The following is a 259914-nucleotide window of genomic DNA, read 5'->3' as shown; positions in this document are numbered from 1 at the left end:
GTTGTTTTTTTTACCTTGCTTCATCCAGTCTGTTTCAGTACAAGACTTCCTTTTACATTTCATGAGTAAATTTATTCGATTAGAAACTCTTACAAATAATTATAACTTGCTATATTTGTGTTAAACTGATGTGCACCGAGTTACGATTAATTTCGTAATTTGTGAGTGCAAACAACATCAAAGTTTTTCGTCTTTTTAAATCGATTCCAAAAATTGCATTTAATTCGAAATTATCGCTAAACTTAAAGTTACAAACACAAATTTTGGTTGTGTTTTTCTTATGTCTTCCATATAGATTCAATTACATTCGTGGGAAATATAGTATCAAAGAGGCCAAATGTGGTGACGTAAGATTTCATTATAATGTCGTACTTCTTAAATGCGTCTTGTTGGCGTTGTTTTGAATTAAACATAAAACTACACAATGAGTTATGTGTACTCTGCCCACAACGGGTATCGAAACCCAGTTTGGAGCATTATAAGTCTGCAGACATGCCGCTGTGCCACTGGGGGGCAAACGCGTCTCAAGTGGCACCGAGAACTGAAAAAGAAAAGTATTTTAATAACTATAAATGCACAATGTGATGAAGTTAAAAGAGAAAATTTCACAAATATTCATCAAAATCAACAAACGCAAAACTCATTGTTAATTAAACCACAAACTATACCATTAATTATATGTGGTCTGCCCACCACAGATATCGAAACCGGATTGTTACGTTGTAGGCCTGCAGACTTACCGCCAAGCTACTGGTTAAATGAGATGCAAAAAGGAAATAATTTTAATTAATCTCACAAAACTGCAATTCATAAGATACGAGAATGTGTTTGTTTATCATTCTTCAGTCAATACTTACCACATGCTAAATGTTTGTTTTAGCACATTTAGGAAGTTTAAAAGAAAACAAATAATCATGTTTAATAAATAAAAATAAAAGGTTGTTTGAAAACACAAGTACTCGCGAGTGATTAGCTGATTTTATACAAACGAAATGAAATAACATCTGAGACGTTAAGCTTAAAAATCAGAAATTACTTAGAAAAATTCAGATTAATTGGGGTTTTTAACCCCAAGTGGGAATAAATACAGCACTGTTAAAACTTGGGATATCTGTGCATGGTATTGGCCAAATAGATGTATGTAGCTTGTTAGGCAAGCCGAGCGAAGAGTAATATATCCAACCAACATCTAGGACAACAGCCACAAGGTCACGCGTTTTAATTAGGCCACCATTCCATTCGCTAATATATATATGTATACATTGTTTGCTAGATCAGTGCTTCACAACCTTTTTAGCCAAAGGCACATTAACTTTAATATAAATGTTGTGTGGGATGCCCCCCAGCACCCTGTGAAAACATAGCTCAGCACACCACTCTCATTATGACGTGAGGTACAAAGTCATTAGAGCATAACGTCTCATGCCTACACACTGATACAGCAACAAAACAAAATACATTTTGTTATTGATGACGAGAAATTCACTTGAAGTAAATATATATTTCAGAATGTCTGGTATGGGTATTATCTCTTTTACTGCCTAGTTAAACAGGAGATCGCGAGTTCGATTCTCGCCTGTGAATTTAAAGTTTATAACAGTAGAATACATTTTGCTTCCATCCTCAAGTAGTATATATGTATATTTATATATAGCGATACATTTCATTTATTAATTTATTTACTTTTCGCACGTGTGACACACAAGTTGAGAAACAATATGTTACATCATACTTATTTTTTTAATATTGATAAAATACTTAGTTCATAAACATAGAAAACTGATGTTGAATGTCATAAATCTTGAAGGTCTTATATCATACACGGGCCCGGGATGGCCAAGCGTGTTAAGGCGTTCGACTCGTAATGCGAGGGTCGCGGGTTCGAATCCCGGTAGCACCAAACATGCTCGCCCTCCCAGCCGTGGGGGCGTTATAATGTTACGGTCAATCCCACTATTCGTTGGTAAAAGAGTTGGCGGTGGGTGGTGATGACTAACTGCCTTCCCTCTAGTCTTACACTGCTAAATTAGGGACGACTAGCGCAGATAGTCCTCGAGTAGCTTTGCGCGAAATTCAAAAGAAACAAACAATATAATACGTGTTGCACTCAGTATCTGGGAAACAGTAGCACTTTCCACGTTTCTCCTCAAGTTTTGTTCATGATGTCAATTAATGAAACTGCAACAATCTTTAAGTAAAAAAAAAAAGTTTACATTTATGTTACGAATATAACCCAGAGAAGGAAGTGAATAAAAACCCAAGCTTCTCACTTAAATGGCTTCCCTGCTGCACATAAAGCTGAAAACGGGGTTTCGATACTCGTGCTGAGCATAGCAAAGATATCACATTTTGTAACTTTGTGCTCAAGAAGAAAAAAGAAACAAACATAGAAACTGGTTTCAGGTTAATTATTTCTAAACCCACGTGTTTAACCTAGAACTGAAAAACAAAATCAGTTGTGATTACAAAAAGAATACATTGGGTTATTTTTGTCACATCAACGTTTAAATGGTTTGCTCCTTTTATTACCAACCAAAAGTTCGATGAAAGTCAAAAGAAAAATACTAAAATAAAATTTCAGACTTTGAAAGACTCACTTTTAAAATTAGTAAAAATAATACTCTCTCGTCTTTAAAAGTAGTTTCATAAGTATTTTATACTGAGAAATGAGACTGCATTAGGCTTTCGTTGAGTAAAGCAAACATTTACCTTTATGTCACGAATATAGCACAAGGAACGAAACAGATAATAACTGATCTTTCCACTGTCTGGTTTCTCCGTACAGGCTAATGATTCCGAAGCCCACGTGTTTGACACAGAAATGAAAACCTCAGTTGCAGCGATGTAAAAAAAATGACCGGATTATTTTTGTCCCACTGATGTTTTAGTAATTGTTCTTTTATGACCAGCTAAAAGCTAGATAGGAGTCAAAGGAAAAACATTGCAGCTTAAACTTCAAACTTTTGAAATTAGCAACAAATGACCGTCTATCACCTTTACAAGCGATCTCATAAATATATAAACACATAAATAACCGAAGATGAAGTAACTGTATACCCCCAGATACTCTTCGTCCAAATAAAGGAAACCGGAATAAATAGTGCAGGCAACACTCATTTAAAATAGTTGCTTATTTATATTTAACTTAAACATTGCACGTGTACTGTCTAACCAAAGTGATATATTTATATATGGCTATTTATGATTATATTATTCATTGAATTATTTACGTAGCGTATTGTGAGCAATAAATTAGTTACTTAAAGAAATATGGTGAGGCATCAAATAACTATAGATTTTATGTCAAATAATTCAAGTATATTTTAACTATCCACTAATGACTGCGAATTCCAATTAGCCACAATGTGTATTTTTCCTTAAATCAAGAAATTCTTAAAAGTATAATAAGTTAAAATGCAATTTAGTTCATTTCTTCACCAGCTAGTTAAATATGTAGAATTTTTTAGCTGATTTTACACAAAGGTTATTGGCACGCATGCGTCTCTAATTTTGAACTAATAAACTGGAGGGATAAACAAGTAGTCAAAAGCACCAACCACAAACTCTTGGGCTATTCTAATCAAAGAGCGAATTTTGGTTGTCACTCTTATGACGCACTCGTGTGGAGTACGATTTTGTGGGAACTGGACGCGTACCATAAACCACTAGATTCACAGTTTGGACACATATCGTGAATGCTCGAACTTACAGTTTGGGCACACTTACTACAAGGCCACATACGACCCTTTTTCACAAATAAGTGTTTATACATATAACACAGATTTCACAATATTAAACATAATTTACTTGTTTTATACACAAATGTATTCAAAAAAACTTAGAAATTAGAAACTAACATTACATTTCTACAGTATATGTGTGTACTGCAATAGTTATTTGAGCACAGTTTATTTAGTTACAACTTTCCTTCTTTGACTCTCGTCTATTATAGTTTCATCTGAGTAGTTATATACAGCGTAGAAATTCAAAAACAAAACAAAACATCTAAACGATGAGGCTAGGAGAAGCTTCATACAATAAAATCTTTAAAAAGGCAGATTGCACCGTCAAAAACTCTTTGAATAAAAAAAAACAGCATTATAATCGATGTATTTTTATCTCTAATAATATAATTACAATTAGCTGTGCCGTGAGAATGTTATCTTAATACATGTTATAAATCTTCCATTATTTGAACAAGCACCCAGCTGATTTTTACATATCTGCGAGAAATTTATTCTACTGTTGGCTTAGCTTTCAACTTAATGTCTTATGACACTAAATGCGAGGTTCGATTCTCGCAATGGATACAGTTCATTGTACAGTTTGGATTTAACAAGCAGTAAATGAACATAAACCCCTAGAAAATCTTATTTGTCATTTTTGACCTCATAAGTTTTCCTAACAGTAAAGCCTCTTCAATGCCTGGACATGGTATTCTTATTTTAAAATATGTTGAAAATTTTCAGTATTTAGTTGAAGATATATCTGAGGAAAGCACATAACAGTTTCTCCAATCACATGGAAACAGTATATGACAGATACTAAAGAAAAAGTAATTTCAAAAATTGGTTTCCAGTTACACAGCCCTGTCAAATTTTTTGCTGTTATTGTTTTGTTAAACAGCATAAACGTAGCTATTTGTGCATTGTCCTCTGCGGGTATCGAAACCCAATTTTAGCGGTATAATATCTAAGAGGTACTGCTGAGCCATCAGGAACGAACTGTGGAAATCATAACATTATTCTAGAACGGAAATTAAAAAAATCTACATAATCGCGGTTAAACAGCTTACACGTGTATGCTAGCAGTTACAACAGGATCATGCAATTGTTTTAACTTACAGTTTATTAAATACAAATAAATCACGAAAAGTTTCGTTAAAGGAAATTAAAATAGATAAGATCCTAATATACACGAAAATGAAATACTGAGTGAGTAATTATACGTCCGCAATTAAACTGAAAAATATTTCTTACACGATATCACGAAGGCAAAAATCTCAAAAATAATCAAAAGAGAAAAATCACCAAAAATAGTGGCCTACCTCCACGCATCACGAAATTTAGTCAAGTCTGCCGACTCGCATACTAGTCATGTGTACCTCACGCAGACATGCGTTCTTCTTTTAAAACGTGGACGTCGGTATCACGATAACCAATAAGAACGAACTCACCTGTTATAGATCCTCTACTCAAGTGCACGTCATCCAGGTAACACCGCGGTACACCTCAGAATCGTATGAGACTGCCGGAACAGACGTCAGGTACCATGGTTACAGTAAAAGATGCGTACAACACGAGGCTTTACGTATACCCTGTAAAGCTATGACGTCAAACGTCACAGAATAATTCGAATTTATGTTTGTGAGACTTTATGCTTGATCTAACTTTGTCACTGCTGAACTGAATAATTTTTAATGTAATACTGCAATGTGTATATATGATAAGAAAATTAGATCATTGTTTTAAAAGTAAGTGAAAATACAGGTAAATTTATGATGTAAAAATTTAAATGGGTCTAAGTATAAAAATTAAATGATTTGTAGATGTTTTTGTTATTTGAAGTATCTCGATTTTTAAAATGTATCTGATTTCAATAATTAGTAATACTTTCCTTGATAACAACTTTATATACAAGTATCGATCTAGCCAGTTTGTAGAAATTGAAACTTGCTCGTAAAGAGTATTTTTTGGTACATTTTACACACGTTCCAACAGATGTATTTCAAACACAAGCATTTTCCAATTGATTAAAATAAACAAATTGATAACACACGCCTGGGATGGTTTTATTATCTTGGAAAGTTTACATATTCTATTGTAATTCTTGAACGCTGAATGCCTAAATGATATCCATTTTCCTCCACTGCGTACAGATTTTTCACCAAATGTCATATGTACTTTTACATGAGTCAATAACTTTCATTGAAATCGGGTCACACTTTATTATGCTTAAAATGTTGAGAGCCACTGCCTATGGATTTCTCAAGACCAATCGTGATGTGTGAGCCTTATCTATCATTCTATAACCCAAACACAATAATAACAACAACAAAAAATTGTTTATTGTGGTAAACGAAACAAGTTGATCTGAGTATGAGTTGTTTTTGTTTCTCTTCCCGATTTGTAAAAAAACAAAATCCTTACGTGAGAGAAATAAATGAGTATTATTTTTGAAATATGCGCAGTTGAATTTAGGTTGTTTGTTTGTTTTATGAATTTCGCACAAAGCTACTCGAGGGCTATCTGGGCTAGCCGTCCCTAATTTAGTAGTGTAAGACTAGAGGGAAGGCAGCTAGTCATCACCACCCACCACCAACTCTTGGGCTACTCTTTTACCAACGAATAGTGGGATTGACCGTCACGTAATAACGCCCCCACGGCTGAAAGGGCGAGCATGTTTGGCGCGACAGGGATGCGAACCCGCGACCTTCAGACTACTAGCCGCACGCCTTAACACGCTTGGCCATGCGGGGCCTGAATTGTAGAAAATATGTTATTAAAAACAAAAAACAAAACAACATTTATAAAATTTAAATTCGCAGATCTGTTTAATTTCTTTGAATAGTCATATCGTTTATGTGGTATCAAGAAAAGCTCAAATGACATGTCAAAAATGTTTTTGTTTTGTTTTTTTCTAGTTGGTTCTACCCAACAAGACAACCATCATTTTTTGCCTTTGGTTTTCTTGCACATCACTGTATATGTTATAAAATGCATACATTTTAAAGATGGTTAAATACAACTTCTACTCTTTTCTTTTGAGGAAGTTATTGGATCATGTTTTCCAATTCATCACTGAAGAAAGAAATTCTGTTCTTTGTTCTTATTTAATATAGAATATCTTATTTTGTACTTCAGAGCAAATAGCACTAAGACTTTAGAAGTATATATATACATATATATGTGTATTAATAGCATGTGACTCTGGATCAATAAATCCAGTATCTGTAATTTTAGTATGATTTTATGATTGTATGAAAACCAGTAGCATTGGTAGTGAACAATTATATCTTGAAACTGTAAATCACTTTTCAGATATTACCCAGACCAACAGATCATTCTGTTGCAGCCTGTCATGTTGTTTTATGTGGTGTTAAAGGTCATGAATTTTTAGATGGAAAAATATATTACGTCATTTTGAGGAAAGCTAATCTTATTCCGACACACAATAAAAAGCTATCGACAGAAAAAGAAAACAATGTTCAAAAAATTCATTTCATGGGATAAAATATAAATATCCTAGCGTTTTGAGAAAAAGTTATTCCTAAATAGCTCTTTCTGACGGAAAAATAAAGTTTTAAATGTGTGTGTTGTGTTTTTCTTACAGCAAAGCCACATCGGGCTATCCGCTGAGCCCATCGAGGGGAATCGAACCCCTGATTTTAGCGTTGTAAATCCGAAGGCATACCGCTGCACTAGCGGGGGGCAAAGTTTTAAAAAATCATTATTTTCATGGAATAAGATAAATGTGCGATGACATGCCAGGTGATAACATTTCAGATGACATGCCAGATTCTAACAATAAAACTTAAAATTAATTCTAAGAAAAGATATTTCTCCTTTTTTTCCTTCAACAGTGACATACATCAAGCTAAACAGCATTACAACATGAATTTTATACTGTTTTCATAAAACATGTTTCTTACGATAATATTTACCCGTTACACCAAATATGCTCACCCTTTCAGCTATGAGGGCGTTATAATGTTACAGTTAATTCCACTATTCGTTGGTAAAATAGTAGCCCAAGAGTTGGTGGTGGGCGGTGATGAATAGCTGCCTTCCATCTCGTCTTACACTGCTAAATTAGAGACGGCTAGCGCAGATAGTCCTTGTGTATCTTTGCACGAAATTCAAAAGAAACAAATAAACGATAATATTTATAAGAATATTGTTGTTTTGTAGCATAAACAATTATTTATTAACCTAAGTTAGAGTTTCAAATTTAGCCGATAAGTATGCTCACTGTACCGTTATTTGATGGGTTTGTTTATTTATTTGAAATTAAACACGACGCTACACAATGCGTTATTCGCGCTCTCCCTACTAAAGGTTTCCAGCGCAGACATACTGCTATGTCACTGGGAGACGTTGCACAGGCGTGAATTACGTAAATACAGATTGTATCTCAGGACATCTGGTATGGTTATTAACACTTTTATCAAAATAAAATAGAGAACAACGTTTCGACCTTCTTAGGCCATCTTCAGATTAACAACGAGAGAGTTTGCAAGTGACCGTTGCCGGGCATATGCCTTAGGGACGAGAGTGCAAACGGGTCCAGTATTGTAGGGGGCGTTGCAGTTAAATGTTAGGTTATTAATTAGTATAGCTATAAAGATGCTCTTTTATATTGATATAATTTTGGTTGTAGTTGTTAAATAAGTAAGGCTTCTTTGATTTAGCGTTTGTGTATATTTATTTCCCTATTTAGTATCTGGGTGTTTTCTATAGTTATGTTGTGTTTATTTGATTTGTAGTGTTGAACAACGTGTGAAGGTGTTTTGTTTTCTTTCAGGTTCAAAGAACACAAACGATAGTTAGATTCTAAGCCTTCTGTATTAAAGTTTAGTAATTTGAATTAGAGTAACACTTTGACACGCAAAAAGAAGTAATGCACATTGTAACAAATTTCAGTAAATGTGTAAAATTTATAAAACGTTAAATGTTTCAATAAATCACCCCAGTTTCTTCTTAACATGTCTACGAGTCACCTGTCAGTAGAAAAAACAAACAAACAAGATAGTCTAGCATATTTGCAAATGATACAAAGCCAAGCTGCAATGAGCTTGGTTTGATTTTCAGGGATGCCCCCATAACTGCTTGATATATGAATAGTGAAGCGTAACGCTAAGGTACCAAGCACAACTGGAAAACAAGCAACTATGTATATGGCTGTGTTTGTTTGTTTCGAAGTTAAGCACAGAGCTACACAGTGAGATATTTGTGCTCTGCTTATCACGGGTATCAAAACCCAGTTTATAGCATTGTAAGCCCTTAGATATACTGCTGTGCCACTGGGAAATCTTACACGAAAGAATGACATTGATAACTGTTTTAAGGGAAAACCTGATACCAGGACATTGCCCAGGTTCAGAGTTAGAGGATAAAGTACCTGTAAGAGATACTGGGCAAAATATAATTATATTTATTTTATGCGGCATTTCGAAATGTTTGTTTTTGTTAATTTTGCGCAAAGCTACTTGAGGGTTATCTGCGCTAGCCGTCCCTAATTTAGCAGTGTAAGACTAGAGGGAAGGTAGCTAGTCATCACCACCCATCCCCAATTCTTGGGCTACTCTTTTACCAACGAATAGTGGGATTGACCGTCACATTATAACGCCCCCACGGCTGAAAGGGGGAGCATGCTTGGTGCGACTGGGATTCGAACCCGCGATCCTCGAACTACGAGTCAAACGCCTTAACACACTTGGCCATGCTAGGCCAAATTTCGAAATGTAATGACGTTTATTAAATGACGAATTATTTGAATATAAAAACTTTTATTTGATAATATGTTAATATTCCTATTACTTCAATTCATCTTTAATTCTCGATTAGCAACTATTTATGAATGTTGGTTTTGAAAGAATCCTTTAAAAATATTACAAAAACTTGGCTGAATATATAATGAACAATTAAATCACTTTTATACCATAAATACCATGGTGAATACCATAGATAATAATGACGTCGCTGAAAATCACTCAAGAAACTCCATTTGGAAAAGAAAAGTTTCCCTTCCGAAACGCTCGGATTATTAAGTTTTCTGTTTTGTAATTTATCTATTTTTGATCATATGTGGTTATTTGCTTCTTAATATAAGAACCACTGAATGTCTACACGAATAAAATCAATTTAAAAGTTAGCCGAATGTATCCCAATTCACTTGTTTAGAGCATTTATAAATAACTGTTGTTCTCTTTAGTTACTTCAATTCTTCTTATAACATCCATGTAATAAATAGGAAATTTAATTTAAAATAGTTTACGAACGTTTATTTTGTAAATTTACAAAACACTCATTTTCTTGAAAATGGCGAAAATGAGAAAGGTATAGTTTGTTATAATCTGTATAACCGATTGTTAACACTTGTTATTGTACGTGTTAAGAACCAACGTTACAGAACTCATTGACATTCATTCCACAGAGATCACGAGACCTAAAAATGCGATTGTTTGAAAGGTTTCATTTATATGATGTGTTGTTAAAATGTATCTAAAGACATTTATCGTAACAAATACGTATTTATATAGTTCTGTAAAAAAACCCCAAAAACAAACAGGTTAGGAGTGGAATGCAATAAACGCGTTGACTGCAAATGTCATTTAAAGTTGAAATGCTTCATGTATTAGAAAAGTAGTCTTACAGAGACGAAATTAATTAAGCAATACTATAAGAATTTTGGGATTTAGCGAGTAAACCATACGTTTTTCCAAACTTGTAATATCTTATATGTAAGTTAAAGCAAAGCGCCTAGAAACGTCGGAAACTGAAACGTAAAACGTACGTCGTCAGTATGTTTTTATTATTTTCCTATTATGGTCTAAGGCGAAATAAATGCGGCTCACGTCACATGTTTCTATGGAAACATTGAAAACTGTGACATAGATAGAATTTGAAAATAGCGCTGCCCGTAAATCGTGTTTCACATACTTTACTTAGTTTTCACGAACTCTGTGTCCATAACTAAATAATTTACGGCTTTCTTAAAAATATTTTCTGAGAAATAATAGGTTCTTCAACAGTCATTAAAATCACGGGTCATTTTGTAGATCGAGCATGCGTATATGACAAACTGGATTATAATAAAACTTTCAAGCGTGAAATATTTTTACAAAAACAAATCTACCATGTCAAAATCGAAAACAACGTATCAGTAACTATTGAAACATCCTAACTCATGATTCATGCAATTTATTTTCCCTGCACTACCCAGAAAGATTACTAGTAGTTCTCGCCTGTCTGTTTTGTTTTTGAATTTCGCGCAAAGCTACTCGAGAGCTATCTGCGCTAGCCGTCTCTAATTTAGCAGTGTAAGACTAGAGGGAATGCAGCCAGTCATCACCACCCACCGCCAACTCTTGGGCTACTCTTTTACCAACGAATAGTGGGATTGACCGCCGCATTATAACGCCCCCACGGCTGAAAAGGCGAGCATGTTTTGTGCAACCGGGATTCGAACCCGCGACCCTCGGATTACAAGTCGAATGCTTTAACCAACCTGACCATGCCGGGCCACTCGTCTGTTTGTTAGTCCTTCGGTTTGTGTGTATACACATGATACTATATAGATTATAGACTCGTATTATTACATTATATTATATGGAGATACAACTGCATTGTTTATATAAGCTCTTTCACCCTTTAAGGTTATAAATATAAAAATATAAGCTGTTAAGCTGTAATAATGCTTGGTAATTTTGATAGGTAGCGATAACAAAACGAAAAATCAGAAAAATCTCAATTAAATAACACAAAAAGCTTCAAGTTCTTTGCCTCAAAATTAATCGACTGAGAAATATTTTCATAATTTAGCGCTAGTACCTGTGTAAGATCGATACATGGTATCTCTGATTTGTTTGTTTCTTTGTTTTTTGAATTTCGCGCAAAGCTACTCGAGAGCTATCTGCGCTAGCTGCCCCTAATTTAGCAGTGTAAGACTAGAGGGAACGAAATTTTAAACTTCGTTAAATAACTTTGCAAAACACCAATTATATATACAATACTCAGAACTGATGAGACCTTTCACCCAGCACCAGGTTTCATCAGGATATTATCTCTGAAACATTTTTCTTAACAATTTCTTTTCAACGTAGTTTTATACCTGTAACAGGAAATAATATAAAAAGCTGATATATATATATGGAGCTTTACCTAAAAAAAATAAATAAATAAAACTATCACGTAAACTCAAAGCTGTAATACAACTTTATATACACAATATATTTAGAAATATTCCTGTCCACAAATGGAGATGCGTATTCTTTTCACATAGTTTCACAAAATCAGTGCAGATAATAGTTTTTACAACTTTTAGTAGTCACAAAGGTAGGTAGTCTAAATAAGCAAATACTTGATCACACGATACAGTGTTAATATATCACGTAGACGTGTTTTCGTGTTGTCTTCATTTGTAAATAATCGTGTGCCTCTTATCTCGTCAAACTTATTTATGTATTGCATATGAAACTTTATTTGTCTTCTACTATTGTACTTTGTTAACTGCCTCCAGCTGGGGCAGCAGTAAGTCTTTGGATTCACAATTCTAAAATAAGGGGTTCAATACCCCTTGGTGAACACAACAGATAGCCCTATGTGGCTTTGCTGTAAGAAAAAGGACACTTATTTAACTTAGTTATTGGTTTAATTACCACCCGAGAATACCACAGACTAAGTGTTTAAGAAAATTGTGGATACAATGACCAAAGATGTGGTAATGTAGACATTAAGTTTGATGTATTTTTTTTCATCGGCCCGGCATGGCCAAGCGTGTTAAGGTGTGCGACTCGTAATCTGAAGGTCGCGGGTTCGCATCCACATCGCATCAAACAAGCTCGCCCTTTCAGCCGTGGGGACGTTATAGTGTGACAGTCAATCCCACTATTCGTTGGTAAAAGAGTAGCCCAAGAGTTGGCGGTGGGTGGTGATGACTAGCTGCCTTCCCTCTAGTCTTATACTGCTAAATTAGGGACGGCTAGCACAGATAGCCCTCGAGTAGCTTTGTGCGAAATTCAAACAAACCAAAAAACCAAACGTTTTTCTTAAATATATTCTTGACGCCTCCTAGTGGCTCAGAGGTATGTCTGCGGACTTACAACGCTAAAAATCGGATTTCTATACCCGTGGTGGGCAGAGTACAGATAGCCCATTGTGTAGCTTAGTGCTTAATTCAAAAACAACAACAACAAAAATATTCTTGACCATTCGTAAATTCTATATTTTCTTTAATACTGAAAGGTAACTTTCAATACAATAAACTCATGAATGAAAAGAGAAAATGGTTAATAGAGTAAAACAACACTCTGAATACTTGCATTTTGCTTGAAGAAGAGCTCTCTTCATGATGACGAGAAACCCACTTGAAATAAAAAGTGTATTTTACAGACGGCTGGTGTGGGTGTTAAAACTTTAATTAAAATAAATTACAGAACAACGTTTCGACCTTCTTAGTAACCTGAGGATGACCTAAGAAAGTCGAAACATTGTTTTGAAGCTCTCTCTTGCACTCATGTACTTTTCAAAGGCCAACGATAATTCAAAATTTGACCACTAAATCGAACAGTTGAGTCGCAGGTGGAGACCGATCGAGATAGTATCCATATTCACTCCATTTTGGCTTTAATTACAATGAGTTAAGAGAGACTGGTGACCGAGAGAATGGAGAGATCTCTGTCGTGAAAAAAGATTGTCATCAACAAGTGTAACTAGGTAGAACAGTGTCTATTTTGGGAAGAAACTGGGAAACAGTGACACAGTGTTGAATCTTTCTAAGAAAATAGAATAACCAAAGAGAAGTGAGTCTTGACATGTCGGGAGTCGAGAGGACGAAGCAGTATTCAGTTCAATAAGTTATTTTTGATAATTCTTAGCTATGTATTACTCAAGATGAAAAGTTTACAGAATTTTATGTAAGTCATTATGACTTGAAGATTAGTATATTCTTGAGTGTGTAATATAAGAATGAACAGTGTTTAAATAATTCAGGATTGTGGGATACTGCACTAGGTTGTTGTTTGGAATTTCGCACAAAGCTACTCGAGGGCTATCTGTGCTACGTCCCTAATTTAGCAGTGTAAGACTAGATGGAAGGCAGCTAGTCATCACCACCCACCGCCAACTCTTGGGCTACTCTTTTACCAACGAATAGTGGGATTGACCGTCACATTACAACGCCCCCACGGCTGGGAGGGCGAGCATGTTTGGCGCGACCCTCAGATTACGAAGCGCTAGGCCATGCCAGGCCCTACTGCACTAGGACTTTGATATGTCTCTAAAGTGTGGTTAAACACAATTCTACAGTATAATATTTTATAGACATTATCTACTCTCTACTCCAACAACGAATTTGTTCTAATAACGTCTTAAAAACTAATAAGTAATACAGTAAAGTCTCAATAAATAAATGTGTTCATTTTGAAAAGAAATTAGAGAACACTGACACAACGTTGAATATTTCTATAAAGATGAATGGGCTTATCACCAGAGATTATTTGCAAAGTTCATGACATTATATATATTTATCAACAACATTTCACTCTGCAATTAGTGATATCAAAAACAAAAAAGATAAAGAAACAGTGTGTTAAAAAACATAGTCTTATATTATAGTCGTTTGTAGACATTATGTACTTTCTATTCCAAAAGCCAAATTGTTCTAATAAACTTTTCTTGAAGCCAACATGTAATATGGTAAAGTTTTAGTAAATAAATAGGAGTGTAAGAAATAGAGATTTGTATTTCTTCTTTTATATTTAAGTTCAGTCATTCATTTTTTTCTATTTTAACATTATCCTTTGCAAAACAAGCTTTTTTCTTTATCCTTCCATTGATCTAATACTTTATATTTACGCGTTGGTTTTGTTATTTAATTTTAAATACCACACAGGCTTATCCATTGGCTGACACTTGAGTACAATTTATTTCTGATGCATTATTTCAGCATAAAGTATAACAATTTAGAACACTTAGGGAAATCTACACAGGCATGTTTGCTGAGCTTAGTTGATTATTTTGTTTGATGAGATGTGGACTTCATTATATAGGTGGTTCAAAATTTTCTTTCATATTCTAAAATTTAATAATTAATTAATTAAGGAAATGCAATCATGCTCAAAAATATGTTTTATTTCTGGTTCCTGCTCGCATGCAGAAGTATGTTCCTGGTTATGATCAATTTGCACATATTCTAAAACTGAAGGCAATAATTGTTGTGGTTGTATATGATGTCTTTAATTTTTTCAATCCCAACAACCCTTCCTAATGAAATGTTTTGAGAAAGAAAGAAAGAAGACCAAAAATTTCGAAGAAGGCACAAAAATTAAACTAACATAATCTTCTTTGCCATTAACAATCACGACAATAATGACCATCAATCAGTCAATACCTCCAACATTTACAGGTCAAGCAGCGCCACTGTTGACCACTCCGTCAGTCTTTATTCTATCACACTTAACATCAGAGGAACTGACTGTACAGTAGTATTCTTGCTAGTTGCAGACTATGAAGTTAACGAAGATTTATTTACTGGTCCTAAAGACTGAATATCTGTGAACTAAAATGGCAGACCCCAACTCAGTGCCAATCAGGAGAGTAGCCAGTTAAAGACTGGTTAATGAGTGAGGAACAAATCTGTTTTGGTAAATGAATTCTCTTTCAAGGAAGCTGTCTGGTGTGGGAAAGTCTTCACCTGTAATGGAAGATTTGTTCTTCTCTATATATGAGAGAGGACAAATTAAAAGAAATTATGCACTAAAATTTTATTTAAGAAAAAATGAATGGCATAGTACATGGTGATAAATAACATTAATCGACGTACATTTACATACTTTTCCTCTGCCTGTTAACATTATAAAAAGCAATAGTAAAAAAATTTTTTATGCTATATATGAAAGTTTTATTATTGTGACACATAACGTTTCTATCATATTAGAGTAAAAATATTATGGGATAGAAGTAAAAACGTTACACTTTTCTAATGTATAAAGCTTTAATATTTTATCATATGACTGGTGACAATTCGGAGTTATACTTGCTTGCAAAAATTAATCAAAGATTTACTGTATGGCTTATGATATATTTACTTTTCTTCCTTGTGTAAACACTATTTTAATATGACTCTATATATTAAGAAATAATGCTATTATTGGTAGTAAGTAGTAAGATAGTGGTTGTACTTTTCTTATCTTATGTTAAACTTGAAAATGTATAGTCTCTTGCAATTATGTAGAGATATCTTTTTGTTACCTAATAGGACTATTTATGTTTAATTAAACATAAGCTTACACAAACACTATTTGCATTGTGCACAATTCTGGTATCAAAACCTAATTTTTTTAAAGCTATAAGCCCAAAATCTTACTACAGATCCATGAGGGTGCAACCTTGTGAGAGTTTGATTTTTTGTTTCATAAATCGAAACCATAATGAGTTTTATATTATAACAATACAAAATAACTTGAAAATTCATAGTATAAAATGTGCAGTTGAGCCGAGATTAATTGATTTCAATTCAATTAAGTTTTTATATGTATTTATGAAAAATGGTGTTAAAAGTTGTAAATTTTGAAGACTATTTGAATGATTAATAGATAAAACTTTATTATAGGATCTTTTCGAAAAGTTGTGCATTTGTTAGTACGTTAAATTTCGAATAAGTTTTTTTTTTCATTGCTTATACAAGCCTTGGTTTAAAGTGAACTCGTTCCTCATCATCAAATATGTTAAAGGTCATTATTTTAATGCTTATATCTAGGGTTTCAAAATTTATTTTTGCAAGAGCAAATTGAATTTTTCCACGTAAAGGCGTATTATTATGTATTTCTTTTCTTTTATTTACTGGTGTTGAAGAGACATAATGTCATGGTTTCATTATATCAAGCTGAATTACTTTTAAAAATGGACTTGTTATTAAGCACATCTATCAGCCATGGAATTATTATACTTGTCTTCTCCTAATAATGTCACAAAATTTTCATACAATTAAAGTATATATATATTTTTGTGTGGTATTAGGCATATCATTTGCTTTCATAATGATATATATATATCTTCAAACTTTTGATTATTTAAATTCTGCACTGTCATGTCAGCAATATACGGTCCAGAAAGAAACTCATATTGCTTTATTCTCGGTACTTTGTTCTTTTTTTTAGTTGGTGACGTCTTCACTGCTTGCACAGATGTTTTAGCAGTAGATAAATTATTTCAGTTGAATTGGTTAGAACTAAAATATCCTTTGCTGATTGGTTATGATGTTGGCTGAAAGTGACAATCTACAAATTCTATCAACTAATACGAGTTAACATTCAAGATTTAAGCATGTTCTCTTGGTTCAATTCTCTATCACTTAATCTATTGGAAGGACCTATTTACTCTTTCACAGTGGATATCGTTTTTCTAAAGAGGGACATTGTTCTAATTGTAACTCTTGCAAAAAGTATTCTTAAGTTTTTCGAACCCACCCAGTCATTATTCCAAAATATCCTGTTGACACCTGTCGAGAAATTTGTCACTTCCATAAATACTGTGTGTACGTCTTTCATCACAGTACTTACGACGTATCTGAATACAAAAGTTTTACCAACGGTTTGTTACAAAGTTTTATAGTTTTGTCTCTAGTTAATTATCTATAATTACTAGCATTGTCTTATTTAAATACCTCACACAGTACAATGTCTTTCAAATTCTCATGTTTGATCAACTAAATGGTAGCTAGAAAGAGAAGTAAAATAAAAAAGTTAATATTTATCTATCTATTCTGTTATTGCTAATTTGTTATGTTACTTTGCATGTAATGTTTTAATAAATAAAATGAAGACGACGTGTGGAACTCAATACTCATCTTCCTTCATTGAATCATTGATTTTGACAAAAATAATTTATTAGAAATTCTGATTTTTTCTGTACAAAGGGCTTGTAATATTTACTAAGATTTGCCAAATTTCTTGAAGATACATAAATCGTTGACTCATGAGGTTGATGAATTCCTAGTTTGGCAATCCTTCGCATCCCTGATGTGACTTTAATCATCAGTTCCTGTGGTCTTGTGTTACGTGGTGCCATAAACAGGTAATGATGGCATTTAAACTTAAGTGCTATGGCCACAACTTTAACAAATGCTACACATTATCAAATCTCAAATTTGATCCGCATTAACCATGACCTTTGAACCTATCTTGCTCATGTACATGTCTTTCTCACAACTGGATGTTTCCTTGTAAAAGTTTTTAAAATAATTTTAATAAGTTTGTAACATGTTAGTCACTGGTGAAGATGTAGAGGCCTGAAACTTAAGAACTGCCTTTAGTCATGGGTGACTTGTATTCTGGAATATGTGATAAAATTTCTATAGTGTTTGTATTGTTCAGTTATCTTTAGATGTGCTTGAAGTTTTGCATTCAAACACAAAAATAATTTTGATATAACTAGCACCTCAAACATTAAAGCATTCATTAAGATTAACTGCTAACTGAATATTAAATTCAGTTATTATATGAAATAGATTTCTAGTGGTATATAATCGTTTTTGAGGTACTTGTTTCTTAAAAGAAAAAACAACAACAATAAAAATTTAAATTGTATCATATAGATAATGTTTAGATATTTAAAAAACTTATATTTTATTCATTTGTGTAAACTATTTAAGCCTTCCGGAACACATTTCTTGACTAATTCTAAGAACAACCATTACACTGCACAACAATTTTTTTAAACAGTTTTGCTTCCTGAAATGTTTTTGCTGATTGTGACAGACACCTGGTGGATATGCACAAATATAGTTTTGCTTTTGCTTCATCACATAGGAACTCTGAAAAATTAATAGTTAACTGTTTACCCGCAATAACATATTTAATTGCGTTTATGTTCCTAATACGCTATTAAGTTCAACATAATTAAAAGTGTTTTGTTCCTGATTTTCGTTTGTATTCAATGTCCGGTGCATCACGTTATAGTGTCAAACTGTAGTCAGCAAGCATTGACGGATTCCAGTTGCCCTGATATCGTTTTTCCATAGTAGCAATGTCCTGGTGAAACTTTCACCGTGTTTGTCACTGACAGCATCGAGATTTGCGGGGAAGAGGAAATTAATCTTGAGTGACATGTTGCACTTCATTGTTTTGTATGCTTTGAGAAGTTTGTCTACCAGCTGAATGTAATGTGGGGCTCTGTACTTGCCAAGAAAATTGTCAACAACGTCTTTGAAGCCTTTCCAGACAATCTTTTCCAGCCCAACTAACAAATCTTCAAACCGCTTGTCACTCATAACATGTCGGATCTGAGGGCCAACAAAAATGCCCTCTTTGGTCTTGGCCTCAGTTATTCTTGGGAGCATTTGTCTTAAATAACGAAAACCTTCGCCTTCTTTGTTCATTGCTTTTACGAAATTCTTTATAAGTCCCAATTTTATGTGAAGAGGAGGCAAAAAGATATTTGCCGGATCAACAAGCGGTTCATGCGCCACATTTTTCTGTCCTGGAACTAACTTTTTACGCAGTGGCCAGCTCTGTCTAGAATAATGTGACTCTTTGGCACAACTGTCCCATTCACAGATGAAACAACAGTACTTTGTATAGCCGAGCTGCAGTCCCAGTAACAGAGAAAAGACTTTCAGATCTCCACAGATATTCCAGTTGTACTTGCTGTACTGGATGTGCTTCGGCAACATTTCCATGTTCTCGTAGGTTTCTTTCATGTATTTTGCATAGCCAACAGGTATTGAAGGGTGAACGTTGTCATTGTGTGACAGTACAGCTTTGAGGCTTAACATTGAAGGATCAATAAAGAGATGCCACTCATGGTCACAACCCAAAGCAGAGAACAATCCTTCGATTCAACACAGAAACAAAGACAGTCAATTTGTGCAAAGAATTTGGTTATATCATCTTGGCGGCTTCGAAAAACAGAAATTTTCTTACCTGGTGACAGCAAACACCATTCCTGCAGTCTTGAATCCAGCAATTAGGCTTTTGCTTTTGATAGACCCAAATCTCTGACCAAATCGTTTAATTCTGACTGTGTATGAGATGTGGATCGCCTGAGAAGCATGGTTCAAAATCCGGATCAATGTCATTGCCAGTTCCCTGCATTGCAGTTTCTTCATTTGGTTCGTCTAAGGTCCATTCCTCTGGTGGTTTCGGAATTGCTGAAGGCAGATTAGGGTTTTCAATCGACTTCTTGTTTTTGGCAGAGAAACCAGACACGTTAGTCAAATAGAAGTAATAGTCCGTCACATGGTCTTTCTGTTCTCGCCATATCATTGGGACAGCAAACGGCATTGTCTTTCGAGTGCCTCTGAGCCAAGCTCTCCGACAGACAGCACATGTCGCACAACAAATGTGAGGTGCCCATTCCAGGTCTTCATCACCAGTTTTACAGCCGAAGTACAGATGATATGCTTTCTTCACAAGAGCAGTCATTGAGCGTCTCTAATGAGCAAGCATATACTCGCCACAAATATAGCAGAATGTATCGCGGTTGTTACGACATTGAGAGACATATTGACCGACACCAATCGTCCTGTAAAACGTCTGTAACATCTAACATACTTGTTACAGTGCTAGTGAAGCAATGCTATATTCTGAAACAATACGTACACACAATAAGGTCTATATTAATCCAATGAGCAGCATTTGTGTATGCAAGCCACTTTTTTAGCCTGCTGAGACAGTGTCAAGCTCGCTCCGACCTGCCCAGGCATGTCCGGGCTGCATACTTCCACAGAACAGCTTCCAGCCTGGCCTGATTTCATGCCTGGACATGCCCAAACTGCACAAAACATTGTTCATAGGTCTCTCACAAACACGAAAACTTTTGGACAGAAATATAAGAAAAACATGACAAAACTGAAGTCTTAGATGAAACGGTACGTGATGGGCAGATTTGGATGTGATTTTCGTGATCAGCAGCCAAAAATCTATAAAAAATACCCAACAGTGTTCAAGAAGCAAAAACTTTGTTGTGCAGTGTAATCGTTTCTTAAAATCATAGTTTTTTGTTTTTTTTTCCATTTGGTTGGTTATTTGGCGTTTATTGGCACATTGCAACTAGGCTATCTGCACCAAACAACCGGTATAAAAAGTAAAAATAAAAGTATAATTATTTAACTATGTAAAAGGGAATCATGTTAAAACAAAGTCGAGTTCTCGAATTAAAAATTTAAATATAATTAAAAAGGACAATGACCCTTAAACATCTAAAAACACAACTGAGACGTACAGTGTCAACATCAACAATGACACTTTCCAACGTCAGGGGTGAACCCATAGTACGTGTATATGTTTTTTTCCTTATAGCCAAACCACATCAGGCTATCTCGCTGAGCCCACCGAAGGGAAACGAAGCTCTGATTTTAGCATTGTAAGTCCATAGACTTACCGCTGTACTGTCGGGGAGCGACCCATAGAAAATCATGTCTAAAATGGTCGTGAATACGGCACGACAGTGAAATGTGGGCTATTGTGACTTGAGTGTCACACAGACCGCACATTATTGTATCAGTCTCAGATAAAAGAAAACGTTGAGTTATAAAACTGTGACCAATGTGTGACCTAGTCAGGACAACTTCTTCCTTATGGAAGGAAACCAGTCCAAGCTTGTTGTCACTTTGAAGCTTTCTGGAGATATTTCGTATACATATTCAAATATGAGTTGATCTTGTCAAGTTCAAAAATAAATAAATCATCACACAAAAATGGTTTATTAAGTGAGCTGTAAATTTCTAATACGTCTAGAACTCTTGAACCACAAAAGGAATAAAATCACCAAAAATATGTTTTAAAATAAGCACAGAATAGCTAATGAATTTTATAAGTTTACATAATGTTTCGTCAAACATATGATCACAAAGCAGCACCACCCAACCCTTTTGAAAGCTATAGAGATTGTTTACATATAATTTAGTTCCTTGACCAAGCAATTCGTTTATCTCTCAGTCTCTAAAAGACACATATGCTTTATGATATTTTATAGAAGAATTATAAATACAGTTAACAACAGTATATTTGTTTTCAATTTGAGCAACACTTATGCAATAAAAGTGCTAAACAACTAGTTAGGAAACCACGAAATTTAGGCTTAGCCATTCTTAGTTTAAAGCTGCTAATCTGAGAGAGAGTAATCAGTCAGAAACACTCGTCGCTTACACAAACACTATTAATCGAATTATTGAACTGACTGTGTTTTTTTATGACGTGCTCACAATCGAAAGTGCTGAGCGTGTTCAGCGACATATCAGTGATCGAACCTTGGACCTTTCTATCCACAGCCAGATATGCTAAATACTACACTAGGACTATTTAACAATAGATATAAAAGGTAGAGTCTTGGGTCGCGGGTTCGAATCCCCGTCGCACCAAACATGCTTGCCCTTTCAACCGTGGGGGCGTTATAATGTGACGATCAATCTTACTATTCGTTGGCAAAGAGTTGCCCAAGAGTTGGCGGTGGATGGTGATGACTAGCTGCCTTCCCTTTAGTCTTACACTGCTAAATTAGGGACGGGTAGCTCAGATAGCCCTTGTGTGGCTTTGCGAGAAATTCAAAAACAAATAGAGACTTGTACACAATAGTATTAAAGTGTAACCTTAGAACAAACGTTAACGTTTAAAATTTGTGTGTAAAATTATGTTTATAAGACATTACAGTGTTTTAGACAAAAAATTACATCAACAAGAGAAATTTATCGGGTAAATGTACTGAAATTTCATGGATTTGATGCTGTAACTCTTGTTGTCATCTGATAGTTTTAAAAAAGTTTATTTTTATTATATTGCAGAAACATTGTATTTGATGAGCTACTATACTAAAATACGCGTAACTGACTTTACTTTTTAATGCCTTCCAGTGACACAGGGTATGCCTGCGAACTTGAACACTAGAATTCAAGTTGCGATACCCGTGGTGGACAGTGCACAGATAACCCATTGTGTAGCTTTGTGCTCAACTTCGAAACAACATACAGACCGTGGTTGTAAAGAATTAGTTGTATAACTCAGAAAAAGTCAGAAATCAAGCGCCGTTTTGTGAATAGTGAATTTCATTCATCAAACGACTGTGTCAACGTTTTGATTTTTGACCAAATCAATCTTTTCATGTACCATACGCAATTGTTCGTAAATCTTTTGTTATTATGATTTCATAACTTGCTTGTTAATTCAAGACCTATTAAAAATACACCAAAATTTCCACTTCCAAAACCTCGGTGAAGGTAATTTTAGTCATATTGTTATCGACCGTGTACAGAAAATTCATATTATCAATTTGTGTAATAAGATATGGTTGTTTGTTTATATATATATATATGTACAAGGAATTTACGGTTCATAGGATATCTCATTTGATCTCTTTCTGCACTTTAATTTTTTTATCTTGTACACTTTATTCTCTTCAGGTTTTCTTTATTTCTTTCTTTAATGAATATTTTCATCATGTCAATGACTAAACCACTTTAATGGATTAATATTTTAAAGTGGAATCAATTTTACAACAAATAAAGCCCAATATTGCTCATATTTTGATCTTTAAATATCTTTATTACTTTACTTAAAAATAAAGGATTACATATTTATTAGAATTTACTTTTAAAGAAAATGAAAAAAAAAAAATTCATGACTCTTCCATCTCTCTTATTATGGCCCGGCATGGCCTAGCGCGTAAGGCGTGCGACTCATAATCCGAGGGGTGTATAATGTGACGGTCAATCCCACTATTCGTTGGTAAAAGAGTAGCCCAAGAGTTGGCGGTGGGTGGTGATGACTAGCTGCCTTCCCTCTAGTCTTACACTGCTAAATTAGGGACGGCTAGCACAGATAGCCCTCGAGTAGCTTTGTGCGAAATTCCCAAACAAACAAAGAAACTAACTTATTACAAAAATTTCAGTGTAGAATTTTATAATTGATAAATAGATCTACCTCAGTGAAATGGTATACACTGACAAACAAAAATTTATAATAATTTCTATGTGTGTCAAAAATAATGAGTTTGGGGAAAGTAATAAACCTCCATGAAGAAGTTGTGTAAAACTTAAATATTCTCTACATAATTAACGTTGGTGCTCATTTTTCCCTGTACAACATAACTCAGTTTCAGGTCAGACATGTGATGATTGCAATGACATTTGCAGAGGCCAAGAAATAATGAGTCAATTTGGTATGAAATGAACATTACATTATTATGAATAAGGATTTGTTTTATTTATTCATCTATTTATCCTTTCTTGTCTGTTTCTATCTGTGTTTAAGATAAAACTTGATAAGAGTTGGCTTTAAGATTTGTTTAAAAAATTATTTATTAACAGTTTTAGTTTACTTTAGTGAATGGAACAATTGAGATGGAACAATAAGTTCAATGCTCTTCTAAAATATAATGTTACATTAATTTGTTCTTTATATAATATTTTTTATAGTTGCATTTTTGTGGAAATTTCTGGTCACCCCTCAGATAATAGTATACCTGAATAGCACAGAGAAGTTATAAAATAACATTTTTGTTCCATTGCCAAAATGTTTGCTCTTGAAGAATTTATTTTGAACCTACTTTTCTTTTCAACTGGTTCTGTGATACTCTAATATTTGTAAGTTGTAGTCAACAAAGGGTACTTTCTTATATCAGATATAACTTGTAGTGAGGAGGAAACTGCACTCTCTTAAAATCAGTTTTAGTTGGAAGTGGTGAAACCTATGGCTGCATTCCTTACTTTTTTTTGAGGCAATGACGTTGAATAATTCCTATCTGAACAAATCTGGTGTTCCTGACATGATCTGGTCTGTAGCATAGGGTAGCATAAAGAAGTATGATGGCATTTCAAAGCATGAATGTTCAGAAATTTACTATAATTGTTTCTATGGCACAACAAGCCACGTATTAACAGGTTAAGACATTGTAAGGTGCTCGTTTTTATCATACACAATCAAGAAAAGTCAGGATGAAGATGATGTTTTTCTCCACAAAACCGTCAGGTAGAATAGGTGTCATCTTATTATCATCCAGCAAAATTAAGAGCTATTAAGGTATACTTATGATACTCCAAAACTTCATCTGGTATCTTAGAGCAATTTGGGATGTAATAACAAAACTATTTTTGACATCACACCATTAAAATAGTAGTGATGGTGCAAATTTGCTTGTCTTGAGTCATTACATAAATGACATAGTCCAAGAACATTGCATTTATTATGATACACATTTTTATAGGTTTCTAAGTGAAGATAAAGGCCTCTATTAAGCTTAAGTACAACTATTTTATTATATAGATGAGGTGAGACAAGTGAATTTTTCAATGTTAAGGAGATGGATAAAATAGGATTTGGACCATTTCCTTGGGTATTTTAAGCAAGCCATTGCTTGGAACTTATGAACTTAAAGAAAGGTATTGCAGTGTCTGTTGCTGAGTCTATAAAAAGTTCCATGCTCAACACCTTAGAGCAGCTGGATGAAAAACAGCTTGAGACAGTTAAACATTTACTAAATTACAAATGTTTTAAACATCACACTTTTTAAAAGGAATTGATATAATTAAAGGTGAAATAAATAATAAAAAATTTAAAGAATGATCAGTTGACCAAATGTGGTCACAAATGCAATGAGAGTCCAAAAAGCAAGTACAATTGAAGTTATGGTAGAAGGAAACCAAAAGAGTCAATCAAGAATCAAAATTCACAAGTACCAGTTATGCTGTTGAGGTGTTGAAAGTTTTTCTAGAACATAACAATTATGTGAAATTAATGTGTCAATGAAATTATGATTTTTAGTCAGTCAGAATTTGTGAGAAGATTCAAGTTGATGTTCCAGATCTTGAAGTTAGAGTCCAGATTCCAGCATGGCTGTCTAGCAATCAGTTGAGAATGTTTCAATCATTAATACCCTTTAATCTTATTTAGCAATGTACGACTTAATTGTATTATGACTGAAGAAATATTGAGAATTGAGTTAATTAAATATTTAAGAAATCTAATTGAATATGCCATTGACACGTTAAGAAATTTATTATAATAGTTATTGTTGGAACAGTATAAGGAATAACTATGTCTGAATGTTTATCTGGAGTTAGAATAATTGATAATTTACTGGATGTAATTCAAATGTTATTGCAGATCTTAGAGGACTTCATTAATGAATGACCAATTGTAAAGAAAACAAATTTTATGTAGACATGTTCTTAGAAATGCTTAATTAAATGTATTGTGTTTGTATTACCTAGTCTCTGAATGAATGTCTTTATTTTGAATGTAAGTCTCCTCAAGCTGGTGCTCTATAAGCCAAACTCTTGATTATATAACCTGGAATTAAATGGAGTCCATTTGTTACTCATGTGAAGTCGAACCCCAATGATTAACAAATGTACCTGTTGCTAACTGGTGAAGTTGACAGGATGTCTGAATAATAAAAAAAAGTTGAAACAAGTTAATTTAAATTAGGGAAAGAAGAAATAATTGAATATGGCTACCACAGCTGAAGGGATTAAAACAGAAGAGGTCTTGAGGCCTAATACTAATAGACTGGCAAGCATAGGTTTGAAAGCTGTTACAGGAGTATCTAATGGGTGAATAGATGTCCAATACACAGATTTATCTAGGCTAATAACAGCAGGATATGTGAAGTGTTATATTAGAGCATCTGACAAGTTCTCAGAGACTACAGATTTGCAGTATTTAGTACAACAGGCTGAAACAAGAATAAATAAAGTAGGAAATGACAAACACTATGCTAATAGCGATTTACAGTTCAAACCAACAGAGGAGGGTGCCAATTATTATATAGAGATACAAAATGCAGAAACTGGGTAACAGATTACATAGTGCATATGGGCACCTTAATGATTAATAATGTAATAAGGAGAAATATAAATGAAAAAAACATGCCCAACATGATTGTGCTGGATTTGCTTAAAATAACTATGATACACAAGTTATACACAAGAAGTTGACATACAAATCTCAGAATTTTGCCATAAACCCTATAAGTAACAGAAATAACTGAGCAAACTGGCAGATGAATCACAATAAGCCAGAGAGCACAAATGCTTCAACTGTGGTAAGGTAGGACATATGGCAAAAGCTGCTTTAAGAAAAGAAAAAAAGAGCAGTCAGAATGCTTTAACTATGGATTATATAGGTCATATGGTAAAGGGCTGAAGGAGGCTATCGAAAATAGAAAATAAAAAAGCCCTAAAACTGTAACTTTAAGGAAAAAGTTTGTGAAAAACACTGGAAAACAAACATTTCATGGTGAAGCAAAAAAACAACGAAATTTTTATTAGTTAGAATTATGGAGCAAAATTAAAGGTAATTCCAGAGATATGGGATCAAAGTTTAAGCATCAACTGTATTAATTAAGTGTTCTGGTAGTTAAAGTTAAAATAAAGGGTACAGAATGACCGTTGGTTGATACAGGTGCTTGATGAATTTGTCTTCTGAGTGCAGGGTAATGCAAGAAAGAAGTATCCAAAAGTATTTTAATTTTCATAACAGGATATTCTGTTGAAATTTTGAACAAGTATAGTGTTCAAATAGAAGTAAGAAATATAGAGGAGAAACACAAACAAAGATTAGTTAATTTTCTAGAAGAACGTATAGAAATATTCAAAGGAGAAGACGATTCTAATGATTGCACAAATAACTAAAAGTGTAAGATAGCGTTAAATAGTAACAAACCTGTAGAGTGCCAGAGAAGCACAGAGTAAAATTAAAAAATATATAATTCAACGAGGAGTAATAAATGACAATAATAGTTCTTACACGGCTCCAGCTGTATTAGTTACAGAATGAGATGGTCGTTTAAGGTTCATTGTTGGCCTCAAGAAGGTAAGCAGTGTTAATATTAAAGATTTTTATTATTACCTAATATCAAAAGCCATTAGATTGATTAATTCTTTTACATGTAGGTCAAAGTGCACATGTCACTACCTTTTACGGAATTATATTATAGATTTAATGAAAATACACTGTTATTAGTGTATACGAATAAACTTGACATTAAAACGTAAGTAATAAATCAAATTTTATTATTATTTAAGTTTGAAGTTCTCAGTTTTATAAATGCAATATTAAAAAATCTTCAATCTTTTCTACTATGAGAATTGTGACATTTGCTCTCTAAGTCTTCCCTTTTCTCTAATTTTTTACCACTCTTTTAAAAAGTATAGAATTTAATGTAACTTGCTTATTATAATATAGGTAATACTCAGACAAATATTTTTACAGCTTTTAATGTTATTTGTTCAAGGATCAATAAACTAGATAATGAAACCCATGTGCCATACCCACTTGTCACATCTCTTTCTTAAATTGCTAATAATTAGTTCTTAAATTTGATACAATAATAGTTATAAGCAATAGGAAGCCAAAGTTTTAATATATAAAATAACATATTATATTATGTTATTTTCCGTACAGAGAATTGTCTATTTCAATTCCAGTCAAACTTTATTCCCAAATACACCAATGTCTTTAACTGATTTTGTAATGGTTCTTATTGTAGAGTTGTAGGATATTATCTGCCTTTTACATGTTATTATTTTGTGATCTTATGTGTATTATTTCACTAAATAATCATTATTTAGCGTAGCAGTATCATTAGTGTAAAAAATGAAAAGTAGGATTAAATTTCAGTAAAAGTCAAGAGCAAAAAAAAAAAAAAGATGATCCAGGTGAGTACTAAACTTTTTGTTTCTTTCTGGTATTATTACTTATTAATATAACATAAAAGCAACTAAAATGTAAAAATTAGAAACTTATCAGGTTATATTAGGTAAGATAAATAAAAATAACAATAAAAATTCTGCACAAGGTATAGTTCTGAGTGACTTGAGCATTGTGCAATTCGTAATTCGATAGGGTAACGTAATCTACACGTGTACCAAATGATTTACAACTTGTGTGGCAGAATTATTAGTAAACTATGGTTCAGAAGGCAATAAAACAATAAAATTAATTGTAAATAGATGTATACCGTTTTAAGTTTTTAGCTACTTCGGATAAACAGTTGTGATATCCTGTTACAATTTGGAGTTATTCCAAAGAAAACAAAAAGAATAATTTAGAATTGTTTCCTTATTTATTTATGGGGTTTACGGGATCGGTCAAATCAACCAGCTCTGTATAGAGTTATAGTACAGAAAATAATATATAGAATGCAAAGCTTTTCTAAAAAAAAAAACAAACAGTTCTTGGTTATTTAGGATATTTTAAGGATTATGCAAATGAGAGTTGAAAATTTCAAATGATGAAAAGTATTTTTAACTTTAATATGAAAATTATTTTACACTCGGGGCAATTCACACGGTGATGCAATACAATTGTGGACAATGTTTTTTTAAAATACTTAATTAAAAGTTCCGACTTTTTGTGTGCATGTGAGTTTTAATGTTTACTGAAAGCTTGTCGAATATTATGAGGACAATTAAGTACTTTCAGATTCATAGTGTAAACTCCACTTTTATTACATGTTTTAAAATATTATGCAAAATACCCGAAACCATTGCAATAGAGTTAAGTAAAAATGGATTCTTTTATCTATGGACTGGTAAAGCAGATATTGTGTAACTATCAATAGTACTACTTCAAAAGAATACCATTCAGGTACGGCTCGGCATGGCCAGGTGGTTAATACATTTGAATCAAACATGAGGTTCAAGGGTTTGAATCTCCATCCGAAAAACATTCTGGCTCTTTCGGTTGTGGGAGCGTTATAATGTGAGGATCATTCATACTATTGATTGGTAAATTAGGGAGGCTAAAGCAGATATCCCTCATGTACCTTTGCGCGAAATTCAAAACAAACAAACAAAGCATTTCCGGTTATGTAATGTTCCTTTAACATTCGAGAGATTAGTGGATGCAGTGTTGTCAGGTTTACAGGATTCAGAATGTTTTTTAGATAATGATATAGGTTTTGCTACAAACTTTGAAGAACTTTTAAAGAAGTTAAGGCACATATTTAATAACCTAAGAAAAAGAATCTTGAAGCTGAAACAAAGCAAATGTCAATTTTTGTGTGAGAAATAAGTAGAGTATTTAGATCACGTGGCAGCTCCCGAAGGTGTAAAATATCCCAAAATGTTAGAAGTATGAAAAATTACCCAGGATTTGTAGGATTTTTATAGGAAATCTATCCCATATCTTGCGATGTTAATTAACTAATACGGATGTATGTTTTTAGTTCAAAATAAAACACAGGAAACATTTGAGAAATTTCTAAATGCATTGTGATATACATTTATAATTTTACTGAAGAGATTATTTTAACCACTGTTTCAAGTTTTGCTAGAAGTGTTGTATAATCACGGTTAGACGAACGTGAGAAAGAATGCCCTATAGCTTGTAAAATTATACAGTTAGGAAAAGCAGAAAAGAATTATAGAGTAACAGAATAAAAATGCTTAGTAGTAAAACATCGCATTAAGATATTTGTTGTTACCTGTATAGAAGAAAGGTTACCATTAACCTGAAGGTGGCTAATGATTCTGATAGTCCCATCATCAAGATTAGCATAATCATTTTGAAGCTATACGTTACGGACGCAGAAAACATTCTAATATGGATGCATTTAGTTGAATTAGAGTAGGAAATACAGAAAGCAACGAAATAACAGGCAATTAACAAAATAAAAGAAATAAAACTGATAATAAAGATACTTGTGAGATATTTTGAGATTTGGATCATGTTATTAATGAAAAAAAAAAGGTGCAGTAGTTAAAACACTGACAACCAGAAAATTACAGGGAAAATATACTGAATATGTGTTAGATTCTGACGCAATATATATTACATATATGGAAAAGTGAAAAAAAAGATTAGGGAAATGTTTATAGAATGCCACAAAGTTTAACTAATAAAATCATTAGCATTTACTATGATACTTCATTTGCCACCCACATGGCTACTCGAGGGCTATCTGTGCTAGCCGTCCCTAATTTAGCAGTGTAAGACTAGAGGGAAGGCAGGTAGTCATCACTACCCACCGCCAACTCTTGGGCTACTCTTTTACCAACGAATAGTGGGATTGACCGTCACATTATAGCGCCCCCATGGCTGGGAGGGCGATGCCTTCTGCTACATATGTGGATGCTACACACTCAATCGTCAGAGACGTAACATATCCTCGTTCGTCAAGCGTGCCTACAAGGCATATTTTGAAGTTCATCTTGGTGATCAAGACAAGCAATGGGCTCCTCATGTTGTGTGCCACAATTGTGAGGAAATGCCTCGAGACTGGACCAAAGGAAAACGCAATGGTCTGCCTTTTGGTGTTCCAATGATTTGGCGCGAACCCACCAACCATGTAACTGACTGTTATTTCTGCATGGTAAACACAACGGGTGTTGGGAAGAAAAACCGACATAAGATTACGTATCCGAACATTCCCTCAGCTATTCGGCCTGCTCCGCACTCTGAAGAAGTTCCTGTTCCAGTTTTCAAAATGTCAAATTGCATAAAATCTGTAGCTTGCAGACAAAAACCGGATTCAGATTTGAAATCAACACACTCAAATTGACTATAGAAAGGTCTTTTTTTAAATGCAACAAAATTAGTGTTCCCCAGTGTTATCATAATATGTTTTTATTTTTGGAAAACGCACTCACTGGGGGACATAGTATGTTCAGAATTCGATGTTAATCAGTTTGATTATTGAACTACGAAGATTAGGTCAAAAGAAAATTTTTTTGCTCATATATAAAGAATACATTTATCCTCTAGTTTTAAAAATGGAATCAAGTATACAACAGCATAATTAAGTATAAACATTATTGATTTGCAAGAATTATTAACAAATGAAGAATAACAACAGATTAGGGAAACAAGCATTAATTCAAAAGTTTTATAGCTGATACCAATACCAGAAGAAACTAAGCATTTACCTTTGTTTGTTTGTTTTGAATTTCGCGCAAAGCTATCGCGGGTTATCTGCGCTAGCCGTCCCTAATTTATCAGTGTAAGACTAGAGGGAAGGCAGCTGCTCATCACCATCCACCGCCAACTCTTGGGCTAATCTTTTACCAACGAATAGTGGGATTGATCGTCACATTATAACGCCCCCACGGCTGAAAGGACGGGCATGTTTGGTACGACCGGGATTCGAACCCGCTACCCTCGGATTTCGAGTCGAACGCCTTAACACGCTTGGCCATACCGGGCCTAAGCATTTATTACCTAAGAGATCAGGCTTAACCGTTAGAGATTTTGAACATTTAAGGACTGCTACAGAAAATAACAGGTTATATAAGTATAGTGAGCATACTGTTAACCTTTTCCAAATTATTAAATTTTGACGGACTTCATAAATTAAGATAAAGAAAGAACATCGAAAGATTATTTTTCTTTCTTTTAAGTTTCGGGCAAAGCTACGCGAGGACTACTGCAGTAATCGTCCCTATTTTAGCAGAAAAAGACTTGAGGGATAGCAGCTAGTCATCACCTTTACCACCAATTCTTGATCTATTCTTTTACCATCGAATAGTGGGATTGACTGTAACATTATAACTCCCCGTCTAAAAAGGCAATAATGTTTGATTGGAAGGAGATTCCAACTCGTGAGTCTTACATTACAAGTCGACCACACTAGCGTCTGAAATGAGCACTAAAAATATATCGAATACTGAGGCTAGGAAGTGGTCTAATTGAAAGAACAAGAGCAAAAAAAAAAAAAATCGAAATAAGATTTAGGGAATTGAGTAGAAAAATTAGATTAAAAATAATAATGGTTTGAAGAGGGTAATAAATTATAATATAAATTACCAATTATCAAAATTGTTAGAGAAATTTACTAAGATCAGCTCGATTGGCGAATAAGAAATGTAAAAACAACAAATGATGGTGCCGCAAAACACAATATCTATGACATAATTAATCCTAATTAATTATCGTAATAATAGACACTTAAGATACCTTAATTTTTGAAACAGTAACTTGTCCATACTTCAGTTATTGTACTTGATTTTTAAAGAAAAACTTTACAAGATTAAATGAGGTTTCCAACTAAAACTGTGCATTTGCTAAATGGTTACTGATATTTTCTTTGATTTCCACAGAAGAAAAAAATTCCTTATTGTATATATATGTGTGTGTGTTTTCTTATAGCAAAGCCACATTAGGCTATCTACTGTGTTCACTGAAGGAAATATAACACCTAATTTTAACGTTGTTAATGCCTGGACTTACCACTGTACCTGCGGGGTGGCTCGGCATGGCCAGGTGGGTTAAGGCGTGCAACTCGTAATTTGAGGGTCGCGGGTTCGCATCCCCGTCGCGCCAAACATGGTCGCCCTTTCAGCAGTGGGGGCGTTATAATGTTACGGTCAATCCCACTATTCGTTGGTAAAAGAGTAGCCCAAGAGTTGGCGGTGGGTGGTGATGACTAGCTGCCTTCCCTCTAGTCTTACACTGCTAAATTATGAACGGCTAGCGTAGATAACCCTCGAGTAGCTTTGCGCGAAATTAAAGAACAACAACAAACATTATTGTAAATTTGAAGCATCATCATGTTACAGTTCATGTCACCCGTTATACTTTTTTTGATGACCATGTATTCTGACAATACCTATGCATCATAGTTTCTGTTACAAAAAGATTTACCTTGTCTAACGAATATGTCTCCTCCCTGCAGGAGTTTCATAAGTCGTCTGTATATAAAAACAACATTTATTTTTTCATTTGTTTTAACAGTCCGAGCACACAGAAATCCACAGGATACTCGTTTAAAAATATTCCTGTTTTTTTCTTTATTCCATCAACTATAAGGAATAATGTCGTGGAAACTTGACATCCCTCACCTTAATATAGTTTTGTAATCTGATTGTTCGAATGTTTTGTATCGGAATCTTGTTTTACACACCTTTTCCAATAACGATCTACTTTCGATAGCATAACACTACAATGCCAAACGATATTACAACGTTGTTCTAAAACAACCCTGTATATACATATACGTGTGTGTGTGTAATAATTGTGTCTAGGAAATGTATATAGATCATGTTTAAGCTGTATATAAGTTCATATAGATCATGTTTAAGCTGTATATAAGTTCATATAGATCATGTTTAAGCTGTATATAAGTTCCAAACAAAGCAAAATTTTATTTCGAAAAAAACTGCCATTGAAGCTTTTTGATGTTTATTTACAATGGCTCATTATGACCAGATGTTTAGGGCGCTCGAATCGCATTCTCAGGGTCGCGGGTTCCGATCCCCGTCATGCCAAAACTCCTTACTCTTTCAGCCGTGAGGGCATAATAATATGGCTGTCAATTCAACTATTCGTTTATAAAAGAGTAATCCAAGAGTTTACGGTGGGTGGTGGTGACTAGCTGCCTTTCCTCTAGTCTTGCACTACTAAATTTGGGACGGCTAGCGCAGATAGCCCTCGTGTAGCTTTTTGCGAAACTCAAACAATATATTAAAGTAACAAAGCTGCTACTCGATGAAGTTATTACTTTTCAGTTTGCTACTCAGTTACATCTATACAAAATATACTCATTCTAAATAAATATTCTATTAACTCAACATAAATTTCTTTTTCATTTATAATAGGTATAAAAAGGTAACTATTTTGAACAGTGGCTTATGTAGGCCCATAAAGGGCCTGTGGCAAAAATAATTTGCTCTCCCTATCATGCAGACCAACGTCAATTACATGTAAGTCACTGGTTTTGCATTTCATTATACATTTGAAATGACACTTAGCTTTCACATACAAATAATTGTGCAAAGAGAAAAACAAAAACATTGTTATTACGGATATTCTAATATATTTAATAACAGCAATGTTAAAGCCTCCTACATAAACTTTTTAGTGTAATTTTGTTGCTCTATAATTTCCTATTAAAACATCACTCTAGAAAGTAACCCCGCTGGTACAGCGGTAAGGCTACAAATGTACAACGCTAAAAGCAGGGGTTTGATTTTCATCAGTAGACTCAGCAGATAGCCCGATGTGGCTTTCCTATAACAAAACCCACACACACACTCCAAAAAATCTGTCACCAGATGTTATTTTGTAAAGAATAACCAGCCTCAAAAGACCACAGAACCATTTGTTTTTGAAATATTTCATGTATACATTCATTTCATAACAAAATAATTCATACATAAGAGGTAACGTACTGTTGGGTTGACTATATATGGCCCAGCATTGCCAGGTGGTTAGGACGCTCGACTCGTAATCTGGGAATTGCGGGTTCGAATCTCCTTCATACCAAACATGCTCGCCCTTTCAGCTGTGGGGGCGTTATATAATTACAATCAATTCCACTATTCGTTGGTAAAAGAGTAGCACAAGACTTGGCACTGGGTGGTGATGACTAGTTGCCTTCCTTCTAGTTTACACTGCTAAATGAGGGATGACTAGCGCAGATAGCCATCGTATAAATTTGCCCGAAATTCAAAACAAATTGACTTTATATTGTGACAAAAATACTGTGGCTTATATTTCACTTTAAAATTGTATTGCCTTACTACATTTTCGTTTGATTGTTGTTTATATTTGCTACTGAGGTTCCATGTATCATATCTTTGTAAAGTTATACTCCTGGTTTTACTAATATGTTTTATGGAGAAAAAGTAAGCTACTTCGATTTTTAACCGATCCTTAGATTTATCTAACTGAATTTAAATGTTAAAGTTTGGGATTCTATACTTGATGGAAAAGTATGGTATTTATTAATGCTACTTGGTTTCTGCTTCATTAATTAACATAAAACTTTTATACAAGCAGGTCCTATTCGTTCCAATACAGATTGATGATCATAAGGGCCACTAAATTCCTTTTGCTTACATACCTATTGTCGTGGGTCATTCAATTGTGGTATCACGGGCACTTTCTCGGTTGAAGGTTTTTGTAAAGGTGTAGAGTAAAGATAATGTAAAGGTGGAGAGTAATATTTCCTACTAGCAAATTGGGTAATATCAAAATGATAAAACCTCCCTTATTCTATGATAAGAATAATATTATTAGTTTGTGCATGCAATAATGTGTTTTTCAGGCTATAAAATATTCTTCACAAATTATCAGTAACTTCTATTCAATGTTCTGGAGAGCTCTCTCCATTAAAGGCTCCATTTTTTATATGTTTCGACAAATTATTCAGATATTAGTTACCTATTTACTTAAAACATTCTGGGTAAGAAACATACATTAAAGTATTTTTTATGTTTTTGAATAAAGACTATTTCATTTTTTGTATCCAGTATTTTTCTTAAATCATAACTCAGGGAAAACTCAGAAAATATACTTTAATGATTCAAAACATATTTTATTGAAACTGATATTTTGCCGTACATGCCTGATCTCTTGAAGAGATATTAGTAAAACTGAGAATGCTAAATCATTTTGTGTAATACTGTATTGAATAATAGTAATTTAGATAAAGAAACAAGTTCTAAAAAGCATCATCAATAACTGATATCACATGATTTATAGCATTAACAATATGATTTATTTATGCTGTTTTAGCTACAAGAAATGACTAATGTCAGTTAAATAGTCGAGATAAGCTGTAGGCGTTTATACAATGAGGTGAGTGTTAGCTAGCCAGACTGGTAGCTTCACTCAGAGTGTCTAATACATTGTGAGGTCAACCAGCATCCTAGTAGCTCTTGTATAATCCAAGAACTTTATCCCTTGCATCTGCATCTTTATGGGCATTGAACAAATGCTACCCAGCTCTAAGAAAGCTGGAATGACCCTAAACCTCTTTTGGCAACCTGTTCACTGCACTTCTTCCAAGTTGGTACCAAACTAGACTTGGACACTTTAGTTTTATTAAGTTGTAGTAGTACAGTAGTAGCAGTTATAGCTTGTCGTTAATGTTTTTTCACCTGCTGTGCAGTACGCTCAAGCTGGTAATCTACCTGCTTTACTACAAGCTAAGGTATGGGCAGTTCACTTTGAAGTGACCAAACTGTCCACACCCAAGTCAGATCTTTTGGTCCTTTATTCTTGAGTAATATCTAGGCATAGGCATCATGAACTTTGGTTACAGAAATACATTATGTGATGATCAGAGAAGAGTTGACTATTTACTTTCTCCAAGCAAAGTTTAAGCTTGGTCAAATGTGGAAACATGAGGAGGAATGTTTGAGCAAGGTAGAGTTCTTTCATCTGATACTGTGGGCTTCCTCCTTTCTTGTGACTTATTTGAAGTTACAACCTTAAACCTCACTAATTCAGGAAATTAGTTATGTCTTCTGTATCCACCCACTTAAATGTCTGCTTAGCCTTGTTCACGGGAACCTGCGCTTGGAGTATAATCTTCTCACCTCTTGGTCGACCTCTAAACGTCAGTCGTTGGATAAAGTCTCACATGCTTACGGAAGAGTAGAAATTGATGGATGTCACTAACTAGTAGCATTTCCAATGTTTTCCATATGCTTTTGGATAGTCTTTATCAAGGCTAGAATTAGGTTACTCTGGTCATGAAATTTCTGGTAATCTTGTAGAACCACCCCATTTAATTTCAGGTTCACCAGGCAGCACGTCACTATAAGGATCTCAAACCATCTATACCTTTCCCAGTACGGAGGGGGAAACTCAACCTGCCATCCTAACTACATCACTTGCTGAAAGAACTTCTTTTTGAGTCTACACCTGCAACAAGAAATAGATCATAGACCTTTGCATCAGTGCCAAAAGTTGGATTTCAGGTGATTAGTTCTCCAAGACCTACTTATTATCTAAGACAACCTTGAATACTCAGTAGCTAGCTCTTAATCCTGGTCAAAAAATGTTAGACTCATGAAAAATAAAATTCTCTAAAGGACATGAGGGTTCAGAAGAGTACAGGATATCAAATTCAATAAGAGAAAACAGAAAACACAGTGGCACTAAATTTTTGATTTCTATCTATTCAGTGTCATTTTGAGGTGCACAAATTTCTCATAAAGTCAGATAAGATCTACAAATTAACAATACGTTTTACAAAATAATGTTATGCAAAGTAAGGTTCTGAATGAAAAATGAAAGTGGAGACAAAAAAATGGAGTGAATTAATTCTTATTCAAAAACACAAATAAAATATATGGTTCCGTTACTGAAGAGAGTTTACAAGAAAATCAGTTATAACTAGGTGAAAGTCCATGATGAATCTACTATACACTGAGAATTCATAGCTTTATAGATACAAAACAATAATGGTATTCTTCTTCGGACGTGTATGTTACCTTTGTGAATCCTCGTCATTTTTATTGCAAAAGTTTGTTTGTTTTGAAAATTCGCACAAAGCTACTCGAGGGCTATCTGTGCTAGCCGTCCCTAATTTAGCAGTGTAAGACTAGAGGGAAGGCAGCTAGTCATCACCACCCACCGCCAACTCTTGGGCTACTCTTTTACCAACGAATAGTGGGATTGACCGTCACATTATACGCCCCCACGGCTGGGAGGACGAGCATGTTTAGCGCGACGCGGGCGCGAACCCGCGACCCTCGAATTACGAGTCGCACTCCTTACGCGCTAGGCCATGCCAGGCCAATATTGCAAAACAAGAGAGGCCATATCATTACATTATCATCTGACCTAGAGGTTGCATCATTAAGGTGTTATCTGATCTAGTAATAACGAAGGTCACTTTCCACTTCCACATATTAAGTTCAGTGTTGAAGAAATCTATTCCATAAGAAAGCACATTTAATAACAAAAGGAAAACGGGTAGATAAAACAAGTTAGCGACTTTCAACACCAAATTTTGTGTTGCAACATTACATGTCTGAATCTATGAACATTTTGAGATATTTTTATTAAGTAAGAAGATATAGAACAGATAGAATGTTTACGTACAGCAATAACATGAAATCAACTGACCCTAAAATTGTAGTAACAACAAATCTAGATAATTTGAAAATTCTAAGTAGAGCACATTTATATACAGCACAATGCTAGTTAAGCAAGTGATTAAACTTTAATTTATTGACTTTGAAGATGAAGAAATGCTGTTCAAAATAAAAACTGAAAGTAAAATAAAGATAAACTGGGTCTTCTGTACTTTGTGTAGAATTAGAGAATATTGACAGTTTATCAAAAACTAATGAGATCAACAACAACAGAAAACAAAGTGTTTATGCCAACTCGGACAAGTCGATAGTTTAAACTAAACACAATGATCTCCAAACAAGCAGGTTCTTTCTGTGCATTGTTTAATAGAGCACTAAACTAAGGATCTGTTTGTTTGTTTTTGAATTTCGCGCAAAGCTACACGAGGGCTTTCTACTCCGGCCGTTCCTAATTTAGCCGTTAAACCAATGAATAGTAGGATTGATCGTTACATAATAACGTTCCAATGGCTGAAATGGCGAACATGTTTGGTGTGACGGGGATTCAAACCCGTGACCCTCAGATAACGAATCAAGCGCTCTAACCATCTAGCCATGTTGGGTTCTGAACTAAAAAACCTTGCTTGAATCTAGAAAGTAAAGTAATTTCTTTAGCCAATAGACTCTCGCATTTTGTCAGCATTGGTCGGCTGTCCTCTTTGTTAATGTCAGTTAAAACCAGTAAAGGATATTCCAGCGTCATCTGATTTAGCTCAGGTTTTCATATAACGATGTCACATCCTCTTGGAGAAAGAATAATTAACGTTCCAAAGAGAGCAAAGAAATAAAGCAATAGAAACTAGGCAATATTAAAGATGTTCTGAACCACGTGTAACATCAACGACAGTGCATGAAACAAGTAACAGAAAATGTTGGTGTTTTCCATATCACTGTAGATGGTATAAAACATACAATATTTCCGTATATCGCACTTTTACTCTAAGATATTGTACATTAATCATTACGATAACTTATCAATGGTATATTTCCAGGACACATTAAAGTGTGACTGGATTATGAATTTTAAAGGTTTAGTTTTACTTGTTATTTGTTTTGTGTTTAATAATCAGTAAACACACTAACAGCAATTAAATCCCAACCTAACAACAACGTGATCAGCGTTTGTAAAATGGTTGATTAGTTTAAAACAGTTTTTTTCTGATAATACTATCACGTGGCACAAAACCGATAATAACCTAACAAGAACTCAACACGCACGTTTCCTGCAACGTGCTTATTTCATAGTATATGAGTAGCGGTAGTCTTATGCTCTGCATCATAAATCAGTTGAAAGCTTGACTTCTCGTTGTTGCGTATTTTTACTAATCGAATGACTAACCACTTTTCTGTTAATTTGCTATTCGTCAAACAGAAAAAAACAACAAATTTTGTGCACTAATGTTATTTATCAAATAATTATAACTTAAATTTCATTTAAGTTTGTTTGTTTGTTTTTTAATTTCGCACAAAGCTACTCGAGGGCATCTGTGCTTGCCGTCCCTAATTTAGCAGTGTAAGACTAGAGGGAAGGCAGCTAGTCATCACCACCCACCGCCAACCCTTGGGCTACTGTTTTACCAACGAATAGTGGGATTGACCGTTACATTATAACGTCTCCACGGCTGAAAGGGCGAGCATGTTTGGCGCAACGGAGATGCGAACCCGCGACCCTCAGATTACGAGTCGCACGCCTTGACACGCTTGGCCATGCCGGGCCCGTTCATTTAAGTAGTTTCAACTCTGCCAGAACCGTACTTGATACAAAATTATTGATAATTGTTAACATGTCGTCGATATTCGTCAGTTCATATATCAGTGTTCGGTATGCGTTGTACGTTTATTTGTCAGTTTCGCAAAACGTGTAACAGCTGTTAGTTTCGACGAATTTACTCTATTTATTAATACTTTACTTATATAACTTTATCAAAAATAAGAAACAAAAGCAGTTTTGGTTTTGTACTTACATTATTTCTACTGAACATTAAAAGGGATACATTCGCCCCTTCAAATCATACAACCATGTCGAACAAATGGCATGTGCCAAGTAGCAATTACAAAACAAATTAATTATTATTTAACGGTTATTATTGTCATTTCATTTTAGTGTAAAATATGAAAAAAACAGTTATTTAGTTATAAATAACTTATTCTCTCGGGCTACTCTTTTACCAACGAATAGTGGGATTCACCGTCACATTATAACGCCCCCACGGCTGGGAGGGCGAGCATGTTTGCGCGACGCGGACGCGAACCCGCGAATTACGAGTCGCACGCCTTACGCGCTAGGCAATGCCAGGCTAGTGGGTTGCAACGAAGGGGAGAAAGATACAGATTAATTTGTTCGAACTGAGGGTCGGTTGCAATATTCTGCTAAGTTAATGATATCAATTAGCCAAAATCGTAATTACAATTATACGAAAATAAATGTAGGGACCCAATTATTTTTATGCAGTGAGGACATCTGTAGTTACGCTACTGGCTACAGTCTACGATCACCATAAATAAATCCCTTGTAAAAACCTGTTAGAACGTGCTCTGCGCTACAGTTCTTTACAGACGAGTCATGATTCAAAGGTCATGTCATCGCGCTTGTTAACTCGCATTCAAAATTTGATTGAACTACTATTTTATAACTTTATGTAATTATGGTTGATATCAAACTGTAGATTATAACACAAATTTTCATATTATACAATATTTAATTTCTTAACATAAAAGTAAATATTTTAAAAACCTATACACACAAACATGAACATTGATTTTAGTGTGTCACGTGATATACTGAATGGAGCACTGTTTCAAATTAGATGTTTGTTATGTCAAAATACAAAGTATATAGTTTTGTAAGAATTAGGAACTCAAATTTCCGATACTGACAAGCTAGAATATAAAATATTTGCTGAAATAGCACTCATGTACTGAATAAAACACAGTGGCCACGCTCATATTTTAGAAACGATCCTTTGTATACACTAAGTTCTATATATGACATTTGAGAACAAAACACGAACACGATAATAAGAATCGCTTATTAAGCGTTTCTGAATCATCACAATTCCATCATTAGTAATCTATTATTACAAAGCAAAAAAAACAACAACATTTGTAACTTCAACAGAAATATATATATAAGAAGTTAATAATTTAAATATCCAAATATAATTCGAAAAACTAGTCCACTAACACACAGCAAAGACAAGTCATTTTTTAAAGGCTAATGATCGGTTTTATATTATTGAATATGGTAACATGAATCCACATGCTCTGCGTCATTATGACTTCTGTAGTTTGTACTACAGAACATCTGAGGCAGATTCAGGTACGACTGAAAGGTTAATATAAGTAAAGTAATATATGTTTACAATGTTATCAGGTTTAAGCTATTTAGTTTAAACACTTATTTGTTCGTGTTATAATTTATAGTCATTCTTGAACCAGTAGAACGGTTTGTTTGTTTGTTTGTTTGCTTTATTTTGAATTTCGCGTAAAGCTAAACGAGGGCCAACTGCGCTAGCCGTCGTAATTTAGCAGTGCAAGATTAAAGGGAAGGCAGCTCGTCATCATCCCTCACCGCCAACTCTTAGGCTTCTCCTGCACCAACGAATAGTGAGGTTGACCATCACTTTATAATGCATTTACGGCTGAAATGGCGAGCATGGCTGGTGTGACGGGGATTCAAACCGACGACCTTCAAATTTCGAGACGAACGCCCTAACCACTTGACCATGCTGGACCATCAGTAGAACGAACGAATACAGCATAATTTATATTTATTTCCTACTTTTACGATGATGATGAGATCGGTCAAATCGACCATACCCGGAAAGAGATTAACGTTTTTTTAAAGAAACGTTTGATAACAACCTGAACATTTTACGGATTCCACACGCAAAATTTGAAAATTTTGTGAGGCACAAAACGATTTTTAAGTTTAAAATGAAAAATACTTTACATGTTGCATATCTTGCGTATAAAACTATTGTAGTATTTTCTGATGACTTGCCAGATTTCTTGCGCATGTGCTTACTAATTTAAAAGTTATAGCATGAAAGCTTTAACAAGCACAAAATGATTACGAGGCAGATCCCAGGGACCGAGCTCGTACTGAGAGATATATATTTGAGTTAGTCATCTCTGGCAGGACTTGAATTATCCTGTTTTACCTATGATAAAATCAATCCTTCTTTGGCTTTACTAATAGATTTAAACTCAACAAATATTTTTTTTTCAAAGCTATAAAATTTGGTGCCTTGCACGATTTGCAACACAGGACAAGAGAACTGTGCAGCTGAAAGTTCTGTAAAATAATTCGTCCAGAAAAAATTAAGTTTAGGCAACAGTTGCACATAAAAATCACGAAGTCCAAATTAAACTGAAATGTTCGTTTCGGCTTTTAATCCGTATTGTTACGGCATATTAGCACCATGAAAACTAATAAATTAGGCTTGATATTATCTGAGAAAAAACGATATGATATACGAGTTAATGTAAAAATAAATAACAAATATGCATTATTATACTTCTCACTGAAAAATATATTTCCTCTGTCTTTATTTACACCTCACATTTATGTCAAACTCCTCCTTTAGAAGGCCCGGCATGGACAGGTGGTTAAGGCGCTCGACTCGTAATCCGAGGGTCGCGGTTTCGGATACCTGTCATACCAAACATGCTCGCCCTTTCAGCCGTGGGGGCGTTATAATCTCACTATTCAATAGTAAAAGAGTATCCCAAGAGTTGGTGGTGGGTGGTGAAGACTAGCTGCCTTCTCTCTAGTCTTACACTGCTAAGTTATGGACGACTAGCGCAGATAGCCCTCGTGTAGCTTTACGCGAAATTTAAAAACAAACAAACAAATCTCCTTTGGAAATAAAAAAATATATATATCTTAATTTTTCATACGAGTAAACTACATCTTTGGACTGCTGTTCAGAAATACATTTTTTTTACTGGATTAAAACTTTAATAAATAGTTCTTAAAGAACAATGTTCTTATTTAATAGCGTTAGCAAACGGATTTGCAAACATGAATTTGTACACAAGTAGAACGTCTCTCTAATATTACGTCCTACTGGAAGTGAGACCTTCGATGTTCGCAAGTAGCCATGCTTTGCCTGCTATTTTAAGTGCGTTGACGTAAAGCTTAGGCTGTTGTGACGCACAAAACGGATCACAGGGTTGTCATGTTGTCATTCTACGCGCTGGTTGATTTTCACCTGGATTCTTCCTCTTTCGTTTTGTCTTCGAAATTAGCTGTTCGTTTAACTTGAACAAATCAGGTTCTAAGAAAACATATAACAGACCATGAATACGATTGAAGAAAAACGTTTATATTTTGTGATTGTTATCATTACAACAAAACAAGAATGTTGAACACTTTTTTGTTGTAAAAAAATAACTAAATTAGCAGTATTATTTTCGTGTAATTAACCAGTACTTTCCAATGGTATCAATTAACACTAATTAAGATGCTTAATTAAAATAGATTCTTCCAAAATAACATACCTGCAGAAAACACAATGCTTTATTTTGGTGTCCCTCTGGAACAGCGATAAGTCCACGAATTTACAATGTAAAAATTTCACTCACCTCGGTGGACACAGCAGATAGCCCTATGTGGTTTTGCTATAAGAAAAACGCATATACAAGGCTTTAAACTATGAAATAAATAATGTCCTAATTTATAATTATAACATCCTTAAAATTTCTACAAGCTACAGTAGATCCATAATAAACGTTAAAAATTCAATAAGACTTAACTAAAGCTATTTACAACCATTCCTAAGCCTATCGTGGATAATTTATCGTAATAAAATTATTACTCTTCGATGTTTGAATTAGTGTTTAAATGATATTTATTTGCTCATTATTCTGCTACTTTTGTTAATTGTTATTAAACATAAATAGCTTTCTCTGGTCTGCTGATCATGGGTATCGAAACACAGTTTTTAGCTGTATGAATCCGCAGACATACTGGTGTGTCAGTGGGGTATCCTGCTGTAAGCTGTCTTCAAATGTAACTTTATCTATCTATATACTAGAGGGAAGGAAACTAGTCAGCATCATTAATCGCTACTCTTGGAATTAACCTTCAGTTTACAACACCCCTACTGCAGGAATGTTCAGTGACAGAGTTTCTAAATACACGGATTGTATATGTGAAATGAATTTTATATACGAGCTTCCTTGGTTGTTGTTGTTGTTTTTTTTTTTACTAATATTGATGAATAACATTATCTGTTTCTACGGCCAGATAGCTAGGCGCTTAAATCACAATTAGAGGGTCAAAGATTCGAACACCCGTCCCATCAAACATGTTAGCCCTTTCAGCTGTGAAGCATCAGTTTTAGGAGCTTATAAAATAAACAAGACAATAATACATCAGCCACATTATATCCAGTGCCAATGAGGTATTTTGCGGAATATCAGGACCGTAATTGGATAGGTTGTGTATAAACCCACATTAAAATAAAAAAGTTAGTTTAGAATAATCAGATTATATATTACTCAAGATGATGACAGTCAATATAAAATATAACAACTTCAGAGGCTTTATAGTATAAAAATGCACCATTTTTACTAAAAATATTACAGATTTTCCGAGGAAAACGCTCCGAAACCTTGATGTGGCTTCTACAATATTTTCCCCTTCTTCTAAAACCAACATCCCCATTTATAAATTTTTGTCTTTTCCCCTGTAGTCAATGTATAAATCAAAGTGACAAAAATCAGTTAGTTTTAGTGCTGATACAGATAATTTTTCATGAGATACTTTCCTTTTTCAAAGTATTATCTCTTCCTCATTTATTATCATTTACCTCAAAAACACTTCATTTCCCGTTTAAAAGCAACGCCAAGAAGTATAAATTTTCCTAAAAGATAGCGTTTTTTTTATTGGAATAAAGAAAAAACAAACTTTTCTATAAAATTCAGTAAATATAAGTGAATAATAAACACGTATAATTATTTTAAAGAATGTGTAAATAATTTTTCGCTCTAGAGTCGAAGAATACAAACACTCATGAAAAGTAACTACAACTGTTTTAACCACATTTTGAAGCCGTTTAATAATGGATAATTATAATAAATAGTTTGGCTTCTTGACTTCATTGGAAAATAGGAAGCAGTTTTAAAATGTTTTGCAGTATAAAATATCCCTTGTCATATCATTCTTATTTTATTTTGTGATAAAAGTATATGAAGAGGTTTTAACTTGAATGTTCATTTAAGATGTATTTTTGTTCACGTATACTCTATGTTTCGATCCCAATTTTTACGTCATGAGTGAAGTGCTATCAGGGGGCAGAAGTTAATTGCACTATATTCTTTTTTTTCGAAATGTAGAAGTCACTAACAGAAAAAAATGCAATGTGTGACAACAATATATTTTATAAAGGACAATATTGGAGGGAGCCAGTAAGAGTATTCTGTCTGCTCAGGTGACATACTTTTAAGCTAATGGAACCAATTTTATCTGAAAATATAACTGGCATGAAAAAGTAAAATGATTTAGGTACTTATGTTCTTCAAGTTTCATAAAAAACAAAAGAAAAACATTATGACGTTTCACCTACATGATACTGATAAGTAAACCATCGTAATTTTACCTATAATTGTATATATCTACTGACTGATTTTTTCTTTCACTAAATAATAGAATGACTGAACAAATGTTTAAAGTACTAGTTAAACCACCAGGGGAATTTTAGTGTAATCAATGAAATTTAAAAGTTTCATTTGTCCTTCGTATGGGTTGTTCGTTTGGACATTTTGAAAGTTTCCATTTGAAACATGATAAAGACAATAATAAAATATTCTCTTATTTAATCACTAAAAAAATTCTAAACTTGCAAACAATTTTACTTTCAGTGATTTGTCTAAACTGAAGTTGCAGATTCATATAGCATCGTCATCCGGTAGAGTTAAACATATATTACAACTATTTAGTAGAGAGTGTTAATATCGGTCGTTCCTAAAGTAAAAACCTAAACCTTAAGTGGATTATGAGTAATATATGACTAAAATGATTCTGCTGAAATTGTGGTCCGTTGTTTAATATTTCCACTATTCAATAAAAACTTTGAAATTATCTCAATCATTCATATGATTCATTGCTCGTATATCATATATTAGTACAAAATCTCTTTTAATACATCGATACTGACTCATACAGAAGTAAGATCTCAAAACATAGGTTTTATAAATGCTAATCAAAGTCATATCCCTAAAATAAATTGATAATATTATATAAAAAGTGTATTTTTTGTGATTATACAATAGGCATTATTAATTGTACTTTTATTGACAGAGCTAAAGCTGACTTGAGCTATCACTTTCTAACCAACCCCATTACAATGGAATAATACAATAAACAACAAAGTAAACAAAATGTTCAGGTTTTTGAATCAAGGTCACATTTAAAAAAAATTAACTTTCAATATCCTAACTTTACCAATAACATTTATAATATTTATAAGAAGTATTTAGAATAGTACAAATGAGAAGACACATTTCATTATATATCTACATAATTTTAATCATACTTTCACAAAGCAAATTCCAGTTCATTTTAATATCTGAACCTTATAACAACCTCATTATCAAGATGTTCAGATATTTTCTTTTACGCAATTTTCTGCTTATTTTCGTTCATTTGACGAACTGTTAAATTCATTTTTATTTGTGCTCTATAATATTTTTAAGGGAAAACATTAAATGTTTTTGATACAAGAAATTAGCTGTATATAGCCTGTGATGCCTACAAAGTGAAATTCGTTAAAAATATATGGTGCTTCCTGATGACGAGAAACCCACTTGAAATAATAATGTATCTCGGAACGGCTGGTGTGGGTATTAACACTTTTATTGATAATGAGAGAACAACGTTTCGACTTTCTTAGGTCATCTTCAGGTTAATCTTACCAATAAAAGTGTTAATACCCATACCAGACGTTTTGAGATACAAATATAAGGTGCGTAAATTTAAGGTGATCCTTGACTGCTGTATATACGTCATTTCTTTTTGAAATGATTTAAAATTGAAAGCTCCAAAACATTTACGCTTTTAAACAATAGAGTTTTATTTTTCATCTCAGCTAAACATTATATGTGCAACTTAACAGCTTCAAAGACAAATTAAATGCTTGAATTCGAGTTATAATTCATAACAAATGAATTTCAAAAAATCAGATCCCACATATTTAGATACTCTGGAACTAAAACTAATAATTATAAATTATACTAAATTAAAAATTTAGTGAAAAGTTGATAATTTTTACTTATCGATGAAAGTTATGGATTATTTGCTCTATCTTTCTGTTGTTTTCAAACAACACAGTTGGAAACACAGTTAAACTGTCAATAGTTTCAGAAAATAAAATCAAGTATATAAACTAGTAATAAAAAGTTAACTTGCATAATTTAATAATTAGACTAATAGTAATTGAAAGACAAAGTTTCTATACGGATCTTTTTTTTTTTAAATGAAACCAGATAGAGGAGAATATTTGAAACTTATTGTTATTGTTTTGAATTAAGCACAAAGCTCCACAATGGGTTATCTGTGCTCTTCCCACCACGGGTATCAAGACCCGGTATTTAGTGTTGTAAGTCTGCAAACATACCGCTGAGCCACTGAGGGGCTAACCTATACTATAAGGCTATCTTTGGATGTTGTCATGGCGTTCGAAAAATCATTATTTTCGAGAAATTCAAAATAATTGTTTTCAATAAATAATGAAAATAAGGATTCAATACCCACGGAAGATAGAATTCAGAAAGTTTATCATGTAGCATTGCGTTTTACCGCAAATAAATCAATAACTTACGTAGATATGTAACTTGAATAATTTTTGAACGAAAATCATACATAGATCTATCCTTGGTTGAAGCCAAACGGATCCGGTAAAAGTCTCTGGTAGAAGTGAACGCTCATTCCATAATAGGCTTTCTGTTTAAAGCTCTTGGAATGGACCGTAAATGTCGTATCTTAAAAGCTATTCAGGTTATTTTAAGAAAACTGCACTTTTCTGTCTTTTTTCTCTCTTGAAAACGGGGAAATTATGCGCAAATTTATTATAAATGTACAATATTTCTTCGAATATTTTAAGTAACTATTCATTTTAGGTAAAATGTTGTTAGACAGGGGAAGTAGATCGAAAGTGAAGAGGTGTAGAAGTTGAGAAACTTGGCAGAAAGAGCAATGTAATTGAGTCATTCCTAGTTCGAAACAGCACGTCTTACACAAGAGATGTGGTCAAGATTTCTACTGTTTGAATTTGTTACATTTGATGAATGAAATTTAATAATAATTTTGAATTTTGCTTATGGGTGCAAACACCCATAAAAGTGTTTGTTTTTTTTTAAATTTCGCGCAAAGCTACACCAGAGCTATCTGAGCTAGCCGTCCCTAATTTAGCGGTATAAAACTAGAGGAAAGGCAGTCAACTCTTGGACTACACTTTTACAATCGAATGTGGGATTGACCGTAACAGTTAACGCCCCAACGGCTGAAATGGTGAGCATGTTTGGTGTGAGAGGGTCCCCATAAAATGAAGCGAATTAATAATGGAAAATGTGGGAACGGTTACATTGGCTGATGCTTGAAATTTGTTGTTTAAGAAATTGCATGCAAATTTCTTTAGAAAATCAGTTGGATAACCATTATTTACCATGTGTTTATGTTGGAGGATAATTTCTTCGTGTGAAGTAAAATAATTAAAAGAAATATTAAAAATTATGTTTAACAGTGATATAACCAGATTACGTTTGAAGAAGTTCGGGATAAAACTATTTAAATTGATGTAGAAGCCAGTAAAAGTTATCTTATGAAAAACATAGGTAGAAAACTATTTACCTTCTTTGGTATTCCTGATATCTAGGAATGATAAAGAATCATCTTCTTTGAGTTCGGATGTGAATTTCATATTAAGATGTTGGAAGTTAATGTAAGGAAGGAACTTGGAAACGTGGCTTGATTGTCGAAAGAGCAAGAATGTCTCATCATAATAGCGCTTGTAAAGGACAGGTTTGAATTCAAGTGAGCAGTTCTCTAGCCACTTGTGTTCATGATAGCAAAGAAAACTATTGGCTATCGTCGAACCCAGTCTGAATCTCATTGCGATTCCTTCTACCTGGTTATACATGACGTCATTAAAGAGAAAATGGTTTGTAGAGCACGAGAAGTTCCAGGAGTTGTTTACGGGTGAAAACAAGATGCTGTTTAGTGTCTGTGAGAAAGAGTTTGTTTGTTTTGGAATTTCGCACAAAGATACTCGAGGGCTATCTGTGCTAGCCGTCCCTAATTTTGCAGTGTAAGACTAGATGGAAGGCAACTAGACATCACCACCCACCGCCAACTCTTGGGCTACTCTTTTACCAACGAATAGTGGGATTGACCGTCACATTATACGCCCCACGGCTGGGAGGGCGAGCATGTTTGGCGCGACGCGGGCACGAACCCGCGACCCTCGGATGACGAGTCGCACGCCTTACCCGCTGGGCCATGCCGGGCCATAAGATTCTCAAATAAATAATCTATAGAAACAGAAATAGTTGTATAAACATAATGAAAAATATAATGTGACAAACACGAGTTTTAAATACCTCCCATGTGCCATAGACTTTCACAGAAATTTCCTCTTCAAGTTATAGTTTAACCAGTGGTTATCGAGTTTACTTGTGCTAACAAGGTGTCCACAAAGCAAGCAAGACAAGGCTGTCCTCAACAGAATTTTAAGAAGTCGTACACGTCTAAACTGGTCATACCGATTCGCAGTCATGTTCCAGAAGTTTCAAGAGACATCTAGTTACTTATACTAAAATAAAAAACACACATCTTATATTATCCGACTAAGGCTATATCCAATTCCTAACGTTATACAAGTGTTAAAAAATATCACGCTTCAACGCTGTTTATAGATATATACAAAGCTTTTCTAGGTTTGTAGATTTAATGGTTGCACAATCATACACTTTCTTAAGTACTAGCTGGGAGCCTTCTGAAGTGGAACAGCAAAAAATCTGTGGAATAATAACGATAAAAACAGGGTTTCGATACCGTTTAGCTTGTGCGTAAGAAAAAACAAACGACCAGCTGGGATATTTTTATGGTGTGGCATTCCCTCCTTCTGATGTTTTCCCTCGCGAAACGTTCACAAATGAAGGAAAAGTGGAATATTCCTCAAACCTGGTGTAACTATGAGTCTGTAACTTAAATGGCTGATATGTCTACAACTTTAAGTCAGTTTATTTGGAATATCAACCAGAAAAGAGTTATAATTGTGGTTAGCTACATCACTAAAATCAGATAATGCAATAGTTCAGAAACTTATCGTTAGAGAACTCAGAAGCTCAATTAAAAATGTTTTTCACATATAATTATATCATTTACATTAACATTAAACTTTCAATGGACTCATAAAACAGTTAACTGCAAGAGCTTCAATAACTAAACTTAATTTCTGTGTTTTATTACACAAATTATCCATGTGAATAACACACGAAAATATTTATTATTTTTATCTCGCAGTTAGAAATTCACGTAAAATGTAGTGTTACAACATAAAAAATAGAGACGTAAATATACTATTCTGAATAGAAATACAGTTAGTGAATAAACTTATTTACCATTAAAGTATATCGAATTATAACTTTGTACTTTGTTTTGAATTTCGCGCAAAGCTAGGAGAGTGCTATTTGCATTAGCCGTCCCTAATTTAGCAGTGTAAGACTAGAGGGAAGGCAGCTATTCATCACCACCCACCGCCAACTCTCGTGCTACTCTTTTACCAACGAATACTACGATTGAGCGACACATTATAACGCCATCACGGCTGAAAGGGCGAGCATGTGTGGTGTGACGAAGATTCGAGCCCGTGACCCTCAGATTAGGAATCCAGTGCTTTAACCACCTGGCCATGCCTGACCAGTGGAGAGGTGGTGCTTTAACAGAATAAACTGCTGAATCTTGAGCTACCCTAACAGAATAGGAGAATGCGAAAGATCTAATTTAGATTCTCAATCCGACAGACTAACCGAAAACCACATTGGGCCTTTTTGTGCATAAAACGTAAAATATGTTCCTAAGTGCAGGTGTAATGAATATAAACATTACCTATTATATTTACGTCTGGACTAAGCTAACCTTCTTACTCGAGGAAATACCTTTAACCTTTAATAATTTCAGTTTGCAGTACTCTGTTAAATTTAATTGAAAGTTTTCTGGTATAAACATATTTAGAGGTACGTCACGTCCTGTGTATATAGATGCAACCACTCCTGAGTTATAGAAAGGTTGGCTTTTTATAGATTTTGATATCTGATTCTAAGCTTTTATAATAACGTTTGTGTGCCAGACCATTGCATGAAGGTTCAGTCAATATCTGATCACAGGAAATTAACACCTCGTGAAATTATCATACTGTAAATTTCCTAATGACTAAAAATGAGCTCCACCCCTCACCCTAAAAATAGTTTGATTAGTAATTGTATACATGAACGTTTGAACGTAGGCGTAGTTATAAGGCAGGCAAGTTTTATCTACGCCACCTCCTGTATACAGAAAGATTACAGCAGATGTGTTTGTATAATCAGTTCTTTGTCTAGCAACAGCCAACTTTGAACCGAAATACGGTATACGGTAGATCTTGCCTGTAGTCTTAAATCATTATCCAGTGATAACCTAAAGACTGGTTCGAAAGAGAAGTTGATAACCGATTAAATAAAACGTTTTATGTGGTACAAAATCAATAACAATAAAATGGCTTAATTATATATTTAAAAACAGCACTACTAGTCACGCCTTCTTTACCCATTCCAGCCGTTTTTAAATATATAATTTTCTCTTCAAGTGGGTTTTCTCGTTATCACGGAAAACGGTTTAATTCTTTTCATGTTGCTGAAGTTTGATACAATCATTCTTATCATAGGTTTTGTTTTTACCATTTACAGGTTTATTCCTAATAAAACATAGGGGCCGAATCGACTTTAATCCATATTTGTTTGGGCCTGGCATGGCCTAGCGCGTTAAGACGTGCGCTTCGTAATCTGAGGGTCACGGGATCGCGCCCGAGTCGCGCCAAACATGCTCGCCCTCCCAGCCGTGGGGGCGTTATAATGTGTCGGTCGATCCCACTATGCGTTGGTAAAAGAGTAGCCCAAGAGTTGGCGGTGCGTGGTGATGACTAGCTGCCTTCCCTCTAGTCTTACACTGCTAAATTAGGGACGGCTAGCACAGATAGCCCTCGAGTAGCTTTGTGCGAAATTTCAAAACAAACAAAAACATATTTTTAGTAAAGCAATGCCTGGTTTTGTATATTCTAGTTTCATGAAGAAAGTGTCAGAAGTTTACTTAAAGTTACCAAAAAAAAAAAAAAAATGTTTGTTTTACTTTTTTACCCGTTTCCCATGAATCGGCTGTAAGTGTGTGTGTTTTCTTGTAGTTAAACCACATCGGACTATCTGCTGAATCCACCAAGGGGAATCGAACACCTGATTGTAGCATGGTAGATACGTAGACGTACCGCTGTATCAGCGGGAGACTAGTCGTAAGTTTGCGAACGTAAAAGCAAAAATGGGAAGAGCACAGATAGCCTAAGTTATAACTACATACTAAGAAGAGATAATCAGAACCCAAATCACTATTTTGCTGCACCGACTGTGCACTTTTATCACCTCAATATAAACGTGGAGTTACCTGGCGGAAAAAGGTCAAACTAGTTGTAATATAGGCCCAGGATTTATCTTTAGTATATTTTTGTGAAAGTTCACGAAAGCGCAGTAAGTGAAAGGTACACAACAAATTACACCCGTTTTATGTATTTTCATACTAATGACGGCTTTAGCGGCACTATCAAATCTCGTAACTGAGTCTGAAGACTTCTGTTCCTAAAGAAACAACGTTTCGATACTCGTGGCAGGCACAGCACAGATAAGCCATTGCGTACCTTTTTGCTCAACACCAAGTAACAGTTGTAAAATAGCGTGAACAATAGCAAAAACATATCAAACTTTGCCACTCACTCCCAATGAAACCATATTGAGTTACTGTTAGTCTCCATGAAATACAACTGTTATAAACTCGAAACTCAAATGTTCGATACCTCATTTTTCACTTAACCGGCTTTAACCCCAAATATCAGACAAATGTTGGTATTCACGTGGTTTTGGCCTGGCGTGGCCTGGTGATAAAGGCACTCGAGGGAAGACCTTGAGTTTCAATCTCGTCCAATCTTGATGGAATGTATCCTTTGCTAAAGCCAGAAGGTGAGGTACTGCAGATAAAATTGTTTGTAGTTGGGGCCTGGCATGGCCAGGTGATTAGGGCATTCGACTCGCTACTTGAGGGTAATGGATTCAAATCCACGTCATACCAAACATGCTCGCCCTTTAAGTCGTGGGGGCGTTATAATGTTACCGTCAATCCCACTATTCGTTGATAAAAGAGTACCCCAAGAATTGGCGGTGGGTAGTGATGACTAGCTGCCTTCCCTCTAGTCTTACACTGCTAAATCAGAGATGGCTAGCGTAGATAGCTCTCGTCTAGCTTTGCGCGAAATTTAAAACAAACAAACACGTGCTTTTATATTATTTTTATACTTAGTAAACTTTAAAGAAAGACACAAGGACTAATTTTTGACACTCGAGCACACAGTGACATTTAGAGAACTCAGAAAATGTTATTGCTGTGTCCAAAAGGTGAAGACAGGGTTCACAGAGGGTTTTGGGTGCAGAGTAAGCGCACTTTGCTTATAGCATCTCGCTATGAATTTGGTTTTATGTGCAAATTAGAGTTGTTTCTCGTTGTGAAGGAATAAACACATTAGCTGTCAAAGCAGTGATGTTCGTCACATGCTTCAATTATTCCTCTTTTAAATGAAACGATATTCTGTTTGTCATCTGAGATTTATGTTATGACTTTTGTTCGATTATTACATTATTGTTATGTCCCTTAATCATGAACTTTGTTCATTATAATAAAAATAATATCTTGAAAAATCGTGAAAGTATTGTCTGTATAACAAATATTATTTTATTTACACAATAAATGTCACTTTATTTGTAAATTACGAGTAACATTCTTTGATATAAAACTCCAGAAATTTATTCCAGCAATATTTTTCTCTGTATTCTATCGAAACTCTTCTCCTGTAATATAAATATACAAATAATCTCATACAATTTAGTTACATATTTGCATTACAGATTTTGTGTTTATTTTACAAGTGTAACTTGACTAAAAATAGTTATTTTCGTAATTAATTTTCATCTTTATAAGGTATAAAAATAAACCAATTAAATTAAAGAATACATACAAACAGTCTGCTGTTATGATTAATGCAATACTTAAAAGTAGATGAAAATTAAAATCGTATTTAAGATTAGTGTATGAAATTTGTAAACAAACAAATACAGGTATAGTTAAAACTAGATTAAATTACCTTATATAATATACGTTTCAATTAACGTTTCGACTATTACCTTAATCTCAATTAGCGTTATAATTCTAAGCGTATGGTTTATTTAAAAGTACAAGAATACAAAATGAAGTGGTTCACGGTTGTTATTTTTCCTTTATGGGATCGTGTTTAGTAAACAATCAAACCTCCTTTAGAACAAAAACAACTAATGATTTTCTGTGACTGGATAACTAGCTTCAGGTTATCCACTATTTTAATTAAAAGGACTCAATTAATAAGCAAGTACTTATATTCTCTGAAGATTTATAATTAATTAAATAAACCCAACTAAAGGGCAATAAATTTCTAAAAAAATGTAAGAGAGATAATGTTGCTTAACAAATTTAACGCTGTAATATAATCCTTTCTAAAGATAATGCCGAATTCTACGTTTATAACCTGCAACCTATTAAACTTACACTGGTCATACAACAAGCTGGATGACTTAAATAGGTGCACAAGTTTTCCTAGAATAATTTAAATTATGTTCTCAGGTGGGACAGCAGCAAACATACAGAGTTACAACGCTAAGTTCTAAGGTTCTATTCCCGGCGGCGTGCACATAACTCATATGCTACTTTGTTCGAAGAAAACAACAAGAATAATTCTACTCTATGTACTGGTTAGAAAAGTCAAGTGATAGGTTCTGTGTTAAACCAATGTGTCATGAAGTACTGAAAATAATGTTAATTAGGGTTATTTTCTTGAAGTAAATTATTTGTATTAAACATTCCAAAACAATTATTGACAACATTTTTTTAATTTTAAACATGACGGTAACCATAACAGACAAATAACAAAAATTAAAATTTAGAATGCTTTCACAAAAATGAGTTCAACAGATGCTAATTCTTCCCATCGCACCAAACATGTTCGCCCTTTCAGCCATGGGGGCGTTATAATGTGCGGTCAATCCAACTAGTCGTTGGTAAAAGAGTAGCTCAAGAGTTGGCGGTGGGTGGTAATGACTAGCTACCTTCCCTCTAGTCTTACACTGGTAAATTAGGGACGGCTAGCGCAGATAACCCTCATGTAGCTTTGTGCTAAATTCAAAACAAACAGACTTCACTGTATTCAAAAGGATAATCAGCGACTTTGAATTTTTCTTATAACCTTTTTCTGATCTGTGTTTCTGTACTACTTTACCTTTGACTTATTAGGAAAGCTCCATGTTCGTGGTTGGTTTGTTGCATCACTTAAACTAATGTATATACTCGAAGTAAAGTTAAACCACTTTGGCCACACACAGACAGAGACCATTACACTGATTTTGTGACCTTTCAAATTCATCTTTGGAACATGAACTAAGTTAGGGTTGACGTAGCAAAGGGATTGAATACTTATACAGTTGAGACTGTTTTTTCGAAAACCTAACTTATATTTTAGAAGTAAGTTGGGTTTTAAAAAAAAAAGAGAGTTATCTTGGCTTTTCAGCTTGGAGTAGATTGTGTAGATTCTAAATATTTTTACTTACAGAATATCAGAGTTTTCTTGGCTTCTCAGCTTGGAGTAGATTGTGTAGATTCTAAATATAAAGGGACGGCTAGCGCAGATAACCCTCATGTAGCTTTGCACGAAATTAAAAACAAACAAGTAGATGGTAATTCTAGCAGAATAAAATTATAATACCTATAAACACACGTTATGAAATTAATGATAAAACAACTGAATAGCTTGTAATAGATCATAAAGTAAATGTTAGAAACTGAATAACTGATATACTTTGGAAGAAGTTTAGTTTACTTGTCTAAGCGTTCCATAAATCATTATACAGAACATCTCGTGTTTAATTCATTCATTTCACGTGTTCAAATGCATACATGTCATAAACATGTGGACAAAACATCAGTAATAACAAATGTTGTTCTGTTTTAAGCACATTCGTGTGATTGTTCATTTATGTTCTGAACCTTTTCCTTTGTGATTAAAGTGTAATGTGTTTGAAAATTATAGTATATTACATTTTAATAGATGTAATAACATGATTAACATAAGAAAAAACAATTGAACTTGTGGGGAAAATGGGTTCAAATTAATAGCAAAAGCTGTTAAAACTTTATACGAAACAAAAAACTGCAGCTCTTAGTAAGAAACCTGGATTTCATAAATATATGTGAAACCGATCCCTTCTTGTAAATAATTTTGTATTTCGGATCAACGAATCCAAAGACGTTCAAACACAGCAAAAAGATGCATATTGTACATTTCAAAGACAAATGTATTCTGATTTTTACAGGATATATTTATTCTCCATGACAACTTAAGTTAACGATCAAGCTCGCGAATATAAAATGCACATAAACATATTTTCGTAAGTCACTGTATCGGTTTCAACAGCGTATACATATTTGGTTTTCATATGATGTATTTAAATTATATGATAATATGAGGTTAAAAATTGAGAAGTGCATTACATACGTGTACAAATGCCTTTTAAAATACGTTATTAAACTACACCATTTTATTTTTTTCAATTTTACACCGTTTTCATCTGTTAGTTTAAAACATATATTAATCGTCTTATAACCTTCAAACATAAAATTATAGAATAAAACATCTTCAAAACATAGATACTTTCTATGGGCACAACATGAATAATCCATTATGCAGCTTTGTGTTTATAACCCAACAAACAAGTATACTTTTAACACTAAAATACTGACTAACTTGATTTTCTAGCGTTTCTTATAATTTAATCTTCATCCTATATGTAAGTAATGAAGTAGAGATTACATGGATAATTCGTATATGAAAGGTATGTAAGAGATTGCTTCTACAGACACTGAAAACAAAATATGTCACTGCTCTGTCAAAATGGATTAAAATACGAAGTTACTACATAAATTCGTTCATATGGCATATTGTTACAAGTATTGTTTTGATATGTGGGGTTTACCCATGATATTGACATATGTATCACATATTTCGATACGTCTAAGTTTAACATGAGAAAATAAAGCCAGTTACTCGAGGGCTTTCGGAAAGAGGACTTTTTTGTTGTCAGAAGTAAATGGCGAATGACCATTGTAAACATGTTGATTATTTATACGGTCTTTGACCTGGAAGTAAGACGTCACATGATTCTAAGAACATGGCCTAAATTTTGAAACAGTACTACGTATATATGCGTGTGTGTGCATAGTGTAAGTGATGGGTTGGGGTTGTTGTTGTTTTGTTGAACTTTGCGCAAATCTGATCAGAGGGTCAAAAAGAAGGCAGCTAGTCAACATCACTTACCGTGAACTCTGAGCTACTCTAATTGAAAAGTAAGATTTGACCGTTACTCTTATTGTGTAACCATGGCTCTAATTAGGAGATTTATCAGCAAAAACTCTTTTATAAAATGATACAGGAACTGAAAATGTAAAATATTAATTACAAATGAAGAAGTTCAATCAAATAGCAATACACTTATAAGTAAGAATGTAAAAGTAATAGTTGTAAAGTGAAAATTATAATAGAGAGATAAAAATAACTAACTGATTAACAGGACTTTATATGTTGTGAATGTAATAATAAAGAAAATCGTTAAAAAGTAGAATTTTCTAAGATTTTGATTTAAAGGACAGAAGATAATTCATGCCGGGGTCAAAAGGTTAATATCATACGGGCTGAAAGTTTTAATATACTTTTCCAGTTGACCTCATTTATCCCTCTGTCGGTTTTTTATTTAAACCAAGTTTAAATACCAGTGAGAACCGTATCACTGATGGAGTCATCAGGCTAGTTTAAAGCGAATGGCAACAAGATGTATTTCTTCAGTGTTGATAGAGGATCTGTGGTTATTTAAAAATTCCCTAAAGATGTCTGGAATAAAGGTTGGATTTTTCGTGCTGCATGAGATATATCGTGTTTTTAGTTTGACATGAGTTTAATTTTATGTTTAATCTCTTTACCATGTTTTGAATACAAGAGATTGGTTTTGTTATGTTGTATACTTTAGTTTATAATGCCATGAGTTTAATAATAAATTGACCTGGTTATGTTCTCGTGGTTTGTCGTGTTTTCAGTTTGACAGAAGATGGATTTTAATGTTTTGTAATGGCTAGTGACGTTTTTGAGTTTGACAAAACAAAGATATTAATTTATTATACTGTAATGGTTTATCACATTTTGAGTTTGACAAAACAAAGATATTGGTTCGTTATACTGTAATGATTTATCGTGTTTTGACAAGAGGTTGGTTTTGTTATGATATAGTGGTTTATTGTATTTTAAGTTTGACAAGATATTCGTTTTGCTATACTGTAATTTGGCTGTATTTGTCAGTTTGTTTGGACGTTAAGCCCAAAGCTACACAATTAGCTATCTCTGCTTTGCCTACCACGAGTATCAAAACCCGGTTTCTAGCGCTGTAAGTCAGCAGATATTACGCTGTGCCACTGAGAAGCATATTGGTCAAAGGAAGTAATGGTAATTTTTTTATAAACTTGCTATTTTGACAGAGAACTTTATTACGTGGCGAGCAATTATTCTGTACACTGTAAATTAACTTTTGTTTTTTATTTAAAGAAACAACAGGTATTTCATGGAAAATTTGCATTAGACGTAACCTAAATTGTAGAAAGTGGTAATGTTATGTTTTTAAGGCTTCGTGAAGAATTTTTAAACTTTAGAAACTATGAGATAATCATACTCTGATTGCCTGGGGTCAGACTGGTTGAAGGCAACAACAGGTGAAATGTTGTGGGATTTTCTCAATTTTTTCTATCTAACGCCTTTCTTTCATACATATATTATCAGCTCATTGTGTGCTTTGAAATAATCACTTTGATGCAGAAATTCTAAAATCAAATTTATTTATTTATTATAATTATTGATATATAGAATGAAACGCGTTTAATTGAACAAGCCTTTCATGGTTGTAGCTTTAACTAAACTCTCAGTGAAGTTCATTACTTCAAGTGAAAAACTTGATGAACCTGAACTCACTGAAATATGTCATATAATTAAAAAATATTGTTTTCCTTAAACGACGTATTTAAAGTAATGTGTCATTGCTATAGCACATCGAGGAAGATTACACTCACATTGGTTCTTTCCCAATATCTCTTGCGTGATTAACTGTCAAAAATATTGCGCCTGTACTCCTTATCTCATTAGGTATACATAGAGTGTTCAGTTGAAATTCGCTCTTAAATCCAGCTAGTTCCTATCTTTCTTATGTAGATTAACTTTTTGATGTTCCTTTGGTGTAGTTGAGTTCTGAGACACATCCTTGTGGCATTTCTCCTTGACAAATAACAGATGTCCATTTTTACACTTTTGGTTATAATTACCATATTTTCTACATTTATAACAGTTCTCTCTTCTTAGTATCTTTTGGAAGGAGTTCTTATTCCATAAAAGTTTTAATTTAAGGTCCTTGCAATAAATGTTTTCAAGTTATATTGTATAACTGTCTAATCAATTTTCTCTGTTATCCAAATTCTTTCTGTTAATAAAGGTAGTTGGTGTTTCATTATTCCAGGATCTCATATTCTTGTATTTTCTTAATGGTGCCTTCAATAATTATTCTGCAAAATTAATTAATCTAGTTCTATCTCTGAACTTCCTTTGAGAATGTACTCCTACTTTGATTCACTCAATTTGTCATATTTCTGTCTCTTATGGCATCTAAAATTAGTTACGAATCAAAAAATCTCTTATTTTACAAGTAGCATATAGATAAGATAATTGGGCAAGCCTTTCCACATCTTCTTCATTCCATATTCAAAACTTTGGTCTTAATACTTCCTCCTGGTATGTTACTCCAAACCCGATAGATAAGAATGAGGATGAATTAACCAGTCAACTTCTTATAACTTATTTGTTAGCGATATGACTGGAATAGTCCAGGAAGGTCCTTCAGTCACAGATGGTAAATCAGTAGCTGTAATACGTATAGGCCAAAGATATTATCTTTTACCATATTTGTTATAAATTACGTTTCAGGTTGGAATTTTTATGCTGATGGAGAAAGTTTGTTTGTTTGTTTTTGTAATTTCGCACAAAGCTACTCGAGGGCTATCTGTGCTAGCCGTCCCTAATTTAGCAGTGTAAGACTAGAGGGAAGGCAGCTAGTCATCACCACCCACCGCCAACTCTTGGGCTACTCTTTTACCAACGAATAGTGGGATTGACCGTAACATTATAACGCACCCACGGCTGGGAGGGCGAGCATGTTTGGCGCGACTCGGGCGCGAACCCGCGACCCTCAGATTACGAAGCGCACGCCTTAACGCGCTAGGCCATGCCGGGCCCTGATGCAGAAAGAAGCAGCTGGTTCAATCTGGGTGATTAATACTTTGTATGACAGGTGTTTAATTCTTGCACAAATATTTTATTTTAACGCAGTGACATCCTTGTTTACTTTGTTAATTTTGCCATTATAGTCTTGAGGTACTTCTTTGATATTTCTATGCACTTCATTTTTGACCTAGTTGGTGTCCTCTCATACTTATTCAATATTATTATTGTAATCTTTCTGCATATCTCTAACAGCTTCCTCGATTTTAATTTTACTTTAATATTAAATATCTTCATTTTTATTTCTCTCTTAGGTTCCCGCCTGTTACCAGATCATTTTTTACTTTTTTATAAATTTCTTTTTAATTTTTAATCTTTGTGTTCTAATTCTTCTGGTTCTTCTTTTATTTTTTGTCTCTGTCTTCTTGACTTTAACTATTTTATAGCGTCCAATATATTAATGTTATCGCCTCGTGAGGTCGTTTTAAAAGTTAACATCTACTTAGATTTATATTTTATTTTTACCAAAATAAATCCACTTCTGGCACCAATGTTGTAACGTGACTCTTTCCTTGGGCGACTTCTTCTAGATTACTTGGTGAAAATAATTCGGCGTTTTGTCCATTAATAAATTAATTTATTTGTTTGTGGACATTTCTACAAACAGCTTTATTCATACAGTGTTGTAGCTTGTGGTAGCCCTAAGTTTACTAGCGACATTCGAACGGAAGTTTCTTTGCTATTTGTACTACTCTAACATATAAATACGCTTGCATGAATTTCCGTCTAATCGATAATTAATTTAGATCCAAATACTTCACTGAAATTGTACGCTTAAAAACAAGTAATTACTCAATACTTGAAAGCAGAAGACATTCTCGTATGTATAATCTAGTATTGTTTCTAAATACTTCGCAAAGTTACCAGATTTGGGTAATGTCATCTAGAGATTTTTAGGCTATTTCCACAAACTTACTTGATCTTAATGCCATGCACCCTCTAGCTAGCTTCCAAATTAAAACATAAAATGTGGTCTAAAACAACTTCAATAATAATACTTCAAAGATTGTATTTATAATGAACGTTATTACGTTATATTATAATATAATTTGTATGTAAACAAACAAAATTTTTGTGAAGAATTAATTAACAAATATGTTTATTTCTAACTGCTTGATAATTACATTTTTCAACATTGCAGTACCAATCACTATATCAAAAACGCTTTTTCTTACAATTTTCTCGATACTTCAGGATGAAGCCAGAAATTATTAGTGTTTGATAAAAATATATATAATTCTAAAACTATATTTTTCAAACAAATGTAATTTTTTAGTACCTACTTCATGACCATTATTGAAACTTGACATCAACCGATTATTTTTCTATCAACAACTTGTGCACTGAAAACAAAACATATGTTACCATCAAGAACAGCTGGGTTTGTTTCTTTGTTAAGCGCAAAGCTACAAAGTAGGAAAGCTGTGTTGAGCTTACCATGAGTGTCGAAAACCCGTTTTTTGCAATGTGGGTCCTTAGACTTACAGATGAGCCATTGGGAAATTACGTCTGGTAAAGTGGAATTATCCCTGTTAAGCAAAACATCCACAACTAAAGTGTCTTACAAATAAGGGTTATATTGTGAATTATAAATTTAACTATTTTTTTTGTCTTCGTTACTAATTTTAATAGTATATATATATATATATGTGTAATTTACATTTATATTTAATTTTATTTTAGTCAACATTTCACTTTTCTTGCTTCATTATGACTAGTAGAACAATTATTTTATTGTTATCTGGAGAGTAAATATCGTTTTTATTTCTAATTTTGTTGCCAAAAAGTCTAAATTTCTCCAATGACTTGACAATTCTGAAAAGGCAATAACTCATTTATTCATTGCAACTGTAACAAAGATGCTCGAAACCTGAAGCAACTAAATATTGTAGTATTGTTATTCATGTCGTTATGTAGTACATGATATTAGACATTATGTCTTGGAACAGTTATAACTTACCATGCGAGTAAAAACTAAATAGTCGTTGAAACGTTGATAAAATAGTTATACAACATTTCATGTCGAGAGTGGAAAAAAAGTTCATTACCTGACTGATATGTTTTCACAAATATATTTATATTTTAATCACTCTATGAAATACAAGTCTTATCGAGTTACGTGTAACATGTAATACTGACATATTAAATTAGTTGTGCGAAAAAAATATAAAATATTTTTCTGCATCAGCTTGACATGGATTTGTTTTCAATGTCAGCCTGGCTAATGTGTCAGTATTATTTATGTATGTGTGTGTGTATGCTCTTTCTTTACAAGTAGGTAAGAATAACTCGAAAATATAGACAGAATGGTAGAATCATGCTCAAAACTTTCAGATGGTTTAATTTCTTTTAGTTGCTAGCATGTGTAGGTCCTATAGTCGCACCGTAAATATCACAATGCAAGTATTGAAAACCTGTAAGTGTTAACTTTATCAGTCAGATATTTATAAAAATAAAAAAAACGAAATAAATATTTAGTCAGATATTTCCTTCTGATATTATTTTACAGTGTACTGTGCAATTAGTGCTGAAATATTTACAATGGATACATTGTCGGACCCATAAAAATTAACAACAGTGGACAAAGGTTTTCATGCAATTTTACTCCACGAGCCAAGATGTGTCTCCGCCTGTACATTTTGTGTATCGTTTGAGGGATATAAAATATCGTAATACACAGGGTACTTCATAAAAATGTTAACACTTATAGGAGACTATCGTTTTGATGGAAACGAACGAATAATACACTATAACACGATAACAGATATATGTTAAAAGCTTCAAAAAGTTAAAAAGTTTCTACTTGTTCGTCATTGTTTTCAACATATGCCTGGAATATTTTCCAGAGCTCGGAGGCACATTTCTTCTGATATTATTGCAATCATATTGCAATATGAATGGTTTGGTAGCATGATCACGTTCCTCCAGGCAGCAACCTTTCTTCTTTACTCCAAAGTCAAGTTCGTTGCCATTTCAGTCAACTGCAAGGAAACAAATCTCAGAAGTGTTAACTGTTTTAAGGCTCCCTGTATACATGTAATATGCTGATAAATGGTCTTTTTTGGTGATGCATAAAAAAGCTCACTCTGCTGTGAATTGCTGGTGGTTTTCTGTTACTTAGTTGTACAACACAAAATACACTCTCAATACTGGCCCGGCAGAGCCAGGTGGCTAAGGCACTCGTCTCGTAATATGAGGGTCGCAGGTTCGAATCTCCGTTACACCAAACACGCTCGCCCTTTCAGCCATGGAGACATTATAATGTGATGGTCAATCACACTATTCGTTGGTAAAAAAGTAGCCTAAGAGTTGGCGGTTAGTGGTGAAGACTGGCTGTCTTCTCTCTAGTCTTACACTGCTAAATTAGGGACGGCTAGCGCAGATAGCCCTCGAGTAGCTTTGCGTGAAATTCAAAAACAAACTATCTGAATAAACCTGTAAAGTTATAGCATAGCTATATTTTCAGTTTATGCTTTTAGTCATAACAGGCTCGTAAAGACATTAATAGGCCTGGCATGGCCAAGCGCGTAAGGCGTGCGACTCGTAATCTGAGGGTCGCAAATTCGCGCCCGCGTCGCGCCAAACATGCTCGCCCTCCCAGCCGTGGGGGCGTTATAATGTTACGGTTAATCCCACTATTCGTTGGTAAAAGAGTAGCCCAAGAGTTGGCGGTGGGTGGTGATGACTAGCTGCCTTCCCTCTAATCTTACACTTCTAAATTAGGGACGGCTCGGTACAGTGGGCTAACAACCTACTCACTTAAATACCTGTTGAAGAATCCGCAAGCGATTGCGGCCCTATGTTCCTTGATGGAATCTAATGGTGATAACTAACTAACTAAAGACATTAATGATAGTGATAGTTAATATCTACCTTTACGATCAGAAGTTGTTGTTTTGTAAGAACAACCTCACCCAGTTTGAAACTAAATTACGTCTGTAAAAGGCCCAACCATATATTTCATAACTTTTAAAATATAAAGTTGGATTAAGGCACTTAATACCGACAGTCATTCTGTTGTCACTTTAAAACCAAGTCGTCTATGATCATAAATAAGTCAAGGAAAACACTTACAACTACTTTAAATCTATTCTTTATAAACTAAACCAGAAAACTTTAATGGCCGATTATAATGTAAAAGTCCCAACTACCTAAACCTATAAGATAGCTTTAGAAATTTATATCCAAGACTACAGCCCATTAAAACAGCACTCAGTTAGCAACTCAACTAAAATTCACTACCACCAAAACGAACTTTATGTTCAAGGACCAGAACTACGTAAAACAAAATAAGTAGTGGCAACCCCGTGTCACCAATTCTAGCCAACATTTTCGTGACACAAACTGAATCTCAAGCGATCAATTCAGCTTTATACTGGTACAGATACGTTGACGATACACTTGCAGGATCTTCATTTATAAAACACACACTTAGTTTTTCAACCACGTTAATTCCATACACCTCAACATTAAGTTCATCTGTGAACACTACAAAACTAACCAAATAACATTTTTCAACTTCAAGATCACAAGAACAGATATAAAATTCAAAACAGAAATCTACAAAAAAAATCACCCATACTGAATTATAGATTTCCTTAGACTTGTATGGCTTGGTTTGTTTTGAATTTCACGCAAAGCTACACGAGGGCTAGGCATTCCTAATTTAGCGGTGTAAGACGAGAGGGAAGGCAGCTAGTCATCGCCATCCATCACTAACTCTTGGGCTACTCTTTTACCAACGAATAGTGGGATTGACCCTAACATTATAACGCCCACACGGCTGAAGGGCGAGCATGTTTTGTGTGACGGGGATTTGAATCCATTACCCTAAAGTAGCGAGTCGAATGCCCTAACCACCTGGCCATGCCAGGCCCCAACTACTAACAACCCGCGATCCTTGGACTACGAGACAAGTTCCTTAACCATCTGGCCATGCCGGACATTCTCTGGCACATTGAACAAAACAAAAATTCAACGCATTAAAAAAAATAAACACAGCTACAGAACTACGCTCACTCGATAAAATTAACAATGAAGTCGATCAATTAATAACAATAAACTGAATTCAAAAACAGTCAAAAAATTATACACACACTCCTCGGCCAACAACACAATCAATAGCAAACAAACTATAAGAAATTCAATGAAAAAATTGAAATATAACATCCTGCACTGTTGAATGCTATATATGCCCGATATTAGCGATAAAATAACAAACATTGAAAAAATTCACATAACATTCCAGTAACATTAAATTCTTTCAAAATCCGGTTACAAAACTAAAATCAATTCTATGTTAAAAACTACTTTGACAATCATGACACCAACGTTATTTATAAAATACAGTTCAAGAACTGTTACGACTAACTATATCGGAGAAACAAGCTGAAAAACAGAAACCAGACTGAATGAGCACAAAAAATTACCTTCCCATGTTTTTCAACACTGCAAATAAAAACACCAACATAATGAGTCGGGAAACAAAGATAAATGAACGTAAAATAAAAGAAGCCTTACTTATACAAGAGCTCAACCAAAATCGAACCAACATGAAGGAACTCCTTTATATCTATATCAACTTATCGCCTAACATCTAAGTGCTTTGCCACCATACAATTTCTTACGAGTTTACACACTCACTTCCAGGACATGCTCCTAGTAACGGTCGGTTTCAAACTGTCTTTAACTCGAAGATGACCGAAAAAGTTCGAAACGTTGTTCTTTCACTAATATCTACAATAGTAGTTCCTGCATTGGTGACATTACAATTACACTAAGCAGTTTATCGATTTGTAAGATAGTTGTGTCTCATCAACCAATTTTGATGGACGGGTTGGTAGAAACAAGAAAAGCCAGGCCTCTGTTGAGCTTAAAAACAAATTAACGTATATATGTACCAGGAAAAATGGAATGGAAAGGTACTATTAGTAAGCAAACAAATACTGACATTTTTATTTCTTTAGTATTCACATTCACAATGTACTCGTCTATACAGTAGATGTTCAAATAACTGGTAGTATAGGATCTATTAAATGTGGGTTAAATTTAAGGTTGAAAGAAACCCTGCAGTTAAATATTTCAAATTTTGTTAGTTATTCTTGTATACGTACTATAGTATGGCCAGTCATATATTACAGGGCAAGTACAACCACCACGACTCCACATTTCATAGCTAACTAAAATAAATAAATTTTGTGAAATCAAGTTTGGATAACAAAAAGGCATTAAAGCGCAGTCGAGGCAGTCAAAACGTCAGCATTCTTTTCTCAGTTCACATATTTTAGGCCATTTCAGTACCTTAAAAAATAATAATAACTGCCAGCTTGATTAGATTGTTAAAACAGCACCACTATACTTTTTTTAAAACTATATTTATATATTCTGCTAATCTCAGAGGTAACCTAAGTGTTGGCTTTTTTAACAAGACGTTTTTTATTTATTCATTTGTTTTTCGTAAGACCAATTTTGTTAAGCCATTTTTATATACGTGGTTTCAGATCAAATGTTTAAATCATGATGTTTTCAGAAAATCAAAAACTCGTGCTCTTGATTCGGGGTATTTTCCAAAAAAGTTTAGGCACAGACCCCGGTGTCAGTACCTTGCCACACCTCTGAAAATAAGTATTTCTAAATTGATGTATTATCTTCCCTTTATGATGAATTAGGAAGCAAGGTGATCGAGCGAGCATATTAGAGAAAAAATAATAAAAAAACATTTAATGAGTCAGAATTAATTCATAAGTTATGAACGTAATCATAGAATAGTAAATGATCCTAGTTTATTTAGTTTAGTTTTGAGTCTTGAAAATATAATGTTTTTGAGATTACAGCATATTTTCGAACAACAAAAATAACACGATACATGCGGTAAGCTTGTAGCAGTTGAAATCCAGTTGTTCTCTGTAACCTGTACGATTAATTTCTTGTTGCGGCATAGCGGCTCATGGGTCGGCTCTGAGTTGTTTTCTCAAGCATAAACTTTAGATCATAGCTCCATTTCTTGACCGATTAGAGATCTAATTACAGAGCAGCTATCGAGGATGCACTTTTCTTATTCTTATTAACCAACTATTAATTTACTGAGACAGTCGTGACCTAGCTGTTAGGCTGCTCTACGTGTGAATTTGATAGTTTATAGTTTGCAGCCCGTTATCGCGAAAACTCGTCCCGACCTGTGGAGCAGTGCGTGCTCAGAAAAAAAACGACGTTCAAATCCTACTGTGTACATCTCATGAAAGTAGTTCAAGCGTTGGCGGCGGGTACTGTTGACTAACTGCCTTCACTCATTTTAAAGTTGGTGACGATTATGCAAAAAGAAACCGGTGCAGAGCTTTGTGCGAAACTTCTAAAACAAACAAATTCACCAACATCTTATCGTTTTCAAATTGCGCTCCGAGCAGATTATACAAGTTTTCTTTACATCGAAAAGCTTGCACTATCAGTTTCTGCCCAGAAGACCTTTATTTCAATCCTGCTTCTTATACCTAAAACTAATAAAAAAAAAACAAAAGTGTTAAAGACGGCAGAACGAAAGGAACCTAAACATAATCTGTCTGATATTTAGTACTACAAAATGGGTTAATAAACCCGAGGTTTAATTTCATAAGCCTGCGCTTACCGCTGAATCACTAGGAGATACAGTACATAACATAAAATATAGCAAAAAAAATGTAGAAGAGGTACGGAACATTAACTTCAAGTTAATGTTTTAAACTAAAAAATTCAAACTAATGGCTTATTTTTATTATCAATATTTCATGTATACTACAGAAAACAATCAGTTAACACAATATAAAGGGGCCTGGCATGGCCAAGCGCCTAAGGCGTGCGACTCGTAATCTGAGGGTCGCGGGTTCGCGCCCGCGTCGCGCTAAACATGCTCGCTCTCCCAGCCGTGGGGGCGTATAATGTGACGATCAATCCCACTATTCGTTGGTAAAAGAGTAGCCCAAAAGTTGGCGGTGAGTGGTGATGACTAGCTGCCTTCCCTCTAGTCTTACACTGCTAAATTAGGGACGGCTAGCACAGATAGCTCTCGAGTAGCTTTGTGCGAAATTCCAAAAACAAACAAACAAAAACACAATATAAAGCAATCGCAGTTGTAAAATGTACTGTTATAATGTACGTTTTCAATGTTTTACTTTTGATCTTAGGTAGATGGCATAAATTATTTACAAATATGAGTAGGTGAGTTAGTTAGCTTACAGTTTATAAGTGTTTCTTTGTTTGTTTGATTTTGAATTTCGCGCAAAGTTACGCGAGGGCTATTTGCGCTAGCCATCCCTAATTTAGCAGTGTAAGGCTAGAGGGAAGGCAGCTAGTCATAACCACCAACCGCCAACTCTTGGGCTACTCTTTTACCAACAAATAGTGGGATTGGCCGTCACATTATAACGCCCCCATAGGTGAAAGGGCAAGCAAGTTTGGTGCGACCGGGATTCGAACCCGCGACCCTCGGATTACGAGTCGAACGTCTTAACACACTTGGTCATGCCGGGCCCTACAGTTCATAAAGTGCAACTTATTTAGTTGAGTATTTAGTTTCAGTGAATCAGTGTAGAAGTATGTTTATTGGTATGTTAGTCATACTACCATTTGTGATGTGATTTTACTGAAATGTCATTTATGATTTAGACCTACAAGCTGCAACAGCTGACAACTTAGAAGAAAATGTAGCCTGTAGTAATCTTAAGAAAAAAATTAATTAATTTGGAATAGCTGTGTGGACTAGACTTGACTTTATTTTCACCATAGAGATCCATAGAACCAGCTCAACAAAATAACAAATTTACAAATAATTTCTATGAAAACCAATCAGAATATTGAGTATACTTCAACCGTCGAAATGGCCTCATGAGGTAATATCAGACAATTAAAAGGAAGTCAAGAATAGAAAGGTACAAAAGAACAATGATAGAATAAATACATATGGAAAAAAACTAGTAGGTGTAAACAGTGATGTCGAGAAACCCACTTGTTGAGAAATTTATATGCAAAAACGGCTCGTTTGGGTTGAGAAAATATTTTACATAGAAGAGCGAACAACGTTTCGACCTTCTTCGGTCATCGTCAGGTTCACAAAGAAAGGTTCTAGAAACGTTGTTCGCTCTTCTATGTAAAATATTTTCTCAACCCAAACGAGCCGTTTTTGCATATAGTAGGTGTAAAGATTAAATCAGCCACACTCAAATCTGCATCACCTCGAAAGTTCCAAATTAAAACACTATCTGCTACAAAATACATAATAGGAGAACTTATTTGGTCTGTAAGTTTTACTACTACTGTAATCCGTTACTACAGGACCTTCCTGAACTACTTCAGCCATGATACAACCACATCTTTTTCTTGAATTTAGCTGGCCAGTTCAACATTAGCCATTACAGAAACTAATGAACTATGATGAGAGACATACCAAACTCAGTTCAAAGTCATTTTCAGAATGAATGTGGAATAGTGGATGATAAACTGTTGATCTCGCTGCCCATTTTAAAAGCTCAACTCTGACGACATTCAATAATCTTCCAGTTGAGAGCTGTAACTTTGTCTAGCGTTGACAGATGCTTTATACAACACATGAAAAGATATGAAACAAAGTGTGGAGGAAAAAGAGACTTTAGCCAAATTTGTGAAAAATTTGGAGAGTCTTGTTTAATTTTATCACTCGGAGTCTCCTCATGAAATGATGGAATTATTAGCATAATTGACAAAGATATTAAAAATACGTTGATACGAAAAAGGTGTGCATCTTTAAATGACGCTCTCCTGTTCGTAATGGATCTTGAATGCATTACAATTATAGCTAAACTATCAAAGGCACCATCTGTAAGTTTCAAGACTATCAGATTATATAGCATTGAAACCTCAACTCCCTCTAACAACACTCTAGAAAAATTAAAAGAATTAATCAGTCAGATAATACATAGAATAAAGGAAATAAACCACAGTAAAACTGATTACACTTGAAAGCATATTGTGAGGAACTGAAGATTAAAACCAGTTTATATAGAGTTCAGTGGTCTAAAAAGAGTAAATTGTTATAATTGTGAGAAAAATAACAAGTACAGCTGAAACTGTAATGAATTGTTGGCTGTTATTTAACCAAAAAGACAATACCTTAATGATGTGTCTCAGAACCAGTCAGAATAAAGGGACAATAAAGAGCTAAACAGACATCAAAAAAAGACAAGAAATAGCTCAAATTATGAGGTGAACTTCAGCTGGAAATACTTAATTTACCATAAAGGAGATAAAAAAAATCATTATTTGAGGAAACTTTTCAGGAGTCTGTAGGTTGACTGATGTAAAGACTAACAGTTTGTTGATATACACTTGCTCTACAGCTATGATTGTTTGAATCGATTTGTTAATGAAAGATACGAACTTGCCTTCAAAGATGAAGAAAGGAAAAGAGATTTGTTTGAACAGCAGTTGTAGGTAAAGTTCCAGAAAAAGGAGGTTACTTTTAGTGAAGGAAGCTTCTATATGCCTCATGATATGTGAGTAATTGGCATTGAAAAATAGTGTATATGAGAAACAGTTTCACGTAAAGACGTGGATAAAGAGATAGACTAGCTTCTGGATAAAGAGATAGACTAGCTTCTGGATAAAGAGATGGACTAGCTTCTGGATAAAGAGATGAACTAGCTTCTGGATAAAGAGATAGACTAGCTTCTGGATAAAGAGATGAACTAGCTTCTGGATAAAGAGATGAACTAGCTTCTGGATAAAGAGATAGACTAGCTTCTGGATAAAGAGATGGACTAGCTTCTGGATAAAGAGATAGACTAGCTTCTGGATAAAGAGATAGAATAGCTTCTGGATAAAGAGATGGACTAGCTTCTGGATAAAGAGATAGACTAGCTTCTGGATAAAGAGATAGACTAGCTTCTGGATAAAGAGATAGACTAGCTTCTGGATAAAGAGATAGACTAGCTTCTGGATAAAGAGATAGACTAGCTTCTGGATAAAGAGATAGACTAGCTTCTGGATAAAGAGATAGACTAGCTTCTGGATAAAGAGATAGACTAGCTTCTGGATAAAGAGATAGACTAGCTTCTGGATAAAGAGATAGACTAGCTTCTGGATAAAGAGATAGACTAGCTGACTAGCTTCTGGATAAAGAGATAGACTAGCTTCTGGATAAAGAGATAGACTAGCTTCTGGATAAAGAGATAGACTAGCTTCTGGATAAAGAGATAGACTAGCTTCTGGATAAAGAGATAGACTAGCTTCTGGATAAAGAGATAGACTAGCTTCTGGATAAAGAGATAGACTAGCTTCTGGATAAAGAGATAGACTAGCTTCTGGATAAAGAGATAGACTAGCTTCTGGATAAAGAGATGAACTAGCTTCTGAATAAAGAGATAGACTAGCTTCTGGATAAAGAGATGGACTAGCTTCTGGATAAAGAGATAGACTAGCTTCTGGATAAAGAGATAGCTTCTGGATAAAGATAAAGAGATAGACTAGCTTCTGGATAAAGAGATAGACTAGCTTCTGGATAAAGAGATAGACTAGCTTCTGGATAAAGAGATAGACTAGCTTCTGGATAAAGAGATAAAGCTTCTGGATAAAGAGATAGACTAGCTTCTGGATAAAGAGATAGACTAGCTTCTGGATAAAGAGATAGACTAGCTTCTGGATAAAGAGATAGACTAGCTTCTGGATAAAGAGATAGACTAGCTTCTGGATAAAGAGATAGACTAGCTTCTGGATAAAGAGATAGACTAGCTTCTGGATAAAGAGATAGACTAGCTTCTGGATAAAGAGATAGACTAGCTTCTGGATAAAGAGATAGACTAGCTTCTGGATAAAGAGATAGACTAGCTTCTGGATAAAGAGATAGACTAGCTTCTGGATAAAGAGATAGACTAGCTTCTGGATAAAGAGATAGACTAGCTTCTGGATAAAGAGATAGACTAGCTTCTGGATAAAGAGATAGACTAGCTTCTGGATAAAGAGATAGACTAGCTTCTGGATAAAGAGATAGACTAGCTTCTGGATAAAGAGATAGACTAGCTTCTGGATAAAGAGATAGCTTCTGGATAAAGAGATGGACTAGCTTCTGGATAAAGAGATAGACTAGCTTCTGGATAAAGAGATGGACTAGCTTCTGGATAAAGAGATAGACTAGCTTCTGGATAAAGAGATGGACTAGCTTCTGGATAAAGAGATGGACTAGCTTCTGGATAAAGAGATGAACTAGCTTCTGGATAAAGAGATAGACTAGCTTCTGGATAAAGAGATAGACTAGCTTCTGGATAAAGAGATGGACTAGCTTCTGGATAAAGAGATAGACTAGCTTCTGGATAAAGAGATGGACTAGCTTCTGGATAAAAAGATAGACTAGCTTCTGGATAAAGAGATAGACTAGCTTCTGGATAAAGAGATGGACTAGCTTCTGGATAAAGAGATAGACTAGCTTCTGGATAAAGAGATAGACTAGCTTCTGGATAAAGAGATGGACTAGCTTCTGGATAAAGAGATAGACTAGCTTCTGGATAAAGAGATAGACTAGCTTTTGGATAAAGAGATAGACTAGCTTCTGGATAAAGAGATGGACTAGCTTCTGGATAAAGAGATAGACTAGCTTCTGGATAAAGAGATAGACTAGCTTTTGGATAAAGAGATAGACTAGCTTCTGGATAAAGAGATAGACTAGCTTCTGGATAAAGAGATGGACTAGCTTCTGGATAAAGAGATAGACTAGCTTCTGGATAAAGAGATAGACTAGCTTTGGATAAAAGAGATAGACTAGCTTCTGGATAAAGAGATAGACTAGCTTCTGGATAAAGAGATGGACTAGCTTCTGGATAAAGAGATAGACTAGCTTCTGGATAAAGAGATAGACTTGCTTCTGGATAAAGAGATAGACTAGCTTCTGGATAAAGAGATAGACTAGCTTCTGGATAAAGAGATGGACTAGCTTCTGGATAAAGAGATGGACTAGCTTCTGGATAAAGAGATAGAATAGCTTCTGGATAAAGAGATGAACTAGCTTCTGGATAAAGAGATAGACTAGCTTCTGGATAAAGAGATAGACTAGCTTCTGGATAAAGAGATGGACTAGCTTCTGGATAAAGAGATGGACTAGCTTCTGGATAAAGAGCTAGACTAGCTTCTGGATAAAGAGATGAACTAGCTTCTGGATAAAGAGATAGACTAGCTTCTGGATAAAGAGATAGACTAGCTTCTGGATAAAGAGATGGACTAGCTTCTGGATAAAGAGATGGACTAGCTTCTGGATAAAGAGATAGACTTGCTTCTGGATAAAGAGATAGACTAGCTTCTGGATAAAGAGATGAACTAGCTTCTGGATAAAGAGATAGACTAGCTTCTGGATAAAGAGATAGACTAGCTTCTGGATAAAGAGATGGACTAGCTTCTGGATAAAGAGATGGACTAGCTTCTGGATAAAGAGATAGACTTGCTTCTGGATAAAGAGATAGACTAGCTTCTGGATAAAGAGATGAACTAGCTTCTGGATAAAGAGATAGACTAGCTTCTGGATAAAGAGATAGACTAGCTTCTGGATAAAGAGATGGACTAGCTTCTGGATAAAGAGATAGACTAGCTTCTGGATAAAGAGATGGACTAGCTTCTGGATAAAGAGATAGACTAGCTTCTGGATAAAGAGATAGACTTGCTTCTGGATAAAGAGATAGACTAGCTTCTGGATAAAGAGATAGACTAGCTTCTGGATAAAGAGATGGACTAGCTTCTGGATAAAGAGATAGACTAGCTTCAAAGAGCTTTGTCAGAAGGGAGGATAATTCCTGTACCATCAAGTATTGAAATACTTACAAGTAGTTATTAGTAACAGTTCTTCATCTAGTGACAGAATCGTTATGGAACAATTTGGGATGTTCTGGTGAACTGGTGGTTGGATATGAAGAAGAAATATTTTATACATGGTTTTACCAATGAAAAGAACAAATCAGTTTGTGGTAAAATGAAAAATCACTATAATAGTAATGCTGATAATACTGGTTTTCATCAAGGTGATATGGTATGGCTGGACAATTCCTGTCACAAAGAAGTATGAACTCCATAACTAAATAGGTGTTGGGAAGAGCCACGCATTATAATGAAAAGAATAAATAATTTGGTTTACAGAGTTCAGAAAGACTGGCACACCAAGTCAAATGTTATCTACCATGATAATCATTGAAAGTATGTCAGCAAACGAATGGTTGAAGGGTAATTTCATTAAAAGAATTTACATGTGTAAAACCTAGGATTTTTTGTCGAGACCATTTCTAAAGGATCAACGAAGATAGGACAGGCAGTGGATTCATTCACACTTCTATCTAGATTAAATTATTCCAGTAGCAGGATAGCCAATGACAACAGGAAACAAATGATCTCCCATCTATATACCACGAACTTCATAAAATACAAAAAAAAAAAAGCCTAAATTAGGACTGTTCAAAATAACTTCAAATCCAGGATGGAGCAGTGTTGTAAGCTATACTTTTCAATGATTTAATTCTGATATTAGGTAAAGTGCTTATGAGGTAAAGATATGATAAATTCAAATAAGATCTAGATAGGTACGTTAGTTATATCACAAAAAATAAACTGGACTGGATTTGACATTATTTTTATCGAATAATTTAACTGAGCTACTGCAGTGAAAAACAACATTACATCTTTTAAAATTGAATTGAATTTAAACTTAGTAATTATCACTTGCTGTTCACTTTTGATTCCTTCTATTCTTGATAGATAAGGTATTCCAGCTGCTTGAAAACATCTTCTAATTTCGGTTTTTGATTGCAAACGTTGATATGACTCAGAATCAATTAAAAGGATAAGAATTATAAGTGTTACTGATAAAGTAGTGTCATCAAAGTAAAATAGTATTAGTCGTTTGATAAATGCTGGTATTCTATAAAGAAGGTTTTGGTTCGTTTTTCACTTCGCGGGCTATAAAACACTGCGGAGAAACACAAGCCGTGATGCTGCAGTGATATAACAAAAATACAAAGATTTATACAAGAATCACATTTCTCAAACAGATATATATTTTTCTCATGTACATAGTGTTTACATGTCTGTATGTGAGAGAGAGAATGTGTGCAAATATAATCTTCATTGGCTAAATATATTCAATGTTTTTAAAACATAAAAGGGACATATCAAGCCTTTCATGGAACAAATACACTAACGTAAAATGAATTAAACAATGTAATATACATTTAACAATGTATATTTTAATTAGAATAAATATTGAAAGTGAACATCATAGTATATTATTAAACTAATTACTTCATCATTGTTTTATGTAATTTTAGTAACAATATAGTTGCACATAATTCAGGAGCCATTGCAGTCTTTTTAAAGGGACTGCATGAAGTATGCTTTACACTCCAGAATCCCCACTGAGACTTGTTTAGATTATACCTGCCGCTGCCGCTACTGTGATCACCTGTGGCATAGAATGTCAATATAATGGGTGGGTGTGATGTTCGTTTGAAGTAAAAGCAGATTAGATAACGCTATAATTATTATATGTGACGCAAGTGCAATTTGTATTATGCCCGCTTAATATTGTGAGATAGTAACTGATGGAAATGCTATCAGATTGAACAGGAATTTATCGGATAGTGCAATATCCTATCTGATCAGATATTTGTTATAACGCTACTTATAACTAAAAGTAATCACTAGAAAAAAATTATTAAAAGGTCTTGATAATTGTCTTGTAAGCGACACATAATTTAGATATACTAATGTGTAAAACGTTTAATTTTTTATGATAATCGTCAACTTACAATGCTTTGACTTTCTACTTAGTTTGTTTTGGTTTGTTTTGGAATTTCGCACAAAGCTACTCGAGGGCTATCTGTGCTAGCCGTCCCTAATTTAGCATATTTGATTTAGCGGAAAATAATTTAGTGACTCAGATACAACTATGCACCAGCACCGAAGCCAGAGTTAAACGAGAGTTAAACAGCTTTGAAACGGATATAACATACAAACGCCTTTTCATTTCTAAAACAATCATACAATTTTTCTGTAAAACTCTTTTAATTTGTATACCAATTATTATCAAAATTAATTTAGTTCAAAACAGTCTCAGTTTTGTACACAAGATTAACTTCTTGGTTAATTTTATGAAGTTAAAATTATCCACTTTAAAGTGGCAGGTGAAGTTATTTACCACATACCTAGTTAGGCTTACTGACTGCAGAAGACCGTATTGAATTTACAAGTTAATTAAATGTTGATAAGCATTATATTTGAAATATTTGCCAACAAGTCCGTGTATGAAACAGTAAAATAATACGCACAATTTTCTTTCGAGACACAAATATATTTTAATATATAAAACAAAGATTATAATTTATAATAACTGTTATTACTAATTGTTATTATAAATGATGATTTATACACAAAAGTTTTACAAACTTACAAACAATATTGAGTCTTATATCTGATCTGGAAATGGATATTTTACCGACCTTCACGGACAGCAAATTAATTCCTTGTTGATACGCCTGTGCACATCTTTTGACGGTCAGCTAGCTTGAAGCACCAGTAAGTTTTAACCGACAAAAACATCTCATATACTCGTACAAATACGAACATCCGAAGACAATTAACTGAAGTTAAACGGATCGTAATGTTCGAAATCTATAAACGTTCCTGGTCAAATAATCTGTAGATTTCCGATTAATAAGCATTTATTACAGTTATAGCTTCCGAGGTTTATGGTATACTAACTGTAGCCGTGTATTGCTATTTATAAACTTCAAGACAAAGCTCTAGAAAGTTTAATTGTTAACATACTGGCCAGCGCGTAAGGCGTGCGACTCGTAATCCGAGGGTCGCGGGTTCGCGCCCGCGTCGCGCTAAACATGCTCGCCCTCCCAGCCGTGGGGGCGTATAATGTGACGGTCAATCCCACTATTCGTTGGTAAAAGAGTAGCCCAAGAGTTGACGGTGGGTGGTGATGACTAGCTGCCTTCCCTCTAGTCTTACACTGCTAAATTAGGGACGGCTAGCACAGATAGCCCTCGAGTAGCTTTGTGCGAAATTTAAAAAAAAAAAAACATATTATACTCAAGAATCTTCTACAAATTTAGAGAACAGGCGGGACTTTTGCAATACACAAATGCATTTTTAAATATATATTAAAATTAAACAAAGACAATAAAATAAATAAAAAATAGTAAAATAGAGAATTATTGACTAAGATATTATATATATATATATATATACACATTGTGAACAATACCTTAAATATAAAACATTCTCAAAGAACTATACAACTTTAAAAATCATGAAGATGTATAGTACAATCAATACAAATAAATTTATCATCATAAAATTACATAGCACGCGAACATTCTTAAAGTTAAATCTTATCTCTTTGGCTTAATATAATCAGTAATCACACAATTGAAAGCTTCTTCGAAAGCTGAGATACGTTTCAAAGGAGCAACAGAAATTTTCTGTTTATATACTTCTAGCAAAATCCAAGTTTTAGAAGAATGAGAACCATCTTGCTTAATTTTTGGCCAAACGAAATGTTTTATAATTTTGTCACCTGTTTTACTGACACCTAAATGACTTCCCATGGTGGAGTTCATGGGCAACTTTTAATATTTCAGAATGATATACTTTTGGAACAACAGTTTCATAAACTATAGCCAAGTCCTCTGAATCTGGTACATTTCGGGTCTCCATCTGCTCATGAGCACACCAGTTCTGAAATTAACCATTTGGAACTTTTCCCAATTCATTCTTTGGGAGCGAATATTTAAATAGTGAACAAATCCACGGATTATTTTCATACGAGGCGATGAGTTTACTTCTTGCAAATGGAACTTCACCGGATGAACCAGACCCCTCACTTTTATCGTTGCCACTCATCAAATAATTTTCCATTATAAAAATTTCTAATTTTATGTATATGGGAAAATTATTCAGAAGATCCTAGCTGGGTCCAAAAATGTCAGGACAAATCTATAATATTGTCCTCTGAATAAGTGTTTTTCATTTGTTCTTGGCTTAATTTCTTTGTTTGAGCTCGAGGAAAACACGTCTGGATTCTCCTCAACAACAACATCATACTTAGATGAAACAATGATGGGATCGGCAACAACTTTTTCCCAGCCAAATCGTTTCTCAACAATAATGATATACCTTTAATTGACAGAGTAGGTCTTACTCCAACCATAACTGGTCCAGAAGCTAAGTCTGATGCTACATAAATGTTATAAAGATGAACATTAACAAAATTGCCTTCACTACCCTGAACAATAACAGGCTTACCAGTGGCGAAACTTGAATCAGTATACCTTCTTACAAAAATGATTGAGTCGCTCCAGTACCACGTAGAACACGTATATGGATGTGTGATTAGCAGTGTCCTTTGTCTACAGAACTAACAAACACAAAAGGTCTAAATTACTCCCTAATTACATCAGCATTTTTATCAGTGACCAAATCAACAACTTCGGGTTATCTGGTAAATCTACGTCCTCTTGTGGACACGAGCATACTAGGTGTTACCTCATTTTTTTTTCGTATTGAAACACTAACAATCAGATATAACACGAACATGTTTTTTGCAAAAATTGCAGACAATCGTGACAATTTTGACGAGATTTTATTCAGCGTTTAATAAGATTTCAAAATAAAGAAGTTGAATTTTTTAGAAAAAATTTGTACCCTTTGGATTGAACAAAGATTTTTGTCAAAATGGTAGAAATTTCTTTTATGAAAAGCTGTTTTATGTGTTAAAATGTAACCATTGGAAAGAGAGCTACTTCCTTATTGTTTTGACTTTCGTTTCATCCACGTAAGTTTTGAGGTCGTCACTTGTACAGCATTTAAATTCCTCAATTAGATATAATTATCTTAGTTTGTCTAAACTGTCGCTAATATGCATCGAATTACACTATTGATCAAAACAGATCTCTTTTTCATGGGCCAGTTCCAAATAAATTTCGCTATCTTGCTTGCGATAACCTCGAAACTTTTGACGATCAACCGTCGGTATTAGCTTGTATGGTTTGAGAATAGTTACTTTAGCCTTGTCGTAATCCATACACACTTCTAGAGAGAGAGCAGAATAAGGTTCGTGTGCTTTACCAGTTTATACACTATAATAACATTGACCAATTTTTTCAGTGGGACATTCCAAGGTTCAGGCAACCTTCTCAAAGCGTTCGAAGTATTTTTCATTTTCATTAAATGGTAGTACTTTAATATATCGATTTAATCCAGAATTGTCATCTCGTCTTGGTCAATCGGAGTTGAGTCTAATTTCCATTTATTTCAGCCTAATTTCTTTCTCGGCTTCCACATAGGCTTCCTCGGCTTTGAGACGTTTACTGTTTCTTTCCACTTTGATATGGACTTGTTCATTTTCTGGTTCGATACAGGCTTGTTCTCTTGATATGTTTCTCTTTCTGCTTCGTTAGGGGCTTGCTGTTTTGAATTTTTATACAAGCATGCTCTTTCTCAGCTGCGGTGTGAGATAGTTCAATCTCAATTTGTTTGAGTTTTAATTAAATTTCTAACTTATTTTTGTCATTCAACTCTTATTGGCTAGTGGAAACACTAGAGTATTCCTCTGATACTTTCTCAGACAACAAATAATCTTCGAATAGTATTTCAACGATACACTTTTTAGTTCATTTTTCTCATAGTTTTTAACCTTTCTGGGATACATTTCACTTTTGTTACTTTTTCTAATTATTTGAGGAAGGGTGATTCAAGAAAACCTTGGTAATCAAGTATGATCAAATTTTGTTGCACTTATAAATATAAATTGAATTAAGATTTGATTTTAGATGGAATTTTTTAAATTCAGATCTCAAACACAAGCTTCTTTGTTATGTTATGTATTATAACTTATCTCGAACGGGTCTCAGATTTATCATGTTACATACTATAATTTTAGATAACCTGAAATTTTAATTTTAAGTAAGAAGCTAATTTAATGATAATATGTACCATATTTATGATATTTTCCAACAAGAATTATACATAAAATTTTCTTTCTTAACACAAATATATTTTAAAATACAAACAACAATACAATTCATAATAATGGTTATTACAACTACTTATTACACATAATGACTAATATATAAAAGTTTTTCAAACTTACGAACAATATTGAGTCTTCTGTCTGATCTTGTACTGAATATTTTATCGATGGTTCACAGAAAGCGAATTAATTCTGTGTTAATACACAGATACAATTCTGTTGACGGGAAACTAGCTAGCTACGTCACTGTACTCAAGTACGTTTTCACCGACGAAATTATCTAATGTCCTCGTAGAACATTAGTTAATTCACTGAAGTAGAGTGGTTTGTAATGTTCGAAATCTATAAACATTTATGGTCAAACAATCTGTAGTTTTCCGATTAACAAACGTTTATCACTGTTATAGTTTCCGAAGTTTACAGTATACTGATTATAACAAACCAACAATATCATACTGTCTCTTTGTTTATTACGATTTATGAACTTTAAGGTGATATTCTAGAAAGTTCAATTGGAAAAGATACTGGCAATCACTGGTATTTTGTATGCGTCGTACATTGTTAATTCTTAGGCTCAAGAATCTACTGCAAATTTAGAAAGCAGGCGGGACTTTCGCAATACACATACGCATTTCTAAATATATATTAAATTGAGACAAACATTGATAGTAAAATAAATGCATAATAATAAATCCGTTATATGGGTAAGCAGACGTCTGTTGAGATGACAGCTGGGACTTATTGTTCTATCATCTTTGTTGTACTGAAAAGTACAGGCAGTTCCTTCAATAGTGCCTCATAAGAAAAGCAGACATTTTACTCTTCTCATCCTGAATGATATCCAGAAGTATTTAAAAATGGCAGTGATATGTATTCCATAGCCTGTCCTTGCTGTTGAATATACTATTTTGTTGGCACATACTCCACAGACAGACTTTGCTATAACATATATCCTGTGAACACATCTTTTTGTAGCATGTGCTCTTATGGTGGATCTGCAAAACCCTGCCCACTCATTGGAGATCATTTTGATTGCATCTCCTTTCAATTCAGTGGAGACAACTGGTTGTTAATTTTCTAATTGGATTCAGCTCATTTCAGTAAAGGTATTTGGATCACACCATTCAACAGTGAATCTTCCCTACAACTACTGTCACAGACTTTTTCCTCTTTAATGGCTAATTTGAAATAACCACTAAAAATGCTTAATAAACACTGCTTTTATGAGAGTGATGATGGGAAATCCATCAATAAATTTATGAACCAAGATACAACTCGTGATTTAGTGAAAACATTTTCAGTTATGCCCTTCCAGTTTCTTAGTGCTGATCCTTTCCCAAGTCTTGAAATGCGCTTGGTAAAATAACCAATTTTCTATCAGAATGACGTGACAATGCAACTTATACACAACCGTTTCCCTATCATCCTCCTATTCTTCATTCAGTTATTCAGCAGCATCAAGGACTAGACTATGTAATCTCAGGAAAATGTGTCAAACAAGCTGAGTTCATCCACTCCAGTGACCTGTTTAAAACATTTTAGGAATTGGTCTCTGTCCTTTCCCTTGAATGTGGGGTGTGATCTCTTTGGCATTGCTCAGAGTGAGCTGTTTGCTTGGCCAAAATCTCTCTATTTCACAATCTCCTGATAAATTCTAGGAGAAGACATCAACAATATATTTAATTCTGTAAGAAAGCCACTCTTACAGATTCTACCATCCTACAATTTTCGCCTCTTAAAAAAGATACAGTATAATGACCTACACTATGTGGTTCATAATATAGACCTGCACAACTCTAAGTCTTGTGAGTTGCCACTTATATCACAGGAAACCTTTCTGTGGGAACAACTTTGACTGTAGAAAATCATCAACCAGCAGCACATCCAATCTTTCTCCACTGGCAGCCAGTAGCCTTGACAAGAACTTGGGCTGCTGTTTCTTTTACTGGCAGCAGTCAAGAAGTTTGATAGAGACCTTCCCACATGGAACTACATCTCGCCAGATACTAATCCACACTGGTAAACCTCGCTTATCAATGCTTTCTTTCTTTCAAAATTGCTCCTCAAGAATACTGTCTGCTTGAATGATCTAGTAATAGCAAATGCAAGTAACTTTCCTTGAGTCAGCAACTGCAGATTGATTAACGTCCTAGACTTTGACAGCATCATTAAAAGTTCGATGTCCAGGAGAGGACTTCTCTTAGACTCATTCGTAAAAACATCTCTCCATCATGAGTACATCTGCGACTATAAAGTGTCGTTTTTCAAGAGAAGTATTAATTTAAATTCTAGAATTGAAAAATCAAGCAAGGGCTAGTGCACAGGTTATCATTTCAGAAATTCTGCATAAATCCTAATGGCGTAAAACCAAAATTTCTTCCTCATAAGTATATATGTACATAAACCTACTTGTATGTTCAAGTAAGAACTATTGATTTTTCTATCACATATAAATATAAAAAGATGGATCTGCTAATAAATAACGTGAATAAAATAATTCGATTGAACAAAGTTGTTAAACGCGAAAAACATATTTATTATTTGACATAGAAAGATACACCAAAGTACACCCAGTGCACACAAAAAGCAGTCATTCTACTAAGATGTGTTTTTTTTTAGACGGCTTTCTTTTTCTTGAGATTGACTTCTCTAGAACTAAACAGAGTGATTTTGATGCAGGTCTTTACCTACAATCTTACGGTGTAACTGAACTAAAGAAACGTGCCTAAATTCAACAGATAAGTTCCCTTTCTTTTCTCATAGTATTGGTTAGCGGTTCTCTTTATACAACAACCACATCCACGAGAAAAGGATATTACATGACCAATATCTTTTTGGGCAGAATAAACATTATATACTTCAGAGAATAAAGCAACTAGTGTAAGGAGATATCAGCTGCTACCTGGACAATATGTATATGGTAATCTACATACAAACTAGGTAAACGGAAATATTTTAAAATTCCTACATTACTAAAGCTGGTAGAAAGCGAATATAATATAACTTATTTCACTAAATTTTGTTATTTATTAGAAATAGGACAAGTTACAAAATCTCCCGAATATTGGCTAGAAACAGACCAAAGCCACCTGCTTTAAATTGGAATGATTAAAGCAAAAATGCTTGCTATTGAGAGAAAAAACTTGATATAAAAATCTAGATTTGTACTTTCGTCCAGATGAAATAAGGAAAGCAGCAATAAAATAAATATAAACCACTAAATAATTAAAACCACTATGAAAAAGAAAAGAAAAGGAAAGAAAAGAATTGAAACAGTTCTATTTACTTATTGAAAAACAAGAATGAAACTGTATGGGATGAAATAAAAGTGTGGTCTTTTTCTGTGAGGACCTATGTTAAACTTGTTATAAGAGCGTGCACTTCACTCGCTTTGTAAAAATAGCACGGATTCTTATATTAAAGCAATGTAAAAATCATCCAGAATTTCTTCTGTACAGATCATCAGTAGCTAGATACGAGGAGCTACCTGGTACAGTCTATATCTCCTTTAAATATGCTGATTTTCAGCTATCCAACACGTCCGAAGTCGAGAACCGGCTAATAGCCGAAGCTGAGATTTCTTATTTTTGATAACTGATAGAGCAAAACAGTCTTCACGATCTTTAATTATCCATGTCTTTATTATTCATTGCATAATTTATACAGCTTTATAATATACTGCATAACCTAATAACCCACATAGGCCGTATTATGAAGAAAAGTGAGCAAGAAAAGAAAGAAAATATCGCTAAACAACAACAACAACAACAACAAACTACGTAGAATTGACCACTGAACTTGAACGTATAAGATAAGACATCGATGGAAGTGAACATATCAATTGATCAAACTAAACTGATCACGTAGCAGATTAAGCCGTTTCGACTTTACATGGAGAATAATATACCAATATTAACATAATGTTCTGAGACAACATGGGGCTTATTGGTCCATCTCGGCTGTTCCATCCCCTAAACTAAATTAAAATAATTTCCAAAACTTAAATCCAGCACTTATTATTTATATTCTTATGAAGGTTTTTCTTAAACTCAGTTAAATTTCCTGCTTCCACAACAGCCGAAGGCAACCAATTCCAAAGGCCACTATCCTGTTAAAATATGCAGCCATCTTAGCCAAAGATGATTCTTTCCCCTGCCAAATTTAACAGTTTTTCCCCTAGTTCTATTATTATGACTCTTAAGTATGAAAAAGATAATGCATCAACCCTATCAATTCCTCTTACAATCTTAAACACTTCAATCGGATCATCCCTTACTCTCCTTTCAAGATAAATCAATTTCAAAGATTTCAACCTCTTCTAGTATGACAACTCCTCTATCCCAATCACCATTATATTAACTCGACTCTGAATCCTTTCTAATAATACAGTCTTTCTTAAGACAAGGATCGATCCCAAGACTGAACGCAATATTTCAAATCTGACCTAACCGGTAACCTCTACAATGAAATTATAACTTTTTTAGAATTGTATTCAGGAATTTCTATAGGTACAACCTAAAATCCTATTTGTCCTACCACCAGCAACAGCACACTGGCAAAATAAGAACCAGAATTTGCAATCGTAAAATGTTACTATATTATAATACAATGATAAACGTAGTATTCTTAAGTTAACTAAAGAAAAAAAATGATGAAAACTGAGGTTCTATTTAAATACCAAGCTTTCGATAGACAAAGTAGATTTTATTCTCCATGTTAAATCGATACGACTTTCTCTCCCATCTGATCGTTAGTTGGATCAAGTGATATCTACACTTTCATTTATGTGTTATTTGGTTCCTTTTTTAAAAAAAATAGAGTAGCCAGCCTTACGTAGTTTTTATTTAACGACAAAATGTTTTCCTATAGCATATTTAAAAGTAATACTAATAGATATAGTGATGTGATGTTAAATCGTTAACATCAAGTATAATTGACGAATCAACTGCTCGTATGCCTATTTTATTCAATGGTTTTGCTGAAAGAATAACGAAACTGGTCACAGAGAGTCATAGACTTACATTGTTAGAAAACAGTGTGTACTTTTACGTCTAAAATAACCGATAATCGCAACTTTGAACCCTGCAAGTTGAAGCTAGAAGAGAGAAATATAACGAATCGATTCATGGGTTCAACTAATAGCTATTTTTTGCTTCAGATGTTTGCGTTTCACAATTAACTAATGATACTCTTTGTGTGAGAAGAAAATCTTAGCTTGTTAACTGATAATTATTGATCATTTACTAATTATGATGTTGATAAATAATTAATTCAAAATTACTGATTAATAGGATTAGATTATATCACTGAGTGTTTGTTACTTTTACTACTACTTGTGGTACTGGTACGAGTGTTAACTGTTAGTAGTACTAGTATTATTACTGAATTTACTAACAATTAGAATATTGAAAGTGAAATATAAAGAAGTGACTACAACAAAATAATATTTTAAAGTAGTTCTCAGTAGAATGAATCTCCCAAGTCCATTTGTTTATTGGGCACAAACAGAATCAGGAATTTCACTGCGTGTTGATCTTCACAATGTGAAGGTATGTTTGTGTTAAACGTCAAATTAATGATTACTTGTGGATATGACCAGTCTTATTTCTGTATGCATCAGTGGAAATGGTGTTAAAAACTAGGGTTCTGTCTTAACAATTAGAGAGAGATAATAAAAGAACAAGCAGGTGGACAGAAGATAAATGTATTGTGGTAATAAGTTAGTTGTTTCTTGCTAGCCTGTTACATAAAGATCGTATATAATATATATATGTAGTGACTTATCAGTTGCATTTGCATGTTTTATTCATACATTCAATTTTATATGAAACCCATTATTTTTTCTTCATATTATCATGTAATATTCATTTTTCTGCAACTTTCGTGTATAATCAAACATGCCTCATATGAAGCCAGTTTGTATTTATATTACAAACATTTTTTCTTCAAATTCAAATTAAATTACAAAACCTTACAATGTTAATTATTTCAGCATTATAAAAAACAATATACCCATTGTTTTTACAATTTGGATTTCAGCATAGGTGCACTATTCCATGTATTCATAAACTTGTAATTAACAAAAAATATTTTTAGTTTCATGAAGAATAAGTGTTAGTTTGGAATTTCTAACCTGTTATCTCAAATATTTAAGTATTCATAAAAAACCTTAATATCACTAACATTTAACAAATCTTACATGAGTAGTTTAAAGAAGCTTTGAACAACTTTGATCATGTGAATCAAATATTGTTCATCTATGGTTAACTAGAAAGAAGTGAAAGTCTTTCAAGCCTCTCTTTATATCTACATACATATTTATGAATATATTCTTCTTATACAAAGGGAATTAAACAGGGTATAGTTTTTAAAAATAAATGTCATTAGAAATAGACATGAAATTTAAAAGGCATTACAGCATTATTCTGATTTTTTTATACATCCTATAATGTTATTAGCTATTTCAATGACATCTAAATTATCTGCCTCAGATTTAGGCTTTTATTACAAACCATTCTTAACGTTTCCTCTAAGTACCGTGTTTCTCCGATAATAAGACCTACCCATAAAATAAGACCTAGTGTGATTTTTGGGGATAGTTTTAATATAAGCCCTACCCTTAAAATAAGCCCTAGTTAAGAGTGGCAGGGAGAGGAGAGAAATTAAAAAAATTAATTTATTAATTAGTTTAATAGTTAATTAATTTGTTTAAGTATTAATCAGTTAGGTTAATAGTTTAATAATAGTTTATTTTAAATGGTTAGTTTAATAGTTTTACTTTGTAACTTCATTTTTTTAATATATCAAAATAAGACATCCCCCGAAAATAAGCCCTACTGTCATATTTTGGAGTGAAAATTAATATAAGCCCTGTCTTATTTTCGGAGAAACAAGGTAGTAGTCACATTTCTCTTTAAGCAAAACAATTCTCTGTCTAATTTGTCAAACCACATATGAATCTTACTTTGACTTTGCATATTTCTAAACATAACATTATGGACAACAAGGGTCCACTTTTTTGTCACTGCCTTTGCACACTTCTGAAGAAAAAGTAGACATTTTAATCCTTGTTTTACAAGAAAAGATCTATTCTCCTTACAAACCCTTATAAGGTGCTGGGCTCCAATACTACTTATAGAAGTTTATTCCATAGGCTATGTTGTTAGAAAATCTAATTCTTAATGGAACTTAGCCTGCGTGTCTTTTCTACATCTCAAACTTGTATCCTCTCATCCTATTGTCTTCAGAATATAGAACAATTAAATCTGAGGCCTGTATCCTTATATTAATCTTGTTATAAGCTTCAATAAGAACATGTTTTATCTTTTTCTTCCTGAAAAGAAAATAAGATTTCAACTTCATAACATGATATTTTTATCCCAGAATCATTCTAGAAGCCCTCTGAACTCTTTTAGCAAGTCAATATCCTTTCTGAGATAAGAGTACTGAACATATCAATGATAGGCAGTGTGATATATCTACCACTATTTCATGAATATTTTCTCATACGTTATTTTGTAGGCTTCCATCTATGTTAAACGTGTGATCTAAATTATTATAGTTTAAGATAAATGCTTTACTTTCCACTTGTTATAGTTAAGAATAATTTAACTGCCAAATATTTGTTCAACTTGTTAAGCAATCTGTGTCATTATGTAATACCTGTCTTCTCAGTGCTGCTAGAATCATTCAAAAGTTTCATCTTGTCAGTAAACTTTACTAATTATGCCCCTTACATTATCCTTAGTATAAATAAAAGACCTAAACACTTACGTGTAAGGCATATTACTAGAAAGTAAGTTACAGTTTGACTATCGTTCATTAATAACATTTTGCTTTCTCTCACCCAACCATCCTACAATCTGGTTAACTGTTTCTTTTCCCAACACCTACAGACATGATCTCTATAGTCAGTCGTTTGTGTATGATGAAATGTCAAAAGTTTTTTGAAATTCTTCAGTACACAAAATCCACATACTTTCAATGGCTAATTAAAAAGTAATATCCTACAAAAAAATGTTGAACATTAATATGACAGCATTTCCCCTATGCAAATCAATATTTCCCTTTTATGAGCTGATGGTTTAGTATATGCTTTTTTTTAAAATACCTTTTCAGTTTCAGAGTAACTCTTGACACCCTTTTAAAACTGTTAACGCTTCAGTCATCAGATATGAATTAATGTGCTGTCTATTGATTACCAAAAATGAAAGTATTGCATGTCATTGATCTCTTATTTCAAACAAGACTGTTTTGATTTCCTTTTTGTTTAACTAAATAGTTAACCTTTATGTAGTCCTGTAAATGATCCATACTATTTATCACGTTAAAGATGTTAAATTTTGGTATTTGTACATGATTTTCTGTTTTAAGTTCTAGTAAGCCAAGTAACTTTGGTCTTCTCTGATATTATTTTCTTCTCGTTAGAAATGAGTGCATTTTTAATTCAAAGAACTTTTAAAATATCCTAAATGTGTCCCACATTATCTTCTAACTCATTATTCCATTTCATTAATGAAAAATGTTGTCTTATGGCTTCTGAGGTATTGAAATTCTTCCTGAAAGGAACTTCTCTTCTTTCACTACTTGACTGCATACAATTCCAAATACTGATCAGTATGTCTAAAATTCATTTATTATATAAATATTGTATGAATAGTAACCATTATTAGTGACATACCTGATCTCAGCCTGTTTCTCTTTCCTATCATCTGTCTGATCAAGTTGGCTATAGCAAATAAAAGTTCAAAACTTTCTATCTTTAGAGTCCCTGATCGTAACTTACATACAGTGTAGATTCAACCTTTTAATTATTGTTTGTGCTGAGCCATAATAAATTGTAGCTCATCCCTTGTATATAAAGCTGATCCATCTTTAAACAAAATGCTATTAAATAATTGAACTTGAAATTTTATAATAATAATTATTATTATTGTTCTTCAAGTACAACAGAGTGTAAGTAATTTCCATATCATAGTTTTACCATTGTGTTTCTCCTCTGATCTCATCCATTTCATTTCTAATACTCCTAGTGATAGAATAATAATAACTAAGCTCATTATTGACTTATCTAAAAAACTACAATTTAACTTATGCACAAAATTTTCATTTTTCCAATTTCCTCTTTACTGAAACTATCCTATTGATTTTTCTGTTACCAGTTTCCCAAATTTCTTCATTGATATTCTAGTTTAGTTTAAACAGTAGCTATTGAAACTTCAGATGTTCTACACCATAGAGTACTTAAGCATGGAGTCTTTCTATAGATATCCACACTTTAAAACTGTCCCACAGTTTCAACCAAGACCAACATTTTACTCTAAGCATATTCCTGATACTTTTTAATTTAAGCCATTGATCCTGTTAAATAGTTATGTTGCATTTATGGACCAAGAGGTTAACCATTAAAAAAGACCCATTTCTATTTCTAAATTTCAAAAGGTGTTTTTACACTTTTTAAACAGAATTTTTGATAGTACAGTTTGCAACATTATTTGTTCCTACATCTACTGCAATGACAGAAGTCCTTAACACCAGCAACTAAACTGCTAGCATGCTCTATAATGCATCTAGAAAGCAAATTACAGGCTAGGTTTACCTTTTACCAATACAAATAACTATAGTAGTATACATAATGAGAGAGTTCCACATTATCTTCAGACAACAAAGAATCATTTGGTCCTTCAGTGCTGTTCTTACACATCCACTAGGAAAAAACATAAACATTTAAATGTGTCATTTAATTTTTAGGAAATCATCAGTTCCTGTCTCAAACTACGGCAAAGTATTGGTTTTCATAATTACTGACAGCAATAATAAATTGACAAACAATAATTTATAACAATAATAAAGAGGTTTTATTTGAGGAGCACACAAAGTGTTTTAGAATATTAGTCTATCTTCTACCTGAGAAAGTTAGACTGATATTCTGTTGAAATATAGCTTGTTCCTTAAAATAATATCACTTTTAAATGCTATTAAATGATTGTTCATGAATTTACTCTTGTATTAGGAAAATGTGTTTCTGTACTCTGGTACCGACAATTGCATATGACAAGATAGCCACTCTGTTTGAAAAACAAATGTTTTAGTTGGAGCCTAGCTTGTCTTTTCTTCATCATAAGCTTTTATACTATACTCTGAAGATAATATGAAGAGAGGACCTGAAATTTCAGAACTGTTTTCCTAAGCACTAATTAAACTTTTTCTGTCTAGCCCTGAGATTTTTACTACTGTGAACTTTTACAAACATTCTGACTTTAAAGCATATCTTCTAACATTTTGCCTTTTCTTAAGACAGTTCATGTCTTTATGAGGTAAAGAATTACTCTCTACATTATCAGCTTCACCAATTACAGTAAATAAGGAAATCAAATAATTAACTACCCATGTCATCATATATTTATCCAAACCAGCTACAAACAATCATTAACACAATTCTCCAAACAGACATTAGGGATTTTAATAGCCATTTAAGTGTATTAGCTGTTTCTTTATTTGCAAAAAAAATAATTAAGGGAGCTTTGACTTAAATATTAAAAATTATTAAAAGGTTACACTGTCTTCTTGTGACTTGAGTGATGGAATATAAAATCTGGAAAGACAAACTTGGTGATAGGTTTAAGATTTGAAAGACTACAGTAGTACATTTGTTCTTAAAAATAAAGCTGACCAGAAATACATGTAATGTTATAATGTGGTTTAATAAATCTATAATGATATTGTTTATCTTGATGGTTTCAGTAACTCTAGAATTTTGTTAGTTTTAGGAACTTTTCTTAAGATAGTTTAACAAATTCGAAAACTGAAATTATTTTAGTTATTTTTTCTTTGTGAATGAGAAATGATCTCAATGGGTTGAATGGCCTTCTATCATCATGACTTTCTCTTTTGTTCTTATGTTCACTTAACCTGCTCTGACTTGTATGTAAGTGCCAATACTGCTACCAAAGCCTCTGAATATTGAAAGCTATTTGGAAGACCTCTTGTGTTTGCATAAAATAATCTTTATTTGCAACTTATCAATCTAACTAAACTAATTATTGTGTTAATTCTGTGACTTATGAAACATGTGACATGCAAACAATACTTTCTGCTACACCCATTTACACTTGATTTAAATAGTCCCTAAAATTGTTTTTCAGTACACTTTTATAATTCTTAGAATGTGCAAATATCTCCCTTAATCTTTCATTCTATAGATTTAACAAAGTTACTTGTTGATCAAGACATGTCTTTCATAACTTTGTGTAGTCTTTGCACCCTGTTTAAATATGCCTTTATCTAGCCTATATGACATAACTACCCTTAATGAATTTTTTTGAACCTAGTTTGTAATTTTTCAGATATACTATTATTAAAATAATAAACTTTGTCATGCATTATAAAATAAACATGTTTCCTAATTTATATACCTGAGCTTTATCCTTTTTTTACTACGTTCTGAAGTTAATATGTAAACAAACTTGTTTTTAAAGAACTTAACATGTGAGAAGCATCTTCTCATCTAAGTCTTTAATTTCTTTGAATAAAAACTATAGTTTATATGGCTTCATTTTTTTCTAATTCCCATCTCCTTTTGCTTTGTATTTTATTTTCCTATCCTATGAAAACTGTTTTAATGTATTTTTAACTGTTATTCTTTCATGTAATGAACACAGTTCTTTTGTACTAACTAAATATAATATCAGTATTTCTAGTTGTGACTGGCTGGTCTCCAAGGTCTACTGAACTTAAATGTATGGCTCATGTGACATTGACATTGTATACCTGTATATTATATTGAACTCACTTATTATTACTCTTTATTATCTTGAAGAATAATAATTAACTATTTGAAAGTGCTCAAGGTTTAGGTTTTTTTTTAAAGTTCACTGCACCTTTTATATGTGGTCTCGTGTGCTCAAAACTTTTAACATGGTTATGTTGTTGGATAGTTACATCCTTATAATTTACATGTAGAGTTGTTATTACATACAGTTAAGGTATTAAAATCAGTTTATTTAAGGTTTGGTGTAAATCGGTATTCACTGTGGAGATTAAAGTATTAAAATTATGTAACTGATTCAACTTTGTCTTCATATAATTAAGATGTTAAAATACTATTTGATTGCTTTGTTTCATTTATTGGTTTAGTTACAAACTAGAAAAGTTATCAAAATTACTTGACCTCAAATAATTTCATTTTGTCTTTCTTTTGTTACTACTTAACAGAATCCTGTAATTGATTTGAGAGAAAAGGGATTACTTTTTACTGCAAGTGGTATTGGTGCAAAAGGAGAACAAACATACCAGTTCCAATTAGAGTTCTGTAGACCTGTAATACCTGAGGTAATGCTGATTTTTTTCTTTATATGTTCATTCATATGTACGAGTATCAATCCAGTGAAGTAATCAAAACATTACTGTTTTTGAAAGCTTGTAATTCTAGAAAGATTGTAAAAAAACAACAACATACATTATAATTCTATACAGCAGTACTTGTTGTAGTTCCTTTCACAGGAAGTGAGTTAGAAATAAGGATGAAAGCATTATGTTATTTAAGCCAAAAACACACCAGCTTTTATATTGGCCTGTAAGTCATCCAGAAAGTCCATATGAAATATATTATAGAACCATTAAACATAATTCAAGATCTACAATATTGTTACATATACTGTAACGTGACAAAATGTAGAGAATAATCAGTGATGTCGAGAAAACCCACTTGTAGAGAAATATGTATGCAAAAACGGCTCGTTTGGGTTGAGAAAATATTTTACATAGAAGAGCGAACAACATTTCGACCTTCTTCGGTCATCGGTATCGTGAACCTGACGATGACCGAAGAAGGTCGAAACGTTGTTTGCTCTTCTATGTAAAATATTTTCTTAACCCAAACGAGCCGTTTTTGCATATATAAAATGTAGAGAATATTTACTTTTAAATTACTAATTATCTGCTTGTTACTCATTAATCTGACTGTAATAAAGGCATAGTCATGTGATTAGATTTTACAGCTCTATAGATCTGTCAAAAACTGAGAATGGCAGATATGTTTTGAGTACTAAAATTACACTGTAGGCTCATAATACTGAATTTAAGTGACAATCTGCAAAATATGAAATATTTCTAAGAAAGCACAATGCTAATAGCCAAACAAGGTCTATTTCTTCCTCTAGACTAATACTTTACTAAATTTATAGACACAAATTTGGTCTTCAGGCTGAAGTTTTCTTTGTGTTGGAAAATATTAAAAGTTCTGAAGTTAAATTGATTACCAATGTGTATGTAATGAGTTCTTCAAGTTTAAATCTGTATGTTTCTTTAGTGTAAGGGTCTATGGTTGTAAGTTATGCTGATGTTACAATACTGGCTATAGTTGAGTTCAGTTTTCAATTTTTATTATTTTATCCACACATTTCATTATTATAATGTTCCATTAAATACTTTGTTTGCTGTGGTTTTTCAATGACAATCTTACCTTTGCTTACATAAACCTATCTCAATCTTTTTCCTGCCCTCTAAGCATTAATGAAAAAAAATTCCTGCTCATCACACTAATCTGTAGATCTCATCAATTTCATGTGACTGTTGAATATGTACAAAGCATGTGACTACTCTCCACCAATAGTATAGTGTCCCTCTGCTATTTTTGTTCAATCCTCTTTTATTTTTGATTATCAGAGTATTGTTTAGATGTGTATTTTGCATGTTGCTCCTATTTGTGATCATTCTTTGTAATTTCAAATATTTTTCTTTCCATAATTTTATTTTATTCTGTTTGCATTCAGTTGTTTCAACCATTTTTTTGCCTTTTTTTTTTAGTGTTACCAAATTATAAGAGAGGTTATTATGGATTTGCAATTCAGTATATCAGCTATGTAAATTCCCCTTACAGTTGAAAACTATATAGGTATAAGGTTTCAAGAATCATGTTCAACTTTTTCTGCATAGGAGGTACAGACCTTAATATTTTAGGGAGCTAGATTAATACATTTGGCCAGTAATTTCTTCTTGTTTTTGTTTTCAACTTGACAGTGTTTCAGAGGATAAATACAATCAAGGATAAGACTACTTGGGCTCTTTTTGTTTTTCTTCTGACACCTTTTTAATTGGTCTTTTACAGTCTACACCTCATCAGGAGTCTTCTTCATCCATGTATAGGTAACCAGGTCATCTATTGATGCATATTCTGTTTCTTTTGTATGTTTTGAAATGTGGGTTATTCCTCTAGTTACCTTTATTTTCAGACATTAACCCACTACCTCTAGAACGTGTCGAACGTGGAAAGGCTGATGAGAACTTTGATCACTTGTTTCCTCCTCCTGAATTTGCACTGTTTACCTTTACCTTCCTTAGTATCCTTTCCAGCCTTCCATAGGTTTTCATACTTTATTTCTCCAGAATGTGATGTTTTGTCTATTGCTCCTAAATCTTACAATCTGCATCCTTCTTTACTGCATAAATATACATACAAACCCTATTTGGTTCTTCCTTCATCCCATAATGTTTGGTTTCCTGCTGAACAATTTGCTTCTCAGTTGGGCGACAGTGTTAGTATACCATGTCACTTGAGGGATTTGGATCAGTATGCCTTCAGATGTCATGGAGTTAACTGTCCAAATTTTGACCGACAACTGTTGGTTTTGGTTTTATACATTTGGGGAGACTGGTTCTGAATCTCCCATTTGTCTCGCACTTACATGCTGTTCCCTCCTTCATGTTGCCCAGAATCCATCTTCTGTCTGAGGGTCTTCACAGGTTTTCTGAGGGATTTTTTTAGGGACCTTTTTTCCATCCTCATCTCTATATTGGAATGTTTGTTTTCTTTGACTCTGACATTGCAAATGTGGTTTATCTCTTGTTGGGATGACCTTTTAAGTTGTAATCCTATCTTATCTCATACCCATTTACCTGTTCCATCTCCAAGTTGCTTAGGTAGACTGGTTGATCAGATTGGATCAGATCCTACCCAACACCTTAAGCATTTGAGTATTTTATCAACACTTGCCTCAGTCGGGCCTAAACTTCTTCTCTCTGACACTGTTCTGTGGAATTGTCATTTCACCATGCCCTGTCTGCTCCCTCACTTTCTGCATGTGGAATTCTGTCACTTTTGGGTATGGGGTCTTCTATGATATTGATAATCATCATTGGTTATTCATGCATTTGCTCCCTACAGTGAACTCTACAAGATCAATGAAATCTTGCTTGGGATTTCTTGGATGTTCCCATTACTATTTCTACTTCTCTTGCAGATCATTTCCTCTGGTTGTAGGACAAGACTCGCACATCAGCATTTGAGTACCTTGTCTGGTAATGATCCATTCTGACAATTCTACAGTGGTCACTAAAGTGACACCTGGTTGAGGTTTCTATTGTTTTTTACATTGGATTTCCTATATTGGGCCCATGCACAACATATTAATTTAATTGCTTATCATATCCTGGGTGCATTCAACCTTGTGGCAGATTGTCTTTCCCACCTTGACAAGCTTTACCTGATGGAGTGGTCCCTTCATTTTCTCGTTTTCAGGTGGCTTTGCAATCTGTGGGTTTTTCTTTTATTCTTAGGCTTTAGTTATAGATACTTTCAGCCAGGACTGATCACACAAATCCCTGTATATTTATCCTCCTACCCAGTTGCTTCATTGGGATCTGACACTTGTACATGAAAATACATTCAAAGGATTATATTATTGATCAAACAGTAAGCCCTAGAACATTGTGATATATTCAGATAAAACTACATATAATTGAATCTGAAGGAAATCCAAAGTTACAACTAGTACTATTTTTAAGTGCACAAGATTCTCATTCCACAAAGGTGATTTGGCTAGGGCCATTTCTAACTAATACAAATTATCAATTGACTTGTCTGCTGCCAAAGAGAAGTAGACAAAGTTGTCTGCTTTATTTGTAACCTGCCTTGCCACATCTGCTAATAGGTGTGAAATTCTGTGTTGAACTGTTATACGATTCAAAGCCACCATCTGTAGCTTGCAAACTGCTTCTGGACACAACATTTTTGATGCAGTAATCATACATTGCTTGACAAAATCACCATCAGTGAATGGTCAGCCAGATTTCACTATCATTAACGAAATATCGAAACTGACCTCACATGCTGCACCTAAATCTGCTGACTGCTTTGAGAAAACTTCTGCTGGTGATTCAGCGACCGCTGCAGAGATTCAATTTGAGCTGTTCGTTCATCACCGACAACGTTGTGGAAATCTTTATGCTTTGACTCATAATGACGCCTTATATTGGATACCTTCGCCACTGCGACTGTTGAATGACACAGCAAACAAATCACATTCTTCTGTTGTTGAACAAAACAGATTTGCGCAGTCCAATCATCATGACACTGCTGGTTTTCATCGTCAACTTTTCTTTTATGATTAGCTGCTATATTTGTTGTGAAATAATATTAAAATATGGCTCGTAAATAAATCTCGAAGAACAATTGGAACGCTTTAGATTTTGTAATTACGGAAAAAATATTATGTCATTGTGCCAGTGATTAAATGCCTATGCATTAACGAGATTTGCTTATTAAATTTTCTTTATTGCTTGACACAAATAATGGACCATCCAGTATCAAATCTAATGCATATTCTTCTATAGCTCTTAATCTTCACGCAGGCATGAACTCTCTATGTTTGACTTTCCCGTTGTACGTTGCGGGCCACTCAACTACTCTTCACAGGCCAGACTTTGTGCACCACTGATTAACAGGGTATCAACATCCAGATTAGGGTAGGGTAATGGTTCTCAATAGAAGGAGAGATGTAAAAGTGCAGTTTATTCCATTCGATTGAGAACCATTACCTTACCCTCATGTAAGTGTAGATACCCTGTAGCTGATTTTGGATTTAGAGTAAACAAATCAATGTAAGCCCTCATACAGATGTTGGGTTGTCTAACTTCCTCCTTATGTGTTGTGGGTCATAGCAGTGATACATTGGATTGTTCCAGTTCTATCCTGGCTCTCCCTCATTCTCTTTTATGAGGATGTTATTGCCTTTGAGATGTTTCTGATCTGTTTTATGGTCATGGGAGTTGATTGCATGTGATAGAATTCCTTTGGATACTGGATGTTAAATTCCCAATTTGATAGCTCAGCTAATCCTGTCATACCCAAGAATCAGGAAATTAGGAGCCATTCTGATTCTTGGGTTTGAGGCAAAGGTGGTATAATCCTCATCCTTTCCTTGTCATGTATTGAAACCCTTTGAGGAGGTTTTGCTTGTAGCTGACTTACTGAGTACAGTTCAATAAGCCCTATCCACTCTTCACTACAAGATGCATCCTCATATACCCCTTTCTCTTCTTTTAGGTTAGGATCAATTTCCTACTATATTCATTCTCCTTTATAGATGTGCTTCTTTCATTTTCTGCCTTGATTTCTTACACATTACAAAAAATGGCAAAATGTATTAAAAGTGGTGCAGTTCCTATTTTCGGGTCTTCAGATATGACTCTCTCATCTGTGGAGGTGTTCTTCGAATACTTTTGAGGGATATGTTTTTTCTTCCCTTTACTGGTTCTTCCTTCTAATCAATGTGGGATTCTAGCTAATCTTGTGAGGAGAGAGAAGTACCATATTGGAAGTTATAATTTTCCTATACTGCAAAGGTATTTCTGATAGATACTTCCCTCCATTCACATTTTCCACCCTTCCTCCTCACTCATTTCCAGTGCTCCTGTCATTTGCCAAACTTTGAAGTGATAGCTTGGTAGAGATGCATGGAGGGAGTCACATACATAATGTAAGTGTACGATGATCCTATTGATGGAGAAGTGACATGATTAGCATGAGGCACACGCTGGAATCATTTGATACCGGTAGGGGATGCAGAAGGCTTAGGGTACATGTAATAAAAAATTGCATATAGAGAGCACTAACAAACAGGAATAGCTAACCTTGTGGGTGGAATGAAATACTTGTCAGATTATACTTTGCAGTATAAAAAAATTATAATTTTTTGGTATCTGTCCTGTTATATAGATTCTGCCAGCAAGTTCCCATGGTGTAAGCAATGAGATAATTAAGCAACTAGATCAATACTTTTCTTTGCCTTCTGCTTCTTCTTGAAAGCACAAATATTGTCTAATAACTCCTGTACATGTAAATTCCACAATATGTTGACTGTAGAATGAGAAAAGTCAAAAGTCATGTGAAAAATGAAAACCTGAATGTAGCTAAACCAAAAGTAGGAAATAAGCAACACAACAAATTGTAAGGTTAAATTCATTGACAAACATTAAGGGGGAAAATTAAAGAGTTAAAAAAGTCTGACTTTAGAACTGTATACCGCTGATATGCCTACAGCTAAGTTATAAGGAAAAGGCAGGTCTCCCTACTAATAAACATAAACCTCATCTAGAAGACTTGTATACATAAATGTATAACTACAGCACCTAGGACAAGCATAGCAACCTTCTCCAGATATGATTGTCTGGGACAAGCCTTCTTAAAAAGTATGATATAATTTTTCTTAATTTACATAATTATATACTGAAGAGTTTATTGCTGAGTTCTTTTTTTAAATTTCATTTAGCATATGTAAATCATGTCTTTAATGTGTGTATGCACTGTATTTTTGCATTTTTTTACTTTTTGTGGCACTTAAATAAAGCTTCTTATGGGCATGTTTATTATTAGAATTTAAATTTTAAATGGAAAGCACTATCTATGAGAGAATAAAAGACAGTGTGGACTTGTGATAAATGGTTTTTTATTCTGTAAAGAAAAATTATGAAGGCAAACGATTGTAAAAACAGCACACATATGAAACTTACTTTCATATGTAAATGTTGGAATCTTGATACAGACAGGCCAGTATCGTGTAAATGACAAAGAAGTTGAAATCTCAGTTCAGAAGGTAACAGTGGATCTCTGGTCTCAACTTACAGCAGATGAAAAAAAACCACCTTGGTTGAAAGTGGACTTTGATCGGTTATTTGCTCAAGAAGAAGAGGACAATATGGAGGATGCAAACTTAATCATGGTATAATTTTCATAAGTCTTAACTGTGAAGTTTTAAATTCCTCCAGTTATTTCAAAGAACTAGAGATATTTCTAAATTATTTAAGTTGTGAAACATTGTAGGTTTTTCCTGTATTTCTGAATGTTTTTCTGTTGATATAAAATTGAGATTTTTTTGGGGAATTTTGATATTTGAAACCATGAAGACATTATTAATTACTTTTTTTTTCATTTAAAGGTTAATACATTGTTTTCACGAAAACAGTTTTAGGCTAGTATAACAAATTACAGCAGTGCAAATTAACAGAGATCAATAGGATAAAGGCCTCTAAATTTCTTTCTGATATACTCTGAAGATAGTAGGATAACACAAACACAAGATACAATTTGGGGAAATACAGGCTAGGCACCAGGTTAAGAGTTTTGTTTTTCTAACAGGTTTATTGAGTTATGAAATTCGTTATAATTGACAGTAGTGGAAGGCAGTTCTTTATAGGAGATGAAGAGGGAAATTGGTGATTTCCTGAAAATAAAATGATGTATTAAAATTTTTACCTCTGTTTGGTGTGTAAGGACTGAATGATCCAATATATTCTATGACTGTTCTTGTGCATAGATTACATAAAATAAATAAAAATGCCAACACTCAAAACTGCATAATAATTTAGTGTATAAAGTTAAAACCAAAACTATTCTGCAGACGATAGCATTGCCTGTGTGTAGGAAAGGCACAAATTGCTCATTAAAATAGTAGTTTAAATATATCCTCAATAAGTCATCAGAACTTTCAATACTGTACAGTTTTTGTCTTTTATTATGAAATCTATGAATGACTGAATCACAAATTCTGGTAGTATTTGTAACAGAAAGTTTGAATTTTTTGCTTTTCTTTCTTCTGCTTCTTTTCTATTACATGATAACTTAAAAACCAAATCAATGGTGTTAACCAGTTTCATTGAGGTGACAGTTTCAAATGAGAGTATCAGTTTTTAGAAGTCTTGTTAATAACTAATAGTAATCTTAAAAAGTCATAACTGTAGTGTAAATGATGTTATCATTATCCCTTACAGAAATCTGGTGTTTCTTTCAAAAGCTTAAGTACAGGGTGAAACAGGAATTACCAGCTAATAATAAATAAGCAATAGATATTACAGTTGGAACCTCATTGTATTTACAACTTGGTTATAAATAAAATCTTATGTCTATTGAAACATTGTGTTAAAAAAAACACACAAGCAAACAATTAAAGAAAAACTTTTGAAATCAGAAAGTAAATGTGGGAATGGTATTTGCATCATCATACATAATACCACAGGCAATAATTAATATGTTGTAATATGCATAACAATTCAGTGAGTTTTTCTTCACTTCTTGCTGCATTTTCAGGCACAGGTGGTCAGGGTGCACTGGGATAGTATGATGGTGATGTCCCATTTCTCCAAGCAAGAGGGCACCTGGCAGAGAAACCTTTATTTTTGGACACTGGATTTTCTTTATTGGGCCCATGGACTGTATGTCCTGTGACCATGCTAGATGATTATAACATTGAGACAATTCCTACTGCAAACTTGATGTACAATTCTAGATGACATCTGGTGTTGGTTGATTTACACCATCCATTGGTTATCTGTACATCACATTTTAAAATATGTGACACAATATCGCATGTCATATGATCTTGTTACACATGCTCTTTAAATGAGGTATTCTATAGGAACAGTTGTGGATATGTCTCAAGGTCTTTTGCTTCATAGGTATGTTCATCCTGTACCATACACCCATGGAATTACATTGGTAAAGGAGACAGGGATTACTGCCCATCTCTGATGCTCTTCCTACTGTGCAGCTGATGTTTAATTTCAGGCACTGCTTAGTGTTGGCTGATTAACTCCATGAGTGTGGTAGCTTTGCTTTTCAAAATAGGGTATCATTGTCACCCATTACACACTCTCCAGTGCTGAGGTTCTCCTGACTATCCAATGCATTTTTCTTCCCTTTCTTCTAGAAGATTATAGGAGTCTTTGCAAATTACAAGTACCTAAACATTGGGGTGGTAAATCATGAAGGCTTGTCTTCCTGAGTGAAACAATACCACACAGTTGAAAGTAGGATAGTGACATTCTGCCAGGGTCAATAGCAAATTGCCATTCCTACTGCAGTTCTAATGTCCAATTCCAGATGCTGCTAAGTATTGATGGACTACTCTGCTATATCTAAATAAATATTGTAGTTTGTTTGTCTGGCTGAAATATTTCTCCTTCCTACTATCCTCCAGATGTAAGTTCCTGGTTTGGTTGGATGTTGCTTTGAAATGATCCAGCTACAAAAGTCCTCACCTCTGTTTGGCTGGTTCCCTCCTGCTACTGTGCATTGGATGATAAATTCTAAATACTCCTTGGTTTTGGACTGGACTGGTACCCCAACTTTATTTCCTTTTTAAACTTCCCAACATTCAGTTGAATGTCAGTTCTAGGTGGATCTGGTTTTATCATCATTACCCAACGTCTTATGCTAGGTTCTCTGTTCCTACTGTAGATTGATGACACATTTCCAAATCTATGAGATTTTGGACTGGAGATGTACACCATCTGAACTTTCCTCCTCCTTACAATCTTCTTGATGTTGATTTCCAGTAGATCATTTGTTTGTTTTATTGCAGATTTGCATGTGAAAAGTCAGGTTCATGATACAAAAGCTCATCTTCTCTCCTGGTAACTGTTTTTGAGATGAAAGGTAAATTACCTTCTTTCTACTGTGACCTGATGTACAATTCCAGATGGGTGTTGGTGGAGGTCAAATTCCCATACACAGTCTGTTGCACCTTAGCCAATCAACAACTGGCCCGGTACCTTTTTTGAACTCTCCATGTTTTCTGCCTTTTATAGTTTTGGTAACACATTATTGACAGGTGAAGTGTGTATCTCACTCAGAAATGGTACAGTTTCCCAGTGATGTGCTGTTTTTAATTTCTTACCACTCTTCCTGTTCCTTCTTTAGGCACTTTCTAAAAGACAATCATATTCTTATCAGCTCTCCTCCAGTTCAGTGTGGGATTTTAGAATTCTTTTTGAGAGGAAGTAATATATTTTATTGGAAGTTAACATTTTCCTACACTGCAAATGGATTTCTGACACATACCTCCTCTCACATTTCCTACCCATTCTTGAAGCGATTAACAGGTGCATTATTAGAGAGGGTGCTAGTTACAAAAGGAGTAATGCCACACTCCTATTGGTGAAAGGTTATTGATGTAAATATACAGAAAGAAGCAGGAGTTAGAAGGCTTAGTGGCAAGCAAAGACATTGTGCCAATTAAGGACACTACTAATTGAGAAGGCTTTTTGTGACCAGAAATGAGTATGTTTCAGAAATCCATTTACAGCTTAGAAAAATTCCAATTTCTCACTACACTTTTTTATGTGTCCTCTCCTTAATTATTTTGATTATATGAAAAAATTGTCACTAAATTATAAACATCAATTATGACATTCATATGAATTATTTTCAATTTAAATGTTTTTAACTGACTTTGTATTTTAGGGACACAAGTTCCATTGTTTGTTCCTTTTGTTCAATCCCACACATGGATTTTGTTCAGTATTTGTGATGCTCATTATTATGTCTATGCACCATCATCATACTTGTCTTATTTTCCTTCTAATTAATTATATTGAAAAACAATAGAATAAAATCAAATAAAAATTTCATCTTCTAAGTATTTTACACAAACAGTAAACCACAATCTTAATTTCATGGGGTAACTGGGTTACTCATTTCTGAAACCTCCAAAGACTCTCAACACTTCTTCACAGGAGCCATTCTAATACTGTAATGGTAATTGGAGGCACTCTGAAAGTCAGTGGTACAGTCCATCTCAGTGTTGATTCCATTCTGATCTTGGATTCAGGATTCCCAACTGCCTGCTTGTGTTACTTCAGCTGAGTATGCCCCTCCTTGTGTTTCATCATTGTTGTTTCCATGCCTACTTTTGCTTATTCTTTACTCTTCCTGATGAGGACCAGGTATTCCTACTTTCATTTTAGGAATCTCTTTTTCCTTCATTTTTCTTTTTCTTCATTATCATCTCATACTCAACTCCAGTGTTCATTTTTATGTTTCTTCATTTGTAGGCTTTTCATCATGACTGTCTCAGCTTTATTGGGGTAAGTTGCACTTACCTGTTTTCTGTGTTAGTGTTCCTCAGTTCAGGTCCAGTTACTTTGGTTTCTTTGTTTTTGGGACTTATTTTGCTAGACTGCTTAATTTTCTAACTTTCACTTCCCTCAGTCTTCCCTCCAAACCTTTGCGATGGCTCCTCCATCATCATCATCAGTGTGGGGGTAGAATTTCTAAAATTAAAATTTTTATTACCTTTAGCTTTATTTCAAATAGATACCTACCTCACCTCCTACCCTTACTTCCTACTTACCATGTAATTAGAGTGCCTCATAAAGATTGGACGTATACTACCATGCTGGTACTTATGGGCATTGCTGGTGGGTTGCTGTATCCTGATGAAGATTACATCATAGGCTGGCAGAGTACATGTTAATACACATTGTGGTGGAAGCTTTGTTCAAGTGACTAGTAGTATGTGCAGAAATTTACATAGCAGTGTGCCCAAGATAGGAGAGTATCAAGCCATATGGCCAAAAAAAAAAAAGCTGCAGGAAACACTGTGTGTTACTATAATCAGGAATGATAATTTAATGATTTTCCACCTTTTGCAATTCACAGTGGTTATCCAAACTTTCATGCCCTCACAGTGTCACAATGATATGTCTGCTGACTTACAGTGTTAGAAACTGGGTTTTGATACCCATGGTGAGCAGAGCACAGATAATCTACTTTGTAGCTTTATGCTTAATTCTAAAGAACCAAACTATCACATATTTTCTGTGGATGTGCTCTAATGGACTCTAACTTTACATACCAAATATCAAGGCAATCCATTAAGAAATGTTTGAGGTATAACACCTCCATTTTTGATTGAATTTCTCCCTTTTTTCCTGTTCATACCAAAGGTATGAACGATTTATTTGATAGAAAAGCAAGCTTAAATTTCATAGATGTTTATCAAATTTTGTGCAGTGATAGATCTTTTCAACCTACATTTAGTTTAAATATATATAATCCATATGCACAGAGTTATTAAAAAAAACTGCTGAAATTTGACAAAAATGTTTTGATGTTGTTATGCAAAACAACATGTGAGCTATCAGTTTAATATTTTTAATAAAGCTTTGTCCAAGAGTAAAAATGGACCATTTTTAGTTTTTTAGATTAAATATGGCTGATTAGAGCAGCGAAGCTACAAGGTGAAAGGACATGCAGATACTTAAGTGTTGGTTAGGCCAAGCAAATTAGGTTAGCAGTTTCTAGCTCAAGTCTTCCAAAGAATCATACAGGTGGACGATTATTTTTCATTGCCAATATTTCAGTACAAAGTTACTAAATTATCCCAATTAAAGAGCATTTAGAGTTGCATGATATTAACTGTACCAATTGCATGATAGTGATGACAGGAAACTTTTAATCTAGATTCCATTGTGTTAATATAAATAAAGCTTGGTCGTTTCTGTAAATTAAATATCTGTTCTGAATAATAAAAGTTGCAGTCTTACAGCTAATGGTGGCTACTGTCAAATGTTGCTTTATTTCTGTCTGTGGATTGTTGGTGTGTACTAACAAAAAAGTTATTATATCTAATTTCAAGACACCTTGGAAAAGGAAATACATAGATAGATTGTGAATATTTGATAAATCTTGGACATAAAGCAATTTTTATACAAGAATCTCCTGAAGTACATTATTTCTTGTGAATACGTGGGTTGCAGTGAGTGTACCCTTATTTTCATGATGATCAGTAAGCACTTTCAAGTGTTCTTGATTTCAAGTTCTGCTGAAAACCATCTAAAGTTGTCCATTACTGAACATGGGCTCTGACAGGGATACACCAAGATTAGGCAAAAGGATGTCAAATCTAAATTGTGTCATAATGTCGACATTGTCATCCAGGGAAAGCCATTTTTGAAATTGGAAAATGTTTTCTGGTATAATGTGACAATTTAACAAACATACATTTACAAACTGCAAGAAAGATGGAATTTTTTTTTACATTTTAATCCAAATATATCTTTAATTTTCAATCAATCATAGACTACTCACTTCCAAATGACTGGAAGCCAAACATCTGAAATTATGTAATAAGTTGCCATAACATCAGTGTATGAATAAGAGGCAGACAGATACACACTGTGTTCTAGAGTACTATATTAAGAGTCATTTAGTATATATTTACACCATATCATGTTATTTTAAATCACATTTGAGAAACAATACATACTAATTTAATCAAAGAACCAACAGTTCAGAATTATATAGACTTGAAGAACAACCAACATCATCTGGTTGTTTGATTATCTGATTTGTAAAGGAAGTAAAATGAAACTTGTATAGAATAAATCATACCAAATATATATTTTGCATTTTCATAACTTAGGTGTTCAACTTTGAAGTATTATAACATGAAGAGTAATAGCTCATTAATTCTTTAATCATATCTCTCCTAATTAAACTGAAAAGTAAATGAATATTTTGCAGTGGTTTATTTTAATTTGAGATTTCCAGAGATGGCTTTTGTTAGATAGCCAGCAGAGAATATCTCTACCACATAACATAATTTTGGAAAAAATAGATCAGTCTTAGTTTTCATAATTTTTGTGTGAGGTGTAAATACACCATTATATGATGTTGATAAATTATTTATGATGAAGTTTTGTTTGTTTGTTTTTAAATCAGAAAGAAAAACTTGGAAATACAATAGGAAGAAGGAAGAGACCTGACCAAAATGGTATAGAATTTTCTTTGAAAAATATTTTAAGGAAGTATATAATTTTTCTTTAAAGTTGCATATCCTGTTCATAATAATATGGATTTTATCTTAAATATTACAAGATATTAATATTTAATATTTTATTAATAGTATTTATATTGTATAATATAGGTATCAATAAATGTTGATTTTTGGTGCATTGAATAGAATAATATTAGGAGTAATAATAGAAGTTAAAAGTTTCCTTGATAAAGTATCTAGATTGTAAGAAACAGTTAAGGATGATATTTTAATAGAAAACCCACTTAGTAAATTTGTAGAATAGGAAGTTTCAGTTATTGACAATAAAATCTTTTTAGATTTGTTCAAAGCTTTTAATCAAAATGTCATTTTTACTAAAAACTCTCATTGTAGATTTTTATTGAAAGTTTATGTTTAACCCAATAATTGAAAATATTTGTATATTTGTAATATGTCTATTTTAAGCATTCCTGTTGATGAGTGTGTGAATGTTGAACTTTTTTGTTTAATTAATGTTTCTTTAACAGAATGTATATTATAGTAAGTTTGCCATTTTAGTTTTTTGCATTGAGAGAAAAAATTAAATGAGTTAGATATTAAAAATGTCCATTTACCAATTTCACTCAACACCTTCTTTTCCACACAAGTGAAGGATTTCTGGAAGGTCTACCTCCTATTCTACAATTTGATCCAGTTTGTGGGTTTTCTGTATGTACTAATAGTAATGCTCATTCGCTATTCTAAAGAAGGACCATGTAAGTAGACATGAAAGTTTTGTCATACCAATATATTTTCAGGAAAATTTCACTTTGAACACTTTATAAACTAAAAACAAGACTTTTTCTAAGATATAAGCTGATTTTGTAATACAAGTACAAACTGAAATATTCTTACTTATTCTTGTATTAAATTTGCTTGATATATGATTGTCTCTTCAGAAATTTTGAGTAAATCACATTTGTATAAGCAGTTTCTTTTGAAAGTCTCACAATTAATATAAAAAGAGGTAAACAAGAAATACATTTCTTCACTACCTAGTCAAAAAATACTACAGAATCTTTTCTCATTTTTTTCCTTTAACTCTCCTGTTTTTTGATTAAATTTGAATGATATGAGAGAGAAGAAAGTTTAATCTTAATGGAAATTTTTCCAGCATAATAGTTTTACACATTAAATTGTATTTCATTCCTTTGCCACTGCTAATTCTTCAGTATTTAGATTTTTAGTTAGCTTATGTTTTGGTGATTATCCATCTCTACTTTGTAACTTAGTTTCTATAGATGGAACATATGAAGCAGTTGGAAGAGTGATGAAAATCTGCCAGTTGCTGCAAATGCTAGAAATAATTCATTTGCTGATAGGAGTGACACAAGGAAATTACCTCATTTGTTTGTTTCAGGTAAGAAAGTTTTGAATTTATTTTAAAATATTTTAATCTTACTTTAGATGTGTGATTAAAGCAAAAAGTGTTTTTAACTAATTTGTAACTTACATTTTTGTATTCTGAAAAATTAATTTCATTTTAAAATTCTCCCAATGCTTAAAATATATTGGCATAAGTTGAATTAGAAAGGTATATCTCTTCAGTTTAATTTTGCAGCTGTACTGTTATTTGCTTGTAATAAACTTTATATATATTTGTTTTTCATCAATTACGTGTATTGAAATCGTATTTTCAAATATGATGTTTTATCTCCTTCAAAAATAGCTTTTCTGAACCTATATTGCCCCTATATGTGCAAATTTGTGCTCACCATTAGCTTTGATATTTCAACCTACTTTTACATGCAACTTCATGTGAGACATCTGCTTGTCGTCATGCAAAGGTCATGCAGCATTCCTCCACTAACAGGAGTGTGCTGCAACTGATATCATTACTAGCACCCTCTCTTCCATACAGCCAGTAATCATTTCTCAATTGGAAGTTCTACGTTTAGGTCATGTTTTCACTCATGATTTCATACCAATTCTTTCTTTTATTGACTTTGTGTCAGTTATTTGTGGCTTTGTTTTTTTTATCATTTCATTAATTTTTCACTCATGGTTCACACATGCATTTTTCTGTTATTTCAAATAAATTTTTTTATCAGTTTTTGAATTTCAATTTGGAACTTCAAGTGAAATCAGGGTAAGCTTATTTTACTGAGAAAGTAATGGCTCTGTTTGATGGGCATTAATTACCTTTATGTACACTTTTGGGTTGCCAGATGATTGTTCTGTATACCATGCAAGGGTATGCCTGAATATAGGGATGCAGATTTTGACAGCCTGTTTCCACCTCCTGTTTTTTCATCACTATTATGTTTCATTTTGGGGAATGTGTCCAGGCCTCTCCCTCCCTTTGTTGACTTATTACTTCAAGTATGTTGTATTTTATCTTTGTTTCTTGTTTCCTTTGGTTCCTCACCTGCCCCTCTTAGTATCAGTCCAATAGGTTAGTATTTAATGTTTCGACTCCCTCACTGGATATTGGGCTCATGTGAGTCCTTTTAGGGACCAGTTATGTTCAGAGTTGGTATGCATTGATTCTAATCAACTGTGGTAGACCATACTTTGATGTAACACTGTCTTTCATTTTCTTCCTTAGACTCACAGTGTTTCTTCTTGCTTGTCCTTTTGGGGGTTTGGACCCTAATACTTTGGTTACTTTTTCCCAGCTTTTGTTTTTCCTATTTTCCACCATGGGGATGCATCTCCTTGATTGCTCTTTCCTTGATAATGTGGTTCCTCTGTTGATGGGCCCTTTGTGGGGACTAGACTTTATATATTATAGAGCTACTGGTTCTCAACCTCTCTTCCCACTGTCCTAGATGTTCTGTCTCTTTTGGAGATCTGGGCTTTAGTGGAAGCCTTTATCCTTCTGGGTTATATCCACGTGTTGCATTCAGTGGGAATTCATGGACAAGTGGAGAATCATTTGAAATCCCTTGAAAACCCCTCTTCTCCTTCTTTACAGACCATCTTAGCTGGGCAGTTGAATCATAACAACTCCAGTATTGGTGTTCAATTTCCTCCTTCTCATCCAAAATGTCACTTTTTTATGGGTGCTTCTTTTTCAAGTTTGGGTGCTTATCTGGATGCTTGGAAAGTTTTTGAATGATGCATTTTTGCAGGGTCCTCTCTACACATCAATCTCTTGTAGCTATTCCTAATCTTGTAGCTGTGGTTCTTTTTATTCTGGACCTTTAGGGTCAGTCATTGATGGTTCATTCCAACAACCTGAGAGTGGTGTTGTGCATCTCCAGGCAAGACCTCTGTGTTTGGACATTGGATTTCTTGTATTGGACCCACAGCCATCAATTTATTTTGTTGGTTTGCCATATTCTGGTTGCTTAAATCTTGTCATGGATCATTTATCACATCCTAATAGGATTCTTCTTGTGGAGTGGTCACTGGACCCATGGGTGTTTTGTAGGCTCTGTACTGAGTGGGGTATTTTGTAGTTGGATATCCTTGCCACTCATCTCAGTTCTTAGCTCTCAAGGTTTTGTTTTCCAGTTTCATATTCATTGGCTAGAGCAGTGGTTGCTGTCAATTAGGATTTATCATGTCTATAGCTATATGCCCTACCCTTTCATTCATCTGATTCCATACATCCTTTCTATCATCTAAACCACTCCATGTTAAGATTTGTTGGTGGCTCTGTATTGGCCAGTTTAACCATTGTTTCCATTTCTAATCCCACTACTGGTATTTTCTCCTTTCCCTCTCTCTGCCTACCACTCTCCTTCATGAACTCCAGTCTAGCATGCATCACCTGTCTGTTTTCAGACTTGGGTTTCATAATTTCTCTTTGAGTGAGTAGATGCTCATTTTCTTTTTCATTTTCTTTGCAGGAGTCTTTGTTGCATAGTTGGATTATGCTCACTAGTGAATGCTACTTAACCAGGTATACTTTTTCTTAATTCTGCATTGGAAAATCTGTGTGTCATATATACTCACGATTGAAATAGTCTACAAGACTGCTTGTGGGTATGCTTCATGTTATTTTGCTTCATAAAGATGGATGTTGCAGATTGTACACTTATGGACAAACATGAGTGAATCATAGGACTGAGGGTGCAATACATGATACCAAGTATATATTCCATACTTTCAATCATGTTTGTTATTAAAGTGACTCAATTTTGTCATTCATTTCAGAGAACTGGTTAAAACTCTTATGGTGGCAGATACCAATTGCCAGCTGGCAGTTTTTCTTTTGCTCTGTAATTTGATCAAAACTATAGAGAAAGCTATATCTGAAACCTAGGGATCTCTGATGTGGCCATTTAGTCCAAGTGTGCCTAATATAAGATTAGAATTAAAATTTTCATTTTTTTATTATATTTATTAGATGTGTGCTCATTAATCTACTTTTTATTGTTATTGTATTTGGCTTTCAGTCATGGTAATGTTTTGCTTTCTCAGTAATGAAACTTTAATTAGAATTTTCACGTTATATATTGCCAGTTGAAATCTATACATTTTCATACATGTAACTTATTTTCTAAATATTTAACAAAAAAGTGGAAAAATATATACCACAAATAATGGCTGATGCTAAATAAATGCTTTAATGTTCACAACATTTGATATTACAAGGATTATTAGGAAAAAAATGTGAAAGTAATACCATACAACAGTCCTAGAGTGGAGTAGATATGAATCACAAGCAAATCAATGGTTTTACAATAGGATAATATTAGTATACACGTAATTTATCATTATAAGTAAAAAAATATAATCCAAATAAAAGTTTGAACTATATTTTGACAAATATTTAGCAAATGTCTATAATATTAATAGGTAATTTGGTATTTTGCACTGTTGCTCTGCTACAATGTCACATTCTTATAGTTTGAAAAATAAAAAAAGTGCTCTGAGGTCTCATTTATTTCCTTTGGGTGTATGGTACCAAACTGATGGATTAGTTGATTTTCATTTTGTTGTCTGTTCTTTTTCACTATTGATGAATGATGGAAGGTCAGTATTTTGAAGTGGTTAATAGAATGGTCATTATTATTGCAATATTTAACTAAAGGCTTGTCTAGATTGTAATTCTGGATGATATGAATGTGTTGGCATGTTTGTTCAGACAACATACAACCTGTTTCTTTTACGTACTGTTGTCTACAGTATAAACTAGTAAATAAGTATATTAAGAATTTGTATGTATTGCTGAACAACTGTTTCATTGTTTACATGGAATTGGGTAAAAATACAGAAGTATTGGTGTTGATGTAATTCAGTGTGTTCCATTGTGAACATGCGTGGCAACATGTACCACACTGAAGATGAGTGACTGCTTCTGGTGCCTTCAACCATTCACAAACTAGTATGACTTTTTTTTTTTATATGAAATTATAAGTTCATTGTTTAATGCTTTGTTGTTCTTAAACATTTCAAATTGTTCTTAATTATTTTACATATCTGTATTTTTGTAGATGATATGTCCATTGTCCATATCAAAAGGAAGAGAATTTTTAGGATCATTATTTTTCATCTTTAGTTTTAGTGCATTATTATTACCACTGATTTTTACAAGCTGAATTGATCATGTTTATAGGATAAGTGTTAATCTTAAAAAGAATTTGACATACTATCAGTTGTTTGGTTGGAATTAGGTGTGAAATTGCATAGAAGGCATAGATGGTGACATTGATTTTTGGAATACACTTTTAGTGGATATGGAATGGTTTGAGTTGTAATCCAGGATAGAATGGGAGTCAGTATGTTTATAATAGATGGAAGTTAAAAAAAAAAATGTATTCTGTATAGTAAGCTAGAGTGGTGCCAAGGGTGTTTATGGAGTGGTTTAAAACATTGTTTGTGAGTTGAAGATCTGTTTGATAGTTCTTAGTGAAATTGATAAAACTGTAATTTGTCTGTGCTGGAAGTTTAGATTCAAATTAAGTCATTATTGTGTTGTCAGTATAAGTCAGAAAAATGTTGTATTCTATATAGCCTGCTAACAGTTGGAGAATATCTTGGTTCTCATGGTTATACCCTTTATTTGTTTGTAATATGAATCATTGACAAAAATATGATTTTCTAATTAGTTCTATTCAGTTTTGTTAATTGCTTGAAATTCTTGAAAACGAGGATCATATTGCAACTATTTTTAAATGGAATCATTGTCCCTAACAGTTATTTTATAAGTCTTAAGTATATTTTGATATGATTGTAACTCAAAATATTCCTTAAGATTTAAAGTTTAAAAAGTTGGAAGTGTTAATATAAGCTGCTTTGTATTGTGTGGATATTATAAATTGCAACAAAAGTTGGTTTAAGTGGAGTATTTCTAGATTTGTTTACCAGAATCAGCAGTATTGTATGCTATTGTGAAGTTACATTTTATTTTTTAAGGTATTTGGAATTATAAAAACATTACAGCAAGGCTGAAAAGATTTACTCATGGTGTGTGAGATTTATGTTACATGAACAAACTTATGTTCTGATATGATACTTTACCTTTTCTCACATAGTAGCTTTCTTTTTTCATTTGTACTGTTCTCTGTATGCACATTTTTCACTTGCCACTTGTCATGATGCTTTCGCTTACCCTCATGTGTTTACAAATGGTACAGTTGCACTGTAGAATGCAAGTGAGCATTCAACAACTTTCCACCAGCAGAAACATAGTGCACACTCCTAGTGTAGCTGACTCCTTTGACACTCTCATCATTTCTTGATTTAGCATTCATAAGTGCAGTTGTGTTAAATTTCTCCTGGGTACTTTGCATTTTCATATTCAGTTTAACTTTTTTACTATCTTATGAGAATGTATTTTTTGTTGTCATTAAGATTTCAGATTTTCTTGTGGAAAGTTTATCTTTTCCATGCAGTGATCTTTGTTTTATGCCAAAATTACAACTTCTGATATGGATTCTGCTATATTTAAAACTGCTGTGGCTTTGGGCTCAATACCATTGACAGAGGAGGTCTCAGTATTGGTACATCACAGTTTAGAGTCTTACATGCTGCCTGCAACATCTTCTGTGCCACATCTATATCTCCCATTTCCTGGAGAATCTGATCTTTAGGATGAAGTCTTTGACAGCTTCTTTCTACATCCTGCCTTTGTGGCTTATTCCAAATCTGTCTTTCTTGATTTTCTTTTTCTTTGTCAGCATTTCTGAACATGATCTCTTAGGTCTGTTACCTTTTGTCTCTTTCTTCTTTGGTTCTTTCATTCTGACCAGAAGTCTGATTATTTGGTTTTTCAACCCTGTGTGATATTTGTATCCAGGAAGACCAGTTCTTTACTCAACTGCATTCTGGTATACCAGCATCTCCAGACCCATGTCTGGCTGACTCTCATGTTTGGCATCTCATCTGTTAGAGTTTCCATTTCTTGATTCTAGGATCTTGAAATCACTGGTTCAGACATGGGGCTGTGGTCCTGCTACTACCCTCTTATTTTTCCTTGCCCAGTTTTCTTGTTTTGTCTTACCCTCACAACTGCCCTCTATTATCTGCCATGTATTCAATTTCTTTCTGAAGCTATTCACTATTCTCCTGAAGGGTTTTCAATGGATATATATGCCATTCTTTTTCCTATGTAGGCATGTTTATCTCCTCCTACTTTATCCCTAAATATGTGGCTGCTTTGTTGTTGGCTTCTCCTTGGCAAGGACACCCTTTTGTTATATGTGCATCTCCCAGCTCCTTATCTAGATGTCTTTAACCTGGCTCTTTTCTTGCACCAGTCTGTTTTTGGTAACTCTGATATTTTAGTCTTTGTGTAAGCTATACATTAATATTTCTCTTTTTTCCTTTCTCTCATCTTTCCCAGTCCTCTTCCCCTGCCTCATTCTCCAGTGTTTTCACCTCTACCAGATCCACCTTTCTGTGTTTAAACTACAAGTTGTCAGATCACCTGTTGTTGCCTTTTCAGAAGCTCGTGTTATTGGTGACTGTCCCTTTGGTTTCCATACAGGTAGCCAAGTTTTCTCTTCTGTGGCATCCTTTCATTGCAGATTCTTTAGTCCTTCAGGTGCTAGCAGAATGACTATTTCTTCATTTTTTATTCTTCCTCTTTTATCCTCAGTTTTCATATTTTTCTTCCTTCAAAATCCACTTTCTTGCAATCATTTCACTGAGTGTTTCTCCTTCTGGTAAGATTCTACCAACATAGTGTTTCAGTGGCTATACCATGTACCCCTTTTCTGTATGGCTTTGCCATCCAGCTCAGTACCAAACTTCTCCTTCTCTGGGGTCTGGTTTTGCATCCTTCACTTTTGATCAAGGATGGGCCCAATAAGGTTTGGTCCAATCTCTAACTGTATGCTTATCGTCCTATGTGTTTTGGTCCTGCATTGTTTCTTTTATTCAAACCACTCAGTGTTGAATGCTTCTCATCACTCCATTTTGGCCAGCATAACTGTGTTTTCCACTCTTGAATCCCCTTCAGTCATATCCTTCTGTACCTATTCCTCTTTTCCAATCCCTTCTTTGGCAACTTCATTTCTTCATCTTTCATCCCATTGTTGGCACACACTGTCTTTGTGTGTGTATTTTATCTTCTGGTCCCTTGTGAGACATCTTGGACTTTAAATGCAAGTTGTCTTCCTTTGTTCTTGCTGGCTTACCAGCACAAATAGCACATTTGCTGTTGCTGATTTTTACATCATAGCTTATCACCTTCATTTTCAACAATTTTCCAGTTTTTTACTTGGCTCTTCAACAATTGTTTATCTGTTTCTACCATTGTTTGAAATAGAGCAACATTATCCAAAACTTTTTATTTTTCTCATTTCAACCATATATTTTCCTCATCTGTTATTTTCCTTGTATTTTGTTCTTTTCACCTGCTTCATCCTCCTTGTCCAGTTGCTCTATCAAATTGGAATCTTTATGTTTTCTTTCATGCCCTGACCCTTCCTAATTTGAGCCTCTGTCCTCTTGTTCTTTGTGCTCTCTCTCTCTCAAGGCATTTTTTACTCCTCGTTACTTGCAAAGTCAGATGTCTTTGCTATTGATATTTCTCACATTCTGTATCATGGTAGTAGGTTTTTTTTACAGAAATGTTGAATCACATTGGTTTTCATACCCTTTATTTCTTATTTATATTTCTGCTCTGATCCAATTAGTTTTCTTTGTCATATGAGGGCTCCACATTCTTATGTTGCTTATATGGCTTCTTTTCACAGCTCTTGTTCTCATTTTTTTATTCCATTGCACTCTAACCGGGATCTTTCATCTGTAACCTTTACTGGATTTCTATGTCAACTTATTTCATTTGGCTTATACTTCATTGTTTAAGGATTCTCATTGCAACTTCCAAGTTTCATTTTGCCTTCTTCCTGTGTCATCCTTTAGAAGAGATAAATTAGACTGGCATGTGGACTACACCTCATTTTTTTCCCACAATACCCACATCTTGGTCATTTCTTTCTCATCTGTCTTGCTGCCTTTTCCATTCTCCATACTCTGTATATGCTTTGCAGATTGAGTTGTCACTTTTTATCTCTTACCTTTGAGTAGTCCTTTTCTATATTTGTGGATCCTGCTCTGTGGTGACTGGAGCTGGTACAGGTATACTTGAATTTAAATCTGTACCATATGGCTTTACAGGTCAATAACTCTCAATGAGGAAATGGAATGTTTTCAATACTACTTGAGGTGTCCTTGCAATACTTTGTTTCATGTATTAGGCCCACACCAGACCATATCAACTCATGGACTATCATGAGTAAAGAAGTGTCAAACTTGCTGCCCATCCATCTAGTCCTAGTTAAATAAATCAGGACCAGCCTACTTTTCAAAACATGTTTTTTTTTATCACCCATTGCACTGTTGTATAGTGACACACTTCTCGAGACTCCCACCACATTGTTACTCTCTTCTCTCCCAATGGAGTATGGGAGTTTTTGCCACTTACCAATTCCTAGCCACTTGGGTAATGAACCATGGAGGCATCCTTTTGAGTGTGACAAGTTCCACTCAGTTGAGGGTAGGGCAGTGATGTGTTGTTGGTGTAGATGGTATGTACTCTTCAACTGTGAACCAGAAGACAAATAACCAATGCTGTCTTGGTTTTGACCAGATAAATCCACCATATGCAGTTCCCTCTCTGGCTGGCTTTACACTATCCTACCACTGCCTGGGTGTCAGTTCCTGGGTGGTGTGATATTGGATTAACATGAGCCCAGCCAGTATATTTCATTCCAGATGACAAGTATGCAATGGAGTGGACTCATCATATATGGTTTGACATGCTCTGGCACACTCTACACTAAAAATATATTTCTGATAGATAACTTACCTCCTTTCACACTTCCCAGCCGTTCCCATCTTTCCCACTTTTGATACATCATGAAATGCATCTCTTTTGTGCTCTACAGTATAGAGGGAGTCTGCTGCACTAGAGTATGTGTTGCACTCCTATTGGTAGAGGGTTATCACATGCTCATTTGCATTCTCCAGTGTAATTTTACCACATGTTAGCATGTGAGAGTAGATGGGAGCATCATGGCTAGTGGCATGTGAAAATTGCATGTATAGAGGGCAACACAGATTGAGAAAAGCTAACAAAGGAGAGAGGTAATTATCAAAAATACATTCTCAGCCTAGGAAAATTTTACCTTTCTGAAATAGTAATGTATGTTTTATGACTTACTTAGATGATATATTTGATTCTTTATCAGCTCTGTGGAAGATTTCTTGTTATTTTTGCTTTGCTGGATGCTCACCCAAGAAGCCAAACAAAGTCAGCCATCTTTTATCTTTTCATAGGATTCACAGTAATGGAAGTTATCAGGTATGACAGTTTTACATTAAAAAAATGTTTTAAAACATTTTTCTTTTTCTCAAAAAACAACAAAAAACATTACAAACCTAGCAAACAAGGAGCAGACAAAAAATGATCCTCCACCCAAAAATGGTTTTAATTTTGTTCTATCTTTTATTAGCTAACAGAAAAATATGTAAAACTATATGTTTTAGGATTTACTCTACAAGATCTGTCCATATATTATCTTAAATCCTAATTTTAACACTGATTTTTGTAAATACCAGAACTTTTCATGAGTTTAATTACATTTTGTCATAAAAATGTTGTGCACCTGCTGCAGTTTTTTAGCTCTTCATGCAGTCATTCTAGTAAGAGAAAATGTTCTTATTAGGTAAAGAAATAAATTTAAATGAATACAAGTTTTGACTTGTATTGACAAGTTAAGAACTGCACAAAGACCATCCTCAAATTACTGAGCACTTATGCAATGATGGAACAGTTATATGCAGTTTTTTATAATCATTCTATAAAATTACTTTCAATAAATGTATTGTAGGGGCTTCAGTTTAGTTTATAAATGATGCTTCATCTTAAACACTGAACACAAATGTATTTTTAATAATTGTATTAATTATAACTATAAAATAGTAGTAATATTAGCTCTGATAACAAATAAAAAAGCCACATTGTATTTAGTGAAAACTTTCATTTTTTACACTTGAAAAATGTATTATTAGTTGCATGTAAGTTCATTTCGATTGTTTATATGAAGTTCTAGTTTATAATAAGGTGCACTCAAAATATGTCTGGTTTTGTTTGAAAGTTATTATAATGGGAGTGGTTATGAAGAGCACTAATAGCTATCTTGTATTTTAATGCTGAATATTTTCTTATTCTGAAAAAAGAGAAAACTGGGTGCTTTTATTATTTACTATATATAATGACACTGTTGTCAGAGGTACATGAAATATTATAGTCTAAAAGAAATAGTAGTATTCATAGAAGCATCATTAACTCTTTGGCACCAGTCTGAGTACACTCATTGTCCAAGGCAAAATTGTATCATTGAAGTAAGAAATCCACACATTTTTTAATGCTTGGAAGAGTGTTGAAAATTATTCAGTTAAGAATAACAAACTTTTATTTATTTAATTTTATACAAGGAAAACATTAATATTTATAAATTTTCCAATTCCTTTCTAAATATAGGACTTGTATCCCATGAAAATAAAAGTCTCAACTTTTCTGAACAAATTAACACCTATTTGAGCCTTGTAACTTTGGTACAAATGTACTGTTAGTGATTTTATCTCATAACTGTTTTCAGTCTTGGTTGTCATGGTGTGTTATAATTACTTGTATTTGAACTTTGAGAAAATGTAGGCTAATAGTAATCAAAACACAGTGAAAGCTTTTTCATTGTTCTTTAACTGTATAAGCCAGTATGGTTTCCATATCAATGGAGCCAGACTCGCATATTAATTGGACAAAGCGATAAAAGCTTAGATTTGTAATATGTTTACTAGAAGAGAATATTTATATGAACAATTTCCCTCACTATTACTGTTGTTTTAAAATCATGGAAAAAACTGCCTATCATTTTATACTTTCATTTAAATTATGATGTTGAGGTATAATAGAAGAAAACGTTTTAGTGGAACTAGATGATGTAGAACATTATTAGGCTTAGGTAGATTATTTTGTTTTGGACTGTATCAAGTTTTCGTTTACTGACAAGGCTGGTGTTTGTTCATCCATCTTTTGATTAAATCTTAATATCTTAAGTTACTCCTTGAACGGGCAAAGTCAGAAATCACCTAAGTGAAATGTAAAAAGTACATATAAATTAATACAAAATGGAGTTTAAAGCATATTATGTACATTAAATTAAATGTGCTAACTGATTAACAGTTAAAAATTAATATGGTAAAAGTTATTTTTATTGTATTGCAGTGATCATAAACATAGTTAAACTGCATGCAGTGTTATTTTATATCAGATCAATGTAAATAAAAAAAGGTTTTACAGTTTTATAAAATAAAAACTATTTGAAGTTTTACAATAATATAGGAATACTTAAAAATTAATAATTGAAATTTACAACAAAGTTAAACATTTTTGTTTGTTAAAAACATATCACAGTATACAAAATTGTGAATTCATACAAATATTACATATAAACTACATAAGATGTAAAAAGCCGGTCTTGAGGTTCGAACAGTTTCATCAGTTTTTGTTTCTTTTTGTAATAAAGATAATATACCTGGTGCGTATAATTGATGCACCCAGGTGTTTAAGAGGTAATAGATCATAACTGTTCAATAGACTTTAATAAGTTTAGTGTGTTGTTTGATATTGAGAATTTCTTTTGATACTTTACGTCTTGTATATACCAATTTAACACATAGGGAAGATACAGAGGGGGGGCCTTGCAGGATATCTGAATGTTGAGCATCATATGTCACTGTTGGAGGCCTTAAGAATGTATGCCTGATTTTGTGATAAGTAATCCAGTTTTTCATCACTTATAAACATACACATCAGAATTTTATCAGATAGTCAGTAGAAACTGTAATATTTTAAGCATCCTTCAAAGAAAAATTATACTATAACAAGATTATAGCTGTAAGCTAAAGGTAAAACATTTAGTGAGTAAAACAACTTAGAATGTTACATAATTTGTCAAAACATTGTTTTGAATTAATTTTAAGTATTGTTGGCTTTTAACATAACTTTAAAGTATAGTTTCATATTTATGTATATAAATTACTTAATATTTTTTTTATTCTTTTGGTAGAAGTTTTAACTGAATGTTTCCATATATCAGTTTGGTACAAGCTGTAGTAACTTTTCTGAAAATGACTGAAAGTTATTATGTTAAATCACCAAACCCCATTCTGTTGCAGCTCACAAATTAAAAAAAAAGTAATATATATTAAGTAAAAAGAACAAAACTTTAAAATGCCAGCTGAGTTTTGAACACAAAATGAATTGTATATTTATTCCAGATATCCATATTACATGTTAAAAATGTATGGTGTCAACATCCACTTTATCACGTGGCTCAGATACACACTGTGGATACCTCTCTACCCTTTGGTTTTTATCTGTGAAGGTATGTACAGTGACTTTATGTTGTAGTGTGTAGGCTTAAACAGTAGGAAAGGCTTTTTAATGGATAAAACACAGAAAAATGGCAATCCATTAGGAGAAGTAGCACCTGACATAGGCCTATTTTATGCTTACAAGTGTATTAATGCAATGTTACATTTACCGGTTTATTCATTTGAAAGCCTTTATGGTACAAAAAAACATAAAAAAATAGAAAACACCATAACAAAAATTAGTATTTTATTAATATTTTGTAATTGTTAAATGACAGACATTGATGATTATTTTTGTGTGTCTGTTAGGCTTATTTTAAGAATGTACATATAATCTATATTCAGTATGTAATGTGTGAGGTTTTAGTTGCAAGAGAATTTCAGCTACCAACATTCATTTAAGCATGTACTTTCAGCTTATTAAGTGAAGTTAACTGATGCTTGTGAAGTTGTAATTTTTCCTCTTATTCTTATTATTTTGCATTGTACATTAAATAAGTTTAATGTAAGCTATCAAGTATGCACAATATTTTGGTTTACAATCTGTTTAGCATTATGCTTGTCATCTATCGTATGAAACAAGTGTGTGTCCAGGAAAAAAAGATGTGGTTTTATGTCTATCATTTCACATCTGCTGCCACATTTCTTGATCAGTTCACACCAGGCTTGACACAGTGATATAGAATGACATGAGGAAACTAATGGGGAATTGGATTCCCTCTCCAATTTCATATGTAATTTTGAAGAAACTACCAAATCAACACAACTTGACAGTGATACAGAATAATGTGAGGAAGGTCATGAGGGGGTTAGACTCCCACCTCATTTAATATTGATATAATTCTTAAAAACAATATTTCTTTTCCTTGTTACCTTTATGTATTTTTGTTTCACTTTCAATTTTTATTATGTCATGAAAAACAGAAGCACAATTTCCTATCCTTTGGTACCCATGAGTTTTTATTTCCCCCATGCAAGGGACAGATACTCCAGATAGTAATAAATATAAGCTGCTTATGACTTATGGAGTTGTACATATTAAAGGTATAATCGTGATGTATGTGACCAATTTCTTTTATCAGGAATTGTTAAAACAGACATTTTTAACTTGTGAAGGAAAGTCTGTAAATGGTTTAATCCTTATTAAAAGTTGAGTGTTTGAGTATCTTACACCAAAACAATTTTAAATATTAAAATCAGCAAGTTATGTGAAAAACCTTAGCAAATATAAAGTTATAGTGAAATGGCATATATTAGAAAAATATTGTTAAATGTGTAGTGTGATCAGGACAGGTATGTAAATGCTCTTCTCAGTACAAGATATTTAATCATGCAGATCATAAAGACTTTTCCACGTTGAGAATTCAGAATTTTTAAGGTAAACGTATCCCTTATATGTAACTACATTGGAAAATAATGGAATGTGGATTACTTATGGACACCAGGGCCATCCAGAAAGAGAAATGTAACAATTTGTAACACCCCTCACCAAGTCATGGTAAGCCAAATGTAACATATAGTAAAAGGTAATAATTCAATAACACAATGGTCATTGGCAAAATTAATTCCTGTCTTCCAGTCAACAATGCACAATATAATGAAGGAATATTTCCATCTGGAAAAGTGACACAAGTCACATGTATACAAGTTTCTTCCACAGTATATTAACCCAACTATTAGAAAATTGTATGAACATTACCTAACCAGGAAAAGTAGCAATACATGGTTACTGTTGATAAAGCATATGTGTATCTTGATAAATGAAACAAGCTATATGCTATTTTATACTGGTCAATAATAATAAATCTCTTTTGACACTTAAACAGTGGGAGTGTTGTAGGTAGCAGCATCAGTTGATGATGGTGCACTTAAGGGTTAAAATTAAAATTATACACAACAAGTTGCAAAATTTCATTAAAGTGTTTCGTGATTATCATTAGACATTGTGCTAGGAGCAAATTAGGTATCAGGAGAATGGATACATAATTATAAGGTGAATTTGCTTAATGTCAGATCATTGATTTGGAAATTTGTACCACATAAAATACAAGCTTTGTGTGGAAAGAGGATTAACCAGGTATGAGTTTATGTAAATAAGGCTTTCTGTTGTACCTCCCTTTGAATCATTGCATATGTGAAGCAATTAGAGAATTCATGTTAATCTATATGAAGATATACAGGTCACTGGTTTCCATTTCTATGGACTTATTTGCTACCAGACTGTTGAAATGGGTGCTGAGATATCATTTTCATTCACTAGATGGCTCATGGAAAATCCTGGGGATGGATGGTGTGCTTTGGACGTGAAAGCATTATGACAGAGCAATTTGCAGCAGAAAATATGCTTTAGGGCTATTATCAGGGTTCATGGTTATAAAAAAGTGCATGATCAGACATGATGAGGTTCCAAAAATCATTTTGTATAACATGCTCATTCTAGTATTGCCGTGTTTTTATTAAATTTAGCTATTTGTACTATTGAAGACTTTAAAGTTATTTGCAGCATATATTACTTGTATGATTATCTGTAAAGTAATTGGACCTTTATTTTCTAGTTGTTATTTTTCAGAAACAAAATGCTATTTTTTAGCCTCACTAGGAAGTTCCATGGAGAACTAAAAAGTACAAGAAAAATTCAATTTTGCATTAGTTAAGAAGCTTATAACACACGTTTTTGTGACTGTACTTAGTTTACAGTACCTTTTAAAATTAATGGATATTTTGAACCAACTTTTATAGGAAGACAAAAAATAAACACAATTAGGATACATTTTAGGAAACCCAAATTTTCTTTTTATAAAGTAGTTCAGATATGAAGTGAACAGAGTAGAGTTAAGGATATTAAAAAGAGGCATTTCAATAGTTATTATCACCCAGTTACTAAATTAACTCTTCCAAGTCAATACCCCTTAAAGTGAGAGGTTAAGCTGTGTACTCTTGAAAGTCTCTACTCCCAAAAAGAGAATTAAAGTGAAATGTTTTCCAAAAGTCATCACCTCCATTTTTGAAAATTATATGCTGAGGTGATGAAACATCAGAAATCTACACATACATATCCAGTGCTGTGGTTTTTTGTAGCCTGTAAGTTAGGTTGGCCATTGAATACAATATATATATATATTTTTATTTATGTATGTTACTAAGATAAAGTCACATGCTTGAGAAAACACTCTAAAGAATTGAATTTTTGTGAAAGTGCCAAAATTCTTGTGAATTCTGCAGAAACATACACAAAATTCTGTTGTTAAGTGAAGGAGTTAATACAGACATCTATTTTGAAAACAGGTTATTATATATATATATATATATGTGCACTGCTGGCCAAAATCTTAAGACCAATGAACATAAAGAAAAAATATGCATTTTGCATTGTTAGACTCAACCACTTATTTGAGTAGAGCTTAGAAAGATGAAAATAATAAAAGGAAAAATAAAAATAAAAACTTTTTTAGCATTTAATAGGGAAAATGTGAACACTATGAAATTAGCCTAAATACTAGCTGGTCAAAAGTTTAAGGCCATACTGAAACGAAGTGTTAATTGCTAAACATGTAACGAAATTTAGTCATTTGTGTTCAAGCATTAGCGTTGTCAACATCTCCCATTGACATCTCCTGTGTTACATTGGGTGCAAACATGGCAAAGGCTTAAAGGTTGACAGAGTTTGAATGTGGCAGAATTGTCGAGCTGCAAAAGCAAGGTCTCTCTCAACATGCTATTGCTGGTGAGATTGGGCATAGTAAAATTGCTGTGTGGAAATGACTGGATCTTTCAGCAGGACAACTCTGCAATCAACAATGTCTGCAGGACAAAGGACTTTTTCATGGTGATTTACGTGATTCTTTTGGACCATCCAGCGTGTTTGCCCAAATTGAACCCCATTGATAATGTTTGGGGATGGATGGCAAGGGAAGTCTATAGAAATGGATGTCAATTTTAAACAGTGCATGATCTTTGTGAAGCCATCTTCACCACTTGGAATAACATTCCAGCCAGCCTTCTGCAAATGCTCACATCGACCATGCCAAAGCGAATGTTTGAAGTTACTTGCAATAACGGTCATGCAATTCACTACTGAGATCTCTTGTTGGGCATTTCCTACCCTGTTTAAGACTTCTTTTTGGTATGATCTTAAACTTTTCCTAGCTAGTATTTAGGCTAATTTCATAGTGTTCACATTTTCCATGTTAAATGCTAAAAAAGGTTTTTATTTTTTTTTTCTTATTTTCATCTTTTGAAGCTTTACTCAAATAAGTGGTTGAGTCTAACAATGCAAAAATGTTCATTAGCCTTAAGATTTTGGCCAGCAGTGTGTATATATACATGAACCTTCTCCATAACTTAGTTTTCAATATGAAAGCACTTCTAATAATATGCAAATTATCAGTCATTAAAGAGAAGATATATTGGAACTTAACTGCATGCATGAGTTACTATTATTTTAAAGCTGGTGATTTGTAATAATAACACTAATTTATCTTAAGTGTAACATATTAACACAGCATAAATTAAAATTTTACATCTAATTTTTGAAATATATTAAAATCATCCCTTGTAGTTGATTTGTACTGTGAATACTATAAATTACGTAATGGCCAGGTGGGTTAAGGCATTCGACTCGTAATCTGAGGATCATGGATTCGAATCCCCGTCACACCAAACATGCTCGCCTTTTCAGCCATGGGGCATTATAAAGTGTCAGTCAATCCCACTATTTCTTGGTAAAAGGGTAGCCCAAGAGTTGGCAGTGATGACTACCTGCCCTCTCTCTTACACTGCTAAACTAGGGACAGCTAGTGCAGATAGCCCTCATGCAGCTTTGTGCAAAATTCAAAAAACAAACAAACAAATGTTTATGTTCACATCAGTGATCATATTCTCCAGTATTATTACAAAAAAAAGTATTTAAGTTAATACATTTCAACCTGGTTAATTAATCATAAAGTTATCATAAACAATGTAGGATTGTGCCAGTACTTTCATATTCAGCAATTAAAACATATAATGTTGTACAGAACTTTTAACACTGAAACATAAGACAAGAAGATAATATTAGATTATCATAGTATAAAAATACAAAAATTATTGCTGTATAATTGTTGTACTTATAATGCTTGGCAATGAAATCTTTTTCTTTTTGTATTTTTATAAGTCTTTTCCACTTTTTCTGCATAACCTTAAAGAGACAAATTAATTTGATAAATTTAACTTTTTTGTACATTTTCTCTATAATTCCACAGAACAAAATCTTTAAAATAATATTGTTTAAACAATATTGAAGTAAAATAAATCACTTCATATGAGTATCATGTGCCATATAGTATATTAAATTCTTTTATCTTGTCTTTGAAATCTTGTTAAAATATTAAATTCTCTTCATTGAAAAAGTTATTTTTTTTTTTTCTACAGCTATAATCATGTTCCGAAACATTCCCTACTTTGAAGAAACAGAAAAATTCAGCATGAAACTTCCCAACCAATGGAATTTTTCATTTTCCTTTCCTGGTGCACTGAGACTTTATTTGTTACTGGGATTTTTTCCTAGTGAGTGAAGTAGAACAAAAAACATTTAAAGATATTTATATGTTATATAATTTCTTGTTTGAATGAAACATTTTATCTAAAGTATGAAGTTGGTGGGTTTTGTTTGCCATTTTTAAAGTAGTACTTTATATAAAAGTTGTGGAGAATGAAAACATGATATCTCATGATATGGATATTGTGAAAAATGATTACATCAGATGCTGTTAAACCTAAGAAATAAGTATACAAACATTTTATACACAAGATTACAACTTGCATTGTTTTATGTATTAGCAGGTAGGTAGAAGTGTACATTTAAAAGGATGTACAAAAATTCATTTGTATTTTAACTTCTCTTAACCTGATTTATGTGAGGTGCAGTGATGATACTTATTACTTATGACTAGTTACTTGGGTTAAAGAGAGATTTTTTTTTCTGATCATTTAAAAAGTATTTTACCTTTAACCCTTTTTTCCTTACCATTCTTTATATTTATGTGACATTTGTAAGTTTAAGGTTTTTGTTTATTACCATAATACAATGATATATGCAGATTTTGATATTTATTGTGACAGAATCATCAATATAATAATTTTTAGTATAATAAAAAAATTCAAGCCATATCAATTTAAAAAATTTATTATTGCTTTATTTTTTCCAAATTTGTCTTTTCAGTGTAGAGCTGGATGATTTATTTGATTAATTGATGTTTAGTTAACCTATTACATTAAATTAATTGGCAAATACTGTATTCCTCAAACCAAGGTATGCATAAGTAAAAAACAAAAACAAATTGGCAGCAGAGTGACCCAAAGATATCTTCCTCTCTGTTTTGTTGTTCAAACTTAACATGTTACGTGGCTTTGTGCATAATGACAAACTAACATAATAGTAATTTCTCATTCACTTCGAACAATTGAAAAGTGTAATAATCAGAAAAATTAATTCTAAAACACATTCCTCTTTTTACCTTTTAGCTTTATCTTAATGAAAGTGTTTCTGCTCTATTCGTCCTAAGCATTGGTATGAATCATACCTTACTTGCTACAGCTAATCTCTATACCCACTATATCACCTCTACTAATTTTAATTTTGTTACAATCTTCAACAAATCTGTATATAAGCTCCTTGTTATTCCTTTTTATTCACTTTTTCCTTTTCCTCGATGGGAAGAATCACGATGACAATCTTAGATAATTACTGAAAGTTTCTCTGCAGCCTTATAAATATGTTTTATTTTTGTTTTCTCACAGACCTATTATAGTATGTCTTGAGTTTATCATATATTTTCTTTTGTTTTACAAAAAATACATTTTTAGGGATGTTTTTCAAATGTGAGGCCACACATTCACGTCTCAGACATGGAGTTATCTGAACGCTTCTCTTCAGCTACCTCCCAAGTCTGGCATTATCCAGGCATTTGGGAGGACAAAGAGTTCTTTGTATGCAGAGAAATAGGGTCCTATATGTGGTCTGATGTATTTTCTCTTTTTATCTCTGAGGCAGAATTTGCAGGAGATCAAGGGTGAATTTGTGAGAATTTAGACATTGTATTTTTGGTACCTTTGCCAAAACACGTGATCATGAATGTCAGACAGATGTTCTACTTTGTTCACCTTTTTTGTAACTTGTATGCCTAGTTTGTAGTGTTTTGAGTATTTCTCCTGTAGCTTATGAATAATCTTCTTCTTTATTGTGGGAAAATCATTCACCTGAGCACCAGGTCTTTTCACCTTTGCCAGACTTTGTAGTGCATTCAAGGTTACTTGCTGATCATTTGAGTAAGGGTTCAGCCATGCCTTTTCTTCCTCATTTATTAGATCAGAATGCTTTGGGTTTCCATTACCTGAAGAACCTTTATTTGGATTCTCAGATGTTATATTCTCTTCTTTCTATTTGGGACTCTGAAAAAGATGTCATGGGTCACCTTAATTAATCACAGTTTTCCAGAATTAATATGTCACTTACAAAAGTTTTTTTTTTTGTAATCATCTTTTCAACTATTGTCTGAGGCTTATGTCATATTTCCTGCACAAATTTTGTAGGATTTTAGTCATTTATTGACTTCTGCTCTCTTTGGTATCTTGGTTTGCTGTTGAGATCTTTTGGAGAGAGAGGTTTGCCTTTCTGCTTCGGCCCTTGGAGATCTCGGAGAATCTTTTTTTCTCAGGTGATCAATTTTTGCTGGTATTTTTGATTCTATGGAATCTCAAGTGGATGTGACCCAGCTTCACTTTTTTCTTTTTACCTTCTTGACTGTCTGAAAGGTCTTCTGTTGGATGGTTTCTTACATCTCCCATTTGAGTTTCCAGTTTATCTCCAGTGCCTTGTTCCACTGGAATAAAAGGGTGATTTCACCTTACAAGCAGGTATCTTCCACTAGGGTGGACCACATGCTATGGCATTGGAGACTACCTTATAGGGTCAGGTCACATGGAGGGTTTATGTCAGATTAGTTGGTTTTTCAAGTTTATGGGAGGTGATTAGTCATTCAATTCACATCTCTTTTTTCTCCATTGTCTATCATACTGGTTTATTGTACACTCCCCAAGCATCCTCTTACTTCCAGCCATCAAGTTCAAACCACCCAGGATCTTTGGTACAAAGAGGCCATAAAGTTCACTGACTACTTGAGGGTTTTTATTCTTGGCTGTCCACAGTATACAAAAAAAGGTCAGTTTGTGACATGTCATTGACCTTTTATATTTCTCAGTTGCTTCCAACCTCCTTGGTTTGCAATGGAGTCGTTTCTTTCCCTTCATTGCTGTTTTCCACCAGGTCTATAATGGCCATAATTTGATGTTACTGATGCCTACCTACCACTTTTGATTGTGGGCTTCACATGGCATTATCTCCATTTCATGCACAGCAATCAGAGTTTTCAGTTTCATGCTCTTCTGTTTGGTCTTGCATCTGCCCCATATGGTTTTTGCATAAAGTCAGATCCTGCACTCCTTATCATAATTTCACCAATTGAGCATTCACACTCACTATTACATGGATGACCAGCTCATCTATTTAGGGGTTTTATTACAATTCCAGAATAAGTCCAGGCCAACCTTTTCCTCTATGACTTCAGGTCATGAAATAGTTAGTTCTTCAAATACAGTCATCTCCTTTCCCACCAGTACATGCAATTTTACCTTTATGGGGATGTGGGCATCCTTGGAATCACAAATTCTTTTAGGTAAGGCTCACATGTGAACCCTCCAATGGTCATTATGGGACCAGTGGAAAATTTATACAAATGCACTGGATTTTCTGGTGAACCGTTGACTTCCAGTTTCTAAGATCTTGGCTTGAGAATGGAGAGTGACATCATGAAAGTCAGTGTCCCTTTACTGCCCCAAGTCTGGAGATACATATTTTCACAAATGTTTCTTCTCAAAGGTGTTGTACTTGTTCAGAGAATATGAAATTCAAAGGCCTTTGGACACGAGAAGAAACTTCAGATTAGTCTATTACATCTTCTAGCATTTCAATGAGCTATGACTCAATGTCTTGATTTGTTGCAAGAGAAGACAGTAAGTCTTCACTCAAACAATTTCACAGCCATCTCCTACATTTTAAAGCAAGAGGGCACTCACTCCAGATCTCTTTGCATTTCAGCACTGGATTTTCTCTTTTGGCCACACAAACATCAAATCATTCTACTTGCTTGTCATGTTCCAGGTGTAATGAATGTAGTGACTGACCAGTTATCTCATGTGAAAAGTACTTTTCCCACAGAATAGATACTTCATCCTCAAGTTTTTTTGTTGGACCTGCTCTTGTTTTGGAATGCCTTAGATTGATGTTATTGTCCTTCTGGTATCCTGTACCTTGCCCTCTGGCTTTGTGTATAGTTGTCCTCAGTCCAGGATTAGATGGATTGTCACCTTTAGATGTTCTCTCCAATTCATCTGCTATTCAAGATTCACTATTTCTCTAGGTTCTGTCAAGTTCTTCTGGTGGCACCACATTAGCTGAGTCAGCCTTGGTTTCCATCCTCCAGTATTTTCATGAGTGTCAATCTTTCCATTTCTTCTTTGACTAGTGCTTGAGTTATTTCAATCAGACGTTCTTCTTTAACCAGCAGTTGATGTTCTTCAACTTCATGCCTGACTTTTATATGGTGCTTTGCATGACATCAGGAATTGACTTCTCATATGGGTTCTTATTAACATGGTCCATTTGGCATTCTTCTTTTGAGGCTGATCAACAAAAGTGATTTACTTATCATCAGTGGTCTTTCAGACATGAATTTTATTTCTATTTGTCCTACTGTGCTGCACTTATCTCAATTTCTAATATGGTTAACTGATAAAGGTTTAGCGCTTTTGTCCATATTGTGATTGGCTACCTTTTCTTTTTTAAAAGAAATAAAGGTTTGAGAGTCCCTGTTTTGTCATTAATTCTGAAATATTTTTTAAGTATCCATCCTCATTATCCTCTGCAGGTCCCTAATTGGGATATCATGGTAGTTCTCTATGCATTATCCACTTTTTAAACACTTAGGGTCTTGTTCAGTAACTTGTCTTTCATTTAATTGTTACCTTCTTTTCTTATTGGCTCATGGGTGTGTACCAAAAACTTCAGCAGTTGGAGAAGGAGGTGAGGCTTTTTTTTTCCATTTCACATTTATGACAGTGCTTAGATCCAGGTCATCTTTTATGCCCAGTTCAGGCTCTTTGACACTATGTGACACACACTTAATTAGATTGGGGCTAATCTTACTATTTGTTTATTTAATGGGATCCCATGGTATCAATTGATTTATCTTCTGTTACTTGGACAGGTTGAATTCACTAATTGGTTCATACAGCGTACTCTGGATTTTTATTGGAGGTACAGAGATTTCTTTGGATCTCATAAAATTTGACCTATATCAATATACCTGGCAGCTCATTGCATTACTCACTGAAGGAGATTGTACATGCTGGCTTATGGATCACACTTAATACCTTTGTATCACCTTTACAATGTTTAGCATTTCCTCCTTAGATAAGTTTTGTATACCTTCTGTGGCAATTATACACATCCTAACTGAATTGTTACACAGATGAGTGACTTTTTGTTTCTTCTGTACTATTCTATTCCTTTTTAGGGACTTTCTTCAACTTTAGCATTTGCATCCCACTCAGTGGTGAGTGTTGCCCAGTCAGGTATGTTTTCTTGAAATTTGCTCTAGCTGACAGTAAAATTAATAAATCAAATATATGGTAACTGTGAGCCCTGTTGAGATGGTGTGTTTCACATATATATAGACACACACACATAGATATATATATAATCTCAATTCCAGCTCTTGTCATTCAAGTATTTATCAAGCCTTTCCTTAAACTTACTACTTTTACCAGATTTAAGGACAACCAACTATCTTGTTAGTCACCTTCTGCCAAAATGTATTATTGTATTCCCAGGTCCTATCATTCTCACTACTAATTACAAAAAGTGCAATTTCCTTTACAATCTTATACACCTCAGTTAGATTCCCACTTTCTTTTTTCAAGAGAAAACACTTTCAGAGACATTAATCTATCCTCATATGGCAACCTTTCCACCTCAGATATCATCGTATTAACCTTCCTCTGAAAACTTTCTAATGATTCAATATTTGTTTTTAAGGTAGGGAGCTCAAGACTAATCACAGTACTTCAGCTGTGGCCTGACCAATGGCATTATAACCTCTTAAGACTTGTATTCAGTATTTCTCTAGATGCAACCTTAAATTATATTTGCCCTTGCCACTAGCATCAGCAAGTTGTACAATTGATTTAAAAGATTTATCAACCAGTTTGCCAAGGTTTTTTTCTTTCATAACACTGTTAAATTATTCCTATCAAAATTATACTTATGGTTTAAATTATGATAACCCACTTGCATTACTTTGCATCTGTATCACTATGCATGATAGTGCCTAGTATACAGGAATGGGCTGGGAAATAATGACTACTGCATATTACATATTGCTCATCATAGTCTCAAATCTCTCTTACAACAACCCTGAGAGACTTTTAATGAAGTGAATGCAATATTCATTTGTAGATAAGTTTTTCTTGGAAAGATTTGTCTATTATGTAAGGGATTTTGAGATTTTAAAAAGCTATTAAGGCCTTCAGTTTAGAGAATCAGAGAGTAGTATAACAGTCAAATGTTCTCTTCATTATTCTGTTTCTGGCATTAGTAGGGCTAGCTTACCAATGCTTGAAGTTGTTTTAATGTTTTACACACCAAAATTTTGCATTCACTAACTTTAACATATGTCCATGAAGACATGACATCAGTAGTGACTACCATTCATTAATATTGATTGTTTAAAAAATGAGGGAAACAAAAAATAAAAAATTAGACATTGAATCAATGTTACAAGCTTATGAGAATTGGCCATTGTAAGACTGTAGCATTATTCAGGTTAAATGCTTTTTTCAAACCTGAATTCATGCATATGAAATGAGTGCAATGTTTATTTGTAGGTAAGTTTTTCTTGGAAAGATTTGTCTATTATGTAAGGGATTTTGTAAGGTTATATGTACTTATTTCTACCTTGTTTCTATAAATTTTGGCATTACTATCCCTACATCATCCCAATTTTTTTATTACTTTTTATTACATAAAAAGCCACTCTGACCATAACACTCCATTTTTTAATGAAGCTCAGTTGACTCAGTGGTCAGTCTCATTCAGAAGTCTCATGACTATTGTCTACACATTGAATGTTTGTAGTGTTTCCTACCTTACAAAAATACATTTGCTTTTTTTTTGTTGGTAGGTTTTAAAATAAAAGTTATTTCTAAGTAACAAGAAATTTACATAACTTTTTTTCATTGTTTGAACACGTTTTCTAAGCTAGCATTAATGTTAGGCTTATTATATTCATAAATGCTATAGATTTTATGTATTGCCTTTCATTTATCAAAAAATTTGTAAAAGAGTTTATGAAATATATTTACAGTTCAAATCCCAGCAGAGTCGGAATTTCACGTATTCCTGACAGATCATATTTAGAGAAAACTCTTTAAATATTGAGAAACACTTGAATTCTGCAATACTTAAAATTATGGATTTGAAATATTTATTAACAATATCAAATTGGCCCATTTATTGGTAATGGCACTCAACTATCCCATGGAAGTCTCTTGTTTAAATCCCAGTTGAGTTGACTTTTATAAATTTATAACTCATTAACTCTTTATACTTAGTGCAAGATTTTACAATATTATAAAAACAAAAATGACATGATACTGTAAGTTAGGGACTATTTATTAACATTAAATCACAAAGACTGGATGACTTAGTTGTTTAAAGCACTTTGTTATCATTTGAAAACCTCATGATAAAATCCCAATTGATTTAAGATTTTTATCAATTTTTTTATATTTATTGATATATTTATTATCATATTTTATAGCAAGGTCCTTCAATATTAAGAAAGAAAAACCATTATATACTAAATCAAAAATTGTATCAGTTACATATGAACATCAGTGTCTGTTTGTATCAAATACAACTTAAATATCATTTCAACCCAACAGATGGCATTACATTATTATTGTTGTTGTTTTTCATGTTTGGTAAGGAGTTTCTGAAGATTTATTCAAAACATTTAAAAGCTTTTCTTGTGAAAAATATACTTTTGTGCATTTGTCCTTCACCCTAAGTTTTTTTCACTTTTACCATTACAATCAACAAAGCAAAGTCCAGGAGAAGACATTCGACCTTGAAAGAATATTTCTTCAGGAACCATTTTTTTTCTATGCATGGTTCAGTCTATAAGTAAAAAGTAGGTTTGATACTGACATTATGTTATAAATAAGTTAAAATTTTAATGAAGGATCACTTACAAAAGAGGGCCTATTATACACAAAAACATTATTTTTCTGAAATAGTAGAAAAAGGATAAATATTCTTATATGTGTATTGTTATTATAATTCATTTGTATATAACATATTCATAAAACACTTGCAATTAATTTTCAGATGAATAGTGAATCAGTATTTACCATCACATGGCAGCTAGTTTATTACATTTAAAAGACATCTACCATTTATTTGCCAAACTTGCCAACTGATATTTAACTTCTCTTGCAAAACATCACCATCCTCTTCACAGACAACAACACACGATACCTTAATACCAACAGTAAAGCAAGAAAACTGGTTTTGAGGTGACTTTTCTTCAGGCTTTAGCAGTGGTTACAAGCAATCTTTCATGTGGAGGACTGCTGTTTTGGGTGCTTTATATCTGCTTGGGTGTGGTGACCTTTTTTTGACAATAGTTTTTTTCTATGTTATAGATAGTCATCTGATATTGTTGAACTTTGAACTTTTCACCTTTTTTGCTATTTCATAATATAAATACTTTTCTCTAGGGAAAAAACATTTATAAAAACCATGATTATAAATCTTCTAACTTATTTTTTATAAACTGAAAACTATAACTGTTTATAAACTTTTGAGCAAAGCCACTTTAAATGTGAGAATTTTGTATTCCTGTTTAGTTATTGGATGAAATTTTGAAAATCATTATTTTACTTTAATCTAGAAGGTGACACTAACAGTTAATTTTTTTCTTAAAACTTAATAGTGTTTTATACTGATAAAGTGAAAATATAGCTTTTTAAGGATAGTCTTACAAAAACTGAAAAGTCTGGAGTCCTAAGGGTCTTAAACTTTTAAATATAGAAATGAAAAAAATGGTTTTTTGTGGTTTCTTGGAACTAAGTTTAATGTTTGGTGTTTTAATGTTTAGTATTTTTCAGGAAAATGTAAATCCAAGTTTTAAAGGCTTCTTGGTGTATTTTAAACCATTTTGGTTCATGTTAATGTAAAAGATGGATGAATTTAAAAATAGGTTTTGAACCCACAGTTGCCCTATAACTTTAATAATATGTAACTGCAATGTAAATAACAGTTTGAATTTTTATGTTAAACTTAGTTTAATGTTAGAATTAATTAGCTTATTAATAAAATATATTTTTTCATAACCAAAACATTTTCATAAACACTGATCCACTTCAGTTAAAATAATGTTAATGAATACAGGTTCAGTATTAGAGCTGGTGTAAATTTTACTCATATGGATCTTTAGAGGTTTAATCTTACATATATATAACTACTGCTCTAATAATATATGTTGTACATTAGATGTATTACAGCAGTAGTTCTCAAAATGTGTTTGAACCACTGGTTGTCTGAGGGTGGTCCACAATTCACGTCACTGATGTACAATACCACAGTCAAGGCCAAACAGAAGAACATGCCCTACCCTGCCAAAGTGGTCCACAATCAAAAACGTTTGAGAACCACTGTATTACTGTAGTTTATTTTAATATTTTCAAATGCTAATTTTTCTTTAAAATAAAACTTTTATCTTTCCTCTTTCAGCATTATATTTCATGATGTTACACATGTACAGAAAGAGGAAGAAGTATCTAAGAGCACCAGGGCTGTGGAAGATGGAGTGAAGAGTTTATGTTCACATTTGTTTGTTTTTCTGGAATTATTAAACAGTTTTCTAGTCTCCTAACAAACGACATACTTAAAAGCTTACTATTATGAAATAGGGTATTTTTAAGGTAGCTGTGTCAAAGAACAACAAACTAGGATGTAGGGATATATACTGTGGTAGTTTTAGTTTGAGAATTTAAAATGCAGTAGGGTTATTTCTTACAAAGTTTCACAAATCAGATTGGTGTGAGGGTGTGACTATTTGGATTTTTCATTTCACTGTGGTCACAGGTTTTTGGTTTTTCTGCAGAGAAATAAAGCAATTTTACTCGTGTGAAAATGAGAATAGTAAATAAAAGTTATTTTCATGTTGTCACAAAGTTTTATTCAAACACAACACTTTGAATCTATTCACAGTAAGTTTGAGTGTATGAGAATATCATCATGGGCTTGATTACGATCTGCTTGCAGGTAAAGTCTGATGGTAATTTAAAAATAAAATGGTGTTTATGTTACAACATAAATAAGAAGCAGACATATATAAAGAAGCAGATTAAACAAAAATTACAACCAGAATAAAACAATGAAAAGATAAAAATATTGTTTTTTTCCCCTCATTTACCATTTAGTGTCTGATAAATTCTGATGCTTTTTGTAATTGTAGCTGGATTCTTTACAACCAGTGTAAAAGAAAAAAAATAGAATATGTATATTGAGGTATTGGCTGAAGAATAGAAAAGCTTTGTATAGTTTCTGTCACTTATTTACCAATTAGTATATTCATATAATCCAACTCATCTATAAACATTTTAAAAACATTAGTCCAACTTTGCTAAAAAATTTCTTTTTTTTACTTTTTCCTAAATGTATGAAATCTAGTATTGTTTTCAATTACTTTAACATAAATCCATGAAACAAAAAGGTTAAAACTTTAATTCTGTCTACTTATTGTAATTTTAGAATGTTATGTAAAACTTAATATAACTGAAAACTAGCTCAAAAACAAATACCTGGTATTCTAATTTTGAACTAGATGGTTCTTATAGAAGATGTCATTATGATAACTATGAGTTTTGTAATGAGTATCATTTCACATAAATGTTATAAATTAATTTAATTTCTTTAGGTCAAAAACAAACTTCACTATTCAACTTGCATAACTAAATTATTCAGATTTGATATCACTGCTAAAAATAATTTAGATTTCAAGTTATTGTTAATTTATGTTAATATTCAATGATTATTAAATATCTTACTAAACACAACCAATCTTTCACTCTATGCAGGCAATATTCATAATTTCTACTTAAATATTTTAATTCAGTGTTCCTAATCAACATATTTTGCTTATCCATCTGCAGCTGGTGTTTATGTCTAAATCCTTTAATTTTTTTGTATACAATTTCAAACTTTTAAATTAAAAAGTAAAGATTTTGAGTTTTACAAATAGTGATAGATAAATGCTCACCAATATGTATTCAGATTGTTATGAAATTATTTAGCGAAAGTTAAATAATTGTTAGATAATTAGAATACCATTTACAGCAGTAATTCCCAACCTGTGGTATGCAAATACTTAGGCATGTGCAAGAACCCTTAAAAAGAAGATAAACCCCTGCCTAAAAATTAGATGGTAGTCAGTCATTTTTACTATCCACCACCCAACTTATTGTTGCCTCATCTGTAAATTGTTTCTTTTTATTAATATAAACCATTTTCTGTTTTCTTTTTAAAGTTAATTATATTTGTCAGGGGTATGATGCTGGCTCGAAGTTATGACTAGAGGTAGGTGTCATAAAAAGGTTGAACAATTACTAATTTAGAGGACTCTTAGAAATACTTTTTTACTGTATTTTAATGAGTTACTTAAATTGATTGTGAAGGATAACCATAGATGATGAAATGGTTAAAATTCAAAAATATGCTATCAATTGGCAGTAAAAAAACTATGAAATGATTTACTGATGTATAAGATGTGCATATCAGACATAATCGTAGTTTCTGCCTCACAGTGTTCTGATGAAACTATAATTAATTAATCCTGTATGATGTTAAGAGTGTATTGTTGATGGATACCTAGCTCTGCTATCAAATGGGTTATATTTATAAAGATATATGTACAACTAGAAGTACATACTAGAAATAGGTATTACTGTTATCAAGAAGTGATAGAATTTAATAATTAGAGCTTTTACGTATAAGAACAATCTCAGGATTCTCTTTGTTCCTTCTACACTGCAAGAATGTAGAGTTAGATCCCAATGAACTGTGTAGACAAAATATCTTTCTAAATTAAACTTTCCTTTGTTTTCTTTGATGTAACATGAAACCTTTGTTACATTGACAAATCTAAAATAATTCAAAATGCAGTCAGTGAAGATGACTGGATTTTATGCACCCAGTGATAGTGGATATCATACTGTTAAAGCTAAGGAAACAAATTTATTGGACATAAATACAAACTATTCATAACAGTCCTTCAGTTATAGAACCTAATTGAAGTGTTGTTTATATACAGTTTATATTTGTATTACAAAATCATTATTTGATATGTTGAAATAATTGTAACTTAATTGTTGTTTAGTATTTGTTGAGTGTTATGCTAGTCAAAAGTTTTTAATTTGACTTTTTAAGTTTGTTACATTGCTAAGTTTAACAGCATTTTTATTCTTGAAGGATTAACTAATTTTTTGTTGTGTTTGAATATGGAATATTACATTTTATATTGAGTGTTACATTATTTATATGGCTGCTTGATGGAAGTTTTGAATGTCTGTTAAACCTTTGTTTCAGCAGTCTGTGATGTCCTGTTTATGTTGTTTATGCATTAACTCTCACAATTGTTTTTAATTAACAGGTTTAATATCAAAATCAATACAACAATTATTTTATTCAAAAATGAAACGTTTTACCACTTGCATTATTAGATTTGAAACATTTATCATTTTTATTAGAAAAGTTATAGAAAAGAGTACTTAAAGAATTAATATGAACGTAAACCAGTTGATATTGTATTGTTGATAATATCTTTTGAACTGGCAGTTCATTCTTTATATCAGGAGAACCTTGTTTAGTTTGTATTTATCAAAATATTGTATCTGTATTTATCATCCCTGTATCAATATTAAATATTTTGTTCTGTCTATTTTTCACTGTAATTTCTTTGACTATTTTTAATGCTTGTCAGTTACACACAGTATCAACTATTTCCTAACGTTTTCCATGTCACTAGAATGTTTCAAAGATGAATATATCTGGGAATTAACAAAATAGCTCTCTGCATTTTGTGTCCTGGATGTACTATAAGAGTGCCATTGAATCCCACTGTCCTATTAGATGAGTTGCTCAAGCATTGGTGATGTAAGCTGTTGATTAGATACTTTCTCTTCAGCCTATCAGCTCAAAATATTTGATGGCTATGTACAGAGAATCCTTTGTATAACTGTGCATAAAAATTTGGAAACAATCTTGGATGCTTTGTCTTGATAGAACCATACATACTTCTTTGATACCTAATATGCATACAGAAATGTTGGCTTTCTTATGGCATAATGATGTCAGTACTTGAAATCTGATGGCAGATTCCATCTTGACATTATTCTGTGGAGGAGTAACTAACCATTACAGATGAAACCTGCAACCATCATAAATAATTTTGTTTCTTGTTTTACCAGCAGGATGGTAATAAGTTGTCTGAACTGTGGAATGCACTTAAATAGATTCATACTTCATCAATTGTAATGACATACTTACCTTTGTTACATGCTGTTTACAACTCATGCAGCTTTCAACAGTTCTACTTAAGAAGAAATTTATAAATATAACATTTGTATAATTTTTTTTTACACCTTAAAATTTGTCAGTTAACTTGTTTACAATGCCAAGAGAGGTTCCTACTTTAGCTGCAGTGAACCATTAGGTTCTTGTGTTTTTTTCTCATAAAATACTGTTTTTTTATTATTATTACCTTTGGTGTGTGAGTGATATTTGATCATGGAATAACTTATTTTTCACTGCTGTTATCACACTTCATATCGCTTTACCAATAAATCTCTCTTTCTTCAAAATGCTGATATTTTATGCTTTGTATGCTTTGTAATTTCAAAATAAGAGAATTTAATTGTAGAAAGTCCTGTAATGTGATCCTTCCAATAGAAGTCATGTTAAGTGTCCATCTATACTTGCAGATCAACATACTTAACGAAATGCAACAATAGGTTTATTGCTTTATCCAATGTGACAAGTTGTTTCCATTTGTTACGTGTTCGAGCAGCTTCTAACAGTTGTTTCTTTCTTGTCTATTTCCAGATTATGGGAATGGGCAGGAACATGGTTTTACTGTAGATTGAAAATTATCCTTTGTATGTAGGCATTATTACAGCATGTATTCCAGAAGGGTAAAGTTTGACTAGAAGTATTTTACTTTTTTTTTTTTTTAGTTAATGTAAAGCTTTATCCTACATCCAGTTTATAATTGACTGTTCTTGCAAAGTGACAAGTCGTGTTTGGAAGGGTTCTAAAGAGATGTTAACTTTTTAAAACAAATGAATATCTTGATTAAAAACAGTGATAAATAAATAAATAAATACTTTCAGGCTAGAGCCAACAAATATCCTAACAGACTTAGCAGATTGTTGTATTTTGGATTATTTTATATGAATATTTCATGTTTAAAATGTGGGATAGCCCATATAGGCCTCACTTTTGTGATCAAATTTATGCAATAGCATGAAATATTCCCATCACTTTAAGTTGTAAGTAAATTATAAGAGTAGCAGTCAATCCCATAATGCATGTGGTAAGGTGACTTTTTTTTTTCTGGTCAGCAGTTCAAAATTACAAACCATGATGGATAACCTTAATAGCTTTGACATAAATACTTCTACCAAGAACTGCCAGTTAGCAACTGATGTTAGGTAGTGTGTTTCAACATCTGCCATTGTTCACTTGCACAGCTCATTATGATTAATTATTTAATATATTAATTAAAATCAATATGACCATATGATTTTTCCCCTGGTGGCTTGTCTGAAGGCTTATAACAATAAAAATTGGTTTTTGAAACTTATGATGAGCACCATACAGATATCCTATGGTGTATCTTGTGCTTTGATAACAAGGTGAGTGTCTACTAGATACATATTTTCAAAGCAAAGGAAATTTATTTTAAGTATTGTATTTCTCTGTTCTAAGCAGTATTTTCTTTTCAATGAACTTTTTGTGTTTTGTTCATGAACCATCATTCCTAATTGTCATGCAGTTAAGGTTTATTTCTCACAGAATTGTCAGAGGACATCTTTCTGGATCAATTAAGAGGTGGGATAGAAACCATATGATAGAATATAACACTGAGAAACAAAACTTTTTTTACTTACTTTATTCATTTGAAGATTCTCAAAACAGTTGGATTGCAGATTTGTGAAATCAGCACCTTTTCTGGTTGAGTATTACTTGCATAGTGTTAAAAAGATCTTTGAGATATCGCTTGCAATGCTGTGACTAGTAATTCTCGTATTTCAGTAGTTTTGATTCACTCATACACTAGTAATAAAGTTAGCGGTAAACGTTTAGTTGAAACAATCGCAGAACGCGAAAGCGTTTAGCGTGCATTTTTTTCTAGCAAGTTCATCGTTGCCAGGTTTTCTTTACGGTTTTATTTCTTATCCGTTATGCGTTTCGATTTTTGCGTGTAGGTGCATCGTACATTTATTCATATGACACTTGCCAACAACAAACGAAAAACAATCTCCAATAAAATATGTAATTACTTTCCAGTTTATAAAAGACTTGTTATTAAATGGAATAAAATGTTGTACTATTATGACAGTTATCACAAAGTTAGATCTTTTAAGAAAATTAATGTATTGAAAAGGGAATGGAAATTCAGCACTGGTGACTAAAGCTTTAGTGTAAAGGTAATTTTTTATATATATTTTTTTTTAATTTGAGGGAAGAGGAAATAAACTTTGTCTTTTACAAGTGGGGTGTTTGGAAACTTCTGTTATCCTTCAACCACTCACGTGGTTTTTATTGTTTCAGAGAATTTAGTTTTAAGTTGTGTTTGCAAAAATTAGCTAGTGAATAGAAAGAAATAAGAAAGAGGTTATAGAGCTTCCAGAAAACCATGAAAAAAGTCGGAGAAGACGGACGAGGTGTCTTTCTGTCCCGTGGAGATTGATAAATCGAGGAGAGGAAGTCTTGATACGGTTGCTACACAAGTATCAAGTTCCTGGATTAAACAATAATGCTTGTATGATGAATATGGACTAGGTTTTTAATTAACTGGAACTTTTTTATTGTTAACATTAATTTAGACTTGAACTGAAGTAGAGTCGGAATCTTTTCAGGGTTGGATCACAGGATCCAAAATTGTTAGAATTGACGGTAGAATTTTGCTGTGGGAGTAAACGCGAGTACCCAAAGAAAGCCCACTTTCACGGTCAGAATGTGAAATAAATACCCTGTAGAAACTGAAACGAAAAGAAGACAGTAAGGTTAGTATACATTTGTTTTATTAATCACTTTTAAAAAGTTATATGGAAGTACTAGAAATGTCTGGTTGTCATCCAGGTCGGAGACTAGTTCTTCTGCATTGTAATTGGTAGTGTGGAGGCTGAGGATTGTCGTAAAATGCGGCGTTGTTCCGGGAACGCCGGGTCGAAAACAGCATTCTGGTTGGTGGGCGAGGGAATGTTCGGTCGTTGTCGGCAGGTAGTTCGTCCGTTTTGATTTTTCTTGCTTTTTTGGAAATTCAATTCTGGGTTTCTCGGGTTAACGTCCTTTGATTTAGTCAACGTTGAGGTGTGGTTCAGTGCTGGTTTTATCTGCATAGCTCAAGATTCTTACTGTTCCCTTGGTTGCTGGTAAGGTCTATATGGATTCATGTTGTTTCTGGACTTGTGCGGTGTGCACAGATGCATTGTATGTGTTGACTTCTTGTTGAGGGTGCTTCATGAAAGTAGTAGTTTTCATTAGCGTCTTCAATGGTTTGCTGGTACGCGATTGGTGAAATTGAGATTGTGGATATCGTCTCGGTATTTCAGCTGTTAAATGAAAAAGTAGACGAAACCATTAGTTACCATGTGTTCTGTGGTGAATTTGGAAGTAATAATGATATTTAGGTATCTGGTTGGTAAGTTCGTGATTTTGATTTAATACTGTGTACAGCGTGTATTTCGGTTAATTAAGATAGAATGGTCGACGACCCTAAGAAAAACAGAGAAAAGTTGTGTTTTACCTCTAGGGAGTTTGCAAATAACTGATGGGTTAGAATTCCTCCCCTTTGTAACGGTTTGTTTTGAACTGGTCGTTAGCGGCTTTGGATTTGTATTTTTTTATTAAAATGCTTATCCTTTTTGTCGTGAGGGCGTTATAATTCACGGTCAGTTTAATATTCTGTAGTAAAAGAGTTGCCCAAGAGTTGGCGACGGGTAGTGGTGACTAGCTCCTTCCCTTCAGTCACACACTGTTAAATTAGGGATGGCTAGCTTTGCGCGAAACCCAAATAAATTATCAAAAAAATGATAGTTTCTTGGTCTCGGAGGTCAGATAAATACGTTTTCATAGTTCGAAGTATCTTTCAAAAAGACCACTATTAATGGACCACAGCTATCAAAACGAGATTTTTAGCTTTCAGACTTATAGCTGAGCCACTGTTTTTTGTGTGTTTTTTTTATTTCCAGAGAGATTCGTTTTTATGAAACGTTGCTGTAGATGGTGTCGCCACAAGAGGTGTGAGAAACAGAAACACAGTTCTTACCATAAGTTAAATCGTTACAGAGTGTACTGTTTTAAATCGTTCTCATCTTCTCAAGTATACACTAATACGCATCTGTTTTGTAATAAAAACATTTTCAACAAATCTTAGTTAATTTCATTTTAAGCTGTATACAGAAATGAATTAGAATTAATGTTCACAAACCTAAAGGTTGTCTGCAAGAAATGAAACACTGGGATATCTTTTATATATAGTTTTCTCTGGACGTAATTTGTCTTCTTTGTGCCTGCCTCTGGACTACACTTTTATATGTTCCTTGGTCTCTTTCACTTCCTTTTCACATTTGGTTTTCAGGTAAAGGATTATCTAGTGATGTTGGAGGTGGACTTCCGTAGGATATTTTTCTCCATAGAGTCGTATTTCCCCTTCCCATAAATCAATGTTACTGAATATTTCTGGCAAGCAAGTAAATGTCAAGAATCATGCATAGACATCTAGTAATGAAGTTCTGGGTCTTTTTCACTGTTGTTCTTGTACACTGTATTCATACAAAACTTACATATAAACGGTAAATCAATCTATGTTTGTTTTCTAACTTAAACGTTAGCGTTAATTATCTTGAACGTACAATCTCCGAATATTTGCTGTTGGTCTATAGTTATACCTCATTTTACTATTGGAACTGATGCCAATTTATGTACGTACGTATAAGCATCTTAAACAAAAAGGTAACTAGATAATATTTTTCTGTTTATCATAACTTTAGCTGAGATTTACCTTGTGAATAAAACATGATTATTTGTTTTCTATACTAAATATTTCATTCTAACAGGTTATGTTGCATATGTACCATGATACAACTCATGTTTTTGTGTATATTTCTTTATTTATCAGTGGCAAAAGTTATTCAACTTATCACCTTTTATCGCCACAAAACCTTTAGAGGTAATGCTCCAGGAGGACTCCAAAGCTCGTAACCTTATCCATTTTTACGAGTACATTCGCAATTTCGATTTTCATCCTTACCAGTGACGGCCCAATGACGTATAGACTCTCTGTCCAACCATTAACAAAATAAATATTGTACCTTTGCTAGTATACTGAAAACTGAAGAATAAGTTATATGTGTTCTTTAAAGTACTCAAGATCAAAGATAATTCAAAGAATAGTATTGGTATTGTGATATGATAGTGCAACTACCTAGAACATGTTTTTCTACTCTGGTAGTCTATTCAAAGATGTCGTCATCAAAGTTTACTTACAGTAGCAATCGAAATGGAATATGTCCGTCAGGAATCCAAGGGTGCTAGTCGTTTACGTCAGGTGTAGGGTAAAGATATTTGGACGAGTGTGTAGAGTGCATCTGACAGCAGAGTGTGTCCAAGTTCACACTCGTGAGTATTTATAACAACCATTGAATGAGTTGTGATTTAGATAAATAATTCTTCATTTAGTCGATAAGTAAATCTCAAAACAGGTGCGATGTTACATAATTTTGTAGATTATTACTGTAAACAATATTTTTGCATTTATTGCAAAGATGCTAGAGATATCTTCCGTCTTCCCTAATTTTGAACTATTGACTAAAGGAAAGGCAGTCAGCAGTATTCACCTCTCACCGCCTTCGCTAAGGGATTGTCATTTGTTTAATGTACCCACAACTTAAAGTGCTGAGAATATTTTGTGATTTCGTACGGATTAGCAAATGCAGTTGGACATGAAATTCACTTACTTAATGATCATGTAAAATTTATTATTGGTACAGTTTCGTTCATTAGATATCATATTGTTTAGAGAGTCTAAAAATCAACATTCACACACAGAAAAAATACAGTTTTATTAGCCTCTTTCAATTATTTTCACCGGGAAATTAATTCTTTTTAGCCGCAGCAAAGCGACTCGTACTATGGCTTTGAGTTGTTCAAGTCGAAACATTTAACTCGTATCTCCGTCATCTCTTCACCGATTTGAGATTTAATTATAGTTCTGAATTGAAGAGGTCAAACTCTATCGATTTATAAAACTGACTCCGCCCAAGGTCTCATGGACTAATTTACTTTAATTCTGCCTAAGGAATTTAAATTTGAGGGCAAGGTAGAAAGGATCCTTATCCATAATAAAATCGAATTAGGTTTACGTGTGCACCTCGCTTCGTTTGTTTTTGAATTTCGCGCAAAGCTACTCGAGGGCTATCTGCGCTAGCTGTGCCCTAATTGCCGTGGCACTCTGAATTCTTTTTGGTAAAATTCTCATGCTGTGAAATTCCCATCACTCCCATTTTTTTGTTAGCAATATTTCTGTGCGCTAACAATAGTAAGTGAGGACGGCCCGGCATGGCCAGGTGGATTAAGGCGTGCGACTCGTAACCTGAGGGGCGCGGTTTCGCATCCCCGTTGCGCCAAACATGCCTTTTCAGCCGTGGGGGCGTTATTATGTTACGGTCAATCCCACTATTCGTTGGTAAAAGAGTAGCCCAAGAGTTGGCGGTGGGTGGTGGTGACTAGCTGCCTTCCCTCTAGTCTTACACTGCTAAATTAGGGACGGCTAGCACAGATAGCTCTCGAGTAGCTTTGTGCGAAATTCAAAAACAAACAAACAAACTGTTGCAATATGAAGAAACATTTCCCGTATAAATTATGTTTCTACGTATAATAAATAAAAAAAAACATCCTGGTGAAAAAAGATTAAATGAAAAATAACTGAACAACTTCGGCTATTGGACTTAACCTGTATCAACTAACAGAGCTACCAGACAGATGTATACACTCAGAAAACAAATTCAAAACTGTAGACTTTGGCCACCACTGTGACAAATGTTTTAGATAACTTCGTTCTATAGTATTGTAATTAGCAATAAGAACTGGTTAAAAATTAAATACAGCTAAAATTGGATATATAAAGTACAATAAAAACTATTGCCAACATTAACGTGGCAGCATCATTTATACAACTGAACACAACATATTAAATACGTCCAATGGTAACGTCATGAACATAACCATGTCCTTAGCATAAATTTAAATATATACTTTGTATATTATTGACTATAGATTTGTTTTGTTCGATCCAACTAGCTTATTTTATCTTCCATAACATTAGCCATAGCTAATTTTAACACTTTTATTTTCACTAAGATGTTATGTTTCTTTAAAATGTTTCAGACATCTAATGAAGCACACGTCCATGTTTTACTGCTTTAATCTTGAACGCCTACAAGTTTCTCCTACATATACTACTACAGCGCATATATTCTGCATTATAAAGTACTATTTATTCAATAACAACTGGTACAATTCTACTTTATAGTACTGCATTCAACTATTTTCCTGGTTAAAATAAATATATATATCCACAACTGGAAGTTTAAATACCTTTCATATTTCTTGTTACATTATTTTTATAATGGCTGATAAACAGGTACATACGAAATAGTACCAAACCTTCTTTTCTTTTTTCTTTCAGGATTCAAGAATTTTTTAACCACACTAGCAGGATAATGTATTTATTCATTTATATGTTTGTTTGGAGCACAGTTAAGGTTAGTTATATTGGCCCAATATGGCCTGGTGGTTAAGGTACTCGACTCGTAATCTCAGGATCGCGGGTTCAAATCTCCTTCATACCAAATATGTTTGCTCTTTTAGTTGGGGGGAGGGTGGCGTTATAATGTTACGATTAATCCCACTATTTGTTGGTAAAAGAGTGGCTCAGAAGTTGGCGGTGAATGGTGATGACTAGTTGCTTTCCCTCTAGTCTAAATGAGGGACAGCTAGCACAGATTGCTAGAAATAAAAAAATAACAACAAACAAGCAGGTGTGTACTTATTAACATATGTTTTAATAAACACATATTCAAAGTTTGAGCGTAAAGTATAACTAATTGGTATTGTTTGGCAAAATGTTTCGGTTACAGCGTCATTCTTTAAAATGTTCTTACATTTTATAACATTAGCAACAGATTCATTCGAAATTTAATGATCGGTAAGAGTACAACGGTAACAGCAAATACGTTTATAATAGCAAGAAAGACTTAATTATTGAATGTTTCGAAATATGCGCATTCAATATTTAACAAGCTATATATACATATATCCTTGGTGGACGGGGCACAAATAGCTTATTATGTAGCTTACTTACAAACAAACAAACAAGCTATAATTGTTTAATAGATGAGAATGCAATATTGTTCGTTTCTGATCGTTCACAGAATACATATGATACACGCATTGGATCCCAGTTAACATTTGTTTTTTTTTGCTGTAACGCCGATGTTATAATTCAACTTGTCGTGCTGAAGAATATTTAGCCGTTTAGAGTATTTTCCTGATATCTTTGTTTGATCTCTAAAATTTATGAGTAAACGAAAAGAATGTATAACGATATGTTAACCACGTTACATCTGAGAAGTGAAAATGTACATCGAAATCTCTACCATCGAAACTTACACAAGTGTTTGTAAGAAAAGAATATATAATTAATGATTTCAGGATGCTTTCGTTTAGAAACTGTGAGAGCTTATGTATGTATAGACGTTACAATAACCACTCACAAAACAAGAGAGTTGTCAAGAACATCTTGAGCGAGCAATTATATCGTGACGCTCATAAATGACCCTTGTTTCTTATAACAGCAAGAAAAAAACAAATCACATTAAAACGTGCAGATCTGATGTAGCCGCTGAAATTACGAACAGTGTTATCGCCTGTTTTACTTGTTTTACTGTTATAAGAGAAGAAGAGTGATCTTTGAGTTTTACTGCAGTGCGAAATTGTACATCTTGGTCGTCATAAGTTATTACCTCTTGACATTATGGATTAAATATATTCACCTCACAAAACAAATAGCGATAAGTACATCACAGACACATTACGTTTTTACTGTCACATGTATTAAGGGATCATTGTGAAAGACATGAAATTCATTCTCATCTCTAACAAAAAAATATTGTATAGTGCCTCAAATTGAAACAAAAATATATGAAGTCACCCATTTTGTTGCTTTCCTTTTTTCCCCAGTTTTTTTTTTCTTATACATTATCCTAAAATTGCCAGCAAAAAGTAGTATATAAGTTGCACCTTTAATCTCGAAATGGAAGCACAAAATATTCGCATAATAATTCTGAGTCCCTACACTACATGCATTGGAAATATAGTAGTGTAAGTCAGTGTATATTAGAAAGTTTGTAATGTATTTTACATAAAACTATTTGTTTGTTTGTTTTTGAATTTCGTGCAAAGCTACGCGAGGGCTATCTGCGTTAGCCGTCACTAATTTAGCAGTGTAAGACAAGAGGGAAGGCAGCTAGTCATCACCACCCACCGCCAATTCTTGGGCTACTCTTTTACCAACAAATAGTGGGATTGGCCGTCACATTATAAGGCCCCACGGCTGAAAAGGCAACCATGTTTGGTGTGACAGGGATTCGAACCCATGACCCTCAGATGACGAGTCGAAGGTCTTAACCCATCTGGCCATGCTAGACCTACATAAAACGAATTTCAATCAGTTTGGTTGTTTTGAATTTCGCGCAAAGCTACACAAGGATTATTTGTGCTAGCCGTCTCTAATTTAGTAGTGTAAGACCAGATGGAAGGCAGCAAACCATTATCACCCGTTGCCAACTTTTGCATTACTCTTTTATCAACGAATAGTGGGATTGGCCGTAATTTTAACACCCCCATGGCTGATATTGGGAATATATTTGGTGTGACGGAGATTCAAACCCGTCACCCACAGAATATGAGTCAAGCACCCTAATCAATTGGCCATGCTGGGCCGTATTTCAATCAGAATATGAATATTAAGCTAAAATGCGTTTGAAATTAATTGAACTTAATGTCATATAGCAGATAAAACTACGTAGGCGTCAACAAATTTGATAGTATTTATACAAGCGCAATACACATCACTGTAAATATATAAAGGGGTTTTATATATACATGTATACAATTGGAACTTTTTAAAATAATCAGAAATAGCTGTATAGAAATATTGATTTCTTTTATGCATGTTCAGTAAGTATGGTGATTTCAGTAATATATTAACATGTATTTAGACTGTTTCTAATCATTAGTGTTATTCACGATGCTTACTCAAACAAACACATTTATACTACGATAAAACAACTTTTTTCCTAATTATTTAATGAGATGGGCGTAAAACCGATAAGAGTATTGTTCACTTGAGGCATGATGGGAAATACCTTGAGATGTTCTATTGTAATTGGATTGGTTCTTTTAAGGTTACTGACAATTACGTCAGTTAGCATCAAATGAAAACAAAAAAAGTAGCTGTGTTGAAAACCTTTTTAACTGTTCTACCATTTTAATAGACTGAGCATGGCCTAATGGTTAGTGTGCTAATACTGCGAAACTGACCATTCTATCACATTGGTAGGAACTAAGCGAGGTTCGATAGTAAGCGTGTTCTGACTGTAAACCTAACTATTATATCACTTTATTAGAAGATTAGAATAATCCAGTGGCTGGATTGCTTATACTGTGAATTCGAGAATTCGTGGTTTCTACTCCTACAACAATACTTTGAGGCCATGGGAGTGCTATAAGATCGATGGTCAAAGTCTACCTGTTTGCCAGATATAAGAAACCCAAGAGCTGGCGGTGGGTGCTACTGGCTAGCTGTCTTTCGTCTAGTCTATTCAATTAAACATTATGGACAGTCACGTCCCTTTTGTAGCTTTGGGCAAAAATTACTAAAGAAAACTTCAATAAGTTTGTAGGCGTGGATTTAAAGTCACCTGATATTACTGTAATAAATTATTAGAGAAATATTATTAAAAATAGGAATATATTATATATGTATAGTGTAAATAAAATTGTGAATATATGTCATAATATATGAAAATTTTAATAATTTAAGATCATTATTCATACAGATAATTAAAGTATAATCATTGCCAGAATTTTACCTGATTTTGTCTTCTGTTGCCGACTTTCAGAAGTAGATATATTTCTACTTGCTCTTGAAGATGGAACGCCGTCTGATGCTAAGTTTGTGAACTATATTTTTGCTGTACTGCTCTTACCGACGAACGGATGTCTCCTGTTGCCGACTTTATGAACTAGGTTATGCTTGTATACGCTCATGCAAACAAAGGAACACCTTCTGTTGTCAAGTTTATGAAATGGTTTATGCTTCTATGTTCTCTTGCAAACAATGGAACGCTTTCTGTTTCCGAATTTCTGAATTGTGTCTGCTCTTACAGACAATAAAATGCCTTCTGTTGCCGAGTTTCTGGACTATCCACATAATTTTGCTATGTAGTGAAATACCAGTTTATGAGGATTTGCTGTCTTAACTGTTGTTTCTTAAAGTTCTCGGTTAAAAACCGGGTGTAGTAAAAAATTGCAATTTAAGTACGGCAAATATATAAGTTATATTATTGGTCTAACAATAATACAATATATTAAATCTTTCATCATGTCATTGTTTATGTACATTACAAAATATGAGTTTAAAACGTAAACGTATTTTTGACAATTTTATCAGCCCATCATGTACCATAGTAAAATAAAATTTATAATAACTGTTATGTATTTTATACATCTCTGCTCATTGTTACAGTTCCATTTGCAGGTTAGCGTCACCAGCCAGTCTGTCACGTGATCACAACAAATCATCACAGTGGTTGGTGGGAAAAAAATCTTTAGAGAATAAACGAGATGTGAGGGCCGGAAGTACAGTTTCTAAACATGTTAAAACATTAAATATAGACTGTGACTGTTAACTGGCGTGAGCGTAAGAAAACTTCAGAAAACTTAGAAGATTGTTGGTAAGTGTATATGTAATCGCATGGTTGATGATAATATATGGTTGTTCGTGCCCCACACCAGCAGTCGCGGGGCTTAGAATCGGTGTTTTCACACAGCAGTCTTAGTTATTTCATTATTTGATGTAATATAAACGCAACGTATAACACGTAACTTGTATGTTTTCCCTCGCGATTCTTTCTTACATTGTAAACGCTTGACAGGCTGACAATGAAGTGTGCGTGGTTCCTCAGGTGACGACTATTTGTTTGGAAATACCGAGTCTTTTTGTACACTGTATGTTTCTATGGGACGCTTTACTACACCTCTCTGAAGCTACTGACCTGATGTGCCACTTCTTTTCTCCCATGAGATCAGAGTCGACGTACACTACATTTAAAGAGCGGTTTGTGTTAATGTCCTTAACGTGTGTGTGTGGGAGTGAATAGGACGTCTGTGCTGTGAAAATCAGGGCAGTAAAACAATAGACATTACATTGCAATACGTCCCACAGTCTACAGGCACATGTCTTAAGGCTAATAAATATTTAGACATCAAGGTTGTATCCAATGGACAGTTTCCTTAACAGATTTGTTCAACTACTCTAATGTTATCAACATACTAACCATCAGGAGCTGATTTTCATTTTTGTTATCTATTAGGAGGAAAGAATATTAAAAATTAGTCTCCTAAACAAATGACTGAACATGGAGGCAAAAGCTTTTCTTAGCCAATATAAACGGAGCTTTGTGACGACACTTTTTTCTAAACATGCAACATATTTGTAGATTCTATTTACTCATATTACTGTTAACGTAGGAACTCCGTTCGTTAGAACTGTATATTTCTAAATACGTCATGCCAGCATCAATTAGGAGAGAAGAATAAATATAACTCCGCCCACTCAGAAGATGAATGGTAAAATTCAGACGCGTCCGAATTTTAACTTCAGTGTCGTAAGTGCCGCTAAACACAGTCTGGATAGTAAAATACCTCGTATTAGTAGTGGTGTTGGATTGACAAATATAGCAATGACCAGTGCTCCTGTAAAACCGTTGCTGGACCTGCAACATGGAACCACTGGACACGCAGATATAAGCACGAGGCGTCAAACTTTGACATATGACAAGATTAATATACAGGATCAAGATTCCAGTGACTGTGGTGTTTATCAGACTTTGGCATCCTTAGCTCTCATATGTATCTTGTCCTTGTTCATGGCTTTCCTTGCCCTGTTTTTCCTTCAGAAAATTGGGCCGTTGACATTGACTTGTGGAAAACCATTTAGTAGTGAATCTCTTAAAAAACTTATAATTGGAAGTGAAGAATTTCTTGATGTCTATCAAGTGTCAATATCACTGAGCACCCTCACCATAGCTTTCAACTTGTGTTGTCTCTTTGTGTGCTCTATTCAGTTTCTTTTCGCCATCAAATTAATGAAAACTCCGCAAGGAGATGAAAGGTAATAAAATGTATTTTTCCTATTTGAACTGTAATTAAATTAACTCTTTGATAATTAATGGCTAAGGTAAATGATAGGATGTTATTTTTATGTTGTGCGTATATTTATGTCGATCATTCGGTCCCGATAGTTTTAGTAGAGTTATGCAAGAATGGTGAATATATATATGAAGTAACAAACAGAAAAATTAAGAAAAAAACAACAGACCAAACTACAAATCGAACTTTATTCACATTGTAAGATGTATAACCAACCAGTTTTTTTTTTTAAGTATCCAGGTGAAATAATGAAGATTCTGTTTATTTTCACAAATACTAGGTAAAAACAATTGTATTTCTCTTCACGGGTGTCACACTCAACCGTCTGGTTTGGTTTGTTTTGAATTTCGCGCAAAGATACAACAGGGCTCTCTGTGCTAGCCGTCTCTAATTTAGCAGTATCAGATTAGAGGGAAGGCAGCTAGTCATCACCACCCACCGCCAACTCTTGGGCTATTCTTTTACCAACGAATAACGGGATTGACCGTCACATTATAACGTCCCCACGGTTGAAAGGGCGAGCATGTTTGGTACGACGGGATTTCGAACACATGCCGTCATATTACGAGTCAAACGCCTTAACCATCAGGCCATGCCGGACCCTCAACCGTCTGTATAAAGAAAAAAAAAATATTCATTTATAGTAATTAGAAGACTTGCCACGAATTCAAAAGTTGAATGTATTTCAATGACATCTTCTGAATGAGTCTTGGACCAAAAGTCTGTGTTGCTCTTTTGTGTACGAACAAGCGAGTCGATTTTGGGAGAAAGTGGACTTTCGTGTTGGTAATGGAATATTCTGTGGAAATACATTGGTTTTGACAGTTCATTTTACTTGATTATATATAGATGTTTTACAGAATTAGGTTGATGCCAAACATAAATTGTAAATATAGGTAATATATAGTAGAAATTCTGAGAAAAATAAGTTCTGAGAAACTAAGTATGAACATTATATATAATTATAAATATCTGAATTCGACATATGTACATACGTTCCCGCTGATACAGCGGTAAGTCCATGAATTTACAATGCTAAAATTAGAGACTCGATTCCCATCGGTGGACAAAGAGATAGTCCGATGTGGATTTGCTATAAGATAGCATACATACACTCGAAATATATATAACTGCCATGTAACCTCATGAAATTAATTTTTTGTTCGCTATAGCTCTTTTCCTTTGTGATGTCCATTTCGATTGTTTTAAATTAGAAGTGCAAAACCTACCGTTCTTTCTTAAGGAAGAATAAATTATAACCTTCTCCAAATGAGGCTGTTCGTTAAGATCATTGTCACATAGAGTGACTGAGTTAATGGTTCATGTAAGGCAATTTCGTGATATGACTGCACTCTCAAGTCTTCTCGAACGAGTTGATATTTTAGCGCCGTGTTGTCACGTTGTGCGTGATGTCGTGCAGAGGACATTTGGCAGATATTTAAGGTCGGGAAACGTTATGCATTACAAAAAATACATCTATGGTGCTTTATTTGAAATTTGGAAATAATGGAAAGTTTAGAAATTCTACTCTGACATATTCGTGGTAAAACAATATTTAATGCTACGTTTGCATGACTGCGATTCGTTCTTCATGAATATACAACTATAAACACTAACTCTTGTGAAACATAGAAAATTACATTAATTGATATGTGACGTGTATTAACTACATAACCATTGATGTATGATGCATATCTCGGTTGAAATTTGTTGAATGAAAAATAGTATACAATATTTTTGTAATAGTGCAGTTAAAAACGTTTATTATTTGATAAAACAAAATTGAAGTGTGTTTTTTAAAGTTTTACTATATTGATTAGATAAAGCAATCATTTTCTATCAAAATATTTTAATTTGTAGATGATTTGTATTAAAAAATAAACCTCCTGGTTGTAATATTGAAACACACCGCTAACAGCGAGTGTATCCAACTAATGAAACAAATCTTTATAAGGTTATTTTTAGAGAAACCTTAGATTTTACCGTTATTCCTTTAGGGGAATGGATTTTGTTTGTTTATTTATTTATTTGCAGTTAAACACAAAGCTACACAAAGGACTATCTGTGCTCTGCCCACCACGAGTATCGAAACCAGGTTTATAGTGGTGGGAGTCTGCAGATATACCACTGTGCTGTTGAGGGCGGGGTAGCGGAACATTTTTAAAGTTGAGAACAAAAGAAACGCATATTTAATTAATTAAGAGTTTCCAGACTGATTTAAGTGCTTAACTTGTTTTGGTGGGAAAGTAATAAATTAATATCTCGTGCTTAAAGTAAAAGAACAGTCAGAGATTTTGTTTTATTTTTACTTGAGTTTAATATAGAACTTATATCGCTATAAAAAGACTAGACAGAAAAGCGTTGATTAATCTAAAGGTACAGTCGACATTTTAGCGTGTACTTTGGTAATTCATTTATCACGGTATATTTTCCTGTCTCGAATTTGAACTCAAAACCTCTTGTTTACTTGGCGTGTGCCTTTTCTTTTTTTCCTTTTTATCGTTTATCAAAGATGAAAGATAGCCATCATACAAAATTATATACAAACAACCCACGTCAAACATACGTCGAGTATTACAAAACAACACTGCACAAAGCATGTCACACTAAGATTTAAAGTACCTTAAAGTGAACCTTATTTCCTTAAAGCTCAGCCATATCAAAAGTAATATAACACAATAAATTATCCTTGTACTTAAATCTCAACCGGTCGAAGTAACTTTTATTTTGAAGCTTGGTTTCACAACATACTAATAAACGAGGCTTAGGTTTACCAGTTCTAATTGAATAGAACATATTTAGCCAAGGAAATAGCATAAAACATTAGTTGTATCAAACATAATATATCGAAATAATCAGAAACAATAGATAACTGAAACAAAATAACCTTTTTTTAAACCCATTCCAAATAATCCTCGGATGTTTACGTTCAAACTAAAAATATTTAATAGTATCACGAAATTTTTCACAATGACGAAGTACGCCTTTTAGTGTTTCATTTTAATCATAACAGATTTAACTAATTAAAAATAATCAACTTCAACCAGAGTATTTTTTATACTCTACAATCTCAGCTGAAGAGTTGAGTCCTTAAAGTTGCTAGTAAGGAATTTTTTAACTATCTAAACTACTATAACTATGTGGCACCAATTTGTCAAGAACAGTCCGGTCTGGTCTTTAATCTGTTCAGTCCTGTAGACGAGATAACTCGTCCAAGCCGATCGGTAACACAGTGCCACGGACGATTTAATTTGTTCTCAATAATACTTAACATCAACGCTAGATGTCAGGACCATACATCATTTGACCTACTTACATATTGTTTCACTTTCGATCCAAATTGGCGTCACGAAAAAGGTTACAAAATGAAGAAGCATTAGAGTTGTATTTTGAACTTGGTTCGGAGTTGCAGTAGCAGCTGAAATACTTGGCAGTCAACAGGTTAAGACTATTATATGGTTTTTACTTATCGACTAATTTCTTTAGGTAGTGTTAAGAGATTCTTTTAATTCTGTGAATTAACTGTTACTGAAATAGTATGATTTCAAGTTTTACAAATTAGTCGTTTTGGAAGGCTACTGGTGGAATAAGATTTATTTACTTTAGTGATGTTTTTGTGCTATTTTGCTGTTTTCTGCGAGTCAAACTACTGATTGTATTTCATATTAACTGTATTTGTCAGAAAAAGAATCAAACTCTGTTGCATTACACATGGTTCAGTTAGGTTATATTAAAACGATTTTGGATATGTAAATCTACAATTAAAGTGATAGCCAAGGATGATATAAAGTCATGATACAACTGTTTGTATCAGAACTACATTTTGACTTTGGAAGTAGTGTGATGCTATCGAAATTTGATCACTTTTGAGAAGACCGTGTAACATTTCTTTACGAAGCATTGTTGATTGATTGTTTTTGGAATTTCGCACAAAGCTACTCGAGGGCTATCTGTGCTAGCCGTCCCTAATTTAGCAGTGTAAGACTAGAGGGAAGGCAGCTAGTCATCACCACCCACCGCCAACTCTTGGGCTACTTTTTTACCAACGAATAGTGGGATTGACCGTAACATTATAATGCCCCCACGGCTGGGAGGGCGAGCATGCTTAGCGCGACGCGGGCGCGAACCCGCGACCCTCGGATTACGAGTCGCACGCCTTACGCGCTCGGCCATGCCAGGCCTCTTTACGAAGCAAGTCTTGTACTTAATGGTATCGGAAAATCAAGGAATATGGACATGCAACTAGTCAAATCCCAGTCGTGGTAAGCAAAGTGCGGCGTTTTGTAACAGATCAGATTCCACAAACACAAAGTTCAGTGGTAAAATCTGCTCATGTGCAACAGGCAACAGTAAAGTTACAACATATCTGTTCAAATCGGGGTGTTTGTTTTTTTGTAATTAAACACAAAGCAACACAGTGTGATATCTGTGCTATGCCCACCACGGGTATCGAAACCAGGTTTCTACTATCATAAGCCTACAGATATACTGTTGTGCCGTTGGGGGGCTGAAATAAGATATATCGAGTGTTAATTTGAAGCAACTCTTCAATAATAACCTTGTATTTTATAAATACGCCACATTTCTATGCTTTCATACATTTTTTTACATCAAATTCAAAGTGAAACAGATGAGAATAATAATAGTCATAGCTTCTAGACTAATTTCTCTGTTTACAAACCACGTGTCAGCGTAGTTGTGGTTAACACAACGCACAAAGAGTAGGGTTACTTTATTATGCTGCATTTATAGCCTACATATTTGTGTTGTGTTTTGAAGTGGAAAACCATCTTTTGTTCTCTGGAGGGGCAAAGTTGTTGGGCTGAAATTTGTAGATTTGTAAATTGGATAGTTTAAAGCTGATTTTTTGTAATGACGTTAATAATTATGTTTGCATGTATAATTTTTTACTATGACCTAACAAACGTTAGAGTTACAATTCAAAAGTTGTTGCGTATGGATGTTTCTATTGTTGTTTTTGGAATTTCGCACAAAGCTACTCGAGGGCTATCTGTTCTAGCCGTCCCTAATTTAGCAGTGTAAGACTAGAGGGAAGGCAGCTAGTCATCATCACCCACCGCCAACTCTTGGGCTACTCTTTTACCAACGAATAGTGGGATTGACCGTCACATTATAACGCCACCACGGCTGGGAGGGCGAGCATGTTTGGCACGACTCGGGCGCGAACCCGCGACCCTCAGATTACGAAGCGCACGCCTTAACGCGCTAGGCCATGCCAGGCCCGCATGTTTCTATTTTACTAAGCGTTTCAGGAAGCGCTGATGCCTTTCATTTGTTTTATGACTGCCATTCTATTTATTTATTTTCTGAACTAAATGTACCATGTAAAAACTACTCCTGAATTTTTATTATAAATGTGTCTGTATGTATTTACTTATTAGTAAAAAGCCACATCGGGGTATCTGCTGTGTGCACCGAGGGGAATCGAACCCATGATTTTTAGCGTTGTAAATCCGAAGACGTACCGCTGTCCCACTGAAGAACTATTATAAATGGAACCAGAAAAAAAATCACCCATAAGATAAATGTGTTTCAGCAGTTTAAATTACTTTCCCTGCATTAATAATAAACACTGGTATCTGCACATGGACCTAGTTGGATAATCAACACTTCTACGTTCAACTCTCACATACCTCAAGTAGTTGGAGAATTAAACTGGTGTTTATGATATTTCAAAAGAAATATACCATGCAAATCGCCGAAAGCGACACCTATGATAGAAATTATTTGCAATCGGTCTGTTAACATGGACGCTGGGAAACCATCATCCTCGTTTATTAGGTGTATTATGGAAAATGGGAGGAAGAGAGGTGTGCTTTGGACATGACAAGGCTCAAAACGGAGCCTTTTACGAGGGGCGTACACTGCAGCGTTATTTTCAAGACTCACGATCGTCAGCTACAGCATGACCGGGCGTAGTTATGTCGACTGTAACGATGTGGCGAGTCTCCAAAATCATTTTAGTGTAATGTACTCAACCTCTGAAAATGATAGATTCTGGGAATAAGAGTTCATGTTTACAGGAACGTCTAAGGAGAATAGTTTTTTTTTTATATATATGTTATAAGAGAAACATGTTTATATTAATTTTATGTCGTGGCTTCTATATATATATATATGAAATCAAGTGCTACTAAGCTCTTTAAACAATAAGATTTTTGTTCTCCTTAGAATCAAGTGGTTTTTAAAAATTCGGCATATTTGCTTCAGGATGTTTCCAAATATTATTTGTTATTGGGTCTCAGGAAAAAAAACAACACAAGATAAATACATGAGGTTTTCATTAGAGAGCTTGGCTTTACGGGATGTGAGCCCATACTATTTGGTAAGCTTTTTTTCAAACCCAAAATATTCAACAGGGTTTATGTGCCTTTGAATAGGAGGTTTTCCAACTTGACTTTTTGTTACTTTTTTGCCATAGAACGAGCGAGGCTTAGAATTATCTTAACGGAAAATTAATTTACGGTTGTCAGCCATTCGTAACCATTCATATTCTTAAAGCATTGAAATATTTCTTTAAAATAATATTACACGAGTAAAAACTCATTTATATGATCTGATTGCATGACCGCGTACAGATCTTGATTGCACTCTGATTTTGATATATATGTATATTTATAGATGACTAGAATAAATATTACTTGAAAAACTGTATCGTCCTCAACCGACCAAGCATGTAATATTACAATCTCCATTTGGTAAATGGAGAGCTTAAAATGTTGCGTATGTACAACCGATAACGTTATTAATGTAAAATTTTCATTATTTAAGATACTTAAGAATTGATTCCATCTATGCATTATTTTTTATATCTTTGTAACAACATAATTAATTCTTTGTTCGTTTCCCCCACCCATTGGCATAGGGGTATGTATGCGGACTCACACTGCTAAAATTCGAGTTTCAGTACCCGTGGTGGGCAAAGCACCGACTGCCTATTTTGTAGCCTTGTGTTTAATTACAAACAAACAGATCTTTTTTAGTGTATAATTTACTGAAAGACATGAATCAGTAATTCATCTTTTTATAGATAAATTAGCAGATTGTTATTTATATATATATTAGCATACCGCAAACATTTTAATCATTGTTTCTATCCTAACATTTTAAATTCCCAGAACATAAGACAAATGCTCGTTTTATTCCTTGTCATTCTAAATTATTTATTGCTATAAAAACAAACCGGCTGTTTAACTTTATTTTGTCCCTATTCCTACTCAAAATCATCTGGTGGTTTGCTGTTAAGCTCAAAGCTATACAATGGTATGATTGTACTCCGCCCATCGCATGTATAGAAACCTGATTTTTAACGTTATTAGCCCTAAAACGTACTGTTGACTTACCAGATGGCTTTTTTCTTTACACCAAAATATATGTGTTACATTAAAACAAATGACATCCAGTAATTTAGGCATACTCAGTTAAAGCATATTACAAACGTTTAGAGTGAGCAGTATATTATAAGTAACTAGAATCTATGTATTGTTTAGACATAAGCTTTACATAACTTGGGTTTTGCTTTAATCCGTTGCAAGTCAATTTTCTTATTTATTGTGGCGAATTTCGTTAAGTATGGAAAAATTCTCCCTTCAGCTGAATATTATAAGTCATACTTCATATTGGAGGGGTAGCTGGGAGGCTGAACGACCACCTCGATATTCTAAAAGTCTAAAAGGGCCAATTTAGGCTTAGGTAAATCGCTTAAAACATTTGTATAGTCGAAAAGATTCACATTTTTTTGAATACCTTCCCTCTGCATGGCAAATACTTCGCTGGTATTGTGAGTATTGTTTGTTTTTGAATAACTTCGACGGGTTTTTGTTTTCAACGATTGTTACTACTTGTTCCCATGTTCTTTATCTAAAACGTTTGATTGATTATATATGATTAGTACTGGCAACAAATGTAAGTAAGCCTGCGGTATTTGTGACTTCCTTTAACGAGAACGATTTGTACATGATAACCCAATGAAAAATTGGTTTTTAAGGTTTCCTTGGGCTACAAAGAAATGTTTAAAATTCTTATCTTTGGCATCGATCGCCACCCAAGAAACCTATGAGTGATCGGAATCTTAGTAAACTGTGGCTTACAAAAACAAGACATAGTCTAGACTTTTAGAAATACGTAAATTGTCGCGGTTGTCAGTGTCATCATTAATGCTTTTCTATAAGGTAAAGAAATTCTAAATTAATTTTTCTCCATTTTGTTTTCAAAATCGTTAACTAACTAATTTACTCACTCATTATAACCCAGTTTCATATCAAAACATGAAGGCTTTGGTATGATTATTGTACAAATGCAACAAGGTGCTTGTTTTAATACTATGGTTTTTGAAGTAGCTTGATTCTTTGACGTCATAAGCAAGACAGGGCTATGCGTTGCACGTGAGCAGGGCAGGCTCTAGCGCGTACGTGGGAGGGCGTAAAGACAACCCTCGCGAAATGTCGTTTGCCTATTCACCTCCCAAGTTAATGCTGTCAATTAATCTAATAAGTGACAACATTTTGATACAATTGGAATTTCCATTTATCGCTTTTTTCAAGAGTATATTTAAGAGCCCACTGCAATGTAAACTATTCATATATTGAAATTACACTATGTAACAAAATGTTTACTTTTTCTTGTTCCTGAGCAGAAAGTGTTTTTTTCTCAATTGCTTATGCCTAAAGTAAATGGAAAATACCTATTTTTCTCTTCAAACTTTGTTTTTGTGACCTGGGAGTGTATGATGAAAACATGATGGGAGACTATATTTGGTGCCTAATACGTGAAGGTGATTTACATTACAGTCGCAAATCTCGAGAAACTTCTCACTTCTAAACATTCTTGTATAACTTTAGTATAAATACATGTAAATCTTTATTCATATGTTGTTTTTTCAGACCTTATGTGAATGAAAATGTGTAAATTTGCCCATTTTTACATAGAAAATAGGTTAAAAAAGCAAAGTTTGAAGGGAATTATGGCCATTTTCTGTACTTTTACAACATAAGCAATTAAGAAATAACACATACTATCCAGGAACAAAATTTATGTTACATAGTGTTATAAAAAGCTGTTCAGATTGGTATTCATTATTTCCTAAAGAAAGGCATCCACTGTACGTAATGACCTTGTAAAACAAAAGAATTTGGATCAATTAGGGGAACCAGAAACATCCAGAAAGAGGCTTCTAATGATTCGCGCACAAATTATGATGAGCAAAATGCGGCATATTGTAACGGTTGAGAATCTACGAATACAAAGGCCAATGGAAAAATCTGTTTACATACCACATGCAACAGCATGCAACATTATCAAGAATGTTTTCTTTTTGGAAAAAGGGCATAAGTCACATGTACAAAAGTTTCTCTATGACATGTCCGTTCAACCGTTGCATACCTCAAGCAATTGAAGAATGATAATAACATTCATTCTGTTTGTTTCCACAAAGACATAACGTTAATCCCGCCATTACATTTTTCAATAACAGTATGTACAACCAATGTATATTTGTGTTTACAACAAGGCCACATTTGGATATCTACTGGTTCCACCGAGTGGAATCGAACCCTGATTTAAACAGTGCAAATCCGAAACAATGCCGCTGTCTTAGGGGAGGACACACGACTAATGAACAACAAATAATTAAAATATTATTTTCATTACTTAGAAAATCAACAAAAGCTGAAGAACGTTTATTGGTGTAAGTATTATTTTGTTGGTGTTAGAGCTCAAGAAATGTTCTTAAATTTCGTGCAGAAAATATATAAAAATGAATGACTATGTTATAAAGTTATTGGAGATAATTGCCTCATTATTGTCAATATGCAAAGGCTAAGTACATTATACACATCAATAACATTTTTTAGACACATCATGTCATTACAGCCCATGTCGTCACGCCTGGTCGTACTCTATCTGACGACTGTAAATCATAACAATAGCTCTTCATCATAGTTTTCATTGCAAAATACATCATCCTTATGCTTTCATGTACAAATCACACAACGTTTCTTGCATGCGTTCCATGAGCATGTTAATATACGAGAACAACAGTTTCGGAGTGCCCATTTCTACATTTCAATTGTACAGAAGTTTACAGACTGCGTCAGTCGGGCTGACCGGTATTTCTTTATATTGAGTAGTATGAATATTCATTTCATTCTCTAGCTCTTTGAAGTAATGGTGCATTGTAGTAATGATCATTTTCTCACATTTTCCGTTACTACTGAACTATTACTAAAGAAAACAGGTGCCGCCCATTGAATTGTTTTTACACTCGTGGATGAGCCCGCGAAACTAAAAATAAGCTGGTAAAAGGTACGAAAAACAATCTAGCTATTTCTGTGAAAAATGTCAATGTGGACTGTTGGGAGACAAAATGGATATTTTAGTGGACTTGGATATGGAAAATTATTCAAAAAATTGTGATAGAAATCCTACCAAATACGTTTTTCACTTTAACTTAAGTAGTTAAAATCAAAAGGAAATAAACTTGGAACTCGCTTTTAGAGGTACAATTTTTTTAAAAATTCTAACCTTGATGGTTAATGTCATAGAAAACCACTGAACAACAATTTTATTACAATCTTGTAAGCTGCTATTGTTTTAATCCAGTCACAGGTACGATGGCTTCTGTGTTACAAGATTCTTTGCAGCGAGGAATAAAAACACGCTGTACGGAACTGTTGGGGAGAGATATGTGCTAGAAAGAAATTATGCTCACGTATGTTGTAACATTTCTCCAGACGGAGATCATGGATTACATAGATGACTTTCGCGACTGACCCTCATTTTCGTGTATTTTCACTTGCCACAAGAAGTGACACTTATCTTGTCGCAGTTGGGATATGACTTGTTACATGTTTTTTTGGATGATCATGGGGTACTTAGTTGATCCATACTTTTTTGTTTTCGAATGCTCCTATGTACGGCATGTGCATAATAAATATCCTATGTACAACGGCTAAACTACGCTTGAAAGGATACACTAGAAACCACGACACAAAATATATACATGTAGATGTCACGTGAGAGTTTGGTTTCCTGTGTATACATATCACCTCTCAAAAAGAGTTTTGACTTTTCGAAAACGCAACATATTTGATTTTTTGAAGTTAATGAATTACCCTTTTTTGGGGATGTGTGAAGAAGTAGTTACTGATAAGCTTGTACGTTTTATTCACCTATAAATGAATACCATGAATAACAAGAAAAGTCTTCTGATCTAATATTTATGTAACTTAACAGTTTATACAAGATATAATTTTGCAGAAATTAATCTTCTCTTTCAAATATTTAAGCATTGCCACTATATTAATAAATATTATATCTGTAGTTCTTTCATAAATTAGAAAGGAAATGTATCTTTATTAAAATTATAGTGCAAGTTAGTCTTAACTCAGTTCAGTTCTAAGAATCAGGAACCATGGTTCTCAATTGTTCTCTCTTTACTCCTCACAACACTTTTTCTAATTCAAGATTTTCATCTCCAATTTATTATCTAATGTCAGTGTATGAACCTCTGTCTGATATTTTTATTCGAACTAACTAACTACAACTAGATAGTGAGTTAAGATGCCCAGATACTTTGTCACCCAATGGGTGTTAGCGCCATAGGTCAGGTGGATGTCAGGACAAGGCTAGAGAAGACCCCAAATCAGAAACCTATCAAATTATTACCTAATAGCTATAAATAGATATGAAGTCCTTTACCTATATGTCTTTGGGCGTGTGGCTGTATTATTTCCGGACAGACTCCATAATCAACTAGATTACGTGTATATGAAAACCATTATGTATTATTTTCTCGTTTACGATATTTCAACAGCATTTGGGACTTCATTAACATGTCCTCAAAGACAACGCTAAAATCAGGGGTTCGATTCTCCTCGGTTGGCTGAGCAGATAGCCCTTTGTGGCTTTGCTATAAGAAGAACACACACACACACAGTCCTCAAAGAACTTCCTTTTGACCCTTGACCCTAACATTGTCGTTAAAAATGAGATGCAACAATGTTAGTTTTAATTCTTGTTTTAAAAAATATATATCCAAAAGTTAAATATATAATGAAGTTTAAATAACGTAATTAAAAACTCAATAATAATAATAATTATTATTACAAAAAGTAGTTAAAAATATATTAAGCTATGCATCTGGAAACACTTGCAACCTATATAATAACAATTACATATAAAATAAAAATACCTTATTAATTAGGCGAATATTTTTAATAATGTACAAAGTTACTTATGAAACTGTGTGCATTAGCTCATTAAATTGAAAATACTTTTCTTCTTATTCAAAGTATATCTTGTGCTCGAATCCTCTGCCATGAGAAGGGCTTTATGTTCTAAGGTTGCATTAGAAAAAAAAAAAAAGACTGTGTAGGTATGTTTCAATTTATGGCTTTTTTAGAGTTCTGCTTTTATACCATATTATAATTAACTCAATTTAGAAGTTATTTTTGTTTGTTTGTTTGTTTTTGAATTTCGCTCAAAGCTACACAAGGACTAGTCGTCCCTAATTTAGCAGTGTAAGTCTAGAGGGAAAGCAACTAGTTACCACCACCCACCGCCAACTCTTAGACCACTCTTATACCAACGAATAGTGGAAATGATCGTCACATTATATTGTCCTCACGGCTAAAAGGGTGAGCATGTTTGGTGTGACGGGGATTTTAACCCTCAACCCTCGGATTACGAGTCGAGTGCCCTAACCATCTGGCCGTGCTGGGCATTACAAATTATTTATCGGTGGACTCAGCAGATAGCCTGATGTGGCTTAGCAATAAGAAAAACACACACACTTAGTGACCATTTAGGCCCGTTTCTCCGAAACTGAAACAATAAGATATTTTCTGTTTTATTTAGGATGACCTAAATGTTTCGTAATCATGAACTTGTTCATAAGTAACGTTTTTTTGGTAATTTTTCTAAAATTCTATTGGAGCTTGTCAGAAGGAAAGAGCTACGTTATATGTGAACACATTGTGCCTTTCGGTAAATTAAGTTAAATCCTGCCCTTAGGTGGTCACTCACTGTTGGTCTGTTATTATATATAGCCAGTACAATCGTCTTTCTTGTCTTTTGACTTTGCCGTTTCTAGCTTTGAAGTGACAGACTGGAGGGAAGGCAGCTCGTCAACAGTAGCCACTGCCAACTCCTGAACTGCTCTTATCTGAACGAATAGTAGGGTTTCACCGTCTTTCTTATAACACATCCACAATATACTACCATATAAGTGATACTCCCGACGGGAGGAAAAAAATCCCGTTTTCACGGAATCCCTCCCGACCTTTCATTTAAAATGAAAAACTCCCATTTGAAATAAACATTCGTAGCTGGGCGACTATTATCTCTCTCCCCCTTCTCACGTAACCCTTATTTTACTCTATATTTCTTCATGAAATTTCTATTTCTTCATCATATGTAATGCTGACAATAACAAACAAACATCACCGCTATTTGCGATTCCATTACTTCAAAAGTGAAAAGAAGCATTATATACATTATATTATGTAAAAATTGGACCCACAGATCCGTAGTGCAACACGTCGACTATTGTGTTTGTTTGTTTGTTTTGGAATTTCGCACAAAGCTACTCGAGGGCTATCTGTGCTAGCCGTCCCTAATTTAGCAGTGTAAGACTAGAGGGAAGGCAGCTAGTCATCACCACCCACCGCCAACTCTTGGGCTACTCTTTTACCAACGAATAGTGGGATTGACCGTCACATTATACACCCCCACGGCTGGGAGGGCAAGCATGTTTAGCGCGACGCGGGCGCGAACCCGCGACCCTCGGATTATGAGTCGCGCGCCTTACGCGCTCGGCCATGCCGGGCCTGACTATTGTGCCGCACTTGACCCACGACATTCAGCGTGCTAAACATACATAGGGATCGAGATATTTCACTCGGTTCATCTTTTTTTTTCCCTGAATAACATGTCCAGCTTTTTGACGTAAGGGGTATGACATTCTCGAATGTTCTTGCAAAACTTGGAATTAAGTGTAGTTTCTACGAAATTCAATAAAGTTTTATAAGTTGCTGTAGGAAGATAATAGAAACTCATTTTAAAATTTTAAGTCTTGTTTATTTTGAAATGAAACGATTGTGTCAGTATCTTTCCTGGAGGTTGCGTTCGGCTTATTTCGCTCAGCGTACAAATTCTAAGAATCTCTGATGTTTGCGGACTTGTATTTATTTACTTATACGTTTCGTTTATATCTGAAACTGACGTTCTATAACTTCAAGTTAAGAGTTATACGGAATTATTTAAAATATTTTATGCTAATTTTGTGCGTGTACTTTGAGCGCTGTAACAAAATTAAATCCACCAGAAACCATTTCTTTGTTTGATCATTAAATCTGCTAGCAGAAACACAGAAGGCTATTGGACCTGCGGCCTTTTCCAGAATTGTCTGATAGCTCTACAACAATATACTCATACTTGACATTAGTGATGTTTACCATTCATATGAGAACATGATTTTATTGAAATTTTAGTTGTAAAAAATAAGCTATAATCACACCATAAAATACTGTTTACTTGTAAAAATATTACCCAGTTATGACTGGTGATGATCGGTGTGGTAGTTTCCGAAATTCGAGTTTTGAGAATATATGCATCGCAAGTTCCATATAATAAAATGTGTATTTGTATCATGATATATTTCTGCATATGATGAAACTAGCGGCTTCGTGAGCCGTAATTTACTTCATAAATGATTTTATTCTGCCCGCCCACTCATTATTAATCATACATTAAATTTCATATTTATGCATAAAAACAAATGGGTTCACAAATAAACTTGAATAGGGAAATTTCATTTTACTAAATCACATAAGAAACAATTACGATCCACCAGTGTTTTATTCTCCCACAATCACGTCTCTCATATGTGAAACATTGGATCATCCTAATCCATTAAGTTGATAAAACTATCGGAGTTCTAAAAGCTCTTACTTTTGGATTGTTTATCTCTTTGTTCGTTGACTTTCACGCAAAACCACATGAAAACTAACTTTGCTAGCCGCCCTACTTTAGTTGTATAAGACTAGGGGGAAGGTAACTGGTCATCACCACCCACGGCCAACTCTTCCGCTACTCTTTCACCAAAAAATAATAAGATTGTCCATCTCATCATACGCCCGAACGGTTGAAATGGCGAACATGAGCATGTTTTAGTGTGACAGAGACTCGAACCCATGACCCTAAGATTACGAGTCGAGTTTCCTAACCATCTAGCCATGTCGGAAATATCTTTGTATATACGTTTTCGAAATATTTGAAAAGTTAGAAACGGTAGCAGTATTTTTATAACTCATTAACTCTTTATTGTCACATTTATCTTTGTAATTTGGAAAGTCAACCAAGTGTGATCCTTAAAAGAATCTAAAGAAGAGTGCATCTACTGGGAGCTAAATACTACGAGCTGAAGCAAAAACATCATCAGAAAATGTTTTACATGATTTCAGATTAAGATTTGAAACCTTTTCAACGATGGGTCTGTTACGTATGCGAAGACAATCTACAAAATTTCGAATTGCACACTTATTTACGCTGTCAAGTATTATCATGTTTCCTTCAGCTTTTCTGTGATAATACATGAACAGATTTAAAATGTAGCAATTTTTTAGAAAAAATTCCACCATAATAGGAATATCATTACCTAGTAACGTGTTTCATGTCTTGATCGTGCGTAGAAACAATCCTGAAGTCTCTGTACTCATGCATGCAATTGGAACAGTGAACGGCGATTTCAAAGAAAACTAGTCTTCTGAGGCAGACAAGCGAGTAATTTACATTATCTTAATATTTTTTAATATTTCTTTTTTATTGTTGTTGTTATTTCTCGCGCACCTAAATCGATACATAATTTTATTTCAAAACATACCTTTCTGGGTATTAATGGCCGGAAGTGCCGTAGGAACTAATTTTTGTGTCAAGAATTATAGTAGTTGTTTGAATGAGTTCAGTTTTATGTTTTCACGCCCCTTTTGATGAACCATGATTAAAACCTTGCATTTTTGTTAACACGCAATAAAAGACAATTACTGCTTGAAGCCACACAGAAAATAAAAGTACATACATAAATAAATTTGAGTTATTGCAGTTGTAAAGTTACATTTTAACATTAAGAAGTATTTTGATAATAAAAAATAATCATTTACAAGTAATTAAAAACTATTTACTTACTCTGCTTTTATGTTACAACGTATTCCATCAGTTAAATCAACGATAAAGAGTGATACAAGAGTCTAAGACAATGTTCTGAAGATGTTTCAATTTACCTTGCCCGACATGGCCAGGTGGGTTAAGGCGTTCGACTCATAATCTGAGGGTCGGGGGTCCGAATCCCCATCACATCAAACATGCTCGCCCTTTCAGCTGTGGGGGCGATATAATGTACGGTCGATCTTCGTTGGTAAAAGAGTAGCTCAAGAGTTGGCGGTGGGTGGTGATGACTAGCTTGCCTTTTCTCTAGTTTTATACTACTAAATTAGGGACGACTATCGCAGATAGCCCTTGAGTAGCTTTGCGCGAAATTAAGAAACAAACAAGCAATTCAATTTACCTTCGCTAAAGCACAATTGTAATCTTTCATACACTCTATCGACACGTTAAGGAACAGTGCCCTTTAATTCGATTCGCTTCTTTAATTGAAATCGAAAGTAAATTCAACCATAAGTGTTCATATCACGAAGTTAAACGAACAAAGACTAGGTGATTAGAGCGTTCAAATAGTAATCTAAAGGTCGCGGGTTTGAATCCCTGTCTCACCAAACATCTTCACTCTTTTAGCTGTTTAGGTGTTATAAAAGGAGGTCAATCTCAATGTTCATTAGTAACGGTGTAACCTCTGAGTTAATGGTGGATGGTTATGAATATCTGCTTTCCCTCTAGTCTTACACTGCTAAATTAGGGACGTTTAGCGAAGACAGTTTTCCTGCAACAAAACAAATTCAAAACAAATAAACGAACAAATACGATATTTTGCGCTATGTCCACGGAAATCATAAACTGTTTGCGAATTTTTCAACTTTGTGGGTAAAAACAAAAGTTTTTTCTTTGTTCATAATGTTTATTCTCAAGACAGCGAAACAGACATTAAAGTAATTCACTGTAATGATATGTATATAATGCTTCTTAATATTTTTTGCTTATAAACTTAAGCTTATGTTTTATCCTTATTTGTTTGTTTCTGAATTTGGCACAAAGCTACACGAGGGCAATCTGCGCTAGTCGTCTTTAATTTAAGACTAGACGGAAGGCAGCTAGTAATCACCACCCACCTCCAACTCTTGGGCTATTCTTTTACTAATGAATAGTGGGATTAATCTTCTCATTATAACGCCCCCACGGCTGAAAAGGCGAGCATGTCTGGTGGGACGAGGATTCGAACCTGCGATCCTCAAATTACTAGTCGAGCACCCAAATCACCTGGCCATGCTGGGCCATGTTTTTTACTTGATTAGACAGATTTCGTGTTATGACGTTTAAAGCCTTCTGACGTATACAAGATAAGTTATAAAGATTTTAGTAAAGTTCAACAAACGTAGAATTTCTTTATGTGTCTGCAATAATTTGTGAGGGTTTCAGTTAACTGATGCTAAACTTTAATGAATTGACAGAAGCACAATGATTCTTGTCACTCATTTCAGAAATCGCATTCTTAATATTGAATAAATACGTGTTTAATACAATATAATTTAAAATAAACAAACAGTTAAGTCAAAATGATGCGCTTATTGAATTATAGTTTGCAAAATGAAATAAAAAGTAGAAAATTTAAAAACGACATATATATTCATGCGGCTTAAGTAAGCTTTATATTCAAAATATTCTTAGATAATAATTTATCTGAAAGAAAGTTAGATTTCCTTTCAAAGAATTACCTTAACTACTAGCTAGAACAGAAACTTATTTGTAAGATTAGCTCTACCTCTAATAACAAATAAAATTGTTTTTTATTAAGACAAGCACTGTGTTAATTGAAGAGAACTGATAACCATGACCTGTTAGCTTTAGCCAAATTCCATGAGGTTAATGATCATGTCACACACACATTTGTCAGATGTGATAACAAATATGACGTTTTAAATGACGTAGTTGTTTAACAGACTTATTGTACTGGCTTAAGGGAAACGTAAACTCGTGGGAAGTATACCATTTTTATAAACATTTTTAATTAGTAACAATGCTCATTAAAACAAGGAAACTATTCAACAAGAGTTCATATCAGAGTTCATTGATAAGACTCTGTGTGACAGAATATCATTGGTGATTAGTGATAAAGTGGAATTCTTTAAGTGCACAAGTCACATGTAAGCTAATCTATCATACATGCTCATTCAGGGTGGTTCAATAACCTAACTTGTTCTGTATAAGTAATGAAAAGTACGTTCAGTTATATATGCTATCAGGCTTTAAGTATAATAACGTATACTTCCTTTCGTATTTCATCATGGACATTTAATTTTATTTTGGTATAGCCAAGTGAATAATGCTTATAATGTAGACATTTCACCTTGGGCCACTACACTTTCGTAACCGGTTCTTAGTAATTGTAATTTGTATTTATGGCAACGCTACTAAGGCTATTTATTAATCCATGATTTAGAACTATTGCTAAAGAAAAGACAGCTGGTCAGCAGTACCCTTACCCCAATTAAGGAATTGTAACTTACTCTTATAACGTAACTGTAACGTTAGTGTGGGGAATATCTTGTGTACCGCACAAATTCGAACTTGGCTTGCCCATTCCGAAATTCATAATACCACAGGGCTAACCCTGACTTCCGGTTCCTAATTTCATGCATGATTCCACAGTTTATATTTCAGTCCATCCGATGTTTCAGTTTAACATGACTGTAAAGGGTTTCTAGCTTCAAAAACTATTTATTAAGACAGTAAACAGTGTGATAAAAACGGTCAACATTCAGAAAGTAAAAACGGTTAAGCACAGAGAACAAAATAAACATTATTTTTACTTTATCTACGATCTTTAAAACATGTTAATAAATAGTTCGCATACAGTTAGTGATAGAAAGTCCAAGTCCTTGATGTAGTCAATCTTTTTTTTTTCTTGAGGCAAATTTGTGAGATCTATAATGTGCGCAGATTTGTGTAATTGCTCATATTTAGAAATATTATGCTTTTTAACTTAGCTTTAATACAAACGAAATAAATAATTCGAAAATTTAACGGACACAGTCTGACGATAGTAGTTTCTTCTTTGTTTTTGAATTTCGCACAAAGCTACTCGAGGGCTATCTGTGCTAGCCGTCCCTAATTTAGTAGTGTAAGACTAGAGGGAAGGCAGCTAGTCATCACCACCCACCGCCAACTCTTGGCGTACTCTTTTACTAACGAATAGTGGGATTGACCGTCACATTATAACGCCCTCACGGCTGAAATGGCGAGCATGTTTGGCGCGACGGGGATGCGAACCCGCGACCCTCAGATTACGAGTCGCACGCCTAAAATCGCTTGGCCATGCTGGGCCTATCAAAAAGAAGTTTTAAGTTAACATATGTGTTTTTTATTTAAATTTATATCCTTTCTAACCCCTCACGTTCTTTAGAAAATGAGCTGAGTGAAGTTAATATTCTTACGAAAACAGAGCTGTGTCATTCTTGATGACAATAAACCCACTTGAAATAAAAATATATCTCAGAACGGTTGATATGGGTATTAACACTTTCATTAATAAGCAGAGAACAACGTTTCGATCTTCCTAGGTCACCTTCAGGTTAAGAAAGAGAGAGTTTGCAAGTGACCGTTACCAAACCCATGTCTTAGGGACGAGAGTATAAACGGGTACAGGATTGTCCCTATACTATTTAATAACCTGACATCCACCTGCAACGCCCCTTACAATCCCGTACCCGTTTATACTTTCGTCCCGAAGACATGTATTCGGCAATGGTCACTTGCAAACTCTTTTCTTTCTTAACCTAAAGATGACATAGGAAGGTTAAAATGTTTTCTCTCCTCATCAGTAAAAGTGTTAATACCTATACCAACAGAGCTGTGTCATGCACAAAAATTAAATGATTAACATAGAGACTTAATATGACTTTCCTTTTTACGTTGAAAACATTGATTTTTACCATTTTAATTTTAGATTACACGATTAATATACAATAATCAAACAAAGTGAATAGTGACGATTATAAACAAGGCTATGAATAGGCTATACATTTGCACAATTTCAAATTATATTTCTTTTAAAAAACAAAACAAAAAATATTATTCTTGTTAACCACGATTATAGAAAGCATCTTGAAAAAACATTAGGAAATTCTATGGTTTTTATAATTATATATGGTTTGCAATAAAAAAATAGAATTTTAAAGTTTATAATGTTATTATCTTGATGTTTATATGTTTTAGTGAAATTATGCCAAATCAGAATATGTGTCCTCTTGTGGTCACGATCTCAATTGTAGTAATAAATAATCTTCTTTCACATTTGTAAGTATATATTAAAACTTATTAATTTGTTTTTTTAATTATAGTATACTTTGGTAGCCAAATTGTTGAGTCCACCCAGTGGCACAGCGGTATGCCGGCAGACTCACACCGCTAAAATCTGGGTTTCGATACCCGTAGTGGGCGGAGCAGAGATAGTCCATTGTGTAGCTTTGTGTTTAATTCAAAACAAACATAGAAAACCAAAATGTTGAAATTATAGGGCAAATATTTTAGTTTCCATAACTGCACCAAGCTCATGTGCACAAACAACGATTATACAGGGTGTTCGGAAAGTCATTGTGCACTTATATATTTATTAACAGACATGTTTCAATGCAGAATACAGGAGGTAAATATGAATGACAATTATAAACAATGTTGAAAGTGACCTCCGTTGGCATCAATACAGGCTTGGATCCTTCTTATTTTGTTTCTAAACACCGCTATCAGTTGCTGGCTTGAAATAGACTGAGTGAATGCTGTTATCTCGCTGTTTTCAAAACTGCACAGTGACTTTCCGAACACCCTAAATAAAGCTATAGAAATTAGATTCGTTCAGACTTTAAGCCTTCTCTGTTTGTTGGTTGATATAATCTGAGAATTTTTTTTTCTTTGCAAGAATAGATGACTTTGAAAATTTAGGGAAGTGGATCCAGATAACATTGATTTTAAAGCAGGTATTTTCATGGGGGAAGGGGCAGTTTTAGGTGAGCGACAAAAAAAATTGAGAGGAATACAATGTACATCTTATAGGCACAGATAATATAGCATTTATGAAATAAACTAGTTTTATCAGTAAGCCTGTTCACTGGGTGCAGAGTCAACAGGGGAGACTAAGGCACGTTTTCGGGCAGCCTTAACCCTAGGAAGCCCCCATATCACTGCCTCTGTTGAAAAGACATCAGTTCATTCTGAATCGTCTGTCTTCGGTGGCCTAGAGGACACAAATTAAAAGTTTTGCTTAAACATAAATTCGTGGATTGTGTTATCATGTACACTTAATCATTCATGTAAAACATGAAACTTTGAACGTTCTATATCTGCAGGACATCTACTCGAACTTGTGATTATAATTTAGGCTCTTTGAACAAGTTTTTCTAGGCTTAGTGCATTTATCTTTTGCAAAGTTTTGTATTTGTAAGTACAGTTAATCTGCAAAGTAGACAGTTTAACATCTATAATCTATGCTATTCATTGTAGAAAAAAATCTTAAATCAACTGTGTTATGTTTTCTTGGCTAAGTGGCATGTATATGTGAGTACTAAACTTAGCAAGGAAAGGCATAAGCTGAAGTAATGGTTGTTTCATTGCTATACTTTACGGTAGATGAGAGTTTATTGAAATCTGTTTGCTAATTATAAATGCAGTCTTTCTTACGGCTTGAAGATCTTTATAATATTTATGTAACAGACAACGGATTACACTGTTACTTTTTTGGTCGTATCTGAACTAACAAAGTACAGAAACATTGTTATAGTTTTGCAGGCTGTGTTTTCAATTTGAACGTTTTTTTTATTGTTTGTGGGGACGTTTACTATTACGCGTGGTTTAACGTATGTAATTTTCTTTAAGGTTTAGAACAGTTTGAACAGTACAGTACAAATTAATCCAGAGAATATCATTGATTTCTGAGACCATTTTAATGTACTATTGATTTTCGAGTTTGTTAATAAGTTAAAGTAAATCTGAATCTGTGAGTTACTAGTCAGTTAACGAGCTATCAATGCACAATTCAACAAGTTTGTCTATTTTCAGCCAGTTATTTCGTTCAATAATAACGTTACTGAACATGACGATATGTAAGTAGTTTGACCACTCCATATAAAACATACTATATTTACACACGAACAACTGATTTTGGCGTTGTAAAACATAAGGAATGACTCATCAACATTTCAAGGTATTTCAGAGAGGTAATGAAATTTTCAAAACTATTTATAAGAAATTGAGACTACCATTGAAACAAATTCCCTTTAAATTGTTATTTATTGATATATTTTCATAAATGACAAAACAAACTTAAGTATGTTGAATAATTTAGGGAAACCAATTCATTTTGTTTTTGCCCTTAAAACATAACGTTACCTTTGAAAGAAGTTAAATTTTTCGCTCTTCAAAATGTTGTTTCTGTGCATCAGGGTTTTTATGTGATTCATTTCAAATATTTTTAATCTTACACTAGTGATGTCCAGAAAAGAAGTCTGTAAATGAGAAGAAAATATAGTTTTATCATAACTAAATGCGTCATTTGACAGCTAGAGGGTACGTATATATCATCTCTTTCTATTAAGCCTAATCAATGCTATGATTAGCCTCATTTATTCCTTGACAGATTAAAAAAAAAAAAGTTTTAGCGTTGTGTTCAGCGAAGTCTAGAATTATTATGCATAAAACCCTAAGCTCAAATAACAGAAACTTTGAAACATATTTACGTAGACAAAAAGACTATGTCTTTCATACTGGAGTATTTTTTTTCCGAATTTCAGGACGATTTTTATTTTAATCTCTGTGTACTTATTTTTAAAATGGGATTAGTACAGATTGACAAAAGTAGCCTAAAATAATTATATTTACCTGAAGTATTGATTTAAATGTGGTTGTCAACAACTTAGTTATTCCATCAAGCCTTTCAATTTTTACTAATGCATAGAAAAAGAGAGACCGTAAACACAGTTCTATAATTTATATCAACTATGACAAGGAAACAACCAATACAAATCTTTGTATAAAGAATAACAAAACATTTCCAAAATAATCGATAAACATTTAAAGTTAGTATCGTGTGGAAGAAATTATGAAATGATGACAAGCAGATTCTTGTTTGTATAGATCTTTCACTTTACCTTCTTGAAGCGTCGGGTGATTTGTCTGTAATATGGTATTTTTTTGATAAATACTTGGCAAACTATTTCCTTACGTAAATGCTTGTGAGAAAAAAATGCCTTTTGTGCTATGTCTGTTTCTTTATAGTAGCTGTTTCATTACCAGCTTAGAGATATTTATTTATATATGCATATGTAAACATTAACCAATGATAAAATTATTGCAGAACTAACAAGTTTTTGAAGAGAACTTCGTACACGAGGATCATCGCGATGGGTGGCTTTTTCGTGTCTATCCCAATATTTTTCACTGGTAGGTTTCCTTAAAATTAATGTTGATACGCAATATTTAAAATTATTCATATTTTACCTAAATTTAAATAATTTGTGTTATTTTCCTTCTTCATTTACTAATTCTCTATATGCATTTGTGCACTTTTTACATATTATTCTTTCTTATAATTGAAGTAGATAATGTTTTGAATTTTATTGAAAAGTGTCTTGAAACTAAGTATTAGGCTGTCCAGAAATAAATGTCGGAATTCTCACGATGACATTTAGAAGCTGAATATTGAGTAGCTTGTCGTTAATCGGTTGTTTTTTCCCAACGTCTGTCGTTTACAAGGTGTTTTAGTTGTCTGCTGTTTCACAACCTCCAAGGCAGCACGGACAAGAAGGAATTTCGTCTGATTTTCTTCTACGTCTTAAAACTGGGACGAAATCTACCGAAACTACACGAAACATCAACCAGGCATTCGGCCATGGATATGTTACAGAACGTACAGCTCAGAGCTGATTCCAAAGGTTTCGACATGGATATGAAAGTCTTGAAGACCATAAAGGTTGTGGAAGGATGACATCCTTAAATGGAAACACAGGAAAACAGTTAAGGAAAGCAGTTGAGACACACCCCCGCATAACAGTACGTGAACTTGCAGAAAAGCTAGTCAAAATCAAATCAAGCATTGTCGACCACCTGAGTGCGATTAGAAAGACGAAAAACCTGGATAAGTGGGTTCCGCATGAGCTGATTGAAGATCAACAAAATCGGCGTTATGAGACCTGTCAAGAATGACGCTCCAGAATTGAACGAATTGGGATTCGAGGTTCTGCCTCATTCACCTATTTCCCCAGACCTTTACCCTACAGATTTTAATTTTTCAAGCACTTTGACAACATTTTGAACAATAAACGCTTTCAAAACCAGGCAGCTGCAGAAGAAGCTTTCAAGAAGTTCATTTACTATAGAAACTCTGATTTATACAGCAGGAACATAAACAGCATCGTTACACATTGGCAAAAGTGTCTTGAAGCAAAAGGTGCTTACTTTGGTTAAAGCATGTTTTGCAACACTGGTTTATATTTTTCCAAACTTCGCAGTTTAAAAACGACATTTATTTCTGGACAACCTAACAGCTTGTAAACTTTTATTTATGTCAACAAATAAACCCCTCTGGAGTAATTATATTATAGCAATTAATATTCTTAGACAAAATTTAATGTGTTATAAATTTCAATAATTATATTTATCAATAATTACTTTAAATATGTATGATGTAAAATGATTAATGTACGTAATACCATTGAATTACTTATTCTGCTCTTTTAATTATTCCATAAATATAATGCGATAACATAAATATATTTCTCTCCTGATTAATTAGTGATGTTTGCTTTTTATTTTCCAATTGATGGATGTCCTTTCTAGATACAGTTATTTGTGGTTATTAATGCCATCAACGAGGTATTCTGGTACATATATATTTAGCTACATATATTAAACAATTACAAAGCAGAGAACAGGGATAAAATTATGCTGGCAAACAGTAGCCACCTGATGAAAAAACTTTAAAGATTAAATTGAAAAATAAGAGTTTAATGGTTTAATTTGTTTTGAATTTCGCGCAAAGCTACATGAGGGCTATCTGCTAACTTAGCAGTGTAAGACTAAAGGGAAGGCAGCTAGTTATTACCACCTACCACCAAATCTTGGGCTACTCTTTTACGAACGTAACATTATAGCGTACCCACAGCTGAAAGGGCAAGCATGTTTGGTGTGACGGGAATTCAAATTTAGTGGAATAATCCAGACTAGGTACAGTTAATAAGTAGTCAGTTATACTTTGAAACAAAATTATAAACTCTGATAAGAGCTTGTCAAAAGAAACAAATAAACAACACAAACAAAAAATTCATATGTGAAGTGAGCAGGAAAAATACAACTCTAAAAAAGTCAGTTTTAAATTATAAAAAATTATAGAATAGAAACAGGGTGTTATTTTTTATTCTCCAAAAATAAATAAAAATGGCGTAACTTCGCCTATCAGATTTCATTTAGAAGCTTTACAAAAATACATAAATAACTAAAATCTGACAGGTTTGAGAGAAATAGCAAGCAGTTGTTTTTTTTAATTATGCTGCTAGACTCTGAACAACTAACTGTGTTTACGTGAGTGTAGCGACCATAAGCCATCTGCAGTATTTGGAAAGAAATAGTAAGCATTTGTTTTTTAATTACACTACAAGACTTCAAACATCTACCAGTGTTTCGTGAGTTTAGCGACAACAAGCTACGTGCAATAAACTTCAGTTCATTTCCTTTAAGTAATTATTTAGTGTGCTATAAAATAATTGATGGATGCATAACTAAGGTCTATTTTACTTTATGACTATAAATCGTAAATATTAGTTTATCTTAATAATCCTGACTTTTTTATTCACATAAAAGTTTATTTAATTTTATAATGAAAACATTATTATCACTACTATTGTAATTATTTTTCAATTTATCTGCACACACGAGTGTTTTTGAAAACGCGTCTCAACTTACAGCAAAAATTTATGTTCACTGATTACAATTATGTTTCTAATTTGACATATGTGTTTATGACACTGCTGAAAGTATTCAGCCGTGAAGCTATAGAAGGGGGGAGTCTTATTTATCATTGTCATAAGTACAGTGTAACCCCGCCCTTGTCCTGTTTAACTGGTGCAATTATTCAAGAAATATTCAGAACTAAGTACTGAATTTATTAAATCACTTTAAAGCTGATTAGGTGAGAGTGAGTGGAAAGTTTGGGCCTAACGTTTTTAATCAACTTCTTTGGAAGACACATAAGGCATTTTATAAAGTTATGAACTATGGTTTGGAGTGTCTGCATTTTACTTTGAAACTAGGAATTAAACCATTATCCCGTTAAACCAATACATTAGCCAGTTTAGCCCACTGGCCTAAAACTGTTATTTTAAGAAGCATTAGCTGAGATACGCGTTCAGAGCACAGGGCAAGGAGAAGAAACGAAAGTTTCGGAGAATGACGTGGGAGATCAAATTGAAGCATGCATCCAATCATTACACAGATCATTACTAGGGTTTTTTGGATTATCAACTTCAAATGTGATGCCCTGAAGACTAATAACGCTTTAAAACAACGTTTTGATATGCGCAGTGAGCGCATCACTTTGCGCAACTTTGGACTTAAGTACAAACAAACAAACAAACACAAATGAGGTGACAGTCGATCCAGCGGTTCGTCTGATATGAAAAATTTCATCTCTATCCTTACATCACAATCCCGTAATTTCGGCTCAAATAAAGCTTTCGTATCACAAGTAATGTTACTCTGAGATGTTAGAGTGTTTATTCTCTGGTCGGATGAAGTCACCCTGGTAAGCAAAATGACACTGGTAATGCGAAAAATATTCTGTGATCTTTAATAAACTATTATATTACAAGTGATATAACAAAAGGAGGAGTTCACATTTTGCAGTAGAATGAACCTAACCTGTAAAACGTTTGTCATACTCCAGCATTACACTTTTAATATCATTCTTGTAACTTCCCCAGCGGCTAAACAATAAATCTGAAAGCTTATTATGCTAAAAAATCAGATAGCCTATTGAGTAGATCGTGCTTAATAACAAATAAACAAACCTTGTATATTGTAAACGGTTTCATGTATATTGGATTGTGTTTTAACATTGTGGAAGCTCATTGTTGGTGTCTCATGTATTTAATCTACCTATTTTATGTTGGTTTTCTTCCGTAACATGATTCTTACATGACGTCAGTTTCTTATCATACTGACATGATATCACTGGTAACTTTATTTTTGCAAGCGTTATTTGTGTTCGGAAAATTTATATCCTGTCAATCAGCCTTAAAATGATTCTGGCAAAGCACATGCTGGTAGTTTTAAACAATAACGATCTGAACAAAATGTCTTTTTTTTCTTTACGTTCGGTATTTAGATCTAAATTTTTGGTTTCAAATATCTATTTTATATACTTTTGTTTAAAGCAAAAACACAACATAAAATTTTACAGTTATTTTACAATATGCCTATAACTACAATTTTTCCAAATTATTTGCTAGTAATGTATTAAGTTCACTCTCCACTCGAATTTCTACTTTTTTTATATGAAAATTGCTTTGATTACTTCAGTTAATGTAAAGTTCATAATTTTGTTTTAAAATGATAGGCCTAGTATATGTGTGTAATATATTTATTTTCCTAATTCCTCTACAGGTGTAATATTGTTTACTTTCATTCATTTTCACGAGGTTCCAGCAATAATCACCAGTCTAGCAGTAGGACTAGGAATCATATTCTGTGGAGTAGTTTCTGTACAGAATGTTTACTTGTGGCAATGGGAAAAAACTCAGGCAAGCAGAGAGAGAGTAGAAAGTAGGTTAAGCCAACTAGGACATTCTGGACGAGTAGCCCCTGACGTCACGGCCCATACTACGGAACTATCCACTCTTGTCTGAAAGCTGGATTAGATTACCAAGTTTAAAACGTGACAAACCATTTCAAGTATTTAAGTGGTGAAGAGGAACAGGAGTTTCTGAGCATCCCGAGTTGTCTTTGAGGTCTGAAAAAGTATCAAACACAAATTCCTGCCACGAGTTTGATGTCGCTTTTGATGCAGTGTTTAACAGACAAGCTACGAAGTTTCACTGAAGAGTAAAGATAATTTATTCGCCCACAGTAGCTTTGTAAATCAGCTGTCCTCAACAAGACTGATATATATGCTGGCTGCAAGACATAAAGATGACGGCACAATTCATGATGTGTTCGTAATATGACTCTTAGCTGACGTCAGTGTCTTGTTATACTGACATGACATCACTACCAACTTTACTCTTGAGGGTGTTATTTTTCATCAGAAAGTTTAATGTATATCCTGTCAACCAGTCTTGAAATGGTTCCGGCAGCAAAGCGCACACTGGTTTGTTACTAAAGAGGGAATGCCAAACACGTTACATAGAACTGTGTTAATTATTCTGAACGAGAAACAGACGTGGCATTTATCAGTAATTTTAATTTTAAATCTGTCACTTTTCCTTTGCAGGTGTAAGTTAGCAGTATCATGCTGCCACAAAAAAAAAAAAATTCCTTTCGATACTCGTGGTTGACACAGTACAGATAGCTAGTTCGTTATGTGTTTTTATGTTTAACAACGAACATATACATACTTTAATCAAAACTCAAAATATGTAGCAAAATAATATAAAATGAAAAACAATATCTACTGTCATTGGTAACAATTTAAGAACTAATAAATTTAATAACAAATTTGCATAACGTTGGTGGCACCTGAAGGCTGATTTGTGCAAACACATGGGTAACGCAGTTATTAGTGGAAAAATCTAATAGGTTGTCAAAGTGCCTTCATATTTCTAAATAAAGCCCAATGTAATAACCTGATTGGCTTTTATCTTATTAATAATAGCCAACTTGTTGGACCGAATCTTGTTCTTATATTTCTAGATTATTTTTTAAACAGTATAACACGTTTTTTGCGTCTTAGGTTACTTTAAATAAACATGTAAAAATTATCTTTTGTAGTATTAGGGTTAGAAGTTGTATATTTTATGCGTAACCGCATTCACATGATCACAGTGCTAGTGCATTACATGTTTAATACTTCATGTTAGCTTCTTGAAAAAGCAACATATTCAAGTTACAATTGACGTGGTTAAGAATAAATGTAATGAACCTATAAACACGTAATCAACAACTTTTTAAAATTTGTTACTAGTATTAATAAACATCGTACCTCTATATTAATTAAAGTTTTATTGCAAACCTTTACAGTGTGAAGAGTAAGTCAAAATATTTATTTCTGACCTACTGAAACTGTATAAATATATTAGTGCAACAGAATTTAACTTGATAATAACATGGCAGCTCAACCCTTAATACTACTGAAATGTACTTAAGTTGTTAATTAAGTTTATTGTTGTTCTGTTACGGCATGTGTTGGTTGAGTCTATGTGCTTTAGCAATGACACTTAGGACTGGCTTAGCGGTGCTACTATAGTTTAGAAAATACTTATGATGCTACTATACCTTTAAAAATACTTATGATGCTACTATACGTTTGAAAATACTTGTAATGCTACTATACTTTAGAAAATACTTATGATATAGACAGCTTAACAAATTTTCGCACTTCATAGTTTTAGATGTTTTTTATGATTTAAAAAGAAATAATAAGGCCATTTTGTGGCTTGTAAATTAACATTTAATACAGATAGCTTTATATTTTATCAGCTCATGAGATTTCACTAAAATTTAGAATATAATCCCCACGAACAGCTACGACAGTTGTCATTATGCTTAAAATCGGAGTTTCAAGATCATACGATATCTTCCGTCACTTCTCTGAAAGAGCTGTTTCAGTGGTATATTTACCGACTGGAGTTAATTGACGAAATACAATACGTGTTCCAGAAGCGTCCCATAGATATAGATATATGCATATATCATACATATTTGGGACAAATTCCATGTTATTTCCAAGTAAGCATAATCTGTTACTTGAATAGAAGGAAAAATGCAATTTCGTCTGTAAAATAAATGTACCGAATATCTTTAGCCCACTGGATGAGTTCTTATAACCATTACAAGCGAGAATGTGTTGAATATGAAATGCATCTAACTGAGTGCTTGACTCACAGACCGATTGAGTGAAGTCTGTCTTTTATACAAATGTATTCTTATATGATGTTTATTTGTAGCTGCATAAATTATATTGGAGGAAGCGCCCTGAAGTTGTGGCTAGCGAGAAACAGTAGATAACGTTATTTGTAATGATGGTTTTGCTGTTTCGGAACAACCATACTAATGATTTGGAAATTATTCTATATTCTGGTAAAACTTCTTTGAAACAATTGTGGCCAATTTGCAGCTTCCTGCTGTAAATTACTAGATTTCATTTTTCTAATAATCATGAGCGAAACATCCAACTTTCCTTTAGGTCTTGTCCAGATTCATGAATAATTTAGACTACTTAACTTTTATTACCTACTTAAAAATGAAAATACTGCGTTCTATGGTTTTGAAATACAATGGTTACAACATGAACTATTTCAGTTTTAGGACGTTTTTTCGAAAGAGAAAGTAGCCACTTTCGAGTTAACGAAAAGAACAATATACATATATGATTTAAACTTGTACATTTACATCTGCTTATTAAGAAAATGTTTATTTGAATAAAATTAGTACTCGTTTTTAAAAGTGTTATACAAAAGCAGATTATTCAAGTTTGTTTTGCATACTATTTTAATGAATAAACCAATGAGAGTATTGTTAACGTAACTTGTTTGAGGCCCACAAGGTTTATTTGTGTTTAAATTTTTATATTCAAGGACATACCTAATAAACTGTATGTGGATAGCTATAGAATGGAATGTTTGTAAATAGTAATAAGTTATTGTTTCAAACGTCTTTTGTATACTGTGGAATATTTCTCCAAATGTTTAAAACGTTTTTAAGGCAGAGTTTTACATGTAAATGCAGCACAATGTTTAATAATAAATGTGTTTTTTGTAAGCTTGAGGTATGAATCTCATTCTTCATTTTGTTCCAATTTAAACTTCTAAATATACACAGATTGCAATTGAGAACCCATAGCCCTAAAATTACAGTGAGTTTTATATAACCCTAACGGCTTTAAAAACTCATTTTTCAAAATTCTTTATGAATCATAATGCTTTTAAGTGAGCTGTTGGTTACACGGCCCCTAATAATATGTCGGTCTCACAAAAATAAAAGTAAAGAAAAACACTACCAGTGTTACAATGTACCCTCCTAATCACTGGTGGGATTTCCTGTGCATTTTACTGTTGTGCATATAAAATTAATTATTTTAATTAACTGTAATTATTCGAACAGAGTGTTGTAATAGGCAAAACTAAAAAATATTCAATATGATGTAATATACGGATCTACCGATAGCGAACCTTATCAAAACAAATCGATAGTTTAAGGGTTGAAGTAGTTACCAGCATTTTGATACAAATACACAGAGGTTTGATTTAGGCATGTTAAAATAATTTTGAATATTTAAAGCTGCGAATAACGTTACAACAACAGCTAATATAAGGTCGAGGTGGAATGGAATGTTTTGGAAATACACTTTGACACTGTTTATCGTTTGCAGAATTGATTTATTTTGCAAAGGACGTGTAACAGCCCTTTCAGCCCACAAATTAGTTATACTGACATTCAGATAATAAACATTTTTTCAGATCGGAAATTTAGTATTTCCAAAACAGAAATAGCCTTTGTACTCAGTGACATTAGAAAACAAAATAATATGGATCAACTTGGAACACCTGGATCATCTGAAAAGAACTTCTATCAAGTCTTGCTCTGACCAAAGAGAGCAAAGTGTGGCGTTGGTAACAGAAGAGGATCAACAGACATAAACTTTAATGAAAAAAAAAAAAAGACTGTATACGTGCCCCAGGCAACAGTACGCAACATAATCAAGAAAGATCACCGTCCGAAAAAGCGACACGAGTGACGTGTACACAAGTTGTTTCTGGGACATATCCCTTCTACCGCCGCATACCTTAAGCAGCTGGAAAATGAAACAGCGTTTCATGCTATTCCATACGAACACAAGACTTCTGGATTTTTGTATGATAAGACTGTTGAAATTTGCCCAGCTAAGTCATTGTCTTCGTACACTTAACGGTTTATGGGACGTATGCACATGTAGTGGTGTACTTTTAACACGATAATCTCTTGCAAATGGAAACAATGTTGCAGAACTATTTACAAGATGCATGGCAGGGTATTTATTGTAACGATCACAGTGACGTCACAAAAATGTTTTGGTATACTTTACTCAACAACTATATAACAACAGAAAGTTAACATTATAATCAACTGTGGATTCTTAGTTAAGAAAATTATACTGGCAACACTAAACTGTTAAAATAACTCATTGAATATTTAACGGAAGCTCGAAAACGAGTATGAAGAGCCATGCCTCAAGACCATTTAACGTCTTCGTGGATCTTGCTTGAGAGAAGTTTTAAACAGAGGAAAGTATAGTGAATATTACTGGATTATCTTTCGAACCGCTAGCGTAGAACTTTAAAGTAAAACTTTTATGATTCTTCTCACCATAGTCATGAATCATATGCTCTCACAGTTTTTCAACGGGTACACTCAATTTAATTTCCTAAAGTGAGATGTTGATAATACTAATACAAAAAAGAACACACACAAAAATATAGATACATGTTTCAGGATAAACAGTTAACGAATACGCTGAGTAAAGTTATCTTACTTGGGCATAATCGCATATATAAAAGAAGAGATACTAATATCGTTTATGTTGGTTTGGTTACGACATTGAAATTGTTGTTCATTTCATGGCCAAGCGTGTTAAGGCGTTCGACTCGTAATCCGAGGGTCGCGGGTTCGAATCCTGGTCGCAACAAACATGTTCGCCCTCCCAGCCGTGAGGGCGTTATAATGTGACGGTCAATCCCACTATTCGTTGGTAAAAGAGTAGCCCAAGAGTTGGCGGTGGGTGGTGATGACTAGCTGCCTTTCCTCTAGTCTTACACTGCTAAATTAGGGAAGGCTAGCGCAGATAGTTCTTGTGTAGCTTTGCGCGAAATTCAAAACAAACAATCATTTCACATTTAGCGTTGCATGCCGAAATTATATATTGAAGAATGTAATTATATGTTCATCCTTACGTAATTGGGAATATTATTTGTCAGAATAAAATTGCATTAACTAACCATATCTTGTGGTTTTAATACAGATTATAAAGTTCAAATAATGTAAGCTATCTTCTTTAAACGCATAAATAACAGATCAGAAAGACAGAAATGAAACAGAAGAGTAATACATTGAACACAGTATGATGTAGTGTTCACGTTTTGTGATGAAGTTAAATACGTAAAACGCTATTGACTGATGTAATTTAGTTTTATTTAAATGAGTTAATTGTAAATAAATAAGCACTTTTTCAAGCGTTTCAAATGCTTCTATTGTAGAATGACAAAACTGAATAAGGTGTGTTGAAAGTATCAGTTTTGCATATGACAGAAGATAAGATGATTGTAGACATGATGTGTTCAGCTACAGTGAGAAATTAAAAACCATGAAGCTAATGAAGGAAAAGCAAGTAGTAACAAACAATACGTATGTGATTTTAAGAATACAGGCACGGCACTTTTGCACGCATTAAGATTTCATATATTTCTTATCATGTATCAAATATAAAGCTTACCATTAATAAAGTAGGTGGTTGATGCGTTGCTTGATTTTAATACAGTTAACTCTAATTAGTAGATATATTTTCATGTAATTTTTGTCATGAGTCAAAGTTTTGATAACTGAAGTCACAAAGTATTTTTTTGTTGATTGATTTCAAATTTAAACACCTCCAAAATTTCCTGTTTGACCTCGCTTAAAGTCGGATTCTTTAATAACTGCATATAAATCAGCTCACCTGATAATATCACAAATGTTTTCTATTTATATAGTTAGTTCCTTGGAATGGGAAAAGAAATCGATAAGATTATATGCCTATTGGCTTGAGGTGACTAGGATTGTTTATGGAATAGTACTTGAAGTATGTAACTTAACGAATTTTATAGATGAACAGTGCCATATTAAGACCTTAATTCAGCTATAAAATTTTATATCTTGATTTTAGATTCCTCGAGTTTGCTCCACTTCTTTGTTTTTACCCTTATCTTCGATATGTCATCCAGGTAGTCAACAAACAAAAATCCAGCTTTAAGTTTAACACTATCATTGTTGTGACTATAGATTTTGTTTATTTATTCTCTTGCATTTGTTTGTTTTCCTCAGTTTCTAACCTTTTTTGGTATAACGTTTCTTGCACCTGTGTTTTGTGGAAGCCACCTGTTTGATGTGACTTTTCTGTCCGCTCCCGTATCAGAGTAAATGAGCACCTGAAACTGGTTAAAATGTAGATTTCGTTGTCGTAACCAAAATATATTTTACTGCAGAATTCAGTTTAAATTTTTTCTTCTTTTCTTGACTCTCTGATACAGTAATATACCTGTATACTTTCCGAGACAATGTAAGACTTATAACCAAGACGAAGAAACTGAGGTAACTGAGGAATCAATCTGAGAATGTGGTAAAGTATAAGAAAAGCATTGGTTTAAACCCTAAGATGTACTGATCTTACTGGATTGGTTTCTGTAAGGCTTTATAGAAGCTCACACGTTGCAAAACGCTGAAAAGAGCCATCACTGACTGATAAAGGATATTGACGAAATATGTGTTGGGTGTAATCCATGCTTGTAATTGCATTGCTGTTAAGTGAAGAAGATGGAATTTTGCAATAATTCAACGAGATTAGGATGTAATGATGAAGTGTTGTATAACATGTTTTGTCATTACGAGAGCAACAATGCCATGTGTTCTCACATGATGAGCAGTCTATAGTAGATTTAATCATAGGACATTACATTCATCATTAATTATGATTCACACATCTCCAGACTTCTAGAGGAAGATCAAGACCTCTCTAAATTTTCCAGGCCATAATTCAGTTCAAGGAGTCTGTTAACAATACCGCAACGTGGTAGGAGACATGAAGCAAATAAACCCGGCAATGTTTAAATGAACATCAAAAGTAATACTAGGACCATTTCATCAAGCATTTAAAGTCGAAATGTTAACTGAAGTATGTAGGTAAACTCTCAATGAAATTTTCTACAAACATTGTACGATATTTATGAAACCAAGCAAATTCCACCGAGTACAAACTTTTATTTTACTACTTTTTACTCATAAAATCTATTTTAGTGTATTTTTACTCTACTCATTTGTATCTCAACAAAGTGCACTGAATAAACGTTTATTACAATATTCGACAAGCATCCCTGCGGACGCAATAAGACTTTTCTCACTAGGTTGAAAGCCATACGTCATACTGGGAGTTGCATTTCACATCCGTGCATTAGTAGGTTTAGAGAACAACTTGTCAGTTGCTGCTCTGCTGTGGAGTACACTATCTTGATATATAATAGGTGCTTACCCCAATCAGTTTGTCAGGGTTAACACATTAACAAGTTGGTATCCTAAATTGCCAATTAACCTAAACCATCAACCTGAGGATAAAGTGCACATTTTCACCATACTTGATGCTCGTCAAACTCTGCAATCAACTGGAGGTTGAAGTTAGCTTCTTAGTCGGCTGGACATCTCCAGGTCTATCGAAGTAATTTATTCATTGTTCTGCTAACATATCCGTGAAAGTTTGCATCAGTGTGGCAACTAGTTAAGCTTTAGCACACTTGGTGAAGTAATAGATAAGAGCTAGCACATATTTTGTAGTTACAAGTACAAGACTATTATATTCAAGTCAATTTTTACCTTGGCACAGGCAGATTCTACTCTGGGGAGTAAAAATGGAACAACTTCTTTACGTGGTTAGTCAGAAAACCGCTTTCATAGAATTACAATTTGCAACGCCCTTGGCGTTTTAAAGTCCTTAAGTTATGGAAGTTCTGAATAATTTCTTGCTTTACAGCTGTGGAAACCACTCGTTAGATCACAAGTTGGCTACCGGACCGCCGTGGTTCATAATAATGACTACACAATATATATGTAAAAATGGCTAGTTTGGGTTGAGAAAATTGTTTATGTAGAGGTCATCATCAGGTTCACAAAAAAGAAAGAGGTAACTGACCGATAGCTGACCACATGTTTAAAAGGAGTTGTGTAACTGAGTATAGAAATGTAGAGGGCGTGCTTAGATATTTGATTATATTTATTAATATTGGTATGAAGGTGTTCCTTTGTATTGATTTATTTTGGGCTTGAGTTGTTGTATAAGCAAGGCTTCTTTAATTTTGCGTTTCTTTATTTAGTATTTGGGTGTTTTCTATGGCTATGCTGTGGTTATTTGATTTGCAGTGTTCGAAAACGTGTGAAGGTGACTTTTTATGTTCTTTGAATCTGGTTTCCATTTTTCTACTTGTTTCTCCAATATAGAAGTCTTGGCAGTTATCACATTGTATTTTATAAATTATGTTGGTGTGGTGTTTGTCAGTGTAGTTTTTGCATAGTATAGATCTTAGTTTTTTGACTGGTTTTTGAATATATTTAGTATTAACTGGAATGTCATATTTTGTTATTAGTTTTTGTCAAATATTGGTTATTTTCCTGCTGATGTCGGGAATATATGGTATGCAGCATTGCGACCATTAGTGTTAAGCTTGTCAGTGTTATATTTGCCACATTAAAAGGGTATGGATCTAGCTCAGGACTGGATTCAAGAAAGCGCCAGACTACTATTTTTTTGGCAAGCAATAATTTTCCTATATTTAAGGAGGAACTTAGGATTATATTAAAGTGCTAAGAATATGGCAGGATTTAAATACTAAACACATCAAAAACTTTATAAATTCATGTTTTAATTGTAAAATGTTCGATATAAGGGTGTTTCAATGCTAAGAAGTTTATTTTGAAATCGATCCCTCTGAACCTGGAAATCCTGAATTGCCGCTTGTAGCTATAAAAATAAAAAAAGATAGGGAATAGAACAATTTTATAGCTGAGATTTGTGACTCAAAGCTAAGGCTTCACTTCATTAACAGTTTTATATGGAATATGGTAAAACCTGTTGCTGAGTTTTCGAAATTATGATATTCAGATTTTTCCATTGTCGTCAGTAAAAATTATGGCATGTTTTGTTATTGAGCACAAAGCTACAGAAAGAGTTATCTGTGATCTACCCATCAGGAGAACAGAACCCAGGAGCTAGCAATAGAGGTCCGTCGATAAATTACTGTGTCATGATGAAGGGCGATATATTTTGTTACCTTCCATAGCGATAATTTACTTTTTAATCCTATTGATAAATTAATTTCATGCGCTGTCAGATATTGCTTTCTTTACGACAAGGTCTGGGACTAAACTGTACGTAGGTACGGATTCAGGCAACTATTTCACAAGAAATTGATATTACTTGCTTTAGTTTATGGAAATTGAAATGTTTTTAAATTCATTATATTTCTCATGAAAAACTAAAAGACGTGTGCGTGCTTACATCAATCACGTTAACAACTCACTCATTCTAAAATGACAATTTAGTTTTCTCTTGCTAATTTATATTTCTGTTTTTATTGATATTTTTTTGTTTTTTTCAAATTCTAGATATTTTACAGCTAATCTGAAAGATAAACAATAGGTGGCACTACTCTCCGAAAATGGCTTCGTGCGTTAAGTGGAGCATAAGCTGTATGAAAATATTTGGTTTTATTTTTATTCCTTTTTCCCCTTATTAAGTCTGTTTAAAGATAAACTATATAAAACTCCTTAATATCAATATATACATATATTAGTAGTATCATATGTGAAATTGTGTATAGTGATTGCATTATTAAGAACTGTGCGAGTAGAAATTCGGAAGACTTGGTTTGAGAAGCTGGGCTAGCTGGAAATGTAGAAGTCTCGTGCTAGTCTGGATCTGCTTTTATTTGATCAATTATTCCAGTCTTTCAGGAAAAAGTGCAAATGAAGAATCTTTAGATAAATAACACTATACATTTTTTCCTCTCTTTAGTAAAAATGTAACTTCTGTTGAAACATACAATTGATACTATTAATACTAATTATTATACTACAATTTTATTACACGTTTCACATGTAATTTAGTATGGTAGATTTGACTGTGAGTTTTGTGACTTCACTTTGTTAGATAAAGAATTTGGACATTTACCTGCTCTTTTTACCTAGCTGTGCTTGGTAATGTAATTTTGTTTACTTTAACAACTGTGCCTTGAATTTTGGAGGAGTAACTGGATGAAAGTATTTGATAAGCTCAGTTACTTTTTAAAACTCTTTTATAGCGAACTAATAAACTTATAAATATTTCCAAAGAAGTTAAAAGTGAAACAAGTGTTCTGTTTATACTTTTACAGAATAAAGTGCCATTCTTAACTTGTTTGTAGGTTAGTTTTGAAACACTGTGTTATGTTTGGTACTAGCTCTGACCCACAAATCACTTGTAGCATTTGAATTTTCTTTATTCTTTCATATTCATGCACAACAAACACTTAAGCTTCACTTTATTGCAAGCATTATGTGATAATTAATAAATCTTAATCTGTTTGAAAAAAAAACAAACTTGTATGGTCAGACAAACAACCTTCTGTAAATGTATCTGTATTTAATAAAACTATATCTAAAGTAAACAGCATGGTAATGGTATTTATAAGTGTACAGAGTATAAAACATTTTTGGGCATTCAGTGTATGATGCAGTTTTATTAGCTGAAACAGAGAAACTTACAAAAAAGAAGAATGAAATTTGTACGAAAGTAAAAGTATCCAAAAGGGGTTTATAGCAGTCTGTAAAATAAGTTATTACAAAGTAAATGTAAATGTTATTTTTGTAATTGAAGCAAATGTAACTGGGTGTGCAGAAACATCTGAATGTGTGTGTTCAGAAAGTGATAAGCATATAGTTTTGAATGAATTGTGCATGTGCATTTTAAATTTAAATAAGAAAGCCTATAAAAATTGTGTATTGTGTAATATTAATTTTTTTTAGGAAATTAATTGCAGATTAAGTGTTTGTGTAGATACTTTGTAAATGAAAAACTGAAGTTGAAATTGAAGCTTGTCATCGAGTGATGACAATGACATTCATAAACTATACTTGTTTCATTGAAAGTTTGACTAAGCAAAAATCACGATGATTCTGAATTGAAAATCCAATATTCATTCTGGACACAATAAATGAAGGCCTTTATAGTGATGTGGGAGTTGTAGCATTAAACTGAGAATTGTGAAAGAAAAATTTGTGGACAAACAAATGCAAACATGTAGATGAGCTGAACTTCTGAATGATAAATTGTAGATAATTTTCCACCCAACAAATTCTGATTGTATGAACTGTGCTTTTGTTTTAAGTGAGCTAATATTTATTTAATAGAGAAATGAATTATCTCATCTATAAAAGTACTTTTTAATCAAATATTGTTAAATGTTCAACCTTTGCAGTTTACAATCACTTGTTACGTCTTCAAATATTTTTTTTTGCATAAAGAGATAACAGCAGACAGAAACTCAAACTATTACATTTTTGTATTACTTTAAAATAGCATACTTTCACTTTTTGATGTACATGTATGTAGCATACTTTCACTTTTTGATGTGCATGTATGTGCCAACAAATGTTATTTTACTAATTATCTTATTTTTCAGATATATATACATTAAAAAAAGTTGCATTGCCAAACTTGCAAAAACTATCTACATATTTATCAGGAAGTAGATACTACAGTACAGAAGCACTACCTTCAGCAACACCACATGCATATTTTAGAACACTGGAATCTGACCCTGTAAGTAACATCTATGTATATATAATTTTTTATATAAACAAAATTTATCTGTTAGTCTTCAGCTTTGTAGGTATATTTCTTACATGGCCATCTAAAGAATTTTGTGCTTCTGTTTTTGTAATAAGCTGGCTTTTGTAGGGTATTTCAATAGCTTGTCATATTGATATCTTTTCCATGTGTTTTTATACATTTTTTCTGTCATGTTTTGTTTCATTTTCAAATATTTTTTGTCTCCTTTACATTTTTTCAGTAATCTTACTTTTACTACTTTGATTTATGTTCTTCCTTAAGTTGCTCCTTTAGTGTAAATTTAGTTGACCTGAACATAAATTCAATCTTATACTTGATTTATCCAGCTTTGCCCTTCTTACAATTTGTTAGAGACTTCTCTTGCTAGTCATGTGATATGTTTAGCAGTTTATGAAAGACATTTTTCATATAATGATTGATGTAGACTAGCTAGTCTCTTTACTTTAGGACCATTTACATATCATGTAATTATTTAAATGGAATTTCCATTTTTTTTCAACCTTAATTGATAACTTATTTCCTTTTGTGTTAGTGTGCAAAATAGTTGCAGACAGTCATTGTAACACATTTCCATGGTTGTATCAGTAGAGTAGCAAAGATTTATTTATTTACTTGGGAATGGAATCTGTTTTCACCTTTTGTGTGAATTTCATGAAAGTAATGTTTGTTACAAACTGTTTTATTAAAAAGTCTTAAGTTTATTTATTACTCATAGCACTCAAGTGACATTTAATTTACTTATTCTAACAACAAGTACTTATGTGTTGTGGTTAAACCATTGTTATTCTGCAAATGGTTAAAAACAATCTCAATATTAGTATGTTTTAGTTAAAGTAACACTTTATTTATATTAACAGCCTGATTTTCCAAATTGGCAAAATAAGAATTAGGCCTCAGACTGTGTCTCTGGTTATTGCATATTTTCTCTTTTTGTGGCTCCTGCAATTCATTTTTATATCATGTAATGTGATCCTAGGTTTCCTTATGTGGAATCTGATAAAAGAGAAATGAAATTATTTAATGTTGTTTTTTTATTTCATAATGTCTTCTATCACAATTCACATACATTTGGATGAAAGACTTCTACATTATTTTTAAAAACTGTTAAGAAAGTAAATTAAGAAGTTAATTTATTATGGTTATTACTCTTTATTGAAAGTGCTGGATTTTGATAAATGGCATGTTAAAGTTTATGACTTAGTATTAGCATTATGCCATGTATGACTATTGTGATAAACACTGATTTGGTTATATTTTCAGGTAAATCATACAAGTAACCATGTAGCACAGTTTTATACATTACCACCTTCTCTGCATAAAACTCTTTTTCAATTGGGTGGAATACCAAAATCATTTGAAATTCAGGTGGGTTAGCAATTTTTATAACCTACTGCTTATGGACTGTGTTACGTATTACAATTTCAAATAACCTGTCAATGAATTGAAAGATAATTTAAATTTAGAAGTTAATTAAATGTTGATATGTATCCAATTTATGATATTTGCGAACAAGATTGTTATGCATAGTGTTCTTTATTAATAGAAATATATTTTTTTATATAAGCAATAGTATAATTTATAATAAAGGTTATAACAAATAATCATTTCTATACAAACTTCTAAACAATATTGAGTCTTCTATCAGCCCAGAACTTCCTTGATATCCTATTGAGAGTTCACAATGAACAAATTAAGTTCAAGTTGATATAGGCACAACTCATTTAACAGGGAGCTAGCTTGCTCATTGCTGATCACAGCTGAAGTTATATGATGTCTTTGTAGAAATACTGATGTCTGATGTTAATCTGCTAAAGTTAAATTGGTCATAATGTTTAAAATCTATAAACTTTTGTGGTCATATATTTGCAGTTTCCCAAATAATAAGCATTAATTATAATTATAGCTTCAGAGATTTATAGTTTACCAATTCTATCAAATTATTAATATATATTGTATTTCCAAACTTTGCATTGGTTACCTTTTATAAGTATGAGGTGAGATTCTAGGGATTTCAGCTTGCTCAACAATACTGGCATATACATACACATATACATTGTTGATTCATACACTGGAGAATCTTCTAGAACTTAGTGAATAGGTGGGAATTTTGCAATACAGATTTAACAGTACAAGTTGCATGCATTTTTAAATATATATTTAACTGAAACAAACATTATTATTAAAATATATAATAGGAAATATGTCACACCAGACATTCTTATTAAAGTCTCATAGATGTTTAACCGAGTTGTATTACATTTCCTTGGATTAAAATGTTTTCATAAAATCAAGAGTGTACATTAAAGTAATAACTGTGTTGAGAGTTTAGCATTACTGAAATCTTAATTTTGTTTAGCTACAGTCTTCTAGTTTCCCTGAAGGAGATAATTCCACAAATTGAAAATAATTATTCTTAAATAAAAGCCAAATATATCTCAAAAACTGGTATTAGTTTGAAAACCATTTTCTGTCTTATTCTTTCGAGAGAGTGAAAAACTTTCAAAATATTTAAGAATTCATAAAATATTTTAAAACCCTGTCTGAGGCAATACTTAACCTCTGTATCTGATTATGAGATTTACATTACTAAAGAAAAAAATTATTTACTGCTTGTACATTATAAATTGTTAAGTGACAGTAACTACTACCCTGTGGTGGTGGTGATGTTACTAACTAGTGATCTGTGGCTACTGGGTGCTTTAACATTCATTGTTTAGTGAGTTGTGGGTTCCCTCATGCATACTGAGTGTCCTCTTCTCATCCATTCCACTGGTATTCCTTCTAAGTATGAAAATGACCACAACAATGATGATGTTTTTTTTGCAGTTTTTACATCAGGGTTTGCTCCAGGTACTGCTACATCTATGGAGGAAAATCCTTAACTTTCTGAACTCATTTTGACATAATTATGCAGTTATATTATTTTATTTCCCTTGTTTATTTTGATTCCATCTATAGTTTACTACACGGAATCCATACTCAAAATTATACTTTTTCTTTCCTCCTTTGCCTGATATTATGGTCCATGTAGACTAATTGCTTGAACAACTGGACACCTATACTCACTTGCCTTGTTCTTCTTACCTACTCGTTTTTTTTGTTCTTGTTTACACTCATTCTTCAATTCCATTCCTAACTTTTATATTACTTTCTTGTTCCAAATTTCATGCATTCATCTCTTTCTTACTACCCTGTTACATTACCACTCTCCATTTCTTATTTTTAAGGCATTTCATCACACTTCTGGAGAGTTTGATTCTTTTCACTACTTGGACTGTTTCTTTTCTGCCATATCACTCCTTACTTTGTTCCTTTTTTATTGGGACTTGTTCAGTTAGGATGCTCTCCTAACTGATGTTTGTGTGTCTCCCTCTTAGGGGCTTGGTATGGTCCAGCAGTTAGGGTATTTGATTAGAAACCTGAATGTTGTGGACACAAATTCTCAGCAGTGAACATACTTGTCTTTTCATTCATGGTGGTATTACAATGAGACAGTCAATCCCACTATTTGTTGGTAAAGGAATTGGTACTGGATGGTGTTGAATAGCTGCCTTCTGTCTAGTCTACTGCTGCTAAATTAAGGATGGCTAATGCAACTTTGCATGAAATTCAAACCAAGTCTGTCTCACTTATCTCTGTGATATTTGTTAGGCTTCTTTTCTTTGCCTGGAGGTTTTCGGTGGTGTACCTGACTCTCTGGAGATTTGGACTCAGTTACTGTCGTGGTTTCTTGTCTTTGTCAACCTCATCCTTCTGTATGTCGGCTTGTCCGATCCACATCTCCCCTTTTAATTCTGCTTCCTGATCTCCACCACTTCATGATGTCAGGGTTGTTGCTCATCTTGTCAGGGAATGTTCTGCTAGGTTTTGCCCAATAACCACGCACCTGTCTCACTTTGTAAGCCTTTGGTCTCTGTTTTTAGCCAACATAGAGATTTTCAGCTTTTTACCCACATCCTACCTATCCATTCTGGTTTTTTCCTTTCCTCCCCTCTTTATCTTCAGTGACTCAAAGATGCAATCTTGGATTTCTTAGTCAAGAATACCATTGAAATAGTATTTTTATCCTTGCTTTAGGATGTTAGTTAATTTTGTCTCTTTATGGTCTAAAAGAACTTGAGGACTAGCATCTGGTTATTGAACTGTCATCTTTCAACTTCTTTCTGTTATCTTGCAGTTCCAAAGAGGGTTTTTTTTTTTATCCAATAGTACTTTTAATCAGGTCTGTGGATATTCAAGGTCATCATTTTCTACATTTCATCCATTGGATTTCATCAGATCTAATTCCATATTCTTTCTTTTGGCATTGCATCAATTGCCTTTGGACCTTACAAAACAGTGGTTTCCTTTTCAAAATCCATTGTCTTTGATTGTGAATCTTCTTTCTCCTCTACTCAAGAGCCTATCATAATGGCTCAACTATGCCACTACTACATCTGACATTTCTTTCCTCTTGGGTTTGGACATATCTCTGAATGACAACATAACATCTAACTTTTGGTCATGGAATGAGAGTCATTTCACAACATTGCACTCCAACCTTTTACTGTTCCTCAGGCATGTCCCCATTTTTAACTACTTCTGATGGATCAACTGGTTAGGACACACACTGAAATTCCATAGTAATTTCTAATATCAACCTTCTAGGGGCACCTGTTCAAGAACTGTTTGCTTTCAGATGTTGAACCTTCTCTTCTGGGACCATTCCCATTGAATCTTTCTTGTTGCTTGCATATGCCAGAAGTTATCAATCTTGTTGCTGACCACCTCTCTTGACTGGACCATGTTCTACCCATGGAATGTGTCATCTACACCCAAGTCTTTGTTGTTTGGGTTTGCTCTCAGTTGGGCAAACATCTCATGGTTACCTTTGCCACCCTTCTTTTCTTCTAGTGCCCTGCTTTTTTTCATTTGGATTTGACTGTCAGTGTTATCAGCCAGGCTTGGTCACACCTTATTCTATATATCTATACACTCTTTGCTTTTATTTTGGGTTCTACACTTAATATGCAACACTCTTTGTTGAGTCCTCTTGATGGCAGCCAGTCTTAGTTTCCTTTACTTTTTCATTTAGCATTTAGAGCCATCATTCGTATGCCCAGTGTTTCCCCCTATTACTTGAACCTCTCATGCCCCTTTTTTATCATGGGATATCATCCCTACATCTTCACATGTGGGATTTGTCCAGTCGTCACCATTGAGATGGAGTTTGTGATCATGTAACCTTCTTGTCTTATTCCTATTGTTCTTCCATTTTATCTGTCCATCATCCATCACTCCTTTCCTCCCAGTTTTTCTACTGTGAACCATCATTTTGCCTTTTTTTGCTTGCTCGTTTGATCATAATTTGTTGGTCTCCACAAGTTGTTGGGTGGTATTGTTTACTATATATTACCTTCTCTTATACCACAGGGTGTTTTCTTTCCCTGTTGTCTTTATTCTATTCCACTTATTTTTGTGTTTTTTTTTAACCAGCCTCCTTGACCAATTTCCATGTCTGACTGGGACCATAATGTAGTTTTGCATGCTCTCATTTGTGCTCCATTTCAGCCATTTGTTTCCTACTTTTTGTAATACATTCTCTGCAGACTTATTTCTTCCTTCATTTTCTCTGTGGTCACTGTTATTAACTTTTCTGAGCTGTTGGCACTTCTTGTATCCTCTTCCACCAAATTTATACACTTTACCCAAGCCAGTCTTTCTTTCCTGAGTCTTCTGCTGCTCAGGAAAGCAACTCTACTTTCTTCTTTCTCTCCCTTCCTTCCATCTCTCACCTCTATAATTGTTTAGACTTGAATTGGCTCCTACATCCTGTTTGGACTGTTCAGTTTTACTTATCATGTACTTCTCTCTTCTGAGGTCCCCATCGCTGTCTCTTCCTACCCTGGGACTTCTTTTCTTCCAGGGACCTTTCTCTTTCTACCTTTACTGGATGAGTCCATCACATTTCCTGTTGGTATTATTTTCCCAGGATTGTAATGCTCACAGGCTGTTTCAGTTTTCTTTGACCCATATTCATTATTTGTCTCACTCTCTTGCTTTCCATCTTCACTGACCCATGGATGAGATCCTCCCGACAGCATCTTCACCTTACAATTTCATCTCTCACAGAATTTCAGCTTATCCTGGTCATTCTTAAATTATCTCACCATCTTTGAGATCCTGCAATGTAGCTGATGTTGCCTTCGAAGCAAGGCCAGATTAAGATTTAGTGAAGCCTCATGCTCAGGTAATATTTAGGAATAATAATTCACTCTTTCTTCTGTTCTTATAGTTTTAAAAACCATAATTTACTACTTGTATGTTGAGGATCCTAGGCCTGAGACTCATTGGTCTATGAAATGATTTGTTGCATCTCCCAGGATATGCTTATTTTCCAAATTCTGCACAGAATCAAGGGGTAATGAAAAACACTCAAGCCATATGTCCTGACTCTACCAGTGCACACTGCAATTCTGTATACTATCATTGAGAAAGTCAGCACCAGAGAAGTGGCTGTCTACTTTATTGGCTTGCACTTGCCTGCCTTTCAGAACAGTATTTATACGTGTAGAGGCTAGTATATTGGAAATATATTTTCAGATTAGGAAAATGTTAACTTTTGAAAGACAGGCTGTGACCAGATGAGCATGGCATAAGGATTTAATTTTTGTATGTATATTTCAGTGAAGCAAGAAGCTGAGAGGCTATAAGTTTACATTATGACTTAACAGGATCTATAGAATGAGTGTGTAGTTTGTGCCAAACTCAGAAGATCATATAGGGGTAGAAAGAAAATGTAGAGTGGACAATTTAGAGTGAAGAAGCTACAGAGAAGTGAATAATAAGAATTTATTTATATATTTAGTTTGAAATTAGGATATTAAAAAATTATATAATGTTAAAATTTGAATTATAAGTTACATTTTCATGTCAAATTTATTGACATTGGTAGTAAAGTTCAGTTAACTTTTAAATCTAACTGTAAGAAAGGTTGTGAAATGCACATATTGACCCCAATAATACACATAGGGTTGATTATTGCTAATAATTTTAAAATATACATACGTATTTAGTTTTTAGGTATTTAAGTAATTATAGTATTATTTATCATTCTTAATATAATGAATTAAAGTATAGTTTTGCTTCATGTGTGAATATTATATATCTTTATATTATAAAGCAACTCTTTTATCTTTCAAAATTAGTTGCATAATTTTTTTAACAACTTGCACTTGGGTAATTTAAACAATACCTATTCTTATTGCCATTTTGGAGCATCTGTTTAATTTCAATTATCTTGTATGTATCACAGACAAAATATGCTTAAGTACTTATTTTTTGTGAATGGAACTGTAAAAATGTCTTGTTTTATATGAATGATATATTGTTTTGTGTCAGTATATATTACTAAAATTCAGTTGGATAATCATCTTGTTTAAGAGGTACTTATGTTTTAACTATCAGTTTGTAATAATGTAACTTTCTAACATTCATTCAAAATATATGACAGTGTGAAACTTTCCAAGAGGTTTGCCTGATGGTACGTAAACCAGCATTAGAAATGATGGAATACCTGAAACAAGCCAATTATGATCATCCAACAATAAGATATATTTTGTGTATCCTTTGTGAAATTATAAAGGTTGTGTAAGTAGTAAAAATTATACAGTAGGATTTGAAGCTCTTTTCTGAAAAACAGAAATGGAGTTTACAGGGAAAAATTAGAGACATTATTTAGGGACTTCATAGTGGCCCTCATGATCAAATTAATGTAAGATTATAGTTGCTTTTACACTGTATTTACATATGAGTAAAGTTGATCTTTCATGACATCTAGTCGTCATGGTTATTAAAAAGTCTATTTGTAAAAAACAGCAGAATTTTTGTTATAAAATGGTGTATGACATCAATATCAGAATCTTCTGTTTTAACTTATGGTTTGTATGTAATTTCTAATTTAAAATATGTATTCAAAAAAGCAAATGTTCTTATTAAGAGTAAAAACCAATAAATGACATTTTTTGACACACTGAAAGGTAAGATCCTTATTATAAGCTACAGCTGACTGGTTTCAGTAACTTGCTTACCATCATCAAGGCATGTATCTACTAAAACTAGTTGGTTGGATTTTTTTTTAAAGATTTTGCCTTACACAGTGCCCAAAATGTCACTTTTTTGTGGTTGTTTTTTTTACTTTAAATACGATGTACAATGTTATAATGTCCCTGAAAAGAAATTTCTTATCTTTCTTGAAGTGGAAGCATCACATTTTTTCCAAACTTGGTTTTTGATTATTAATAGTGTGTATAATCAAAAGATTGATTGTTTATTTAACTGTGTTTTTATATCATTAACAAAAATATAGTTACTGCATTAAGTTATTTTCTTAATGGAACTCTAAGATGGAAGGAAGGGTACAGGAAAAACCTTAACATTAGCACACCTTCTTCATTATGGTTTCAACCGAAAGTGGATGCTTTTACATGTACCCTGGGGTAAATATTGATTTAGATATTTCTAATGATATGAGAATTGTAACATTAAGAACAAGAGTGCATAAATATGTGATATGTGAAAAGGAACTTTAAGAAAGATTTATTAATTGTCAGATTTGTGAAAGCTGTTTCTAAGATTGAAATTTTGGTAATTTTTTATGGTGTATTTTTGTCTATATCAATAATGCAGCTCCAAACTGGACTCGAAGGCCTAGAGAAATTGCCCCGTCTATATCTCGAGAAGGAAGAATTGATATGCCAGTAGATGCTGCAGTTTGGCTTCAGCAATTCAAAAGCCAGAACATACAATTACTTAAAAACTTAGATGTGAGTATTTGAATATTTATTTCTGATGGAACTTCTTACCTTCTCCTCACGTAATAGCTTTTCTCTTTCAGTGCTTCTCTCTATATGCACAATTTTTGCTTGCCACAATTTTATTTAGATAGCTTGTTATTAGTTTAATAAAATTCTTTGAGGAATACTGCTATAATAGTGTCCCATTAAGTTAATGAATAATTTAAAGAACAATTTTATTTAGATAGCTTGTTATTAGTTTAATAAAATTCTTTGAGGAATACTGCTATAATAGTGTCCCATTAAGTTAATGAATAATTTAAAGAACAATTTTATTTAGATAGTTTGTAATTAGAGTGCACAAGTTGAATTCCCATCATATCATGAGAAATAATGATTAGTTTTTGTTCTCAAAGTTATATCTAAATCAATGTTTTATGAATATGTTTTCTAAAAATTAATAATTATCAAAAAATGACTATCCTATTTCTAGTATTTCACAAAATTAGTTTCACTGGGCATTAGAAACTGGGATATAGAAGTAAGTGTAAATTTTTGAAAGTGGGAAGTAACTTAAAGAATGAGTAGTAATATATTTACAAAGGGTCATATAATAATTCCAGGTGAGTACTTATACTGTAGTCAGCCCTGTTTAGTGTCTGTAACTGCATGTAAATAATTTTATGAATTTATTTTGTCTGAATCTATACATCAATGAGTGTTAACTTAGCAAAAGTCCTGTCATTTACAGTGCACACACTCAGACTCTGACTTAATTATGTTAGTGGTACAAAGAGTGGTTTAGTGAAAACCTCTGTGCTTAGTGATTGCTATGAGTAGTTTAAAATGTAAAGTTTTGTGTTATTATTTTGACTTAATTAGCAGGTGTTTAGTAAAGTACAAGTTAGTTTCTTGTGGTGGCAAAGGAAAGACAAATTATATTACCCTAACGACCAATTACCTGAAAAATAATTATGATCAAAACAATAAGAGTGCACAACATACTTCACAGTCTACTGGCTGTAGTATTGAAGATGGATGTTACTTAAAATTCTGGAATGTTTGTTACCAAGGAACAAATTATTCAGGATAAATCTTGGAAAATATAGTGAATATAAGAGGTAATGGATCAAATATATTGAAAGGTTCTAATCATTATACTAGGTTGTCTAGCAAGTCCTGTTTTCTGCACACATTACAAGTTGTGATTATGAATGCCTTGGAACCCTAGTGAGCTGTAGTAGATTCAATAGTAGTCATTAGAAACAGTTAAACATTTCAGTCACTTGTCACCAGCATGTTAAGAATTAATGGCTATACAAAATGATTTAAATATGCTTAAAAAAAACAACTTATAACTTCATATAACCAAAATAGAATTCTTTACCATTTCCTTTGAAAGGTTTTTGGAACAATACAGAAAGCAGTATTCCTTTGTGCTATTAACAACATACTTGAAGAAAGTGTTAAAAAATATCAGTTTCATAGATAGTAACTACAAGTTTGACAACTATGGCCTAAGAAAAATGAATGCTTCTTGAAACTAGATTTGTTGCAATAGAAAGTAATCCACACTCACACCTTAGATACATTTTGGATTCTTATTCTAAACTATATTTTTTTCTAAAGCAAGATAGAACCAAGCAGTGAGCAGAGTTTGCTCACCCCTCACCTATAACACAGCCACCTATTAAATACAGCAGAAAGCATGAAATTCATTTAAGGATTATTTCAGCAAACCATTTGTAACCATCTATGGTGTTAATAACATTATTTAAATAGGTCATAACAAAGAAGTTGCTGTTAGCAGTGAAATTAAGTTTTTTTATAGGCACCATTCTTAAAACAATGCTTGTGAGCTCCAGCCAACAGTATGTATTGTAGTGAATTCCTGCTTTCAGAAACTGACACTATTTTGCAAGACTTTTTGTCCTTCCACAAAATGCAAAACACACATTGTTTTTATGTCAGAACCTCAAATTCTAATATGCATTTAACAAGGATATCTTAGTGAGAAGTCCTAATGAGAAAGTTAACATTGGCTGTGTGCCCATAGTAAATAGCTTTATGTGTGATATTCTGATATAACTATAGTTTTAAAGGATTGAAAAAACACAAAACAGTTTTTGTTTTCTTACTAGTCCAGCATGGCAAGGTGGTTAGGGTGCTGGACTTCCAATCGACAAAAGTAAAAAAAAAGCAAACAAAAGTTTTCTTATTAACAAGAAAACAGTACACTATTTTAAAAAAACTTAACTGAATGTCTCGTAAAATAGCTGAATGTACTGGATACTGACTACTAAATGAGTATCCATTACAATACTAAATTCTACCACTGTTGCTTAACTTGTACTTTATTTTATTAGGTAAATTAGAATTTTGTTTTAAATCTCTGTCCATTTCCATAGTGCCCAATGCTCATTACTGTACACCAATCACCACTGTGACTAGTTATTATTTAGTTTTGTAGATTAGTTGTTTCTCTTCTAATCAAAAAATCAGATTTTACTGTATTCAGCATAGTTAGTGATTTATGTGAATTATCTGTTATGAGGTGTGAACAACAAGCATTCAGATTCTTTTCTTTCTGCTTAAAGTTAATTTTCAGTTATATTATTTTAATTTAATTATCATGTTTCATTATGGTGCCAGTTTACACATTTTTTAACTCCAGCATTATATTATGTTGTGATCTTGTTGCTTGTTTTCATGCACAAATAATTATCAGCTATAGTTTAATATTTAGTAATGCACAAAATTTTTTGTTTGGTTATATGTTTTAATGATTCAGATTCAAACAGATGTAGGTTTATGTGTAAAATCAATAGTAACACCACACTTTTCAGCCATAACATTTTAAACTGTGCAAACATGTTTGTGTAAGAAAGACTGAAAAATACTGTTATTTATATTCCAGATATATGTAAATACAAGTAATTAACTTTAAAGAGATAATTGATTCAGAATATATTTAGTAACAAAAACCACTGGAAATTCTGTACTGTAAACAGTTATTGATTCTTATAAGATAGAAATATTTTTTGCAGCATTTTGTTTAAATTTGTATAGTTTAGTTCTACCAAACCAATATTTTATACTTTATTTCAGCTAAGGGCTCAGAAACATTACACCTGGAGCAAACGAGAAGGTACTGAAGAAGGAGAACCACTATTGAGTATTGTAGATCATGTGAGATATGAAGTTTTACTCACAAATGTATTTAAATACGTAATGAAAATTATTGGTAAGAGCATGTAACAAGTATTATATGAAAGAAAATAGTAAAATCACATAAGATATTTCAAATGCAACCTGAGGACTTGATTAATGATTCATTATTCTTAATGACTAAAGAATATTTACACATGGAGGGTAGACTGATGGCAAGAGGATTTCAGTCATACATGGTGTATTAACACTTTGCTTATTTGAATAATTATAAAGTGTTCTGTCAGTTCCAAAAAACTGAAAATAATTTTTACACATTGATTCTTCAATTTTATAACATTTATGCAATACATCATGTCTTGTTACTTGATACCTGCAATGAAACAGATATATTTATTTGTGAAGACATCTTTACTATCTTCATGAACTATGATCAAGCTTCCCAGTTCCTTAATTATTTGAACAGTAGACACAGTATATTGAAGCTCATGTTGGAACATCAGCAGGATCATAAACTTTCATTTTTGGACATTTCAAGAAGTAATGATAATGTACAAGTTGAATGTGAAATATATCACAAGAAAACATTTATAGACATGTATTTCAAAATTCAAGTTTTATTACAAATATTTTAAAGCAAAATTTAGTCATACTGAACTCACTTTCGTGTATTTGCTTAAGATTTCTTTCTACAGACACATTACAGATGCATATGTTTTTTTTTTTTTCCCCATGAAGGTGCTAGTACATATTTAATTATTATATGCTATTTTCAAGACCAATTATAAAGAAATATATTACAGCTTTCTAATATAGTAGAAATTTAGTTGTTCAAAATTATTTTATATTCATTTTTCTGTTCTGTTATATCGAATGATTGCTTTGTATAAAATAGTTAAAACTGTAAATTAATTCTCTTTTATCTAAAAGCACAATACAGTATCATTATTGTTGTTTATGTTTTACTCTTATATTTCCAAACTAGTTATTCAAGTGTCAAGTAATCTATTTTACTAGCATTACCTGGAAAAAGTGTTTAAGTTACAGCTTTATGTTGCAAAACAAATTCACTTTGCTTCAAGTTCTGCATGTTATTGAGGTGATGGGATTTTTTTATGTTTCCAACTGTGCTTCAGGTTTCCACTAAATATTTAAAGATTAACTAAACTTTAAGATAATTTTATGAATAAGAAATGGACCGTATTTCTATTTCTCAACATATGTAATTGGGAACTTTTATTAGTATTTTACAAATAACAGTAGTAGATGCTCATAATTGTTTCTCTAGTAAAAGATATTTTTATAATAAGGTATTACTCAGATGTACAAATGAAATCTCTAGAGACAGCAGTTATAAGCCTCAATTTCTAATTACTCAAAACTTCAACTCCATATTATACTGTCTGGCCACTTTATTTTGACTCGTCCACATATTTTAGAATGTTTTATTTACTTCATTTGCAATGTGCAAAGTAAGTTGATTACAGAATGTGATAGATAATTCTTTGAACTCTGTAAATACAGACCCATAGTCATGTGCTGATTAGACTGCATGAAAATGAGTATACAGAAAAAGTGATAAGATATGGCAGGACTGTCAGCATCAAAGACCACTTCTTTCTCCATCTGTTCAAAGGTATCTGTAATTATAGTCTATTAAAAGTAGAAGTCAAAGAATAATACACCTACAACAAGAGAGATTGTAATTTGCTCATGGTGGAACAAGTCAAAAAGATGATTGGCCATGTTTCTAAAGAGAAATATTGAAATATCAGACTGTGTTCCAGTTGATTCTTTCCCTCAATAGTGCTTAACTGGTGGTTCAGGGGGAAAGCTTGGGGCCTTAAATCACTAAAATTCAAGGTTTGATCTCTGTCGTGGCATAGCCCAGACAGCCCGTTATATGACTGTGTTGAACAACAGAAAAACTAAATCCTCAACATTATCTATAATCCAGTTATCTCCAAACATGCTGCATAAATGATATAAAAAAATAAACTTGCTGTAGTTGGTAATTAAATGCAAATGGGAAAGCATGATTTCATTGATGGTCAGAGTGCAGACTTTGGACATTTAATGGCTAGAAACAACTGATTTGGTCTGTCATGTCCAATTTGAACTTTATATTTAATAACAAAATATTAATTACATGTAATGGGAAGAACTTGTGAGACACTTGTATTCTTCTGATAATACATTTGGAGGTGTTGTAATAGCGTGGATGTAATTTTCATGATGAGTGTTTGACATGAGGTTCACTTAGAAATGTATGAATAACCGGATCATACCTGAACATATTATGGGTCATTTTCACTCTGTTTTGCTGCATTACCACCCTATTGGCTAAGATGATAATACAGCAGTTTGCTGTGCTTTCACGTCTTAAATGTCATTGTCTGTAGTTATACTGCTGCCCAATTTCAATAAATTTGACCATTGTTGGGTTAAAATTGAATTTTGTTTTAACCCTGTTGTGATGGGTCACATATCAAAGGCTGTGTAATCATGTTTGCTGACTTGCATTAAGAATTTTATTGAAGTACTATTTTATGAATTTATCTCCTTGAATTTGATATCAAGCTACAGAATATAATTCATATTTTCATATTAAGTGTAATTTTATAATTTAAAAAAATGTGTAATAAACATTGATTTTTGTGTTTCACGTGGTATGTTGAATGCAGCACTAGTTTAAATTAGATGTTTTTGATGTCAAAATACAAAGTTGATAGTTACATACTAATTAGGAACTCAAATTACCAATACTGACAAGCTAAAATGTAAAATAAAACCATTTACCTTTTCTATTTGCTGTGCTGTTACTAAATTTAGTGAATCAAATATTGTATCTCCTCCTCCTTTTCTCTTTCCATTTTTGAAAAATTTCTTTTATATACACTTACTTCTGTGTGTGATATGTAAATAACCAATCAAAAGCTCAGCTTAATTATCTTATTAGTCATTTTCAAATCTAGTGGTGTCCTCTCTTTCTTTAGAAACAAACCTTTGTTCTGGCAAGTTGAGTCTTTACCCTGTTTGAGATTTCATTTTTTTGTAGATAAAAATACAATTTAGTTTTTAAACTTGATAAATAATAAATGAATTCTGCAGTATTGATGAAGTAATTTATGATATTTTTGGTTATTCAAATGTATATGTAAAACATAAAAAAAATTTGTTTCACATCCTTCACATGCAAAATTTCTGAAGGCTTAGCAAACTATGCCAAGTAGCAATTATGTACAAAGATTGTAATTAGAAAAGATAATTGTTTGCTTTATTTCTTTATTTATTATTCTACGTTTTAAGAAAAGTAAATTTAAGAACTTTTTTTTTATAAATAGTAATAATCTACATACACATACAGTTATAATAATTGAAATATGACTGTATTTTATCAAATACGAGTCCACTAAAATACAGCTAAGACAGGTTACTTTATAAAGATTAACGGTGGGAGTTTTATATTACTTGATATGATAACAAGTGCATGAGCACAACCTCATTGTAACTTCTGTATTATTAGCCAGGCATGGTTGAAAGATCAATATAATACAAATGATATATATATATATATATATATATTGATGTATAATATATGATTTAAGCTATATGTCAAAAAGTTTCATTTCATGTTATAATCTGCAGTCATTCTAGAACAAAGAGACATAATTTATATTCCTCATTTTTATGGTGATGTTGAGATCTGTCAAATCGACCAAACCTGTACACAAAGTCATTACTGAAAAGAAAAGTTATAATGGCCCAGCATGGCTGGATGGTTAGGGTGCTCAACTTGTAATCCGAGTGTTGCAGGTTTGAATCCTCTGTCACACCAAATATGTTTGCCATTTTTCAGCCATGGGGGTGTTATAATGTTATGGGCAATCCCACTATTTATTGGTAAAAGAGCAGTCCAAGAGTTGGCAGTGGTTGGTGACAACTAACTGCCTTCCACTGCTAAATTAGGGATAGCTAGTGCAGATATCCCTTGTGTAGCTTTGTGCAAAATTCTAAAAACAACAAACAAAAGAATAAAATATGAAATTTTTTCTTAAGAAACATTTGATAATTACATAAGGATTTTACATGTGAGATTTGAAATTTTCTGATGCATAAGAAAGTATTTTTAATCTTAAAATGAAAATTACTTTGCAAGTTGGATAGGCAACATGCAAAAATAACAAAAGGCATGAGAAAAACTTCGTTTGATAGACCTTAATACTTAGTTTAAAATCTGATTTTGGCATAGAAAAGCCTTGTAATATTTACTGATAATCTGCCAAATCTTACAAACATACACTTAATTTAAAAGTAATAACATGAACACTGTAACAAGCACAAAAGGGTTATGAGGTCAGTCTCAGGGACTAAGCCCATGCTGAAAGTATTAACCACTGCAACATATGCACTCATACATATTTGCTGTCTAACAAAGCGATTTTCAAACTTTGTTCACTCATGACAACCTAACCTATTTACCTAAATTAGTATGACATTTTTTCTGCCACGTGCAATATTTTTTGAAGATATATTTTACTTTCTTAATTACTTATCACTTGTGGAAACTTTCATAATCCCCTTAGCAAATTGCTGCAATGCACAGTTTGGAAACCATTGGCCTAACAGTATTAAAGCAGTATACATCTTTTACCAACATATTCAGTAGAATAGATATATATATATATAATTCATTCTTCCCATATGTTCAAAACATTTATTGTCGAGCAGTTGGCATAATCATACACTAAATAGGAGAATTCATAGTTTGTGACCTCTTGTCACAAACAGGTCTTTAATTTTGGGGCCATGGGTGTGTTAGAATGTCAATCAATTCCCACCATTTAGTCAAAAGTGTAGCCTAGGACTTGATAGTGGTCACTTTTAGTTAGCTTCTTTACCACAAGCTATCAGTTAAAAGTTAGCAATGAATGTATAAAGATCCCCCTTTTTGTGGGCTGGCATGAATATTCTAAAATGAGTAAATCAATAGTGACATAGAGGGGTTAGTGTTCTGACTTGATCCAGTGAGTAGACAGGAAAGTCTTCTAGTGAGAAGTAAAATATGTGATGAATAATAATAACTTGGAATGAAAATCCTGGGTAAGGAGGTTTGAAATAAACTTCTTGCATTTATTACCTTGATATTATACAGCAGTTTTGAACTCTTGTCATCCTGTCTTCATTCAGCATTGCTTTTTTTTTGTAATTTAATCATTTGTTAAACTGCACATCTAATTACTACCTTGATTTTGTTATAGGGGATTAGCAGGATGAAGCATGCTTCTGACTGTGTAGCTGTCATACTGAAGGAACTGAGAGAGTATACTCAGAAAGGAATGTTAGTGTATTCCTCAGTGATTTCCCTTTTTTTGTAAAAACAATAAATCTGTGCTTAAAAGGATTTCTAACTGAGAAAGTATTGAAACTTCATGAAACACTTATTTTATACTTTCATTGTTTGTTGTGAAATTGAAGAATTGTGCTCTTGTTTAAGTGTTAATGAACTCTTTTTGTTTGACAAATCTAAAAAGTACCAAGGTGAGATCATCTATTGTACTTATACTTACAACTTTACACCTTTCAAAATTTTTATTTTTACTAACTTCTGTTGTTCAAAATGCTGAACTTAATTCACCATAATTATAAGTGCTTCTGATAATTTTTTTTAATTACTGAACATAAATGAATGTTAAGCCAAGTTAACTTTACAGTTACGACAGAAAGTGTTTGTACCCTGAGTCCTGAGTAGTTTTTGCTCATAACTTAAAAAAGTATCATGATCAGGCTAATAGACATATGATATGTTATATTTATTGTACTAACACATATCTACATAAATTTTTATGTAAATTAAACGACAAATAAACTGTTTATAAACAAATAACCAAAAATAGGAGGAGCAGAAAGTGTTTGTACATTTCAGAACATGTGAAAAAACTGATATTCCCGTAAAAATTTTGTTTAGTTTGGTGAATAAACTACATTATATCATTCCAGAACTAGACACTGGGTTCATAATTATTGGAATTTGGCCAGCAAAAATTTACTTTTGGCAATTTAGCGCCGTCTCTGTTATTATCTGCTTGGTCATCATGGCGAACAGGAAACAACTATCCAATGATTTACAAAACCAAATTATTGTAAAATACAAGTCTCGTGTGTCTCTTCTCGGTATTGCTACACAACTTAATGTGCTGAAATCTACTGTTCAAAGCATAATTGCCAAGTTTAAGCTTACAGGATCAACTGCTAACTTCTCTCCACATGCCCTACCAAAATTACAAAGAGAACCAAGAGGAAGGTTCTCAGAGAAGTTAGTAGGAACCCTCATTTAACACATAATGACATACAGAAACTGGTATGGTAAGGGAATCTGGGGTTGAAGTAAGCACCTCTACAGTAACGAACATGTTATGTTCTTCTGGGTTCAAAGCATGCTGTCCTTGTAGAACTCCATATTTAAAGCCTGTTCATTTATAAGCACGATTGAGGTATGCAAGAAAGCATGTAGATAAACCCTTTACCTATTGGAAGAGTATTCTTTGGTCAGATGAGACTAAAATCGAGCTTTTAATATGATATATGCTTCGCTATATGTTCCATAAGAAGGGGGAACAAAATCTTCCAAAAAACATCGTCCTTACAGTTAAACATGGAGGCAGCTCGATCATGCTATGGGGTTTCATCAGCTCTTCTGGTGTAGGCAGCCTTCACTGTGTCAACGGAATCATGAAAAAAGAAGAGTACGTTGATATATTAGGCACGTATATCAAGAATGATGCTCAGAACTTGCTGCTTGGGCATTGTTGGATCTTCCAGCACAACAATGACCCTAAGTACACATCGAAATATGTGCAATCCTGGTCGCAGAGGAACCATATAAGTGTTCTGGAGTGGCCATCGCAGTCACCCGATTTCAACCCAATTGAAAATGTTTGGCATGAATTGAAGACCAGGGCTCATTAGCGTCATCCGAAACACTTACTGTCAAATGATCATGGAGAGATTGCGCCAAGTAATTCACCTGAAAAGCTACCCAACTGACCATTAAAATAGATGCACGAACACTTTCTGCTCCTCCTATGCTTGTTTATTTGTTTATAAACAGTTTATTTGTCGTTCAATTTACATAAAAATTTATGTAGATGTGTGTTAGTATAATATTTATAATACACTGTACTTTCATTATCCTTATCTTTATACTTTTTAAGTTATGAGGAAAAAACTACTCACGATGCAGGGATACGAACACTTTCCATCGTAACTGTACATGGAGGAGTTAATAAAATAGCTATATAGTGTGGTAGACCTAGGTTGTCACCTTCAAATTAGAAAACTAAATATTTCCCCTACAAACCATTGTTTTCCAAAAACAATTATATGTTTATATTTTCATGAGATAAATTATTTTGTAACTTGTATGAAATAATAAATAAAACTAAACAATTAAAAAAACCCTTACATCTACTTAATTGTCTGTAACATGGTTGGTATTTACTTCACTATATTGTTTTTTTTATCTAATTCTGTATATTCTATCTTGTATATTTTGATACTCATGTTGTATCATATAATTCTGCAATATTTTTGTTAGAGCTCTTTAAAATGATGGCCCGACATGGCCAGGTGGTTAAGGTACTTGACTTGTAATCCAAGGATTGAGGGTTCAAATCCCTCTCACACCAAACATGCCCACCCTTTCAGCCATGGGGGTGTTATAATGTGACGAGCAATCCCACTATTCATTGGTAAAAGAGTAGCCCAAGAGTTGCAGTGGGTGGTGATGACTAACCACCTTCCCTCTAGTCTTACACTACTAAATGAGGTATGGCTAGTTCAGATAGCCCTCAAGTAGCTTTGTGTGAAATTCAAAACAAATCTTTTCAAAATGAAAAAAAACCAAAACAGTCCAATATTATATAACATATGGTGACATACTTCACAAGATGCTTCAGCCGTATATTCCACTTGAGCTTTCCCTTTTCATAAGTTACAAATAAATTTAGGTTGTTTGTTTATACATTGTTAAAACATTTGTGGGTCACTTTCCTTGCATTATTACAGTTCATTTGTATTTCTTTTGCAAAAGACAAATGTGTGATGTGTGTTCTGAGGAGGTAACAGACAACTGTTAACTGTCTATAGTTAACAAGTTGTCTAAATGCCACAATGTTTCTTCTGTAAAGAGAAGGAGAAGGTTACACCCACCCAATTTTTATTCAGTGTTGAATAAAAAGTAAGAAAGAATGTTTAAGAACCCAAATTAGACATGTTTTGTATCTCTGACCGAATATTTAGTATTCATGTTCTGAAAAGAGCTCAGCACTTAACATTACTAAACAGTTACATATTTCTAATTGGTATGTACATTTGGATATTCACAAGAGGCTTTCTCATTTTCCAAATCACCTTACATCAAGAAATTCTTGAGATGTACTTCTGGGGCACTTTCAGGAAATGTTTGACATTATTATTAGGTTGGTGCTCATTTAATATCACTACAACCATTGACAAGAAAGAAAAAAAATGATTATTGCAAATGTAGATATGTAAGGTTTCATAAAAGGTGTTTGTGAGATGTAACCATTAAGTTTGTCTGAATGAGACGGCTTCAAAAGTTGTTTATCGGTCAGTGAATAATGATACATCTACAAAATTGCTTACATCCTATGCTTAAGCAGTGAATGGAATTATAGATTTTTAAAATTTTTATGAACTAAAACTAGATAAAAACTGTCTTTTTTTTTTAAACTTGATTAGCTGTACTGTAATATCTTTGTTTAGCACATATCTGAGGTAAATTACCATATTATTCAAAATGTGATTCACAGGTTTACTACTTTTGTGGCTGTAGATGGAGTCAACAGCTTCTTCAGGCCAACCAATATTAAAAGAGCAAACAAAGAACTCGTAAGTTTACTCCATAGCTTTTTCAACCTATACAGAATAAATTGTGTATTAACTAATATGTACTTTTAAAGTTAAAGTAGTTTTTGTGTTAAAATAGTACTTTTGCAGTGGGTTGTTCATGATCTATAGTAACAGTTTGCATGTCCAATTGTGTTGTTTATGACCATCTCCATGGTTTTTTACTACCATAGCTATGTAGTAAATAGGACTTCAAATTCAGTTGAAGTATTACAATTTATATGTATAAATATCACCTAAAATTGGCTTTTCCATGAGATTTGAATTGCAAAACATCTTGGCACAAAGTTTTTTCTGTTTCAGTACAGAAGCATTACAACTAAAATAGGGACTTCCATTGCAGCTAAAAAAAGGAACCATCATTGTAACTAAAGTAGGGACCTTGGTTGAAACTAAAGCAGTTATCTTTTTCAAAAGTAAAGTAGTGTACTACATTACAGCTGAAGAAGAAACCTTGTTGAAACTAAAGTAGGAAACTCTATTGCAAATAATGAAGGGTTCTCCATTGCAACTGAAATAAGACTGGTTAAAACTAAAGCAGGTGCCTGCATTGAAATTAAAGTTTGGACCTCCATTGCAAATAAAACAAGGACTTCCTTTGAAATTAAAGTCAGGACCTCTGCTACAAATTTATGTCTGTAAAAGTGATACAAGAGCTTTGTTTGTTAACTTTTCTCAAAACACAAAATTGAAATTGAAAACGATTTTTGAAATTTGTATGAGAGTTATCTGATATTTCAAAGATAGATTTATGTCATGACATAACAGAGCTTATGCCTATTAGATGTTTGCAAAATTCTGAGTGATTTATTATAATCCTGTCAGTGGTATTACATTTCAATAATGGTACATAGTATTTTGTGAAAACTTTTCTAAAATGTTTATAGCAATTGGAATTTACATATCTAATAAACAGGTGATCATTCAGTCTTGGGAAACAAAGTAAATTTTGTATACTATCACTTAATGTGCTTACACCAATACACCTTGATGAAATACCATTTTTGTACAGATTAGATTCCAAGCAAGGGGAACAGAGGTATTTAAACCAAAATACCTGTCAGTATTTTGTTTGTTTGCAACTCCTGAGAACTTCTATGTTTTGGAGTTGCTGAAATTGATTCTTGAAGGTCTTCATGTTTTAAAAACTCACATTATATAATTATATAGGAAATTTAAAAAAATGAAAGCAAAAGCTAAACATTTATGTATATATAGTTAAAACCCTTTAGGTTTTTTAGAGTAAAACTTTTTAATCATATTATTAGACTGAACTTATTATAAAACATGAGGAAAATTATGCTTATTTTGTTTTGTTTTAGCTTACTGTAAAATATTTCTCTCTGTTTCATTAAAATATAAAGAAACTGACTTCTGAGATATATTTTAGACAACTTTAAATTTATTAATTTTATATTAATATCTTAATTATTGAGTAAATAATACTAAAAACATTAACTTTGGACATTTTTGTGCAATATTTATTATTACAAATGTACAGGGTGTTCAGAAAGTCACTGTGCAGTTTTGTGATCAGTATTCATTCAGTCTATTTCAAGCCAGCAACTGATAGCTGTGTTTAGAAACAAAATAAGAAGGATCCAAGCCTGTATTGATGCCAACGGGAGTCACTTTCAACATTGTTTATAATTGTCATTCATATTTACTTCCTGTATTCAATATTGAAACATGTCTGTTAATAAATATATAAGTGCACAGTGACTTTCTGAACATCCTGTATTTGTTGTCAATGTTTTGTATGCAAAATATATAAATTAATAAATCTTGTTCATAGTTTTTCTTCTCTTTCATGTGCAAAAATAAGTTATCTTATTTTTTTTATTTTCTTTGAAGGTCCCAGCTGATGATATAACCTTAATTAGAGCATTTAAGAAACTGTTGAAAAATGACTGGGTGAGTTGGTTAACGTTATCTGTGCTTTAATTATAAATACTAGCTATAGTGTTATTTAAATTTTTTCTAAAAGTTTGATGTAGTTTTATACAGTAACATATAACATCATAGTTAAGTGAATTTATGTAATAATGTTAATTATTTTATTACAAGTTACAGCTTTCACAATAAGGAAGATTCTTTTTACAAATGGTATAATTTTTCAATCATTGGTACAATTATTCTAGAGTGCAGAAATTTAAATAGTAAAAAAAATGATAGAATTTAAAGGAACATTATTTGCTGTTAAAACTTTTACTGTTGTAAAATATGATCTTCTTTACTGTGAAAGCTATTACATGTAATAAAATAATACTTTTAATCAGTTAGTAAATTCAAAACAGAATGTTAAAAAATAATGTGCTACTTTATGATATAGATATTTATTAATGTGTGCTTGTTGGAACAGTAGGTATGGTTATATGGTTTATGATGTGTATATACTTTAGTTGTACCATATAGATTCTTTTTTGCAGTTTATCGAAGAATTCTGCAATAATGTTACTTGAGCTACATACAAAGAGTTGATAACACAATAAAACAATCTGCAGATGTTAATGTAGTAATTTGTCACTATAGCTGGGAAATATGGCACCATAAAGGACATACAAAGCACCAGTATATATGGTACACAGTGAATTTCTGACCATTTGACAGTATACTGCTGTTTGGAATAGAATTATGGTTGAAAATATACGTGTTCTAAAGATCAAGATTGTTTAACAGTATCAATCAAAACGACAACATTTCAAAAACGAAAATTTTTTACACTGTGAAAGTGCAAGAATTGCAACAGACCCACAAAACTACATCCAAAACTGGTCTGGAACAAAGTCTTCATTTCCAAAGTGATGCCCCCTTGAGGTGGATTCTCATATGGGGTGAGAGAGAACCTCCCATCAGAAAAAGTTCTGTGCTTTCAGTTTACCTCCTCTGGATCCAAACATCTACCCATATTTTTTCTGTGCGTGTCAACCCCTGAAAGGTAGGACAGAATCCTTGTGGTTGAGTAGGGTAAGGGGCACTCCAACACACCACTTTGGCTTTAAATTTCTGGAGGTGGATGGCCATCTTATGGTCAGTCGTCTGGTTCAGTTGGACTAGTGTTATCTAAGTACCAATGTTGGGTATTTTTAACAGGTGTTGTAGACATTGTGGCTGATGCTGGTACTTGAGTATAGTGCTCATGAAACCCTGTCATTGCTGCAATGCCCTTGTTTGGTCCCCTCAGTGTGGACACCTGTACGTGGTGATGGGACCTCCCAGAGAAGGTTCTGTTCTTTCTAGTTACCTCCTCTGGGATCTAAACTTCCACCCACGTGTTTGCCGTCTGTGGCGACCCATGTAGGGGAGGGGAGGATGCTTGTGGTTGAAAGGTTCAACCCTAACACACCACTTTGGCCTTGAAATCCTGTAGACGGGTGGTCTTTGGGTGGGCCCCCCTTGGGTCAATCGGCTGGTCCATTTGGGCTAGAGTCAACCAAGTACCAGTGTTGGAAGTTCTCAACAGGTGTTGTGGACATTGTGTCTGATGCTGCTGTTTGGGTATAGTGCTCACGAAACCCTGGCATTGCTGCAATGTCATTGCATGATATTGTAGTGCGTCCCCTCGTAGGGCTCCATGGTGGGTGGGGTCAGTGGGTGCCGAAATTTTCCTTTTTTCCTATGGATCCCCTATGAAAAATTTAAACAAAATAGTGAAAAAACAGTCAATAGGTAAACGACCACGTCTTGAAGACTTTGAGCAGCAATCTTCAACATCTGTAACACGCATACCTCATTTTTTTATATTACTTTCTCTTTCAGAAAAACCTTTTGGGCAAATGTCCCCCTTTTTATTCAGAAGGGACTAGAGGGACTTGCTGGCTCTCCAAAGTCAGTAATGAAGCTTTGATCTGGAGACATATTGGTTGAAACATTCACATCCCAACACAGTGAACTCTTCATGAATTCAAAGGCAATTGAGGATGTACCTGTTGAGGTTACCCCCCATGCTACCTTAAATTCATCATGAGGATTTACTGTTGAGAGGGATTTGAAGAACATCCCCAAGTCAGATATTCTTGCTGGTTTCTCCACTCAAGGGGTTTCAGCAGTGAGGCGCATCTCCACTCGCAAAGATGGGGTTACACTGCTGACAAATATCCTCGTTTTGACATTTACATCACCACGTGCACCTACCACCATCAAGGCAGGTTATCTAAATTGCAGGATATGGCTGTACATTCCAAACCCTCTCTGATGTTTCCAATGTCAGAGGTTCGGCCATTCAAAGTCGTCATGTCGTGGTTCTCTGACATGTGCTCGTTGTAGTGGCAAGGACCATGATGCCTATGAGTGTGACATGGACCCACATTGTGTCAAGTTCTCACCCTTCCTACTTTTGTTCTTGCCCAAAATGGTTGGAGGAAAAAGAGGTGCAGCATTTGAAAATGACTCATAACATTAGTTATCCTGAGGCTCGGAAATTGCTGTCCGCCACTTCATCTTGGACATATGCTGCTGCTCTTCGTTCCACAACTACAGTGGGAGTGCAGACAGTTTACTCTGTGCCTCCAAGAGAATAGTTTTCAAAACAAATGAAAAGCCTTTGGACCTCCATGGGTTAAAAGGTTGATGAATCAACTTCTACACCCATCTCTGTTCCTCTTATACATTCCAACAAACCCCAAGATCCACATCCTTTGGTTTCAAATACAGGCAATTCTTCAGATACATCTTTTTTCTCCCACCTCAAGATGCAAAACAATCATTTGTTTGCATCCTCAGTCTCTGAAATCCCCTTCCAACAGCAAAGACCTGCCCAATCGACTCAGGGCAGGATCCATGGAGGTCGATAGACTTCCTCTGAATAAGGACAGTAAGGAAAAAAGATGTGGTCGTAAACAGAAGGGTTCTCCAGCCACTTCGCCTACCCATCACTAAAAATGGCCACCTTGATACAATGGAACTGTTGAGGTTTACGTTCTAATCTGGATGAGATCAAAATACTGATTGCCTACCATCCTGTATGTCTTTCCTTACAAGAAACGTTTCTGAAACCTGCCGATATAGTCACCTTTTGGCAGTTTTCTCTCTACAGAAATGACAGGCTGTGTGATGGTCGAGTACATGGAGAGGTGGCACTGTTGGTTGATCAGCATGTGCTTACCCTGTCTTTGTCACTAAACACACCTTTGGAGGCTGTAGCCATCCGTGTTTCCTTGGGTCATACCATCACTGTTTGTTCTCTCTACCTGTCCCCTGGAGAGACATATGATCAATCAGACCTTGATGCTCTTGTTGAACAGTTGCCATCTCCATTTCTAATCCTGGGAGACTTTAATGGACATCATCCCCTCTGGGGAAGTGCTGTTATTGATAGGAGGGGTCGCTCTGTAGAGCATATGCTCTCTGATCACAATCTTTCTCTTTTCAATACTGGTTCTTCCACTTATTTCCATGCACCTAGTCAGTCCTTTACTGCTATTGATCTCTCAGTTTCCTCCCCTTCATTATTCTCCCATTTTTCATGGAGGGTTGAGAATAGTCCACTAGGCAGTGATCATTTTCTTATACTTTTGAGAGAAACTGGCCATGGTCGATGCCACCCTACCCGTGTGCCCCAGTGGAAGCTGGATCAGGCAGATTGGTCCACTTTCATTGCTCTCGCAGAACTTGATCGTGCCATTGTGAACTGACTGTCTCTTTGACTATAATTGTCCCTTTATACTGGTGGAACTGAAAATGGCCCTTTATTGGTCTGGCAGTACATCTGTTATACCTGATGATGTACATTATGACATGCTGTGCTATGTTTCTCCTGCTTCTCTTGATGTTTTTCTAATTGTTTTTAACTGGATCTGGCAGGAGAATGTTTTTTCTAATGCCTGGCACCAGGCTATTATCTTACCTTTCTCTAAGCCTGGGAAAGATCCCAAGATTCCTTCAAACTACCGTCCAATTGCTTTGACAAGCTGTCTCTGTAAGACCTTAGAGAGGATGGTTAATGCTTGTCTTGTTTGGTTCCTTAAATCAAACAACCTCCTTTTGTCCACCCAGTGTGGGTTCCGATGACAGCACTCCATCACAGACCACCTAATTCGACTTGAAACATCAATCAGAGAAGCCATTCTCAAATGACAACATCTTGTATCAATATTCTTTGACATTGAGAAGGCTTATGACACAACTTGGAGGTATGGCATTTTGCGAGACCTCCATATATATGGGTTACGTGGCCATTTACATATGTTTATTAAAAATTTTTTAATGGACAGGAGATTCCAAGTTCGTGTGGGTTCAACACTTTCCTGTTCTTTTCTACAGGAACTTGGGGTCCCTCAGGGCTGTGTTTTGAGTGTCACACTTTTCAGTATAAAGATGCCATCACTGAACAACTCCATCTCACTGTTGCAAACGGGCTGTATGTTGACGACTTTCACATCTCGTGTCAGTTGTCAGACATGAAATATATTGAGCGGCAACTACAAACTGCCCTCAATCGTGTACTGAAGTGGACCACAGCGAACGGCTTTAATTTCTCTCTCTCTCTAAAACTGTTTGCATGCACTTTTGCCACCAATGGGTATTCACCCTGTTCCTGAACTCCATATTAGTGAAGTTTCGCTGCCAGTGGTCCCTGAGACCAAGTTCTGGGGCTTCTCTTTGACCGAAAGCTGACCTTTATACTACACTTAAAGCAGCTATAGCTCCAATGCACAAGAGCACTGAACATCCTCCGTGTCCTCTCTACCACCTGTTGGGGTGCAGATCGATGTTCTATGTTAAAGATATATCGTGCTCTTATTCGATCGAAACTTGACTATGGTCAATGGTCTATGGCTCTGCCAGACCCTTGGCCTTAAAGATGCTGGACACCATTCCTCATCAAGGACTTCAAATCTGCACTGGGTCTTTCTGCACCTCCCTAGTTCAAAGCTTATACGTAGAATCTCATGAACCTTCTCTGCACCTTTGCCGTTTTCAACTGCCTTCACTATATTCTTCGAAACTTCATTCCTTACCAAAGCATCCCACCTGGGGATGTGTTTTCCTTCCTCAGTGGGCCATACTTTTTCAGAACAGACAATCTGCCATTGCTCCTTTCCAGACGCAATTGGCTGTCCTGGATAACATTGCATAATCCACCGGTCAGCCCATCCCACCATGGCTTATCCAGTGACCTTTCTTTAAGTCATTTGCAGATACTCCAGATGGATGAATTGGAACAATCTTTCCATTCCCATTTATACGGATCTGTCCTGTGGGCTCCTTGGATAACATTGCATAATCCACTGGTCAGCCCATCCCACCATGGCTTATTACAGTCCCAAAATGTGACCTTTCTTTAAGTCATCTGAGGAAGGCAGATACTCCGGATTAGAAGTACTGTCTTTTATTTACTGAACATCTTTCCAACAATCTTTCCATTCCAATTTATACGGATGGTTCCAAATCAGGTAACTCTGTGGGCTCTGCCATGGTTTGTTGCGGTTCGGTGGTTGCGTGTAGATTCCCCTCTACAGCTCATGTTTTCACTGCTGAACTGTACACCATATCTCTTGCCCTGGATCATATTGAAGCTCAGCACTATTCCAACTGCAGTATTTATACTAACTCGCTTAGTTCTCTACTGGCCCTGGAATCTCTTCACGTTGACTCACACCATGTTCTCACTGATATTCAAAACCGACTGGTCCATTACTCTTTAACATCTATTTCTATCCAGTTTTTCTGGATACCAGGCCACGTTGGTATTCGTGGGAACGAGCTTGCAGACATGGCAGCTAAATTTATCTGCTCTGGCACTATCACCACTGTGCCTATTCTCTACATGGACTATGGTCCTGTATTCAAGGCTCGGCTCCATGCCAGCTGGCAGTCCACTTGGAGTGAGCAACACGACAACAAGCTTTTTCCAAATAAAACCCTATATTGGGCTTTGGCCATCTAGCTTCCATAAGGTTTGGAAGGAGGAAGTTGTTCTAATTAGACTACGTATTGATCACAGTTTTTAACTCATCGTTTTCTTTTATCTGGAACTGTTGCACCAGTGTGTAGCTTGTGTAACACTCAAATCACTGTAAGCCACATTTTATTTTCTTGCCATCGTTGCGACTCTCAACGACGGCACTATTTTAAACATGTTCTGTCCCAAGGTTTGTCTGTAACATTGGACAGTGTTATTGGTGATGGTGACACTGTCCACTTTGATAAAGTGTTTAGTTTTTTAATGGCCATTAATCTTTTTAATCTCATTTAAGTGTTTGATATTTATTCATTACATCGTTTTAATTGTGGTTTCCTTTTAAGAGTCTCAATCTCTCTAGTTCAATTTGAAGTTGGAAAATTAACTTTAAATACAGAACATTAAATAACTCGACACCAGGACTGGAAAGGCCAACTTCAGGTGACTAATGCTGCTGTTTGAACTATCTGTTTGAACTATCCATTAGTCGTCCTGGTGAGTTGTTATTACAATTTTGCTGCATATCTTTTAACACTTTTATTACTTTACCTTTTGGTACTGGCCATAATGACATATAACCCAGAACCAGGACCAGAAAGACCAACTTCAGGTAACTGACAGTGATTCTTTAACTTATCTGTTAGTCTTCCTGTCGGGTTATGATCATTACCATTATGCTACAGAAAGTCCTTTACAACTTCTATTACCCTGCTCTCTCTCTCTCTCTTAACATTGTAGACTAAGTGTCAACATTGGTTTTATGCTTTTTCTGTTTTTCAATGCTGTTTTGTTTTACCTTCATTTCCTTTTATGTATTTTACTACATTTAATTTATTTTTACCTTTTTACCAGATGTTTGGCACATATAGCCTAGCTGCTTTGTGCCATAAAACACTAAATCAACCAACCAACCAACCTTGTTTGGTATTTTAGTGAGTCCCCAATTTTTAGTTCTCATTCTTTGTCTGACAAATCCTTGGCAAATGTCTCCCTATTTCATTCAAAAGGGATTAGGGGGACTTGCTGGCTCACCCAAATTGGCCAAGAAGTTGTGCTTTGGAGACATATTGGTGGAAAAATCTACACCTTCCCATAGTGAACTGCTCTTGAGATAGAAGACCATTGGGAATATATCCATTGAGGTTACTTCCCATGCTACTTTGAATTCCTCCTGACTAGTGATTTGAAGAACATCCCCAGTTTGGAGATCCTTGCCGGTTTCTCCAGTCGAAGCATTTTTGCTGTGAGCTGTATATCTGCTTGTGAAAACTGGATTATGTTGGTAACAAATGTTTAATTTTGATGTTTACATTGCCACATCCACTTGTCTCTATTAAGATAGGTTGTCTGAACTGTAAGGTACAGCCATACATTTCTAACCTTCTCAGATGTTTCCAGTGTCAGTGATTCAGACATTTGAAGGAATTTTGTCATAGTTCTTTGACATGTGCTTGTTGTGGTGACAAAGACCATAATGGCTATGAGTGTCAAATGGACCCTCACTGTGCCAGTTGTGGTGGTTCACACCCCCTCTTACATCTAATCGTGCCCTGACGTTGGTAGAGGAGAAAAAAGAATAACGTTTGTGTGCTGTCCATAATATTTCTTACTCCAAGGCTCAGAAGTTATTCTTTTCAGCTACATCTCAGACATATGCTGCTGCATTATGTTCCACTTCTGCAGTAGGAGTGCAGACAGATCTTTTTGTGTTTCTCACAGATCATTCTCAAACCATATAAAGAGTCTGTTGCCCTCCCTGGATAAGTGAGTAAGTAAGTGAGCATGAACTCCTGTTTCTGCCCCCATCATTCCTTCTGGTCCACTTCCTTCAGCCCCAACTTTTGGTGTTTGCTTGGGCTCATCTTCTTCTTCTTTGGCTCTGAGATGCAAATGGTTATTTGAACATGCCTTCAGTCACTAGAATCTATGTTTACTGATAGAGAACTGCCCACTCAATCCAGAGCAGGAACCATGGGGCTCCTTCTAATAAAGAAAAATGGCATGGTCATAAACTGAAAGGTTATCCACCCAGTTCATCTTCACCTAAATAAAAATGGCCACTTTGATCCAGTGGAACTGTCCAAGTTTTTGTTCTAGTCTGGATGACATTAAAGTCTTGATTGATTCCTATCATCCTCTGTGTGTCTTTCCTTACAATGGCCAGGTAGTTGCTGATGTACAGAACATTGCTGATACTCTCAGTGAGAGCTTTTCTTATGCATCCAGCACTTCTGTTTCCTTCCCTCCCTCCCTTGGCCATCAGATCTCAGACAGAGTGATCACCTCTTTCCTTTTATGCCAGTTGTATCTGTGAATATAATTGTCCTTTACATTCATGGAAATCAAGCTATCTCTTCATTATTTTGCAGTACATCAGTTTGACCTGGTGATGTTCACTACAAGATGCTGTGCAATCTCGTTTTTGATTCTCTTCCTATTCTTTTGGTTGTTTGACTTATCTCCTCATGTCACTAACAAGATAATAAACAAGGAATGAAAGTTATCAAAATAACTTATAATCCAAAATTTCATAAGTTTCAAATCACAACTTGTATTCAGTGGCATTTTTATGAAGTAACTGAATTACAGCAATTACTATTTTACCAGATTTCTTTTAAGTCCTTTTGACATGGCTGCAATCCACTTTTGTTTTTCTTATAAAATTAAATGGGGTTTTGGAAACAGATGAACACTTGTCATGGTGCCTGTGGAAGTTTATCGAGAATTGTGGGTGGTCTAAGATTGATTTTATACCTTTCATTCAAGGTTGTTGTAACTGAACTTGCAGTGTTAGGCAGTAGCGTGTGATCATGGAAATCAGATTAAGGAAAAAGTAACAAAGAATGATATAGTTCTAATAGTAGCACACTCAATACATGCTTCACACAGTTAAGTCATTGTAATTTGTTTCATTGTATTATACTAGCCTTGTGATATGTGTATTTAGGACAATTCATTGTGAGTCAACCTATAACCATAAGAATCAGTATTAAGAAAGAAAAGAAGACAAACTAATAAGTTTTTTTCAATTAGCTTTAAGTATTTTCTTTCGATACTTACACATGGAGAAAAGTTGGAGGTATAGCATGAAAAAAGATTTTAATTAAAAGTTTGTACCATTATTGTTGTATAACAGTGTTAATACTTTGGAATCAAAGTATTTTCAACAGTAAAATTGAGTAGAACAAGTTTTGTAGTTTTTATGGTATTTTGTGTAAACAATACAAATGTTCTTAATTTTATTAATGAAGTTAATCCTGTATTTTTTGTATTATTTGCACATATGTATAATTTTGAGTGAGAAGTTAAGTAACTTTTCAGAAATGTGAATTATGAGAGAATTAGTCATGAATTTTGGTTATTTTAATGCAGAATCATGGTGCAGTTGTAGTAACTGTTGATGAAATAGCTTCACCAGTAGGTTACAGGGATTCATACATGCCTAAGTATTTGTTGGGTCAGGAGGTGAGTTTTCATTTTACTCTTTCAAATTCTTTGGAATTTAAGACTTTGAAAAGTGGGCTTGTCTCACTTTAAACTCCAGTTTTAACAAAAGGACAAAAATGCAAGATAACTTACTGGATTGTTTTTTTCTGTTTTTCAAGTACTGATGATAATTGTGTAGTATTACTTAATTAGCTCTTCAGATTGTTGTCTAGTAAAAGAAATATTTTATATTTTTGTAAGCAAAAATAAAATTACATGAATATACTTTAAATTGAATTGTGTTTGAATAATTATTTACAGGAAAAAATCATTGTTATGAACATTTAACTGTATAGCACATAATGCTTTGTTGAATAAAGTGCTTTTATTACAGGGATTTGATCTATTTGAACCATTTATACCAATCTGTGTAGAAAATTACAGTCGTAAAGAAATTGAGAGTTGTCTTGATTACTTTATTGACCGTTTGTGGATACAAACAGAAGAAGGTGAGTTTTAATTTCTCAAAAATTCATGTTGTATAACTTTGGAATATATAAAGGACTATTATTTTGGGATGTATGTATTTTGCTTAAAACCTTTAATAAAGAAATTATTTACATATATGACTGCTTGTGTATTTGTCTTCTTAATGAATTGGTTTATAAACATTCTACAGTAGAATACTTATATTCCAAGAATTTTCAAGTTGAACGGAGCTTTATTACCTAATACTACAGTCAAATTTCCCAAAATGATGATTTTATTCAAGGTAATGACATGTTTACCAGTTGTTTGACATATTCTTACATCATCAACTCATCCAATCTGCTTGAAATATTTATATTTGGGCAAAAACAAGTTATGAAGATGGTCATGAAAACCACAAACATCATGTGGTAAGAAATGGTTACTTTGTCAACAGAGATTAAGCAAAGGAAGACATATTTCTTCAGATTACATGTGTAACATGTAAATTTCTAGATTACCGAGTATAACTTGGTTAATTTTTAGCTCTGGTTTACGTTAGTAGCTTGCTTTGATAAAGTATTGATAATTTACTTCATGTTGAGAAACCATGCTTCCATGTTTTTAAATATGAAGCATTATTTTCTAATGGGTGTTACTGTATCCTGTATATAGTGTGGTATTAATAAAGCTTTTTCATTACACATAGATCATGAAAATTTTTGCATGTTTATGTGATGAAAGGTTTCACAGTTTAATTATTTATGAATTGTATATTTCTTAAAGTTGTAAATCACCTATTGCATTACAAATTCTTTGTTTTCCATATTTTACTGTTTCTGTTTTCTCCCTGCTTATTTTACTGTAATAGATAATTTAGCTGTATGTAAATTGATGCAGTGTGAAGTTTTATTGGTATAAATTTAGATAACTAAGGAAGATCACTACAGTTATTATACAAGGATGTTTTTTTTTGTCAGTGAACATTGCTATTTTTGGTTTCTAATGGTTCATTTGTTATAAAAGATGTTTTAGTATTTTTGACTCATGATTATGTTTACATTTATTGAAAATGAAGATTAACAGAATATATTTTTATTTCAGGTAGAACACAAGAAGGAAAAGAGGAATTGATATTTGTTAGTGGCTCTAACCCTTATAAACTAATGGAAATTTGTAAATCTAGGTGATTTATGAAGAGACAGAAACCATTCTTTGAATATTTTCACTTTTTTTTGTGTAAAGAAATTGTAATGTGATAATGTGTAGAATTATACTTATGTTTTGTTAAGGAAAATAAACCTTTCATTATGATAGTATTATATGAGAAAAGATTTCTTAACAAGACACCTTTATTAAGGTAGATCAAAATATTCTATAATAATCTGCATAAAAATTGTACTTCATGTTCAATCATTCAGAATATGAAAATTCTGTTGCAACATGTATATATAAAGAATGAACACAAAAATATTGTTTTCTGTCGTGAAGAAAAATATGGAAGTTTTCACGAGCTGTGGAATACATCTAAAACATTAAGGTTTTTACAGATGTCACAGGTCAGCAGAGTTAAAATAAAAGGTTGATGGATTTTGTGATACAGCCTACACACTCTCCATAACACAATAATATTCGTAAATAGAAGTTTTTTTTTTTTTTTTGAAGTTGTACTCCATCTTAATTTAACTATATTTCCATTTATTTATAATATTGCTATGTGTTTAACAAGCCAGCTAGATAGATCCAGAAAAAAGCTTTAAAGTTGAAAAATGGTTTTATCTTATAAACCTGACCAGTATCTTAACATTTAAATTTTCACCATAGGTTGAGATCTCTTACTTTACTTTTCTAAATTGATGATTTTACAATAATCCAAATATTTGATACTTGTGAGAACATAATTATTGTAACTGTATTGGTTAATTTAAAAAGTTAGTTTTATTTTAAAGTTCTTCAGTTACTCTATTTGGGAGATAAACACATATTTCATACCAGTAACTAACACAATAATAGAAATGTTTTTCATTTTGGTACTGCCAGAGGCTAGGTTTTAAACGATTCATTCAGTTTATTGTTTTAGAGATTGTTGGTGATCTTCTGTATTTCTTTTTTTATCCATTTATTATTTCCACTTTATTGTGTGTAAAAGTTTAAAGGCTTAAAAAATAACTTTCTTCTTAACATTGTGTTTGGTGTAGCTCATGTGTTGTTTTTAAAAAAAAATTGCATGAAAATCTCCATGGCAATTTACCTTTGGATTAATTAAAAATTTTTCTAGCTGTGAACTTATTACAGATAATTTCTGAATTTAAATAAATATTGTTTCTTTGTGTACAATAAAAAAATAAACCTGAAATCTTGACATACAAACAAATTTTACCTGCATTTTTAATGTGCTGTCATTCTATAATATTTTAACTAAGGTTCAACCAAGTTCTGAACATTATTTAATCAAGTTATTGCTGATGTTCATAAAATACAGTATGTATGTTTTGTGAGTTTTTCAATGTAGTATTCATGCCATTTGTATCTCTAGTTTTGAATTTATGGCTGGATAAAGCTTACGCTTTTTATGTTGACGTTTATATTAACTCATAAACAGTTGGAATGTTGTAGGTAGCAGCATTAATTGATGATGGTTGCTGTTTAAGGGTTAAAGGATCATTTTCTGAGTAAATTACAAGTTCTACGAGGAAATTAAAGTTATGGAAATATAAAATAGCCACAGTACAGTCATAATTACCATAATTAGTTCTAGGTGTTACTAATAATTTAATAAACTTGGAAGATTTACCTTAAAATTTATAGTATACATTAGGTTTGTAATGAGAAATAAATCTGCATTATTGTGGATTATATCAGTATTATGGGTGACTTGCGATATTTCTATATTACGTTAACAATCATAGAAGGGTTATTGTAATAGAATTATTTCAGGTAGCTGTAAAGTGAATTAAGATTGCATCAAGTTAAAATTCATATACGTAGTATTTTTGATATTTTTATTTTTGAGAATACATGAAAACTTAGTGTAAAAAGCAGTATTTAGAGTTAGGTGAATATATTTTGAATTAAAATTGTTATTCTGAAATGATAGAGAGTATATTATAGAGGATAAGTCTTTGGCATACAAAATTATTGTATATTTTAAAATTTTCTTGACAGATTATATTATTTTCATTTTTTAGCTTAGAAATTTCATTTTTAAATCACTTTTTTAATCACATTTCGCTTGTCATTTAGAATAACACTAAATGTGTAAGACGCATCTGTGAATATATATATTACAAGATTGTAAACCTGATGAGATTCTTATAAGACTTAAATGATAGTACTAATTATTAAATGCTATTGTTTTCAGAAAACTTGCTATAAGTATTAAAAAACTAATGGAATTTACTTAGGTTATCCTTAAGAAAAAATAAACTTCCCTGCTTTCATAGTGAGAAGCCACTTTATTATAAACTTTACTTAAACTTGGATTCATCTATCATTTGTTGTAACAATAGTCTAGGTTGAATTTGATTGGAAACTCCTAACAGATGATTGAAAATATTTTGTTCAGTTGTATCCAGTTTATGTAGTCTGCAGTTTGTTCTCAAGCATTGGAAGAATATTTCTATGTTGATTTCTACATTAAAGTTTATCCTCAGTTTGTTATTCAAATTGAATAGGATGAGTGTAGAATATTGTCACATCTTTGTTTTCCTAAACCATTGTTTATCAGAAATTTTATTTTACCGTTTACAGAGTGAAGTGAAATGATTCTTACAAGAGGACTTCATATATTGAGTTAGTTATTTTCCACAGCTTGTGTTTTATGCACCAGTGAACCAATGTTTCTTCTTTACATGTGAAGTGGAAAGTTTCAGATTGGTTATTGAATGTTATTTCATAGTTTTTATTGTCCTTATGATACAGTTGTAGAGTTTTGAATCCCAACTGCAGTTGAAGATATTATTTAACTCAAACATCATCTGACATCTGGTGCACTTTACAAGCTTGTATAATTACAAGTATCAATGTTGATTTCTGTTTGTGGTGGATGGTCTTACCAGGAAAGCGTCATATTGAACAGTTTACCATCTGTAGGATTAAGGCTGAGCACATTAAAGTGCTAGACTGTGAATTCTGGGGTTTGTACATAATGTATTGTTACCACAAAAAGAACAATCTACAATTTGGAACCATGATGGAGTTTAAGAGTAGCAGTCAAATCTCTATTTAATTAGAGTAGCTAATGAGCTCATGGTGAATACTCTTTACTAGCTGTTTACTATTTTACTCAATCATTTAAAAATTAAAGTTTTGTTTGTTTGTTTGGAAATTTCGCACAAAGCTACTCGAGGGCTATCTGTGCTAGCCGTCCCTAATTTAGCAGTGTAAGACTAGAGGGAAGGCAGCTAGTCATCACCACCCACCGCCAACTCTTGGGCTACTCTTTTACCAACGAATAGTGGGATTGACCGTCACATTATACACCCCCACGGCTGGGAGGGCGAGCATGTTTAGCGCGACGCGGGCGCGAACCCGCGACCCTCGGATTACGAGTCGCACGCCTTACGCGCTAGGCCATGCCGGGCCGCCAAAAAAAATTAAAGATGACTCGTACAGATACCTTTCATGTATCTTTATAAGAATTTCAAAAACACAAAATTTCTAGAATACAACGAATAAACCCATGTTTTTGCCATACATGGTGATTTATGAAATGGGGGGGAAAGGACAGTACTAGTTATGTTGTGGTTGAACTTGTCTGTTTACCTCTGTGTAGCATGTTCTTTTGCAGGACTCCATGGTGACTAGTTACGTTGTGGTTGAACTTGTCTGTTTACCTCTGTGTAGCATGTCCTTTTGCAGGACTGCATGGTGACTGGAATCAGTGGATTACAAATTTTATTTTTTATAAATACTTTTACTCATTCCAATCCAATTACAGTGTATTGTTTCCATTTCTGCATTTATTAAAATTAATGATTCACAGTATCATCATAACTGAAATACAGATGTTTAAATATAAATTATAATAGCCATTAAACACTTTTGAATCTTAATTAGATGTCTTTGATAACTTTCCGGTTTATGATGAAATAAAACATACTTGGCCATAAAGCTAATACTGGTGATGTGAAAGCCAGATTTCACACGTTTCTTAACAGTAATGTAATTGCAGGACTATTGACATCATGTACTAGCCCACTTAGTTAAAATAAATATTGATATAAATAAAGTATAATTTTATTAGCTTTTAAAGTTAGATTCTGCAAAGCAAAATGAAGTTGGCCAATTTATTGTTTTTTGACATCATCATCATTTAGAAATGCACTGTTTTGAAAATATTTGTGTTTGAAATAATAAACAAAGGATCACAAATTTTTAACTGTTATATACATATTGATGTTTCTTTTCAATGTAAAAAGAGGTTAAATATATTCTGTTCCCCAAATTAAGAACTACAGTTGAGGGTGGATGGAATCAAAATTAAGTGAGCTGTGTGATTTTTGTTTCATTACATTATTCCAGACAAGTGTTACTCTAATTTGTATCATTTAACTTAAAAATTTATTTTGAATATTATTTGAAGCAAAACCAGATGAAATGTTTTTAAATTTCATGATGTTATTTTACTCTAAAGAAAACTTTGAGAAACTGGATTAGAAAGTTTTAAACAGCACATCCTTTGGTGGGACTTTGAAGATATCTTTTATTGAAGACTGCTTCATGTCGCTTACTGCTTGTGCTTTGTTTCACATCATATTCAATGGGGTTTGCATCTTGTATTTCAGCTTTATCTAAATTTTAGCGACACTTACCTACAACATTCTTGAAAACTTACAACACACTATCATTATGGCAGATTTTACTAGTGAGGATAGAAATTGTGCGATGAATGTATTCGTAAGAAAGTGATTCGTCTTGTGACCCTGTACGTTTAGGACCAAAACTACTTTTAACACTACTGGAGACAATTGTACTATGTCTGTCTGCCAGACATTTCAACATATTTTGTTCTTCAAGGGAAGAAACTGATCATGCTGATCCAAATTTTGGCCTGCCTTATTTTGTAATCTTTTGATATTTCAATGGGAAAAATGATTTTAGACAGCGTTGATATATAAAAAGAAAAAAGATAAACTGTGAAACATTTTACCTTGGATCTCAAATTTTCTTTCAGTGTTACAGGCGTATCTGTAAGTCCCACACTTTTCCTTACTCGAGTGCAGTCCCAGCACATCACACATTAGAACGAGACAGAATCTTGAATCATTATTTTCTTCCAGAAACATTTTAAAGGTCATGTAGAGTAGCATTTGGGAATTTAAAAAGTAATATAAAATGTATATTCTGCACCTCTTTCAATCTCTCAAGGTGTTGAGCTGTTATTCAAGGGAATTACCAATACATTTGGAGTGTTTTTCTCGTCACTGTAGCACATCGACATGTTTTTCATAATTATTAATCGTAAAGACATGGCCATAGGATCTAATTTCTGTTTTTATCCTGATTATGTTGTAGATTATAATAGAAATGCCATTATGTTATCACCCAATCTGCATTAGTCTGTAAGATATGTATTTGATCAGATGTTATCTGTTGCAAGATGCTGCGTGATATTTCTTGATCATTTTTGGGCCTTCTTAACTGGCTGTGGTAAGAGGAAACATTTCTTGACTTTTAGGATTTGGTTATTATCATTTCTTTATCAAAAAATAAATTAAGAATATAAAGATTTCTTTTAGTTATAGTGCCATTACTTTAACCAGCTGTCTGTGTAAGGTTTGTTTTGTTGTTGTTTTTTTTTTGGGGGGGGGGAAGCTCTCACTGTTTGATTCTTAGAGTTGTTCGTTTTGTTGCTATTTTTTTTCTTAATTTTGCGCAAAGCTAGCGGTCCCAAATTTAGCAGTGTAAGACCAGAGGGAAGGCAGCTAGTCATCACCACCTACCGCTAACTCTTGTGCTACTCTTTTATCAGCGAATAGTGGGATAGACCGTCATATTATTACGCTCCCAGAGGACTGAAAGGGCGAGCATGTTTGGTGCGACAGGAATTCAAACCCGCGACTCTCAGATTACGAGTCGAGTGCCTTAACCACGCGGTCATGGATTCTTAGAGTCAAAAGTCTCCTCTCTAAAACCTAATGTGATATTTACGGGCAGAGGTTTACTATACCTCACGTCGTTTGATTTAAAATGTCAGTCAGGGAACTTTTTGTTTTCTCATGAGAGGAGGAGAGAAAGCATTTTGTTTCTGTGTTTATTGATCTTATGAAGGCCTGTGACACCATGTAGAGATTTGGTATTTCATGACAGCTTCATTTGTATCGGTTGCGTAGTTATATGCCCTTTTTTTTTTAAAAAAATGTTTTTAGTGAACAGGCTATTCTGAAATTGTATACGGTTAACACTGTCCTATTCCTTCACATAAGAGCATGAATACACTGGAACGCTGTCTTCGGTGTCAAACGTTATAGTACTAACATAAGTACTTATCACTAAATAAAATTTACATATTTTCCTGTTTGTCATTGAATATGAATTATATTGAACGATAACACCAAACTGCCACTAATAGATAATGTGAGCAAACAATTGCAAAGAGTTTTAAATTTCCGGTCATCTTTAACACTTTTTGTGCAATTTTACCACAAATAAGATTCTACCCTGATCCTGAACTTCATCTGAAAGGTGTACAAAACCGTATAAGCGCTTAGTGTTAAGGGAAAATGTCCTAAAACTAAAGTATTAGCGCTTATAGGGATCTGTGCACCTTCCAGATGAAGTTCTATTCCGGACGAATTTCCAGTTTATTAAGTTATCGTATTATTACGAGTTAAATTTTAATTTAAAAGTTAATCAAAATGTCGCGATGTATCGAATTTATAATAGTTGCTAACAAGTTTCACACAAAGTTCTTTCTTAACACAAATGTATTTTAACATAACAAACAATAATTTATAATGACAAGTATTATAAATATTTAAAGCAAATAACGATTTACATACAAAAGGCTTACAAACTTACAAATAATATTAAGTTTCCTTTACAGTCTCGAACCTACTTAATGTCTTATCGAGGACTTACGATGAAGAAATTAATATAGAGTTAAAGTAGATACAATTCATTTAATAAGAGCTAGATAGCTCTGTACTTTTCTTTGGTCTCACGCCGTTCACAAGCTGATTTTTCACCGCTGAAGTTATGTTATGAAAATACTGATGTCCGACATGGATTCACTGAAGTAAAATGTTTTGTTTTTTTTTAACTTTCGAAATTTATTAGCGCTCCTGATAAAGTATCTGTAGTTTCTCGATTATTAAGCGTTAATCACAATTATATCTTCCGAGGTTTGTAGCATACCAACTTTAGCCAACCAACAATGTATATATACTGTCCACATGTTATGATAACTATCTTCTTTTAATCGTGACGCGAGATTCTAGAGAGTTAATTTGGTAACAATACTGGTAAACATTAGTATTTACATAAACACGTCGTACATTATTGATACTTACACTCAAGAATCTATAAATTTAGCGAATAGGTGGGAATTTCTCAGTGCACGTTTAACAGTACAAGTTACATATATTTCTAAATATATATTTAGCTGAAATAACCATCGATAATAAAATAAATGTATAATGATAAATCCGTAACAGTCTTCTACTAAAAAAGAAATATCCAAGTCTCCTTTGTCAACATTTGAACTTCCGAAAGCACAATTTTGAATATTTTCAAATACTGATATAGCCCATTGAATCCGTACATTGTGAAATTCTAAATTTAGAAAAAGACTTTTAATTGATATTCATAGTTAATTTTACCTCTATGAACATTTTTGGGAGATTTTAATGGACATAATCCCCTCTGGGATAGTATTGATGTTGGTGAGAGGGGTCATTCCATAAAGCGCATGCTCTCAGATCACAACTTTTCTCTCTCTTCACTGCTGGTTTTATACATATTTTCATGCACTTAGTCAGGCTTTCATTGCTATTGATCCCTTTATCTGGTCTTCTTTACTTTCATCTTTGTCCCCTGCTGGTACAGTGATAATTTTACGGATTTACAATTCTAAAATCAGGGGCTCATTTCCCATTGGTGGGCACAGCAAATAGCCCAAAGGGGCTTTGCTATAAGAAAACACATACTTTTCTCTTATCTTCTTGGAGGGTTGATAGTAATGCACGGGGCAGTAATAATTTTCCTCTCATTTTGGAGAGACTGCTCGTGGCCAATGTCACTCGACTTGCATGACTCAATGGAAACTAGACCAGGCCAACTGGCCCTCTTTCACTTCTCTCTCAGAACTTGATCCTGCCACTATCTGTAAGTCATCAAGAGATGATTGTGTGGCAACAGTGACTGGCTGTATTGTCCAGACAGCTGCTCAATGTATTCCTTAAACCTCGACACGTTTTCTCTGGTATCCTTGTCAGTGGTGGAATTCTGCCTGTTACATTGCAAAGAAGACTCAAAAACGGACCTGGTATACCTTTCATAGGTATTTTACACTTTTAAACTGCATCGCCTTTCAATGGGCCCGTGCACATGCTCGGCAGATAAGAAGTCAAAGCCAGAAAACTTTAGCATACAACTAGCGTCTCTTTTACCACCAGTTCCAAAGTCATGTGGAACGAGATTCGGAAGGTTGGTGAACAGTATACTTCTGCTCCTTTCGATCTTGTTTTCTGATAGTCAGGAAGTTGTTGATTGCCAATTTTCTGGACGAAAGCTTTTTTCATGCATCTAATACTTCTGCATAATCTCCCATCTTCTTAGGCATCAGTACTGGAGCAGTGCAATGGCTTCTTTCCTTTCGGGTTGATTGTCTCTATGACTATGACTGCCACTTTACATTAATGATGGCATAGCTGATGATATTAACTTTGAGGTGCTGCGTCATCTTTCTCCTGCCTCTCTTTCTGCTCTTCTTTTAACAACATCTGGCAAAAGAATGCTTTATCTAATGCTTGGTGTTGGGCTACTGTCCACCAGTTTTCAAGTCTGGAAAGGATTCCAAGATTCCTTCAAACTGCTGTTTAGTTGCTTTGACTAGCTGCCTCTGTGAGATCTTAGCGAGATTTGTTTGTTTATGGAATTTTGCGCAAAGCTACACGAGAGCCATCTGCGCTAACCATCCCTGATTTAGCAGTGTAAGACTAGAAGGAAAGCAGCTAGTCCAACTGCCAACTCTTGGGCTACTCTTTTACTAACGAATAATGGGATTGCCCATGGCACTATAAGGCCCCCACGAATGAACGGGCAAGCACATTGGTGTGAGGGGATTCGAACCCGCGATCCCCAGATTGCGAGTCGAGCACTTTAACCACCTGATCATGCTGGGCCTCTTAGAAAGGATGGTTAATGCTCGTTTTGTTTAGTTCCTTGAACCAAACAACCTCCTTTCGCACACTCAAGATGGGTTTTGACAGACAACAGCATTTCACTGTGGACCATCTGACTTGACTTGAAATGTCAATGAGGGAAGCCTTTCTAAACAAACATCATCTTGTGATACTACGTGTAGGTGTTACATTTTGTGAGACTTCCATTCATATGTGTTGCATGGCCATTTGCTCATTTTTATCAAAATTGTTTAATGAACCGAGTATCCCAAACTCGTGTGATTTCAACACTTTTCTATTCTTTTCCACAGAAACTTGGACCCCTCAGGGCTGTGTCTTGAGCCTTACACTTTTCATTATAAAGATTAATGCCATTCCTGAACATCTCCCTCTTACAGTTGCAAACGGATTCTTTGTCAATGTATCTCAGAACGGTTGGTAAAGGTATTAACACTTTTACTGATAAGGAGAGAACAACGTTTTGACCTTCCTAAGTCATCTTCAGGTGAAGAAAGAAAGAAAGAGTGTTTAAATATGACCGTTGACGAACACATGCCATAAGGACGAAGGTATAAATGGGTACCAGATTGTAGGGGGCGATGCAGGTGGATGTTAGGTTATTAATTAGTATAGGTTTAAAGATGTTCCTTTATATTGGTTTAATTTTGGATTTAGTTGCTGTATAAGTAGGGCTTCTTTGATTGTGCGTTTGTTTATATTTGTTTCCCTACTTAGCATCTGTGTGTTTTCTATGGTCGTGCTGTGTTCAAAAAGGTGTGAAGCTGTTATGTTGTCTTTTGAATCTAATTTCCATTTTCTGCTTGTTTCTCCATTATAGAAGTCGTGGTAGTTGTTGTATTGTATTTTATAAATTATATTAGTGTTATGGTTGTCAGTATAGTTTTTACATACTATGGACTTTAGTTTTGTACCTAGATTTAGAATAAATTCGGTGTGTACTGGAATGTTGCGTTTTACGTTTGTTTGTATTTTCCAAATGTTGGTTATTTTTTTCGCTGATATCGGGAATATATGGTATGCAAGTGTGTAAGATTTTGTAGTTTGTTGTATCTTGGGATTTATTGTTGTTTGTTTGTTGTTGGTCTAAATGTATGCGTATAATTTTTCCAAGCTTTTCTGAGAAAATTTGTTGATGTTGATGAAGTGTTGTCTTATTTTGTTGATTTGATGGCGAGCATAGTTATGTGTCTGTGTTTATTTGGTTTCTTAATATGCTGAGTTTTTGTTTTGTTCCATGTGCTGAATCTCAGAGAATGTATAATCCAGAATGTGTGATTTTTCTGTGGATTTCTGTTTTGAATTGTGTATCCCTTCTTATGATATTGAGGTTTGGAAATGCTATTTGGTTGTTTTTTCATGTTCACAGGTGAAATTAATCTTCGGGTGTATGGAGTTAATGTGATTGATAAAAACCAAGAGTGTGTTCTGTAGATGTGAATCCAGCAACTGTATCGTCAACATATCTGTACCAGTATAGTGGTGGGTGTAAGGCTGAATTGATCGCTTGTGATTCAATCTATGTCACATTCAAACACTCTCTCTTTCTTAACCTGAAGATGACTTAGGAAGGTTGAAACGTTATTCTCTTCTTATCAGTAAAAGTTTTAATACCCATACCAGCCGTTCTGAGATACATTTTTAATTCAAGTGGGTTTCTCGTCGTCAAGAAGTACTCTATATCAACGACTTCTACATCTCATGTCATTCGTTGAGCATGAGGTTTATTGAGTGCCAGCTATAGGCTGCCCTCAATCGTTTACTGAAGTGGATCACAGCAAACGGTTTTAACTTTTCTCTCTCTAATTCCGTTTGTATGCAAACGGGGTTTATATTTAACCCTAAGCTGACTTTCATTCCACACATCAAGCAGCTACGTGTCAAGTATACAAGAGCGCTGAACATCCTCGATGTCCTCTCTTCTACCTCTTGGGGAACAGATCAATGTTCACTGCTGAAGATGTATCATGTCCTCATTAAATCAAAACTGGACTGTGGGTCTCTGATCTATAGATCTGCCAGAACGTTGGCCTTGAAAATGTTGGACCCCGTTCATCATCTGGGACTTAGGCTCTGCATCGGGGCCTTCCACATTTTTCCAGTTTAAAGTTTGTACATCGAATCTTATGAACCTCCTCTATACCTCCGCCATTTGCAACTGTTTTTACTCTATGCTTCAAAACTTCGATCCTTATCACAGCATCTCAGCTGGGGTTGTGTTTTCCTTCCTCAGCAGGACATGCTCTTTTATTATAGATGGTCTTTTATTGTTCCTTTTGGCCTTCATATCCACGTGCAGCTAACTGAATTGTGTCTGTCCTTGGATAACGTTGCTCTCTCCACAGGTCAGCCCACTCCACAATGGTTTATTACTATCCCCAACTGTGAAATTTCTTTGAATCATCTGAAGAAGGCGGATACTCCCAATCGGAAGTGCCATCTTCTAATTGCGAACATCTTTCGATCCGTTTTTCCATTTCCATTTATATGGATGGTTCGAAATGAGTGACTGTGAGGGTTCTGCCATGGTTTGTCTTGGTTCAATGATTGCACACAGAATCCTCTCTACAGTTTCTGTGTTCGATGCCAAATTGTACATCATTTCTCTTGCCGTGGATCACGTGGGAGCTATGCAGTACACAAACTGTACTATACCGACTCGCTTATCGTTTTGCTGGTCCTGGAACTGCTTCACGTTAATTTTTACATTGTACACGCCGATATTCAAAATTGACTGGCCCATTTATCTTTAACATCTACTTCTATCCAGTTCTTTTGGATACCAGGCCACGTTGGTATTCGCGGGAACGAGCTCGCTGACACCGCAGCTAAGCCTGTCTGTTATGGTGCTATCATTGCAGTGTCTGTGCCATACATGAACTATGGCTCCACGCCAGATGGCAGTAGACTTGGAGTGAGCAACATGATAACAAGTTTTTCAGATAAAACCTTCTATTGAACTTTGGACTTCTTGTTTCCGTTAATATCGGACGGAGGAAGTTGTCCTGGGTAGGCTACACAGTAGTCACATTTTTAAACTCGTATTTCATTTTATTTGGGACTGATGCACCAATGTGTGGTTTATGTGACACTAATGTTACAAAAATCCACATTTTACTGTCGTGCCGTTGTTACGACTGTGAGCGACGGCACCATTTTAGACACGTTTTTACCACGGGTTTACCCCTGACGTTGGACTGTGTCATTGGCGATGGTGACACTGCCTACCTTACAAATGTTTTTTAATTTTTAACAGCCTTTTCAATTCTACTTAAGTTTTATCCAACGTTGGACCACTGTTTTTGTTTTACTTTAATTTTCCTTTCAATTCTATAATACTTCAACTATTATTTTATTTTTTACCGGTTGTTTGGCGCAGATAGCCCAATTACTTTGCGCCATAAAACGCCAAACAACCACATCAACAAATTCACAAAAAGTGCATATTTTTGAAATGAAATGCTTTAAAATATTCTTGTGCCATTCATTGAGGTGGTATTAAAGCAGTTTTCTTTCATCGCTTTTTTATTTTATTTTTGCCTATGTTTGCAATATAAAGATTAGAAATGCCGAGCCAAGCCTTTTTATCAAGTTTACAAGGGATTTTAAGGCAGGCCATACATCTAATTGAACCAGTCAGAATCTATGTTTCGAAAACAAAGTAAAGGATTTACCGTTATATATTTATTTTAATATCTACGTACGTTTCGATTTAATATATTGGGTTGAGGAATAATTCGTGAGCGTTTTCTCAAGTTAAAAAAATATATTCATAAATGATACGCTTTTGCAAAATATTTCATGTCATTTGGTAGATAATTTTTTGCTCTAATAAATGGTGTGTTTGATTTTCATATGTCTTTAATGTTTGCTTTCATTTTAAGCTCATTAAATGGAATGTCAAGTGGACAAAATCGAGCATTTTCGACACCATCTGCTTTTCGCATTTAATTTCTTGCAATTTCGTTTACAACAATGCATACTATATACCTAGGTATTACATGAAATAAAGTATCATAATAAATGTTTTGGGTGTAATGTGTTAATGCATTGAAGTATTGTATAGTCTTGCATGTAATGCTTGAATGAAATTATTTAAAAACGCTCACGAATTATTCCTCAACCTAATATATTTGGGACTGCATGTGACTTACATTTTGAGAAAGTTGCTCAAATCATGGAATAGACGACCGAAAAATGATTATTATTATTTCACAGTGTTTTAACTGGTAGATTACAATAATTTATACTGCTCTTTCTCTAAAAAGACTGTGTGGATTATGATAATGTTAAAGTAACGATTCTCATAGCACACGAATTAGTATTGGAATCTTAACGCCATAAATTTCGAGATTATCGCTAGTAAGATAGGCAACTTACACGGAAGTCGCAGAGAAAGATAAAGATGTTTATTTTGTTCGATGGTGTAAATCTATATATATTGACAATAATTTCGACAAATTACAACAGTTATATCTAATTGTAGAACTTGAAAGCTAAACAAGTGACAACTTAAAAACTTACATTTCAATGATTACACTCTAACACATAAAACCACTTTTCATAAAGGAAATTCTTACCAGCTCAGCAAAACCCGCACCAGTTCAATCCACTAAACTTGAGGATTCTTCTATAAATCCATCTCCTCTAAATCGAAACCTTCCGACAGCCAGGATAAAACTTCATCACGATTTTTAAGGCCAGTCTGTCACTTTTGCAAAAAACAACAACTGGTGTTTGAAAAAGAAAGGGAGTCATTACCAAATTTGTTAGTGTTCAAGTATGGGCGTAGTTTCACCAGATCACCCATGGGCGTAGTTTCACCAGATCATCCGATGTTGTTGATTTGGCTACAGACAAAAGGGCTAATATAGTTATGAAGGAATTTATACCTTTTGTATCTGTTGGTTCTGTCTTTGACAAATGATACTACTGATTCCATACGCATAAGTATCCTACGTGATACTTGGACAACTCAGTCATTGTTGTTAGAAGGTGTACTGTCGTCAGGTTCGAATTCTTCAACTCGTGAATGTGTTATTGCTCAGACTATTGAGGATAGCTTTGTTAATGCTTCCCTTCAGAATATTTATTTAACATCAGACCTAATTTCGGCACCAGTTGTAGTTGCAGTAAAATCTACCTACTCTACCATTTAAAGGTATTGATATCACTGTTATTGGGAAACAAGTTGGCTGGGGAAAAGTTGTTGTCGAACCTAAAATAGTTAGCAAACGAACCATTGTTTCATCTAAGGATGGTATTGATGATGAGGATAAGCCAAATGTGTTTCCATCATGTGCTGTGACTCGAGCTCAGGGTAAGAAATTAAGCCAAAAATAATTGGCAAACATTTATTCAGAGAACGATATTATAGATTTGTCTAAGACAGTTTTTGGATCCGACGAGGATCTTGTGAATAATAGTCCTACTGACAAACCCTTGGTGAGTGACAATGATTAACGTGAGACATCTTGTTCAACTTGGAAAGATCCGTTTGCGGAAGAATGAATTGGAGAAAGTTCCAACGTGTTATTTTTCTCACAAATGGTGTGCTCATCAGAAAAATGGAAACCACCTATGCGTCAACAAGATGTGTGATAAAATTATGAAACATTTCTTTAGTCCAAAAATTAGGCAAGCTGTTTTCTCATTTTCGTTAAACTTGTCATACATATTGGAAAACCTAACCAGAAAATTTCCGTTGCTCCTTTGAAACCTATCCCAGTTTTTGAAGAACACCTCAGTTATGTGATTATTAATTGTATTAAGTCAAAAATATGAAATTTGTGTTTAAGCACTTTCGCGTATTATGTAATTTTATGATTGTAAGGTTACTTGTATTGATTGTGTTATATACAGTCATCATTTTTGAAACTGTATAATTCTTAGGCAGTGTATTATATTTAATGTATTGTTAGTAATGTTTGTACACATATATGTTTATAATATCTTAATTAACAACTGTCTAATGCTAATTTTTAATTCTCTAAGAAGGGAGGTGTAACGAATTTACTGTTATGTATCTCTTTTAATATCTACGTTTATTTCGGTTTAATATATATTTGAAAATGCATGTGACTTATATTGTTAAATGTGTATTGCGAAAGTCCCGAGTGTTCTCTAAATTTATAGAAGATTATCGAGCGTTGGAATCAACAATATGCAAGTGTAAAATACTACTTATCGCTAAATGAATTTACGAAAATCTCGCCGAATTAGTATAAAAGGTGGTTACCTCAACACGCGGAAAGATAGTTGTGTTGTTGGATCGCTATAGTAAGTATACTCTGAAGCGAAAATTTTAAATAGAATGTTTATTAATTGGTGTAACAGAGTTAATATTATTATAATTACTATGTTTGTTTCAGTTTAATATATATTTAGAAATGTATGTATTTTATATCATTAAATGTGCTTTGCGCAAGTTCTACCTTTCTCTAAATTTATAGAAGATTCTCAAGTGTAAGAATCAACAATGCTTGTTTTACGGACATACTAGCGTGTCTTCGATTATTGTTGAACATTCGAGAATTTCTTGTTAACATATAGACCCGCCATGGCCAGGTGGTTTAAGACGTTCGACTCGTACTCTGAGAGTCGCGGGTTCGAATCCCCGTCACACCAAACATGCTCGCTCTTTCAGCTGTGGGGGCGTTATTATGTGATGGTCAATCCCACTATTTGTTGGTAAAAAGAGTAGCCCAAGAGCTAACGATGGGTGGTGATGACTAGCTTCCTTCCCTCTGGTCTTATACTGCGAAATTATGGACGACTAATGCAGGTAACCCTTGAGTAGCTTTGCGCGAAATTCAAAAAACAAACCTTAACGTATATCAACCGACGCACCGAGAGACACATAGAATATATTTTGGTTGTTATACACAGTATAATAGCATTGGAAGCTATAAGTTATAACTGTAATAAACGCTTATGAATCGGAAAACTATAGGTATTTGACCAGGAAAGTTTAGAGACTTCGAACAATACAAACTATTTAACTTCAGAGAATCGACTTCGAAAATCAAATATCTTCGTCGTTAAACAAGCCAGATAATACGCGGCGTCACGCCAGCCAAGCTGGCTTGCTTAAGCGAGGTGTAACAATATTAATTCCGAATTAATGTGCTTATCGTAAACAAATATACACAATAACTATTTGTAATAACCATTATTATAAATTGTATTGTTGTTTGTATATTAAAGTACATTTATGTTAAGAAGGAAAATTGTGTGTATCAATCTTGATAGCAAGAATTATAAATTTGGTACATTTTTGAAATTTTCTCTCTCTTGTCGGGATTCGGGTATAAAGACCCGGGATGGTCAGGTTCATATTGACATTTTCATTCTATTGGCTTTTAATTAACTTCTAAGTTCAAATTAAATTTTCCGGCTGTTAGTAACAACAGCCAATGAAACATCATTTCAAGAAAAGTCTGCAACCGTCAGAGGGACAAAAGGTCACAGTTATCAACCATAGTACAAATTTATTATTTTTAAAGGTGTAAACAGTTAAAATTGAGTTTATATAAATGGATGTGGCTTGATAAAAAGTGCTACGATTTATCTCAGTGTGATGGTTATATCAGAACTTTACAGTTCGAAAAATAGTTAAGCATTGTCTGGCAAGACAGTGTTACCAGTTGTGAAAAACCAACGACTCAAATTCACGTGTAAGTGAATCGAATTTCTTGAAGTTAAAATTCTGTTTTTCTGTTCTCTGTTTTTGGAGGTGTAGAGTTAAAATATCGCTTGCCTCCGCCTCAATATTAACTGCGATCTACCATTACTGAACATTTAGATTATTTGCACGGTGGATATGCAAAACTCACTCTGCTCAAAGCATCTGACAAGTTTATTGCATTTGTATAGGAAATATTTCAAACTTCTGTGAAAAAATTAAGGGTTAATTTAAAAAAAAAACACTTTCAACAGTCAAACGTTCGGTTTGCTGTGTGTATAAACACTTGAGAATCGAAAAAGTACCATACAGAAACAAATTTGATATATATTCTGTAAAACTGTATAACACCTAATCTGTTTTTGATTTCCAAACTGCATAAATAAAACACACACACGAAGGTCTAATAGGCACTGGTAGGAAATACGTTACAAGCACATTTAAAGAAACGATGTAATGATATCAAAAAAGAACCAGCGTGTTAATCCATTCTTTATCATAAGTAAGATAATTAACTTTAGATATAAAATTAAAGGCTTTGTGGCCAAAAGCAATTAAGTGTTTTGATTTTTGAAAATTTTAAACTAGTCTTTGTCGTAATAAAATAAAAATAAAAATTAATACAAAAATTTTGTAAGAAAGATTTAAAGCTTTGTACATCAATCTCCTTTGTAAAAATATGTTGGTAAAAGAGTAGCCTCAGAGGTGGCGGTGGGTGTTGATGACTAGCTGTCTTCACTGTAATCTTACACTGCTAAATTACGGACAGATATCTCGTATGTCTTTACACGTAATCCAGAAACAAAATTATTTTTCATATTTTGTGATACAACTAGTAAATTGGTCAAATATTTCATAAAGAGGTTTCTAGCTCTGCCCTCATTTTTCCGAGAAATTCAGTTGGGTGCTTATTACCAATTAACGGTTTAAAAATTTAACAGAATATCAGATATATGTTGTATTAAACCAAACATACGCCAATTATACGTAACAGAATCAGCATATAGCCCGATGTGGCTTTGCAATAGGAAAACACACACACACATACCAGAATGAGAGGCTGTTCAAAATATGTTGTATTAAACCAGAAACACACCAAGTATACATAACAGGATGAGAGCCGTTCAAAATATGTTGTATCAAGCCAGAAACACACTCCATGTATTCACAACAGGATGAGAGACTGTTGAGAAATATGTTGTATTTAGCCACAGACGCACCAACAGATACACCAGATATACAAAAAGCATTGGGTGTGTGATTACAGCATTGATACCAGACAACTGGTGAGTAAATTGCTTTTAAAACTAGGCGTGTACGGCATATAAATACGTACTTGGTTTATTATATTATAGTGGACGGTTTGTGTTGGATCCGTTTATATTGGAACATTAATCGATACAAAGTATCATATAACTAATAATCATGATAGAAGTGGCACCACTGCCAGTATATTCTGTATTTTAATTGTGTCTGTAAACGTACTCGAATTTTTCAAATACTGGTTTTCCCCAGTTTTTGTTTAAAATGAATGTTTTCAGATCCAATATGTTTTCCAAATCGACAGTTTACGATATTGAAAACATTCTTTCATGAGTGTAATAAGCCCCAAACAATACTATTAACTGTGAAATGCGCCCTTTGTCTTTAAACCTATTGTTTTGTTTCGCATTAGAATTTAAACATGAGCATGTATTAACTTCTTAAAAGGTTAATTAATTCTTCGCTCCCGTCACACCAAACATGTTTGTTCTTTCAGCCATGAGGGCGTTATATAGTGGCATTCACTTCCACTATTCGTTGGTAAAAGAGTAGCCCAAGAGTTGACGGGGGGTAATTATGACTAGCTGCTTTCCCTCTAGGCTTACACTGCTAAATTAGGGACGGCTAGCGCAGGTAGCTTTCATGTAGCTATGCGCGAAATTAAAAAAAAAACAAACAAACGATTCTTCTTTGTTAATTTTGTGATAAGTCAGGAACCGATACTTATTTTTGATTTGTGTTAGAAAATAAAGTTTCGGGATTTCCTTCTATTTGGTGAAATTTGTTTGTCAGAATTTTTCTGTGTGAATTACTGTGATGCAAACTCCAAGACGCATACACTGAAACAGTGTCAACACACGACATTCCCACAACAGTTGCAATCTCCTCCACTAACAGCCGCTAGAAGGGGCGTTTTGCTTCCTCATGCAACTGTAGTAAAAAAAGTTAGTGTGGCCTGCCGGGTAGCTACTGGCGTGCGTTTTATCGAACGGAGAAATGAAATTATTTCACGTGAATAAATATTTGCATGTGCTTTTAAGTGTAACGCAGCTGTAATTTCCCGCGTTTTCATCACTTCAGCGTATGTTAGCTCAGACTTACTTTTTGAGTTTAAAAGTTCAGATAAGAAGTGCGAACTATGAAATGTTATTACATTTTTACCTGGAATTCTAACTTTTTAATTCTGATAGTTAGATCTTCACAGAATAATACTCACAGATTCATATAGCTTGAGAATATGAATTTTCCTACCGGCAGGTGATGTTTTTGGATATACGTGAAAATCTTTACTTAATTAAATGTCCTACAGATATCGTGATGCAAACAAAACAAGTTTTATGATTATTTATTTGTATCATGTTGACATTTCATGTTCATGCGCACCAAATAAACAACTATTTTATTTAGCATATGTATATTACCCTCACACAAAAAAAATAATCCGACCAGGTAATATTATAGTTATGACAAAGGTAAAGCTGGTCTGAGAGCTGGAAAGTGAATGTTTTTTTAATGTGGTTTTTATACTTGACATTCTATTTCTGCAGACAGTAAATTAGATACGATTTTCTTAATTTTTATTTTTTAAGAGTCATAAAAAATATGCTGACCAGTTAAGGACGCAGATGAATAGGTGTTATCGCTCAAAACTGTTTAATGCAGGGTGAAGCGTTGCTCATCTATAATAAAAGAATATTTGCTTCACATGTTCATGGTCCACTCGATGTGGTGTGTAATGTGTGTACACTTACGTCATTATTAGTAATAGTGAATATACCAGTTTTAAACACCCGCATCGAATCTTACTCAGAACGATTAACTTTCTTATCAAAAAACAATCTAGACTATTGTGGTATTTATATTGATAGTTTTAATTGCTAAGATGTTTTATGTTTGTTTTGTTAAGATATGCTTCTAAGGTTCGTTTGTTTCCTAATAAATGCAAAATTACGCAAAGGCTGTGTGGGTTAGTGATCACTGGTTTTGATCAAATAGTCTAAATGGAAGGTAGTTATTCAACAGAATCTATCTCTAGCTTTTAAGCTATTCTAATTAAGTAACGAAATTTGACCATCACTCTTATAATTCACCCACGATCCCAAAGTGCGGAGAACGGTTTTATGACAACGGAATAGAAATTGGGTACTTTTGCATTCGCAGTCTAAACATACTAACCACAAGGGCACGCTAAGATCGTTTTTCAGGTATTTTATTTTGGATCATAATTGAATCAAATAGTTTTGGCCAACCGTTAATCCTCATGTACACATTTATTATTATACGAGCGATTCAACCCTGCCTTAAATAATAATAAAAAAACCCATCTAAATCATATTTTGATTTTTAGTCAGGATAACTTGAAATGTCATGAGAGACAAAATACTCTGCCAACTACAAGAAATAAAAATTCATTGACTTTTCTATATATACGTAATTAATTTAAGTTTTAGAATGGTAGATTGTTTTTCACTTTTTTGTCAGTAAAAACGATCCATTCTACTTAATTTACAGTGAGATTAGATTACTATGAAATGTTTATAAAGTGGAAAAATTTCCTAATGAAAATGTGTGTTTTCTTGTAGCAAAGCCAGCTGGGGCTATCTGCTGACTCAACCGAGGGGAATCGAACCGCTGATTTTAGTGTTAGAAATCTATAGACTTGCGGCTGCACTAGCAGGGGACTTAATGTAAACATGGTAAGAAACAAAATATTTTTACTTTCCAATTTATATAAGTTTCTACGTGACAGAACAAATTTGAAATTAGACATGGTTTGGTATGTTTATTAAGTTGCTTAATTTGGATAAAGTTGATTTTATAAACAATTTAAATTATTTTCATTTGGGACAAAAATGGGTACAAAGAGTGTCAGTGATGTCGTTGGCTGACTTTGTCGAAGAAAACTATAAATTTTATCAAACCTTGCAAAATAAACTCGTTATTGATACTTAAACTTATATATATATAGATTATATAGCAAATAATAATTATTTAAAAATTTGTTGAAAACAGATGTCACGTTTATCTTTTCTAAAAATAAAGAAATGTTTTTAATCTGCTTAACTCCGTTTTTAATTCTTAGATACCTATCGTACAAAATACCAGATCAGTGAAAAACATTATATAATAAAAGCAATTCCCGCAACTAATTATAATAACAAAAACATGAGTTATGATACAATTAAAATATTCACACCGAAACGTATTGTATTTTAATATACTTATTTCGATTGCTCTCCCCCAGTGGTTCAGCGGTATATCTGTGGACTATAACACGAAGAACAGGATTTTGATACCAATGGTGGGTAGAGCGCATATAGCCCATTGCGTAGCTTTATGCTTAATAGAAAAGAAAACAACTTATCTTGCGGATAAGCATGATTTTTTTTTCTTATAGAATAAAGAATTATTCATTTGCACCTCTTCACTTGCGATTAGATATTAAAGAAAGTTTTTGCAAGCCACTAGATATTTTTAACTATTGCAGAGAAATAATTAATGTACGAAATAGCTGCAAATGATTAGAAAGTTAAAAATATATTATAAAAAATACCTAATACGCCTCCTTTACTTATAGATTTAGAAAGAAAGTATAATATTCTTAAGGTTACGAAAATCTTCAACAACATATTTGCTACTGGCATGGCATGATAGTTAGGGCACCCGACATCAACCTGCGGGTCACCAGTTCGAATTCTGTCCCCGAACACACTCGCTCTTTTAAGGCCCAGCATGGCCAAGTGGTTAGAGCACTCCACTCTTAATTCGAGGGTCACGGGTTCAAATCCGTGTCACACCAAACATGCTCGCCCTTTCAGTCGTGGGAGCGTTATAATATGACAGTCAGTACCACTATTCGTTGGTGAAAGAGTAGCCCAAGAGTTGGCGGTGGGTGATGATGACTGGTTGTCTTTCTTCTAGTCTTACACTAAATTAGGGACGACTAACGCAGATAGCCCTTAAGTAGCTTTGCGCGAAATTCAAAAACTAAACCAACCGCTCTTTTAATCGTGGCGGCATTATAATGTTATGATCAATCCCAATATTTGTTTGTATAATGTAGCCCAAGAGTTAACTGTGGGTGGTGTTGATTAGCTGCCCTCTTTTAGTATATCAGTTAAAAATTAGAGACTACAAGCGCAAATAGCTTTTGAGTGGCTTTGTACGAAATTCAACAAATACATTCGCTTAGTTTACACGCAATTAATGTTATTTAAAGAGGATAATTAAAAGTAAAAAGGTAAATCAAGTTACTTTTTTTCCTGTTAACATGGATTTTCTATTCGGGATCAGTTAACTTTTTATATTAATTATGTAATTGTTTTCGTATTTTTGTCAAAAACATTGATAATGACTAGTTCTCCAGGTTATATGGTGTAATACTAAACAATAATTTCGCTCCCTTTTTAATGACTTTATCTTTTTCTTCGTCAGCGATTCCTCACGGATCTAGTTATGTATACTTATTTTAATATCTATGCTTGTTTCAGTTTAATATATATGCAAAAAATGCATGCAACTTACACTATTAAATATGTATTGCGAAAGCTCTACTTGTTTTCAAAATTTGTGGTATATTTTCTAATGTAAATGATTTACGAAAGCATTAGCATGTCGTCGAAAACGAATCTTCGAATATTGTTATCAACTGAAATCAGAGGACCTAAAGTTTATAAATCGATGCGCCAAGAGATAGTTTAATAATGTTGGTTTGCTAGCATTAGCACACTATAAACTTCTGAAACTATAACTGTGATAAAAGTTTATTAATCGGGAAACTATATATATTTAACCAGGTTTCAAATATTACAAGCCGTTTAACTTCAGTGAATTCACTTCGGACGTTAGCATTTCTACATACATTAGATATCTTCGTAGGAGGGCCCGGCATGGCCAAGTGATTAAGACAATCGACTCGTAATCTGAGGGTTGCGGGTTCGAATTGCCATCACACTAAACATGCTCGCCTTTTCAGCTGTGGGAGCGTTATAATGTGACGATCAGTCCCATTATTCGTTGGTAAAGAAGTAGCCTAAGAGTTGGCGGTGGGTTTGCACTGCTAAATGAGGGACGGCTATGTAGATATCCCTTGTGTAGCTTTGCGCGAAATTAAAAAACAACAAACAATCTTCGTCGGGAAAAAACTCAGCTTGTAAACGACGTGAGGCCAGCCTATAATAGAGAGCTAGCTAGCAAGCCGTTAAGCGAAGTGTGACAATATTAACTGAGAATTAATTCTCTGATCGTGAATTTTCGATAAAGCATTCAGTTTTATACTATATATTGTTTGTAAATTTGTAAAACTTTGGTATATAAATCGTTGTTTGTAATGTGTGTGTGTTTTTCTTATAGCAAAGCCATGTCGGGCTATCTGCTCAGCCCACTGAGAGGAATCGAACCCCTGATTTTGCGTTGTAAATCCGAAGACATACCGCTGTACTAGCGGGGGGCGTTATTTGTAATAACTACTTGTAATAGCCGTTTTATAAACTGTATTGTTGTTTGTATATTAAAATATATTTGTATTAGAAAGAAAAATTATGTGTACCAATCTTGTTGGGAAATGTCATAAATCTAATACATATCGACATTCAATTAACTTCTGAATTAAAATTAAAATTTCTGGCTATCTAACTCGTAATATACGTAATGTACGTAACACTAGGAACATAAATTATGATTTAGAAGCTAAATCTACTAAAGAATTAACTGAGCGTGTAAAACTTAAAATGTCTTGAAATTATACCCTTTCCATCTTAGTGATTCACAAATGTACGAATAAAATCAGTATCATTAAGTAATGGATACAGTTCTTCCAGTTACTTGGGAAAGCTTCAGTTATAAAGTATCTGTATCCTTCCCTATCGAAGGTTTACTTCGAGTGAGTAATAACAGGCCGTGGCTAATGAATAAAATGATAAGTTTCATGTGTCTGCATATATATTTATAGTTTAACACTGCATCCTTATTAGTCTCTATAATAAATCGTAGGCTTCCAACGTTTTTGAGAACAGTAGGGTTCACATTTCTGTGATTTATATTATAGCATTAAGAAAAGACATGCGTGGGAGAAGTTTCACTCTAAGTACTTTTGATAAGAAAAACGATGTTACAAATTATTTTAAATGAATAAGAAAAGCAGCCACCTAATAACACAGTGTTCGCATGATAACGTTTCAGTAACGTACCATTCAGATAAATTCAACTGCACGAGCTAATTGGGTTGTTTTGTGGTCCTAAACAATGTTTCAGTATTCTATTGTTCTATGATTTAAATGAAGTGAGCTGCCTAGACGTTTTAATACTTGATATATATATTAAACCTTTTCACAACTTATTATGTGAATATTTTTTCAACAATTTTCAACTTAATACAGTGTGCCCAACCTTAGACCCATTAATCTTATCTTTAAGAACTGTCACAAATGTTGGACAGCTGAGACCAAAACGTGTTTATCATCACAGTTGAATTACTTGCTGAGAAACTAACTAAGCAGTTCTAAGCAGAATATTTGGAAGGCTGCAGTCACGTTCGAAGATAGAGATGCTGGAAACCCTGATTTCCTTTGTTTATTAATTGGTCTTTATGGCGCTCTGTAACTAGACAGGATGAACTGTATGCATAGATAATTTTCACAAGACAACTTTTCAGTACTCTAATACTTTAATAGTTCCAGTGGATAAACAGCCTGATAGTGTAATTCCAATTGAAACGTTGTCCCATAAATATTATGCAGCCAGGTAATTCTGTCATGGTTCACGTTCCTTTCATAATTCACTTAGAAGTCTGAATAATCTTTAAAGAATCATGTGCACTACAAAATCACAATGATGCGCATGCTTTTAAATATACTTAAAATAGACATCCTTTCAATATTTTCTTAAAATGATTAATATCTTAAGATCGATAGATGATTTCTTTATAAGGTGTCAGAATGGATATTATTGCCTTAATGAAATAATGTTTTCTTCAGATATGTGTACAGTAATTTTACTTACCAAATATCTGTATATTGGAGTTTTCCACTTTAGGAAGTTGTCACTTCAATAGTTTTTAGCCATGTTTTTGTAACTTTTATAAGTGAAATGACTCAAAACTCTCTTTATTCCTACAGGAGGAGAAAAACTGAAAAATATCTAAAATTTAAAAACAGATACTTATTTTGAACAGTCATTTTCATGTCGTGTCAATTATCATGTACATCCACAAATCCAACCTAAAAACAATCTTCACTAAACCATTTCGATGACTCTATTTAAAAAATCAAAATAGGTTTAGTGATAAAATAGAATTATTTCTTACATGTTAATTTCTATTTTGAGGTAAATCAGTCGAGTCAAGCATGCATAATTTGTTTTAAAATGTGGATGCATTAAAAATCAAGCAAGCTTAGACATGTGATATAACCTAGAATTATTATATAAATAACAAAAACATTTAAAAAGTACTTATTATGAGTAGTATTGCAATTAGAATTTTTACATCAAGCATGCACTAATTATAATTAGAATAGAAATGTTGAAATACGAAATTTTGATATTTATTCTTTTGTGAGCTGTCAGGCAGTTATTTTTATAAACGTTTACGAGTGCATCAGTTAGACTCAGGTTAACTTCCAAGTTGACCCATTCAGGTTCTAGATATTATTTGTATGAAACCACTGTTGTACGAAGCAGTGTATCGGGTTCTAGAACAGTGTAATAAAACAACGCACTCATGGGTCTCTAAACTGCTGCCAGTGACCCAAATACAAATCAGTTGAAACAGATTCGCATCGCCCCATATAGACATCTAAACAAGATGATTTGGCATACGAAACGGTTGAGTTACAAATCAAACCCACAACAGGGTACTACAATAAAGGCATCTAAACTAATGCTTTAAATAAAGTTTGCATAATAATGTACAAGTAGTTTACACAAACACAATAATATATATATGTACACACAGAGTATGGAACAAAGACGTCAAAACTACTTAACAGCTGGTTTAGAACTGTTTGTTGTTTACAAATTGAGTTGGCTTTCTTTATTTTCCGTTTGTTGGTGTTTGGCTGTTTGTTTAAGATTAAAGTGTTTTGTATAGATATACTGTGCTTCTTGAGTTGCATTGGTGGTAAACAAGGGATATTTTATAATGTTCGTTGAATCTACTTTCCAATTTTCTTCCGGTTTCTTTACTGTAGAATTCTAGATAGTTACTTCAGCGTACAAAGAACAAAAAACCAAACAACAAACGCAAAGTAAAAAGAGCGTTTTTAATTAAATATGACAGCCCTACTTCTTAAACCAGCACATCGAGGTGCCAAGATACATTTAGTAAGCTGTTCAATGACCTCTTTGTTTCGTACTTCACATGATGACAAGCTGCCTTCCCTCTAGTCTTACACTACTAAATCAGGGACAGCTGGCACAGATAGCCATCGAGTAGCTTTGTGCGAAATTCAAAAAACAAACAAACTGTTGAAACTTCTTTATGTAAGACAACTTGTAACTGACATCCTAGAGAGTTTCTACATTGGAGAAATCGTTATAAAGCAATACGTCAGGATATAATTACTGCACAGTTTCAAAACATAACGAGTTTTGTTTGTCCAAAATCTGTTTACGGAGAAATAAATGAACTGAATAGAAACGAAAGTAATGATGAAAACAAACGAGCTACAAAACATTAAAGTTGTGATGAACGTGAAGAAAGGGATACAATATGTAACATAATTTATGAACTGCGGTGCAGAGAAATGAAGCTAAAGATGATTTTAAAACGCTTCAGACCATCGAAGAAGAAAAATAACACGATGGTAGTAAATACCATTACTTCTATAAACCTGCTAAACCATTTGCAGTTATCAAAACTTATACCCATCTAACTGATACACATTTACTTGATGTTTTATTTATATCTTAATCAAAATTAATATATCTACTTATATATTTTCCAATGTAATACCTTATTTATCCAATTTGCTCAAATTTATATTAAGTTCATCTTAGGTTTATTTGTAATACTTTTATTTGATTATTTTTACTATGAACAAAAATATTTATCATTTCTGTTTGAAAAGTATATTCAAGTTAATTGTCTACTTTTTATTTTGTCAATTTATTTATATCTTCTTCGTTGCTTATTCTCCACATTTTGGTGTGTTTTTTTTCATTTTCCAATAAACATTTTTATTTCCTTTGAAATTTGCATTAAAAATTATTTTGTACAATAACGTCATAAATATTTTCTTTTAATTCTTCTGGTATAGCCCGACATGGCGAGGTGGGTTAAGGCGTTCGACTTGTAATCTGATGGTCGCGGGTTCGAATCCCGTCACATCAAACATACCCGCTTTTTCAGCCGTGAGGACGATATAATGTGACGGTCAATCCCATTATTCGTTGGTAAAAGCGTAGCCCAAGAATTGGCGGTGGGTGGTAATGACTAGGTGCCTTCCCTCTGGTCTTACACTGCTAAAATTAAAAAAAACAAATAAATAATCTTCTGGTATCTAGGAGTGGCATAACTAGGTGGTTAAAGAGTTCGACTCCTGAGCTGAGGGTAACAGGTTCAAATCCCAGTCACACCAAATATGCTCGCCTCTTCATCTGTGAGGGCGTTGTAATATGACGGCACTTCTACTATTCGTTGGTAAAAGAGTAGCCCAAGAGTGAGTTGGCGGTGGGTGGTGATGACTAGCTGCCTTCCCTCTGGACTTACATTGCTAAATTATGGATGTTTAATGCAGATAGCAGTGTATAGCTTAGCGTGAAACTCAGTTATAAACAATCTTCTGGTACCAAATTAATTCCAGATTTTGATTCAGTGAGTTTAATTTGTTTTAATTGGCTATTAGTGTTGAACTTTTACTTGCCAGTTCCATTTGCTTCTCTTTTTAAACCCCTTTATTTCACCAGTCTCATTAAGTATTCATTTGTCTTAATAGGAGTATATTCAGTTGTTTTCGTGTTTGTATATTCACTCCAAGTCCTTTGTAATATTGTTTTATATCTTCTATACATATCTCAACAAACTCTCTGTCTAGAGTATCGTATACTTCTACTTCAAGACATTTTATTTATCACCACCAAAAGCAAACATCAATAGACCTCCAACGTTCTATTTTATTTTGCTACCTGCTTTCCTATTCATTATTTATTTGGACTTTCCACCTGCTGTTGCCCCCCAGTGGCACAGTGGTATGTCTACGGACTTACAACGCTAAAAACCAGGTTTCCATATCCGTGGTGGGCAGAGCACAGATATCCCATTGTGTAGTTTTCTGCTTAATTCAAAACAACAACAAAACAATATCGAGTTGCTGTCATTTCCGTCATTCATCTTACAATAATTTAAGGTTATGTTGCTTTTTTAATCCTAAACGACTGTACTTTAAAATGCATACTAATGTGATATAAAACCTGTATCATGAAGAACATGTGATTGATACTGATCCACGAGTATTTTTCTAACACTGATCATAAATTGAATAAAAATACAAAGCCAATCACTCACTAGCAAGATGAGTATTACGTAATATTGACTTATTAGCATAAGTCATGTGTTCTTAGTGAATTGACTTTAAGATGGGTTGCTCTTCTTGTACCCTGTTGGTGCAGCGGTAAGTCTACAGATTTAAAAAGCTAAAATTAGGGGTTCGATTCTTGTCAGTGAACTCCTCAGATAGTTTTGCGTAGCTCTGCTCTAAGAAAACATAATCGTGTTTTTTTCTTTTATTAATTTACGGTACTGACTTTCACCTGATCCGGCATAATAAAAATATATTATTATTTTTTTAAATATCCGGATGGAACATAAATTATGTTCCTTCATCACATACACTACAACCGATCCTATTTATTATTATTGTTAATTAATTAGTTTTTTTAATTCCTATTACTCCTACAGATATTATGGACCACAACTGGTAAAAAACAAAACAGATTGAAGTTTCTTGCATATTTTGAGCAGAATGAAGTGCCTTTAACCAGAGGTGTAAGTATGCCTCGCATTCTCCGCGTTTGTGATGGGAGCTGAGCTAAAAGTGAGACGAGAATCGTAACAACAATTATAGAGCAATAAATGTAAGGTCTTCATGTATTTAACACTTTTATAGTTACACCGCTGCCTTCAACTATATTGGTCAGTTGTTTTGTTTCAAATTTCGGGTACAGCTACATGAGAACTATCTTCTGTAGATGTTCCTAATTTTGAAGTGATTGACTAGAAAGAATAGAGCTAATCAACACCACCTACCACCAAACATTAAACTATTTTTACCAACGAGTAATGGGATTGAGCGTCGCGTACAACGCCCCAAACTGTTGCAAGTTCGAGCATATTTGGAAATTGGAAATTATTATTAAAAATGTATGGGATTTGAAATAAGATGTTACAGTTTAGCTGGTTTTCTCTTATTTTGCTAACTAATCAAATTCAAATATACGTATTGCAACAAATTTTGTAGAGTGTTACCGTGAAAATTATGTTTATAACAACAACATACGTTGACAGCTTAAGAACGTAAAAAGCTTATTTTTAAACAAAACAGATTTTCAAAAATTAGCTAAGATTTAAAAGTACAATCAGCTAACTTTATTTGGTCACGCTCAAGGTCCCAAAGATTAATTCATTCTAATTCCGCTTAAAATAATTTGAATTTGTTTGTTTTTATTTTTGAATTTCGCGAAAAGCTACAAGATGGCTAACTGCGCTAGCCGTCCCTAATTTAGCAGTGTAAGATTAGAAAGGAGGCAGCTAGTCATCACCACCCATCGTCAACTCTTGGGCTACTCTTTTACTAACGAATAGTGGGATTAACCGTCACATAATAACGCCACCACGGCTGAAAGGGCGAACATGTTTGGTGTGACGGGGATTCAAACATTTGAATTTGAGGGTAGGCTGGTACAGATCCTGATTAGTATTAAAATCAGTTTTGTTTTCATTCTGCAATCTTTTTGTCTGAACATCTATGGAAGCTCTAAATCAATATCCTGAAAAAAAGCTAAAAAATGTTAAAACTATCTCAAAATCTTAAAATGCGTACTTGTGGAAGCTAAACTAATGATGAAGTCTAAATCTGATATGTTTCATGATGAAAAAATGCCATCTTTGCTTGATAGATGCTTACAAGTTATATACAAAACCAGTTGTAACTTTTCGTACATTTGTTTGGAGCTTTAAGATGGACAGAATTTAAAAGGATATTAAGTAATATCAATAATAAAAAAGGAAAACTGTTTCGTTTTGAAAAGACGCGAATTCGTTTTTAAAGTTTGACTCTGATATACAGTTCTCAAGCATTTCTGAACCCTTAAATGTTGCTTGTTTACAAATGTACTAACAAAACCAAAGTTATGTTTTGTTGCATACTTGTTGATGAACAAGGAAGCGTTCCGGGATTTTAATGGGGTGTGCTATTTTATATGTAATAAAAACCTTTCATATGGTAGTGTACTTATTTCTTTTTACAACAAGAGCATTTAGAGTTGTGAATGATGAAAGATGGTTATTCTTGAAAATAACTTTCTTAACTCGAATAAAATTCCTTATTATGAAAGCTGATTTTGAAACACTTCAAATTAGAATTTGTGTGTATATATTCTCACTAAAAGAGTCACTTTCTCCTTTATAACATATTGAGTGTTGAGTAGAGTAAGTTTTAAAAATTAAGGGTGGGCATCTGGGTTAACATATCACAAATAATTGTATAAATAAATACTTATTTCAATTCACTACATTTTATTAACCTGTTCAATACAGCAGACGAGATAACTCGTTCAAGCCGATCGATAACACAATGCTACAGACGAGTTAATTCGTTCTCAATAATACCTACTTACAAATTGTTTCACTTTCGATCCAAAATGGCATCACAAAAAAGTTACAAAATGAAGAAGCATTAGAGTTGTATTGTAGCAGCTGAAATACTTGGTAGTCAACAGGTTAATATATAAATATTCTTATTCCTACATTTAATAAACTTTATTTACTCACAGTCCTCTAAACATGATTCAATAAAATTTGATTAAGTTAATTTTGAACGCTAAATAGGAATGAGAATATAACAAATATGTTTTATAATATACGAGAGGTGTCCGAAACATTCGTGACCCGACTTATAAAAAAAACAACAACACTGGATTCAGTAATGATTTATTTTTTAAAATACTCTCCTCCTAGTCTATACACTTGTACCAGCCGTGCTCTAAGGTTTCTGCGTCCTTCCGAAAGAACTCTTTTCTTGGCTCTCAGTACATGATTAGAAGATATAGTAATCGTTACTTTGGAATCTTCTACCTTTCGTCAATGTTTCTAAGTTAAGGGAAGAGAAAAAGTCACTTTCACTTAAATGCGACAACTAAGTGTGTTTATGTGCCAGGGAATGGTGAAACTGATTGAATACTTCGAAGCCAACATCTTGGGTAGCGTTCAAAGCAACACACGAGTTATGGTATTATTACGTTGGAAGACTAATCCACTTTTCTTTGTTTTTTTCACACAACTGTTGACTACTGATACATATTAATCTTTCATAAGGACTTGACCCTTTTTAAACAGGGAGTTATGACTTGAGTGTTTATACTGCAAACTTTATATTTTTGTCTGTGGGCCAAAGTGGAGAACCCACGTTTCATCAAACGTTACGAACCTATCAAGGTTGACATATAAATTTCAATTGGTATTTAACTGTGTTATGTGGCGTGTTGGGTAATCTATTTGATTATTATATCATAGACATATCACACCATATTTTCATATATTGTAGTTATTAGGAAAATAGTTTAGTCTAATTATCCATGTTAATATCACCAATTGTTTCGTCTACGATTCCATATAATCATTAACTTATGTCACTTCCTTTCTAGACACTTTTCATATTTTCTGTTGTAAAGAAAGTTGTAATGTTTTTATTTTATTTCTAAGTACATATTATGAAGTCTCGAATAAGGTTAATTTAATACACAAGAAATAAATAACAAGTCTATGATATACCTATATAACGTTTTATTTTCAGCCACCATCTTTTATGATTTAACATTTAGTTTCTTTGTAGTTAAGCACAAATATATACAAAGGGATATCTGTACTCTGTCCATTACAGGTATCAAAACCCGATTTCTAGCGCCGTAAGTCCATACACGTACCACAATGCCACTGGGGGTCTTAACATTTAGTTAAACCACAGGAAGAAAAAAAATAGTTATTCTGAGCTTTAGGTGGTGAATATGAAAGAAATAAAGATATGAGATTAAAAATATTAAATAAGTTTTTATTAACTTAGTATTTTACAAAGTAAAATTTTACTGTTCTATAACAAAAAATAATAAGTATATATATATTCTCGTCAATTTTCCAAATTTCTCTTGCAAATATTTTACAAATAGTTCTCATTCTTGTAAATGGGATATTAATAATTGTAAACTTACTTTAATCTTGGCTTTAGGCTAAAGTTACATACCAAAGTTGTTATGTCTTAGAACTTATGTTTGTTCGGTCATGTTTTCTATATCAGTAATTCACTATGGAATTAGTCACACCTAATTGAAGGCGTGATTTAAAACTTGTAGAATAGAGTACGAAATGGAAATGTCATATGCACATGATTGTATAAGTTACAAATGATCAATAACTTATGTTCCTATTACCTGCTTCCTAATTCTAACAAATGTGTAAGAGACAGTACATCTGTGAAGCCCGCCATTAACATAGAAAATTCCTAACTTACCTCAGACGTGTGTGTGAAATAGTCATTATTATTTATTTGTAAAAGCTTATGGTATTTTTCGTGGTGTTTGTGCTAATTTGGTTCCTTTCTCTTGTTGTTATGACACTCCTTACTCACCTGTTCCAAGATGAGTACATGTGAATACTATAGCAACAACGAATAGTTGTCTGGATGATTTTTGTTTATTGTTAAGCAAAAAGTTACAGAATTAGTTATATGCTATCTGCCCACCGAAGATATTGAAACAATTTTAATACTTGTTCTGTATTTATATTTCTGAGATAATCTTAGAACATATACATCAGTATGAATATGCTTCTACAGTTTTATACAAAATGCACTTTTGAAAAAGACAAACAT

General features: G+C 33.6%; 4 protein-coding genes across 9 annotated transcripts in view; 3 read left to right on the top strand and 1 right to left on the bottom strand.

Moving 5' to 3' along the window:
* LOC143249739 (myocyte-specific enhancer factor 2-like) overlaps positions 1-5186 on the bottom strand; it is a 20061-nt gene extending 14875 nt beyond the window's left edge. The window contains exon 1 of the mRNA XM_076500072.1: positions 5048-5186. The gene's annotated coding sequence lies outside the window, so the exon portion shown is untranslated. The remainder of the gene's footprint in view (positions 1-5047) is intronic.
* An 80810-nt stretch (positions 5187-85996) lies between these two features.
* LOC143249737 (very-long-chain (3R)-3-hydroxyacyl-CoA dehydratase-like) lies at positions 85997-139027 on the top strand. Of its 5 annotated transcripts, XR_013027924.1 has the most exons (11): positions 85998-86825; positions 93490-93606; positions 100098-100274; positions 107054-107105; positions 107756-107863; positions 108380-108507; positions 117740-117852; positions 120834-120940; positions 122266-122427; positions 126339-126473; positions 135820-139027. XR_013027924.1 is itself a non-coding variant. In XM_076500069.1 (10 exons), exons 1-10 carry the CDS (start codon positions 86745-86747, stop codon positions 135897-135899), a joined length of 1089 nt encoding a protein of 362 aa, XP_076356184.1. In that variant the 5' UTR covers positions 85997-86744; the 3' UTR covers positions 135900-139027. The 5 variants fall into 5 exon arrangements, 4 of the variants coding, with proteins under 4 accessions (XP_076356184.1, XP_076356186.1, XP_076356185.1 ...); XM_076500069.1 differs by lacking the exon at positions 122266-122427 and having other exon boundaries at positions 85997-86825; positions 108389-108507; XM_076500068.1 differs by lacking the exon at positions 122266-122427 and having other exon boundaries at positions 85999-86825.
* Positions 139028-151413: 12386 nt separating this feature from the next.
* LOC143249736 (uncharacterized) lies at positions 151414-184020 on the top strand. 2 transcript variants are annotated; one of them, XM_076500067.1, is made up of 3 exons: positions 151414-152830; positions 176402-176487; positions 180738-184020. In XM_076500067.1, exons 1-3 carry the CDS (start codon positions 152280-152282, stop codon positions 180863-180865), a joined length of 765 nt encoding a protein of 254 aa, XP_076356182.1. In that variant the 5' UTR covers positions 151414-152279; the 3' UTR covers positions 180866-184020. The 2 variants fall into 2 exon arrangements, with proteins under 2 accessions (XP_076356182.1, XP_076356181.1); XM_076500066.1 differs by having other exon boundaries at positions 180703-184020.
* A 6641-nt stretch (positions 184021-190661) lies between these two features.
* mRpS29 (mitochondrial ribosomal protein S29) lies at positions 190662-226845 on the top strand. The gene is made up of 13 exons (XM_076500065.1): positions 190662-190716; positions 192687-192826; positions 194117-194221; positions 200349-200457; positions 201241-201333; positions 201524-201660; positions 204739-204819; positions 210060-210139; positions 213633-213711; positions 215584-215643; positions 225005-225097; positions 225453-225567; positions 226631-226845. The coding sequence occupies exons 1-13, from the start codon at positions 190686-190688 to the stop codon at positions 226714-226716; spliced, it is 1209 nt and encodes a 402-aa protein (XP_076356180.1). The 5' UTR covers positions 190662-190685; the 3' UTR covers positions 226717-226845.
* The last annotated feature ends 33069 nt before the right edge of the window (positions 226846-259914 follow it).

Source organism: Tachypleus tridentatus, chromosome 4 (assembly GCF_004210375.1).
Source record: "Tachypleus tridentatus isolate NWPU-2018 chromosome 4, ASM421037v1, whole genome shotgun sequence".
NCBI classification, from domain to species: domain Eukaryota; kingdom Metazoa; phylum Arthropoda; class Merostomata; order Xiphosura; family Limulidae; genus Tachypleus; species Tachypleus tridentatus.
Note: the sequence above shows the minus strand (reverse complement) of the source record. Positions and strands in the feature narration are given on the sequence as shown.

Excerpts from the sequence above, each read along its gene's own strand:
- LOC143249737 (XM_076500068.1), top strand. The coding sequence starts at position 86,745 with ATGAATCTCCCAAGTCCATTTGTTTATTGGGCACAAACAGAATCAGGA. Across the intron at positions 117,853-120,833 it reads ACAGTAATGGAAGTTATCAG|ATATCCATATTACATGTTAA; the intron begins GTATGACAGTTT and ends TATTTATTCCAG. Across the intron at positions 126,474-135,819 it reads GTTACTGGGATTTTTTCCTA|CATTATATTTCATGATGTTA; the intron begins GTGAGTGAAGTA and ends TTCCTCTTTCAG.
- LOC143249736 (XM_076500066.1), top strand. The coding sequence starts at position 152,280 with ATGAATGGTAAAATTCAGACGCGTCCGAATTTTAACTTCAGTGTCGTA. Across the intron at positions 152,831-176,401 it reads ACTCCGCAAGGAGATGAAAG|AACTAACAAGTTTTTGAAGA; the intron begins GTAATAAAATGT and ends AAATTATTGCAG. Across the intron at positions 176,488-180,702 it reads TATCCCAATATTTTTCACTG|GTGTAATATTGTTTACTTTC; the intron begins GTAGGTTTCCTT and ends ATTCCTCTACAG.
- mRpS29 (XM_076500065.1), top strand. The coding sequence starts at position 190,686 with ATGGCTTCGTGCGTTAAGTGGAGCATAAGCT. Across the intron at positions 200,458-201,240 it reads AACAATAAGATATATTTTGT|ATGGAAGGAAGGGTACAGGA; the intron begins GTATCCTTTGTG and ends TGGAACTCTAAG. Across the intron at positions 210,140-213,632 it reads GAGTATACTCAGAAAGGAAT|GTTTACTACTTTTGTGGCTG; the intron begins GTTAGTGTATTC and ends TGTGATTCACAG.